Here is a 288358-nt window from a genome sequence, read left to right as displayed (position 1 = left end):
TGGGGTAAAACATGCTTTATCAGTCAAGAAAGCACCTAGATGAAAAAGCTAAGCGTAGCCAGCTGCAGCTCCAGCCACATATGCTGTCACGCTTGTCAAATATTCAGGAGCATGCACTCATTTGCTTGGTCACTGCACTAAGCAAAATAAAGGCCTCCAGTCATGTCACATGCTAACATCGAGGAGAACCAGAGACCACGGTTGTATTAATTGAAAAGTCATGTCCAGACTTCAGCCCTTGCTTCCAGAAAGTTCAGGGCAAAACTCATGAATTCCAGGAATGCACGGAAAAAGAACCAAAGAACAAAACTGGATTTCTACCTAAGTTTAGAAATCAAACGCTACTGATCTAATGCTTTAGCTGAAATCTTTTATTAGAAATGGCAATAAAACCCAACCAAACAACTAGAACACAGACCATGTTTTATTCCTTTACATAATCATTTCTTAACTTCATGTGGACAAGAATAAAGTGATCATGAGTTATATTATTTCCTGGCTTAGAGTAAAAATGCCTACCTTTTTTCAGCTGGGGAATGATTTGTAACCCTTCCTCTCCATACCACACTTCTTCTCTTCCACCGGAAACTCATTATCTGTTGGAGGGATTGAGGCAAAGGGCTGAATCATATATTTTCCTAGTGTCCTTTACTTGTTACATCTGTCTTGTTAAACACAGAATGGAAACTGATATGCTTTGGCTCTGGGTCCCCACCCAAATCTCATCTCGAATTGTAATCCCCATAATCCCCACATGTTGAGGGAGGGACCAGGTGAGAGATGATTTGATCATGGGCACGGTTTCCCCCATTTGTTCTTGTGATAGTGAGTGAATTCTCACAAGAGCTGATAGTTTTATAAGGCAGTTTTCCCTGCTCACTCTCTCTCACCTACCACCATGTAAAACGTGCCTCTTCCTCTTCTGCCATGATTGTAAGTTTCCTGAGGCCTCCCTAGCCATGTGGAACTGTGACTCAATTAAACTTCTTTTCTTTATGATTACCCAGTCTCAGGTATTTCTTTATAGCAGTGAGAAATCTGACTAATACAGAAACCTATGAGGCACTTGCTTCTGAGGGAACCCAAACGCAGGTTTCTATTTGAAGAATTTAAGACAAAATTGTTGCGGCAAGATTTTCAGAGGGGGTCAACTACATCTACCAACCTTATCACACACTTGCACCTCAAACTCTTAGTGTAGACCTGTGTAAAAATCATAGCCCCACAATCAAAGAAATTCAGACACTGACTGGATATTAGATGGTATTTTTAAAAATCATTGTTTTAATGTAGGTATAAAGTGATGTTTTCATTATACATTGAATAAATAGTTCTCTTTTGGAAATATTTACTGAAATATGCTATCTATAATATATTACAGAATCTGCTTCACAGTAAGCCATATGGGGAAGGGCTGGAGTAAGACTGGTAGAAATGAATAGAATTGTTTATGAGTTAATAATTTTTGAAACTCAGTGATGCGTTCAGGAAAGTTAATTGTGATGTGTGTTCAACTCTTCTATGCATATGAGATTTTCCATAGTGAAAACTGTAAAAAATATATTTTGATGTATTACATGTTACTGTGGTCCTGATGCTACCATTTCTCAGCTGTGGAATATTAGGCAAATAGCTCTCTGAGCCTGTTTCATCTGTGTACTTTTCATAGTCATAGCTACCTCTTGGAGTTATGAGAAATGAATGAGATAGTATACATAAAGTGACTAGCAAAGGATAGTTACTCAATGAAGGAAAAGGCATCTTCAGCATAGCCCAATTTCTTCTTCCACTCCAGGTCATCCTTCAAGTAAAGTCTGCTACTGGCCCTCAGCTGAGTGTATTCCTTTCTTTTGTCTCCTTGTCAGCCAGAGTCTAGACTGAGCTCCAACTTCTGCTTACTTTATGAAATCAGATAGGACTTCAAGAATTCAGCTTGCCGAGTGGAAAGATAGTGTCTTAATCTCCTGTGTAAGCTCCCTTCCAACTCTCACCCCTTCCAAATGAACACAAATATACATTTGGATTTTCCATAAACAACAGCACGTGCCAAGCAGGTTTGTGTAGACTGCAGAAAAATGTTCTTTTGATTCAGATCCTGAAAACACATCGCTGAATTACTGTACTAAGAGAGAGCATTCCCCAGTTCAAAGTTGCAGCTGCCTACAAAGAACTAATACAACAGATAAAGTTATAGAAGTAACTTGCGACTATTTTAATCATGCTGACCTTCTGAATATTTTAAAATTAATACACCTTTTTTATTTTGTATTTTACTTTTTATTTTATTTTATTTTATTTTTAACCAAACACAGCATTGAATCTCCCTGAATGTTAATGGTGTAAACCAAGCTCGTCCAAATCGTGGCCTGCGGGAAGCATGTGGCCCAAGACAGCTTTGAATGTGGCCTAACACAAATTTGTAAACTTTCTTAAAACATTATGAAGTTTTTGTTTGCAATTCCTTTTTAGTTCATCTGCTATTGTTAGTGTTAGTGCATTTTATATGTGGCCCAAGACAATTCCTCTTCCAATGTGGCCCAGGGAATTCAAAAGATTGGACACCCATGGCTATAAACAAAAGTGAACCGTGACCTAATGGTGTTTACATAGTGGACCTTCTACTATGCTGAATTTCCTTACGGGAGGTAAATCAGTGTGAACAAATACTGTTTTCTTCCAAGAGAGTTGGTAGAATTCTAAACAGAAGACTATCTCAGGTTAAGTTACACAGAAAAGGTATTTTTCCAGTGTTTTAACCTTAATTTCATCTTTGGAGGATCAGAGTATTATTTTCCCTCACACAGCATCTTCTTTCTGTATTCTAGCACTGTGCTGGGTATTAAAAGCAGAAAGACAAAGTCCTCACTTTAAAGAAAAACTACACAAACAACCAACATTGACTAAAGGTTTAATGTGTCCCAGGCATTGCAAGGAACACTACATTTATCCACTCCTTTAACAAATATCAAGCATCTTCTTTGTGTTAGGCACTGTTCTGGCACTGGGGATGCCGCAGTGAATGAAACACAAAATTGCTGCCCACGTGGTGCAAACAGTAAATGAAATAAAATGAAGTCACTTGTTAAAAAAATTCTATAAGATGGTGCTTTACAATTCCCATTTACAGATGAGAAAATTGAGGCACAGAAAGGGTGAGTCATTTCCTTAATATTCTAGCAAACAGTAAACCTGGATTTTGTATCTAGTCATTCTCTCTCCAGAGCCCAAACTCCTTATCATTCTATTGATGATTCCTCTGGTTCTGTTTTGCCACCCAAAAACTGACCCAATCAGACTGGACCCAATGGGGCGCTGCAGCTAGAAAACCATGCCAACCAGAGTCACACCTGGACAAACTGCTAGACTAATGAACTGGGGGAGAAATTTAGGAGGCATGGTCAGGTCTACTAAAATATACCCCCAGCCACTCTGCTCATCAACCCAGGCCAGCCTCACCAATTTGGCTTTCTGCATCTGGCCTTTTGCTTTTCGTCTCAGTCATTATTATCACATAATCTTAAACCCTTAAAGATGGGAGAAATTTGAGATCATTCTTAATCTGGTTTAAACTGAGAATGAGCCCGTGGTTGGCATCTCTCTTCCCAGACCTAAAATTAAATCTGCAAAGCCCCATATCAGATTTCTATTTCTTTTCTCCCTAACCTTTCTGTCACTTTAATCTCTTAACCCCAAATCACAATTGGTACAACCGCTTGGGGACAAGCCGTTTCAATCAAATTCCTACTGGCGATAGGCTTTGCAATATACCAAGACTGCAAGGGCAATTAACTTTGGCAAAATAAGGGTCACACCTAATTTCCTGAGAAACTCATAAATTTCATGTAATCCTGAGTAATTGGACATCTATCAAAGGGTTCATACAGTAATTCTCTTGAGAGATCATTATAATCTGCCAGTTTGATTAATTTCCCAGAAATATAAAGCTCAAGTTGATAAGCTTAGCCCTCACCCTGCTGCAGAGAGAAAAACTTGAGCCTTGGCAGCTTTCTAAGACACTGCTCAGGCCCTACTTGCCCGTGGGAGATTGTTTTCACACCTTTGTAATATTTTCCATTGACTCTATGCTCAAGGGAAGAATCTGAAGCTGTATATACACAGATTCACTACGTTTACTTCTCAGCTTCATGAGCTCTCCGACTTCACCTTTAAAGAACACCCATCTATTTGGTAACTCCAATATTATGAAAGAACTGGTGTTGGTATAAAATGTGAGTTTTCTTGTACATATTGTTAAAGTCAAAGAAAATCATCCATATTGTGATAAGAGAGAATATACACCAGTTGAGCTCTCTGCTGTCAGGAAGTGCAATAAAGACATGATATGTAACAGGAAAGATACCTAGAAGCCCGCCACTGCCTTGGCTTGATGCTTGGATGTTCTGGTGTTCACCTATTACTTGATTCCTCAAAGGTGCTCAGAAACTGATGCTTCTGTGTCACCGGGAGACAGCTTGAATATTTTGCTACTGTTCCTTATTCAGCTTTGACCTTCCTAGCAGATAAAGGACAAGAACATACCACATTTTAGATGTTCACCAAATAATCTCAACACAGGTTGTTTCCTCAAGCAGCTTAGAAACATCTCTGCTGTTTTCAATGTGTTTTTGTTTGGTGGATAGTTTTGCTGGTAGTGGAGGAGGCTGTTTTCTTTTTTAAATTTCTTTCAGCAATTATACTAACCTGGATACATTTCATCATCAAAGGATTGAATCAAGTATTAGGAAATTGCATGGAATATTTTGGGCATCAGCTCCTTCTACCAGGACTGATCCTTAAAATGAAAGACAAAAACTGCTCTACTCCCTTGTCATGTTTGTTTGCAGTCTGTTTGTCAAATTAGCTGTTTGTTTTTAGCAAAGGCTATTAAGAATTATTTTTAGTTTAAATACGCAGACCCTTCTCAAAATGTGGTGATGCTAATTTCCTGGATACTAGATACTAGATATGACATTTGCAAGTAGACTTTGGTTTTCCACACTATATTTTTTTAAAAATTATTATATCATTACCCATGATTTATTCCACTCCAAGGGGCCTCCCAGGCATTGTTAAGTGATGCTTGCCTGAGCCAACTTTTAAAAGTCATAACGCCCTTCTAGTATTTATTCAGGGACATTCCATCTATTCTTTCCCTGAAAAAAAGACCACATTGCTTTTCTTCTATGTTTAATAGCCCAACACAAATCACTAACCAGTGTTAAGGCTGACAAGCTCAGTGAGGGCCGTCCATTTAACAGCCAAGCTCAGCAAAGGTGCATCTTCCATGGCAAACAAAGGGCCCAGAATTGAAAACATCTGCTGGCTGCTCTGGTCCCAATCTGTTAATATTGTGAAATGAATGGTTAAAACCACTTCATTAACTGTAGGTACTAGAAATGCTGCATATGGGTGCGTTATCACTCAATGTGTGGTTTAATTTAATGTCTTGATTCCACTGGGAGAAAGCCTAATCCACAGGCTATCAGTGATTTATCACTATCCTCAGGTATCTACAGTATTGCTAACATTTTTTAAGTTAAAACATTCTTTGTCAATGATGTTTAAAAGGAAATGGTATGTAGCTGGTCAGTGGAGGAGAAAAAAGTGTAGGATAGAGGATTACTAGGTATTGATGGCTTGCTTACAAAAACCTAAAGGTATTTTTTTTTAAGTTTTACAATATACAGATCTGCTGCTTTGGACATCAATTACAATACTTTGCACAAGTTAGTCGCCTGCTTTTGCTGCTGACTTTGCTTTGATTCACCTCTCAGTTGACTCATTGATTTTTGGACTCTGGTGCAAGCAACAACAAACTGTAAAAATACCAAGGTTTGAGGCACTAGTTGAATTAGTCAATGATTCTCTATTGCTGTTACCGAGGCTGTGAGCAAAACACAAAGTATAGAAGACTAGATTCCCTAGTTCAGTTTGTGTATTTGACCAGTTTCTCAACAAAAGCACACTTAGCGTATGGGCATGACAATTATTTGTGTCATCTTACTGCAACAGTAGGATGTTTAGTATTCATGGCCCCAGAACCAGACAGTAGTATTCCCCTCCCAAATGCACACACACATAGAAACTCAGTCACACCCCTCATTTCCAAAATCCTAAATATCCCACTCTTTCTGCCATCTTGTAGCTGTCCAAAGTACACACCCAAACTACTTCATTCTCCCATGTTTTCCCTCCCTTTTCCATGCCCCTTCCCCACCCTCCCCCACCCCAAAAAAAATTGCCTAAGTCCTGGTAAAATGCCTCAGCCCAAATTGCTCACTATAATATTTGTTGATTTAAGCATCAATACGTGTTCAGCTCCTTGCCATTTGTAAAGATAAAAGCAATTTAATGATCCAATTAAAGTGACTCACAGTAAGGTCTCAATGACTAATAAATGTAATCTTTTTAGGGGTAATTACACATGAAGAAAGAATAGCCCCACCTTGAGCCTTCTCCCAGTGCCCATGATGCAAGACAAAAGTCATGAACTCAAGACTCCCTTTATGAAAGGTTGGTGACTCCTGGTACAGTGGAAAACTTAGGAAACCCTCTTTTTGACTACAAAAAGTTAACAACAAAGCAATTTCATCTCTCCAGCATCATCAAAAACATCATATCCAGGTTAGTGTCATTATTTTCCTATTCTCTAAGAGCAAAGCAAAGTTAAAACTAAGGGAGAAGAATAAGAGGTCTTGGGTTTTCTGGTTGTACATTGATTCTTAAGTCTTTCTGACTTGTCTTGTGACAAACTAACCAGAAACCCCAGACATGTCTTCTCAGAAAATCTCCTAAGTTTCTATTTTATTTGGCTGCAAAAAAAAAAGAAAAGGAAAAAGAAAAAAGGAGTTTTATTTAAGTTTTTAACTTTTACTAAATGCAATTCCTCTTCCCATAAAAATTACAGCAAATTCAAAGTCTAACAATACGGCAAATGATGTTGCCCTTGGGAGGTAGTACATAAATTTTGGGAGGGAAAAACAGGTTTGACTTTCATTTTATTAAAAATTCATAGTCAGGACTTTCTTCTTGTAGAATTGTATTGCTGTCTTCAGCATTACCTCATAAAAATACTCAGAGAAAACACCAGTGCTCTTAAAATGATTTGAGTATTTTTCTTTCTTGGTACGCCTTGGTACATCATTACGTTGAAGGATTTAGTTGCAAGTGAAGAAACCCAGTATGTTCTCGGAGTTATTTTCCACTTTTCCCTTAGCATGGGCATTTTGCTTTGACGTCACTAACAGTCAGTGAGAGCAGAGACAGGCAGTGGTTAAAAGAAACCACAACTAGCGGAAAATACACTGATACTGTTTCTTTCATCATTGTCATTCACTGGTGGTGTCATTCATCATGCACTGCTGTGTAAGTCGTCATTTTTCGCCCTACTGTGCAAGAACAGAGGCAGATTATGCTGCTATTCCTGGAAAACTGGTACAAGAAAGAAGGGTCACAGCTCCCCCTTGGAGCTGCTGATGATAAAAACCTGTTCACAATGTTTAGCTGCAGCTCTATGACTGGCTTGTTTGGGGAAAATGCATCTTAATAATGCTATTTTTGAAGACATTTTTGTAAAAATTACTTTATCATTTATTTCTCTAAATTCTGTGATTTTGCCTTCTATAATCCTCCATTGCAAATGGAAATTACAACTCATTAGTTAATTAAAATGTTATTTATTGGGGCTTCAGTATAGACAGCGAGAAAGCTGTAACACGTGAGAATTGTTTCCTTACAGTTGTCTTATGTCAATATATGTGTATATGTGTGTGTGAAAAAATAATTTTTAAAATCATATTGTAAAAATCCTAAGTTGAGTTTTTTTTTTAATCAACAGAGCATCATGTTGAATATAGCTGATAATTGAGTACTACGCATCTCAAGAGAGGAAATTTCTAGTGCTCTCATTACAAAGTAGGTGAAGCATTTGAGTTGATAAATATGTTAATTCACTTAATTTACTCATTCCACTTTGTATTCAAAAAATCGTAACACCAGTTTGTGTCCCATAAGTATATGCAACTATGATTTGTCAAATACAATTAAAAGTAAAAAAAAAAAAAATCCCTCTAAAAAAGAACCTGTGGAAACAACTTAGCTAGTTCTCATTCTTCTATTTATACCCTAAGTCATCAAGTTCCATGCTTTAACATGTTTTAAAATACATCTTGCATTCATTTAGAAATGCCAAAAAGTATAATTACAAAATAAGCAACAATGTACCCACCACCCAGCTTAAGAAATAAAGTGGGCAGGGTGCAGTGGCTCACGCCTGTAATCCCAACACTTTGGGAGGCTGAGGTGGGCAGATCACCTGAGATCAGGAGTTCAAGACCAGCCTGGCCAACGTGGTGAAACCCCATTTCTACTAAAAATACAAAAATTAGCCGGGTGTGGTGGCACGTACCTGTAATCCCAGCTACTTGAGAGGCTGAGGCAGGAGAATAGCTTGAACCCAGGAGGCAGAAGTTGCAGTGGGCCAAGATCATGCCACTGCACTCCAGCCTGGGTGACAGAGTGAGACTCTGAAAAAAAAAGAAGAAAGAGAAAGAAAGAAACAAAGAAAGAAAGAGAGAGAGAGAGAAGGAAAGAAAGAAGGAAAGAAAGAGAGAGAGAGAGAGAAAGAGAGAAAGAGAAAGAGAGAGAGAGAAAGACCAACATGGTTGAAGCCCCAAAGAACCACTTCCCAATTATATCTCATCTCTGTCCCTTAGAAGCTAACTATTGTCCTGAATTTGGAATTTATTATTCTAATAAGTTTCTTTATAGTTTTACTACCCACATCACACAGTGCGTGTCTCTAAACCATATATAAGTGGCATGCTTTTACCTTTATATGGCATTATACCATATATTTTCTCCTGCACCTTGTCCTTTTTGCTGCTCTATGCTGTATTTGTGAGATTCATCATAGTACAGTACATTCTTAGCATGGAATAGTATACAGTAGTGAAAGAAAAAGAAGTGTAAATGATGTTCTGCGTTTGTTCTTCCTCTGCATTGTAATCACCAGTACCTTATTGCAGCCTCTCTGGCCTTTACACTTGGACCATTATCACTGTCTCAAGTCTCTACCTACTCTAAAGTAATTTCCAGTATACTGCCAGGCATGTGCCTAGAAACACTACTTTCAAGATACTAAATTGTGCAAAAATATTTAGTGAATCTCTGCTCTTTACCACATCAGGACCAAGCTCCCATGCCTAACTTTTAAAACGTCAATGCCATGCTCACATCCTTCAGCCCACCCTGAAGATCACCTGCAGTATCGGGGGAAGTTCCCACATACATTAATGGTTTTCTGCCTCAACTGTCTGCTCCCCTTCCTGCCTGCGGCTCTGGCTACGGTTGTGAGCTCAGCCTGCAGGAGGAAAGGCAAGGTGAGTTATTGCCCCAGGCAATAAGGAAGCACAGAAGCTGGTAAATAAACACCCAGCTTTTTTGCCCACAGTGGAACACTCCTGAGATACGCTCTGTGTGGCCTTTTAGAAAGTCTCTAGGACGATGGAGCCCCAGTTGTCCATAGTGATAACGCATTCATTCACCTAAACTTTTTTGACTTTTTTCCTTTCCTGTCTCACCTCCCCACTGTCCATGTGTGCCTCATGAGTTCACCTCTCACAAAAACTACTTACACTTGAGTCCTTGCCTGAAGGTGTGCTTTTTAGACAATTGCTACCAAAATTGGCCCTAGATAGTTACCCTTAGGATAAGATTCTGGAATTGAATCACTTGCCAGTCAATGGCAAGGGGCATCCTCCTGCTGATGGTAAGTGGGGTCGTGATAAACCTGGTGGACTGCAGCCTCACACTTACTAAGATGCTCACCTGTGGTGGGTCAAGTACAGTTAGAGGGCTTTCTCTAGCACTGGAAAGATACAAGAGCAATGCAAATTGTAAAGATTCTAGAGTTAAATTTTGTTGTCAAACGTCCTAGACAGCTTAAAGAAAGAAAATTACAGTCTGGAATAGCTAGCCATCAACTCATGGCAAGCTGTAGGAGCCAGAAAGCCTACAGGCATCTGTAGAGTTGCCGAGAAACCTATGCATCCTGCAGCCAGCAGACAAACTATGCTGAAAGGCATGCCTAAGCTTTGATCTTAAAAGTGGTGGAGTTGCAAAGAGATTGAATTTGTAGCTTAAAATGTTCTCTAGATAAAAACCCAAAGTGCTAAAAAGGTAGCAGAGGGACCTATAAACTTAGGATGGAAATTTTGTGGGCTGATGACCTTAGGAATTTTGAACTTCCTCAATGCCCTTAGGAACTTTGAACTTTGGAGTCTGATGAACCCTCCACGGGTTGAGAAACAGCACCTTGCCTTTACTAGTAAAGAAGAGCATACCACGACCTGAACACTATTGCTTAAGAAAAATGCCATGCAAGATGGTATTTGACTGCTCAAAAATGACCCTTGGCTCCCCTCATTGTTTCTAGATCAAAAACTAGGGTCAATTCTCACTCAGTACAGCACAGGTGAGGAAGTGCATTGTTGCTGTGGGAGGAAATGAATTACCACCAGAATAGCTGAGGGATATGGCTTCTCTGTACTTGGGATAACCAAGAGAAAATGCCTGGAAATTGAAATGAGGACATGGGACTAAGGATGGTGAAGGGCACAAATAAGCTTGGATAGGAGATAATTTACTGGTAAAAGGGAACTTTTGTATGACTTAAAATTTAACCTCCTGGCAAAGAGTTCTGGAGCCTTTCCTAATACATTGCTGGAATAATAGCCCCTTGATGATTGGAGAGGATAAAGGCCCACAGCAAATTAGGTGGAGATGCCAGAACAGGCTGAGCAAAGTATTAAAGGGATCAGAAGGTCCAGTTTTAGCATCGGCTTGGGGTTGATATCCTGAATGTTGGGGTACTGTCCTTCAAAATGTGGTATATATGTTGATCAGATAGCCCATTATATGGTGCTACCTCCTCAGTAGCCAGAATATATAGTCTTGGAACCAAGGTTTTGTTTCACGTTTTTAGAAATCAAAACTGAGATATTTATAATAAATTTATTTCCTGATTTGTAGTAATATTAGCCTATTACGTGTTAATATAAATAGCATTTTATTATTGATAACTGTATTCACCTAAAAAATTTTAGTGAGAAGAGTGGATTGTTTTGTTTTATAAATCTGTCAGGTCTGGCTTGATTAAAGACATTTAGTCTTTAATTGTTAATAATGTAAGGACCTTCCATTCTGTCTTTCATTGCTCACGTAACGTAACTGTTGATAAAACTCATCATTGTAGAACCAACAACACATCCATGATGTTGCTCTCAAGAAATTCAGTCAGCTGAGAAATGCGTGGGAATTTGAGAAGTAAAACTTCAATAGAAGACTTTCAATTGACTTCCTTAGAACTCAACAACATGGACTCCATGATTGATCCATTTCTATTTTTGTTAAAGGACTCAATTATTAATTTAGAGATTATTCGTTTCTGTAGTCACTTGCTAAACAAGCTGTTACAATTATTCATTTACATATTTATTAATCATCATGACTTTATTTACACATCTGTCAAGCACATAATATATTCTGGATGTTCATTTTCAAAATGAATAGTACATCATTTCTACTTCTCAACAACGCCAAATCCAGACAAGGTAATAGACTGCAAAGACATCATTATAGTAAGTGGATATAGATTATACTAGCCATAGGAACAATGGAAGCCCATTTAACTCTACATTTAACATGTAAATGCTAAACATTTAACGCTACCTGGAGAGGTCAAAGAAGGTTTTGACAAGGAAGCAGACTTCAAGATGAAATCAGGAAGGAGTAGTAGATTATTTTTCAGGTTGATAAGATAAAGAAGATGGCAGAAGAGGTTTTATGAAGAGTTAACAGCAGGTACAAAATCATAGGGGCTTGAGGGACCACTGCATTTGCAGACAAACAAACAATTTTGTGGTTGGGATATAGGCAGAGAAAGGAGGGAGACAGGCAGTGAGAAGAGAAGACCATAAAGGCCTTACACAGCATAATGAGGAGTTCCTACTTTGTCCTGTAGAAGTGGGTTTTATGGCCAGGTATGATGGCCCATGCCACCTGCAATCCCAGCACTTTGGGAGGCCAAGATGGGAGGATCGCTAAAGCCCAGGAGGCGTAGATTGCAGTGAACTGAAATTGAGGGACTGCACTCCGGCTTGGGCAACAGAGCAATATCCTGTTTCAAAAAAAAAAACAACTTGATTTTGTAAGAAAGAAGTGAGTTTCACATCTGCCGACACACTAGCCTAACAACAGTGCATGCATTTGTGAAATTGCTAGGGTATGAGACATGCAGATATTCTTTCAGATATTCCTTCACTTCTTACACAGAATATAATGACTGTCAGTCAATAAATTTAAATCATTTAAAAAAATATGTGATGGGAGAGTGGTAGCAGCAGGAAAGAGAAGGTGGACATGGTGGCAAAAATATACCACATTACAGCCCCATCATAGCAGGTGAAAGAGATTTACAAGGTACCCCAGAATGTCAAAGGATGTCAAGATGCAAGATCGAGATTGCAAGAGCTCATGCCACTGCTGTTTCCTTCCATCTGGGGAGGGAAAATGATAGAAATTCTCACACAGGCCTACACTCAACAATTCTCAAAGGCCTATTAAGTCTGCCCCAAGTTAGCTATGACCACTAGAAGGGACAGGTCGGGAGTGGTACCATGGGAAAAGAAAAAAAAGCTGCTCAGTTTTTTTGGCCATGCTCCATAATCAATAACCACATCACCATGGTGTGCTGCTCTGTGCCCCATAACATGGTCCCTTATTTTAACTTTAATGTTCCTCAGACCCTTTCAATTTACCGATAATATCATTATAAGTTTCTAACAATTCAGTAAATGTTTCTATAGAGATCTTTGTAAAAATTTCTCCAATTTTTGAGGCCAAATAAAGAATATAGACATGCACTTTGGGAGGCTGAGGCGAGTGGATCACCTGAGGTCAGGAGTTCGAGACTAGCCTGGCCAAAACGGTGAAACCCCGCCTCTACTAAAATTACAAAAAATTAGCAGGTCCTGGTAGCACGTGCCTGTAGTCCCAGCTACTCGGGGGGCAGAGGCAGGAGAATCACTTGAACCCAGGAGGCGGAGGCTGCAGTGAGCTGAGATCACACATTGCACTCCAGCCTGGGCAACAAGAGCAAAACTTCTTTTCAAAAAAAAAAATACATGTATAGACATGATAACTTAAAAACATGTCATATGAAAATATTGAAAACAAAAAATTGACGATTATTCATATTCCTATCATTTTTAGTAAAATAATGTAAGAAGTAGAACTATCCTACATGTTCATACTATGATGGTGGTTAATTTTAAACCTCCAGTTGACTGGCCACAGGGTACCCAGATTCAATGTTATTTCTGGGTATGTCTGGGAGGGTGTGTTTCTAGATGAGATTAGCGTTTGAATCAGTGGACTCAGTAAAGTAGACTGCTCTGCCCAATGTGAGTGGGCATCATCCAATCCACCAAGGTTCTGAATAAAATAAAAAGTAGAGAAAGGAAGAAGTCATTATTTTTCTTTCCTGCCTCACTGTTTGAGCTTGAACACCCCATCTCATCTTCTCTGGCCCTTGGATTGGGATCTACGACATTGGCTCCCAGGCCTTTGGACTTGGCCTGAGTTATACAACTGTCTTTCTGGGATCCCCAACTTGGACAGCTGATTCTAAGTCTTCTCAGCCTCTTAATCTATGAGCCAATTTCTCATTATAAACACATACACACACACACACACACACACACACACACATAAACACACACATATCCTACTCGTTCTGCTTCTCTGTAGAATACTGACTAATACTAATCATTTAGGACAACCTCCTAATATTACTGTATTTGTAAAGATACATCTATCTAAGCTCACATGCATTTTTTAAAAGAAAGATCAACAACAAAAAGACTGTTTTATACCCACAGATGTGTCCCATCCTATATTTTTTCCACCTAACAATTTCATGTACATACTTCCAGGTCTCGGTATAGTAATCCCCCCTTATCTGCAGTTTGCAGTTTTTCTTTCTGTGTTTCCAGTTACCCACAGTCAAACAGGGTCCAAAAACATTAAGTGGAAAATTCAAAAACTAAACAATTGATAAAGTAACAAACTGCATGCCATTCTGAGTAGACTGATAAAATCTCAAGCTGTCCCTCTCTATTCCACCTGGAATGTGACTCATCCCTTTCTCCAGCATCTCCACACTGTAAACACTACCCACCTGTCAGTCACTTAGTAGCCACCTCAGTTATTAGGTCAACTGTCCAAGTATTGCAGGGCTTATATTCAAGTAATCCTTGTTTTACTTCATAATAGTTCCAAAGTGCAAGAGTCTTGTGCCTGATGTATAAATTCACTTTAACATAGGTGGTATGTACGCATAGGAAAAAACATAGCGCATAGAGGGTTTCATGTTATCTGAGGTTCCAGGCATCTACTGGGGGTCTTGGAATATACCCCCATGGATTAGTGGGGGACTACTGTACATAGGTCTACCTCTTCTGAAGATTCAACTGATTATAAAACACTGTCTTTGGGGCTTAAAAAATGGGGGAGAAGAAATGGAGGAAAGAGAGATTGATTGAAAACAACAATACTTACATGATATTTACCACATAACATATCTCACTTTGTTGCTATGTAAATATACATATTAATATCCCAGTTTTATCAATGAGGAAACTGAGGCACAAAGGAGCTAGACTGATATTAAATGATAAGGTTGGGTGGGATAAATCTTAGGCAGTGTGATGGTTAATACTGTCAATTTGATTAGATTGAAGGATGTGAAATATTGTTCCTGGGTGTGTCTGTGAGGGTATTGCCAATGGAGATTAACATTTGAGTCAGTGGACTGGGAGAGGCAGACCCGCCCTTAATATGGCTGGGAACCATCTAATCAGCTACCAGCACGGCTAGGATAAAAACAGGCAGAGAAACGTGGAAAGACTAGACTGGCTAAGTCTTCTGGCCTCCATCTTTCTCCCTTGCCGGATGCTTCCTGCCCTCGAACATTGGACTCTAAGTTCTTCAGCTTTTGGGCTCTTGGACCTATAGCAGTAGTTTGCCAGGGGCTCTCTGGCCTTCAGCCACAGACTGAAGGCTGCACTGTCAGCTTCCCTACTTTTGAGGTTTGGGGACTCAGACTGGCTTCCTTGCTCCTTAGCTTGCAGACGGCCTATTGTGGGACTTGACCTTGTGATTGTGTGAGTCAATACTCCTTAATAAATTCCCTTTCAAATATACATCTATTCTATTAGTCCTGTGCCTCTAGAGAATGCTGACTAATACAGGCAGTCTGTTTCTTGGATCTTAACAATCAATCTCTGTACTGTTCCACCTTTGAAAAAGAAAGTAATCAATGTATTTGATATTATGGCAAAGAAGAAGTCACATCACACTTGGCTCTAAAAAGAGAAAACACTTAAGATATATTTTGGCAAACACTTTCAGTACATACAGGTTTGTTGCTTGTTTTTAAGAACTATTACTAACAGCTTTCAAAGGAACACAGTCTTGTGAACACTATTCTGGAAAATCCATGTGTTATAACAGAATACTCACTGCCTGTTCAAGCTTCCACTTTTCACCTTTCCTTGAAGCTTCCTAGAATTTTATCACTTAGGGCTCTTGCTGTGGCCTTTGAACTAAGGCTGAAAGTTGGGAAATAAACAGGACATTTCAGGAAAACCTAGATACTGTGTTTCTCAGAATATTAGAACTGTCCAGAGGTAGACAGCGCTCTCACTGAGAGCCATCACCTACCCTGGAGTCCTAGGTCTCAATCCTAGACTTTACAAATTGAAAACAAAGAAACAGTTCCCTCTTCTCTCTAATCCTCAAAAGTTTGGCAACCGGAAAACCTCTGGGACTGAACAGAGAAGCTCGGTTGGATACAGGTGAATTCAGAACTTCTTAGGAACCAAGACTTCAGGTTGCACCAGTGCATTAGTGAGTTGATTCTCTGCTGGAATAAAGGTGAGTGTATTAGTCTATTTTCATGCTGCTGATAAAGACATACCCAAGACTGGGCAATTTATAAAGAAAAAGAGGTTTAATGAACTCAGTTCCACATGGCCTGGGAGGCCTCACAATCATGGTGGAAGGTGAAGGCACGTCTTACATGGTGGCAGACAAGAGAGAATGAGAACCAAGCAAAAGGGATTTCCCCTTTTTATAAAACCATCAGATTTCATGAGACTTATTCACTACCACAAGAACACTATGGGAGAAACCACCCCCATGATTCAACTATCTCCCCCTGGGTCCCTTTGTACAACACACAGGAATTATGGGAGCCACAATTAAAGATGAGATTCGGGTGGGGACACAGTCAAGCCATATCAATGTGAAACAAACATAAATTTGAAAAAGTTTTCCTCCATAAACCCTGACCAGAGTCTCTCTCTTCTGAATATCTCATATTTTGAGGGAAGCAAGGTACAAGTAATAGGATGACAAAAAGAGCAAAATAAAGAAGAAAGAGAAAATGACAGGGATAACTGATGGGTGGGTGGGAGAGAGATGGGAGTGCTCAGAGAGAAGACAAAGGCAAAGAAGAGGTGTAAGAAAAGTCAGAGAGGACAGAGATTGTAGTGAGTATTTGGGGTTGCTTATTGACTTTCGTTTCTCCCTTTTTCCTGGTTGGTAAAAGCCTCATTTTGTTTAGGTATCTAATTATCACTGCCTCCATCCCACCCCATATGTATGATTCAAAAGAGGGTAGGCTATTCCTGCTGAGAGGGAGCCCTGATTGACACAGGTCAGTCATGGTGATACTGTTTTCCTTGACAATTATGAAGTTCAGGGTGAAGTTCTACTAACTGAGGCTCCAACAGAAGTCTGCCATGTAGCATCTGCAAACTGTTTCTACTCTTAAGGAAACACAGAGTGAGACAGTCCCTGATATGGTTTGGCTGTGTCCCCACCAAAATCTCAACTTGAATTGTATCTCCCAGAATTCCCATGTGTTGTGGGAGGGGTCCAGGGAGAGGTAATTGAATCATGACAGCTGGTCTTTCCCATGTTTTTCTCGTGATAGTGAATTAGTCTCACCAGATCTGATGGTTTATCAGGGGTTCCCACTTTTGCTTCTTCTTCATTCTCTCTTGCTGCCACCAGGTAAAAAGCACTTTGTGCCTTCCGCCATGATTCTGAGGCCTCTCCAGCCATGTGAAACTGTAAATCCAATTAAACTTCTTTTTCATCCCAGTCCAGGGTATGTCTTTATCAGCAGCATGAAAACAGACTAATACAGTACACTGGTACCAGTAGAGTGGGGCCTTGCTGAAAAGATACCCAAAAATGTGGAAGCAACTTTGGAACTGGGTAACAGGCAGACGTTGGAACAGTTTGGAGGGCTCAGAAGAAGATAGGAAGATGTGGGAAAGTTTGGAACTTCCTAGGGACTTGTTGAGTGCCTTTGCCCAAAGTGCTAATAGCAATATGAACAATAAGGTTCAGGCTGAGGCGGTCTCAGATGGAGATCAGGAACTTGTTGGGAACTAGAGTAAAGGTGACTCTTATTATGTTTTAGCAAAGAGATTGGTGACATTTTGCCCCTGCCCCCGAGATTTGTGGGACTTTGAACTTGAGAAAGACGATTTAGGGTATCTGGTGGAAGAAGTTTCCGCTAAGCAGCAAAGCGCTCAAAATGTGACTTGGCATTCAAAGGCATTCAGTTTTATAAGGGAAGCAGAGCATAAAAGTGGAAAATGTGCAGCCTGACTATGTGATAGAAAAGAAAAACCCATGTTCTGGGGAGAAATTCAAGTCTGCTGCAGAAATTTACATAAGCAGCAAGGAGCCTAATGTTAATCCCCAAGACCATGGGGAAAATGTCTCCAGGCCATGTCAGAGACCTTCATGGCAGCCCCTCCCATCACAGGCCTGGAGGCCCAGGAGGACAAAACAGTTTTGTGGGCCAGGCCCAGGGTCCCTGAGCTGTGTGCAGCCTAAGGACTTGGTAACCTATGTCCCAGTTGTTCCAGTCATGGCTGAAAGGGGCCAACATACAGCTTGGGCTGTGGTTTCAGAGGGTGGAAGCCTCAAGCCTCATCAGCTTCCATGTGGTGTTGAGCCTGCAGGTGCACAGAAGTCAAGAACTGAGGTTTGGGAACCTCTGCCTAGATTTCAGAAGATGTATGGAAACACCTGGATGCCCAGGTAAAAGTCTGCTGCAGGGGCAATGCCCTCATGGAGAACCTCTGCTAGGGCAGTGTGGAAGGGAAATGTGGGGTTGGCCAGAGCATGGGGCAGTGCCTAGTGGAACTGTGAGAAGAGGGCCACTGTTCCCCAGACCCCAGAATTGTAGATATACCAACAGCTTGCACCACGCACCTGGAAAAGCCACAGACACTCAATGCCAGCCCATGAAAGCAGCTGGGAGTGGGGCTATATCTTGCAAAGCCACAGGGGTGGAGCTACCCAAGACCATGGGAAGCCACCTTTTGCATTAGTGTGACCTGGATGTGAGACCTGGAGTCAAAGCTTTAAAAATTGATTGTCCCACTGGATTTCAGACTTGCTTGGGTCCTGTGACCCCTTTGTTTTGGCCAATTTCTCCCATTTGGAATGGCTGTATTTACCCAATATCTGTACCCCCATTGTATCTAACTAAGTAACTAACTTGCTTTTGATTTTATAGGCTCATAGGCAGAAGGGACTTGCCTTATCTCAGATGAGACTTTGGGCTGTGGACTTTTGGGTTAATGCTGAAATGAATTAAGACTTTAGGGGACTGTTGAGAAGGCATGATTGGTTTTGAAATGTGAGGACATGAGATTTGGAAGAGCCAGGGCTGGAATGATATAGTTTGGCTGTGTCCCCACCAAAATCTCAACTTGAATTGTATCTCTCAGAATTCCCACATTTTATGGGAAGGATCCAGGGAGAGGTAATTGAATCATGGCAGCTGGTTTTTCCCATGCTATTCTCATAATAGTGAATTAGTCTCAAGAGATATGATGGGTTTATCAGGGGTTTCTGCTTTTGCTTCTTCCTCATTCTCCCTTGCTGCCACCATGTAAAAAGTGCCTTTCATCTTCTGCCATGATTCTGAGGTCTCCCCAGCAATGTGGAACTGTAAGTCCAACTCAGCCTCTTTATCTTCCCAGTCTAGGGTATGTCTTTACCAGCAGCATGGAAACAGACTAATGCAGCCCCTTTCTGCCTCTGGCTATTGTCACATCTGGAGGTGATGCTTGAATCTGCTCCTGCCCTTCTCCCGCTACAAGTAAAATGAGCTTTAGAAGGCAGGCTTTACTAGCAGTGACAGAGATGGAAGTATAGAAGAACATCGGATTCTAAAATTAGTCAGCTTTTCCTGCAACCATAAACAGCTCCAATGTGTTAGTGGCTTAAGGCAACACACTTTTCTTTCCTTTCGTCATGTGAGGGCTGTGAGACTTCTGGCGCCAATCAACCCCCAGTGTCTTCTCATTTTAGACCCAAGCCAAGCAGCAGCCACTACTGAGACCTGCTGCTCTCAATATCCAGAGGCAGAAAGGGGGTGTCTCATTCTGTGTTTCCTTAAGAGTAGAAACATCTGGCAGAAGTCAGAGGCAGCAGCTTGCAAAGGAAACTGGAGCCAACCTACTCCTGAAAACTTTCTACGTGGATGTGTCATGCTTGCTCTCTCCCTACTGTCCAGAGCATGTTATAGGCTAAGCCCAAAGTCAATAAGGTGAGGGGTAAGGGGACAGATGGGGGAGTAAGGAGAGTGGAGAATCCTCTTCCCACAGGGACAGGGCAAGTCATGTGACCATAGGCAGAAACATTTAATCCTCTTATGGAGAAGAAATGAAAATTTGGGGACAAAAATCCAATCAGCCAAGGTCCTTGGTGACATTATTGAGCCACTAGTAAAAGCACTCCCAGGACCCTATTTCTGGATCTCCACTTCTGTGAGATAAGATACTTCCTTATTGTTTAAGTCTGAGTCTTCTGTGATTAATGCTTTTTTAGAAAAGAGCACCTTAATTACGCAGAGAAAACACCAAATGATTTGCTCATATTCAGAAGTGGAGGAAGAAAACGGAAACTGTCAATGGACCAGGCAAAAGACAAAACCCTAAGCACTGATTCTCATTCCCAAACAGATCAACGCTTTTCTCTCCAACTGTGAAAAAGAAGACAAGGCTTCCTATAATGTTGGAATGGTTCTGAGGCTAGATAATGAAGAACAAATATAGCCAGGAGGTTCGGGCAGTATGATGGGTGTTCATGAGTTTTTATAGGTTTTGTTCCCATTCGGTTAAGTACATGTATATATGCGCCAATGAATCTGAGAAAGAAAGAAACTCAAATTGACATTATTTTTCCTTACCAGTTCAATCAGAAATATCTTACAAGAAGAAAAATAAAATGTATCTGTTTATATCTTCTGCAGAGTCCTAATTAGGGGAAAAAAAAAAAGGCAGGCTGGTGGGACTGAGGAAAAGCAAAAAGAGAAAGCAGACAGGCTAGGAGTCTGTCTTGCCTTTCTTCATGGTCCAGGACATGCTCTCCTGCACAAATAACTCACCATCTTCCGGCACCCAGCTATCACCAGACCCACAGTTGATAGAAAATTGAAAGTTAGCTCACTGCCATCTTGGTGTTATCAGTATTGCACAAAGCCCTCTTCAGGAAACAGCACCATCCTATAAAATCCTCACCAAGCCTTTGTCTCCTCGCAGTCAGTCCCTCTCTTACTTATCTGCCCATTGCACCCTTGCAACATATTTTCATACTTTAATAAATCTTTCTTTACCTACAGCTGTTTTGGTAAATTATTTTACCACGCACACCATTGGCCTCAGATAGTCATGAACCACCTGCAACATCTTCTACTTACTCATTCCTTCATTTCAATATGCTCCAATATGGTCTGTCTGCCAGGCCAAAAAGTGTATAAATATATACACATACATATCACTAAATATATAATTATAGTTATATATGGTATATGCATATATGTAGATGTATTGATTTTTATACATACATATTTTTAATATATATGCACAATTTACATGAGAGAGGTAGATTTTAGAGTCTATTTATCTGATAAAACACAATCTTATCATACAGAGTTTGGGAAGAGAGGTAGACCTAAAAGATCTGCTTAAGCTACTGCTACAAACTAAAATGACCTGGTAAGAACTTTTACTGAACTCACTGAAAGAAAAAAAAATTAATGAAAACATTCGAGCTGTACAAGAGGACAGAATCAAGGGAGTTACAACAATCATCTTTTGTTTCATTTTGCTTTATTATTTTTCTTTCTTTTTTAAGAACGTTGAAGCTGTGACCACAGAGGTGATTGGAGAATCACAGCCCTCCTGAAATGATATCCAAACAGAAAATTTTCCAATACATATCCTAAAATCACAGAGCATGTAATTCCACATCAGCTCCAGGAAAGCAGCATCTTTGCTTAGGATATGGAAATTTGGAAGCTCATTGCTATAATCTGTGGTTATGATTTCAAGCTCCCCCAGTGATGCCGGGAATCAAACCACAGACTCCTAGTGCTAGGAGCCTTTATTGTAATCCAATAAAACCTTAACAACTAGTCTTCATTTTTATGATAAATTAAGGGCCTCATTTGCTTTAAAGTAGTAAAGCAGTCCCTCTGCCCTGGAGTTTACCTCACTGTGGAAACAGTCCTAGAGAAACACTCAATTCAGAAGGGGTAAAGACGGTGGGGGAAAAGGAGCCCAGATTCCCCACCTTGGTTGGGTTCATGGGTTCAAAAACTTCAAAACAAGTGAAAAGCTCTCTTTCAAAAGAACTGATCTTTTAGTATGAGACTCTGCTTGGGATTTTTGACAATATCTTACGGACACTGACTTCTTAACCTGGTACTTCAGTCAGTCACAGAATGTCACCTTGAAATCATAAATGGGACATCTGGAACTGAGGCCATGTGTACTACTCACCCACTTTCAATTTAACTTTATTTTATTTTATGTTGGCTAATTTGAATTTTTATTCAGAAGCTCAAAATCTGCCCCAATTGCCAGTATTTGCTTTGCTGTTATGTCATCTTTGTGAACTAATTTGTTGCAGAATGACCTTTAAGTCCAAAACAAACTGAAAACAAGGATCATATTTACTTCACAACATGAATTCCTTTCTAAGATCCAAGGCACTGGGACATCAAGCTACCCTAACATCTACATGTGTTATTAAAGAATTCCAAAGGTAGGCTTAGAAGGGTCAAAAATGTTTAAACCCTAAACTAGAAAGACATTAAATTATGGCAAATTTGAAATGAAAACAGTTTTTCAAATTTAAGTTCAAGATCTCAATTAAACCTTCCCCAAATTAAGAACAAAGTATAGGCAGCCAAATTTTGCATCTCCCAATTATTCCATAACCAACACCTTAAAAAAATTTTAACATTGAAGTCTCTGCATTTATTCAATTACTAATTAAATGTATTCATTTCATGTATTCATTCATGAGTAACGCATGTGGTAGGAAATGAATACATTACTCCAAATTAGAAGTTTCAAGACCAATATTCTAGTTTTAGGCAGCCAATTCACCAGCTCTGTGTCCTCAGAAAATCAATCATTGTGAGAACTTAAAAATGAGGTAATTACTCTAGAGCTGATCTTTAGAAATAAGGTCTCTTTTTAAAATAATAATAGTCTATTATTGAACATTAAGATTACCAATTAATATCGAAATTTGAATTTGAATTCTATAAAACCATATTAAACAGAAACATGGAGAAAACTTTACTAAAGCATGCTCAGTTATCCATGAATAATCCAATTCACATTTAGATTATTCAGAGTCACTTGTAAATAGTTATAATAATGGCTAATAGTTAATGCTTACTCTGTGACAGGCACTGTTTTGTCCTAAATGCTAGATACACATACACTCATTAATTCTCACCCAAACTATATGAGTTGCATTCTATTAATATCTCTCATTTTACAGATGAGGATGCTGAGACAAAAAGAATTAAGTACCTGCTATATCATATTTCTAGAAAGTTAGCCAATATCTAAATTCAGAAAATTTAATTCCCAAATCTGTGGCATTTAAATAAATTATATTTAATATCTCCAATAAGTGAAAGGGAACCAGATTAAAGCAGTAAATATTGAATATAATTCAGCAACACAGTTTATTCTGAATACATACACTTAAATACCAATGTTTCTATACCATTCATATTTGGAAGAGATGCTTGTGTTTATTCAGAAAGTAGATAGTATAATGCATAGCTCTCCAAGGTTATCTCAGAAGCCTGTTGATCCCTAGTAAACATGTCTTTTCTTCTATGTTATTGACATATTTTTGGACAAAAGTATTCATAAGATAACTCATTTATAAAACACATACCACTTGTCAGGCAGTATGGATGCCAGTCAACAAACATGGTCGAAATAACTGGCGTCCCTGCATCAATGCTCTCGGTTAGTCATCTCTTACCCATACTCTAGGCTTGGTGATATGACTTACCATGGCCAATGAAATCATAGCAATAGCAAATGGGATACCAGCAGACTTGAAAGGTACTTACTCACTGGGTGCTGGCATATCCTACTGTTCTTAGAAACACTGCTGGTTGGTAAAAACTTAATGGTCAAGTCTTCCCTGTTACCCCAACTGAAAACCAACCAGCCACCAGATATGTGAGTGAGGCCATCCTACACCAAAATATTCCAACCAAAAGATCTACCCAAACAATCTAGAGATTCTCAAGAAATAATACATGTTTGTCATTTTAATCAACTAAGTTCTGGAGTGGTTTGTTATACAGAAAAGGCTAAATGACACATGCATTATGCCAAGTCTTTAACAAACATCATCTCATTTAATGCTCACAGTAATCAAGCAAGGTTAACATAATGTGATTATGTTGTTTTCAGAATAAATAAAGTGGTGTAAATGAGGTACTTTCAACATAGTTAAATTGCATGGGATCACAGAACTTCGTGTATCTCAAACTATAAGACACAAAGCATTTACTCATTTGTCACTTAAGAGCTACAGTGAGGTTGATACTATAAAGGAAGAATTCTATATAAGGGTATCCTGACCCATTTGCATGTTTCTTACCATGCTAAACTTTGCATAAAAATTATATTTTGAATAATTTCCAAAATTCATACTTTGGATAATTTCTCAGTGAGTAGTAAATTGGACACTATGATTACTAATTCTTTGGCAAATTAAAGATGCTAACTTTCTGCAAATGCTGATCTGTGGCTGATATTTTGACTCTGCTTATAGCAGCTTCAATACAGATAATTAGTTGCTCTATCACTCCTGTTATATTCTAATTTCTAAAATGTTCTTTGCCAAATACCAATTAATATTCTCTCTATAGCTATGATGTCTCAAAAAGTAAAAATAATAAAAATGTTTTTTGAAAAGATAAAATACTCCAATGAATAACTATAATAATAAATCTTACAGGGCCCAAAGCTTCATCATAGACATTTATTGCATTAGTTAAGATAAATTTAAAAGATGATCACTTATCCGACATTTTTCTAACATCCTTAAACCAAGCAGTAGCCCTAAAAATCAATATTGATTTCTAGGACATTCATTTTAATATTCCTAGTTATATTAAAATGAAAAGGAAATGGAAAATGAAAGCCTAAGAATATGGAAGAAGGGGTCAAAAGAGTTTGAGGGAGAGAAGGAAGACAAAAATGACCTCGTGGCTAGCGTGAAACTCAATGTTCAGCTCCATCTTCTATATCCAAATACCAGGAAAGGCCAGTGATAAATTCAGCCCCCGGGACTCAGCCCAGTTTCTACTGCACTTGTTAGTAGGTAGAAACTTGATATACACATTTAAAAACCTGGAAACTCTTTTATGCATGCACAGCTTTTCCATGTCCAGTTTATTCTCAATTTTATGACTTTCAATAAATGGGAGAAGAAAAAAGGAGAAAGAAACGAATTTATCCAAGCTGTGAAATTTTAGATATTAGAAAATGCTTCAAAATTAGTGGTTTGAATGAGGTTTATACTAGTTTATGCTTTTTTCCTTTCCACCATCTCCCCAACAAAAGAAAATCCCACATTACTGATTCCAAGGGGGTAATATTTATTTAAAGATAATTGACAGCTTCAGCCAATCATTTCCCTTCTCTTTCCAAAGGAAACAGTGGATTTTGTAATTCCAGATGCTTTCTTTACACACTGCAGCAGTCATATGATTTTTCAGTAGTAAATTGGACATTATTATTACTAATTCCTTGGCAAATTAAAGATGTTAATGTATTAAACTAGAGCACAATATTTTTACTTTACAATGTATTCACAATTAGCAGCTTTTCTTGCTCTCGTTATGATTCTAACTTAATTATCAGTTGACACATCAAGGCCATTTTATTTAAATAGAAATTCCATTTGAAAATAACATGTATTTTCTGAGTTTTATCATCCCATCAATATTCGCTCAACTGAGAAATCAAAACTTTCAGTTTAATTTAGTTGTATTTATAATCCTAACTATTCCACTCCAGACCCTCTTAAAAGAATAATTGTTAACGTTGTTGATATTAATAACAAATTATTGTGCTGACAATGGCTGTCTCATCATATTGGTCTCCCCACATTTGGTTCTTGTCCTGCTTTCTATTTTAGAAATGTAATTCATCGTCATATATTCATGTAGTGTAAAAAAGTAAATGGGTCTACAGAACTCATTTTGAAAATTAACAGTTCTCTTCCCCTTCCATGTATTGTATTCCTATTCCCCAGAAGCAACTACTTTACACTCTCTTAGATGTTTCTTTTGGTATTTGCTTTCCAATATCTGAGCAACAAATAATATTATTTCTTGATTTTCAGTTTTAGAGTACTGCCTATTGGCTTTTGCTGTAAGAGATATAAAATCTTTTAGCTATATTATATTTTGTATAATATGTTTTATTTTATATTTATATTATATTTTATATTATTTTATAACTATCACACTGAAATCTGAGGTTTTAACTCCTAAACTACCTCTACCCCCAACAACTACTCTCCATACACTCACCCTCCCTGCAGTCTCTCAACATTGCTATATCAAAATTTTTTAGATTAGTACTTAGTCATAATATTAATATTACTATGCAAATATTTTTCACCACTAAGCCATGCCATATAGGTCAAGCATATTCTCTTTCTCTCATATATATGATCATCATGGAGTTGATGTTTATTTTGTTTTGGTTTGTTTTGTTTATATTGTTGGTGCTTATTTTTCTACCAATCAATCACAATTTTATACCCAAATTCTCTGTCAGAAATAATTCTCTCCTCAATTACATTTCAGGTATTCTACCATTTTCAGCCACTTAAAGACGATCCCCTGGGATCCTTTGTTCTATAGTTGCAACTGAGACCAGTTGCGCTGTACATTCACTATTTTGCTCTCATCCTTGACCCTTCTTTCACCATCTTCCCAGAGATTCCTTTTACCGCCTTGTATTGCAAGCCCTGTGACCCCCTTTGTGTTTGTTTACTCCTTTTAACTGTGGGAGTACATTCTTTAGTAGCACCAATTAATAAAAACAAGGTAAATTTTTTGAGATTTGAATGTTTAACATTTTCACCTGATTCATGGATATAGAATTCTAGGTGGAAAATCATTTTCTCTCAAAAATGTAAAAACACCATGCCATAATTTTCTAGCTTCCAGTTTAGCTGTGGAGTCTCAAAGTCACTTCACCTTTTCCCAGGCAGTCAGCCACATAGTCTCATCACACATCAGGAGTGTCTCTTGAATTTGTTTTCTTCTCGTTATGCCGCTGTCACTGCTCCAACCAAGACATGTGCCATCTCTTCTCTATACTGCTATGATAATCCTCTCATGGATTTCCCTGCATCTAGATTTCCCTTCTCCAACAGTTTTCTATTTCCAAACACACGTCTGATCACGCTTCTCCCGAGCTTAGAACTGGAAGATGACTTTTTATTGCTTATTTTTTAGAATGGCAGCCAAGATCCTTCCCCTGGTCCCACTTTACGTTTATATCACCTCCCACTCCCAACCATCATTGTTCTCTTCCCTAACCACAGTGAAGAACATGATTTTCCACTTATCTACATCATACATGCTTTCATGCCTTGGAAGATCTTTGTGGAATGCCAAGCTGTCTGCCTTCTCTATCTGTTGAACTCCTACTTATTCCTAAAGACAACAATGTGGTGTAGAGAAAAAAGCACAGACTTTAGAACCCTAGCTTTAATACCAACTATATGCATGACCTTAGGCAAGTTAAATAATCTTTCTGAATATAATTCTTTATTTTTAAATTAGTAATAATATGCCTCCTTCACAGGACTGCTACAAGATTGAATGAAATGATGAATGTAAAGAAATTAGCATGGTGAGAGGCTTTTCATGAATAAATATTGGTTTTTATTTTCATTTATTCAATCTGACATCTTTTCTGTAGAAAACTGAATTCCCTCATTTTTATTCTCATTGCCAATTATCTTCACTCTCCTCTTACTCCCATTATTGTCCACTTCATAATAACATTTAAACTCTCTTATCTTAAAAAAAAAATTCAAGGTGCCAGCACTGTCACTGGTATGAATATGTGCACAGACACTGGTGGACACTCCCCTGCAGCACCTACACCCCCCTGCGGCACTGCCACTGCTGGAATGACTGCCCAGAGGCTGGAACCTTTGCACCTGCTGGCGTCCGACAGCAGCCAACTAGAATGCATCCCACCACACTGCTATCACTACTGGCACATGTGAATGAGCATGGATTCCACTGCCACTGCCTGAAGAAGAGCGTTGGCTGGCACCACCCATCAGAGTGTTGTGACCAGTGGTCTGTGAACACCTCAGACCCTGCAGTGCAGCAGGTTTCTAAACTCCAGGGGCTGGAGAACAAAGTCAGCGTCCAATAGCAGCCCTCCAGAGCTACAGCATGCAGCCCAGGAATCCTGAGCTGAACGCTGGTCCCTTAAAATCTTCCAGAAATAAAACCAGTTGACTGAAATCATCTTATACCATAATCAAACCCCAAAGGACATCAAAGAGGACAAAAGAAAAAAAGTCCAAAAAAACAGCAATTTCAAAGGTTAAAAGAACACCAGCCCACAAAGATGAGAAAGAACTAGGGCAAGAACTCTGGCAAGTTGAAAAGCCTGAGTGTCTTCTTACCTCCGAACAATTGCACTAGTTCCCCAGCAATGGTGATTTGCCAGGCCAAAAGGACTAAAATGACAGAAATAGAATTTGGAATATGGATAGAAAAGAATATCACTGACATTTAGGAGAAAGTCAAAATCCAATCCAAGGAATCTAAGAATTAAATAAAATGATACAGAAGCTTATAAATAAAATGGCCATCATAAGAAAGAGACAAACACATCTGATAGAGCTGGAAAACTTACTACAAGAATTTCATAATGTAATCACAACTATTGAGAGCAGAATCAACCAAGCTGAGAAAAGAGTATCAGAGCTCAAAGACTGGCTCCCCAAAATAACTCAGTCAGACAAAAATAAAGAAAAAACAATAAAGAAGAATGAATGATAAAATATGGGATGATGTAAATAAACCAAATCTATGACTTCTTGACATCCCCGAAAGAAAGGAAGAGAAACTGAGCAATTTGGAAAACATATTTCAGGGTATTAGCCATGAAAATTTCCCCAATCTTGCTAGAGAGGGCAACATTGAAATCAGGAAATGCAAAGAATCCTTGCAAAATGCTACACAAGAAGACCATCCCCAATATACATAGTCATCAGATTATCCAAGGTCAAAATGAAACAAAAAATGCTAAAGACAGCTAGAGAGAATGAGTAGGTTACCTACAGAGGGAAGCCCATCAGGCTAACAGCAAACCTGTCAGCAGAAACTCTAGGAGCCAGAAGAAATTGAGGGCTTATAATCAGCATTCTTAAAAAAATTTCCAGCCAGGAATTTCATGTTCAGCCAAACTAAGCTTCATAAGTGAAGGAAAAATAAGATCCCTTTTGGACAAGCAAATGATAAAGGAATTAATTACCACCAGACCTACCTTACAAGAGGCCCTGAAAGGGACTGCTAAACAGAAAGGAATGACTACTACCAGCCACTACAAAACACACATTTAAGAAACAGCTCAGTGATACTATAAAGCAACCACACAAACAAGTCTGTGTAATAACCAGATAACAACATGACGACAGGATCAAATCCACACATATCAATATTAACCTTTAATGTAAATGGACTAAATTCCCCCAATTAAAAGGCACAGAGTGTCAAGCTGGATAAAGAAGAAAAACCCAATGGCATGCTGTCTTTGAGAAACTCATCTCACATGCAATGACACCCATAAGCTCAAAGTAAAAGGATGAAGAAAAACCTATCAAGCAAATTGAAAACAGAAAAAATACAGGGTTGCCATTCTAATTTCCAACAAAACAGACTTTAAAACAACAAAGATCAAAAAAGACAAAGAAGGGCATTACATGATGGTAAAGGGCTCAATTCAACAAGAAGACCTAACTGTGCTAAATATATAGGCACAGAAGCACCCAGATTAATAAAGCAAGTTCTTACAGACCTATGAAAAGACTTAGATAACCACACAATAATAGTAGGAGACTTCAACACCTCACTGATAGTATTGGACAGATCATCAGGGCAGAAAAGTAACAAACATATCTGGGAGGGACCTGAACTCAACACTTGACCAAGTAGACTTAATAGACATCTACAGAACTCTCCACCCCAAAACAACAGAGTATACATTCTTCCCATCTGTATGTGGCACCTACTCTAAAAATCACCACACAATTGGGCAGGAAATTTTTCAAAAAACTGAAATCATACCAACCACACTCTCAAACTATAGTGCAATAAAAATAGAAATCAATGCTAAGAAAATCACTCAAAACCTTACAATTACATGGAAATTAAACAATCTGCTCCTGAATGACTTCTGGATAAATAATTAAATTAAGGCAGAAATCTAGAAATTATTTGATACTAATGAGAAAAAAGGTACAACATACCAGAATCGCTCAGACACAGCCAAAGCAGTATTAAGAGGGAAGCTTATAACACTAAATGTCCACATCAAAAGGTTAGAAAGATCCCAGATTAACAATCTAACATCACAACTAGAGGAATTTGGGCCAGGTGTGGTGGCTCACGCTTGTAATGGCTCACGCTGGTAATCCCAGCACTTTGGGAAGCTGAGGTGGGCAGACCACTTGAGGTCTGGAGTTCAAGACCAGCCTGGCCAACACAACAAAACCCCAGCTCTACTAAAAATACAAAAATTAGCTGGGTTTGGTGGCACATGCCCTAATCCCAGCTACTCAGGAGGCTGAGGCAGGATAATTGCTTGAACCTGGGAGGCAGAGGTTGCAGTAAACTGAGATCATGTCACTGCACTCCAGCCTAGGTGACAGAGATTCCATCTCAAAAAAAAAAAAAAAAAAAGACCAGAGTAATTAGAGAAAAAAGAGCAAACAAACCCTAAAGCTAGCAGAAGACAAGAAATAATCAAAATCAGGCCAGGAATGATGACTCATGCCTATAATCTCAGCACTTTGGGAGCCTGAAGCAGGAGGATTGCTTGAACCCAGAAGTTTGAAAACAGCCTGGGCAACATGATGAGACCCCATCTCTACCAAAAAAAAATTAAAAAACGAAAGAATCCAACTCAGAGCTGAACTGAAGGAAATTGAAATGCACAAAATTATGCAAAATATCAATGAATCCAAGAGCTTTTTCTTTGAAAGAATTAATAAGATAGACTCAAGCTAGACCAATAGAAAAAAAAAGAGACCAAAAAAAAAAAAATCCAAACAAACACAATCCAAAATGACAAGGGAGATGTTACCACTAACCCCACAAAATACAAAAACCTTCAGAGACTATTATGAGCATCTCTATGCATGTAAGCCAGAAAACCTAGAAGAAATGGATAAATACAGTCTCCCAAGATTGAACAAGGAAGAGAATAAATCTCAGAACAGATCAGTATGAGTTCTAAAATTGACTCAGGATTAAGTAAAAAGCCTACCAACCAGAAAAAGCTCAGGATCAGATGACACTTAGCCAAATTCTACCAGATGTATAAAGAAGATCTGGTACCATTCCTACTGAAACTATTCCAAAAAAATTGAGGAGGAGGGACTCCTCTTTGACTTCATAACCAAGTAGGCTTCATTCCTGGGAGACAAGGTTGGTTCAACATACACAAATCAATAAATGTGATTCACCAAATTAACAGAATTAAAAGCAAAACCCATATGTTCATCTCAATAGATGTAGAAAAAGCTTTCCATAAAATTCAACACCACTTCATGATAAAAACCCTCAAGAAACTAGACATCAAAGGAACATACCTCAAAATAATATGAGCCATCTATGACAAACCCGCAGTCAACATACTGAATGTGCAAAAGCTGGAAGTATGCCCCCTTGAAAACCAGAACAAGATAAGGATGCCCTGTCTCAACATTCCTATTCAACACAGTACTAGAAGTCCTAGCCAGAACAATCAGGCAAGAGAAAGAAACAAAAAGCATCCAAATAGAAAGAGAAGAAGTCAAACTATCCCTGTTTGCAGAGGATATGGTTCTCTTCCTAGAAAACCACACAGTCTCTGCCCAAAAGCTCCTTGATTTGATAAACAACTTCAGGCAAGTTTTGGGATATAAAATCCATGTACAAAAATCAGTAGCATTCCTGTATACCAACAACGTCCAAGCTCAGAGCCAAATCAAGAATGCAATTTTATTACAATAGCCACAAAAAGAATAAAATACCTAGGAATACAGATAACCAAGGAGGTAAAAGATCTCTACAATGAAAATTACAAAATACTGCTTGAAGAAATCAGAGATGACACAAACAAATGGAAAAATACACCATCCTCATGCATAGGAAGAATCTATATTGTTAAACTGGTCATAGTGCCTAAAACAATGTACAGATTCAATGCTATTCCTATCAAATTGCCAATATCATTCTTCACAGAATTAGAAAAAACTATTTTGAAATTCCAATGAAACCAAAAAATAGCACAAATAGCCAAGGTAATACTAAGCAGAAAGAACAAAGCTGGAGGCATGACATTTCCCAACTTCAAACTATACTACAAGGCAACAGTAACCAAAATACCATGGTACCGGTATAAAAGCAGACACATAAGCCAAGGAAACAGAATAGAAAGCCCAGAAATAATTTCACACACCTACAATCATCTGATTTTCAACAAAGCTGACAAAAGCAATCAATAGGGAAAAGACCCCTATTCAATAAATGGTGTTGGGATAACTGACTATCTATATGCAGAAGACTGAAACGGGACAACCCCTTCCTTACCCTACATACAAAAATCAACTCAAGATGTTTAGATTAAAACCTAAAACTATAAAAACTCTGGAAGATAACCTAGGAAATACCATTCTGGACATAGACTTGGCAAAGATTTCAAGATGAAGACACCAAAAGCAATTGCAGCAAAAACAAAACTCAACAAATTGGATCTAATTAAATTAAAGAACTTCTCCACAGCTATCAATACCGTAAACAGGCAACCTACAGAATGAGAGAAAGTATTTGCAATCTATGCATCCAACAAAGATCTAACATCCAGAAACCGTAAGAAACTTAAATAAATTTACAAACAAAAGCAAACAACCCCATTAAAAAGTGACAAAGGATATGAACAGACACTTTTCAAAAGAAGAAGCTGTGTATGGTGGCTCACACCCGTAATCCCAGCTCTTCAAGAGGCTGAGGCAGGTGGACCCCTTGAGACCAAGAGTTTGAGACCAGTCTGGACAACATGGTGAAACCCCATTGCTACAGAAAATACAAAATTAGCCAGGCATGGTGGTGTGCATCTGTAATCCCAACTACTATGGAGGCTGAGGTGGGAGGATTACCTGATCCTTGGAGGTCGAGGCTGCAGTGACACCTGATCATGCCACTGCACTCCAGCCTGGGTAACAGAATGAGACTGTGTCTCAAAAAAAAAAAAAAAAAACAAAAACAAAACAGACATATGCATGGCCAGAAAGCAATGCTCAACACCACTAATCATTAGAGAAATAAAAAACCACAATGAGATACCATCTCACACCAGTCAGAATGGCTACTATTAAAAAATCAAAAAATAATAGATACTGGCAAGGTTGTTGAGAAAATGGAACACTTATACACTGCTGGTGGTAATGTAAGTTGGTTCAGCCATTATGACCAGTTTGATGATTTCTCAAAGACCTTAAAACAGCATTACTATTCAATCTAGCAATCCCATTATTGGGTATATACCCAAAGGAATATCAATTGTTCTGCCATTAATACACATGCACGTGTATGTCCATGGCACCACTGTTCACAATCGTGAAGACATGGAATCAACATAAATGCCCATCAACAGTAGACTAGATAAAGAAATGTGGTACATATATACCATGAAATACTATGCAGCCATATAAAAGAATAAGATCTTTGCAGTACCATGGATAAAGCAGAAGGCCATCATCCTAAGCAAACTAACACAGGAAAAGAAAAACAAAAAAACAGGGAAGGTCTCAATAGGATGTCCTACTGTGACCTCCCTTTGTGGGATATCAATTTGGTGGATTCATGCTCCCAATAACACTGATACGAAATTGCCGTCTGGAGAGTTAGACTAAAAGAAATAATGCACATATTCATCTCTTTGACTCATTTTCCTTTGATTTTGTATATTAAGAGACTAGTTTGTTCTTGTTTCTGGTTTTGCTGTTTGTTCATTTGCCTGTTGGTTTGCTGTTTGTTCATTTGCCTTTGAACACAAAATTTGTTTCAAAAAATTCCAAGGCAATAGAATCAGCACCTTCTTACCATATCTTATCTGCCACTAACGATCTGTCTGGGCCAACTTGGATGCCTTGAACAAGCTCAATGGCTTACTCATCAGGAACACATTTTCCTGCTAGGATACTGATAAACCATCAGCAGTTCAATTGATCTTAACTTCCCCAGTCTAATTCCAAGGAAATTTACCCACATTGACTACTTGCAAAAGGCCATTTAACTACTCAAAGACAGTGAAATTGGTATAGAAACACTTTGCAGGAAATCAACGTAAACCTAAAAAACCATCCAGTCACAGTTAAAGACTTGGCTCTGTGTAATTCCAAACCTGAAGTTCCTATTTTCCAACCTCTTGGTTTTCTTTTCTGCTAAAGGATTAAGACGAATAAGTGATAGAATGAGAGACAGAGACAGGGAGACAGAGGTATTTTTTTAAATAATTTTCAAATAAAAATCATGAATAGAATTATGAAAATTGTATATTTACTAAAGAATTGCAATGTGACATCCCACTTCAGACTCCTGATCTTCAGTCCCTTTATTCCAAATATTCAAATTTCATTAGAAAATAACAATTCCAAAATCCAAAATTCTCCAATTAACATGTACTTAAAATTACTAGATAATACGAAATTTGAAGACAGATTTTGCCCCATTAAATGTTCTCAGCTTTTGTACTCTCTGTCATGGTGCATAATTTGAACTTTAAAATTTCTATGGAAAAGCTAATAATCTATTAAGATAAAAACTCACCTAAGTTTTGCAGCCAAGGACATTGAGGTATGCACATTCTATTCTGTAGAAGAGAAATAAAAGTTTTACAATATTCACTAGAAGGAACACAGTGAAAAACAAGCTGCACGAAACTAATCCCCCCAACCTACAAAGAAATACGGACAATTGAGGCTTAATAGTGGCAGTCATGAAGAAACAAGGTCATGTCAAATTTACAATGGTAACAATTTTTAAGGGAACTCTGAAAATTCATTGATTGTATTAGAAGAGTATTGTTTATGTGGTCCTCATTGTCCAGGGTGGAAATCAAAAGCTCAGTTTACTAGGGGTCTCCACATTGACACCACCCTCTCTTCTCTACCCATTCCCACCCCGTAACTATACACAAGCATTTCTAGGCTTCCAACATAGCCGGGTTTCATGGTGGGATGAAAGTATCATTCCAAACTCACAGTTATTCAGGAACAGTGAGAAGCCTCAAATCGCCAGTTTCTCATTGCCCTAGACCAAAGCCTTAGTTTCCTCCTCTGTCCCAGGAAACTATACTGCTTGGGCAACTTGAGGGTATAGATACACTGCATTTGGATCTCAACCATTGTGCTTGGTGGTTGCTCTCCCCATTCAGAGTTCCCAGGGCATTCAGTGGTGGCGTGTCCCAACATCACTTTCTCAAACCATCTGTAGAGGCAGCACCTGCTAATTCCCTGCTGAGATTTCTATTGGCAAGGCTTGCTCCAAGCACTTGTTCAAAGCTCTGGGAAATTGCATAATATTGAGTTAACTTTCTAACTGCACTTTCTGCTCCTGTCTGTGGTTCTTTAAGGTAAGGTACATTTTCATTCATCTTCTATTGAGTGAAATTCGTATAGAATTTGAGTTTCCTTAATGGCCCTCACAGACAGCAGCAACATAGAGCTTATCAGTCACCTCTGTTGGGATAGAATGCTGTATTATAGTCCCTTGCTGTTGGAAGGGTAGTCTGAGGACCAGTAGCATTGGTATCACCTGGGGGTTGAATAGAAGTGCAGAATCTCATCCCCCACCTCAGCCCCATTAAATCAGAATCTGTATATTATCAAGAACTCAATGTGATTCATATGCACATTAATGTTTAAGAAGCATGGCATGCTGGTGGGGCTATGGAGAAATAAGAACACTTTTACACTGTTGTTGGGAATGTAAATTAGTTCAACCATTGTGAAAGACAGTGTGGCGATTCCTGAAAGACCTAGAACCAGAAATACCATTTGACCCAACAATCCCATTATTAGGTATATACCCAAAGGAATGTAAATCATTCTATTATAAAGATACATGCACACATATGTTCATTGCAGCACTATTCACAATAGCAAAAACATGGAATCAATCCAAATGCCCATCAATGATAGACTGGATAAAGAAAACGTGGTACATATACACCATGAAATACTATGCAGTCATAAAAAGGAACGAGATCATGTCCTTTGCAGGAACATGGATGGAGCTGGAAGCCATTATCCTCAGCAAACCAACAGAAACAGAAAACCAAACACCACATGTTCTCATTTATGAGTGGGAGCTGAACAATGAGAACATGTGGATACAGGGAGGGGAACAACACACACTGGGGCCTGTTGTGGGGAGGTAGGAGGAGGGAGAGCATCAGGAAAAATAGCTAATGCATGTTGGGCTTAATACCTAGGTGATGGGTTGATAGGTACAACAAACCACCATGACACACGTTTACCTATATAACAAACCTGCACATCCTGCACATGTACCCCAGAAATTAAAATAAAATAAAATGAAGTGTGGCAAAAAAATGTTTATTCCTGTGCATTCCACTTACATATGAAACAAAGGAACATACATCCAAAACTCCTTTTGGAAATAGCCCTTGCTTCTATCTAGTAAATTTCCAAGGGAAATGCATAATAAAACATTCTAATATGTGTGGGATATACCTAAATGAGGAATCCCTTGAGGCTAATCAATGGTTTTCTGTGCAAAAAAGGAAATCAATGGCATTTGATATGAGCTGATTTAACTTGCAAATGATATGGCATATTTATGCAAATAATAGCAAGTAGGCACCTAGTCTTCTCTACCAAAACCCACACTTTATGTCACACCTGATTTTTGTTTCATACTCATGGAACTGTTTATGATGACACTTTCAGGAAACTGTTCCTAGTGAGAGGAAGAAAATCTGAAAATGATTTTTAATATTCTTTGTGAGTTACCTGTAATAGTTCTTCAATAAAAGCCAGAAATTTTGCAAATTTGCCTTTTACCTCGATATCCCTCACTGGTATTAACTATGATAAGAATAACCCAGCATATAAATCACCCAGTTTCATCTCTACTCAGCATCTTTAGTGAAAGGGCCTAAAAGGCTGAATGTTTAACAAGCACCAGCATGATTCTTAGCAACAAGGAATTTTGAAAAACTTGGCAAGTTGTTCCACACTTGAGAGGGTATCAGATTCACTAGTATTCACTCTGTTAAAAAGATCAGGTTTCTGGATCCCAGCCTGATTCAGTAGATTGATGGAGAAACACAGGATCAGCATTTTAAAAAAAAATAGCCCAGGTGATGCTCAGTGAAATATTCCAAGAACCACCCCTTGAAGGTCATTGCATAGGGGCATTACCCTACTGCAAATTTGTCCCCATCCTGTTCTCTGGGACGAAAGCCACTCTCAAGTCATAGTCTACTGGATCATATTTCCCATGGTTATGGTTCAGACCTTTACAGCCCAATTTAACACAAAATGTGTTCTTGCCTCAATGACGTTACTAACTAGTTCCCTGTAATTTTCCTATCAACAACTAAACTCCCTACCAGTCCGTTAGATCCTCAGTAGCTAAGGTTCCTGTCCTCAAAGCCCAAATTACCCTGATAAGGTCATGGAAAAATTCTTCCGGCTCTATCCAATGCCAGCTTCTTGAGCAGAACTGTGCTGTCTACCTGCTGCCTGCGACTGGGGATCCTTGTTCATTGTTGTGATCTTTTCTTTGTTTCATTGATCAGAGGTTTTCATATTTATTTTTAGCCATGAAACTTTTCCAAGAAAAATCTTACTTGGAACTCCAGTAGAATATCAACCAAGCAAAACTGCTCTGAGCTAGTGGAACAAAGGAAAGTAAAGGTAGAATCTAAGTAGGCATTCTTCCCCCTCCCCAATGCACACATGCCTGCACACAGTCACATCCCCATTCACCCATTTACACACACACAACTATTTGCTCACATTTATGCACAGCTGCATTTGCACACTCCTGTTCAATCACACTTACACATACACAATCACATGTATATCCCCATTTATACAAATACACTCACATGCACACACCTTATTTGCTCACATTTACATACACACACACACACACACACGACTCTGAGGCAGTTCTGCAGAACTTTGTGAATCTATGGAACACAGTCTGAAAATCTCTACTCTGAGTCATGGATTCAATTTTTTAGGCATTGTCTTATTGGACTGCCTTTCCAGGCTTGAATTCCTGACTTTAAATCTACCTTCAAAAGATAAAATGTCTCTTCTTGAAAAACAACTAATGAAATTAGCTCCCGTGTTTACACTTCCAGTTCCATCTTACTCTACAGATTGGGTAAAAGTTCCCGTCCAAACAATTCCTGTTCAGACCTACTCAACCATTTATCAAGTTTGGGCTGTTATATGCTCATAAATATTTTCTGGAAAAATAATTTAACAAATTAAAGTTAGAAATCATTATGTGCAACTGAAATACCTAGTATTTAATGCTTTGGTACTATTATAAATTATGCTTTTTTAAAATTTAAATTTATATTTTTTCCATGCTAATATATTGAAATACAATTGATTTTTGCACAATGACTTTGTATCCTGCAATCTTGCCAGGCTCATTATTACTTTTAGTACCCTTTTGAAGATTCTTTAGACTTCTCTGCACAGGCAATCATGTTGTCTGCAAATATAAACATGGTTAGTTCTTCCTTTCCAAGCTACATGCTTTTTATTTATTTTGCTTACATAATTGCACTGGCAAGGACCTCCAGTATGAGGTGGATTAGGAATGGTGAGAGCAGACATCCTTGTCTTGTTTTTAATATTAGAGGGAGAACATTCTATCATCAAGTATGATGTAAGCTCTAGGCCACCTTTTAGTGTATGCTCTTTATCTTATATAAGAAAGTTTCATCCTACCCCTGGTTTACCTAAAGAGTTTTTATCATGGGGCAGGGCGGGGTGGCTCACGCCTGTAATCCTATCACTTTGGGAGGCCAAGGTGGGCAGATTGCCTGAACTCAGGAGTTTGAGACCAGTCTGGGCAACATGATGAAACCCTGTCTCTATTAAAAATAGAAAAAATTAGCCCGGCATGGTGGTACATGCCTGTAATCCCAGCTACTCTGGAGGCAGAGGTTACAGTGAGCCGAGATCGTGCACTGCACTCCAGCCTGGACGACAGAGTGAGACTCTGGCTCAAAAAAAAAAAAAAAAAAAAAAGAGTTTGTATCATGAACAGGTGTTAAGTATTATCCAGAAGATCATATGGTTTTCCTGCTCCAAGCTGTTGATAAGATGAAATTCATTGATTGATTTTTGCATATTGAATCAGCTTATACATCTGGTATAAACCCAGGTAGGTCATGATATATTATCCTTTTCATACAGCATTGGATTCATTTTGCTAGCATTTTCTCGAGAAAATGTGTTTTACATCTATGTTTATGAGTGATAATTGGTCTATCGTGTTCATTTTTTGAAATGTCCGTGTCTGGTTTTGGTATCACAGTAATGTTGGCCTTATAAAATGAACTGAGAAGCATTCTTTTCTTTTTTGTCTTTTTTTCTTTTTATTTTCTTTTTTTTTTTTTTTAGTTTTTGGAGACTGAGTCTCACTCTGTCACCCAGGCTGGAGTGCAGTGGTGTGATCTCAGCTCACTGCAACCTCTGCCTCCCAGGTTCAAGCGATTCTCCTGCCTCAGCCTCCTGAGTACGTGGGACTACAGGTGCGTGCCACCATGCAGGCTAATTTTTTGTATTTTTAGTAGAGACGGGTTTCACCGTGTTAGCCAGGATAGTCTCTATCTCCTGACCTCGTGATCCGCCCGCCTCAGCCTCCCAAAGTGCTAGGATTACAGGCATGAGCCACCGCACCCGGCCGAGGAGTGTTCTTTCACCCTCTATTTTCTGAAAGACTTTGGGTATAATTCTTTTTTTTTTTTTCCCCTTAAATTTTTGGTGTAACTCACAAGCAAAGACATCTGAGCCAGGAGTTTCCTTCATAAGAAGATTTTTAATTACTAACTCAGTTGCTTTACTTACGGTAGGTACATTCGTATTTTCCTCTTTCTTCTTGAGTTGGTAACAATAATTTGTTTATCTTTCTGGTAATTTGCCCATTTTATTTAAATTGTCAAATTTTTAAATTTAGTGTGTTCTAAGCTGCTATTTAATTTATTTAAGGTCTTTTGTCTATAAAGGGTTACTCTATTATAATAATAATGCTCTTTCTCAATTTTTTAAGAAAAGATGTAGAGTACATATATTTCATCATTACATTTGAGTATCGACTAAATTCACAGAAACTACATTTTCTTCTTTAAAAATGTATTTATTAGAGAAGAAATATATGTCTATTATAGAAAACCTACAAAATGATACAATCAAAATCTTACTCATTGATAAATACAGCACATCCTTCAATGCATATTCTCCCGGTATTTTTTCCTGTGAAAAACAGTTTTCACCAAAACGAAATCATGTTGAACAAAAGGCATTATCGGATGGTGGATTAGTTTCCTATTGTTGCTATAACAAATTATCACAACCTTAGTGGCTTAAAACAAAGACAACTTTGTAATTTTACAGTTCAGGAAGCCAGAAGTCCCAACTAGTTTTCCCGGGACCAAATTAAATTGTCAGCAGGGCATGCTGGAGACTCCAGGAAAGAATGTTTCTTTGCTTTTTCCATCTTCCAGGGGCTGCCTGGTTTTCTTAGGTCATGGCCCCTTTATCTGCTAAATGAGTAGATTTCAGCTCTTGTCACAAAAGGAAAAACACCAAAGGTAACCATGTGAGATGATACATATGGTAATTAGCTTTTCTATAGTAACCATTTTACTATCCACATGTAACCAATAACATCATGTGATATGCAAAATAAATTTTATTTTAAAGGCCACGAAATATTGTCAAGTTTTTGGCACTGATTTTTTTATAGTATTTCTTGATAATCATTTTAGTTTCTGCAGAGTTCATAGTTATGTCTCCTTTTTCATCCCTGGTTTTGCTAATATGTGGCTTTGCTCTTTAATCAGTCATTTTAGCTAAGGGTTTATCAATTTGTTGATCTCTTCAAAGAATCAACCTTTGCTTTTATAGATTTTCTCCACTGTTTTTCACTGTTGTTTTATTGATTTTCAGTGTAATCATTATTGCCTTTCTTCTGCTTCTTTGGTTTTAATTTACTCTTGTAATTTCTTAGAGTAGAAGCTCAGGTTATTGATTACAAGTATTTCTTCTTTTCTAGTTTGGTATTTAGTATATAAATTTCCCCCTGGGCAATGCTGTAACTCAGTCCTCAAGTTTTGATATGTTGTATTTTCATTTCATCTCATTCCTAATATTTTCCAATTTTCTCCAAAAATTCCTCTTTGACCATGGTTTAAAAGTGTCGTTTTAAATTCCCAGATATTTAAAAATTTTCCGTGTACTTTTCTGTAATTCATTTCTAGTTTATTTCCATCAGAGAGCACAGTTTGATTAATTTCAATTATTTTAAATATGCCAAGACTTGTTTTATGGTCCATCTTGAACTATCTTGGTGACTGTTACCTATGTGCTTGGAAAAAACATGTTTTCTGCTGTTGTTGGGTGGAGTATTCAATAAACATTAGATAAGCTGATTGATAGTGTTGTTCTGGAATTCTATAGCCTTACTGGTTTTCTGTGTACTTATAGCAATTCCTGGGAAAAATTATTGTTTATGTTTTCTTCCTTCTGCTTCTAACCTATCTATGTCTTGATATTTAAAGTGTAGGCATCATATAGTTCAGAATTATCTCTTTTTTAATTCAATTAGACAATATGTTAATTAATTTGTTCAGGTCACTTACATTTAATGTATTTATTGATAGGGTTGAATTTAGGCGTACAATTTTATTATTTGTTTTCTCTCGTCTCTGACACTTTCCCCCTCAGTTTCTCTTTCCTGCCTTTTAAAAATTATTTGAGTATTTAAATATCCATTTAGTTTATCTACTAGCTTTTGTTTATACCTCTATATAAATTTGTATAGTGGTTGCTCTAAGTTTTACTACATACATCTAACTTTTCATGGTTAGAACTAGAGTTCATAATTTAATATTTCAAGTAAAACACAGAAGCCTTCCTAATATATAGATGCCTTTATCCTCCCACTTACATTTGTCAAATGTAGCCTATCTACATACACTGAAAAGCAAATCAGAAAATGTAAATTTTGTTTTCAAGAGTAATGCAGACCTTAAAGAACTCAAGAGGAGAAAAACTCATTTTAATATTGACCTAGATATTTGTCACTTTTACTGACTATTCCTTATTGTTTCTCTTCATTTTAAAGAACTTTATTTCGCACTCATTTTAGAGCAGGTTTCTTAGTGATGAATTTTCTTAGCTTCACTTCATCAAAGATGTCTTATTTTGCCTTCATTTTTAAAAGAAAGTTTCTCTGGGAATTCTGGATTAATAGGTTTGCGTTTTGTTTTCTGTCTTTTGTTACGTGTCACTGGCTTAATGATCTCAGAGATTTTTGTTCATTCAGATTGCATTTCCTCTTGCATGTAACATGTCATTTTTCACTAGTTTCTTTCAAGATATTTTTGTCTTTGTTTTTATTTTTGTCCTAACATTTTGACTATGATATGTCTGGGCACGGATTCCTTTGCATTCAATCATTTTGGGATTTGCTGAACTTCCTGAATCTGTAAATGTTTGTCTTCCTCCATATTTGGGGAGTTTTAAGCCATTATTACCTTAGACATATTCTCCCAATCAACCTTTTTCCTATCATTCTGAAACTCCAATGATACATTAGAATTTTTTATATTATTCTATAGGTGTGAGAAACTCTATTCATTAGTATCCTAATAAATTATTCTCCCTTTTCTTTGTATTGAATGATTTCTATTAATTTAGCTTCAAATTCACTGACTGTTTCTCATGCCCTTTCAGGAATTGGGTCTATCTCGTGCCTATTTTACTTTTCATATTGTCTTTCACAGTTACGGAATTTTTATTGGACAGGGGCTCTGTTGCCTGGGGTGGAGTTCAGTGCACAGTCTCAGCTCACTGAAATCTCTGCTTCCCAAGCTCGAGTGATCCTCCCACCTCAACCTCCTGAGTAGCTGGGACTACAGATGCATGCCACCATGCCTGGCTAATTTTCGTATTTTTTGTACAGATGAGGTTTCACCACGTTGCCCGGGCTGGTCTTGAACTCCCGGGCTCAAGCAATTCTCTCACCTCACCCTCCCAAAGTGCTGGCATTACACATTACACTCATAGGCTACTACTTTATTTGCCTTGTAATCATTTCTATTTCTCAGATTAGAATTTCTTTCTGTTCATTTCAAGTGTGTTTACCAATACTTTGTCTGATGCTTCCAACATTTATTTAAGCTAGAAATTTATTCAATGAATTGTCTTTTCTCTTGAGAATTAGTCACTTTTTCCTGCTTCTTTCTTTATGGACTAATTCTCAATTATATCCTGGACATTTTAAAAATTATGTTGCATAAGCTTTAGGTTTTGATAAAAATCGATTGGGTTATGTTCATCTGTAGTAGCCAGCAATAAATGCAGTTGCATTTATAATGCATGTTCCATCTCACTTTTTGTGTTCAGTGATCTTAAACTCAGTTCTGCTGTCAAAGGCTGTGCTGTGCTTCTTCGGGTCTGTCCCGTAGATGCACTACTCAGGGATTAGCCTGAAACTTGGGCAATCTTCATTCATTTCTCAAGGCCTTTGCTATGTTTGTTTGGGTCTAGCTCTCAAATGTGCTGCTCAGAGATAAGCCTTGGACCTTTGTGGGTCCAGACACAGAATTACGCATTGTATTCTTCAGCCATCTGCTCTCGGTGATGCCCCCACACCCCCATACACTCACAGACTGTTGGTTTTTTTATTTTTTTTTCTGTTTGCTCTGACTGAGAAGACAAGACTTCTCTCTGAGTTTTAGCTGTTTGCATTGACAATTTCATGCTTCTCTGTCACTGAGGCCTGCTGTCAAAGCCAAACAAGAGAAAAAAAAAGAAAGAAACACAACAGACATCTGCTCACATTATTCAGACTACAGGGACAGCTTTTTCTACTCCTTTAAGGTAAATAAATAAGGTTGCTCTTGGGAGTTTTCACCTCCAATTGTACCTCCATTGCATAGTTCAGGACTATAAGAGTGAAGAACAGGCCAGGCGCGGTGGCTCACACCTGTAATCCCAGCACTTTGGGAGGCCAAGGTGGGCAGATCACCTGAGGTCAGAAGTTTGAGACCAGCCTGACCAACATGGTGAAACCTCGTCTCTACTAAAAATACAAAAATTAGCCGGGCATGGTGGCAGGCACCTGTAATCCTAGCTCCTCGGAAGGCTGAGGCAGGAGAATCGCTTGAACCAGGGAGGTGGAGGTTGCAGTGAGCCGAGATTGTGCCATTGTACTCCAGCCTGGGGGACAACAGTGAGACTTTATCTCAAACAAACAAAAAAAAGGGAAGAACAACAGCAGCAAAAATACAGTCCCTTAAGGTTCACTTCTCCAGTGTTTTACTGTATTCCACAACGCTCTATTTTTCTTGACTGTTAAGTAACTTCAGATAGTTGATTTTTAGTTGTCATCAGTGGAGGAGACACGCTTGCATTATTTCACCTTGGACAACACCAGAAGCCAGAGGAATCTATAAATAAAACTTAATATACATGGCCCCACATGAAATACCAGGTTATCATAGGTCTTAATTAATCTAGTTCTAAAGTGTAATGACCCTGGATCACAACTTTATTGAAAACTTTTAACAGCCCGGTTATTAAATATAAGTTTCAGAGAACAATATAAGAACGTACTAGAAGATACTCCCCAAGATGATTTTGGTAATGCTCAAGCATCTTGAATCATTTTCCAAAGGTTTTAGGAAGAAAAAAAAAAAAACCTAAGACAGGCTGTGCCTTAATCCTCTCATACCTTAATTTCACAATTTGTGTGTATTTTGCAGGAAATCAAATCCATCCACATCTAATCCCTTAAACTTTCATCAACCAAACATTGCTTTTTAGAGCCATTTGATATTTTAGACCTTAGTAGAGGTTGTTTTTTTCTTCCTTATAAAAACAGGAAGTGGTCATCTGGCAAAAGTAAATTTACTTGAAAATTGTAAGTTGGTCATGCTGAGTTCACAACTTCAAATGCATGGTTCATGGGCACATTCTTGACTTGGCAACACTAACCTATTTGCTTCCTTCAGTCCTAAAAATCACCTAGTATTAGATGTATTTACAGAAATTAGAAATCATTAATCTTTTTTTTTTTTTTTTGGAGTCTCGCTTTGTCCCACAGGCTGGAGTACAATGGTGCAATCTCAGCACACTGCAACCTCCGCCACCCGGGTTCACGCTATTCTCCTGCCTCAGTCTCCCGAGTAGCTAGGATTACAGGCGCCTGCCACCATACCCAGCTAATTTTTGTATTTTTAGTAGAGACGAGGTTTCACCATGTTTGTCAGGCCGGTCGCAAACTCTTGACCTCAGGTGATCCACCTGCCTCAGCCTCCCAAAGTGCTGGGATTATAGGCGTGAGCCACCGCACCCAGCCCATTAGTCTTAAAGGTAGTCATAACTATCATTTTTTATAAAGGAAAGGGATTGGGTGGGCACTGAGGAAAAAGCATAGGAAATTTTCATTGAATATAAAAGCTGAAACAATCTGAGTAAAATAAATAACATAACACAGTTGACCTTTGAACAGCACAGGGATTAGGGATGCTGACCACCCATGCAGTTGGAAATCCAAGTGTAACATTTGACTCCCTAAAAACTTAACTACTAATTGCCTACTGTTGACTGGCTGGAAGCCTTAGCAATAACAAAGATAGTAGATTAACACATATTTTGTGTGTGTGTGTGTATATATATAATATACTGTATTCTTACAATGAAACAAGTTAGAGGAAAGAAAATGTTATTAAGAAAATCATAAGAAAGAGAAAATATATTTACTATTCATTAAGTGGAAGTGGCTCATTAAAAGTCTTCATGTTGAGTAGACTGAGGAAGAGGAGGAAGAGGAATAAGAGGAAGGGTTGGTTCTGCTGTCTCAGGGCAGAGGCAAGAGGAAATCTACATATAAGGGTCCATGCAGTTTAAACCTGTGTTGTTCAAGGTCTACCGTATTGAATGATTCCCCACCATATAAAATAAATACCTGTGAGTGCATACTGACATAAACGTCATTGAATGAATGGATAAACAAATAAACACATAAATATAAGGAAAAAACAAAATTGTTTCCTTTTCTACACTCACAACACTTCTAATATCAAACGTGTATGGGTTTTTTTCACCACAAGCAATTTTTCAGGTCTCTGTGGACCCAAAGTAGGTATCCTACAATTCGATTCAATTCTGACACTATTCACCTGCAGTTAGCTCAGACCCCACAGGTTAAAAGCTAAGACTGCCCCTCACTTCAGACACCAATCACAAGTGGTGAGTGCCCTGGTTACTCACTACTTCTATCTAATGGTAGCAGAGGCAGGTACCATGCTTGTACTGCCTGCAGAACTGTGAGCCAAATAAACCTCTTTTCTTTATAAATTACCCAGTCTCAGGTATTCTTTTATAGCAATGCAAAATAGACCAACACACTTTGCTGATTTGTAAATCGGAGGTACCCACAACCCCCTCCTTAGGTTGAAGCATTTGTTAGAATGGCTCACAGAACTCAGGAAGACAGTTTACTTGCTGGATTGCCAGTTTTCTCACAAGGGATACAACTCAGGAACAGCCAGATGGAAGAGATGCGTAAGACAGGGTATGGAGAAAGTGACATGAAGCTTCTGTGTCCTCTCCAGCCATCTCACCCTCCCAGCACTTTCAGCTATTTGAAACCGAGGGCTAACCTGATTAAGCCCGTCAAACTTAATCTGCCTTGCTTGCCTTTAATCACTTCTTAGTTATCCTTAAAACATATGTAGCTAAAAGTTACATAGCTAAGCAATCCACTAGCTTTCTTATAGATAACATCTCTAACATATACATCTCCATGGTAATGGCTGCTTAGAGTTGTTCTTCAGGAATTGGGGGTTGGGGGTAGGCTGGTTAAAGGTAGTTGAAACCACCAACTGTCTGACTGGGCCTGGTCAAATGCCCAAGAGGTGACTTTTTTTGACATCAGAGGGCCAAAACCTCCCCCCTTAGATCATGCTAATGCCACCGTTTTCTGAACACATGCTCTATTAAAAACCATGACGCTTGACTACACATGGCAGATCAACAATTACCTCGTGATATAGTTTGGATATTTTATGCCCTCCGAATCTCATGCTGAAATGTAATCCTCAAGGTTGGAGGTGGGCTTAGTGGGAGGTGTTTGGGTCATGAGGGTGGATTCCTCATGAATGGCTTAGTGCCATCCCCCTGGTGAAGAGTGAGTTCTCACTCCATTAGTTCAAGTAAGAGCTGGTTGCTTAAAGCCTTGTATCTCTCTCACTTCCTTTCTCACCATGAGACATGCCTACTCCCCCTTCAACTTCTACCATTACTGTAAATTCCTGAGGCTTCACCAGAAGTCAAGCAGATACAGGTACCATGCTTGTACTTCCTGCAGAACTGTGAGCCAAATAAACCTCTTTTCTTTATAAATTACACAGTCTCAGGTATTCTGTTATAGCAATGCAAAATAGACCAGCACACCTTGCTTTTCCTTGTCCCCAGTCACCTTCCCCTGTGTTTTGGACCACTTTGCACCTTTATCCCATAAATTTCTCTAAAACCCTATCTTTGGGGAGGTAGATTTGAGATTTCTTCTCCCATCTCCTCGCATGGCAGCCTTGTGCATAAAATCTTTTCTTTTTTCCAAAACCTGTCATCTCAATAATTGGCTTACTGCACACAGGCATAATAAACCTGGTCACTAACATACTCACCAATTTGGGAGCTCTCTGAAAATTGTCTTGTGGGATTCTATGGAGGCTTTATTATATAGTCATGATTGATTAAATCATTGGCCACTGGTAGTCAACTCAACCCTCAGCCTCTCACCCCTATCAGGAGGTCAGAATATAGGGTTGAAAATTTCAGTCCTCCTTGGCCGATTGTGGTAGCTCATGCCTATAATCCCAGCAATTTAGGAGGCCAAGGTGGGTGCATCACCTGAGGTCAGAAATTCAAGACCAGCCTGGCCAAGATGGCAAAACACCATCTCTCCTAAAAATATAGAAAATAGCTGGGTGTGGTGGTGCATTCCTGAATCCCAGCTACTCAGGAGGCTGAGGCAGGAGAATTGCTTAAACCCAGGAAGCGGAGGCTGCAGTGAGCCGAGATCATGCCACTGCACTCCAGCTTGGGCCACAGAGTGAGACTCTTGTCTAAAAGAGGAAGGGAAGGGAAGGGGAAGGGGAAGGGGAAGCGAAATCTCAGTCCTCTGATCACAGGCTTGGCTTCCCTGCAACTAGACCTCATCCTGAGGCTTCTCAGGAGCCACCAGTCATCAGCCATCTCATTAGTATGAAAAAAACACACATCATTTAGGAGATTTTAAGAGTTTTAGATGCTGTATGCCAGAAAATGGGGATGAAGAACAAATATGTATTTCTTATTATAAATCATAATATCACACTAAATAAGGAATAAGAGATAATTTTCCCCTCAAATAGATACACTATAACTCCCCACCCCATAAGTGTAAGCTACACATATTGACTTCTTTCCAAACAGTACAAAATGGAAAGCTGGCTGTGCTGGGCAGAGGAGGAGAGCATAACTTTATAGTGGAGAAACCTAATAAACTTCATCCCAGCCAAGTGATCAAGGTTAGCAACAACAGTGATGTCATGTTAATACCACATTCCTTTGATATGATTTTATAAGAATGGCCCTTTACCTCCGTATTCTTCCTCCTCAAACTCTGTAACCTCTGTATAACTGAAAAAATAAAAATCATAAACATTGCAATATGGAGGCACCCTACAAACTGACTACTCCTCCTTAAAACTGTTAAGGCTGGACGAATGCGATGGGTCACACCTGTGATCCCAGCACTTTGGGAGGCCGAGGCAAGTGGATCACTGGAGGCCAGGAGTTCGAGACCAGCCTGGCCAACATGGTGAAACTCTGTCTCTACTGAAAAATACAAAAATTAGCCGGGCATAGTGGCACACACCTGTAATTCCAGGTACTCAGGAGGCTGAGGCAGGAGAATTGCTTGAATCTGATAGGCAGAAGTTGCAGTGAGCCGAGATCGCACTGCTGCACTCCAGCCTGGGTGACAGAGCAAGAACAAGACTCTGACTCAAAAATAAATAAATAAATAAAAATAAAAATAAATAAATAAAACTGTTAAGGCTATTAAAAAAATAAGAAAAATCTGAGAAACTGTCACAACTATGAGAGGCACTAGGAGATATGACTAAGTATAATGTGGTATCCTAGATAGGATGCCAAAAAGATCACTAGGATAAAATGAGGGAAATCTGAATAACATATGGACTTTAGTTAATATATCAACATACTGGTTCATCAGTTATGACAAATGTCCCCTACTAAATGTATGATATTAATGATATTAATTATAGGGGAAACTGAGCACATGGTATATGGGAACCATCTGGACTACTTTCACAATTTTTCTGTAAATTTAAATCTATTCCAAAATTTAAAAGTGTACTTAAAAAATCCATCCTGAGTTATCTTCTCCAACTGCCCACTAACAATCTTAAGTAAAGAATGTCTCTACTTATTTTAAATTTGTAAAAAGTAAATTGAAACCATTTCCAAAATGCCCCTTTTGACCATGCTCAAAATTGGCATGTGGCAAATTTGTTGACAATGATAAAAAGCATGTGTTTTGTTTACTCTGTATTTCTACCTGCAACGAAATAGTCAAACTTTCATGCTCTCTTGTCTGACAGTGTTTCTGTTGCATGGCAGAAGTCTGAAGTTGTCTGAAGACGACTTCATTTTTTGGCTTGTGTCTTCAAAACCCTACAGTTTTTTAGTAGATCATAGTAAGTGTATTTCATATGGGGTGAAAGAAGTGAGAGAAGTATTGAAGAAAATGAAATATTAGGAAAAGAGAGAAAGCGGAAAAAGTATAGTTCCCCAAACTTAGATATGTTACAGAGATCCTTGAGTTCTATGACTAGTAGGGATCCCAAACCTGTTTCCTCTCAGCTTCCTAGAAAATGACTAGACCTCAGTAGACAGAATGGACCAACCTATGAAGGCTTCACCCAGAAAACTAGCAATCCTGATCTTGGCAAAGATGCCAATGCCCAGACAGAGAAGCAGCAGAGCCCCTCTACAAGGGCCCACACCAGGGTTAGCCCTTGAATGTTTTCTACACCGCCTAAGATGCCAGGAACTTTCTTTCAACTCCCTAGGAACCCCAGTTTTGATTGAGAGTCAATTCCCTGCTAAGTCAGCAAGTTAGAAACTGAGAGTCAAATGTAATTAAATTTTTGTAAAAATAATCTAATCTTTCCTCTGAATTTATACAGTAAGTTTCACACCTACTTCAGAAACAGAGCGTAGAGCTATCACTGAAAGAGCATCAAACACTGCACTTTGAGTTGAAGAATAAAATGCTGTGTACAAAGATCATACTAAATAGAAGGGAGACAAAGGACTCATGAAAGATGCTCTCAGCAAATATTTTATAATACATATAATATCATTTATAGAATTCCTAATTGGACACGTCTCTATATAAGTTAAAAATCATCTACCAAATAAAAGCCTACAGTGCACATCATTCTTAGTCATTAATGGATTATATGATAAAAAATATGATAGGACTTTGCATACATAATTGCAGTTATCCACACTTTATGGAGGGAAGCAGATAGAATTAGCCCACTTTGAGATGTGAGAAATGAGTCTCCATGCAGAAAAATAACTCACCTCAGATTGTGCGCCAATAACTGCCGTGGCTACAGAGAGAGAAGGTAACTCTAAACCTGTCCTCTCTTGAATTCTAAAGTTCACCTCCCTCTTTGGCCTCGGCTAGGTCTGCTATTTTTATCATGGTACTATTTTCATGCAAGATTTGCCAACCCGGGAAAGAGTAGCTTTGTTTTTATAGGCTGTGTCTTCTTTGGGTAAAGAAAGATTTGGGTCAAAAAAAGTTCCATTTCATTTTGTAATCAGAAACATTTCATGGAAAATTAAAATTGCTACACAAGCTGTACTGCACACACCATGAAGTGTTCACTCATAAGAGATCATTGAGGCATCCCAGGACACTTTGCCCATCTTCAGATCACACTCCTTTCCTTCGATGTAGAACATTGGTTTGGACTTCAGAACCCATGAAAACTGAGCTGACACTTCAAAAGTTGGATAGTTCGGGTCAGGCAAAATAGTGTGGAAACTTGTACATGCCAGAAGCACCTCATCTATCCAAGCCAGAGGAAGACAACCACTGAATGTCTGCATTCAGCTCTAAACCAGCTTCCCTAGGGCCCCCAAAAACACCAGCATGTCCCTCCATTGTAATGCAGACTCCACCAAATAAACAAGCACCCTATAGATTTAAAATTTTTTGAGATAATAGATCACATTTTAAATGATAACATCAATGAAGCTTCTTCAAGATTGAGACCTTACATAAGTGGCATTAGAGTGACTGCAGCTGTTCAGTGAAAGTGTCTCTTTCTACTTCTTCCTGCTGATTTTTTTTTCCTTCTCTGCCAAAGAAGCATTTACTACATATTTTTTCATTATTTTCTTCGTGTCAAGTGGAACTTTTTCTTCCAAGTTTCACTGCTCAGGTCCATATGTCTCCTTTTTCTTCTTTTTGTTTTTTTTTTTTAAGATACCACATAACAAAAATGTTTCTCTTATATTAATTTTGTTACTCAGGCAAAGTAAACCATCACTCCCTGGTATGTCACATAAAAGCCAGAAGAGTAGTGACTCACTCACGCAGAGATTTTATTTAAAACATTTGCTCTGTGGTCAGCATAGATTAAAGACAGATCAGGTTGCCCTCAGAGCAGTGCAGGGATAGTGAGAGTGAGAGATGTTGCCACTTGGTAGATAAACCACACACCATTCACATGACAGTCACTTTCCTTGGTCCCCTCCTTCAAGACTGGAACACCTGCATTCAGCAGACTTGGGCTGACTGGCCTTGTAACTCTGAAGGGTTCTTGGAAAGATGTGACATTTTAATTTTCTGATAAAAAATGAAACGGCTGCTGAAAGAAGATCTGAATGTCCCTTAGGGACTCCTGGTACATGAAGAAATGAAAAAGAGAAACTGGTGGGGAAGAAAAGGGAAAATAAAAAAGAAAAATGAGGGAAAGGAAATAAACCAACAAGAGAGCACTATGACAAGTTTCCATTGTTCTTTTTCTGTGCCAGAGAGAGTGGAATTTTAAATGATTGCAAATTGAGCGGCTCATGGGTAATCGATTTGGTCTCCACCAGTAGAGGTCAGAAACCCATGACATGTAAATAATATTTATACAGTTGAAACAAGGAACAGATGAAGTCCATGGAAAAGAATGAATCTCTGCTTTTTGATTTTTATAGAAAAGCACAAATTTCAACATCTGAGACCGACACAGTAAGAAAACTGCACATGGTAAAAGCTAAAGTGTGAATGAATATCCGTAACTGTCAGTATTTATTCAGCTATGTGCTATTTATCTCAGGTCTACCAACTAAAATTAGTTAATAGTCAACCAAATTCATTGGTCAATTCATAAAAATCAGCTGATTGACTGATTTTGTGTGTGTGTGATCACATCCATTTCCAAATATACTTGTCCTAGAGCAACTTTTCTTCTCCCCTTTCATTCTTCTTCCCTTTTTTCTTTTTTTTAAATATGTAAAAAAATCACTAATTCTTTCACACTTAAAATAGCCTGTGACCTGCTGAAGATGGAAACTGTCAAGAAGATCATAGGATCTGTGGGTTTGAAGAAATTCCAGTGGTCATCTAGCTGGACCTCTGATGAGGGCAGGAATCCTTTCTATAGCATCTGGTAGTACATGGTCACCAAAGAAAGTCTGCTCATATATTTTCATTGATAAGGGACCTGCTATTTTGAGGGGCATTTAGTTCCATTGTTTATGCATCTGTATGTTAAATCCATATTTTTAGGTGTGGGTAATAAATTAATAAACAACAAAATCATAAGATAGTGATAAGTATAATTCAAAGCCTTAAAACAGAATAATGTGAGAGTGAGTAGATAGCTACTAAAGACTGGGTGTTCGACAATGGTCTATTGCAGGATATGACATTGGGGCTCAGAAATAAGTGTTTTCCAAGCAGAAGGAATACGCAAGATGAAGAGTCTAAGGTGGGAATCAGTTTGGCATGGAAAAACAAATAAGCAGGCTGGAGACTGATGGGCTAGGTTCAGGACGCTGAAAGACAAGCCTGGAATGGGTGCAGAGATCATTCGATGTTGGGCTTTGTGGGCTGTGACGAGGATTGCGTGTTCTATTCTAAGCACAATCAGATCTATTAGGCAGTTTTAAACAACATATTTAAAAATATTGCTCATGTAGAGAGAATAAGATCCAAAGCAGCAGAAATAGAAGCAAGGAAACCAATTATAAGGCTATTATGATAGATCAGAGAAAAGATTTTGATAGTTTGGATTGTGGTGGTGATGCAAGAAATGGAGAGAAGTGAAAGAATTTGGATTATACTTTCAGGAAGTCAGATTGGCACAACTGGCTAGATTGACTTTGCAGCATGGGGTGGAGAAGAACAAAAAAGAATCATATGCACTGTCAAGATACCTGGCTTGAACACCTGAGCAGGTGATGGTACAAGTTACTGACATGTAGAAAACAAGGTGATCACTAGGTTTCCAGGCAATGAAAGTAACCCAAGAATTCTGCTTTAACCTCACTATGTTTGAGATGTCTGCCATGTAGGCAGTTGGCCAAACAATTCAGATGTTCTAGATAGAAGCCAGATATTTTCAGGCATCTGCATTTTGTAAGATAATTAAATTATTAGTAGGTTAGTCCTAACATTGAACTGAAATTTTCTCCTTGTCATTACTACCCACTAGTCCTAGTTTTATCTTCAGAGGACAGACCATTTCTCACATGATGATATGGTTTGGCTGTGCCCCCGGCCAAATCTCATCTTAAATTGTAGCTCCCATAATCCTCATGTGTCAGAGAGGAGGAACCCAGTGGGAGGTAACTGAATCATGGGAGCGGGTTTTTCCCATGCTGTTCTTATGATAGTGAGTAAGTCTCACAAGATCTAACGGCTGTATAAGGGGCAGTTCCCCTGCACATGCTGTCTTGCCTGCTGCCATGTAAGACATGCCTTTGCTCTTCCCTCACCTTCTGCCATGATTATGAGGCCTACCTAGCCAGGTGGAACTGTGAGTCCATTAAACCTCTTTTTCCTTAAAAATTACCCAGTCTTGGAAATTTCTTCATAGCAGTCTGAAAATGGACTAATACACATGACAGCTCTCCAAGTATTTGATAAAAATGAAGGTTAATATTTACTGTACACCTGGTATATGCCAATTATTTTGCTCATAGTCTCTTATTTGGACTTTCTAGGGTATATGAGGGCATGAATTATTTTCCCATATTAAAGAAAACGGAACTGAAGTACAGAGAGGGTATCTTGTCTAAGGTCACAAAGCTACAAAGTAGAGAAGCTGAAATTCAATGCAGATCAATCTGATTCCCAAGACGAATTAACACTAGTGCTCTCAGGTGTTTCTCAGATAGCAGGGCTTCCAGAATGTTTCACCATTCTCAAAGTCTTCTGCTAGCTTCCTACTTCAGCAACATCTCGCTTTAAATTTTGGTCCTTCCAGTGAACACATTTGATCTGACCAAGGAGGAATACACCCATCTTCTGGACAGATGCCTTCATAGAATGATGCTGGACATTGCATTAGAGTAACCACATCACACTGCTGGCTCATATAAAATTTGTGGTCAACTGCTGTCTAGCCAGGGCTCCCATATCCTATACTTGTGCTATAATTTTTTTTGCCTACATTAAAAATGTCAGGATATTTGAAACCTGAGTCTTTTAACTAGCAAATTAGTTGTTACCTCCACTTTTCTTCCAAGACAGTCTGATAAGTGGGCCTTTTGTCTTTGTCTCATTTGTTGATTAAAATGACATTTACATTATAGAATCAAAATTTTCAATATAATAAAAAATAAAGGTTAAGATTTATTGTGTGCCTACTGAGATTCCAATATTATTTTAAGTCTCAGTTTTCTCATCTTTAAGATGGAAATCGTAATAGTACCAAACAGCAAATGACAAATTGCCTGTGAAATTCCTAACTATAAGGTCATACTTATCTATCACTCAAAACTTTGGAAGACCATCTTATTTTAAGACAATGTCCAGCCTTTGATATTAAGCCACTCTCTGATGTAACTAAGGAATATTGTATTGGGAAAGTATACGGAAACTAAAAATTAGTCCGCCAAAAGCAGTTTGCAATGGAAAACAAGAGTAAATGATCTTACTATGTCACTGAGAGTTGCAACCACCGCTTAATTGCCCACCGATAGTCTGGTTAGTAAGGCATTGTTGATGTGTTTCCCATTCTACCCCAAAAAGGAAAAGGGCCTCCAGGAAGAAGATCCTAGGGAAGGACAGTAATGGAAGGAATGTACTGAAACTCCCTCCTCTGCCCAAATCCAATACAATTATTTATTTGTGCCCTGCGCATAATCTGTGCTTCCCTTAGTTCAGATTCTCAGAACTAGATCATGAGACAAGGGCTCAAGTGTAAGTTGTTTGTTTGGAGGAGATGCTAGGAAACACCAGAAAAATGGGAAAGTGAGCCAGGAAAGGAAAATAAATAAAAAGTCCATTATTAAGTTAGTTACTACTGAGAGTAAATGGTATGTAATCCTGCTGGGAATCTCTGGTAGCCGGGGTAGAATTTGTGTCTCAGTGTTATCCCATCCCAGTTAGTTAATTATACACTAATTCCCATCAGTCATTGATGGAGACTGTCAGGGTAGGGGGTTAATTCTCAAGCACTTCCAGAATGCCCTGTGCACCAGAGAAAGCTGTCAAAGAGTTGGAACCATGATCAGGCCTGAGGGAATGTAGACTGGGAATAACAGAATATGCTACAGCCAGTGAAGGTTTCTCAAGACCTCCAAGCTCTCCAATAAGCTAGATGATCAGATGTATATTTTTCTGGCAGGATGCGTGGCCAACGAGAGCAGTTAAAACAACAGAAGCGTGGCCAAGCACCATGGCTCAGGCCTGTAATCCCAGCACTTTGGGAGCCAAAAGCAGGCAGATCATGAGGTCAAGAGTTCGTGACCAGCCTGGCCAATGTGGTGAAACCCCGTCTCTACTAAAGATAGAAGAAAACTAGCTAGGCGTGGTGGCGTGCACATGTAATCCCAGCTACTCGGGAGACTGAGGCAGGAGAATCATTTGAACCTGGGAGCCGGAGGTTGCAGTGAGCCGAGATCAAGCCATTGCACTCCAGCCTGGGCGACAGGGTGAGACTCCATCTCAAAAAAATAAATAAATAAAAATAAAAAAATAATAGAAGAGTGTACTCTGGACAACTCAACAACAGCAACCACAAAAATTTGTAAATGGGCCAAAGGACTTAAATAGACATTTCTCCAAAGAAGATAAACAAATGATCATTCACTGGGCTCATTGCACATGAAAAGATGCTTAACATTATTAGGTAAATGCAAATCAAAACCACCGTGTAGTATCACTTCATGCTCATAAGGATGGCTCTTATGAAAAATCAAAGCAAAACAACAACAAAAACTAAAAATAACCAGTGTTTGTGAGGATGTGGGGAAATCAGAACCCTTGCAAACCGGTAATATAAATGTAAAAATGCAACCACTATGGTAAACAGGAAGTTCCTCAAAAAGTTAAACATAGAATTATTATACTATCCAGCAATTTCACTCCTAAGGATACAACCAAAAGAACTGAAATTGAGGACTCAGACATATACGTGTGCACTAACGTTCCTAGCAGCATTATTCACAATATTCACATTATTTACATTATTGTTCATATTTTCCCATCAAAAGGTGGAAACAACCCGACTGTCAATAGATTAATAGATAAACAAAATGTGGTATATACTTACAATGGAATATTATTCACCTACAAAAAGCAATAAAATTATGATATGTGTTACAACATGGATGACCCCTGAAAACATTACGGTAGATAAAATAAGCCAGAAAGACACCAAAGGACAACTATCGTATAATTGCATCTAAATAAAATACCTAGAATATGCAAACTTACAAAGACAAAAAGTAGATTAGAAGTTACCAGGGTTTGGAGAAGGGGCATTAATGTTTAATGGGTACAGAGTTTCTATTTGGGATGATGAAAAAGTCTTGGAAATAGATAGCAGTGATGATTACCCAATACTGAAACTGTACTTAATACCACTGAATTGTACACTTAAAAATGGTTAACATGGTACATTTTGTTACGTATATTTTATCACAATAAGAAAGGTCAAAAGAAGTTGATTTTCTTTTCAATTACAAGTTGAAGAATAATTTTCAAAGATGGGCACATAGTGTGATCCCATTTTTCAAAATGAAAATAAAAGGGGAACGTTGGAACCAATAAATGCAATGCATTACAACTGGGACCTATATCCCTCATTGTAGATCATGCTATCTGAGCGCCAGAAGCTTCAGTGAATAAAAACATGAGTTTGCAAAAGATAACATTTCAAATGTGTGAACACATACATTTTAAAAGACCTACAACTCTTATAACTATAACCAAATTTCTCTTTTTATTGCTATAAACTTGGTCATAATATTAATATTACCATTTTCTCCCAAAGTTCTATAACATCTACATTACCAGGTCTTTCTTGGTCAAAACCAGCATGTCATCAAGTTCAGAGTAATTCTGACCTTTATTTCTTGCTAAACTATTTTTGATATAAATCTATTTTCAAAAGTTGTATAAACCAATAATTTACTAAATGTTCAACTTTCTATTTTGCCTGCTCCCTCCCTCTTATTCCTTCATAAAATTCTCTTACCCTCTGCATAAAATGTATCTCTTTTTTTTTTTTTTTTGAGTTGAACACATTTTGCCATGAACATGAGGCTTCGTGCATGAAAGTTCGTCTCCCACTTCCTCTTCCCAGTGGCACAGTCTTTCAACTGCCAACTCCCCTGACTTGAACCTTGGTGCTCCCTACAGAGTGGCAGCATGACTCAGAAGAGAAAATACAACGGGTGGGTACAATCAGACCTGGGTTCAAATCCCAGTGCTACCATCTATCATATGATCTTGAGTAAGAAACATGGCCTTTCTGAGTTTCAATCATATCTTACATAAAATGAGTCTAATACTACCTCTCAAAGGGCTGATGTGCAACATATATTACACTAAAAAGCATTTGGGGCTAAATGCCATGGCTTACACCTATAATACCAACACTTTGGGAGGCCAAGGTAGTAGGATTCCTTAAGGTCAAGGAATCAAAGCAAGATGCCATCTCTACAAAAAAAATTAAAAATTAACCTGGCATGGTAGCACATGCCCGTAGTGCTAGCTACTCAGGAGGCTAAGGCAGTAGAATCACTGGAGCCCAGGAATTTGAGGCTGCAGTGAGCTGTGATTATGCCACTGAATTCCAGTCTGGGTGACAAAGCAAGACCTTATCTCAAACAGCAACAACAACAACAACAACAACAACAAAAACCTGGTTCATTACATGCCATACTTAGTGCTTAATAAATTATTTCCTTTTTTGCATGACTTCCTTCCCAGATCGTAATTGCATTCTATTATCCTATAGTGGACAATGATCTTGGACCCACAGTACTCATTTTCCTCTTCTTTAATTGTAATAGTACATTTATCTGGACTTGGGCCATTCATAATAGAGATTCCATGATCCTTGCAGCCAGTTATGGTCATGTCACTAAAAGGAAAAAGCAGAAGGCACTCTCTGATATGAACCAGTTTTGTTAGACGAGTAAGTTCTAGAGATCTGCTGTACAGCATAGTGTCCATAGTTAACTATATAATATTATGTTCTTCAAATTTGTTACGAGAGTAGATTTCATCTTAAGTGTCTTTACCACAAAAATGAGGGGGAATCACAAGGAAACTCTATTACCTTGTGTGTTAATCTGTTTTCACACCGCTATACAGAATACTTCCTGAGACTGGGTAATTGTAAAGCAAAGAGGTTTAATCAACAGTTCTGCAGGTTTAACAGAAGGCATGGCTAGGAGGCCTCAGGAAACTTGCAATCATGGCAGAAAGCGAAGGGGAAGCAAGTACATCTTACATGGCAGCAGGAGAGAGAGAGCATGTGTGAAGGAGAAACTGTTAAGCACTTACAAAACCATCAGATCTCGTGAGAACTCACTCACTATCATGAGAACAGCGTGGGGGAAACTGCCCCCAAGATCCAATCATCTCCCACCAGGTCCTTCCCTCAACATGTAGGGATTATGGGGATTACAATGAGATGAGATTTGGGTGGGGACACAGAGTCAGATTATGTCACTTTGATTGTGGTGATGCTATGTGGTCCAACTCAGTAAATTGTACACATTAAATATGTGAAGTTCTTTATTTATCAATTAAACTCAAACTCAATAAAGCTCAATAAGCATCTTAATAAAGCGGTTTGCTATTAAAAAAAAAAAAAAAAAAGTAGGACGCTGCCCTAACAATGGTTGATATGAATGAACCCCTTGCTGTCTTCTTTTCCAGTCTGCTGACTGGCACACAGACACTGATATTCTGGAACATGAAGACAAAGGCTTGGGACAAGGGAGGAGAGATCTGGAAGGAACCTACATCTGAATATTCCATGGAGCAAAGCAGCCATATCGTCCTAACCCACTCACCCCCAAGCATTATTTATATGGGAGAAATAAGCTCTTTTCTTCTTAAAGCCAAATTATCTTTCATTTATAGAAAAATTTTATACTAACTCACGTATCTTCCTAGGAATCCTACATTTTCTCTTTTGGGGTAATGGAAGAGTCCTCCTCAGAGTTCTTTCCTATTTCCCATGAGAGGAATCTTACAGGTGAGTCAACTGAGGCCAATCTAGCAGGCTGTGATGAACACTAAATGGTTGGGGACTTTTGCTCTGACATATGTCATCATCGAAGTGCATGAGTATTTTATAAGATGATCAATGCTAAATGGCGGAAATATTTTGCCACAGCATTAACTAGACTAAAACCATCTTTACAAGATAATTGAAAAGGATTACCTAAGAATCTGAAGGAAAGTTACTTTTATGATCATACTTGTTATGCTGTAGTAATGTAATATGCTGCTAAAATCCATTTCAAACTGTTATTTCTATGAGAATCTGTCACACTAATTCTCACTAGCTATACACAAAGACAGAATTGAGTACTATCGATGAAATGAAGTTCTGGGGTAAAAGGAGTCAGGCTCCAATCTGTGTTGTGCAATGCTGTAGCAGTGTACTTTGGGGGAGTTTTCTTTTTTGTGTCTCAAATTCTTCACCTATTTTATGGATTTACAATAATAATTAACAAGATTAATATGATTATTAAATGCAATAATAATGTATAGTATTTAACATAGTACCTATAGAAAGCACTAAATACATGTTAGTTGTCATGTTCTATATATTATATATATATAGTTTGTTTGTTTTGTTTTGTTTTTTTGAGACAGAGTCTCACTCTATTGCCAGGCTGGAGTGCAGTGGCGCAATCTCGGCTCACTGCAACCTCCAACTCCCCAGTTCGAGTGATTCTCCTGCCTCAACCTCCTGAGTAGCTGGGATTACAGGCATGCGCCACCATGCCCAGCTAATTTTTGTATTTTTAGTAAAGACTGGGTTTCACCTTGTTAGCCAGGATGGTCTCGATCTCCTGACCTCGTGATCTACCTGCCTTGGCCTCCTAAAGTTCTGGGATTACAGGCATGAGCCACCGCACCCAGCCTAATTTTTTTAATACTTGTTTCTGTAAAATTTCTCTGTTCAAAGAAAAAAAAAATCCATAAAACCTAGCATATTGTGGCACTAAAAACTGTAAAATAAAGTATATTAAATACAATCTAGCAAATGGGTTATTTGAATATATTTCACCTTGAAGGTGACTCCTGCTAAAAATGTGCCAAGACCAACGAATGCTAAATTTGGTGAGCAAAAATTTTAGGATAACAGGATTTACATAGTCTCATAGTGCCTCCTTCAAAGGTATTTATTAACACCAAAAAGGTGAGATGGTAACTTTACAACCGGTATACCCAGCAGATATTACCTTAACCAAGTGATCAAGGTCAACATCACCAGCAACGAGACAAGTCAACATCATGAACCTCTTATTAATTCATGCTTAGAACGCAGTATCATTTGCGTAATATTTTGCCAAAAGTGAATAACTTCAGTCCAAACAGGAGAAAACATCAGACAAACCCAAATTGAAAGAGACTACAAAATTTGTTCAAAATTGAAAGTCTTTAAAAATTTGGCAAGGAAACCTGGACGAGCAACAAATATAAGTAAACCTATATCTGATAGCCAGCCTATATTTGAAAAATGTCAGAGAATAGATACTCACTTTATCTAATGTTTTCACACCTTAAAAAAGAGAAATTTATTTTGGAAATGAAGTAGATCTATAAATGTTGATTTTAAAAGATTTTGAGTGGAAAAACACAAATTATTTTAATTTTATATAAGACTATGGGCTGGGCACAGCAGCTCACGCCTGTAATCCCAGCACTTTGGGAGGCCAAGGAGGGGAGGATCACAAGATCAAGAGATGGAGACCATCCTGGTCAACATGGTGAAACCCCATCTCTATTAAAAATACAAAAATTAGCTGGGTGTAGTGGCGCATGCCTGTAGTCCCAGCTACTCTGGAGGCAAGAGAATCACTTGAACCCAGGAGACGGAGGTTGCAGCGAGCCGAGATTGCCCCACTGCACTCCAGCCTGGCGACAGAGAGCGACTCCGTCTCAACCAAAAAAAAAAAAAAAAGAAAAGAAAAGAAAAGGAAAAGAAAAAGACTAGGCACACTATAATCTCATTTATGTAAAAAATGATTTACATCTGCCTGTGCATTTTTTACCTTTGTATATAAAATGTCTGAAAAGATAAAAAATACAATTTGTGATTAGTTCTTTGGGTAAAAATTGGAGGCTGAGAGATGAAGGGAGAAAGTTACTTTTCACCCTGCATTTCTATGTACTATTTCAATTTTTTAGCATAAAGATGTATTATCTTTGTAACAAAAATAATATATTTATTAAAAATGAATGTAAATCAAACCTGGATCCATTTCTCATTTTTGTCACATGTCTGCTAAGTCACTTAACGTTTTTGGACCTCATTTTTCTCTTCTGTAAAATGAAATTATTATTTTATATATTAGTGATTTAACTGGAAATCTCTGCAAGCTTGTCCAGCTTGCCTTATTTTGTTGTTATTGTTGTTGTCGTTGTTCTGTTTTGTTTTGTTTTAGGCTTTTAGCAGCCTGAAGCCATGGTTTTTAGTTCCTGTCTCTGGTGATAAGTGGAAAAGAGGGATGAGGAAGGGGCTTTACTGGCCCAATCAGAAACAGAAACTAAGAACCTATGACTGTATTCTTGCCTTTGAACAGCTCTGCTAGGGTGTTGTGCAAATACAGATTCCCGGGCCCCACCTCAAGTCCTATTAAATCAGACTCCTCGGGCATAAGGCCCAGAAGTGAAATCTGTAAAAGCTCCCCAGTTGATTTTGGTTCTCCCTTTCCGGACCTGGCCGAGCAGGAGGCGCCATCATGGGAGTTGCCATCCGCCACAACAAGGACCGAAAGGTTCGGCGCAAGGAGCCCAAGAGCCAGGATATCTACCTGAGGCTGTTGGTAAAGTTGTATAGGTTTCTGGCCAGAAGAACCAATTCCATATTCAACCAGGTTGTGCTGAAGAGGTTGTTTATGAGTCGCACCAACCGGCCGCCTCTGTTCCTTTCCCGGATGATCCGGAAGATGAAGCTTCCTGGCCGGGAAAACAAAACGGCCGTGGTTGTGGGGACCGTAACGGACGACGTGCGGATTCAGGAGGTGTCCAAACTGAAGGTATGTGCACTGCGCGTAACCAGCCGGGCCCGCAGCCGCATCTCAGAGCAGGGGGCAAGATCCTCACTTTCGACCAGCTGGCCCTGGACTCCCCCAAGGGCTGCGGCACTGTCCTGCTCTCCGGTCCTCACAAGGGCCGAGAGGTGTACCGGCATTTCGGCAAGGCCCCAGGAACCCGCACAGCCACACCAAACCCTACGTCCGCTCCAAGGGCCGGAAGTTCGAGCGTGCCAGAGGCCGACGGGCCAGCTGAGGCCCCAGGAACCCCGCACAGCCACACCAAACCCTACATCCGCTCCAAGGGCGGGAAGTTCGAGCGTGCCAGAGGCCGACGGGCCAGCCGAGGCCCCAGGAACCCCGCACAGCCACACCAAACCCTACATCCGCTCCAAGGGCGGGAAGTTCGAGCGTGCCAGAGGCCGACGGGCCAGCCGAGGCTACAAAAACTAACCTTGGATCCTACCCTCTTGTTAAAAAGATTTTGAATGCTGACCAAAAAAAAAAGTTTATATCCACATCACTTTCCACAAGAGTATCAGAGCCTCCCAGGAGAGAAGACAGCGTAATTATGCCTGCCATTTTTACTTCGGGAGTGGTCACGGGACTTGACCAGTGAAATGTTAACTCCATGAATACCAGCAGGGATGTTAATGTGAGTGCATGGATTGGTTTGTTTGCATGTCTTTACTTAGCCATGAGAAGAACATATACTAGGTAACAGCTGATCCCCAAATAAGGAACTACAGGGAGCAGACTTGAATTCAATAAGTATGTGAAGTCAAGCATAGGTAAGCAATCCTAGGTAAGCCATCCTAGGTAAGCCCTCCAAGACCGCTACTGACCCACAGACCTATGAGTGAGTAAGCATTGCTACAGCAGCAACTATCTAATAAGAGTGGAAAGTGGAATTTTGGAGAAGCCAGTCCACCCAGCAGATTAAATAAAGAGTTACCCTCTAGAGATGGTTTTGTTCCTCTGAAACAATGCTTCACACTGTTTAAGATGCAGTTTTTCTATCTACCTGGCCTCTAGAGTGAGGAAAAATGGAACAAATTCCCTATTCAGTCCACACTGTACATATAGTATATGCAAGAAATGAACATTGCTCTTATAAGTCACCATAGATACAGGGCTTAGCTCTTTGGCGTATCTCAGACAATCCTGACTAATACAGGAAGGAAGTTCCAAGATTAATTCATCAGTTCTTCAATGTCATGGAACATTAAGCTTTCCTTTTTTCCATTTTTCCTTGTTCTACGGACCACCGTGTCATCCCTTAAAGTTTCAAGGTGGTTGTAGCAGATCCAGGCCAGAATCAGGTAACAGGCCCACATCCTGACTGTAAGAGGAGAAGCTAGAAAAACAAGTGGTTTTGCCTTTTCGTTATATTTACTGGAAGACAAGCTTTGCCAGCCATGAAGAAAATAGGAGGAACAGGTGCTGCGTAGGCAGCCAACAGGTTCTTTGAATGTAGGATGGGATACTATCTACATTTGAGATTCTACTATTTAGTGAATGCTTTCTCTATGTCAGTTTATTTTCATAGCTCATAGACATTATTTCATCCCCCGCCACCCATTTTACTGATGAGAAACTGGAACACAGGGAAGCTAATTGGGAATCACAAAGACAAAGCAACATGTTTAAGATCACCCAGATTGTAGATGACAGAATAAAGGTTTGAACCCACGCCTGACTGTCTGTATTGAAGCCCTCTTATCCAAACACCCTTCATGTAAAGACTTCTGCTTCTCTCCATTGTTCAGTACTTCAAGACAGCTACTGATTCTGCTGCATGACTCTTCTGTACTACAAAAGAGGTGCAGGACAGACACAAAAACAAAGTCCCTCCCTGGGGCACTGAATTACCCACCCCCAAAGAAAAAGACAGATGGTGATCTTTTTTCTTTTTTTTCAGTGTCAAAGCCCATTCCAGTGAAACAAGCGCCTGCTGTCCCATGACTTATAACACCAAGTGATGTTCAGATTCTGTTGGGTTCCTGAGCAAGCATGCCAAGTCTGTTTGCAATTTCCGCAGCTCATAGCATGCTTGTCAGAGGCTTTCCATTCATTTTCACTAACGCTTCCCTGGCCTTTTGAAGGCTTTTCAGCTGAAAGCCAAGAGTCCAGGCCCCAGATTCTCAGAGGCTGGCAGCCCTCTTAAATGCATTGTTCATATCTCTGTCTCTCTCTCTCTCTCTTTCTCTCTCTGCTTTTTCCAAAGAAAGGACATCTTGGTACAACTCAAAAAGCTGCAAGCTGAAAACGCACTGAGAGTTTGAGCAGTAAGTCCCTGGTGTTGCTCATACCCAGAGCATTATTATCCCCTTAATCATCTCTCTCTCTCTGGACAGTGGTCTGTCTTGATCTTTCTGGGAGAGGCAACAAAGCAGCTGTGGTAGAATTTGATGCCATGTTGATGGCGTTGCACTGTTTCTTCAGATTCTCACATGGATGTGTGCCCTTGTGGGTGGCCTTCCATGCAGAACAGAGCAGTCCTTCTTCCCAGAAAGGCAGCGGAGCTTCCCAGCTGTGGTATCTTGGGGAAATGAAGCACATCCCCTCTGCTGTAGAATCATCTTAGCTTTTCCCACTTTGAAAGCTGGTTCCCAGAGAAACGATACTAGGCAATTTTTTTTTGTAGAGTACTGATTGTATTGCTGTCAAATCAATGGACTAATCACCTATACACATTCTTCTCTCTCAAACTATGAAATTTTTAAATGGGAAAACAGAGAGCTTGGGAAGAAGAAAGCAACAAGGGCTTTATGCCTCTGTGGTAGACAGAATTCTAAGATTGACCCTCAATGACCCTAACCCTTCTATAATCCAATACCCAGCCATTTGAATGTGGGTAGAACATGTGAATATGATGAGTGGTTACAAGGCAAGAGGGAGATTATGCAGTTGAGCCTGAATTAATCACACAAGCCCTTTAAAAGTAGAGAGATTTTGCTCGCTAATAGTAAAAGAGAAGTCAAAACGATTCTAAGTTTCAGGAGGATTCTATTTGAGAGATCCTGCTACCAGCCTTGAAAAGTTAAGCTTAACTGATGAGAGGGTCTGGGAGAAAGTCCATGGCAAAAAGCTTGCAAGGGGCCTCTAGGAGCTGAGACAAGCCCAAAGCTGAAAGCAAGTAAGGAAATGGGGTCCTCTGTCCTACAGCAGTGAGGGACTGAATTCTGCCAACACCCTTAATGGACCTGGAAATAGATTCTTCCCCAGGTCTCCAGGGAAGAGTCTAGGCCAGCCTTGAATTCAGTCTTGTGAAACTCTAAGCATAGAACCCAGTCAGGCCCTCTCATCCACCCTTTTCCTCTATATAACTGAGAGATGATAATTGGAAGTTGTTTCATGTGGTGAGTTTGCAGTAATTTGGTATGCAGCAATAGAAAACTCATACAGCCTCTTTCACCCATTCCCAGGAATCACAACATTCAATTGGCAACAAATTGCATTTAATGAGTACAGACTCTAAATCATATAGATCTTATTCATTACATTATCTTCCGGCTTCGTTATGCATAGTAAGTATGAAATCAATCTTTGATGAAATGAATGAGGCAATGCTTAAAAGCACAGGCTTTAAAGTCAGAGACACACGAATCCAAATCCCAGCCTCATTACCTAGTATCTCCATGATCTGGAGTGGGTCGTTTAAGGTCTCTGAGTCTCAACCGTTGTTTCATTTGCAAAAAGAGGGTGAGCATGACACCTGCCCATTTTACTGGTTCCACTACTAGGAGACACAGTTGACTACTAGCTTATTTTTCACCTTCTCCAGTGGATTTGACAAAATTAGACTCTACTAATTTCCCACCTACATATAAAACCATTTTTTTTTTCAGTCCCTTGTTGGAGATCTTTCTTTCCCATCTATTTCTTATATGTTAGAGTTCTTCAAGGTTTGGCTGTTTCCTTTCTTACGAATTATTGCATAAATTTCCGTGGCTTCAAATGCCATACACTTATCAATCTTTTTCAAGATTCTTTCTCTACACCAGCTCTTTCTTTGGGGCCCTGAACCCATATATCTAGCAACCTGATAACTCTATTTGTATCTTACTAGTTTCTGAAACTAAGAGAAGGCCTATATTGAATTCATGACTTTTTCCCCCCAAAATTACTCCTCCCCTAATGTTTTCAATCTCCATAATGTCTCTACCATTCACTCCTACCGGAAACCTGGGAGACATCTTTGAAAACCTCTTCCTCAGACATTCACATTCAACTCAACACAAAGACTTGTCAGTTGTACCTCTAAAGATATTCCTTATCTACCCTTTTCTCTCCATCTCCACAGCTATTCTTATACCCATCCAAGCCACCATGTTTTGCTTGGACCATGATAACATCATCTAAATGATATCCCACTTCACTCTCGTTTCTCTAAAATCCATTCTCCATTCTGTGCCCATGTGATCTTTATAAAAGGAGAATCTAAGTATATCATTGCTCACATTAATATTTTTAATCTTATATTGGCCTTAAGATAAATTATTAATTATAGATTAAAATTAAGTTATTAGTCAAATATTAGGTCAGTTCTTCTCTAATTTCAGCATAAAATTAAATACATGAGGTGTCTGCACAGCTCATGTGCTCTTATTTGGAAATGTTTTTGCCACTTTTGCTGAAGAAGTTGCCAGATTTTTCGACCTGGTTGTCCTGTAGTTCTGACCAGAACTGGCTAAATAGGAGAGGGAAGGAAAGAAAGACACAGAGACAGAGGCAGAGAAACGTCTGATATCTTTGTAGTTCCCATGACACCAGTAGTACTTCCCACAGTTGGGTTTCATGAAATTTACCTTACTTACTTGTAAATACATTTCCTTTTGGCCAACATGAGTTTGTTTTTCTTTCAACCAAATAACTCTTAAACAGAAATAAAATTAGCCTTTTGCCTTTCCTTCTCAACATAATCCCAAACTTGCTTCCAAATTTTAATTTGCAAAGTCATCATAATTTGAAAAGTACTGGTGGATTTCCCAAGTCCAGGGATTCATTTGCTCTGAGTTCTTCAGAAGCAACCAACTTTTGCCAATGGAAACACAAATGACCCAAATCAATGATATATTTTTAACTTTTTATTTGGAAATAACTTGAAATTTACAAATTGTGGAAATAAAAATAATATGAAAATCCCCACATAACAATTATTCAAATTCACCTATTTTTAACATTTTACCCCATTTGTTCTATCATTAAGACTATTTGTCAATGTATGTAGCTATCTAGCTACATCTAATTTCTTGTCTGAACCACTTGATGGTAAAGTAAATACATCATGGCCTTGGACCTATTAATGTATCAGTGTATATTTCTTAACAATAGGAATGTTCTATTATATAACCAAAGAAAAGTTGTCAACCTTGGTGAATTTAATATTGGCAAATGTTTTTCTGTACACTTTGTATTCCAATTTTCTCACTTGATCTAACAGGGTCATATAGCACATTGCCCCACCCACCACTCCAGTACAAAATTTAAGATCAAGTATTGTATTTACTTATCATGTCTCTTTGGCCTCTTTTATTTTAATTTTTTATTAACATCATTATGTTGTAAAATAGATCTCTTGAACTGATTTCTCCTAACTGAAATATTATATCCTTTTCCCCAATTCCATTCTCCCCCTGCCCCCAGTAATCAGATCCTACTCTCTGCTTTTATGAAGCTTACATTTCTACATTCCACAGATAAGTGAGATCCTATGATATCTGTCTTTCTGTGCCTGGTTTATTTTACTTAACACAACAACTTCCAGGTTCATCCATATTGTTGCAAATGACAGACTTTCCCTCTTTTTTAAAGCTGACTAGTAATCCATTGTGTATAGATGCCATATTTTCTTTATTTATCCATTGATGAACACAGGTTGATTCCATATCTTGGCTATTGTGAAGAGTGTTGCAATGAACATGGCAATGCAAACAGCTCTTCAACATACTGATTTCATTCCCTTTGTTTATATACCCAGAAGTAGGATTGCTGAATAATGTGGCATTTCTATTTTAATTTTTTGAGAAATCCCAAATTGTTTTCTATAATGGTTTTATTAATTTACATTTCCACTAACGGTATACCAGGGTTCCCTTTTCTTTATAACCTTATCAACACTTATCTTTTATTTTTGACCTCTTATAATCTGAAACATTTCCATAGTCTTTCATGATATTGATGCTCTGGAAAAATACATTCCTCTTTTTGTTTCATAGAATGTTTCTCCTTTGGATTTTATTGAAGTTATGTGTTCTCAGATGGAATACTGCATAGGTAATGTGGTGTCCTTCCAGGGGTGTGACACCTGGAGGGACACAAGGCCACCTGTCCTTCATGGGTGATGGTCACTAGGACGACTAGTCAAGGTGCAGTTAAGGTGTGATCTGATTCTCCACTGCATAATTATTGTATTTTTTTTTTTTGTCTTCCTGTATTAGGGTTCTCTAGAGGGACAGAACTAATAGGATATATACATACACATACACACACACACACACATATATATGTATCAACTCACATGATCACAAGGTCCCATAATAGGCCATCTGCAAGCTGGGGAGCAAGGAGAGCCAGTCTGAGTCCCAAAACTGAAGAACTTAGAGTCCAATGTTTGAGGGCAGAAAGGGTCCAGCATGGGAGAAAGATGTAGGCTGGGAAGCTAGGCCAGCCTAGTCTTCCCACATTTTTCTGCCTGCTTTATATTCTAGCTGCACTGGCAGCTGATTAGATGGTGCCCACCTAGATTAAGGGTGGATCTGCCTTTCCCAGCCAACTGACTCAAATGCTAATCTCCTTTGGAAACACCCTCACAGACACACCTGGGATCAATACTTTGCATCCTTCAATCCAATCAAATTGACACTCAGTATTAACCATCACACTTCCTTACAATAGATAAGCAGTCTGTAGAGAGACACTTTGAGACCATACAAATGTCCTGTTTCCCATCAAAATTTCTTCTAGGATTAAAAATCCATTGATTATTCTTATCAGATCCAATCCATACCACGATGGTTGGAAAATGATAATTTTTCAACTCCAGCGTTGCAAAAGCCCTCCTTCTCTCCCACTTATTTATCTATTTTTGGTGTAAATCCATGAGTTTCTTTTTTCCCAGTGATTTATTCCATTATTTGATGCTCAAATCAACCTAGATTTTCCCAGTGGTAGCCCCTTTGAGCTGAATTTTTTTCCTTGTGACAGGTCATGATAGGTAGATGGATGTAGTGCTTTTTATTTTATGGCATAACAATATATTTCAGGCTCATTTTGTGCCCATCCTGCCCCAGCTCTGAAATCAGCCATTTCAATTATATTTTTAAATTGATGTATTGTAATTGGGTTTTTATTAAAATGGGGCATATTTATATCTGTCTCATTCTTTGTTATCAGAAAATTTTAGCAATACATTAGAGCAAAACAAAGAAGTTTCAGTGGAAAATTCTTCTAGTGGCTTATTTCCCCTGAGTTTTTTGGATAGGAAGATAGGCTGTAATACGGGCTGAATTCTACTTATTGAAAATCAGTGTATTATTATCCTACTCTTCTGAGAGCCAATGCTTGGCAGGCATCCTCAAATTTTATTGTGAGTTACAATGCTGGTGATCAACCAATCCAATAAATTGCTCAGTTCTTCCAGTTCACTTAGACAAAATATGATTTTTCTTTAAAAATATGCAAACTTGTTGGAATTCATTTCTTCATCTACAAGTATAATGATTTTGACTAATTTTACACAAAAATATTGCCAAGTGTGGGCTTCATAAATCTGTCTCATTTTGTTACTTGCTACTCTCCCCAGCTGCTTTGAACTTAGCAGAAAACTGCCAAATTAAAAAAATAATAATAATAAGCTATCATGTGCTGTAATTTCCTCTTTGGGGGCATTTTTAATTTTGTCATTGTACATCTTATGCTTTAAAGTAGATTAAATACATCTGATCCGGTGCCCGAGAAACAATTATTTCCAGTGTTAAAAACAGAATTGAGAATTCAGGGGATGGGAAGTTAGAACTTGAACTCTGTCTTAGATTTTATGTGACATGTGTTAACATCTCATCTAATTACATTCATTACCTTATTCATCTTTAGAAACAAAATATTAATGAAAACTGAAAGGACTGAAATAACAAAAAATGGATTTTTTTCTGGCCTTATATTCATACTGAATGGAAGTGTACAATTCATTGAATGATACCCAGTTAGGTTGATGAGATGGGGCTTTGTGATGGAGTCAGATACATTCAACAGGATGTAATAAATAAGAAACACGTAATGAGTCTGGGCACGGTGGCTAATGCTTGTAACACTAGCATTCTGGGAGGCCGAGGTGAAAGGATTACTTTAGTTCAGGAGTTTGACACCAGCCTGGGCAACAGAGACCTCATCTCTACAAAAAGTTTAAAAATTAGCGAGGTATGGTGTCATATGCCTGTGGTCTCAGCTACCTGGGAGGCTAAGACAGGAGGATTGCTTCAGCCCAGGAGGTTGAGGCTGCTGTGAGCTGTGATTATGACACTGCACTCCAGCCTGAGTAACAGAGCAAGATCCTGTCTCAAGTAAAAACAAAAACAAAAATGAAAAACAAGAAACACGTAATGGAGTGTTAACGACTAAAAGGTTAAACTGGTTAGCATTGGCTCAGAGGCTCTAGCACCGTAATCCAGACTATCATTTGTCTTATTAGATTTTAAGACTCAGAAGAGCTGAGATGAAAGGAGGGTTATTTTTAAATAATACTTTTATGAAAATATAATTTACGTTCCGTAAAGCTTACCCTTTTAATGTGTACAATTCAGTGACTTTTTAGTATATTCACAAAGTTGTGCATAGATCACCACTAATTGTAGAATATTTTCATCACCCCAGAAAGAAACCCCATAGTCATTAATATTCATTCTCCTTTCCCCCTTCCCTTCAGCCCCAGCCACTGCCAACTTACTTTATATGTATGTTCTATTTATTTGTCTATTCTGAATATTTTACATAGATGCAGTTATGCCATGTGTGGTGTTTTACTTCTGGTTTCTCTCCCTTAGCATCATGTCTCTAAGGCCCATGCATGTTGGAGCATGTGTCAGTGCCTCATTCTTCATTATGGCCAAATAATATTCCAATGTTTATATGCATTATAAATATTTCATTTACCAGGCATGGTGGCTCACACTTGTAATCCCAGCACTTTGGGAGGCCGAGGCAGGCAGATCACGAGGTCAAGAAATTGAGACCATCCTGGCCAACATGGTGAAACCCCATCTCTACTAAAAATACAAAAATTAACTGGGTGTGGTGGTGTGTGCCTGTAGTCCTAGCTACACAGGAGGCTGAGGCAGGAGAATCGCTTGAACCTGGCGGGGCGGAGGTTTGCAGCGAGCCGAGATTGTGCCACTGCACTCCAGCCTGGCGAGAGAACAAGACCCCGTCTCAAAAAAAAAAAAAAAAAAAAAAAAGAACAAATCTTTTATTTATCCACTCATCAGTTGATAGATATTTGGATTGTTTTTACATTCATGATGCTGCTATGAATATTTCTGTACAATATTTTGTATGGACATATATTTTTAGTTCTCTTAGGTACATAGGAGTGGAACTACAGGATCATATAGCAAATCTGGGTTTAACTTTTTTTTTAATTTAATGTAATTTTTTTTTTTTTTTTTTTTTTGAGAGGGAGTCTTACTCCGTCACCCAGGCTGGAGCGCAGTGGCGTGATCACGGCTCACTTCAACCTCCGCCTCCTGGGTTCAAACAATTCTCATGTCTCAGCTTCCCGAGTAGCTGGGGTTACAGGCATGCACAACCATGCCCGGCTAATTTTTTGTATTTTTAGTAGAGATGGGGTTTTACCGTGTTGGTCAGGCTGCTGACCTCAAGTGATCTGCCTGCCTTGCCCTCCCAAAGTGCTGGGATCACAGGTGTGAGCCATGGCGCCCAGCCCATGTTTAACTTTTTGACAAACTCCCAAACTGTTTGTCAAAGCAGCTGTACCATTTTACATTCCCACCATCAAAGTCTGAGCATCCAATTTATCCATTAACTCACTGATGCTTCTTCTTATCTGTCACTTTTATTATTTCCATCCTAGCAAGTGTGAAGTGTTAACTCGTTGTGGTTCTCATTTTCCTTTCCCTGATGACTAATGATGTTGAGAATCCTTGTATGTGTGTATTGACCATTTGGATGTCATCTTTAGAGAAATGTCTGTTCTAATCCTTTGACTGATTTTAAATTGGGTTCTGTGCCTTTTCATTTTTATTTTTTTCCTGAGTTGTAAGAGTTCTTTATATGCTTTGGATACAAGTCCCTTATCATATACATGACTTGCAAAACTCTTCTCCCCATCTGTGGGGTTGTCTTTTTACTGATGGTATCCTTTGTAACACAGAAGTTTTAAATTTTGATGAAGTCAAATTTATCTATTCTTCCTTTTGTTGCTTTCGGTTATGTCTAGGAAACCACGGCCTAATCCACTGTCACAAAGATGTACTCTTCTGTTTTCTACTAAGAGTTGTATAGTTTTAGCTCTTACACTTAGATTTTATTCTATTTTTGGTTAATTTTTGCATAGGATATAAGATAGGGATCTAACTATATTCTTTTACATGTAGATAACACTTGTCCAACACTATTTATTTAAAAAAATATATATATATTCTTTTACCCTTGAGTTGTCTTAGTACCCTCATGAGGAGGAAGCTTTTTGGGTGAGTTTGTCTCCCACGAAAATGTAGAAGACCTTTGAAATTCCCTTAACATTCACAGTAACAAGTTTCTGGTTTCCCGAGGATTGAAGAAAAAGGTGTTCCTTCTCCCCAGCAATAGGCTAGCTGCTGGGTGTTGTGGCTCACATCTGTGATCCTAGTACTTTGGGAGTCTGAGGAGGAAGAACTGCTTGAAGCCAGGAGCTCAACACCAGCCTGGCCAACAAAGTGAGACCCCATCTCTAAAAAGAAATTTTAAAAAATTAGCCAGGCAGGGTGGTGCACCCTGTACTTCCAGCTTCTTGGGAGGCTGAGGTAAGAGGATTGCTTGACCCCAGGAGTTTGAGGCTACAGTGAGCTATGATTGCATCGCTGCACTCCAGACTGGGCAATAGAGTGAGATGCCATCTTGAAAACTAATTGATTTATTAATTCATTAAAATTTAAACAAAAATTCAAAAACCAACGTGATTGGATTCTTCTTTATTGAATACCTGCAACAGACTATCATTCCATCTAGGAACTTATCACAATCTCTGTTGTTCTTTGGCCACTTGAAAAAACTTGCCCTGCCACAGAACGTGTATTTCAAAGCTTAGCTGAGGCTCCAGAATCCCAAAAAATGCCTTTATTATTGAATCACTGGATAAGATTTGGAAAAAATGGTGCAGTCATTGACACACTATAAGATTGCAAATCTGCTATACGATCAAATGTTCAAATAAGGATGAGACACTGAAAGATTGGTGAGGCCATTCTGCCTTAACCAACACTTCAATTGAGAGAGGGTCAGGTAAGGTGGCAGGTAACTTCTTTCCAGAAAGTCCATTGAAGAAAGTGAATCATAAAGGTCAATCTGAGTCCAATAAATCATTCTACTTCCTTATAGATCCGAATGCCATGATTCGTAAGCAATTCTCCTTTTATCTCATGTTAAACTCTCTCTCAACAACTTCACCTCTAATTCTTTGTTGAGAAAGAGCAACTCGTTTCTGGTGAATCACTTTGGAGTAGACTACTTCTAAAATAGCCCCCAGTGATCCTTGCCTTCTGGTAGGTATGTCCTTGTGTAACCCCTCACCATGGGTGGCCTAGACCTAATGACTTGCTTCTAAATAACAAAAGTGATGGCCTATTACTTCTGAAAGTAGGTTATAAAAGGCTGTGACTTCTATCCTGCTGGCACTCTCTTGCTGTTTCTCACTTTCTCATTTTGATTAAGCCAGCTACTCTATTGTGAGCTGCCCTCTGGAGAGGCTAAGTACTAAGAAACTGTGGCTCTTAGTCCAACAGCCCAGCAGGAACTGAATTCTGCAAACAGCATTGTGAGTAAGCTTGAAAGTAGATCTTGCCCCAGTTACGCCTCAAGATGACCGCAGCCTTGGCTGATACCTTGATTGCAGCCTTGTGAGAATCCCTGGGCTGGAGGATCCAGTCAAGTCATTCCCAGACTCCTGATCTACACAAACTGTGTGAAAATACATATTCTTGTTGTCATCCACTAACTTTGGGGATGATTTATTATATAGCAGTAGATAACAATACATGATATTACTTGATCCACTGTTTTCTATTCTGTGCCCCAGTTCCTCAATAAACTGCAAGTGATGTCAAATAAACGCTTCCTAAATCCTGGGTTTTCAAATCCTTTCTTGAAACTCTATCTTTCCAACCTCTCATTGCTGTTCAATTACTGGACCATTCTAACCCTACTCGCTCCTATTCAGTCTCAATGAAAAGTCTCATTTTCACTGCATCATCTGGATGTTCATTGTCTCACCACCAAATTGCACCTTTCTTCTCACAAACGCCTTCAATTTCCTAGTGTTAACCAAAACCAGGTTTCTTCAAAACCATATCAAAGCCTTCTTCAATGGAGAAAATTCCTGCTGTCATCCCCTGCCCAACCCAGCATCCTGCTCTGTGTTTCTGCCATTTGCTAATCATGGGAAGTTGGGTTATTATTTAAGCCCTCAAAACCTCAATATCTTCATTTCTTAAATGGGGATAATATCTAACTCACTGAATTGCTCGAAAATTAGTAAAATGGTGTAGGCAAAAGTGCCTGACAGTGCTCATCCCTCAGCACATACCCGATTGATAATTGCTTTTTTTCTTTCCTGATATCAATTTCTCATTCATTTATTTAATAGTTTCTTATAGACTATATTATGGTCCCTTTTTTAAGGCAAGTCCTGGTGATACAGAGATGAAGATACTCACCATCTTGAAGATACTCATCGTCTGCCAGGGATACAGCATTTATCACACTTTTATTGAAGTTATTGGTTGGTCCATGATAGAGGCTCATATTCTGGGAAAACAAAAACAGGGTACTTATTATTATCCTGACAACTCTTTACTAATTCATGCCACTTACTTATATCTGCCTCTTTCTTTAATCTTCATTATAATCTACAGAATTCCACAACATTTTTCATCCCTCACTCTCCAACTTTTGGCTTGGAGTCTTTCTTTCCACTCTCCTCTGGTCATTACTCCCTAATACAATCAGCTACCATGTTAAATTATTTTAACATAATGGCTCTCACAATTCCCAAACAAATCCTATTATTAGATCCCAAAGATCTAATAATAATCCTACCTTTAGTATTGATTAATATGGCTATCCTCACTCTTCTCCCTTAGACTTCATCATCTTTATTCAAACGTACCTCTTCTTGCACTTGCTATGTCTTCTCTTAGAACATTGTTTCCTTCCCTATTGCTTGACTAATTCCTAAGCATTCTGTGCATCCTTGCCCGCCATCGTATGACCCCAGCTAATCACCTAATCAATCATTGTTTCCCTGCAGACACCTGATGCTTCAGGCCATTGTATCATTCATGGATCCCAGGCACAATGCTTATCATCCTCCTTCTAAAATTATGTTCAGTCATTTGCTCCATGAAGGATGCCTTCTCCCCTCAACCAATATTAATCCATCAGAATCTCAATCATCCTTCAAGGACCATTACAGACACAATGTTTTTCTTGTTTTAAATGCTTGTGCTCTTTCTTTTAACCCTAAGGATGTTTACAACACTTTTTTTTTTTTACAGCATTTAAACTACATTCTTGAGGCTAGTGTCGTAATTTTATAGTTACATGTTTATTGTCTAAAGTATATCTCCTAATGTTTGTTTGTTGTTGTTGTTGAGGCAGAGTCTCGTTCTATTGCCCAAACTGGAGTGCACTGACGCCATCTTGGCAAGGGCAACACCTCCCAGGCTCATGAGTTTCTCATGCCTCAGCCTCCTGAGTAGTTGGGATTACAGGCGCACACTAATGCACCCAACTAAATTTTGCATTTTTATTTATTAATAATTTTTCTTTTTTTGAGACAGAGTCTCGCTCTGTCGTCCAGGCTGGAGTGCAGTGGTGTGATCTCCACTCACTGTAAGCTCCGCCTCCCGGGTTCACGCCATTCTCCTGCCTCAGCCTCCCAAGTAGCTGGGGCTATAGGTGCCCACCACCACGCCTGGCTAATTTTTTGTATTTTTAGTAGAGACGGGGTTTTACCATGTTGGCCAGGCTGATCTCAAACTCCTGATCCCAAGTGATCCACCTGCCTCAGCTTCCCCAAGCGCTGGAATTACAGATGTAAGCCACTGCACCCGACTGAAAGTACATACCCTAATGTTTGAAAACCAAAATTATGTCTGTGGCAGCATGAGAATGTTCTTCACAGATCTTTCAAGATAGGAGGATAATAGAACAAGCTCTGGAATCCAGCATCAGGTTTGTGCCAAGGGTATACCTCCCACAGGCTGCTCCTGGCCAATGACTGAATGTATCAAGGGATACTCAGGCTAACCCATTCTTTGGACACAAAGGCTCTCCTCTGATGGCCAGCTTTGACTTAGGACTCCCCAGGAGCACTACTGAACTTCCCTCAGATGGAGGGCGATATCCATTTAGGGTCACACTTGCTTCTCACTGTGAAGGCTCTCCAAGTCTATCACAGCCCCCTCCCCATTTTCCTTCATATGGCATTTTCCCAGATGTTTCCAGCTGTTTCCCCACATGTTTAATCCAGTCTTGGCATCCACTTCCCAGAAGACCTGGAATAACAAAACTGGTGCCAGGAGTGATCCTCAGAAACAGGCAATGAGTTGAGGATAGAACTGGCTAACCTACCACCCAGCAGAGGAAGAAGACAGTATCCTAGTTGGAAGGAGGGGCATGGATAGTCACTGGCATGAGGTAACCCACCATTCCTCTAATAAGGACTAGCATTTCCCACTGCAGAAGCCCCTCTCCCACAAAACAACACATGCCAGTGGTAAATGAAATGATAGCCCCATGCCCCGCACCGCCCTTCCACACATACACGAAGATGTCAGGTCCTAATTTCTATAACCTTTGAATATGTTACATTACATGGAAGAAAGGACCTTGCACGTGTAATTAATTAGAATACTGAGGTATGAAGATTATCCTGGGTTATCTGGGTGGGCTCAAAGTGTTCTAAACAATGATGAAAAAACCAAAGATGACACAAACAAATGAAAAGACATTCCATGCTCATGGGTTGGAATAATTGATATTGTTAGGGTGACCATACTTTCTAAAACAATCTACACATTCAATGAAATTCCTCTCAAAATACTAGTGTTATTCTTAACAGAAACAGAAAGAAAATCCTAAAATTCATATGGAATCAAAAAAGAGCCAGAACAGCCAAAGCAATCCTGTGCAAAAAGAACAAAGCTGGAGGCCTTACACTGCCTGACTTCAAAATATATTACAAAACTGTAGTAACCAAAAAATCATGGTATTGTTATAAAAATAGATACTTGAACCAATGCAACAGAATCCGGAAATGAATCCATACATTTATAGTCATCTGATCTTTTGATAAAGCCATCAAGAACAGACACTGGAAAAGGACACCCTCTTCAATAGGAAAACTGGATAATCATATACAGAAGAATGAAACTGGACCCCTATCTCTCACCATATACAAAAGTCAACTCAAGATGGACTAAAGACTTAAACATAAGACTTGAAATTATAAAACTATTAAAAGGATATTGATCTAGGCAGAGAATTAATGGCTAAGACCACAAAAGCATAGGCGACGAAAACAAAAATAGGCAAATGGAACTACATTAAACTAAACAGCTTCTATACAGCAAAGAAAACAGTCAATAGAGTGAAGAGGCAACCTCTTGGATGGGAGAAAATATTTATAAACTACTCATTCAACAGGGAACTAATATCCACAGTATACAAGGAACTCAAACAACTCAGCAGTAGAAAGAAAGAAAGAAAAGAAAGAAAAAAGAAAGAAAGAAAGAAAGAAAGAAAGAAAGAAAGAAAGAAAGAATCCCATTTAAAAATGAGCAAAGGACATGAATAGACCCTTCTCAAAAGAAGACATACAAGTAGCCAACACATATATGAAAAAATGTTCAACATCATTAATTACCAGGGAAATGCAAATCAAAACCACAGTGAGATATCTTACCCAAGTTAGAATGGCTATTACCAAAAGACAAAACATAAAAGATACTGATATGATTACAGAGAAAAAGGAAAAGGGAGCTCTTATACACTGTTAGTGGAAATGTAAGTTAATACAGCCACTATGGAAAACAGTATGAAGATTCTTAAAAAAATTAAAATATAATTACCATATAAGCCAGAAGCTTCACTGTTAGGTATTTATCCAAAGGAAAAGAAATCAATATATCAAAGTGATTACAACACTGCCATATTTGTTACAGCACTATTCACAATAGCAAAGATATGGAATCAATGTAACCGTCCATCAATGGATGAATGGGTGAAAAAAAAAAAAAACTGTGGCATATATACACAACGAAATACAATAAAAAAGGATGAAATAATAATAATTTCATCGATAGCAATAAAAAATGATGAAATAATATAATTTTCAGCAAGATGGGTGGAACTTTAGGTTAATATGCTAAGTAAAATAAGCCAGGCACAGAAGACAAGTATTCCATATTCTAACTCCTATGTGAGAGCTAAAAAAAAAGAAAGTTGATCATATAGAGGTAGAGAATGGAATAATAACAGAGACTGGAAAAGGGTGTATGTGTAGAAGAGGGAATGAAGAGAGGTTGGTTAATGGGTACAAACACAGTTAGATAGAAGGAATACATTCCAATCTTTGCTAGAAAAGCAGGGTGGCTAGAATTAACAAAACTGTATTGTACTTTTCAAAATAGCCAGAAGAAGACTTAAAATGTACCCAACACATAAAAATGATAAACCCTTAGGTGATGAATACCCTAAATATCCTGAATTGATCATTACCCATTCTATGCATAGAACAAAATTTCACACGTACCCTCATAAATATGTACAAATATAATGCATCAAAAAGTATTTAAATATAAAAAAGGGTTCTTGTAAGAGGAAGGCAGTAGGGTCAGTGTCAGAGAGGAGGACACAACAATGAAAGCAGAAGTCAGAGAGAGAGAGAGAGAAAGAATGGAGATGTTACATTGCAGGACTTGAAGGTGGAGGAAGGAGCCATAAGTCAGAAAAGGCAAGTGGCTTCCAGGAGCTAGAAAATTCAAAGAAACAGCTTCTCTCTGGCTAGCATCTTGATTTAGAACTTCTAACTTTCAGAACTAGAAGATAATATTTGTATTATTGTATGTCATGAAGCCTGTGGTAATTTATTTATTTATTTATTTATTTTTGAGACAGAGTCGCGCTCTGTCTACAAGCTGGAGTGCAGTGACATGATCTTGGCCCACTGCAACCTCCACCTCCCAGGTTCAAGCGATTCTCCTGCCTCAGCCTCCTGTGTAGCCGGGACTAAAGGCATGCGCCACCACACCCAGCTAATTTTTGTATTTTTAGTAGAGACACGGTTTCATCATGTTGGCCAGGATGGTCTCAATCTCTTGACCTTGTGATCCACCTGCCTTGGCCTCCTAAAGTGGCCTGTGTTAATTTATTACAGCAGCCATGGGAAACTAACACAGTGCCCACTCAGGAGCTGCCACATCTTCTCTTCTGCCTTCCAGGCTGCTAAATAGGGAAAAATTTCATCATAACCAGGCTAGGGATATGCTGAGTCTGGTAGGAGCAGAAAGCAATTATATGCCTAAAAGACTACATCCTGAAGAACTGGCAGGAGTCAGGGAAGTTCTCCTGTAATTTGAATTTGAGGATGCTTGATCAAGGAGACAAAAAAGTAAAGCTGGATATGCAAGATTTCATTGAGTTAGAAGCACTTTATTTAACACAATTTAATGTTCTAGCAAGGTATGGAGAGAATGAGAAAAACTTGTTGCTACTGTGGCTCTTAGAAGCCTGGAGAAAAGCAATGGTCAGCTTTTGGCAATGTAGAAATGCCTGCATTTCCCTAGCAGGTGACAGAGGAAGAAATAAAGGGGCTGAGGGAATATACTTGCTAAAATGGATAAATGATGTGAGTCTAGAAGGTCCACCAGATGAGCATGTTCCATAGGAAGCCCAGAGAACACAGATAGCTTTCACCAAGGTCATCAGGAATGCACTGATGAGAGGGGACAGACCACCGTCACTAAGAAGTTCAGAGACAGTTTCTTTGCAGGCTAGGGTTAAGGGAGGTGAAGCAGTCACAGGTCTTAGCTTAGTAGCGTGCATGGGAATGATGGGACTGTGTAGAGGACTATGTTAGCACATTCCATAACAACACTGACAGTCTGATCTATAGTTTCAGGAGTGGGGCTTCAGAGAAAGTGAGTTCAATCTATTGATAGGAAACATAAGTTTTATTTTATTTTTTTTTTAAAAAAAGGTCTATATTTCATCCATCCTTTAGTAACTCACCACTGTGTTCACTTCAGTAAAGTTTTCATAGCACATCTAAAGCCTCTGTGAGGCTCAGAAATATTTGTGAAACAAAATTCTGGAACCGCAAATAAAATGTTAAATGGTCTCTTTAAATAGAAAATAACATATCTGGAAAATTTTCATGTAACTGTGTGCTTTAATCAGCCTTTCCTTTTCTAAGCATTATGTGTTTAAGTAATAGGCAATAGAAATATACTAGGCCGGGCTCAGTGGCTCACACCTGCAATCCCAGCACTTTGGGAGGCCAAGGCGGGCGGATCACCTGAGGTCAGGAGTTCAAGACCAGCCTGGCAAACATGGTTAAACCCCATCTCTACTAAAAATACCAAAAATTAGCCGGGCATAGTGGCAGGTGCCTGTAATCCCAGGTACTCAGGAGGCTGAGACAGGAGAATCCATTGAACCCAGGAAGCAGAGGTTGCAGTGAGCCCAGATGGCACCATTGCACTCCAGCCTAAGCAATGGGAGCAAAACTTCATCTCAAAAAAAAAAAGAAGAAGAAGAAATATACTTTAATCTTTGGCAGTCAAATATTATGTCCTGTAACCAGATCGTAATCAAATGTCTTGGAAGTTATATAGTGTATAATCATAATATGTTGGTTTGACATTTCATATCTCATCAAAGAGGATGCCTACCTGCAATGCTCTCTTCAGTTGCAGAAGCTGATAAGTCAGATACTTCATCTTGTCCAGAGGCTTCATGGTGTAATGAGGAAAAAAGGGGGGCAGGGTTTAGAGTCCTGACAAAAGAGATAGGAATGTCAGCTCTGCCACTTCCTAGTTTTCTCAACCTGGACATGTTTATTAACTTCTCTCACCTCGGTTTAATCATCTATAAACAGGAAACAGACACAGGCTTCTTGCAAACCATATATGAGATAATATCAACTGATACCTGGTCAACAAACGCTAATTCTGTTCCAAAATCCACCCTCTCTCCTTCAGTGTTCTTTCTTAACCATCTCCATGTCCCGTGGTATTTTAGCCTTACAATGACAGATTGTGAAGAAACGGACTAGCATAGACCAAAAGATACATAGCCCCATCTTTGAAAGCCACTTCCATTCACAATGGTCAGAAAATCTTGAATTAAAAACAAAAACAAAAACAAAAAAAAAACTGACCTCTTTTACCTGAAGGGTTTTTATTTTTCCTCACAAGGTCATACATACTGGTTTTTTCTTTTTTAAATTTTAATGTAGTAAGAAACATTTAACACTTACCACATCTACCCTCCTACCAGATTCTTAAGTGTTCAATATAGCAATTGTTGTGCACATACTCAATGTTGCACAGCAGATCTCTGGGGCTTGTGCATCTTGCATAACTGATTTTGTGCCCCTTGATTAGCAACTCCCCATTTTCCCCTCCCCTCAGCCCCTGGCAACCACGATTGTCTTCTTTGCTTCCATGACTTTGACTGGCAGAGACAAATTCTTAGTAATCACCTATAAAACAGCTAAATTTAGATTTCTGAAGGTTTTAAACTACTCAGAGGGCTGTTGGTAGGGCTTTATTCCTGATTCTTGACTGCACTTATATATCTCTAACTACTAGCACCTGCCTTGGCCTTCCTCCTTTCAATCTTGTATTAGTCTGTTCTCACGCTGCTATCAAGAAATACCCAGGCTGGGCACGGTGGCTCATGCCTGTAATCCCAGCAGTTTGGGAGGCCAAAGCAGGTAGATCGCCTTAGCTCAGGAGTTTGAGACCAGGGTTAAACCCTGTCTCTACAAAAAATACAGAAATTAGTCAGGCGTGGTGGTACACACCTGTGGTTCCAGCTACTCTAGAGGCTGAGGTAGGAGGTTGGCTTGAACCTGGGAGGTGAAGGATTGCAAAGAGCCAAGATCACACCACTGCACTCCAGCCTGGGTGACAGAGCCAGACTGTCTCAAAAACAAAAAGCAAAAAAAAGAGAGAGAGAGAGAGAGAAGGAAGGGAGACAGGGAGGGAGGGAGGGAAGGAGGAAGGGAGGAAGGGAGGAAGGGAGGAAGGAAGGAAGGAAGGAAGGAAGGAAGGAAGGAAGGAAGGAAGGAAGGAAGGAAGGAAGGAAGGAAGGAAGGAAGGAAGGGGAAAGAAAGAAAGGCTGAGACTGAGGAATTTATAAAGAAAAGAGGTTTCATTGGCTCACAATTCTTCAGGCTCTACAGGAAGAATGGCACCATCTGCTTGGTTTCTAGGGAGGACTCAGGCAACTTACAATCATGGTGAAAGGCAAAGGGGAAACCAGCACTTCACAGGGCCAGAGCAGAAGCAAGACAGAGAGGGTGTGGGGAGGTGCTGCATACTTTTAAACAACCAGATCTCGTGAGAACTTATGACACAGTACCAAGAGGGGATGATACTAAAGCATTCATGAGAATTCCACCCCCATGATCCAGTCACCTTCCACCCGGCCCCACTTCCAACACTGGGGATTACAATTCAACAGGAGATTTGGGCAGGGACACAGATCCAAACTATATCAAATCTGTGATGTTGCTTTCTTACCACCTATATCACTACCTACTCACAGCTATAAATAATAGAGAAAATAATGCATTTACAATAGCATATCTCATAGTTTCTATCTGCCTGCCAGTGTAATGACAAGCAACCTCAGCCGAAACCCAAAGATAGCAGAATGCAATTCTAATCAGAAAAAACGCCCCTAACAGTTCAGTGGCTCCCTCCAATCTGTAGCAAGCTCACTCACATAACACTCCACCCAGAGATCTCTGCAGCTGATATGGTTTGGCTCTGTGTCCCCACCCAAATCTCACTTTGAATTGTAACAATCCCCATGTGTCAAGGGTGGGACCAGGTGGAGGTAATCGGATCATGGGGGCAGTTTCTCTCATGCTATTCTCGTGGTAATGAGTGAGTCTCAAGACATCCGATGGTTTTATAAGCATCTGGCATTTCCCTGCTTGCATGCATTCTCTCCACTGCCACCCTGCGAAGAGGTGCCTTCCACCATGATTGTAAGTTTCCTGAGGCCTCTGCAGCCATGCAGAACTGAGTCGATTAAATCTCTTTTCTTTATAAATTACCCAGTCTTGGGTATTTCTTCACAGCAGTGTGAGAACAGACTAATACAGCAGCTGTTCTCCATCAGCAACATCAGCCTTACTTAGATGGTTAAAAATAAAATGTTACATTCGGGGTGGGGGCAGGGTGAATGGGGAAGGTAGTGGCTAACCCAAGGCATTAGGCATTTTCTTGCTCAAGGAATGATTTTTGAAGATTTACAATTGTTTCTGTTCCTCTCCACTGGTATTTTCACCAGACAGATTTTTTGCTAAATGCCGCAGAATCATTAGCCAACTTATGTCCCTTGAGTAATGGTATTTAATGATTTTTTGCAGAAAAGTTACATTAGTATAAATCAGTGGTCTTCAACAGGTGGCAATCCTTCCCTATCCCAACATTTAGCAACTTTTGGAGACATTTTAGGGGCAGGAAATTCTAGTAGCATCTAGTGGCAAGGGCCAGGGATGCTACTAAATATCCTACAATGCCCAAGATAATCCCCCGCAATGAGGAATAATCTGACCCAGAGGTAAATAGTGCCAAGGTAGAGAAACACCAATCGTTCCATAATTTAGCTATGAATGCATGTATGGCAAAAGGGGAAGGAGCTATAATGCAATATCAAAAAAAAAAATCACGTTATAGCAAAAAAAAGAAGCTAACATGATCTTTGTCATAGAAGAAAACTTGTGACATTTGGAATAGGGAGCAAAAAGTCTTTGAAACACAGGAAGGAAACTTGCATTTATAACAGGTCACTAAAATTAATTAAAAAGATAACAGTGCCCTGAGCTTGCCAAGTATGCCATCGTGACTGTAGCCTCATGGATTCGTAGGCACGCCTGTAGGAATACAGAAATAGGTTTATTTAAGCCTGACTTTCTTTTGAGCACTGGCAACAGATGAGTTCTCTGCGCCAAATCCTGCCCATAGAAAGCTAATGGGTGTTGCATGCAGTTATCCAAGAACACAAATTGGCTTTGTGGCTTCTTGTGGCATTTGGCTAGCTGAATCAGAGGAAACAACTAGAAGCTGAGGCAGATGGTTCACAGGCAATATGCTATAATGTCTTCTTACAAATATGTAGTTATGTATTAATAGGTAACCTCTTAGGAAACATGGACAAATATATCATTTTTTGCAATTCCCAGTTTCTAATACAGCTCTGTATGTTGCTGGTGCTCAATACCACTGGTTTCATATTTGTTAAATTATTTCATACTCTCTTCAAACTCATATCCTCATATCTTTGGAATGTGGAAGCAGACACAAACAAGAAGTTTAGCAAGGAGTACTTACTAAATACCAAGTACTTCATCAAGGGCCAGAAACCCAGTGATAAATAAGATGAGTATGTCTTCCACCATTTCTGAGCCTGTTTCTCCTCTGAGTTTATTGTGGCCCTTTCTATCTAAGTGAGGCTGAAGGCCATTCCTGTAACAGAAGTAAAAGTTGAAATTCTCAACTCCACGCTTCTTCCATGAAGTCCTCCATCAGGAACATGCTAACAGGTTGGAACAAGAGTTTACAAATATGTACGCTGGTCAGGTAGAAGAGGGGAAATGGTGAAAGAGGAGTAAAGGAGAATGGTGTGACTTCTCAGGTAAAGAAACTATCTTCAACAAGCTCCTCTGACAGTGGGGAAGATGGTGTATAACGTGGTATTGAGTGGAGGCAGAACTATTAACCTGGACCAGAGCTACTGGTGTTGAAACAACGATTCTAGCAATTCTGAGACCAATGGAAAAAAAAAATTTTATAACCCGTCTGCCAGCCTGTAAGCCTGTTTCCACTTCAGAATTAATTAGTATCAACATTTTACCAGCCAATATGTCTCAAAAAAAAAAAAAAAATCAACAGTGTGCTTTGCTTTTTTCTTGCACAATAAACCCCTAGGGATTACAGATACGTTTATACCACATCTTTCAGGACTGTTGGAAATATTAACCAAAAGTATGTGCCTAATGATTGTTTTCATTTTAATGCATTTGTATTATTTTCAATGAATGAAATTTATTAAATGACTATATAAATGTGATATAATATGTCTATAGGTAAAACAGTTTCCATAAGCCTACATAAAGCAGAAAATTTTGTCGGACTATTATATTCTGACTCATCTTCCACTTGTAAGATTAATATCTCCTATATGTAAGGTAAGTGGCTCTGTAAATTATCTGGTCAGAAGATGTGACTAGAAATTCATAAATGTTCTATTTCTATTAAACCTGTCTCATTGACACAGCCCACTTTTATTCTCTCCTATTCTGCAAGACTTCGAAGGCTGGTTTAACATTCCTGTGTTCTCAGCTATATAATTCTGGTCTTTCCACCAAAGCAGTTTTATTTCCTGACAGTCACTACAGCTTATGAAAGCCAGTGCTATTGGGAAAATATTCCAAATGCACAGGTTATGTGGTTGTGGAAAACAGACATTAATGGAAAAGGGACTGAAACCAAGTTCTCTTCCGATTGCTATTTTGGAACCTCTGGTTTTTCTGTGGAGCTCCAAGTCAGTGGTGATTGCAAAACCAAAAAGACCAAACAGAATATTCGAAAAGCAAATGACCAGGAGGAGTTTATTTAGAAAATAGATAAATACAAATTGTGCTTTATGGGTTTTCATGTTTATGTCAGAAGGAATGGGTAATGTTGGACGGTCTGAAAGTGATGCTGTGGAATTTCTGTATTTCTCTTACGTTTCAAATCATTCTCCCTGCATCTGATACTAAACTCTTCAGAAAGGTTTCACAGCTGTGTCCTTTGGGCACAGGGCATGTTCTGACATGCAGAGGATTGTCTTGCGCAGCCTGTGGCCGCCAGCGCCACCTAGCTTCTGTATACATTTCCTCAACTCAACAGTTTTCCAAATTGTTCAATTAAATGAGCCTGTCTTCCATGAGGGCTCAGAATCGGTCTCACAGATTTTGAATGATGAAATTCAGGACGGGAGTTGGAACAGCCACACTGCTCTGAATGGTTGTCAGGTAGAAAGACATGTTCTCTAAGTCTGTGGAACTTTAGGTAGGATTGACAACGTTTCTCAATGCATTCATCGCCTGCCTGTCTTTTATTTGACAAACCTTTGTGTGCCAAGCAGTTAGATAATGTGCACAGAGACCCAGCTTCTGAATTTTAACCACTATGTTTTAAATTAGTATTTCTAAGAAGAGAGTCTTTGCTAGGCTCACACTCAGGGACTGCTTCCCAATGAAGGAGATCAGAGTATGTCACCCCAAAATATGCCCCCATAAGAATTATTTTGAGCTAGGGGCAATTGAGAAAAAGCAGACACAGAAGAGCTCCGCCTACCACCTCTGCCTTAAAGCAGGGCATAAATTTCCCCTCGTGAAGGTGTTAAAAACTTCAGACGAATTAGATTTAACAATTTAATTAAGCTCATGAATCAGGCAGCTCCCAGAAACAAAACAGGTTTCCAGCGACTCTTGGGCTGCCACATGGTCAGGTAACATTAATAGGCAGGAAATGGAAAGTGAGGTTCAAAAAATAGAAGTGAGGTACAGAAACAGCTGGATTGGTTACAGCTCAGCATCTGCCTTGTTTAAACACAGTTTAGACAGTTGGCTGCCTGTGATTGGCTGGAACTCAGCTGCTATGATTGGCTGAAACTTGGCTACTTGTTAAAAGAATAGGTTACAGTCCATTTCAACAACCAGTTAGGCTACAGTTCAGTGTGTATGGAGAAACTGTAAGCTTTAGGCTACACAAAGGTGTCCCCCCACCCTCCCCTATTAGAAAGATGGGAACAACCCTTATCAGGAGATGGAGATAGCACACCAAGATGTGCTGTGTAAGCAAACTTTAGTAAATAACTCTTGTTTATTATTGCTTTTCCTCATAAATTTACTTTCCCACCATTCACCACCCCTAGAAGCCCAAATCCTCTTTCCTCTGTCATAGTCGCTTCTCCCCAGGTTATTGTCCTTTGCTAAAATGGTATAGACACCCTCCAGTTTACCTGCTTTTTGGGGGGTTTTCACTTCTTTTCTATGAAAACCCTGCACACATAAGAATATTAACATCACATACAATGTGTACAATTTTCTTCTATTCATCTGTCTTTGTCAGTTTAACTTGCAGGCCCAGCCTCAGAATATAAGAGAGTAAAGAAAAAGTTTTACCTTCATACATTTAGAGTCAGTGAACAATTGATTACTAAACATGAGAAAGTTAGAAAATCTAGGGAAAATGGCATGAGGTAATTTGCTCTGTCTCATCTTTCATCGTTCTGATGTCACCTTTGAATGGAGTTTATGATTCTTGTATCTTTAAAAGATAACAGCGATCTTATCCAAAGAATCATATGCTTCTATCTCTGGGCTAACCGATGACTATAATGAGAGAAACACAGGAGCACAGAATCATGGGTCAGGTTCATTCTTTGTAGATGAGACCAGTTGCTTGAGGGCATGATTCAGTATACTTTAGAGTCAGTGGGTGTTTGAAATATATAAATGAAATCGACACAGATAAATAGAGCAGTTGGACAAATAGCCTACTTGGATTGTCTGGAAGGCCTTTTCATTTTGTTTTATTTTGGAAGCCAGGACAATATGATTACCAACTATTAGTTGAATGACGAAATTTTCCAGATGGTGATGATGATTAGAATGATCAAGAAATTCAAAGCTGTTTCATCCTCATGGGAAGGCTTCAATGGAATAGACTCCCTGCTGCCTCCTGTAGACTTGGACTTATTTAGGGAAAACCCTACAATGACTACAGTTTCCAGTTGTAGCAACTGGAAGAAGAAAGAAATAGCACCTACAAGCCTGAAAGTTCTCTTCCTTTCAATGAAAAAGCAGCTTAAACCTGTCCAAAGTCATGTATGTTACCTCGCCAAGTAAAATTTTATCATTCTGTATGCTGAGTGAGGTTTCTTCCCCTCCCAAGAGGCTTTAACTATAGAAACTTTATGGTTTTTTTGTTTTTTTTTTTTTTTAAAGAAGGGGGTCTAGCAACAACCTCAGTCATTCTTTACTGACAAAGGAAGCAAAGATGAAAGTCCAATTAAAAGCCCATGAAATTTCCATCATGTTTCTTTGAATTGAGTTTGGAGTCTTTGGAATTCTCAAAATAATTCACATGAAGATCTCAGATGCCCATGTATTTTCTGACTCCCTTCAAGGTAGCCATATGAGGAATGGCAATGAGTTTTATACCAGCATTTGCTGACAGTAAAATATAATGAAAAACATTTATTTGTAATAATGTTGACCACATTCTAACTGCCATTTAATGTAACCACACTATATTTCATAAGGTTTCAATTTAGCATAGCTAATCACAGGGCCAGTTCTACTCTGATGTAGATCTTTTGCATTCTGCCTAAGAAAATGTACTGAAGTGCTGCTTCGGAGAGAAACCCAGCCAAAGTCACATTTGGAATTAAACACGTTAGAGTTTTAACGTGTGCAGGTTTGTTACATATGTATACATGTGCCATGTTGGTGTGCTGCACCCATTAACTCGTCATTTACATTAGGCATATCTCCTAATGCCATCTTTCCCCTCTCCCCCCACCCCACAACAGGCCCCAGTGTGTGATGTTCCCCACCCTGTGTCCTTTTAAGCCACCACATTTGTGGTCATTTGTTACAGTTGCCCTGGGAAACTAATACAGTACATTCAAATATCACAACAAAAAAAATCAACTAAGAGGAATGAATGTATAAAAACAAATCCTGGCTGGGCGCGGTGGTTCATGCCTGTAGTCCCAGCATTTTGGGAGGCCGAGGCGGGTGGATCATGAGGTCAAGAGTTCAAGACCAGCCTGGCCAACATGGTGAAACCCTGTCTCTACTAAAAATACAAAAATTAGCTGGGCATGGTGGCATGCACCTGTAGTCCCAGCTACTTGGGAGGCTGAGGCAGGAGAATTGCTTGAACCCGGGAGGCAGAGGTTGCAGTGAGCCAAGATCGCATCACTGCACTCCAGCCTGGGAGACAGAGTAAGACTCTGTCTCAAAAAAAAAAAAAATCTCCACTGATCAGTGGAGGAAGCCTTTCCTCACATCCACCCTCCACATCTATCAGCATGGGAAGCTGCAGTGAGAAAGTTTACATCTTTTAAAGCAGTTAAAATTTAGAAGTATAAGAATCAACAAAACTATAGAAAGTACTATTGACTCACCATTTCCTAAGCATGTCTTTTTTTGTTACACTTCCATAACTTTGCAAATAGTGTTCTCTTAGCCTGGGATGTCTTTTTCTACCTATGGAATCTCTACATACCCTTCAAGATGGGGGACAAGTGCTGTCACCACTTCCACGAAGCTACCTTCTACACACACACACACACACACACACACACACACACACACGAGGCTACCACTTTATTCTGGCTTCTACAACATTTTTTACTTACCTCTAGTACAACACACATTACAATGCTTTGTGGTTTTTGGTTTATGGAGCTGTCTCCCCCACTAGGCTGTGAGGTTTACACGTGCAATACTATGTCCTACTTATTCTCAACCCCTCTATATATGGTCTCCAATCATTCAGTAGTCTAGGCTGAATTTCCTTACCGCGTAGTGGCTAGGTTCCAAGGCCTAAGAAGCAGAAGCTGCCAGTTATCCTAAGGCCTAAATGCCAAAGTCCTGGAAAGTTGTTTCTATTTTATTTTATTGTGCAAAGCAAGTTATGAAGGTATTCTAGATTAAGGGGTGGGAAAATAATTTCCTCTTGTTAATCCAAGACACTGCAGGCATGTACAGAGATGGGAGGAATTGTTGATGGCCATATTTAGAGACTGACCTACCTCACCTGAATTCCAATCCCAGCTCTGTTCTTAATAATACTATGACCTTAGCCTCAGATACATAATCTCTATGCCTTTACATCCTCTCCTATAAAACTAGGATAACACTATCTATTTGAAAAGACTGTTAAAAAGACTAAAGGAGATATTATAATTTACTTAGTGTGGTTTTTTACACATAGTAACCTTCTAACAAATGATAACTATTTTTTCTCTTCTCATAAAGGAGGTGCGTTCGAAAACAGGAAGTTAGTAGACTGCTAAAAGGAAATGCTGAGAGAGACCTTCATGGGGAGAAGAAATGAAGGGCAGAAGGACAGTAAAGACAACCTTTATCAACTTCAATCAGTTGTGTCCAATTTTGTTGTTACTAGGCAACTGTAGAAGAAATACCCAAATCTGGCCGGGCGCTGTGGCTTACACCTGTAATCCCAGCACTTTGGGAGGCTGAGGCGGGTGGATCACAAGGTCAGGAGTTAGAGACCAGCCTAGCCAACATGGTGAAATCCCGTCTCTACTAAAATACAAAAAATTATCCAGGTTTGGTGGCATGCACCTGTAATCCCAGCTACTCAGGAGGCGGAGACAGAAGAATCGCTTGAACCCAGGAGGCAGAGGTTGCAGTGAGCTGAGATCATGCCATTGCAATCCAGCCTGGGCTACAGTGGGAGACTCCATCTCAAAAAAAAAAAAAAAGAAAGAAAAAAGAAAAAGAAAGAAAAGAAATACCCAAATCTGCAAAACAAAGTATTTTGGGTATTCACCAGCAAAGTATATGCATGTCTAGGAAATTTCACAGTTGAATTTCAGGGAATATATCACAGCTTTGCATGATTTTTTTAAACTGTACTTTCCTTTAGAAATAATTTTGTTTCTGTCTTTTTTTTTTTTTTTTTTTTGAGACAGTCTTACTTTGGAGTGCAGTGACATGATCTTGGCTCACTGCAGCCTTGACCTCCTAGGCTCAAGCAATCCTCCTGCCTCAGCCTCATGAGTAGCCAGGACTACAGGCCCATGCCACCACCCCCAGCTAATTTTTTGTATTTTTAGTATAGACAGGTTTTTACCATGTTGACCAGGCTGGTCTCGAACTCCTAACCTCAAGTGATCTACCTGCCTCGACCTCCCAAAGTGCTGGGATTACAGGGGTGAGCCACCATGCCTGGACTTGTTTCTGACTATTAAAGCAACCAATGGCCATTGAGAAAATTGTAGGTAATATCAAAAAGTAGTAGGAAGAAAATAATTAATATCCTTAATGCTATCACAAAGCTACAAGAAATATCTGAACCTATTTTTTTGCAGTAATTTTGTCATCAAAATATTCATCCATAGCTGATTTTATGAGTATACACTGTGCAGTCAGATCGGGCCACACACTCGGAAGAATCCCATTCTTGGTTTAATCCTCTCCTATCACCGCCTTGAAATTCTTAATAATTTTTGAAAAAGAGATTTCAAATTTTTATTTTGCAAAGAGCCTACAACTATGTAGTCAGTCCTGAATGCATGTGTGTATGTTTGCTGTATCTGTGTATGAAAACATGGAAGTAGCTACATATGTACACATGCATTAGTACCCCAAGCATATGTAGAATTATATACTTTATTTACATAGCTTTATGGTTACCTATATTTTATCTATGAGCATGTCATGTTTTAATTAACTATTCCATTCCTCTTACATTTTCAGGCTATTTACATTTCTACTTATGTGAATTTTTTCAGCACATATCTTTGTGCATATACAGTTTTTTATTTCATCTTTTATTTATTTCTGTCAGATGGAATTCCAGAAATGGAGTTACTGGATCAAAGAGTCTAAATATTTTTAGGTTTATATTTTCAAATTAATTTTTTAAGCAAAACTGTTGAGATTTATAGTCCAAAGAGCAGTCAACAAGGGTGCCTTAGGTATATTTTATAAAAGACCACTAACAAAGAATTCACTTTTAGAGGCAAGATGTCAATGGTTGAGAATAGAGATCGAATTCATACTTTATTTTTAATATTAGCCATACCATTTACTAGCTAGATAGTGATTTTGTACAATCTTTATTTGTATTTGTACTTTATGTGCCTCAGTCCCCTATATAAAAATATCCACTTAATTAGAGGTACTGTGAAGATAAATTTGAGCTTGTACCATTCAACAAGTTTGGACTGAATACTAAATCTGTTCTAGGCATCTGCCTGGCCCAGGAGATGCAGCAGTGATCAAGATTGATAAGTCCTTACCCTCTTGAAGGTGGGCAGGCAAGTTAACAGTTCGAGAAGACAAGTTGGGCAGAAAACATTTTTTTAAAGTATAATGCATATTATAAAAGAAGAAGAAATAAAGTGTTTAAGGGTAGGTAGTTGTGGCCAGAGAAGGCCTCTGAGGATTGGCATGGCTCTGAGACCTAAAAAATGTGGGTATAGGGGAGCTATCCAATGAAAGTTGAGTGAGCAGGAAGGAGCATTGAAGACAGAGAAAAACATGTGGGACATGGGCCCCCCAGTATGTGTCAAGTTCAGAAAAACCAAAAGTCACATATAGGTAGGGTGAACAGAAGTCCCAGATTATCCAGACAGTTCCTGTTTATACTAAGTATTGTGGCATAATAATTAATAGTGCACCTCTTTATCTCAAAAGCATCCTAGTTCAGAAGGTAAACGATGCAATCAAACTATAGCAAGAAAGCAAAGAACAGGAGGGAGAGTAGGAAGAGATGAGCTATGGGTACTCTTTGGAGGATTTAACATGTTAAGAAGTTTCATCTTTATCTTAAGAGTCATTTATGGATTTTCCACAGGGAATTTACATAATCTAATTTGCCTTTTTATAGACAGATGCAGCTACATCAGAATAAATGATTTTTGTTGAGTGAAGAATAGCATTTGCAAAGAGTTTAGAGAAGTTTACAATATCTAAAAATAGGAGGAATTACTATCTAGATTATTTTTAGAAATTCATAGAAATCAGCAGTAAAAAAAAATTTAAAAATCCAGTAGGCAAAAGGTTTGAACAGACACTTCCCACGATAGAAAATCCAAACAGGTAACATGTATATGGACAGATGCTTGCCCTCAAAAGTTATCATAAGATATACTGCAATTTTAAATACAGTGTCCAGAGAAGCTTTGCTAATGAGATGACACTTAACTAAAGGAGAAAACTCTCTAGGAATCTGAAGGTGGAATGTTCCAGGTAGAAAAAACAGCAACAAAAGGAATGGCCCTAATCTAATAGGTGGTTAGATATATTCAAGTCAAAATACAACTGTGGAAATCTGATTGAAGCAATATCCCCTATATATATCCCCTAATATAATCCACAGGTGTCATGCCAAGAAGAGTTAATGGATCAGGGATGGAGGAGGATGGGGAAAATAATTAAATAATAAAAATGTGATTAAAGGAAGAAGGAAACTTGCTTGGATTAACCATACGTATACTAACAACTCAGTCTTGTGGACATGAGGTCAAACAACAAAACAATGACAACCAGAGCGAAGTTATCTAGGATACTGGCAAAAGAGGTGAGTCAAGAAGTGAAATGTGTGAAGCTAAGCTAAGCAAGAAGAGAAGTAAAGACCAGAGGGAACTGATAGAAATGTTCAAAGGACCAGAGGTCGTGAGAGGACCAAAGAACCAGTATAATAGGAGCTCCTGTTAGGAGTTAACCAGAAGATAGGTGATCGGAGTTAGACAGAGGGAACTCTGGGTTTCTAAAGTGGAACAACTCCAATTGTCAACATGGCCCAAGGTACAGTCATTGAAAGCAGTATAGAGGAGGTCATTGTTGATAAAGAGGTTATCAAAATTAACAACCAGGGAAAGGAACTGAACAATTGGTAGATGTTATTTTTATTGCTATTATTATAACTCATCACAGCATTCTTAAAAACTACAAGAAATATATAAAACTTATATGTAGAACAGAATCAGAGTCTTAGGAAACAAATATTATCTTACAAAAGTAGTACCAACAGAGTTCTGTCTCCAAAGCTAGCTTATATTCAAATCTATGGTGTCTAAAAGAACAGAAGAGAAAACAGGATTTCAGACACAGCATGTATCAGACCATTTTCACACTGCTATCAAGAAATACCTGAGACTGGGTAATTTATAAAGGAAAGAGATTAACTCACAGATTCACACATCTGGGGAGGCCTCAGGAAACTTACTCATGGTGGAAGGGGAAGCAGGGACATATTACATGGCGGCAGGTAAGAGAGAGGAGTGTGTGTGAAGGAGGAACTGTCAAACACTTATAAAACCATCAGCTCTCATGAGAACTCACTCGCTATCACAAGACCAGCATGGAGGAACAGCCCCCCATGATCCAATCATCTCCCACCAGGTCCCTCCCTTGACACGTGGGGATTCTGGGGATTACAATTTGAGATGAGATTTGGGTAAGGACACAGAGCCAACCACATTATGTCACTAATTACGCTTTTTCATCTTTACTGATTTATATGGAAGGGGCTTCTCTGTCTTTATCTACTTGTTGCTAGTGTTTTTAATTAGGAAATTTCAGAACTGGTGGTGCAAGAAAAAAGAATAATTATGAGGTCATCCTGATTTGGAGGGTGGAGAGGAAGGAGAAAAGGAAGATTAAGAAGATCTTGGAAGGAAGATGGCTAAACAGCCCTCACACACTAGTAAATCTAGATGCACTAGTAAATCTCAATAGCTAACATAAAGAAAAAGGGACTAGCTTTCCATTCTTTCCCATTTAAACTATTTCTACTTTATTCCATTTGAAACAATCCAGTGAGATAAGTTTAAAACAACTGAGAATGTCTCTATTCATAGTCACTCCCTGTACAACATCGCACATAACACATACTCTAACATCTAACACAATATAACACCATTTGGGATGTGCTTGACTAAGTATCTAAAATTGTCATAATAAAGGAATTCAAAACTCCAATTTTTCTTTTTTTCTAATCATTTACATTTTCCAGCCCTCCCTACAAACTCCAATTTTCCTTCTTGAATTTCATCTTATTCTACCATTTGAAAGTGTTTCAGAATAGAAAGCATAAATAGCAGCTTCGTTTTATTTATACAAAAGTGTTTCTTGCTCTTTACTGAGCCACTGGTTCCCATAGCCTGATTTTGGAGGAGGCAGGATAGCTGAAGGCAGGTTATTTCCCATGCATTCTCTGAATCTGTCCCACAGGCTGTTTAACACAAGTTGAAGGAAGTACATTTCGGGAAGAAAGTTCAGCATAGGATGTGGTACAGGCCTGGGGATAGCCTACACAAATGACACAAGGTCTTAGTGTGGCCGTCAAAACAAGGAAGATGGGAGGCTGGGTGTGACTCAGTGACTAACTCTCCACCTTGGGAAACCAGGAGTTCTTGTGAGTAAGCCCTGCCCAAGATAATGAAAGTATAAAAATATATTTACACAATAGTCATTGAAGTTAAGTGTTTTTCATCTTGTTTTCTAGTCTCCTGGCTAAACAGGAAGTTTTTTGCAGGATGCTCCAATATCCTCTGTTCAGAGTAACAACTTTAGCACTTTGCTTTCCTTTTCTCCCACGATACACTTAATGTTTCCGCTCTAGGTCCTGGATTTAGTCACAGATTTCCTGTAGGAAGCTAAGGCCCTTTGGCTTTTTTGCAAGAATCAGGCATACTCCACATAAAAGAGTCACAAGGAACCTTTTGTAGATAGCTTCGTCTTATTGATGTGCCTTGGGGAAAGTCAGAATGGGTGAGTTAATGAAACTGCAAAATACAACCAGCACCTCTGTCAATCTCCATAACACTCACTGGAAGTCAGGTACTTAAAATAGTTCCTGATCTTAGGGGAAGGATAAGTGATTCACTGGGTTCACTGCAAAAGGAAACTCTTTCGCCAGAGCTTATCTTGGCACCTAAAAAACATTACAAGGGCTAAATGCTACTGGCATATAAAGATGATGATGAAAATAAAATTAAGCCAGTGGGAGCTGGCTATATTGTATTAACATCTAGAGTGATTACATTAACAGTTGCCAATTTTCCTTTAAACTAATATTCTATTCACCTGGACATATTTAATTATAAGTTCTACCCTTCTGATTCAGTAGAGCATGGTGACAGATCATGTGGACCTGGAGTCAGGGGCCCCTGGGTGTGTGACTCAGTTCCAACACATTTATCTACATGATATTTAAGAAATCTGTTCATTGACTTGGGATCGATTCCTCTTTTTCTTCATCTTTAAAATGGGAATAATAATTGCATTTGGTTGAATCAAAAACTTAGCCATTTTTGTAGATTAAAATCTACATAAATTTCTTGTAAAGATTAAGGATCTAATACATGTAAAGTGCCTGGCACACTGCTAATACCTGTTAAAATTTAACAAAGCAATTATATTTTTATTATTATCATGTTCCATCATTTGTTCTTCTGATCTCCAGTTATGGAGTAGAAATAAAATGTGGACCACTTAATAACACTCTGGAATATAAGATACTAGAGGACAGCAGTTTTTATATTGGTTCACTGCTACATTCAACCCTAGAAAAATGCCTGGTACACAGCACAGACTCAGTAAACATTTGCTACATGAATGGATAAATTAATAACATGAAGATGACTACAACAAGATAGAATTTACCACCTGTCTTAAAATCAAGAGCTATTTTACCCCATTTCTTTTTAGAAAAATGTGCTATTTGTTGAAATAGTAACTTTTCTAATTAGACCAGGTGGACGGGTACATTTTCAAGATGCTCAGGTACACCTAGTTCTGAAAGCCTTAATCTCCAGAGATTTCAGGTCATCCCAGAAATGTCAGTGGCAACCCAACTGAAGAAACAGCTGAAGTTATAGGAGGGGTCTGCTCTAAGTAACAGGAACCAGCTTGGATGTCCACCATTCTTAAAAACTCATGATAGTTATACCTGTTCAGAGGTAAGAATGACACATTTACTTTTGACATTTACCTTCTCAATTTGTCTTCTGTCTCAGTTTCTTTCCCTTGCAACAAACAAGGAAACTATAGAGAAGTTCTAAAGTAGCGATATTACTTTTCATTTTCTTTCTTTTTATTTTATTTCATTTTTGTTTTGTAGAGATAAGCTCAGGATGGTCTTAAACTCATGTACTCAAGCAATCTCTCCACCTTGGCTTCCAATGTGCTGGGATTACAGACATAAGCCATCACACCCAGCAGATTTTTCTTGGTAATTTATAGCAAAAGGTCTTGGGCCTGATCCTTAAAACCTATGTAGTGGCGTCGACTGAAGGCCATAAGAAATATTAAGGAAATGGCCTTTGGCATGAGATGTTATTGGTGTTTTGAGTCTACGACTGAAGAGACATTGATAATTTGAAGAAACAAAATTAGCATACTGATCATGACTTTTTATTTACCAGCCACAGGATCTTTTTAAAAAGAGTATGGACATAATACTGATGCAGGAGTTTTTCTCGACCCTTTCGTTGGAATTGCAACAGAGGTGCCCTGTTTATTTGGCCTGCTGCACTCAACCTTTTGCGGGAGGGAGCGTATGAGCGAGCAAGTGTTCCAGACAGCCGCTTTGGGTGCTGGCAGGAGCAGGCTCCAGGCAGGCCCCGTGGCAATGCCAGGGTGGGGGTGCCTGTGACCCCTGAAGCCCCAGAGGGCATGTTACAATGCTTTCTTAGCTCCGCCGTCCATGGATAGCAGTGTGTTATCAGCTCAGTAGATTCCTTGACTCATTGTGTGGAGCAGCTGCCCTCCACCAGTGAACACACAGGGCCAGTATGACAACCTTTTTTGGGTATCCACACTCGGTGGATCCCAAGCTCCTGTCTGGCATCCAAGAAGAATTAGGTTGCACGGACACTTGAAGGATGGTGGAGGTGGAGAATTTTATGTAGCGATGGAAGTGGCTCTCAGCAGAGAGGGATGCTGGAGAGGGGACAGGAAAGGAAGATAATCTTCCCTGAAGTCTCGTTGTCTCTGGCTGTCTCTTCTCCAAAGTCCAGCCATCCCCCTGAAGTCAAGTCAGCTCTCTCCAATCAAGCCGCTTCTCTCCTCTACTGACTGAGTCTGGGGTCTTTATAGGCACAAGATGGGGATCCTGCCAGGCCACAGGTAGTTTTGGAAAAGGCAACATTTTATGGTTAGAAAGACATTATTCAGAAAGAACCAATTGAGAGAGAGTGAGCGAACAGGGATAGAAATTCTCACTTCTGAGCCGCGGGTTTCGGGATTTTTGACCTGAAGGTGGGATTTTGCCAGGGGCCCACCCCTGTCTGTCTAGAATTTCTCTGCCTCATGCCTCTATCAATACAATTCTTATTAAAATGTATAAGTGGTACAGATAGGCAAAAGTGTAAAGGACAAGCAAGCCAGCCAGCTCTGAGCCACACTGCCTGGGTCTCAGTCCTGGGTCCATCACTTACTAGCTATGAGACACTAGGAGAGCTGCTTACCCTCTCTGTGCATAACTTTCCAGAGTATTAAATGAGATGGTACCCAGGAAGCACCTTGCACAATGCCTGGAATGGTGAACACTTAATAAATGTCATCTTTACTGATCCTATGATGTTTAATAAAGATAACATCTGCTTTGGAAGAGATGCTTTTAGAAAGACAGGATCATCAAAACGCTTTCTTCTTTTTGTTTTGTTCCCATTTACATCATTTCCCTTAAAATAGTGTCAGTTCTGAGGTATTTAAATTTTTATTCAGCTAAAAAAATAGTTCGACATTGCAGATATGGCATGGTTGGTCATACTCATTGTTTAAAAATAAAAGATCAACAACAACAGAAAAAACCTTTTTGATGATGTTCACTGGAAATCTTGACACTTCGATTCATCTTTTGACCATCTTCCTGTTTCAGTAAGATTCTCATGAGACTCTTGGAAGAATATAGTCGAACACACTCGAGAGTGAACTGTGCACCCACTTGTGTTGTAAGGATGTTGTTTATATTTTAGATCCTGTTTTCTTCCTGGATGAAGTGCCGCTGTTACCAGGTGCTTCTCCCACTGTTATCATCTCCTCCTCAGGACTCAGCCTGCTGGAGGCAGCTTCCTGCAGGCTCTTTGTGAAACTGGCCACTAAAGAATAGGAGAGAGCCTGTCAAAGGTTATCTCCCACCTGGGTTGCAGTTTCCATGAATATCAAGGTTCATCACAATCTGCTGCAGCAATTTATATGATGTGTCACAGGGCACATAGAAGAGACAGAGTTCTTGCTGAAGGAGAGCTCAGAAGGGGGAAGAAAGATAATGGGGGTGGGCAAATGAGATGCTCAAGGGAATTCCTTCAGTCAGATGCTGTAGACATCAGTTAAAATACAATGCCTAACCCTTCTGGAGAAAATAATGAATGCATGACACACTGTACAATGAATTCTAAATTGCTTTGCACATATCTGATGGTCATGTTGCTCCCAAGAACAACTTTCGTTCAACTATCCAAATAGAATGAACACCTACTTCCAAGAAAAAATGTTGTTACCTTCTTAGATAATTAACCTCCAAAATTGAGGCAAAATGGACCAATTTTACTCCAAGAATCAAGAGGCAATTCATGAGGTAATCAGAAAGCAAGGATGCTTAATTATGCATCTAAACCTCCTGATTCAGCTATGCCATGCCATAGAGCCAAAAGGAAGATTGATCTCTGCCCAAGTCTACTTCCCAGACTGGGAAGATTAGCAGGAGGGCAGAGGCTCACAGGGGTACAGAAACTGACAGTATGGAACCCCCACTGCAGCCCTGTTAGATATTTCAATATCTGCCAAGAAGTAAGCACCATGCCTGTAGAATCCACTTACTTAAGGAAATGAATTACTAGGGTTGCATCCTCTGAGTTAGCAGTTATTGACGGTAACAGCAAAGACTTGACTTAGGAATAGGGAAAATATCACTCGTTACACTTCCTCTGAGCCAATCTCAGCTATTTCCTCTTTAGTACTCATGGCTTCCTTCCAGGCACAGACAGCCTCAAGTAACATTCCTATAATTCCCAAACCAGCCCGTCCTACCCCAAACCAGTTCACTGATTTCAAGGACAAATCCTAAATGGTAATCATAACATCAAAACGCAAAGCATCATCAGGAATATTCCCCTTGTTGACAAATTAGAGGGAAAAATGGAGCTGAAGAGGGTGATGTTGAATAAGAGAACATCATTATCATTTCTTAGAAGGACTATTGTGATAAGTTTTCATAGATGTCAGAAAATAGAGATTTGGGAAATACATAGAACTGCTTTTATTCTGAATTAGTTGTTCTGGAGTCAGGTAAAAATCTTTCCTGAATCCCTAAGACAATCACTTTCCACCAATTGGATAATACTAAGAAGGTTTTAGACCACAAGGGAATTTGAAACACTTCCCACTAAGCTAGAACTAGAATATGTCTAGGGAAAGCCATGTTTCTGATAAAGAGATTTCAGTCTCAAAAGCAAGTGAGAAAACATTGATTTAATTTTTAAAAATCAAGTGAGCCTCACTACTCTGAAAATATTAATCAAAAAAGAAAAAAAAAGAATCATGGTTTCTGCTCACACTGGCTATAATACTGAAGCTATACTCCAACATATGCCTAATACATTGTCTAATCCGTGTTTAACATTCTGTATTTAGTGTTTTAGTCATTTGAGTTAGGACCTGCATTCAAAAAAATATTTATTGAATGCCTAACATTTCCATGCACTATGTTAGGCAACGGCTATGCAGAGATGTTTGAAACACAGCATTTGACCCCTAGTATTTCAAATTACTACCTAATGAATCATTGTTAAAAGTAAAAATTTTCCTAGAACATTTTGAGCATCAAAATAAACAATAGTTATAGATTATAGACCACAAAATAAAATTTTAAACCTATGAGATGAAAGAAAGAGAGAGAGAGAAAAAATTGAGGGAGGGAGGGAGGGAGGGAGGAAGGAAGGAAGGAAGGAAGGAAGGAAGGAAGGAAGGAAGGAAGGAAGGAAGGAGGAAGGAAGGAAATGGAGGAAAGATGTGAGGGAGGGAGAAAGAGAAGAAAGGAAAGAGGAAAGCAAGCAAGCAAGAAAGAGAGAAAGAGAAAAAAGGAAGGAAGAAAGGAAAGATGTGAGGGAGGAAGAGAAGAAAGGAAAGAAAGAAAGAAGAAAGCAAGAAAGCAAGCAAGAAAGAAAGAGAAACAAAGAAAAAGAAAGAAAAGAAAAGAAAGAAAAAGAAAGGAAGGAAAGAAGGAAATAAAAGAAAAAGAAGGGAGAGAGGAAGAACCTTGCTAAGACTAGATTTCAAACTAGTAAATATGGAAGAATAAAGGAATTTCACTATATTGGCCAGGCTGGTCTCCAACTCCTGTCCTCGTGATCCACCCACTCGACCTCCCAAAATGCTGGGATTACAGGCATGAGCCACCAAAGAGAATTTTAAAATTCCTTTATTCAGCAGGGCACAGTGGCTCACGCCTGTAATCCCAGCACTTTGGGAGGCCGAGGTGGGTGGATCACGAGGTCAGGAGTTCAAGACCAGCCTGGCCAATATAGTGAAACCCTGTCTCTACTAAAAATACAAAAAATTAGCCAGGCGTGGTAGCAGGTGCCTGTAATCCCAGCTACTGGGGAAGTTGAGGCAGGAGAATTGCTTGAACCCGGAAGGCAGAGGTTGCAGTGAGCCAAGATCGCACCACTGCACTCCAGCCTGGATGACAGAGCGAGACTTTGTCTCAAAAAAAGAAAAATCGCTTTGGGCCACCACCATAATAGTAATTGTTATAGAGATGAACTATTAGTGGATGCTAAAACTACAGGTGGAAGTTTGATTTAAAAAACAGATACTTACATAAACTCAAAGCATTTTCCCACAAGACACGTATTTAGTACAAAGGGAAAAAACAGTAATTTTACAGTGGAGAAACCCTATCATCTTAACCAAAGGGATAAAAATTACCACCAATAATGAGAAAAATAGACATCATGTGCCCCTCATTAGATTTCACTAAGAAAGACAAAACCTCACATCTGAATATTACCAAAAATGCATAATGTAAATCAAATCATGAGAAAAATTCAGACAAACCTAAACTGAAATGTGATCTACAAAATAAGTGTCCTGTATTTATCAAAAGTATCAAGATCATGAACAATAAAGAAACACGAAATAATTGTTTTACAATGAAAGAGAATAAAAAGACATAACAATTGAATATAATATGTGATCATGGACAGGATACCAAATGATAATTTTTTTTTTTTTTTGCAGTAAAAGACATTATGGACAAATGATAAAATTTGATAAGATCTGTCAACTAGATGAAGGCTCACAAGTGTTTTCTCTAGATCAGATGGTAAATGTTTTCAGAGACTGCAGGCCATGTAGTCTCTATCACAACTATTTAACAATACCATTGTAGGCAGAAAGCAGCCAAGGATGGTCCATAAACAAATGGGCATGGCTGTGTTCCAATAAAACTTTACTTACAAATATAAATGGGAAGCCACATTTACCAACTGCTGGACTAAATTAATACTAGATGAATATTAATTTCCTAATTTGCTTATTGTACTGCGGTTATGTGAAAGAACATTTATTTTTAGGAATCATGTACTGAAGCATTTCGGGATAAAAGACATCATATTTGCAACTTACTCCCAAAAATTTCAGAGAAAGAAAAAGAAGATAAATAATAAACAGGTAAATAAAATAAATAAAAGAAGACAAGAAATAAATAAATTTGAATATTCGGGGAACCTGGTGAAGGATATATGGAAACTCGTAGTACTATTTTTGCAAATTATCTTTAAGTCTGAGATAATTTCAAAAACAAAGAGCTAAAAGCAAAGCATGGTGGTACGTGACTCCTCTAGTCCCAGCTACTCAGGAGGCTGACGTGGGAGGAGCCTACGAGTTCAAGACCAGCCTGGGCAGCATAGGGAGACCCTATTTCTAAAAAACATATCAATTTAAAGTTGAGAAAATGAATTATGGGAGGAAGCCCAAGTGGAATAATGCCATGTAGATAGAGAAAATGACTTGAGAGGTAGGAGTGTAGGAGTGTAATGGAGAGTCAGCAGCAAGACATAAAAATTATAGTTGACAGAGATAATGGGGATAGAATTTCCTCTAGGGCTGCCTTTTAAAGACCAACTTAAATAAAACTGATTCCCATTTTCTTACAGGCCATAACTTTCAATGATGCCCAAAAGCACAGTTCACATAAATGTTCCTCCTACTATGCATTGTGTGCAAAATGCATAACTCTAAAGGGAAATTGCTTCTACATTTTCTCCTCCTCAACTCCCACATTGTTGGGGTTGTCTGGGCTTTCCAAATGCCACAGAAATATTTTGCAGAGCGCAAAGAGCTGCCAAACACTGCAACCAAAGTTTGTCCAGACATATGCATAAGTGACTGGGATGTGAATTATGAGATTATGGAAATAAAATCTTTACCTCTCAGACAGTTTCCAAGACAATGCCTTAGAACTGATATGGACAAGAGGCAGGAGGGTGGGGGTCCCGAGCAAAGGCCCTACCCTCAAGCCTAGATACCTGAGGCCCTAAATGGGAACAGGCATTCCAATTTTTGCACCCAAAAGTTGCCTTTTAGCCCGCCACACCCCCCTATCCTGTACCCATATAAACCACAAATCCCCAGCTCTAGGAGGAGAGAAGGAGACAAAGAGAAGAGAAGTAGAGACAGGGAGAAGAGAAGGAATGTTGGGAGGAGTTCGGCTGGGGACGGTTGGAGAATCAGCCACTGGACAGCCAACTCCAGGGAAAGACCATCTTCCCACTCCATCCCCTTCCCAGCTCCCCATCCACCCCCTAAGAATGACCTCCACCACTAAATAAAACCCCAGCATTCACCATCCTTCAAATCCGTCTGTGACCCAATTTTTCTGGGACACTGGACAACAGCTCAGAATACAGAAAGCTGTCACTCTGGCCCTCTGTCCTTGCAGAAAGGCAGAGGGTCCACTGAGCTGGTTAACACTTAAGCTTTACATAGACAACAAGGTTAAAAGAGCTCACTATAACACACACCCGCTTGAGCTTCTGCACCCATCTGTCTGCATGCTCCCCCTCCCATAAGGAGTTTGAGCAATGGCAGCTACCGAACAGAGGAGCCACATCCTTGTCGCATGTCCCACAAGGTGGGTCAGGGAACTCTCCCGTTTCAGAACTATGATAAAAATTTGGACAGTCATCCTGATATTATACAAATTTGAAAAATTAGCCTTTCCCCGGTAAGAGGGAACCCAAAATATGGGGAGCTCTATACCACAAAGGTTCAATTGTTGCTCATGCTAAGTCCAATGCAGACTTTTTTCCAGGAAAATTCTCTCCAGGACTTCTCCATCTTATGTTGCCACCATTTCCCCATCTCAGCTCCCAAGGCCTCTGCAGCACAGGAGGGGAGAACCCAAAAGTCATGGAGGGATTTTGGGGGCAGAAATGAAAGGGGCAGACATCACTTCTGCTCACAACCCATTTGCCAAAACAGGTCCACAGCTCGAACTTAATTGCAAGCAAGGCAGAGAAAGGAAGGCAAGGAAGCACTGATATTTTGTGAGCACTAAATATCTCTGCCACCAAATCTCTTCTGGTTTTTGTTTAGTAAAAACCCATAAACTTTTATCAAGATTGTCATTTAATAGAGAATGGAATTGGATACATACCAAGAGTCCCCCATACACATGTATTGTGTTTAATAGGACAGACTGACCTACATGTGACCAATAGGATCTGAAACTACTGTAACAATCCATCCTTTCCCCTACCCCCAACTTCAAGTCATGAAATAGAAACCAATTAAAAAGTATTTCCTTGGCATTTGGTCTCAAATGATCCTTAGCCACCGGACTAAGTTTAGGGCATTCAGGTCTCTATTCTAAACCTAAGGTAAACCCTATAAATGTCACAATGCATTTTGGCATTAAATCTCCAGCCTTTGAGAAGGTTCATGTGACATTTTCTTTGTGACAGAAATGATTGCAAGAGTTGATTTTGTTGGTTGGCTTTTTGTTTCAATTGCAACAGAGTCTGAAAAACTACCCGGCAACAAGTACACGGAATACCACTGTCCCCATAATAATACTGCAAGAGAAAAACATCTCAGGGAGAAAGAAGTTAGTACATTTCTGACATTCCAAGGTGTGAAAGGAAGCAATCTGACGTCTGAAAGCCGGAAAAAAAACAGTTCCTTGGCCCATGCTGTTCATACACCAAGGTCATCTAGAAAGTTATCAGAACTCAAAAATAAATAAAATTAAAAGTCTATTTTAAATGATCTCCTGTATCCAAAAGCTGCAAACAAGCACGTGAAGATTTCAATGTTTTATCTGTCTTGTTTGAAAGTCCTCATTAATACTGTATTATGCTGAGGGGTTATTGAACTCAGGTAAACACTAGAATTACAGAATGATTTCCCAACAAACACATTGCTCAGTATATATAATGAAGACTATAAGAGAAAAATCCTGGGGATGTTGTTAACTGAAAGGTGCAAAAATGAGGAAATGTCATTGCTCAAAAATAATTAGATTAACTGAAAAAACAACTCTTAATAGAACTAATATCATACTAAAGCAAAGGAAGTAAAGCAAGCTTTGTATTGAAAGTCAAATGGTCTCCTCTTATATATGTTCATTTCTAGGGGAAAGGGTGATTTTAAGCTGCCAAATCAGTATAAATACAAGTCCCACTTACGGCCTGGCGCAGTGACTCACTCCTGTAATCCCAGCACTTTGGGAGGCCAAGGCAGGCAAATCTCGAGGTGAGGAGTTCAAGACCAGCCTGGCCAACATGGTGAAACCCTGTCTATACTGAAAATACAAAAATTAGCCCAGTGTGATCGCACGTGCCTGTAATCCCAGCGACTCCGGAGGCTGAGGCATGAGAATTGCTTGAACCTGGGAGGCAGAGGTTGCAGTGAGCCGAGATTGCTCCACTGCACTCCAGCCTGGGCAACGAAGCAAAATTGTCTTGAAGAAAAAAAAAAGTCCCACTTACATTAAAATCTGAAGAGTCCCAGTGCAGGTACTCATGTGCCCACGTGCTCACGTGTGCACACACACACCCACACAAACTGTATATTAACTAGAATATATTTTTAATATATATTTAGTGTGGCAGATGGGAAAGATTGTTGTATGAAACAACCAAAGAGGAGAGATACCAGAAAAAAGTAGAAAAAAATTCAGAAACACTAATAGCATGAAATGATGGAGAGTGTCCTAGCATATCTTCTCTGTACCTTGTTTTTGTCATTTGTTATTTCTGTAATCTGAGAAAAATCATACTTTTTTTCTCCAGGCCCCTGGTTGATCTTCTGCAACATGGGAATGGTAGCATGGATTCTGGAGGATACATGGAAGGATGAAATAACAAAATGTGTGTATATGACTGGAGTTGACCAAGCACTTTCTCGCTTTTCTTCCCTCAAATATATCACTAATATGATTGTGACTCTGAAAAATGTCTAACCACTTGCATGTGTGTTAAACAATAGATTGAAACTGAGTAACAATTAAGTACTATACAAATAATCAAATGAAGAGTCATTGGCTGGCAGATATAAAGAAAGTGTAAGAAAAACAAGATGCTAGGAAGGTTGTATTGTGTTTAATAGGACAGACTGACCTACATGTGACCAATAGGATCTTAAACAACTGTAACAATCCATCCTTTCCCCTACCCCCAACTTCAAGTCATGAAATAGAAACCAGTTGAAAAGTATTTCCTTGGCATTTGGTCTTAAATGATCCTCAGAAAATCTACAAATGTGGACATCTATAGGCTCACGATTTTGAAAAGTTATTTGACTCAAAATTTTGGCTCTTGCTTTCCTCATATATAAAGTGATAGGTCAGGTGCGGTGGCTCACGCCTGTAATCCCAGCACTTTGGGAGGCCGAGGCGGGCGGATCACGAGGTCAGGAGTTTGAGACCAGCCTGGCCAACAGGGTGAAACCCCATCTCTACTAAAAATACAAAAATTAGCCGGGTTTGGCAGCAGGTGCCTGTAATCCCAGATACTCAGGAGGCTGAGGCAGGAGAATTGCTTGAACCCGGGAGGTGGAGGTTGCAGTGAGCCGAGATCGTGCCACTGCACTCCAGCCTGGGCGACAGAGCAAGACTCCATCTCAGAAAACAAAACAAAACAAAATAAAACAAAATAAAATAAGTGATAATGATTATTGTAAAAATAAGGCATTATAGAGAGCCCCTAGCACAGTGCCTAGCAGAAGAATTGCCCTTGACTTCATCCTTTCCCTCACTTCATACATTCAGTTCACGAGTAATTCCTGCAACCTGTAACTTCAACATGTACCACACCACCCATTTCTTCTCATCTTTACTCTTGTCACTTTAGTCTCTCCTCTTTTCAACTTATTATTCATGTAGCGTATTAGTCAGGATTCTCCAGAGAAACAGAGCAAACAGCATGTGTGTGAGAGAAAGATATTTATTCTGAGAAATTGGCTCATGTGATTGTGGAGGCTGGCAAGGTGAAAACCTGTAGGGTAAGGTAGCAACTTTGAGATCCAGGGAAGGCTGATGTTTCAGCTCAAGTCCAAAGAGTCTGCAGGAAGAATTTTTTCTTCCAGAGGAGACAACCAACCTTTGTTCTCCTCAGACTTTCAAGTGATTAGATGAGGCTCACCTGCATTTCCAAGAGTAATCTGCATTTCTCAAAGTGTTTTTTTTAAAGAATAACTTCTATTTTAGATTCAGGAGGTACATGAGCAGGTTTGTTACCTGGGTATACTGTGTGATGCTGAGATTTGAGATATGAATGATCTCATCACTCAGGTAGTGAGCACAGTAACCAACAGTTTTTCCACCCTTGCTCCTCTCCTTTCCTCTCCACTCTAGTAGTTTCCAGGGTCTATTGTTGCCATCTTTGTGTCCATGACTACCCAGTGTTTAGCTCTTTCTTACAAGTGAGAACATGCAGTGTTTGGTTTTCTGTTCCTGCATTAATTTACTTAGGATAACAGCCTCCAGCTCCATCCATGTTGCTGCAAAGAACATGATTTTGTTCTTTTCTACGGCTGCATAGTATTACATGATATATACCACATTTTTTATATCTACCACATTATCATTTTCCAGTCCACCACGGATGGGCACCTAGGTTGAGTCCATGCCTTTGCTATTGTGAATAGTGCTTTGATTAACATACCAGTGCATGTGTCTTTTTGGTAGAACAATGTATTTTCTTTTGGATATAGAGCCAGGAATGAGATGGCTGGGTCAAATGGTAATTCTGTTTTAAGCTCTTTGAGAAATTTTCAAACAGCTTTCCACAGTGGCTGAGCTCATTTACATTCCCACCAACAGTGTATAAGCATTCTCTCTTCTTCACAGCCTCAGCAGCATCTGTTGTTTTTTGGTGTTTTTAATAATAGCGATTCTGACTGGCGTGAGATGGCATTTCATTGTGGTTTTGATTTGCATTTTTCTAATGATTAGTGATGTTGAGCATTTTTTCATAGGTTTGTTAGCCACTTATATGTCTTCTTTGGAGAAGTGTCTGTCCATGTCCTCAAAGTGTATTGATTTACACAGAATCTCATCTAAAAAATATCTTCACAGCAACATCTAGACTAGTACTTGACTGAGCACCTGGCTACCACGGTGTAGCCAAGTTGACACATAAAATTAACCATCATACATACAACCACCAAACTCATTCTTTCCCCTGGGCCTTAGTAGCCGCTGTCCCCTCTGTTTGGAAAACTCTTCCTTACATGCTTCATCACTCTCACATCACTCAGATCCCAGCACAAATGTCACCTCTACAGAGAGACCTTCCCGCCTAACCTATGTATTGCATTTTTGCTGCCACCTTCCTCCCCACAACATGATCTCTTACATCTCCTAATTTTATTTTATTTATATATATGCTTATTACTACCTACAGTCATCTCATTTCCGCATTCTCTCATTTGTTATGTTTCTCCCATTGGCTACAGGATAATTAGCTCTGTGTGTGCAAGGATCTTATCTGCTTCCCATTCTATCTTCAGTATACAGAATCCTGTCTAATACATAGTAGGCATTCACTAAGTATTTGATGAATGAATCAATCAACCAATCAATCCTACGTACTAAAATACTCTTTGATTATTATTTTTATTAATAATTTATATAGTTTATTATTACTGTTATTATTATTTGTACTCTGGTCTTTAAAAATCATACCCATCACACCCGGTGTGGTGGCTCACACCTGTAATCCCAGCACTTTGGGAGGCCGAGGCGGGCGGATCACCTGAGGTCAGGAGTTCAAGACCAGCCTGGCCAACATGACGAAACCCCATCTCTACTAAAAATATAAAATTAGCCGGCGTGGTGGTGCATGCCTGTAATCCCAGCTGCTCGGGAGGCTGAGGCAAGAGAATCACTTGAACCCGGGAGGCGGAGGTTGCAGTGAGCCAAGATCAGGCCATTGCACTCCAGCCTGAGCAATAAGAGCGAAACTCCATCTCCAAAAAAAAAAAAAATCATACCCATCCCATATCTGGATTATCTTTAATGACAGATGCTGAATTTATCCTTAATCCCACTTATCTGATGATTTCAAATAAAGTTTGTAAAATTTAAATTTTATTATATGAGAAGCAGGAGATAGATTATTAAGAGAATTGAAACAAGAGTTATAAAGCTTAATATTTCATACATTAACTCGTCTGATTATGGATATAAAGAATAGAGCCCTAAAATAGACTGTGCCTACACACACAAAATGACTTTAAAATGATTCAATAATTCTGTATAATTCAGGCTGAAATAACCAAGATTTGAGATATTTGGGTGAGTAAAGTAACGGTGAGCTCCTATTTATTGGATTAGCTTGTTGGCTGGTTGTATTTCCTCCATTGCTTTGTACATGGAGACCTAACTGAGGAATGTTTCAAAATTTACACCTGGCAGAGAAAAGGAGCTTCCCTGAAAATTTACTTTCTTTGCAAAGAGATGAAAGTTATGACTTCATTATTTCTGGAGAGAATGAAAACATGTAGGTAGATGTTGGATGGTGAAACCAAGTAAACCTCTTACCGAGGCATCTTTTCATATTTCATTCTATCTATACAATATACAACTAAACTTTTTGACTTGCTGATGAATATGGTGGTTGTAGCAGAAACAGATCTTTTTTTAATGATTGAGCCTAGATTTTGTTAGCATAAAGGCATATGTAGAAGTAATAAAGTCCCAAGGAGGTCTCTTCCACAAGGAAGAAGCCCTTCTTTCCCAAGAATCTCCTGGATGCCTCAGCTTCATCTTTTCTCTCTGTTTAACCTGAGACCTTCACATGAACATCTACGTTCAATCTTTTTAGTTTTTCATCTTTGAGTTGCATTTTCCCATGAGTCAAATTATTCTTTCAAAAATGTATAACTTGATGAAAATACAGGAACAGAAATTACCTACTTTCTTTTTCCAAAAAAAAAACAAGATGCCAAAGCAGGAAAGAGATGGGCACTCCCTTGATACCCATAGGACATCCTGAGAACCACTTCCCTGTGGAGCATTTATTAGTATTAACTGAAAGCAAGACAGTAAAAGAGACCTTCTTTAGAAGAACTAAATCTGTATCCAGTTCATTTTGAAGATAAGAGGGAGAAAGGAAACTAACACCCTGCCCTTCCTTCGTGGCAAGTCTAGTCCTGAGCTCTGGACCTCTAAGCCCATTTGTCATTGAACAACATTGTGAAATAGGGATTATGATCCCGATTTACAGACCTGGGCAACTGATTTGACCTCTTTGAGTTTCAGCCAATGTGAGACAGAAAGGAGGATTAAGTTGGTCTGTCCAGCTCCAAAGCCTGCCTAGAAGCAAGCTTCATATCCAGTGACAGAAAAGGCCATCCAATGCAAAAAGCAGAAACCATAAAGGAAAAGATGAATAGGCCTAGCCACTTAAAAACAAAGGAAAAAATTGTATGGCAACAAAAAGACAAGTAACAAACTGGGAAGATATTTGCATATGTAAGAGAAAAATAATTAATACCCAATAGGAAAGTGATTCTTATAAATCAATTAGTAAAAGATAACCTCACAGGAAAAAACAATGGGAAAGGATTAAACAATTCATTAGAGACAGATGTTAAATAGCTCAGAAATATATACAAAGATATTCAAGTTACCCAATAACAAAGAGGACAGCCAAAGTAGCAAAGATTAAGAAGACAGGCCAACAAAACCCTCTGTTGGCAAGAGTTTGAGAAAATGGAAATTTACACACATCTCTGTAGAAACTGTAAATTGGTACTGTCTTCCTGGAGAAATGGGTGACTATAGTTGGTAATAATGTACTGTGTACTGGAAAAACTGCTAAGAATGTAGATGTTAAATGTTTTCACAACAAAAAAAATAAGTATATTGTGGTAATGGAGATGTTAACTAGCTTCATTTAACCACTTCACGACAGAGGCATATATCAAAACATCATGTCGCATACCATAAATACATATAATTTTCATTCATCACCTATAACTTAATTTTAAAAATTTAACTGTGTATGCCTTGAGTCAGTAATTACACATTTAGAATTTAATCTGAATGATAATGATAGAAAAGTTCACTCATAAATGTATGAGGAAAGTAGGGGCACTAATATTGATAATACCTCTCCAAAAATGCTTACCAATAGGCAACTGGTTGAATTATAATAGCCCAAAAATGAATTCCACTATTGAAAAAGATACTGCATGCTCATATATTTTTCTCTTTTATTTTTATATATTTCTATTTCATTTGAGATATATACATATATTCATTTCAGAAAAAACAAACTATAATTTTTGAGATCTGTAACATACCTAGCACTTTACAAAATTTGCAAAGCAATTTCTCATATTTTATTTCATAGTAAAAACTAAGTTTTCTGTCCAATGATGTTATAGTGTGATATGATTTCATGCTAAAAGCAATAATTTCTCGTTTTGCCTGTGAATTTCTTTTAATTATTTCAAATATTTAAAAGTAGGGAGGCTGCCCAGGTGTTTGGGTTCAGCAACCATGATCAAAAGGAGAGGGAAAATGTGGTTTTCTTTCATTGCATTTCCCTTGAGCATCTTCAAGACCCTTTGAAAGAACAGCTGCCTATCCCAGGCAACCTCTCTGCTTAGTCTACACGGAAGAGATGAAATTCACTCCTAAAGTGTGGGTGTTTTCAGGACCCAGTGAACTGGAACTTTCAGCATCTTCTGCAAGCCCTGTTGGGCCGGCCTTTCATGTGAGCAGGAAGGAAATGACTGACAACTTTCTCGTCTTTATGGAAGGCGGACTTTATTTCCAGCTCTCAGGTCAAAAGGCAGCGGAAAGAAAACAAAATCACTAAGAGATAAAGGCTAAAAATAACGTCCTGTGGGGTGAATCAACCCAGTTTGGGACCCTGAAGACAGCAACAAGGCAAGGATGTGCGTAGGGCTACATCTGCGTCATCCTTCACAGGTGGTCGTGACCAGAATCAAAATGCCTGGGCAAGAGAGGAAGAAGTTCTGCAAACAGGTGTGCTGGAGGGAAGGCGTGGGGATGGGAGAGGAAGAAGCCACTGAGTCGATCCTGGGCTTGAAGCCCACACACTTTCCCAACAGTTCACCTCCGGGAGAGCCCAAGGGCTGGACATGGGCTCGGAAGGAGCTAAAATTTGATTTGGGGTTTTGTGGTTTGGGTGATGCACTTTCAGTTTAAAATATAAATAGATGTGTTTGTGCAGTTGAGCTTTCCTTCTCTTTGCTTTTAATTGTCACTTTAGAAGAAATAAGTCTATGATTCACAGGCTAATGCCAAAAAAGAAAAAAAAAAGGAGTTCTCATTGGGTGATTTCCTAGTTTATAGGAAGCAATGGGGTAATGGGTTTAAAAGTCACCTGAAAGACATCCGCTATGGACTTTGATGATGAGTATAAGAATGATTCATTTCATTTATATAGCACTTTAATTGTGTTTTTAGTGACATTCTAATTTGGACATACAACTATCCTAGGAGACATAAGGTGATTATTATTCATCATATTTTACAAGTTAGAAAACAGAGGTCAGATAAGTTAAAGATTGCATGTTCCCTTATAGACTGAGCTATAATAAACACACACACACACCACACGCACGCATGCGCACACACACACACATACACACACACACACATACACACCAGGCAGAATCATTATTATTTCCCTAACTGTACCACTGGGCAAACCTCCAAGGGGAAAACTGGTATTAGATGCTGCTAAGGAGAATAGTGCAAAAAATAAATAAAAAATACTGAGTAGAAAAGTATGAGAAGGATTCTAGCCTACATGGATTTAAAAACAAACTAGATCCCAACGGGATTTGAGCAGTGCTACCTTACAAGGTCTTTCCAACTGGCTGCTAAATGCGTCCACCAGAATATGCCACTAGTCCTAGGCACCACATCTATATGCACTAAACAAGACTGATCATCTTTCTTTATCCTCCTCCTTCCTTCCATTTCTATGTTAATGATGTCACTGTCTTCCCAGGCTCCCAGACTCCAGTGAGTTTTCCAATGTATCCACCTTCCCTGCCTTCTACATTCAATCAGTCCTCTTGCTTCAACCACTGAAATGACTCTTATATGTTTTCTGTCTTATATCCTAATACAATCCAGGATTCCTCCCACCTAGACAAATGCAATAATTTATTCTCTCTTCTCACTGCCTCCACATCTAATACAGCAGCTCCAATTCATCTCATGATCTATTCCAGCCAATCTTTCCTTAAATGTGACCTGATTATAACACTGTGCTGCTCAACATCCTTCACTTGCCATAGAATAAAGTCTAAATTTGTTGGCCGTGACATTTGAGATCATTCATACAATGGTCTCCAAATGTACATTTACAAAGATCCCCAATTTAAACAACACTGTAAGACCGCTTTCCCCAAATACTTCCTCTTACCTCAATATCTACCTGCTCAAGATCACTTTACCCTAAATATGCCCTCTTACCTCAATATTTGCCTACTGAAATTCCTACATCTCCCTTCTTTGTCTCCAGAAATATTCACATCCTTCAAGGTCTAGTTCAGATGTCCTTTACTTGATGGAGCCCTTTCCAATTATCTGAGCCATTAGACACCCCATTCTTTCCTTCTGCTCCCACTAGACTTGGCATCTCCCTTGCACCATCTATCACATTTGGCCTCTTAATAAAATTGTTTTGTTTCCTAATACATTGCAACCTCTTTCAAGGTTTTTATAGAGATCATATTCTATACTTTACATCCTGGAAAGTGCTTGACATAACCCTTTGCCCATAGAAGATACTTAATATATATATATCAGTTGTAATAAATTAGAAGGACTAACCAAAGCTGGTAGCATAACTTCCAAGTTATTGAAGTATGCAGTAATAACACCAAGCTACTTGCAATTCCCCAGACACTTATAATGAAAGCAATAGCTACTGAACACTTACTATATGCTGAGGATATCCTACGCATCTTCTAGCCCATAGCAACCCTGTGAAATTTGTCATGTTCACATTTTACATATGAGAAAACAGAGGATTAATAACCCCTACAAAGGTACACAGATGGGAGACAAAGGACAGAGAATCAACGTTATCTAATTCCAGAATGTGCTCCTCACCACCATGCTATCGCCACAACTAAAGTAATGGATGTGTTTTCACAGGTATCCTGGACAGTTTCCCTAAAGAGGTAATACTTTTTCACCAAGGCATACACATCCTCTTGCCCAACCTACTCTGGAGAACAGCTGGATAAAGTCATGATGGGTATAAACCATGGCTGAACACCAAGCTGTGAGCTAAAAGAAAACAGAATCTAGAGCCCAAGAGTAGAAAAGGGGTCACCAAAGCAAGACCAAGACAGGAGCAGACCCAGTAGCTGATAGGAATTGAATCCAACAGACAGTGAAGCTGGAAACCTGACTTGGAACAGACAGGGGCAGGCATATGGACAAGTGCAAGGTCTGAAGAGGTCAGCAGTAGACAGGAACAAAACAAAAAGCTGACCTGCCAGGGGTCCAGAACACAGTCATGAAGAATGGGCAAGGAGTCAAATTCAAGCAACCCCAAGGCTACAGCTCCAGATGTGCTGATGTTTCTGGGAAGGCAGGACACAATCTCAAACATTATCTGACTTGGGACTTTTAGGTACAGTTAAATGGAAAGTCCTGCCCAGAGAAAAGAATGGTGTCTGGGGGGAAGGTAATTCAGAAACTTCCGATAATTTATTTTTATATCCCCAAAAGGCCATGGCACAATTGAAAGTGCACAGTAAACACTCCATAAACATTTGTCGATTACCTAATAGAGACGGAAGTTTGTTTATATGTTTTCCTCTTGTAAACACAAAGTAAATCATACCCAGTCAAGTGCCCCTTGCTTAAACTAGCACAACAAATCAAAAGTACCCTAACGAGGCCAATTCTTTTGTAGGGTGCAGAGTTGAGTCCTGCGGGAGAAGACTGCTCTATTCCCTAAGCCTGAGTAACTGGAAATGCCATACATCGCTGCCAGGGAATAAACAAAGATTCCCTGCCCACTTAAGAGCAGTACAAGCATTCTCCAAGATATTATGATTTCAAGCAGCATTTGGGAAGCTAGCTTGAGTCAAAACTAGACTCTTCCAGAAAGACCCATTCCATAACAACACTTCAAAAACTCATCTTTCCCAGATAAGAAAATTCACTATACATCATCATCAAATTTCCCAAAAAATCCAAGTTATCTCTGTTATAGAGGTCAAAATTCAAGGCCAATCATTCACCCCAAATAGAACTTTTTCAGATGTTTGAAATTCCCACATGAGTTAGACCAGACAAGATAAACTCTGCCCTTAGAGATTGCAGGAGGGGGGGTTTATCTTCAGCAATTTTCCCTTGTAATCTTTGCTCTCAGATATCCTGAACTGAACTCATTATTCTATTTCAAATAGTATCAGTAACCAAAGTCAACAGAGAAAAGATTATTTTTATTGTTTATGAAATACTTAATATTTATTGTATGATATTGAAGGCTTAAACAAAATATCCTTCTTCATGGGTTACTCTATAATAATAATACCACCTGTAATAGCTTCCATTCAGTCCTAAATAAATTCTCCCTTCCTGCTAAACAGGAATATAAAACATTAAAACCCATGAACAAAATTAACATTTTTAACTCGGTCATTTTAACTAGCCAGTTCTCTATTTATCATGGATGTTGTGACCTAATCATTATTTCCCCTAATAGGTTTTATTCCTTTAATGATTTTAATAGGCAAATCAGCCCCTTTTATGGGAGCTGGGATGATACACACATCCCATAACCAGTATCAGCCCTGTCTCAGTCACAAAACAAAAAGGCAACACAGTCATTTAAATCATAAATTAATACTCACACTTAGGCAAGGAAGAATATGTCCTAAGCTTTACCATAAGCTAATGGCCAAACTGTTAAGTCTACATAGATGTTTCTGTGAATCTACTGAAAAGTAATGAAAGTGTGAATATAGGAGAGGGTTCTCACTGAAGTCTAAAACATAGGTTAAAAATTATTTTTCCTTTACCCTTACAGAAAGGAGAGGAAAATCAGAAAATATTAACATAACCTAACTGTCCTATGGAATAAATGCAAGTGTCTCCTGATGGAAACATAGTTCCCTCAATACTGTAGTTAAGATGTTTTCCTCTAAGGTAGAAGCAACAACATGGGTCTTACACACTTACCCATCAAAGGCAGAGCCAAAAACTGTGTTCGACCATCCAAACTCTGCTGGCCAGCCAACCTCAGACGTTCGTGGAATATTACTTCTCCTTCACCTGACTGGGCAGAAAATAACTGACATTAAACACCTGGAACCCACAACATCATTCTTATCAGGCAGGCAGCATCAGAAAAATCTAACTATCTATTTACAGGAGAATGACCGCATATATAGAGTACATCCTACTATAAAATGCAACCTGCAGTTTAAAATTAAAAGTGGTTCTGAGTATACTTATACAGAAAGAGTTTCAAGAGATACTTGACATGTTACAAGCACGTTTATGTTTGGATGTGCAGTGGGATACCATTTACAGGAAGCCAAAATCACAAAAGAGCATAGCTCATCTAGAAGGATAAGCCAATCCAGCAAGAGAGTGCCAGGACTGAGGGTCGGCCATCAACAAGGGCTTTGGGTTTACTTGTATATTTTCACAATGAGAAGTACTGATGCATCTTTTATGTAAATGCCTTCTGCTCTTCTCCCCTTCCTCCAGCAAGGGCTTCTGGCCAGTCATGATCACCATGTTTAGTTGCAAGAAGGGTAGCCGCTCACGCAGTAAGCACCCATGATGGGCTACATGGCGTACTATGTAGGATATATCACCTGTGTCCATCTTCTTGGGAGATTTGTCCTAGCACTTAGCTCTGGCTTTTTGAAAGCTACTCTATTTTTCTTTTTCTTTTTTTTTTTTTTTTTTTTTTTTTTTTTGAGACGGAGTCTCACTCTGTCACACAGGTTGGAGTGCAGTGGTGTGATCTCGGCTCACTGCAAGTTCCACCTCCCGGGTTCACACCATTCTCCTGCCCCAACCTCTCGAGTAGCTGGGACTACAGGCACCTGCCACCACGCTGGGCTAATTATTATTATTATTATTATTTTTTTGTATTTTTAGTAGATACGGAGTTTCACCATGTTATCCAGGATGGTCTCGATTTCCTGACCTTGTGATCCACCTGCCTTGGCCTCCCAAAGTGCTGGGATTACAGGCAGGAGCCACACGCCCAGCCCTTGAAAGCTACTCTTAAATTTCTTATCGAAATGACTCAAAGTTTTATCTGTTTGACCCATTGCCTTTCAACTTCTTAGAGAACGCTCCATTTCAATCAAACAAGGTAGTTTGTTGCTCACAGTACTATTTTCCTGCTCAAAGACCTTCTGGGGCCCCTCTGCTCCCTGAAGCTTCCTCTGGTGGTCCTCTGAACCAGTATCTTTTTTCCTGAATTAATAAATCTTTCAGTAGGTTTCCAAAGCACTTTAGTGAGTACTGCAGCTCATAAACTAGGATTAAAAACAACAACAACAAAATCTATGCCTTTTTTATTTCCTCCAGTTTGCTAGGCTTCCCCACAGCAGAATGACAGCATCAATAATTTACAATGATTCTCCAAGTAAACTAATCATGCAAACCACACTAATAAAACATTGTAAGCCTAGAACTGTGCTAATGACAACACAGTGGTTACAAAATTAATGATCTCCCTGAACTCTTTATCCAAAAATATCCCACAGCACTTTACGGTTTTAAGATATCAAGAACCATTTTCCCTCTGCACAAGCAATTTGCTAGCTTCCCCCAGAAAGCACAAATGGCCAGGATAGGAAGTGTATGCTTAAAACTGGAAAATTACAAATATGTGAACCAGCTCTTGAAATTCCCCTTTGCACTGGATTAGAGCCAAGGTAACGAGTCTTACGCTTCCAGCCATGCATGAAAGATGTTTGGGGCTTTTTCTAATCCAAGAGCCAGAGCACTTTTTCATGTTGACTTCCAGGGGACAAGACACTAAGTGAAAGCATATCTTGCCACATGATTGACTTTTCTATTTTTTCTATTTATTTAAATGTGTCATCACAGCTAACCACATCTTTCATTTTATCCCATCCTATTAAGAAATAGGATAAGAGATTTGAGCCCATCATTGTTTTTTTTTTTTTTTTTTTTTTTAAGTAAGGATTTAAACGATAGATCTGAAACAGAAGGAATCATCAGAAGGCTTGAAATTGAGCAGTATTCAAACACGGGTAAAGAGCACGAAATACCACCAAATCTGACCACCCACCCTACATTCACTTATCAATATGAAAACACTTTGTCCACAGTAAAGGGCTTTGAAAATGTAAGATATTATTTTAAAGGCTATTATAAAATGTCCAACAAGGACTCTGAGCTAAGCATATCGTATAGCACTAAATATAGTGTTGGTAGGCGCTTGCGAGTTTTAAAAATCGTTACTCATTGTTATTAAGATGAATAATTAGTGTAGCAGCTGTTGGTGAGCCAAACACTCATCTTTGATACAGACTTACCAGGAAGAAATGCCCATTTTCTCAGCCTCTTACCTCTCCCTTCCCCTTGGACCCCAAAGCCACACAGGATGGGCAAAGTAGATCACGTGTTCGATGCATTGTGTATGTGCAAATCAGCATGTGTACACATCCCACTCTTCTTTGAGGAACTTGCACTAAGAGGATGGTAAAGGAAGGAGCAAAGCTGACTGTCCGAGCTGACTTCCAATCAGGATATCCCAGCTGGAAGCAAGCCAGCTTCCGCTCCTTTGAATAAAGCAAGAAAGACGTGACCTTTCTTATAAGTGAATGAACAATACCATCGGCATGACCCCTTTTATAGTGTGACTCTAAGTCATTTGGTAACAAGTGAACTCCTGGAAAAGACTGGTCCGGCAATAAAGTCTGAATATTCCAAAAGGCTGAATGAAACTGCCTAGTCATTCGTCTTTAAAAATCCACTTTTAAGTATTTCCTTTCACTTCAATGATTACCCTCAGGAGTAGTAAGAATCTAGGCATCTCATACACTGCTGACAAAAGAATATGGGGGTGAGGTCTCTTGGTGTCTTCACATTACTTAACAGCAAAAGCTTTCAGAATGTCCTTAACCTCTAACGTAGAAATCCTGCTTCTAGGAATTTATCCTAAGTAAACATTTGTAACGTCACAAACACTTGGCTACAAGAACAATTTTTATAAAGCAATTTATAAGAAAGAAAAATTGCAAGACATCTTACACACACAGTAGTCAGAGCCAGTTATATTCACTATAGTACACTCATATGATCACATATTCTGCAGTTATTAAAGAATGAGTATGCTTATTAAGAGTAATAAGAGCAAACATGTTTTCATTTTGGTAAATTTATGTTTGTATTGGTTGTGTGTAGGACAGACACACACACACACACACACACACACAGGGATACACACACACATGCACTTTGAGAGTCTAAACCCAAAAAATATAACCAGAGTTATTTCTGAATGCTAAGATTGTGTTTCATTGTTTTCTACTTGCTTATCTGCATTCTCCCAATGAATATCTATTTTAATCATAATTTTTTAAAGTTATGTTAAAAATCTGCAACCCAGAGGAGTACAAGATAGTTTTTGTTTTTGTTTAGTTTGGTTACTGTCACTGCTATTTTCTTTGCTTCTGGTTCTTATGTATGCTTTTTGTTTGTTCGTTGATTTAAAGGTAAGGTGATTAAGGTATGTTTAGCTCATGGACAAAAGAGAGTTCTCCCAGTAGATTTCTACATTATCCTGCTTTGTATGCCTTTCCCTGCTGACCTGATGAACACGTTCTCACCTGCACTGGGGAAGAAAAATAACTTCAGGATGGAGAGTCAAAATAACCCAGATGAGGTTTACGGCCTGGGCAAGGATGAAGGTTGTTGTGTGGACCCTTATGAGCACAACTGAAGTTCCGGACTGGTTGGCAGTTAGCACACACCCTCCAGTTTCCATAATTGCACTTCCTTAGGCCACCGGTGTGAGATCCTTTCTCTACCCCTCCTCCCATGGGGTCATGAAGTTAATCCTGTTAAAACACACACACGAGATTAAATCATCTTTTCATTTTTCAGACAAGCACATAACACCACCCTGACACTGAGCAGATCGCCTCCAGCTGCCTTCATAGGATGCTACTGGAGACCAATCTTTATAACCAGAAGAGGAGGAGGAGCTATTCTAACCTGTCGTTTTCTTCCTTTACATCACTTTTTCCTTTTAGGTCATATCCAAAAAAGGAAGGTAAATATATGTTTTAAATCATCTGCAGCAGTGTCTTAAATTATGTCATTTCTTAAAGAAGGAGGAGGAGGAAGAGGGAGTAGAGGAAGAAATAAGAAAGAAAACTGGAAAGAGAGGGAGGGAAGTGAGGGGAGGAGAGGGGAGGGAGGGGAAGGGAGGGGGAAAGAAGAAAGCGGAGGGGAGGAGAAGGAAGGGGAGGGGAAGGGAAGAAAGGGGAGGGGAGGGGAAGGGAAGAAAGAGGAGGGGAGGGGAAGGGAGGGGCAGAGAGGGGAGGAGAAGGGAGGAAAAGAACATTAGTGATTGTCTTTCTGGTTCCTTTTCTACTGAAGCTTCACCTATAACTTCTTTCTATGAGATCCACTACTAGGCAATTCTGAGAGCTCCAGGGAACAGCTGCAAGGACACATTTCTGGCTAAATAAATAAGGTTTTCTATCTTGATTTATTCATTCAGCAAGAACATGTCTCCATGTCAAAAGCTGACTTAAGAATCTTGTAAAAATTCAGCAAGTATATCGTTGCATTTTTTTTTTTAATTAAAAGGATTGTGTGACAAGGGAAGCAGTGTTCTACAGTTTATCAAGAATGAGTAGAGGAATCACTATACGAAGTATAATTTATCCCTTTTTCCATATCTGACTATTCTATGTACTTTTTTTTTTTTTTTAAAGAGGGAGTCTTGCTCTGCCACCAGGCTGGAGTGCAGTGGCGTGATCTCGGCTCACTGCAACCTCCGACTCCCAGGTTCAAGCGATTCTCCTGCCTCAGCCTCCTAAGTAGCTGGGATTACAGGCATGCGCCACCACACCTGGCTAATTTTTGTATTTTTAGTAGAGACGGGGTTTCACCATGTTGGCCAGGATGGTCTCAATCTCCTGACCTCGTGATCCACCCGCCTCGGCTTCCCAAAGTGCTGGGATTATAGGCGTTGAGCTACCGCGTCGGCCTTTCTATGTCCTTATTTTATAGAATTCCTTCCCATCTGCTTAAATAATCATAAGTGATGAGAAATCTACCAAGCATAATATGACCTTTCATTTGCAAGTGTGTACCGCCCAAAGAAATATCATGGTGCCTTCTTCAGAGTACACAGAGAGTACTCTTCAGATTGTAGGTCTGGCTCAAGAAGAAACTAAAGAATGGAGAGCTGTTCCTAGGCAAGTTGGAGGCTTCTAACCCCCACCCACTCACCCCCACATCTTACCCAACATTCTGACACGGTCACCCAGACCCCTTGCTCTGCAGTGAGACAAATTCACAGGAAGTCAGTATATTCCTCAAGGCCTATGCGCAATAAGAACAAACAGAGTCCACTTAGAATCCTCCCCAAACCACAGCAATTTAATATCAAGGGCACCAAAGAGAAAAACAAGACAATTCCCATTTAGGACATAAATGAATACTACTGTTAAATATGATTTTTAAAGTCAACAGACAATTAGGAAGGTATTTTAAGAACATTCGCCATTTAGATCTAACCTTTTGAAATTGGTGTCACGGTGGCCAAGTGCCATGGGGCACTCAGCAGCAGACTATTTACCAAGAGGGATCTTGCTCAGACTTCATTTTACTTTGTGATGCTCACTGTATTACAGGAGTAAGTGAGGATCTGAGGACAGCTTTTATTCATCTGGAGGGACCCAAGAGTTTCTGTAAAATAATGTGGGAAAATCAATAGGTACTAAAGGAGTATCTCGTATCATTTCCATATTAATGTCAGTTGAAATAAGGAATAAGCATGTATATAGCTCAGCAGGCTTTTTCTTGGTAATTCCGCGCTGGTGATCTCTCTTACGGGCGTAGCTACTGCTCTACAATAACAAAGAATTGGTGGATAATTCAGCTGTTTTACCCAGAGAGGGTGTGTTTTGTTTTGTTTGTATGTTTGTATTTTTAATTTTAAAAAGTGCGTTCACAGCCAGGTGCAGTGGTTCACACCTGTAATCCCAGCACTTTGGGAGGCCGAGGTGGGCGGATCACCTGAGGTCGGGAGTTCAAGACCAGCCTGGCCAACATGGTGAAATCCCGACTCTACTAAAAATATAAAAATGAGCTGGGTGTGGTGGTACAAGCCTGTAACGTCAGCTACTTGGGAGGCTGAGGCATAAGGATCGCTTGAATCTGGGAAGTAGAGGTTGCAGTGAGCCGAGATCGTGCCACTGCACTCCAGCCTGGGTGACAGAGTGAGAGTCTGTCTCAGAAATAATAATAAAATAATTAAAAGTTTATTCAATGTAGTTTCTGAGTGCACATGGTGAGGACATGTTCTGTAAGCCTATTAACTAAGAGTGCCTTCTCCAATTAAAAATGCAAAGGGGATCTTTCCATTTCCATGTTAAGAGAGAGCAAATAGAGCAAAAATTCTATGCACTCAACTGATTGTTTCTTCAAGACTTAAAAACCTCAGAAACAGGCCGGGCGCGGTGGCCCAAGCCTTTAATCCCAGCACTTTGGGAGGCCGAGACGGGCGGATCACGAGGTCAGGAGACCGAGACCATCCTGGCTAACACAGTGAAACCCCGTCTCTACTAAAAAATACAAAAACTAGCCGGGCGAGGTGGCGGGCGCCCGTAGTCCCAGCTACTTGGGAGGCTGAGGCAGGAGAATGGCGTGAACCTGGGAGGCGGAGCTTGCAGTGAGCTGAGATCCGGCCACTGCACTCAGCCTGCACTCGGCAGAGCGAGACTCCGTCTCAAAAAAAAAAAAAAAAAAAACCTCAGAAACATATTCTGATTCCAGACATCCATATAGCTCTTCACCATAGATGAGTCAACTCATTTCAACAATCACTTGCCCCCTTACACAAGGATGACACTCGATGACGTAGGAGATACACAAATAAGTGTGCTCATGAGTTTAAAGTACGTTGCCTTAGAGAGATTTTTCCAGCTGAGGCTGGTTTGGGTTTGAGACATGGGGGTAATACTTGCTTCCTCCATGATTACTAGAAATTCTCTCTTCTCCTCCATCTCCATACCCTGGTCTGATTAGTGCATGATAAGACGCATGTGATCCTGCCTCGTGCTGGCCTAGTGGAACTTCTAAGTCATTTCCAAGATCTATTAGGTGACTTCGGGTGACTTTAGGAGTTACCAGAAAGAGGGGGAAAAAATGATGGTAGTCTACCTACATAGGTATGGCTGAAAGTACCTGAGCTGGGAGTCAGAAAAATGATAGGTTCAAATCCTAGCTTTTTCGTTTTATTTATATTAGGCAATCGGTCTTTTTGAACCTCAACTTCTCACCTATAAAAATGGAGGGAAGTAAAACTGGTCTCTCACACTGGTTGTAAGAATTAAATGAAATTACATATAATCATTTAGTTACCAAGAAACAATACTAATACCACATGCCACTCATCTATGATAGTAATTTTATAACTGTTAATTCAATTATCATCAAATGTCAGCCACTGAGCTGGCATATATTACTTTACTTAATCTTTAAAGCAACCTATAGAATTAGCCTCATCTTACAAGTGAAGAAACTAAGATATCTAAAGGCGAAGAAATCTGCCCAAGCTTGTACAGTTTCACACCAAGAAAGTCTGACAATAAAATCCAGGTTTGACCAGTAATCTAGACTCATCCCTGCGGAACAGTGCCTGATCATTGCCAAGCGATTCGTAAGTATTTACTGCTTCTGCAAGAGAGTCTGTTCCCTATTTTTAAAAGTTAAATCTAATTGATATTTTACCTATTGTTATTTGCCCCTGGAATAAAGAGAAATCATTATAGGAGAAGGAGGAAGAGGAATTTACAATTTGCTCCACTGGGAAATATCATGAGCGACTGCCAGGTTTTCGCCCTCCCTGGGTGCACATCACAGCAGCCCTTCATAATATTTAGAAAGGGGCTAGGCACATGGCTCATGCCTGTAATCCCAGCATTTTGGGAGGCCCAGGCGGGTGGATCACCTGAAGTCAGGAGTTCGAGAGCAAACTGACCAACAGGGTAAAACCCCCACGATTCTATTAAAAATACAAAAATTAGCCTGGCGTGGTGGCGGGCGCCTGTAACCCCAACTACTCCAGAGGCTGAGGCAGGAGAAGCGCTTGAACCGGGGAGGCGGAGCTTGCAGTGAGCTGAGATCGCGCCACTGCACTCCAGCCTGGGTGACTGAGCGAGACTCCGTCAAAAAAAAAAAATACTTTGCAAGTTGGTGTCTCATATATTATTCGGTTATCTTAGGAAGTATAGTGTCCCCCCTGCTAGACTCACTGTAGTTGTACTAGAAATGCCAGTGTTCGAAGACGGCTCAAACTGCCAGGTACTTGAATTCGTTCTTTCGTTTGCCTTCTTCATAAGACACGGCGGAATGTTCCTGCGTCAGTGGGTTCAGGAAATCCTGTGTGTTTTGCTGCCCCCTTGTGGCTAGTTTAAAAGTCTCTCAAGTGATTTATAACCTGGATTAAAATTTTCCAATTCAAACTCCTCACGGCAGAGGGTTAAGTATGCATTCTTGGTATCATTGCCTTTGATGTAAAACATGCATATACACTAGCACACTGAATTTTAATTTATCTCTGAATGATAGAGTGATGGCTAAATTCTCAACTGCACTTGAAAGAGATCTTTTAATTCAAACTTCCACAATGTAGGATATTTCTTTTCTCCAAAGTTTAATATTGGAGCTTGATCATTCACCATATTACCAACATAAAATTGACCCCTATACACAAAGGAACAAGAGGAAGATTGTAAACTCACCATTATGTTACCTGCTTCCTAGAAAGATGTTAAGCAATTTTGATATTTTAAATTGAGAGAGAAGAGAGAACACCACACAAGAGAGAAGACACAAATCATTTTAAGAGTTTTTTCATCAATGCTGTGGAGATGCCAGAGATCGCAGCCACAGCTGAGAAGCGGATCAAGAAAAGAAAACAATAGAAACAAAACTGATCAAAATATGCCTAAATTTCTAAGAGAAATATTTATCGGATAGTTTAAAATCAAGTTAGTTAATTTAAACATTTATCGACCTCTTCTCTCCAGCTTTTCTGCACTCATTCATATTCACACGATTCCTGCAGAGGAGCCTTAACATCTAAGGGTTATTTCCGAGAAATATGAAACAGATGAAAAACTAATATTTTAAGAAACTACAATTATATTCTGTGAAACAATAATCAAACATTTGAAAAGAACTTTTTGCTGCTCCATTTTTTGTCAAAATTTACTCTCCTCCACTCCCACTTATATTAAGTTAGTAAACTCTAAGTTTTGAGATAAATTGCCTTTGGATTAGCAAAAATGTTATAAAGTATAATTATTAAGGTGTTATATATTATTATATACTTCATATATAACATATATGAGGTATTATATATGAAGTCTATATAATACCTCATATGTATATTATATAATATAATATATATCTTATATAGTATATATCATATATAATATAAACTTCCACAGTGTAGAGTATTTTCTCCAAAGTTTAATATTATCAATATTACTATATTATATATTGTTATATATTATATATAGTAGTTCACATATAATACATTATATTATATATGAAGTATATATTAATATATATCAATATATATTTATGTCAATATTATATATAATATATTATATGTGAAGCATATAAATAATATATAATATAATATGTAATATAGTTATACATTATGTATATAACTATTCTATTAAATAATATAAGTATATGTTAATATATTATAATATTATTAAATAACAATATGATTATGATTATTAAATAGTATGTAAATTATATATTATAATATAGTATCACATAATATAAATTATTATATGATATATAAGCTATATGTGAAGTATATTATATATACCAAGTATAATATACCTATATATTATATGTTAATTTATTAAGGTATAATTGTAAAACATTTAAGGAATGTAAGGTATATTTAATATATAGTCAATGCATACAGAGACCTTGTTTTACTTTGTGGAAAAGTTGACGTGGATGTTTGGGTGTTAATAGGTTACTATCATTTAGTTATCTGGTCTGGATAGAAGATGGGGCACATTACTATAATTTATAAATACTAGGGTACCCTTTATGAAAATTGCATATCTTTTGATAGGAGTAGAGCAATAGATTTTATCCTTTAATTGTATTGGTTGCAAACTTTCACTGCTATGGATCCTCTTGGGAAAACGTGCATACAATCATAAACACACAATTTTGCATTTAATTTTATGAGGCTTACAGCTCCTTAGAAGCCATCCGTGGGTCCTAGGCACCCACAGCCACCTTGATCTGAATGCTATCCAGAGCTGTCCATTCAGCACCAGTGAGGCCGCTTGCACTGAGGGAAAGAGCACAGGTCCACCAGGCTGAGGAAACAAGTAAATTTCAGTTCCTATTATGTGGTGATGGGGATGTACAAAGCTGAGCATGTAAAGAGTCATTCTTTGGATGCCATATTCAAATTTCGCTCAAGATTTTTTGATGTCAAAACAGTCTTATTTCCCTAGTCACAGGTCCATGAAAATACTGTCTATAGATTTTATTATACAGATATTATTACTGTCAACACTAATAGTACATCAACATAAATGTGTCATTTAAAGAATGCACTACACCCTCAGTAAATTATTAAAATCAGGATATTTTACCAAAGGTAATTTTACAATTTGAAAGACATACAGTTTTCTGATTAAAAAAAAAGATGGTTATTCCATTTCCTATGAGCTTGATAATTACTAGCCTCAAAAGACATAATTCCTTTAGGGGTGAAAAGGAGAAATTTGCTGCATTCGCTGAATTATTGGCAAAGATTAGAATTATCATCTACCTGATACGAAGCAGATCATGACCATGGAAATACAACGGGAATAACTGAAGCACAGCTTTTGTGCTGCTCATGTTCACAGATGAGACACTTGCTTCTAAACCTTCTAGAAGCCATAGTATAAAATATGATTTCTGCTTTGGGATTTTTGCTAACTGATGGAGGGTAATACAGCACTCCACTGGGTTCAATTCTATAAGGAAAATGAAAATCCATGTTACAGGCCCATGTGTATTATACATCTTAAAATATTTCCATCTGCTTCTGAAGTTTCCATAAGAGAATGCCCAAAAGTCTTTTACAGATTAACAAGAAAGTACATGTAGAATTCCAATGGAGGTTTGTCCCACCTCCCGCTGCCTGCCACCTCACACACACCTAGTAAATGTTTGGTATAATTTAGCTCTGAATGAGTTCTCTATTCACATGCAAAAAGTATTACCTTTACATTTTCCATAACTTACTCTGACCACAAAACATTCATTCACTAACGCCAGACTATCCAGAACCCAGACGCTGTTTTCCCGTCTTCGTCAGGACAGAATTGCATATTGGAAGGCTGAGCCCCATCCCCCACGAATCCCTTCCCAGGTCTTCCAATCTGATGTTAGAAAAATGTTGCCGTCTCATGAATCACTGTAACTGTTTAAAGGAGTTAAACCTAACTGGGTATTTTTTCAGTCCAGAGGCATGATTGCATTTCCAAATAATGGTGGAATTCGTCTTTGACTATGGCTCTTAGAGAATGAATTCCTTTCTTTTGCTCCGTTGAATTGAGGCATAAAAGTAGCTCACATGCTCTATAGCTACTGCTTTCAACAAGTGAACCCGATTTTTTTCATTCTACCTGAATGGCAAGGACAGAGCTGCCCACAACAAGCCCCAAGTTTCAAAGGGAAAAGACATCATGCCAGGTGACAGCCCTCACCTTTCACACTTCTTAAGGAAGTCCCAAAAGGGAGGAACACATGGCCAGAGATCTTTTCCCCAATCCTCTTGTCCTATAGTTTGCATGTGGGCAACGCGGGATCACCCATTCCCTCCAGCTGGGAAATGAATTTGTTGTCACTGCTACAAGCTCAAATGTATAGGTTCTGGCTCCTAGCCCCTCAATCCCCTACCTTTTCTTAGTTGGCTCCACCAGTCGCTTTCACCTTAGATCTCAGTCTCAGCCTGCCAGTTGTGGCTGTGACTGGCCCCTCTCCACCCCTACATGCTGGGGAGTTGGCTTACAGCCCTGCTGTCAGACCTGGTGGCTCTGCTGTCTTGACTGCCAGGTTGCTGGGTTGCCTCTGTCTGGCCCGATGTCCCATGATCTCCTCCACTGCAATTTTAAAAAATAATTTCAACTTTCATTTTAGAGTCAGGTGATGCATGTACAAGTTTGTTACGTGGGTACGCTCCTTCACTGCCATTTTTATGTGAGATCAAGTATAGAGGGAAAAGTTCAGGTCTCCTACTTACTCTTCTTCTCTGTCTCTCTTAGGTTGGTTTGCTGGTCTAAGTTTCTATTTGCACACCCTCGTCTCAGCCCAGATCAAAATCCAAGTCTCTATTCTGCCTGACCCTACTCTAACAAAACAAGACATCACCCTAAAGCCTGCCCAATTGCTGAAGTCCTGGTGATCTGCCCCAATGCCCACTGGAATGTCACCTGCCCATCCAACTGTGTCTCCTAATTCCACCCTTTGCAGCGCCTCTGCAGTTGAACTGGCTAAGCCGGTCCTGACCCCTTGCAGGATTTAGTCCTCAATAATTTGCTCTGGGGTTTGATCCTCAAGGATTGGCTGTGCCTTTCTGGATCGCCCAGAGTACCAAAGTCCCAGCTTATCCATGCCCCCACATTGGCCCGTATAAAACATTGCTTTCCCCTGCAAAACGGAAAGCCCAAAAACTTAGTCTCAGGGTCAAGAAAGTGAGAAAACCTTGTCTTTGTTTTAATGCAAGTCCAAAAGAGACAAGATAGAGAGATTAGTCCCTTCTGTCTGGCTCATCTGTTGACTAGCTGGGTAAATTTGGTCGAGTTATTGAACCTCTGGGTCTCCTTTTCTCCAGTTGTAAAAAGTGTCAGTAACGGTTCTCCTCTTGTTGACAATTTTGTAAGGACTAAATGAAACAGTGCTCAGTCGTTAATGTTATTGTTGTTTCCGATGTTTTCTTTTACAGTGAAATGTTATACTTTCTTTTATTTTTATTTTTGAGACAGAGTCTTGCTCTGCCACCCAGGCTGGAGTGCAGTGGCACCATCTCAGCTCACTGCAGGCTCTGCCTCCAGATGCAAGCGATTCTCCTGCCTCAGCCTCCTGAGTAGCTGGGATTACAGGTATCTGCCACTACACTTGGCTACTTTTTGTATTTTTATTAGAGATGGAATTTTGCCATGTTGGTCAGGCTGGTCTCAAACTCCTGACCTCAGGTGATCCGCCCACCTCAGCCTCCCAAAGTGCTGGGATTACAGGCATGCGCCACTGCACCCAGCCAAAATGTTATATTTTCTTGACATTTTTAATATATTGAAATTATAAAACTGCCATATATTAAAAACTTTTTACAGATTTTGTTGCTCCACATGTTGCAACACATGCAGAAATGTGCGTAACTGAAATGCACACACAAGGGAATGGTGTTCCATGGTTCTATGATAACTAAGATCATCACATGCAAAGTGAGGTTTGCCTGCCTATGACAGGCACAGCGCCAGATTCTTTACTTCTTTTTACAATTTCCGCTCCCCTCTCTTCCATACAGTTCTTAATGTTTTCTCCTATTTTAGGTTGAAAACTGAAGCTTAGAATGTTTAAGAAATTTAACCTCGACCCCAAAAGCTAGTAGGCAGTAGAGCACAGATTCGAACCCAAGTATGGGTGGCACCAAACATGATACACTTTCTACTGACATACGCTTTGTGCTTTCTCTGAGAATAAAGTAGTGTATTAGTCCATTTTCATGCTGCTGATAAAGACATACCTGAGACCAAGTAATTTGTAAAGAAAAAGAGGTTTAATGGACTCACAGTTCCATGTGACTGGAGAGGCCTCACAGTCATGGTGGAAGGCAAAAGGCACATCTTACATGGTGGCAGGCAAGAGAAAATGAGAGCCAAGTGAAAGGGGAAACCCTTTGTAAAACCATCAGATCTTATGAGACTTATTCACCATCATGAGAACAATATGGGGGAAACTGCCCCTGTCATTCAATTACCTCCCACCAGGTCCCTCCTACAACAGGTGGGAATACGAGAGCTGCAATTCAAGATGAGATTTGAGTGGGGAAACAGCCAAACCATATCAGCAGACTAACAAAGTATATATGGCTTTTAAGTCTCAAATCCACATGAAATCCTTTCTCAAGTATTTGATAAATTGGAAAAACAACAGTTTATTTAAAAATATTTGAGGTCGGGCATGGTGGCTCACACCTGTAATCCCAGCACTTTGGGAGGCCGAGGCTGATGGATCACTTGAGGACAGGAGTTTGAGACCAACCTGGCTAACATGGCAAAAACCCACCTCTACTGAAAATACAAAAAATTAGCCAGCCGTGGTGGTGCGCACCTGTAGTCCCAGCTACTCAAGAGGCTGAGGCAGGAGAATTGCTTGACCCTGGGAGGTGGAGGTTGCAGTGAGCTGAGATTGCACCACTGCACTCCAACCTGGGTAACAAAGCAAGAATCTGTCTCAAAAAAAAAAAAAAAGAAAGAAAAGAAAAAGAAATTATTTGTATGCATTCAGTATTTAAAGCATAGCCCAGCAATCTATAGTGTTTTAGCATCAGTGGCCTAATCTCTGTAAATAAAAAAAATTTAAAAAAGCAAATATTGAGTCTGCCTCTTTTTTCTAATGTATTATATCTCAGTCTTAATGAATACCCTGAAAATGTTTTTCAATATACATTGCATTTGGTATTTCAAAAGCAGTTGTCACTGTTTTAATCTCATAATACAGGATTTACAATAGGAAAAACAAATTAGCCCTATCACTTACATGAGAGGGTGAACAAAGTTTTTAGTGTAATATACAAACTGAAAAATATGAACATTTGTTCAAAACATTGAGATTTGGCTCAAGTGTAAGCTCCGACAACTTGTTCAGCCAACAAAAGCCAAGTATTATTGGGCTTGAGGGTCTAAAATACCTTCATACTTAAAATTGCTGGGTTATCCTTCCTTTACATACATATTTGTTTAATCACATTTGTTGAAAAAGGGTTTTGATTAGAGGATATTAAGAAAAATGAGTGACAATGATGTGGCAGACACTAAGTGCCTACACTTACAGATGATATTTTATTTAATTCTCATAAGAATTCTCAAGTAGTTCTTATGATTTTCTCCATTTTAAGGAGGAATAAATTGGGGGCACAGAGAGCTTAAGACATGTGTCCAAGATTTTAAACACCATACCTGGCTGTAGCTCTAGACTGGAGCACTCTTCCTTTTTTCTTTTTTTTTATTTTTAGACAGGGTCTTACTCTGTCTCCTGACTGGAGCCCCCTCCCTCCCTCCCTCCCTCCCTCCCTCCCTCCCTCCCTCCCTCCCTCCCTCCCTCCCTCCCTCCCTCCCTTCCTTCCTTCCTTCCTTCCTTCCTTCCTTCCTTCCTTCCTTCCTTCCTTCCTTCCTTCCTTCCTTCCTTCCTTCCTTCCTTCTTTCCTTCTTTAGACAGGGTCTTACTCTTTCTCCTGTCCAGGCTGGAGTGCAGTGGCATGATCACTGCTCACTGCAGCCTTGACCTGCCTGGCCTCAAGCAATCCTCCCACCTCAGCCTCCCCCAGCAGCTGTGACTACAGGCACGTGACACCATGCCTGGTTAATTTTTTTGTATTTTCTTTTAGAGACAGGGTTTTGCCATGTTCACCAGGCTGGTCTCGAACTTCTAAGCTCAAGAGATCCTCCCACCTCAGCTTCCCAAATTGCTGGGATTACAAGGGTGAGCCACCGTGCCTGGCCCTTCCTTGTTTCAGTATCAACAGGAGCTCCATCTCTTGTTCAGTGAGTTTTCAACCAGTGTCATTGTTTTGAAATTATTATTCACCCATTTTATTAGCATTATCAAGTCATATTTCAACTCATATTATGCAAAAGTATGTCATGAATCATAGATATTTTTGCACACAAATACAACTTTCAGAGAAACTAAATTAAAGCTCACTGGCTCCTTTGTTTTTAGATACATGAAGAGAATTCATGTTCTTTGTTATTGGCAAACAGAGTTGCCACTTGCCCTAGGCTTGTGGCTGGAAACAGAGCTAATCTATCCTCTTTATCAGCTATGGTTTAGGGAATTGGAGGCTCTCACAAACAGATACTTATGTTTATCTCTAGCAATGACTCATTTGATTCCAGTGAAGGAGTCCCAAAAGCCAATAGGCTCAAGAAAAGGATGACCCATCCGAAGATCACTATCTGTCTAGCAAGACTAATTTAGCCACTTTATGGTGGAAGTTGTGAATTGTCCAGAAGTTTTCTAAAGCACACGATGTCACTGGCTTGACTTTTCTGGCTGCCAAATTGCAAGAGCCAAGAGAGATGGCATGCTCCCGATAAACAGTTCTACAGCTGTTGAAAGGTCAAGTGGTTTAGCAAGTTCTTGTCTAAGAACAACTCTTCGCCTTCCAGTCTGCAGGGTCATTCTGGATCATAGGAAAATGCTCTGAGCTGAGCTGATTACTCTTGGGCAAATAGCGTTATGTTCCAAGTCTGCCTCTTGTCTCTGCTTGGAGGACAGAGAGCCAGCACTTGCCAAGGAAGTTTTTGACCAGACTGTCAGTGCAAGGAACTCCAAGGACCCAAGGTGGGGCACATTAAGTCTCAGACAATACCAGAAAGTTCCCGAATTTGGAGAGAGCAAAAGCAGCATTCTTTTAGATCATCGCTAAGCTTTGAAGTCACTATCTCCTAGACTTCCTTTGCTATGAAGCCTACACAATGTTTTGCATCCCTAAACCAGTATTACACTTGGAATCTATAAAATAATTTTATCTACAACTGATATAAATGTGTGCAAGGATAAGGGTCACTTTTTCCCCTTCCCATTACTTCTTTTCAATAATCCTACAATTGAAAAAAAAAAAGAAAAAAGAGGCCGGGTGCAGTGGCTCACACCTGGTAATCCCATCACTTTGGAAGGCCAAGGTGGGTGGATCACCTGAGGTCAGGAGTTCGAGACCAGACTGGCCAACGTGGTGAAACCCCATCTCTACTAAAAATACAAAAATTAGCCAGGCATGGTGGCATACACTTGTGGTCCCAGCTACTCAGGAGGCTAAGGCATGAGAATCACTTAAACCCAGAAAGCAGAGGCTGCAGTGGGCGGAGACTGTGCCACTGCACTCCAGCTTGGGTGACAGAGTGAGACTCCATCTCAACAAAAAAAATTATATAACATATAATATATTTTATAATATATAATATATAATATGTATTATATATTTTATATTATATATTATATATTATATATTTTATTATATACTTATTATATATTTTGTTATATATAATATATTATATAATATATATTATATATTTTATTATACATATTATATATGTATTATATATTTTATTATATATTATATTATTTTATTATATATAATATATTATATAATATGTATTATATTTTATTATATATTATATATTTTATATTGTGTATTTATAAAATATATATTATATTTTATATTGTGTATTTATAAAGTATATATTATATTTTATACAATATATTTTTTATTTCAACATTTTTGGGGTACAGATGGGTTTTGGTTACATCGATAAGTTATTTAGTGGTGATTTCTGGGATTTTGATGCACCTGTCACCCAAGTAGTGTACACTGTACCCAAGATGTAGTCTTTTATGCCTCATTCCCCTCCCACTCTTCCCCTCCAAGTCCCCAAAGTCCATTTATATCGTTATTATGCCTTTGCATTCTCATTGCTTAGCTCCCACTTCTAAGTGAGAACATACAATATTTGGTTTTCTATTCCTGCGTTAATTCACTTGGAATAATGGCCTCCAGCTCCATCCAAGTTGTTGCAGAAGACATTGTTTTGTGGAGTAATATATTTTTAAGTGCATAAACAATTAACTTGGCCGGGCGCAGCGGCACACACCTGTAATCCTAGCATTTTGGGAGGCGGAGGCAGGTGGATCACCTGAGATCAGGGGTTCGAGAACAGCCTGGGCAACATGGTAAAATCCTGTCTCTACTAAAAATACCAAAATTAGCTGGATGTGGTGGCACATGTCTGTAATCCCTGCTACTTGGGAGGGGGAGGCAGGAGGATCACTTGAACCTGGGAGGCGGAGGTTGCAGTGAGCTGAGATCATGTCACTGCACTCCAGGCTGGGCAACAGAGCAAGATTCCATAAAAAAAAAAAAAATTAACTCAGAATCGTAGATAATGTTTATTTCCCTGTATGTATTCTCTAAGTTTTCTCAGAATGTATTACCTAAAAAAATACAAAACAAAGCTATTTCCATTTGGAGGAAAAACACCTACTCAGCAAGTATTTATGAATCATGACCATCTGGGGTGGTGGGGAAGTATAGATAGGAGATTTGGGAGTCATTTGTGTCAATGTTTAATTCTCTTCTGTGTCATTTTAATTCCAACTATGGCTTAAGTCTTTCAGGCAGAGATGGCTAATTTACTCTCTGTAGAATAACATTATTTTGATCAAAGTGCTTTCCTTGACAAAACTGTAGATAACAAATACATGGAAACTAATTTTAATATTAATTTTAATACTGTTTTTCCACTTTCATCATTGATTTCAATACATCATTTCCACTGCCTCTTGGCCACCAATTTTGGAAAGAAGGAATAAGATCCAATTTTAAAGTTTACTGGTATATTCTAACTGTATTAGACTAACCAAGCATGGTAATTAGTTTTCAGACATTCTCACCATGAAATATAACCTCCAAGTATTCACAGTGGAAATTACACTGTGTGGTTAACTTGCAGCTTCTGTGTGGGCCTTCTGTATCACTAAAACTGGGGAACTCCAACTTCCATGAAAGAATTCTAACTACTCTGATATATCCAGGCTATGAGGAGCCCAATCTAGCCACATAGAGAGGCCACATGAAGCAAGAGATGCTCCACTGGCCCCTAGATATTCCAGCCACCCTAGTCCAGACACCAGACATGTGATGGAAGAAGCCCTCCAAGACTCTCAACCCAGCCACCATCTGACAACACATGCATGAGAAACACCAAACAAAACCGCTCAGCTGAGCCCAGTCAACCCTCAAGATTGTCAGTAATAAATTGTTGTTTTAAGCTACTAAATTTTTGGGTTTGCTGTGTTTAAGTACATAACCAAAACATCAAGAAACAACCCCAAAATGCTTTTGTCATTAACCCAATTGCCTTTCTCCATTTTCTACTTTAATTCAGTTTCCTACAAAATCTTGAGTAAACAGGGAATCATTCTGATGGGGCAAATTAGTATCAGTAAACATGAGGAGGGGAAAACATGGAATTATCCAAATCAAAAGAAAAATACTTTAAAATCTAATTATATAAAAATCAGGAATGGCTGTGGAGAAGTGGATGAAATAACCTTCACATGTGATGTCTGAGAATCTTGTTTGTTCATGCCCTCCCTCTCCACATACCTGCACCCTTATAGGAACTTAGAATTTGTAATGTCAAGGAAGGCCTGTCACTTAAGAAAGATGAAGGATTATGGCAGTCTTGATACAGTTCAGGGGAGAAGGACTCCAAAGTCAGCATAATAGAGTCCATCGTCCCTGGGAAGTCATTTGAGTAACGTACACAGAAGTAGAGTGAGCCCTCTCCTTTGGATTCTAACTCTTGAAATGATTCAAATCTGACGTGAAACACCAAGGGCTTTTTAAAAAGTCTGCTTCTAATTCAGCAGCGTCAATCTGTTTAAGTAAGAAGCAACCTAGAATTCCATTACTGGGTATACAACCAAAGGAATATAAATCATTCTTTTACAAAAATATATGCACGCATACATTCACTGCAGCACTATTCACTATAGCAATGACATGGAATCAACCCAAATGCCCATCAATGATAGAATGGATAAAGAAAATGTGGCACATACACACTATGAAATACCATGCCGCCATAACAAGGAATGAAATCATGTCCTTTGCAGGGACATGGATGGAGCTGGAAGTCATTATCCTCAGCAAACTAACACAGGAACAGAAAATCAAACACCGCATGTTCTCACTTATAAGTGAGAGCTGAACAATAAGAACACAAGGACACAGGGAGGGGAACAACACACACTAAGTTGGGGGGTGGGGTGGGGGGAGGAAGAACATTAGGAAAAATAGCTAATGTATGCTGGGCTTAATATCTAGGTGGGAGGTTGATAGGTGCAGCAAATCACCATGGCACACAGTTTCCCTTTGTAACAAACCTGCACACCCTTCACGTGTACCCTGGAACTTAAAATAAAAATAAAATTAAAAGTTTGAGAAAAAAAAAAAGAAGCAAGCTAGAGATAAATGTGTGCTTCTTGGTATAACGGTGATCCACTCAAATACGAACACTCAGGTCTAGCAACTTTTCTCTAAACTGGATTAACATGGATACAGGTGAAATGGATCTAGTCCCTCCATTTATAGGCGAAATCAGAAAACTGTGCAGACTCAACCATATTTACTTGTACTAAGATTTTCTTTCCCAGAACATCTGGATCATCACACTGACTGATCATGTAAAGCAAATTTCCTAATATTACACCTATAGGACCAGGAAAAACTTGAATGACTAGTTGACCTCATAGTTCAGTGTCAGCAACACATGGAAGCCAAAAAACAGTTGGTCTTAATCTTTTCATTGGATCCATCTGGACTCATCCTTACCAAAACCTATCTGATTTTAATACTAAAATCTTGGCCTTCACTTCCAATCTAGGCTGCCTACAATATTGAGTCTGAGGGTGGGCACGGTGGCTCACGCCTGTAATCTCAGCACTTTGGGAGGCCAAGGTGGGCGGATCACGAGGTCAGGAGTTCGAGACCATCCTGGCCAACATAGTGAAACCCCATCTCTACTAAAAATACAAAAATCAGCCAGGCGTGGTGGCAGGCGCCTGTAATCCCAACTACTCAAGAGGCTGAGGCAGGAGAATTGCTTGAACCCAGGAGGCGGAGGTTGCAGTGAGCCAAGATCGCGCCATTGCACTCCAGCTCTGAGCGGTAGAGCAAGACTGTGTCTCGGGGAAGAAAAAATATAGATATATATTGAGTCTGAAGTAGACTAGAGATGAAATTCTTTTCTTTTCCTTTTTTTGTTTTTTTTTGTGTTTTTGTTTTCGTTTTTGTTTTTTTGGAGAGAGGGTCTCACTCTGTCATCCAGGCTGGAGTTCAGTGGCATGATCTCTGCTCACTGCAACCTCCACCTCTCAGGTTCAAGCAATTCTTGTGCCTCAGCCTCTCAAGTAGCTGGGATTACAGGTGCATACCACCACACTCAGATAATTTTTTTGTATTTTTAGTGGAGATGGGGTTTCACCATGTGGCCCAGGCTGGTCTCAAACTCCTGAGCTCAGGCAATCTGCCTGCCTCAGCCTCTCAAAGTGCTAGGACTACAGGCATGAGCCACTGCGCCTGGCCTTGAAATGATTTTCTAATGAGTCTTCAGGACCGCTGATATAGTTTGGCTGTGTCCCCACCCAAATTATTTTAGCTCTCATAATTCCCACGTGTTGTGGGAGGGACCCAGTGGGAGATAATTGAATCATGAGGGCAGTTTCCCTCATACTGTTCTCACAATAGTGAATAAGTCTCAAGAGATTTGAGGGTCTTATAAGGGGTTACCTTTTAGCTTGGCTCTCTCTCTCCTCTTGTCTACCACCATGTTGAGACATGCCTTTCATCTTACACTGTGATTGTGAAGCCTCCCCAGCCATGTGGAACTGTGAGTACATTAAACCACTTTCTTTTGTAAATTGCTCAGTCTCAGGTATGTTTTTATCAGCAGCATGAAAACAGACTAATATAACTGCAATACTGTTGTGTTCTTAGGTTTTGTTCTAGTCTGTTTTGGAAGTGTGGTGGTAGAAATAGGAGAAGCATAGAGAAAGAATAACAAGACTATATAGACCAGGAAAGCTTTTACCAGGAGAGCCTTTTATACCATGTTCCTGGAACACAGGGTTTCCAACAGCTCAATTAATGTACAGACTCACTACGCTTTTTAAAATGTCTTTTATTGGTTGTACATTTTCTTATGAGATCAACACACCATTTCTTTCAAGAACACTTTGCTCCTGAATACTTAATGTTGCTTGGCCCAGCTATGAAAGTCATAGTAAGCACTTTGACGGAAAAAGGTGGTTGGGTGTTTTTTTGCCATTATCACTGTCTTCTCTATCGTTAAACTGTTGTTTGAGTCAGTGTGTAGATTGACACAACATTGAACAAAACACACACGGTGTGAAGTTTTACACGCATATACACACATCTGGAGACCAGTTACAGTGTCTGCAGCTTGTTCCTTTCTCCTCAGCAGTATGAAACTGAAGAATATCCTGAGATAGGAAGTCGATGTGAAAGTTCCTCATTAAAAGAGGAGGTCAAGCTTGATTTAATCTCCCAATTTCATTTTCTTTTTGAGGTGGTCAGAGGGGACCCAGAACGGTAGCCAGATGAACCGGGGAACAACCATGTGGTTTAACATCTGAGCCATTTCCTTGGTCAAAAACACAGATTCACAGAAATATTTCGTGATACATCAGAAACCTACTTTAAAAATATGATCTTGGATTAGAAAGGAGGGAAATGAAAAGGTTGTTTTTCACTAGATGTGATGGGAAATTTCACCACAGAATGACCCACATACTTGTAAGGCAAAATTACCCTCACCTTTGGCAACTACTATAATTCTTTGTCTATTGACTGATAGAAGTCAATCATCCAGGCTTGTCCCCCATCAATGGTGTTTGCATGAAAAGATGAGTGTCTCAAGAATAGGGACCCAGGACAGGTGGCTTCTCCAAATGTTAAAAACAAACATAATTTCTTTAAAGCTATATTATCCCTCAATTCAGTATATTTCTGGGAACACTATTAAAACTTAACCTACATTAACACCAATGCTTATATCTACTGCAAGTCCTGCATATTGGCTATTTCCTTGGCTTTAGGATTTTGAGATAACATCATTAATAATGATAAACAATAGTTCAAATGAAAAAAAAATGCACACAACCTGGGTAACAGGAAAGCCAGCCTAAAATGAAAATGTTTGGAGCCACCAAAGCCAACAGGCAAAGAAAACAAAGGCATGCTGTCCCACAAAACAGGTATTTTAAATACAATCCTGAGGCCTTATTGAAGTGATCACTTGATGCTCATATATTTCCATATAGAAAAACACAAAATTTGATATACACCCCCAACTCCTTCTTTCCTTCTTCAGCTCACAAGCAAAGAGTTCCCAAAGGCCAGAATTTAACTTTAATATTCACCTCAAGAGCATGGAAACACTCCACCCACATGCTTTAGAGGTCTTTCCTTTATAAACTTCTAATGAGTTTCGTGCTCTACAGTTCAGCCTGCCTCATTCACAAAGAGACAATGCGGCAATCCATAAAGAAGAGATGATTCCACCCAGAAAAAGCTGCACCTGGCAGGAAAGATGGGGGCCTCAATGAGGGAATCCACTGAATAGCATTCATTCTTTTATTTCAAACTCCCCAGAGACGCTACTTTGAAGTGTTGGAGATGGGTTTTGAAAGACAGGGGTGCATAGGACCTCTCCAATCTCCTTTCAGAATATTTCAGGTATCAACAAGAGGTAGCAAGCTCCTAACTAGCTTATGGAACTACCTCATTCTAGCATCAGGGCATTTTCCACTTGCCCAAAGGCTCTCTTTACAATAGACAATGGTTTGAAAATAACTTTAGGGTGCAACATAGGCAAACAATCAATCATATATACAAATAACATGTGTCTATCTCAAAATTTACAGAAGGTAAGAAAACGTGTTGTTGTGTTTTCTTACAAAGACCATATTAATAAATGGAAGCAGCATTTTCAGCTACGAAACTGAAGCACAAAGAAAGCTGAAGAAATCCACCTCTTTTATTAAAATTCTTGTAAAGTTCAATTCCATAAAGAAATTCTAGTGTCTCCTCAAGATTTTCACAAAATATATAGAAAACTGTTCATGTATTTAAATAATTTGAAACTACATTCCTAACACCTCTTTCAGTTTTAAATGACTTAATTTGATGACTCAGTGTCATAGGAAATATGTCCTAGTTGTGTAATTACTCACACACACAAAATACTTTTCCTCTAAAAATACCTATTATTCTATTAAAACATCATTTCAGTTCATATAGAAAATCACTCCACTCAGAAAATAAATTTGAGACTAAAGAATCAATCAAACACAGAGGTAATACAGGAGATAAACAGAATTTTCTTAATCAAAACTCCTCAAGTGGCTTTTATGCAGAGATTGGCCAAGAACACTACAAACTGCTGCCCAATGTAAATTTTTGGCACATATAGTGTTCTGAAACAGTTGCTATGAAACCCCAGCTGTTAAATTTGCTCTAGTGGCAAACATAACACTGTCAGAATTCACCAGACTCTTTATGTGTGTGTCCAAGGCACCTGATATGACTCAGTTGGTGGTGAAGCATTCCCTTGTGTGCAGTTCATGACAGATACACCACCATAGCTTCCAGCTTCTAAAAGCTGTACCAGGTTTCCATTACCCTTCTCCACCTATAACACCTTTGTAAAATGCAGCAAGGGGTAGCTCTGTTAGCTTGAGTCTCAGACCATACCCTGTCTGTGTCAACACTGTCCAAAGGATTTGCTTTTTTTCTGATAGGTCAATGAACAAAAATGGTAACTCCTGCCTCTGCAAACCTAGAAATGTAAAAATTCCACTGCATATGAAGAGCCCAGTCACTCCACTCCTTGTCACTGAGATGGTGAACAAAGATCAGGTCATTCTCAACCACTTTAGGAAAATACCCCATGTAAGGATCTATAACGCATGGCTGTCACACATCAATTCCTTGCACTTTTCTTTCAAAATGATTTATGCTCAATTAAAATTAAATGACCCTGTCTTCTTGCCACCTATCTCCCTATCTCTGTGAGCATACTCAATACAGTAAAAGCCAGGGACTCACAGCCATGGTTGGCTATAACATTTCCCATATTTGAGACTGTTTAAAGTTCTAAAGTGGTCATTTAATCCAACGTTCCCAAGTGTTTAATGGCCACAGAGACTTCCAGTTAAAAGGAACAATACTAGAAGCCAGATATTCTGACTGGAGGTTGACAGAGGTTCAGATAGGCAGAGTTCACCTTCATCACACGCTCTTTCCCTTCTGTTCACAACAAGAGACCCTCAGAGGCACCAGTGAATATGGTCTGAAAACCACAGCTGTACCTCACTCTTATCTCCCCAAGTATTGGACATACAACAGGACAAACAACTTGAGATCAGAAAAATAAAATAAAACAACTACTTCTTCCCTATAATGCATGGCTTCTGAAACTTCAAACTGGCTTTCAGTATTATATTTTAAAATGATAAAATCTAGTTCATCTGGTGAAGACTTGTAGTGTATTTCTAAGAACATTCACAGTTCTCTGCATTATGGGAAAGAAGTCTGCTCATCAGGTAACCTTCTCTAACATCCACCTTTCTTAAAAATGTCTGCCCTCTGGAACCAAAGGTTAAGGAGCTCAGGTTTTGGTATTTGTGCTTCTTTACCCAGAGGAGGCTGATGGATGAGGTGTATATTCTAAAAATGCTTGAGGCATACTGTTCCTTCTTCTCAACCATATTTCCCGTTAATCATTTACTTTTGTTCAGCCATCTGTCTGAAATGGTAGCTCCTTCAAATCAATAACACTAGGGATACAAAAGAAAATGTTCTGATATCCAAATTAACGCCACTCTCTGAATCTTCTTATAGCTTAGTATTTTTAAGGAAAAAATAACAATAAAGGGTTGACTTTTTTATGGGTTTTCCCATAGGAAATCATCTCTATAATACAGTAACACTGCAAATAAATTAAAGGATATACTTGTCTGCCAGCTTTCTTTTTAATCAGCTTGCTCCTTCAAGGGGTTCCTAATTTAGCACCACCCTTTGCATTTATCTCTTCTTCCAGCCCCCAAACATAACTTCACATCACTGTTCAGTCTTATATTCCAAAGTCCAGCAACAATCCCCTAAGACAGTGGTTTGACTTACTTTGTTGAAATATCTTGCAGACTCCAGTACAAATATTGGTAGTGACCAAATGATGCAAATGACTCATTTCTGACCACAGTAGAATATTACTTAGCGAAATCGGATACCCAACCTTGCTGCTTGTCTTTTAAAGGAAGTTCTTATTATAAGGTCGCATGTTTTGAATGAGGGTTTCGCTTAAACTTTTCTGAGATAGCCCTTAACTTTTTAAGAACTGGAAACAATAGAGTTCATTTAGGCAGACTGATACAAAATTGTTGACTTTGATTTTTGATATATAAAAATGGCCAGATCAGTTCCTTACCACAAAAACATTAAGTCAGTCCAGGTCATCTGTGACCGGCAGAGAAATAACAAGCAAACTGCAGCAAAGGAAAACAGAGACTTTTGAAGGCCTGGTCTAAGCTACAAACTCCAGAGATTACTTAGAAAGTTCTGTTTCCCACATTAAGACACAAGGAAGTGCTTAAACTTGCCAATACTCTCCCTGAATTCAGCCTCCAGGTCTTAAACATTAGCCTCCTTTCTTAAGAAAGACCCTGAATCTCAGAAATGCAAAAGTATAAACTGGACAAAGCTACGGTGCACATCAAGATGAACTGCCCACAAAAAAATTCTATTCATACTGACAACATCTAAGAAAGAAATACAAGTCTTCCAAAATTTAACTGTAAACTCCCAAAAATAAAGGGCTCAATTTCCGAGTTGAAATGATAATACAAGTGATGTCAAGATACTGAAAGTCCCAAGGAATTAGGCTGAATATTTTTAAGTTCTATTAATATGTGTTTGTGTTACAAGACAATACTGATTTCTCACCAACAAAAATTCCCTACTACAGAGTTTTTTACTTTATGTTTCTGCTTAGGCTAGTGCCTTTATCACCTCTATAAGGAAAGAGGCTTTCAGAGGAATTTTGCTTGAAAAAGAAATTTGGATCAGAAACTGAAAAGATTACCTTCAACTAACGTCTTGATTTCAAACTACTTCATCAGAAAAATCTGTAATAGCACAATGATATTTGCATAGCTGTAAACAATGACTTTCTAAACCTCAGAAAAATAACACATCTTCTGTGTAGTCACCAGGAACAGGTAGCGAGTGATGTATTTGGTGGCAATGTGCTTCCCCTGGAAGGATAATTTCTTTTGAAGGCTCTGGAATTCAGGTTTTATTTCCCTAGGTGAAGAGAAAACATTCTTTTAGGTAAACTGCCAGATCAAATACTTCAATATGCCCTCTTAAGGAGTTTCCAATTATCATTCTAAGCATAAGGTATGTCTCCCTAATGGTGCAGCAGGAAAAAGAATGTTTCTGAATAATAAAGAGACTATAGCTTTAACCAAGATGTGTGCTATTGTTCTGGAAGAAAAAAAATGAGAAAGCTTCAGTCACTGGCAGACTGTCATTTTTATAGCATTCTGTATGGCAAAGAGAGTGCAAGTCTTAACAGAAGGTGAAGCAAATTACATAGCTGTTCTGGTTCTATAGGGAAGACAGGACTTCCACTAGAGGGTACAAGGCCCAGAAATTCAACTAGGGCCAGCAACCCAAGAAAATCACATCAGAAAGGAGGCATTTTCCATAGGCTCCTTAAAATTGAAATTTACCAATGATTAAAAAAAGAGAAGTACTCGTCTCACTTTTGTGGGACAGCACAAAAGGGGTAGGCCTGAGTCTTCTGTCGCAGTGAGAACAGGGAGCTTTAAGAACACCTGAGAACAAATTTTGTAATTTCAAACTACCCTTTCCTACTTCCTTAAAATGTGAACAAATAATTGAGGTGGATGAGTTGGAAAAGGTTAAGAACTCCATCTGTCTTCTTCTACATTTGAGGTAAGTCTGATCTCCCAAATTCCCTAATCTCAGTACAGTTCAGGGAATAGAGAAATTGACTAGTGTCTGGGTTCGTGATTCTCCTTGTGTATAAACCACACTACAGAAAGAAACAAAGAAAATGCAAATAACCTAAGCCAAAGATACAGTTAACAACTAAGAGAAGTGTGACATTTATTTCCAAATTGAAGTAAATTATGTTGGTGACTGCATAGAAATGGAAAAAGTAAGTACTCAGTTTGATCTGAAGAAAATTGTTCTATCAGCTTCCAGAACAATTCATACTTACCTGAGAAAATTAACAAGCAACTTTCATGGAACTGAACAGTCTTCATCCTTTCTGAAACCAGTTTCCTATGTCCATTTTCCTAATCTGCCTCAATAGCAGCTGAGCTCAATAGTCACTAAAATGGAAGAGCTCTACACATCTAGTTAATCAATTAGAGTTTTATATTTAATGCTCTAAAACTGGTGTTGGCAAACCAGGGCCTGTGGGCCAAATTTGGCCCATTGCTTTGTTTGTAAATAAAGTTTTATTGGAACACAGCCACCAGGCTCATTCATTTGTGTATTGTTTATAGATGCTTTCACGATACAACAGCAGAGTTGAGTGACAGAGATGGTATAAAACACAAAGCCAAAAATATTTACTATCTGGTCCTTTACAGAAAAAATTTGCCAACCCTGGTCTAGGATGTCACAGTCAATATTCTACAGAACAGAGCTACTGATCCTGTGGGCTATACAAACTGCAGCCTCCTCCCAACAACAACAAAAAAAAGTTTGCAAAATTATGTTTCATATACAATGTAAATTTTCCTAGGGAAAAGGTCCTAGCTTTCAATAGATTCCCAAAAGAATCCATAGTACCCAAATTAAAGCCAAAAAAAACCACAAAAACCAAAAAACCCCCAAGAAGCATCTTTAGTTGTCAGCACATTTAACGGTGCTAGAGCCACTCAAACACAAAAGGAACACAGACCTCCTAGAATAAAATAGCTTTCTTTCCATTCTATTGGGTCTGGTAGCTCCTTCTTCCTAGATTTTACTCTGGCATTTTTCCATCTGACTATGCAAACTTTCAGAGGCCTAACTGAAAACTGCACCTTCTATTTGCAAAATTAAAATTTAAAAAAAAGTCCTATGAAGTTGACATTTATTCGAATACCTTTTCACTTGCTAATTCATTAAAAGCAGAAGATCCTTTGAGCCAAGAAATCCCTCTTCAAGTCATAGATGTTAAGAAGGCAAAATCCCAGCACAATAGACATTTAATTCATTTTACTAGATCTGACTACCAGCTCCAATAAATTTTATAAACATACAAATCTTACCTTCGAGGTCAGAGGGAGTAACATAGCCAAAACAGCATTTGGGTAGGAAATTAGGAACTAGGTATCCATTGTCCTTTCAGGCCAAAGAAAAAGGTGTTTTGTTAGACACTTTTAAGAGAAACAGAATTGTTTCTCTGAGCATAACTAATAAAGCCCCTTGATCAACAAAGACATTTTAGTGATAAACTATGAAATATTAACCCCTCTCTGCCTCCTTTGAGATTATAATTCCCAAGACACTAAATCAATTCAATGGGAGAAATCAGGAACCCTGTCCATCTTAGCACCAGCCTCCTCCGATGCTGGGGCTTGTGAGTATTGCATTTTTCTAGACTAAGACACTATGGCATTGCAGGACTGGTGAACAGCAAAGAATAGGGTTGCAATTAAAAAATGAATCAGCCTGGCCGGGCGCGGTGGCTCAAGCCTGTAATCTCAGCACTTTGGGAGGCCGAGACGGGCGGATCACGAGGTCAGGAGATCGAGACCATCCTGGCTAACACGTAGAAACCCCGTCTCTACTAAAAAATACAAAAAACTAGCCGGGCGAGGTGGTGGACGCCGTAGTCCCAGCTACTCGGGAGGCTGAGGCGGGAGAATGGCGTAAACCCGGGAGGCGGAGCTTGCAGTGAACTGAGATGCGGCCACTGCACTCCAGCCTGGGCAACACAGCGAGACTCCGTCTCAAAAAAAAAAAAAAAAATCAATTAGCCAATGGCAAGCAATAACAATACTAATAATAACAAAACAAAGAGTGAAATAATGTGGAGAATTGAATGGCCAAGAATTCCATTTTGAGGGTCACCAACAGCAGACAGTGCAAACATTGGCATAACAGATATCTGTGGTCCCCAAATTATGTACTGAGATATCCCAAGGCACCACAGCACGCTCACAGGCTTAGCAAGATATTGTAAGTTTTTGTTTTTTTTTTTTTTTTGAGATGAAGTTTCGCTCTTGTTGCCTAGGCTGGAGTGCAATGGCGCATTACCGGCTCCCTGCAACCTCTGCCTCCTGGGTTCAAGCAATTCTCCTGCCTCAGGCTCCTGAGTAGCTGGGATTACAGGCATGTGCCACCACGCCCGGCTAATTTTGCATTTTCAATAGAGATGGGGTTTCATCATGTTGGTCAGGCTGGTCTCAAATTCCTGACCTCAGGTGATCCACCCACCTCAGCCTCCCAAAGTGGTGGGATTACAGGCGTGAGCCACCGTGCTCAGCCAGTGTTAGAAATTTTTAAGGGAAACGTAGTGTCATATGCAGGACACTGTGCAAACTGCTATTATTAAGCTGTTGGGACCTAATTACTTAAAACACTGAACTATTAAGTATACATTTTGGCCTGGGGCACCATGAAAAAAATTACTAAGACAACTGAACACAGAAAGTTTAGGAATCTCTGGCACATACAATTTTTTGTTAGGCTTGAAGGATATACAAGAACTGTAAAATGTAAACAATTTCAAGCCATGCCCATACATACTCGTTTCCATTTCAGATGGCTTAAATGTGATAGAAGCTGCTTATTAAACCCATTTTTTTTCTGATTAAATCAGTGTGACCAAACACAGTCTTTAGGAAGAAAGAGATTATTCCCCGTCATCAGGGCCTTCAATCATAGAAAATAGGTGACTTTCACATGCAAAATCGGTGACTACCTGATATTTTATCAACAAACTTATACCTTTATGGGGGTTCTATCTCCTTCAAAGTAGTCACTTCGGGAGATTACACTTATTCTGGGGGAAGAATGACTCTACTTAAAAATAATCATGCCCTTTGGGCAGGGGTGGTGGGGGCGGGGTGTGGAAATCTTCATTTGAAATTATCTTCAGAGCCCATGACATGGTGTTTTACAAAGATTCAGTGATGCTAAAACTCCAGCTCTGAGGGACGATTTAACTTCTAGAAATTGTCAAATACAGCTTTGTGCTAAATCTGATCAACAAGGCAGGTAAATCAGAGGGAAACACCTGGTAAGGATTTTTGTAAAAAGCAAAACAAACAACAACAACAAAAGTAATAATTCTCCAATGATGACACACATCTCAGGGGAGGGAACAGATTCTAAAGCCTTTTCTGAAAGAGAAATGGTAAAAATAATTTAATAGCATTATTTATATAAATACGGAGTCTCTCAAGGTGGCTACTCTGGTGGGCAATATTCATTGATACATACAAACATAGGGTAATTGTCTTAAAAGTTATGCAGATTACTTTTTGGGGCACACCTCTTAAACTAATAATATCACAAGAGAAATGACTATTTTAATAAACATTTTCAAAAATTATAACATGGACAATTATATGAAACAAAATCAAATACATTTGGGGAAATAAGTAGGATCTCTTTTGTAGAGCTATACTGATTTTGTAATACATTGAGAGGTGTAGACAGGGCTGATATTCAGATGGTCTATGCTGGTGAGGCATTAACTATTTTGACAGTCATCCGTGGATACAGATGTCTTTATATATAAATCTATATGTACAGAATACTCCCAATTTATATATAGTTTAGGTATCTTGACTTTTTCAAAAGCTAGTTGATTGAAACTTACAACACAGTTTTCCAAACACAAAACCATGCTCTAAAATTTAGTCTCGTGAGGCTATCAAGTCATTCTTTTGACTTTAGCGCATAAGATATTTAATAACAGTGCAAAATACTGCTTCTCTGGGGAAAAGGTGTTCTAAATTTCCTATCAGTATCCCAAGAACATGCCTTCCCTCATAGTTACAAAGAGATTTCCACTGATGAGGACAGGGAAAGAAATAGGACCTGTTCTTGTTACTCTCTGCATGTTACTCACTGCAAATGTTCAAAAGAAAGTAAATTTAAGTCAGTTCTCTTTAGAAGGTACTAGGTCAGTGTTCTGAACCCTGCTTCACATGAAGGTGTGTAAAAAAACAAAACAAAACAAAAAACAAAAAAACACCAATTCCTAGGCCCCACCAGTTAAATCCAAATCTCTGGTGGCTGGAACATTGGCAGCGACAGTGTTCACAGCTCCCAGATGGTTCCAATGTGCACCAGGGTTGAGAACCATAGACTAACTTGTTCTCTACCCTACTATTAATATGATTCTTTTTGCAAGTTTGGCCTAGGTTCACAGATGGGAGAGGCATACATATGAGAAGTTACACATTTTGTTTAGAATGTCTCAAAGTGGAAAAACAGGTAAGAGTAATTGGACCTGGACCAGAGAGACAATTTGCTTTACATCATTCACCAAAAGCTAAAATGGAGTAACCGGATTTTTTTTTTTTCCTATTGCTTCCTGTTTTCATAGATGAGTGAATAAAATAAGGAACACAATTGCAATTTTTCTCTTGGTCTCAAAGAGAAGAACTTCCAGATTTAGGAAGATAGATGGGAAAGTGAATGGCCATCATCACTAGGGTGATACTCCTTTCCTGGCTAGAATAAAATGAGGACAGAGGTAGCTTCAGAGCAGAGGAAGCTCATGTTTAATCAAACAGATATATCTTGGAACTGAATATGAAGAAGTGTTCGGAAGTGTCACACTCATTCTGGGCAGGAGCAACTCTTCCTTGTCAAGAACAAAGAGGAAAAAATGCAAACAGAGAAAAATATATGATTGCACTTCAAAATCTAAAAGGGGAAGGAAGAGAGGATTCAGGGAAGCAATCCTCTCCATATTGAACTTGAGGCCAAGAAAGAAAAAGTATGGTTTTCTTTTTTCTTTTTAAAATAAAAATCTTCTGTCCTTCCTTGTCCAAAAACAATGGTTCCTGGTTATTCATCATAGGTCTATATTTTCCCTGTCAATTACTTCACTCCTTGATCATCAAGAAACCTAGAGCTACAAATCAGAGAACCTGTGGGTATATTTAGCCACGAGAAAGAAATTCTGTTGCTTAGTCAACCTGCTAGGAGCTCCTGATGAAGCTCATCTCCTACAGAGGAGTCAGCTATTGCACGCTGCTAAAGAAAAATGTGGCCTCAACTCAACTTGTGGTTGTCTGGTAGTCCATGCCTAGCAATTAATTCAACCTTTCCCATTATTTCCTCATCTTATCAAATAATTACTCACCACCTTTAATTTTCTCCTATTCTAGCCCTTCTATGAATAGTAAGGCTGCTTCACTGAACAAGAAAACAAACAAAGCCAAAGAGTGCATTAACTACAAAGGCAATCCTTAGAACTTACACATGGCAGGAGAGACAAACGCAGAAGAAGGCACCATTTTTTTTCTGTAGTTTAACACATCTCCCCCTCAAAACTGACAAATGTCCTCCTTACCAAACAGAGATGCTCATGGAAACCATTTGGCAGGACTTGCGAATTGCCAAATATACAGAGAAACACACACACAGGTAGATGAATAGGTAGGTGGATATAAAATCATATTATGAATCACTTTCCACTAATACTATACCACAAGTGTCAGGAGAACCAAATGTTTTACTCTTTGAGCTGTGATATGAGTGATTTTTACGTTTTCCAAAGTTGGGGAAAAGAGTAATGACCAGAGCATCTCGCCACTTCCCCTAAAAGATGTGGTGATCACCCAGGATTGGGCAGATGTTTGCAAAAATGGCAGCAGTCACAACAGCTGGAACAGACATGTCACAAGAAGAGCTCCTTTTTGATATTTTTATAATATTCTCAAAGATGCATATTAAATAATTTCTTCTGGATCACAGACACAATTGAACTTAAAAAATAAAAGCCCTATAAATATTGCCAACCCAACCTTGTCTTTTTTTTTTTTTTTTGAATCTCCCTTCTTGTATAAAATGGAATCTTTTCAAGCAAGCACTTAAACATAAATATTAAAATAATAAATGGGACGAACTACAAATCTACTTATAATTTCATCACTACTGTAGCACCTTTTTGTCAGGGCTAATGCATTCATTTTGTAAAGAAAAAGAGAAATCTGAGAAGCTTGAGGACTCATATGACACATCATTAAATATTTAATCACCTTTTTAAGTCCTAAGCCTTTATCATAATTCATCCATCTAGACAGTTCATTCTATACTATAGATCCCAAGGCCCCCTCAAGAGGGGGAATAAAAAGAAAATTGGGAGAGAAAACCCTCTCAGAGGAAGGGTTCAATTATCTCAAAGATGACTCTCTATTGACGCTGTAGTGAACTTGCTTCACCCCAAAACCCACCAATCCACAGTAGGGTCAACCGATTAAGTCCATTGCTTTTTAATCTCCAAGAATCAGTTTTACAAAAGATGCCACATCTGTTCCTTTGGATTCATGTAGGGTGAAAAATGGATGTTGCTGGAAAAGAAAAAGAAAAAACATGGCATTAATATTTCTCACTGACAAACAATATATGAGATTAGCAAATGAATAGATCCGCTTGGTACAGGGATTAAGTAACCCTATTTGAGTTAGGCTGGGCTCTTCCTACCCTTTCCAAAATCAAGCACACACCTAGTGATGCAAACGTTTTAAAGGTATCTCTTAGTTGTCACTCTTTCCATCCTGATATCTCTAGGTTTCCACTATATTCTTTAAACTAAAAAAAAAAAAAAGTAATTATGCTATGTAAGTTTCATCTACGGCAACATACAAAGATTGACCAAAAAACAACCCAAACTCTGATTTACAAATAGCCCTGGGCCCCACAAGGTCATTTTAGGCTAATATAGTAGTAAGATAATAAGACAATTCATAGGTGTATGCACTTTTTTTTTTTTTTCTTAGATGAGGTCTCTCTGTGTTGCCCAGGCTGGAGTGCAGTGGTGCAATCTTGGCTCACTGCAAACTCCATCTCCCAGGTTCAAGTGATTCTCCTGCCTCAGCCTCCCGAGTAGCTGGGACCACAGGTGCTTGCCACCATGCCCGGCTAATTTTTTGTACTTTTAGTAGAGACAGGGTTTCACTGTGTTAGCCAGGATGGTCTTGATCTCCTGATCTTGTGATCTACCTGCCTCGGCCTCCCAAAGTGCTGGGATCACAGGCATGTGCCACTATGCCGGGCCAGGTGTATGCACTTTTATTTCTCAGGAGAAAGATGAATGAATGAGAAGTCAATTTTGTTGAACAGTAAATGTGCAAGGAAGGTAGCCCTTGCCTTTGACATTGGAGAATTGGTTTAGACTGAAACAGTTAAAGCCATTTGCCAAGCCACGAGTTACACTTATGTCTCTCCTGATGAAGAATTGATCCATCTGAAAAATAACGTAGACTGCCAAACTCTAGTTATATGCAGAGAAAATTGAACTCGGAGATTAAGGATTGAAAAGGGAAAAGAAGAGTCTCTATCCACACAGCTCAGATCAAGTAAATTATAAAACCATAACAAGTCTTGTGCTTTGCTAAGGGAACAGGCATGGTGTGTGATTCAAGAGGTCATGCATTTCAAAACAATTCTGAACAGGAAGCCATTTTCTCTGCCCTAGAACAACTCTCCCCAAATTGCTCAATTTTGTTACAATAAGTGGCCGGCTCTCACAGCGGAACCGCCACCTCTACTTAGAAAGATATATCAGGTCATGAGCCACAGTTCTTACAGTGGAAACAGAACCAACCAAACCCAGTGGAAATAGAATCAACCAAACCTAACCAAAAAGGATAATTCCTACAGGTAGAACTTAGTCCCACGTGTCTCACCTCCCATGCTCACTTCCTTGATTGCCTGGTAGTACTATTTTCAATGACCAGTTGAGTAGCTAAATGTAAGCATTTTTACATCCAGACGCATAAGTGACTCAGTTTCCCCTGACTTTAGGGAGTTTAGTTTCCAACCTTTATGTTGCCCAGCTGTAGGTTTTCTAATTATATTTGTTTTAAACCTGACAGCGGAGGGTTGGATGAGTCAGCTCTGTGGAAAACTGAGTTCGCACCCATGGAAATTCTAGGAAACAAAGCAAATGGGAAAGGAACGAAGAAATTAAAACCCCAAAGAAGATAGCTGGTCACGATTAAGTATCATGACTCAGAAAATGGAAAAGAGATTTTCTCCCTTTGCCCATCTGAGGACACAGGTTGGGTGCTGGCTCGGATCCTTACACTCATGAAATCAACTGAAGCTCTGGATGTCAGGTCCTTCCTCCCGAGCTCCCTCAAAAACTAAATAGCAGCCATACTTCTGATTTGTAACCATATACACAGCACACTTACTAAGGGCTCTACCATCATACTTATTAGCTTTCCCACATCCTCTGGACATTTGGAAATCTTTTAACGTCCTTAAAAGTTTTTTACTATCAAAACAGGACAGGCCAAACCTCAGATTATCTTTGTGACTGCTTCCAACACCTGCCAGCCCCACCTTGCCTTTTGTTCTGCTAGTGGCTATTAGCTCAGTGGATGAAGCCTGAGTCTGCAAATGAATTAAATAACCTGACTTGAAGTCTTTAATTTAAAAAAAAGAAAATCCCTAGGCATCTTTCCATTTATTCCCAGGCTGAGAAAATGCTATGAGAGCCAGAAGGCCAGGGGGAGGGGAAAACGGGTAGGGATGTCAAATGGAAAGTGTGACTTGCCTTCTTGTGTGGGTTTTGAGGCTGCAAAAGGTTAAGAGGGAACCCAGTCCCTTCTATAAACAATGAATTAAGATTAGCAAGGGCAGCAACCAGGAAATGGGCAAATGAGGGAGCATGAATAATACTCAGACTATAGTCCCAGGCTGGATTTCCCAAAAGAGGAGTCAGGGAGACAAGAAGGGAGGACTTTACACCATTTAGGCTCACTGATGTGCCTGAAGAAAACATGGAGATCCATGAACATACTGTGAGGAATAGACAGACAAGCTACAGTCACCAGCAGGTCTCCTTGTCCCATGCACAGCACCTCATCCCTTAAGACTATGGTTTTGAATGGGTTCAGGCATTTTTGTTTAAGATACAATTCAATCTAGAACTTCCTAAGATAATTGGAGAACATAATTATTTCACTGGGCAATCACTTGAATGAACTGGTTTATCATTTCTCATGATTATCATCTAGGACAGGGATCAGCTACCTGTGACCCAGAGGCCAAATTTAGCCCACTTCCTGTTTTTTAAATAAAGTTTTATTGGAACACAGCCACACACACCCCATTTTTTTTTTTTTTTTTAACACATTGGATATGGCTGCTTCCACATTGCAACACTGAATTCAGCCATTGTAAACAGCAACTGTACGGCCTACGAAGACTAAAATACTTACTATTTAGTCCTTTACAGAAAAAGTTGGCTGCTACCTACTTTAGAAGAATAAATTCTACTGAGTCATACTCCCCAGTGACATTTGAGAAAACAAGCACATGAGATGATCTTAAAGAATACACACCCTTCAATCCATGTTAGCGAGAGAAACATTTGGGATTTCTATAAGAGGAACATGTCTAGGTTAAGGCCTTAATTAAAATGTCCTTCACCTGGAAAAAGGATTATTTTTTTCCTTCATACTTCCTCACCAACTCCTAAAATCTAAACAATTGCCTCTCAGCAAGTGTTTTCTCAATGCTAAAGTCAGGGAGTTTGGACTCAGATTTTCCATTTGAAAACCTCAATTCCACAGGAAAGCAGGGAATAGTTATAGCCGTAAAAGGCAAGTCCATTTCCAGAACCACAAAGACGAATGCTGTGAGAAGAAAATGGGAACCGACATGATTTTATAACATTAATATATATGTAGGCCATAAAATATCACAGGATTAGAACATATTGCAAATGTAGAATTCGACTTCAGCTGCCCATGTATATTAATCATTCTTTTTCTCAAGCATGTTTCAGTGAAATTTCTGATCAGAAACCACTTGGAAGAAGAAAAAAAAAAGTTCTGTATTTTAAATAGCCAGAAACATATAGAAAATGTTCTTCTTATCTGAAATTAGTTACAAAACATGGTGACTTTAGAATAGGAATACAGGTGCACACTTGTAGTCCCAGCTACTTGCGGGGGCGCAGGCAGGAGGATCGTTTGAGCCCAGGAATTCGAGACCAGCCTGGGCAACATAATGAGACTCCATCTCTAAAAAATAAAAAATAAAATATAAACAAATAAATAAAATAGGATTACAGGCTCCACAGTATCCTACAAGAAAAACTTTATATCTACTGTATTTTATGTGAAATTAATTCAAAAATGCCCTAGCAGGTGCATAAGCATATGTAAAAAGAGTAGACAGAACTGAAAAAGCCTTTGACTGGCTATTAAAAAATAATCAGGAAGAAAATATTCAACTTAAACATGTAGCATGCTAGGATTTTCTCAAACATTACTCATATTTCCTTCTTTAACTGTGAGTTTTAGTTGAATAAAACTGGTCGAGTGCTGAGTACCTTTTAACGGACCCAGGGGAGACCCAAGGAGATGGCCTCGTCTCCAGTTCATCCAGTTGCAAAACAGTTCAATCTTCAATCAAAGCTTAGGCAACAGAATTGAAAACCTATGTGACTGGCTGTAGCTGTCATGCATCTTCCTGATCAGCTTTCTATAATTCTTCCTGACTCGGCATTTCCAAGCTGTGCTTCCTCATATCTAAGCCACCTCACCACAGCATTTGACATTAGGAATCCGTGCTTCTAAGACTGAGTTGGTCTTGAAGACAGCGGGGCTTGTGGCTGGGATAGCAGAGGAGGAAGCATTTAATGCCTGATGAATTCCAGTAAGAAACACTGATGTGTTCCAGTCGGCAAGGGTGTCAGTGTATTATTGCTTTTGAAATTGTGCATGAACGTGACTCTTCTTTCCCCCACTAAAATGAAAACCTTGATAATTGAAACAAATCTAGGAAAGAGTTAACACAGATTAGCAAATAGTCTGAATTTTATATATTTCTCCCCCCTTAAAAAATGTGTTTCTCCTTCATTCAACATACACTTAGATAAAGTAAAGCATTGCCAAGTTTAGGTCCTTGCCATTTGTATTTAGCTTAGAATCATTAGTAATTAGCTTAGAATTGTAGTTACCGAGTTTTTTTTGTTTGTTTGTTTTTCTTTGAGACAAGGTCTCACTCTATCACCCAGGCTGGAATTCAGTGGCACAAATACGGCTCACTGCTGCCTTAACTTCCCGGGCTCAAGTGATCCTGCCACCTCGGCCTCCTGAGTAGCTGGGGCTACAGGCAAATGCCACCATGCCTGGCTAATTTTTTGTACTTTTTTTTGAGTTGGGGTTTCGTCATGTTGCCCAGGTTGGTCTCCAACTCCTGGGCTCAAGCAATCTGCCCATCTCGGCCTCCCAGAGTGCTGGGATTACTGGCATGAGCAGCTACCGTGCCCTGCCTATAGTTACAACAATTTAAGAGAAGTTATTTTAATACAACAATGTTAAGATCTTACTTTCACTCTTGCTTTTTATAGATACAGCAAGTGATAAACTGTGAATGCTGAGGGAGTACAATTCAAGCTAATAATGCTTCGTCTTACTTTTTTCCACCAAAGTGAAAACAAAAAGCAAACATTTTTTTTTTCCTCCCTAGCTACCACCAAAAAGTTGTTCATCTAATTTAGGCCAGATATTTTATCAAAAATTGATCAGTCAAATAGCATTTAAGTTTTTCTCATTATTGAAATCTCTTAAATCATACTTTCCTTCATTTTATCTTAGTAATATGTGGCTTCTCATATCTTTTAAATTCAAAAATATAAATCGTATACACATAATTTGCTCTGTATCACAACAGGTTTATCAGCCTGGAAAAAAGTTGCTAAGAATAGTGACAGGTTCCAACCTATGTTTAAGAAGGATGTAGAATGAACTCTTTAACTCTCTTACCTGGAGTTCAATTCCTGTCACTGATGTCTCAATGAACCAACTCTTCCAACATGGTGATGTGATGATAATTTAGGTCTTAGTGACTTTGCCTTTTATAGCTATTAGTATACTCATGTTTACATTTCCAACAATACTCACCATTAGCTCTGGGTATGTAGGCCGTTCTTTGGAATTCTTCTTTAAGCTTAAAGAAAAAAAAATAATCATTAAAATCTAGAAGCCATATGTATTTTCATTAGACAAGGATTTCAGAACCTGTAGAACACTAAACATAATTAGCTTTAAAAGTGTATTGAAAACACAGCCTCCTATCTTGACTTTCCTCTTCTGTAACGCTTATGTATTATGTTTTAAATCATCCTGGTTGTACCTTAATGGGAAAAACAGTTGTGTGTGTTTGTGTGTGTGTGTGTGTGTGTGTGCACTTTCCTTCTGATACTTTACCAATGACATACAGACTAATTTTTCTGATCTAAAGCCATTATATTTCAAAAATATCTACTTTCCTCAATGCAGCTTTTAATGCCGTTTCCACAGACAAAGAAATTGGCAGGTGTTTCTTACATCACCATTTGTTATCTCTTCACTGTCAGGTACCTGGTTCTTTTTGCTTCTGTTTCCCATGAATATATAATTTGCTTTTATATAGTCCTAACCAAACCTGCCTGAGATAGAAGCAATAAACCCCTAATATTTATTTTCTTTTCCTTGAGACAGGTGCTGGCTCTGTTGCCCAGGCTGGAGTGCAGGAGCATACAATCTTGGCTCACTGCAGCCTCCACCTCCCTAGGCTCAGGTGATCTTCCTGCCTCAGCCACCTGAGTAGCTGGGATTACAGGCATGTGCCACCATGCCTGGCTAATTTTTTGTATTTTTTGTAGAGGCAGGGTTTCACCATGTTGCCCAGGCTGGTCTTGAACTCTTAGGCTCAAGTGATCCACGTGCCTCAGCCTTCCAAAGTGCTGGGATTACAGGTGTGAGCCACTGTGCCCAGCCCCCCATAACATTTCTAAGGTAATACTACTTGTTTATGACAAAGGTAATAAGACCTGTTTACGACAGCCGATAAAAGAGAAAGCACACTCAGTGACAGCAATTATTCTTTTAGAAATACTTTCCGGTCATGTGTTATTGTCAGGTGACTTCTGGTTATTCTGCTCTCTGTTGACACATACGTTTAATAACATTTGATACCGGAGGCAATAAGTGCTGTTACTTATTATTTAACGGTAATAAAACTGTAAGATGAAGAGACCAACCCATCACCCCATCCTCAGCCCATCCCTATCCTTTATCCAACTCTGGCCTTCAAATGAAAAAAAAAGAAAAAAGAAAGGAAAGAAAAAAAAAAAGAAACAGTTTACTTGGAGGTGGAATCCCAGGTTACAGAATGGAGAAAAAGATGATTTTGAAAACTATGATTTGCAAGGCAACCTACAGACTCCTGTGCCCAGTGGGCCACAAAATCATCCATGAATGAAAAGGGGCTTTGCCTGGCATTGGAATGGAAAGGAATTTTGCCTGGAGTTGGAGGAATCAAAATGTAACTGATTCTTAGGTTGCTGGGATTTGAGCTAATGGATCGTTTTGAGCAAATGAGATCTAGTATGTGTGGCATGAGCTCTGCCTCACCCTCTGAAGCTAAGCATGACGGGGTAAGGTACAGAACCATGAAACAACGAAGTAGTTCAGGCACTTCGAGAAACTGTGGTTTAAAACGAAATAAAATTAAAAAAAAAAAAAAGAGAGAGAGAGAGAAAGTTTTTGAACCAAAACAACTTAAAATCAGCCTACCAGTTTATTCCAGGCAATGCTGTGGGTGGAAGCCAGGGAACCTGAGACAGGGTACAGGTAGATGTGAGGACAGAAGTTTCAACCTGGAACTGAGGGCAGACCTAGGACCTAGTGACCTCACTGACCAGACAACCTATGAGAGAACGTTTCATCTCAACTGAGGATAAAAATAAGAGCGCATTAGAAAGAGGAATTAACAGCTGGCAAAGTCCGATTGATATGGGAATGTGTGCTGAGTGAAATGAATGAGTCCGTGTAACTCCCACTGATGGTTTTGTAGGTACCTAGATGCTGAGGGTCTACGTGGGTGGGTCTCAGCTGGAGGTCATTTTGCTCCCCAGGGGATATATGGAAACTGTCAGGAGCCATTTTTGGTTGTTACACCTGGTGGCAGGGTGTTACTGGCATCTAAGAGGTAGAGGCTGGGGATGTTGCTAAACATCCCACAATGCACTGGGCAATCCACCACAACAAAGAACAATCTAGCCCAAAATGTCAATAGTGCAGAGAGAAAGAAACGCTGTGCTATGTGTAACAGGTGGTCCCTCCTTGTTGCTGCTTCCTCTCCCCTTCACTTAAAAGGAACATCTCCAGCTGGTTCGTCTGTCTTTAAGCACATTCTCATCACGACCGTCTCCTGCCCTCAGCCCCAGGAAGCCAAAGTGTTTCTTTCTAAGTTCAAGAGCTAGTTTACCTAGAAAGAAACACAGAAGAAGCAGTGTGATCCCAGGAGTATTGCTGACTTGCACACAGACCCTAGTAAAAATAACAAACAGGCTAGAAGCCCTGAATTTCCCACTATTGTTCAAAGCAAATCAAAAACCAGAAATTCTTCTCTATCGTTGGAACAATGTAACACACTAAGTAAATAACAAAAAGCACAAGCACAACATTAAATCCACAGTCAATATTCAAATGGTTGATTCTGGTGTCTCTATTTAGAACTTAAACTCTGCATTGCATCTGGAACATTCTCATTGAGGACCCAGGCCCACTCCGTTACTAGCTTTCATCAGCCAACAACAATGTCAGGAAGAAAAGCTTGTTTCTCAAATGTAAAAATGTGCCGATTTTTTACTTTATATTTAGCAGAAGAGATAAAAGGACTTTAGCAGACTTTATATTTAGCAGAAGAGATAAAATGGATCATTTTGAGCAAATGAGACCTAGTACGTGTGGCGTGAGCTCTGCCTCACCCTCTGAAGCTAAGCATGACAGGGGTAAGGTATAGAACCTTACCAACAGATAGATGAGTTTAAATATCTCCATTTTTAAAAATACTGTATTTTTTAAATGCTGTATTTTTTAAAATATTGTATTTTTTTACATGCTGTATTTTTAAAAATACAGTATTTTTAAAAATTATTTTATTTTTAAAAATACTGATTTTGAATCAGGATATCTTTTCACTTCTGGAACAGCTTATAAAAATTTCTCGGCCAGGTGCGGTGGCTCACGCCTGTAATCCCAACACTTCGGGAGGGCGAGGCAGGTGGATCACTTGAGCTCACTTGAGGTCAGGAGTTCAAGACCAGCCTGGCCAACATGGTGAAACCCCGACTCTACTAAAAATACAAAAATTAGCTGAGCATGGTGGCAGGTGACTATAATCCCAGTTACTAAGGAAGCTGAGGCACAAGAATCACTTGAACCCAAGAGGCAGAGGTTGCAGTGAGCTGAGATTGTGCCACTGCACTCCAACCTGGGCAACAGGGTGATATTCTGTATCAAAAAAGAAAAAAAAAAGATTTCCAGTTTTGTTAACTCTGTATAAAGAAAATATGGGAAAGTACCCTAGTTGATCCATCATAAAGTGTTAAGGATTCCTGAAACCTCCAAGACTACTGGCCAATAGGCTATTCCTGGACTCCTGGCCCCTGATTACAAAGTTTACAATCTGCCCCAAACACTACCGCAGAATATGAATGGAAAATACTTACACAGCAAAGCAAGGCTGTTTATTAAATTAATGTAACTGATATAACCCATTCTTTCCATCTTTTACATCAAGAACACTTCAAAACATGGGCTAAGAATAGCAAAATACTCAGGATAAGGTTGGGGGGAAAGTAGATTTTCCATGTTTAGTAGGAAGTACTTGAAATTCAGTACACAATAACAACTTTGGAGTTCAAAGCAATACCAATTTCTTTTTGAACTGGAATCAGACTTCTGAATTTTCAAGGGGCTTGTCATTTTCAAGCGTGCAATTAGCTAACTGCCCTAATTCTTTTTCCAAATGCCACAACACACGCTTCTGACCATAGCTGACACTAAAAAACAGCTCATGCTGTCTTGAGAATTGCTAGCTTGAAGTTTGTGCTGACCAGAGGATTTCTGCCTATTTGAATTCTCCCGATCATTTCCAAGAAGGGCTATTTGGTGCATCCACAGAATAAAAACACATTGCGCCTTTCAAGGCGTACACTTGTCAAAAGCTAAATAAACATCTAGTGCCTCTTTTTACTGTCCTTCCTGCACAAATAGGAGACTGAATTTGACTGTGTTTCATACTAGCTTCTCTGAGTCAGACAATATCGATGCTTGACTGGGCCTCCACTACCCTTCGATATGCCATCAGACTGATCAGTTGGGCCCACAGCTTCCTAAATAGGCCTGGAGAGAAAGCCAAAGGGAAGTCCAGCTGTTTTGGCACTCGGCAGTTGATTTCCAGTGACTTCCTTCTGTGAACCGATAGGAAGAGTTTATGATGAAACCGGCTAAGATTCCAATCTTTTGCGAACTCGTTTGTTAACCCCTCTGCAGGACTAGAAAGCAAGACTTCTCTATTAGACTTCTCTATGATGAATCCCAAAACAAGGGTGACATGGTCAACAAAACTCTGCCCAAGAACTCCTTAAAATCCCTATGATAAGAAAGAGATACATAGGAAAAAGAGGAAGAAAATCTCATTCCGTAGTCCTATCTCAAAATAAATACAGAAAAGAAGGGTTTGCAAGAAACCACTGTGGGTTTGCTTTTTTCCTTTGCGTTCATATGGTTAACTCTTCTTTCTCCTTCAGGAAACATTTGTCAGACGTTACTGCAAAAGAAATGCAAAAACTGGAATTCTGGACTCTAGGTCTAACTTTGGGTGTGGCGATGATTGCCTGTAAGAGCTTTTCTACTTCACTCCACAAACTATGTGATTTCCTGTCAACTAACAAGCAGTGATCAGTACTAATGCGCCAGACAAGAGTGGCTGCCAAGTCAATTCCCTGGATACAGAATTACGGTACCTAGCAACATGGAGATGGCATCGTGCCAGGTTGATTCCTTGGGTGCAGGTGTATGATAGCATTGTGACATCAAATGCTTAGAGGTAGCATATACAAGTTCACAAACAAATACTCTGATGGTTACCTAGGCTGTGGGTAATGTGTTCTTTTTCTACATACCAAAGACAGATGTAGGAGATAAAAACATAGATGTATCTATCTTGAAATTTGAGATTAAATATTTCACTTTCCAAATCCGTAGCCTCCCTTCCCCACTCAGCACATAGAGTTGAGACTTTCTGAGAAGTCAGGGAGGGCCATAGCGTATGTAATAAAAATATAAAAAACATGGAGATCACAAGGAAAAAAAGGTTCTTTAATGAAGATATGTCTCAATAATACAGCTTTATTCATGAGAAAAATAATAGCTGATAAAGGGGAGTTATGCGCTCAGGGAATAGCCCTCTGTTCAACAAGAGGTAGAAGAGGTACTCCTCTGTTAACAATCACTTTTCTTCGGGAGGCTGAGGCAGGAGAATGGCGTGAACCTAGGAGGCGGTGCTTGCAGTGAGTCAAGATCGCGCAACCACACTCCAGCCTGGGCGACTGAGCAAGACTCCGTCTCAAAAAAAAAAAAAAAAAATCACTTTTCCATTCTTTCCACCAAGCTCCAGATCAAACCTCAAGCTTTCAGTAATCAAACAAGTAAAATCACTAGATTGCTAATGGATGGAGGTATGTACCCATATGTTAATATACGTATGAAAAATCAAACTGCTTCCATAAATTTCTAGGACAGTCATAAACTCTAAAAGAAAATCAGTGCTACTTTTTGAGTGTAAGATGACTTTTTCAACCCAGTTGAAAAATAATGTTCATCCTTAAGGGATATCAAAGAAAATATATTGGTGGTTTGTGGCAGGCAAAAAAATCATTGACCTGGAAGAGGAGAGCTTACATGTTGAAAAAGTCAAATTGAGGTTAAGTAAGAATGCTCATAAAATTCAGAATTAACAATTCCCTTCTATTTCTTAATTCCCATACCAACAAAATGACTATTTTAGACAATTGATATTCTTAAGTATAGCATTCTACCAGAACTACAATACTGAAACTTTGACGAAGGATAATTTATCTTTTAATGACTTTCAGGGTAAAGTGATTTGGGTTTTGTTTCTAGATATTTTCATATTTTATTTTACTTTATATTATATTTTATTTATTTAATTTTAATTTTATCTTATTTTAGCAGGGTCTTGCTCTGTCACCCAAGCTGGAGTGCAGTGGCACAATTATGGCTCACGGCAGCCTCAGCCTTCCATGCTCAAGCGATCCTCCCACCTCAGCCTCCCAAGTAGCTGGGACCCCACGTGTACACCACTACACCCAGCTAACTTGTGTATTTTTTGTAGAGACAGGCTATTATTTTTAATAAACCCAGATATAAGACAAACTGACTTACTTGAGTAGAAATGAAATGACACTGAGCAAACAGTATTAATAGAATTGACAGTTTCAGGAAAGCTGGGACATGTCTATGGCTCAAAATTTTTTAAATAATGAACTGTGGTAGCTGGGCTAAAATAAAAGAAAACGAGAGAGAAGGGAATATCTTAGTAGGCGGCCATGAAAACACTAAGGGTGTTATAAGGAGAGAGTAGGCACAGGCAGTCATTATATGAAGAGCAATGATGCGTATCTAGAACTTCCACATACGTGTGCACACATTGCAATTAGAAAACATTTATTTCTCAAGGTGTTCATTTTTCAAACATCTGTAAAAAGTTTCAGTGTTCTGATTCTTTGGAGAAAATTCTAAGTAAGAGAAAAAATACACTGGTGAAAGAAAAATCAAGCAATTGGATGATTTTTTAAAATAAATTGAAGAAAATAAGCCTTCTAAACAGAAAGTAGTTGACGGCAGGTCCATAGATCATATGTCGAAACCCAGGGTTATCACCACAGCTGTACATAAAAATGACTTGAGAACATTTAAAAAAAATTAGTATATTGGCCCCTCCCCAGACCAATTAAATCAGCGTCTATGAGGATGAGTCCTAGAGGACAGTGATATTGAAAGCTCACTAGAGTTTTACAAATGAGCAGCCACAGTTGAGAATCATTGGATTAAACTGGTGATTCACAATGGTAGACTCGGCTTTCTCAAACTTTTCACACCAGCCTCGTTCTTACCAAAATTTCCTAAAGTACCTAGAATCTTGGGAAAAGGGGACAGGCGGGAGAAAGGTAATAGGGAGAACAATTTGAAGAGACTTAGCTAGATAAGGTCATTCCCCATTACCAACCCTCTTGAGAACTACTGTTCTGTAGTATTACCCAAGATGCCTCATCCCTTTTTTTTTTTTTTTTTTTTTTTTTGAGATGGCGTCTCTCTCTTATCACCCAGGCTGGAGTGCAGTGGCACAATCTCAGCTCACTGCAACCTCCGCCTCCTGCGTTCAAGCAATTCTCCTGCATCAACCTCCTGAGTAGCTGGGACTGCAGGCATGTGCCACCACACTTGGCTAATTTTTGTATTTTTAGCAGAGATGGTTTTTCACCATGTTGGTCAGGCTGGTCTCGAACTCCTGACCTCAAGTGATCCGCCACCTTGGCCTCCCAAAGTGCTGGAATTACAGCCATGAGTCACCACGCCCAGCCCCTCACCCCTTTCTTTGATGTGACCTTAAACATTTGAGAATAAGGTAATAAATAAATAAATATCCAACCAACCAACCAACCACAAAAAACAAGTTTTTGAATCCAGAAGGCAAAATCATGAACTCATCCTGGCAGAGGTACTACCACATCTAGCACACTCCCTCAAGGAAAACAGACAGGAAGTAGCTAGAAGATATATATTTTAAGAGGCATCCAACAACTATTGTACTAGCACTCGAGGCTCCAGCCCCTCTCTAGTCATCCAGTCAAAAACGAAAACAAACAACTGCAGACCAGCCTCATACATCATCAGGGAAAAGTACCAGGGATGAGAAGGGGCCTTGGGCTAACAAAGAGTCCAAGAGCTCTTAGGTCACAAGCAACAGACAGTTGCTTTGTTTTATGTTTCTTCCACATTTCCTGATCAATGCTGTATTCACAGCTTTATGTTTTTATTTCTTATTTATTTGTTTTAAGATGAAGTTTTGTTCTTGTCGCCCAGGCTGGAGTGCAATGGTGTGATCTCGGCTCACTACAACCTCCACCTCCTGGGTTCAAGCGATTCTCCTGCCTCAGCCTCCCAAGATTACAGCTGTCCACCACACGCCCAGTTAATTTTTTGTATTTTTAGTAGAGTCGAGTTTTCACCATGTTGGCCAGGCTGGTCTTGAACTCCTGACCTCAGGTGATCCACTCACCTCGGCCTCCCAAAGTACTGGGATTACAGGCATGGGTGCTCCACCTCACAGCACTTCTAAAAAGCATGGAGGCCGAGGAATTAAGCCATGAGGAAGATGTTCCTTCAGCTTCCTCAGTACCTCAAACAGCCTTCAGAGCTCCAGACCCTTCCCCAGCAGTGAGTACTCAGAACGGCTCCCCTCCGAAGATCACAGCTGGGCCTGCCACCATCTCCCAGTCCCCTTCCTCCTAATTCTCATCTACTTCTGTGGGATGGCCAAATACACTAACCTGGCTCAGGGATGTGCTTCATTTCTGGCATCCCGCTTCCAGCATCACTTGCCATGATCATTACTATCAAGTCATGCCAGGCATCATGACCTCTACGCACACAGAAATGACTTGATTGTCTAGAGAATACTTTCCCTCTGTTGCTTTTCTTGACTGCCCTGGCAGTTTTCATGAAAATATAGTTTACCACATGAGTATGGCTCCCTCCCTCTTTCCACCCCAACTTTCTTTGGATTCCCTTCCCAGAACTTCAGCATTGTCTCTTATGGTGGGCAAGTTTCTCCACAGTTAGCAAGTATTCAGTAGCAACCAAGGTTCTACAAGACTTCTGAGGACCTAAGAAACACTCTTAAACTACCCACTATCTTCTCACCCAAAGTAATTCTTTGCCTCTACTCCCTATCCCCAGGCCTCTAATGGGTCCCATCAGCTTTCTCTTTATGCTTTAATCTACATCAAATTGCTTAAAGCTCACATAAAGGAGTTTCTTGCTTTTGTGACATTGTGAATGATATTCCTTCTGTTTGGAATACGTTTCCTTTCCTATTTCCCTTCTGCTTGGAAAACACCTCTCACGATCTCAGCTCCGGATTTATCTCCTCCAGAAAAGCCTATCCTGAGATCTTCCCTCCGAGTTTCTTAAATCACCCATGCCCCTATCTCTATCACTGCAGTTGCCACTTTATACTATAATTATTCATTTATGAGACTTCTCTACTTGACTTTGGGCTCAGCGAGGGCAGGGAGTGTGATACGGTCATCTTTGCTTCTCCAGCAGAGGGCGCACTCCACAAATGCTTTCGGAATGAATGTATGCATGATGGAGACAAACCCGATGGAAGAAACTCCTGAGAACACATCTTCTTCTTTCACATTGACACTTGGGAGGTGAGGCTTTCTTACCACTGTGAGGTAAAGTCAACGAACTCTGCAGAGAACTTGTCTGCTGGGAGTTGTGGAGATGGCTCCTCTACCACCTGTTTGAGCTGCTGAAATGGAGTTCCCCAGGAATCATAGGGAAATCGAAGGATGGCCAACTCAATCTGGAGAAGAGAGGAAACAGCAGACAACAGTTTCAACAGGGCTGCGTTAGGGGATCACCCATGTTTCATTCGTGGAGAGCCAGAGGGAAACACAAGGCAAAGTTCAAGTATAAGGGGTGGGGGGAAATAAACTAATAATTTGTTCTCTAGCAATTTTCCCCAAATCCCTAGTGCTAGGGATTTTTAAATATTACTTACTAGCCACAGCCACTTAAGCCTATCTAAAACCAGGCCCCTCACTAAAACTCACTGTGGCACTTCATAAAAATTGTAAGCCAACAGTATTAAACTTCAGGATGTAAAGCTAAGAGGATTTCAAATGTTTGGTCTGAAAAGTAATTCCCAGCCTGAGACCTTTCCAGAGCTGAGCATCTACTGCCACCTGCAGGTCGCTTGGTGAAATGACAGGGGGAGAAAGCAACCTAGAACCAAATGACTCATCTTTTTTTGGACTTGAGAAAAGGCCACTTTGCATTACAGGATCACGTGTTTTCTGGGCAGGCAGGAGAAATAACTCATGGGATTTATTCAGCTGCTGTGCCTGGGGAGGAGCCAGGACCACAGTGGATAATTCCAGACCTCGGTGATCCACTGAAAATGTATGACCACCAAAGTGATGAAATTTACAATCACCAAAGCCATGAATAAGTTAGGAATAAATCATGTAACTTTAGGGCTTGTGTCTAAGGAAATCATCCTACTGGTTATCCTGTATTGAGGATATACCTGATTGATATGGTGTGGCTGCATCCCCACCCAAATCTCATCTTGAATTGTAGCGCCCATAATTCCTACATGTTGTGGGACAGACCCAGTGGGAGATAATTGAATCATGGGGTGGTTCCCCCATACTGTTCTACGGTTCTCACGGTAGCAAAAAAGTCTCATGAGATCCGATGGTTTTATGAAGCATCTCTCTTTTCGCTTGGCCCTCTCATTCTCTCTTGTCTGCCACCATGTAAGATGTGCCTTTCACCTTCCACCATGATCATGAGGCCTCCCCAGCCACATGGAACTGTAAGTCCATTCAACCTCTTTTTCTCTTAAATTACTCAGTCTTGGGGATGCTTTTATCAGCAGTGTGAAAACGAACTAATACACTGACCTCATCAGTCTTTAACTTCTACTTCTCCAACAAAAATATCCTGGGAAGCATAGCCTATGTCCTGGAAAACACGGCCCTATCAGGGTTCACGCACATTAGCATTCTTTGCACAGCTTAAGTTTCTTGCCTTGGCTTGAATAATTGAATTTTAAACTATAAGGAATATGGTCAGATCCTCTTATTTTACAGATGAGGATAGGAAGATAGTCTGTGTGACTGTAACAATTACTCAAAAAGGCATACAGCTCGTCAGAGGTGGAATCAAGAGAAAAATTGGTTTCCCCAATCCCGTGTCAGTGTTTTTACTCTACCACACTACAAACAATTATTACTCAAAATCTCCTACCACCTCAGCAGGAGAGGGCGCCCCAAACCAGCATTTAGGGCATTTGTTTCTTGGACCCAAAGTCCACCTCATTCAAGTTTCATGCCCACAACCTCATAGTTCATGACAATTGGCATACACTACCATCGTGATGCCCAGACTCCAAATGTCAGACTTCACACTGTATCCCTTCTGGTTGAGCTCTGGGTTTATTCTTTCAGGCTGGAAAGGAGACAGACAACTGAGAAACTGGGAAGACAGTTGAGATAACATTCTTAGTTCAACAGTCTCTGGGGATGGGGGTAGCATCAGCTGCCAAGTGAGTTGTTATAAGCTGTTAACATGCCTCTGAGGCCAAGGAGACCTGGTTAACTACAATAAATATCCATGTCTCCACAGGGTTTCCCTTCTTCTGTGTTTGTCTTTTCTTGGACACAGTAATGGATCAAGTTCCTTTCATAACAAATTTAAAATCTGCCTTAAGAAGAAACAGGGTATACGTTGTAAAGCTACTTTGCCCATCTAGAATTATCCTTGTTTAAAACATGAACAGTCCAGAACTCAATAAAACAAGAGTCACTGGGCTACTGTCCCATGCTAATAGACCTGAGCAATTTTTAACTAAACACAGACAGGAAGCTTTTCGATTCAAAGCACAAGTCCATTTCCACATAGAATCTAGCGTCTGTTCCTTCAGTTAAAGGGGATTGCAAGGTCTCTGCTAAAGGCAGTGAATCTTCACAGCTGTGAGGTCTTCTCATGACTAATCTAACTGTCTTGTTTGGGTAATTTAAGCTCTATTTACTATTTTGTCCTCAACAAACAATGCAATACTCCCCTGCGATACAGTGTGGAAAACTGTGCAGGCTATATGTATTGTATATATGATTTTTCAAATAACATATTTCTTTCACTTGATTTTTTTAAAGTAATACATATATAACTATGGTCTGAACGTTTGTTCCCCACCAAAATCCACGGGTTAAAATCTAATCGCACATGTGATGGTATCAGAAGGCAGGGCCTTCATGAGTCATGAAGGTGGAACACTAATGAATAGGACTGGGGTCCTTATAAAAGAAGCCCTAGAGAGATCCCTCGCCCCTTTCACTGTGGGAAGACTAAGCAGGAAGGAGATATGGATGATCCTGAGAAACGTGAGCCCTCATCAGACACCAAATCTTCTGGTGCCTTCATCTTGGATTTCCTAGCCTCCAAAAACTGTGAGAAATAAATTTCTGTTGTTTATAGGCTGCCTGGCTTATGTTATTTTGCCATAGCAGCCTGAACAAACTAAGACAATATACGAAGCAAGTGAGTAAAGATTTCAGACATGACATTTTGAAGAAAAACTAAGAGGCAGACTACTTTTGGAGTCTTAGGTACATTTCCATTTTCCCTCTGTGGCCATCCATTGCTTGTTTCCCAGCATGATTTGTCAGCAGTGACATTACCAGATGCCACGCTAGCTAATGTACTTACGGCCATGTATGGTTTGCAACCCGCATCAATTGTTTTAGCAACAGAGTCCACCAAGTAGCCACTGATTCCAAAATCGCACATCTTCACTTGACCGAGAGCATTAATGAGTACATTAGAAGGCTTGACGTCTGAAAGCAAAAGCAACCAGGATCCCATCATTCCAGTCTGCTTTCAAGGTTCATTTCTCTACCACCAGAGGGCCTAAAATCTCCATTTGTCCATCTTCCTTTCCCCAAGTTGCCCAACACAGAAGTAACTGCCATCCCTGACCCATAGGTATAAACTGCTTATTGCTTTCAACTTGATTTTCTATTTCATGTTTTGTTCATGCCTCGTAGAACTGTGAATTTCTCAATACAAAAAACTGCATTCTCCACTGATTTTATGATCTACATTACCCTCATATTTGCAGTAAGAGCCTAAAAAATTATTACTGAATCAAATGCCCGATTCAAAATGATCTAATGATATTTAATGTAGGAGTAATAAAACAAAGAACAAAAAGGCAGACCGTGACACAATGATATACCAAACAGGACCAAACCAACCTTTGTTTCTGTTTGGTTTGGTTTTTTCTTCAAGATAAGGTTTTACTGTCACTCAACTGGTATGCAGTGGTGTGATCATAGGTCACTGCAGCCTCAAACTCCTGGGCTCAAATCACCCTCCTGCCTCAGTCTCCTAGTAGCTAGGACTACAGGTGTGCACCACCATGCCCGGCTTTTTATTTTTTTATTTTATTTTATTTTTTTTGATAGACAGGATGTCTCTTGACCAGGCTGGTCTCAAACTCCTAGCCTCAAGCAATCCTCCCACCCCACCTCCCAAAGGGTTGTGATTACAGATGTGAGCCACCAAGCCCGGCCCAAAGCAACAAATTTTGATTGAAACTTCTGCAAGTGATGTGTCAGAGGTCACATAGTGTAAAGGATCATGAACCCAGGTATTCCAGACCACAGGGCAGGTACTGAAGAAGCAGTATTACAGTCCAGATTTTAAATTAATCCTTTTGACTAGAAAGATTTAACTCACCCACCCATATGCCCAAAAAATGGAACTACAATTATCTCTGGATAATAAAATTTGAAATTACAGTTAATTTTTTCCCTTTGTGATACTTTTCACAATGCCCATAAAATTGGAAGATAAAGATTACTACAAAAGCTTTAAAAATTATCCTTTATAATTTTCCCTTTAAGCTGAAAGACATACAAATTTCATTTTATTATTTTTATACCTTACATATATTCTCTAATATGAATTACATATTTCATAATGGTGAAATAACCCTTAATGTTAATTTCAAACTTGTGAATAATCTACAGTCCTTTTCCTATCTGTATTCCTTACTATTTTCTTCTCCTCATCTTCCTTCATCCTATTTTTCCAATTTTTAATAATAACAACTAACAATAATAGGCACACTGTGGAAGGCATTTTACATTATTTCCAGGCTCAGAGAGTTCAAGAATTATCCAAACCACAAGGCCCTCTTACATACCAGTACATTCCATTATTTTTCCCAAAGACATGGTTGAGGGTATCTCTTCCCCGAAGTTTCCCTAACGACAATCACTAAGTGATAGCACTTACTTATTTCACATTATCTAAATTACTTCTATATTTGGTACTTGCTTTTTTTAATTTTTTATTTATTTATTTATTTTTTTGAGATGGAGTCTCACTGTGTCGCCCAGGCTGGAGTGCAGTAGTAAGATCTTGGCTCACTGCAACCTCTTCCTCCCAGGTTCAAGTGATTCTCATGCCTCAGCCTCCCAAGTAGCTGGGATTACAGACACCCACCACCACACCCAACTAATTTTTGTATTTTCAGTAGAGACAGCGTTTTGTCATGTTGGCCAGGCTGGTCTCAAACTCTTGACCTCAGGTGATCCGCCTGCCTCGGCCTCCCAAAGTGCTGGGATTACAGGCATGAGCCACGGCACCCAGCTTGGTACTTTCATATTTCTAAGGGTTTTTTTTTTTTGTTTCTTTTTGTTGTTGTTGTTTTGTTTTTTTGTATATTTATCTTACTTCCCTATAAGAATCCTGATGCATAATTTAATAAGAGTATACTTTCTTCTCATATACCTCTCAGGGCATCTATTACATTTTAAAAGTGATTTTAAAAGATGAATAAATGGATGAATGGGTGGAGAGAAGATGAATGAATTAATGGATGGATGGATGAATGCATGGTTGAAGACATAACAGGCCAATAAGAAGGAAGAAAAGGAAGGAGGAAGAGATAAATCATTTTATCCTGCCTCTTGTTGTCTGAAAGGGCTCTGCTTTATACCAGTTTTTCACACTTTCATGTGCACAAGAATCACCTGGAAATCTTGTTAAAATGCAAATTCCAATTCATTTGATATTGAGACCCATGATTCGTTTACAACAAGCTCTCATGTGATGGCCAATACAGGATCGATTTTTATCATATTCTCTAAAATTCTCAATGATGTAATCCCACAGCTCTGCTGGCTAACAAGTGTTTATATTCAATTTGGATGTAAGATAAAGATCATGTCTTCTTATGTCCTCAGCCACGATAAGGAATACTACTTATATGGTTTGCTATCCAATCTCAAAAGAAAGCCCCTTAGTTCTCTTGCCTGAGTCAATTCTACTTCCATTCATGGGGGGTTGGGGGTAGGGAGGGTCTCCAGGTGAAGGAAATTAACTTTATCAAAGGAACAGCCAAGGCAGCTCATGGCTGCTTACCTCTGTGAATGACAGACAGCTTACTGTGTAAATGTTCTAATGCTTTTACAATCTGCAAGAGAAACACAAAGATAGATTTATTTATCATATCGCTGGAAAGAAATTGAATATTAAGTATATCAAGGTTTATTATGCTTGGCTTTAGATTACCAGTGAGATATTTTCTCAAATAGTGGTGGTCCTATCTAGGAAAATACATAGGAAGTTACGCAAATTGGACTCCATCCACCAGAGAGGACTGTATCTTATATCAGAAAGGATGTCTCCCTCATCTATCTTGTTCATTTGCCCTCATTCTTTTTCTCTCCACCCTCCTGAACCTGAATAGCCATGAAGGTAGAAGACCTTCTTTCTATTTATTTTCCTTCTGCTTCATTCTATGCCTACTAGTCTTAAGAGAACATTTTAAACATCCATAAATGAAAATCAAAATAAACTAATGTCAGAATATAGACACCAGGAATGTGGTCATAGCTGATGAATGCAGCACTTAGAGTCATTTAACCTAGAGTCTGCCAAACCAAAGCAGGGCTAGAATCTTCTATATAGTGCTCAGAAAGGAAAGCATGTATTTATCCATCCACCAATAAATGTCAACAGACATGTACGAATAGTAGCTCTGGCCCAGGTAGTATTTCTTCATATTGAGATACAAAGACACATAGGGACTTTATTTCTCACATTATCCTTGCAGTAGGGATCAAAATGTACTCACAGAAACTGCTATTTTCCCTAAGATGTCCTCTGGAATTGTCTGGCCTTTATCAATAACTTGTTTGTAGAATTTATCTAGTGATGTGTCCATGAGCTCCATGCAGATCCACACATCACCCTGGAGACCAATTGGTTCAGGAATTGTTTAAAACGATGAAAAAGGGAGAAAGAAAAATTAAAAAAAACAGTAAATACCTGTCCTGAAGAATTAACTATTTCTTTCTTGAATTTTGAGGGGAAATATATTGCTTTCTGTCAAGATCATAAAGGAATTCACAAATAAGCAAGGTTATCTCCAAAGAGCAAACCAGTAGGTAGCTGAGCAGAACCTGCATGTGATCTCCTACCCCTTAATGAAAAATGGAATCTAATTACTAACAGACATAAGCAATAAAACCCCAGAAATCCAGGCCTTTACTGATACCACTGTCTAGGAGTTAGGTCTAGATGCCTACTCCCTGTCGGATCTCTCACACTAAACAACAGCAATAGTCAGTCAAAAAGCTGGTTTTAATGAGGTGAAGCCTCATAATTCATATCATGGTGAAGTGAAAAACAGAGGTAGAGAAAAGAGATCAAAGTAAGTCTACATGGTACACAAGTAGGCTAGATGAAGTTCCTAAAGCAGTCCAAAGACCAGAATATTTCCAATTATAAGAGATCTATGCAAATCAGTCTATAGGCGATATAGAAAGTTCTGCCAAGATAAACAAAACAAAAAAAGAAAGGAGAAGAGAATCTCTGCATCTGAAAAAGGCTAACCACATTTGAAAATACCATAATTTCAATCCAACCTTGCCCCAGGGCATGTCATCATTGCACACACGTAAACCCCCCTATACAAGATGTGTCAAAGAAGAAAGAGCTCCATGATTGTGATGGCATTTACGTGATCAAAGAAACTTCTTTTTACGTTATTGTTCTCCCTGGACTTTGAATTGAAGGGTCACCTACCTCCCGAAACAGTGCGCCATAAAAGGTGACGGTGAATGGACAGTCCACCGTCCTCATGGAAATATCCAAATCCATCAGTAGCCTTTTCTGTTCCTGGCTATTTACTGTGGCTCGAATCCGCTGAATGCAAATGCATGGAAAATTTATGGTTACTACTCTGAGGATGAGGCAGGCAGGGACCTGAAGGAGTCCCATCATGAAAATAGTACAGTTCATAACACAACTTCTAGCAACAACATTGTGAATATCCACCCTAAGTGATTAGCTATCTGTAACACATGAAAATAAGGAAGGCTGTTACTCATTTGATTTCCTGAACAGTCTTGGTAAGAAACAAATTGATAGTATGTTTTGGAGAGTGACAAAATATTTTGGAATGTATTTCCAAGTTACAAAAACAATCTGGTTTACTGTATTATGTCTGTTCAGTGCAAAGAGGACACAATATTAAGGACTTTGCTGCTTATCTGAGGTCCCAAGAAAATAAAAAGCCAAAAGCGCTTCTTTGGGAACAGGTAAGAGTATTTGGAGGGAAAAGTAACTGTAAGAGAATTGGTACAGCTATAGGAAACGGAAGGAATTAGAGAGAAATAGAGAAACCGTTCATTCTTTATCCCAGTGCTTCTGTGGCAAGAAAAATCTGTCACACTAGCAAATGTAGCCTTACAGAAACATGATTATGTCATTAAATGATAGGAGAGATACAATATCACTAGGCCTTCACGCTTTTTGCCTACTTAGCAAGTCAGCAGAAGAACAGACTGAAAAATCTACAAGATAAAAGTATTCCCATTCTTCAAAAGCAAAGGGATCCAAGTCCCTTTGATTATTCCTAACGATGGCCCAAATCTATTAACTCAACTAGAGATGTTAATTCTTTGTGATCCTCCCAGCATCTACTCAATAATATGAAATGATTTTAAATTTCCTTTCATAGCTCAAAAACTACGTAGATTGACCCTAGATATATTTTACCCTCCTTTTTCCACAAATGGAGACAATTTTCTCTCCCAATTCTGGTTTCTTGATTTTCAGGGGCAACTCTTTAAAAGCAACAAAATATAGAATAAAAGAGATTTATGAGTCATAACAGCCAAATGCAATACGTAAACTTTCGTTGGGATGCTGATTTGAAAATCCAAAAGGACAAAACAAACACACACACTTTGAGATGATCAAGGAAATTTTTACTTGGACTGTGGATTAGATGAAGGAATTATTATTATCATTATTATTATTATTATTTGAGATGGAGTCTCGCTCTGTCATCCAGGCTGGAGTGCAGTGGCATGATCTTGGCTCACCACAACCTCCACCTCCCGGGTTCAAGTGATTCTCCTGCCTGAGCCTCCCAAGTAGCTGGGACTGCAGACACGTGCCACCATGCCCGGCTAATTTTTTGTATTTTTAGTAGATATGGGGTTTCACTATGTTGGCCAGGTTGGTCTCGAACTCCTGACCTCGTAATCCACCTGCTTTGGCCTCCCAAAGTGCTGGGATTACAGGCATGAGCCACCATGCCTGGCCCATTAATTATTTTTAAGTGTGATGATGACATGGTAGTTTTGTAAAAATTTAAAATTGTGAAAGAATGGATGGAGGGTGAGTTAAGAGTTAAAAAACAAAACAAAACAAAAAAAAACCAACAAATAAAAAGTAGATACAACTCACACCAAGGAAGCCTTTTCCAAAATACCTTTTGAGGAAAATATTCTTCCCTCCAAATAATCTTTTATGCTTTACCCTACGGAAGATGGTTTTGCTTCTATTAAAAGGGCTGGTTGACAATTGAGATGGACAAATGTATACACAGCAGATAGAAAACATTTGGGAGAATGTCAACTCTACCTTCACTGCCATGATCTGCCCGCTGGGCACGTGCCGCATCTTCTCCACCACCCCGTACGCACCTCGTCCCAGTTCCATTATAGGCTCTAGGTCATCTGCCTTCACCTCAAAGTTCTGCAAGAGAGAAAAGGAATAATGCAATGGGAAAGAGAAAAATAAACAGAACAGAGAGCACCTTATCTTCTATCTCGTTTCTCTCAATATTCTGAGGATTATTTCTGGGCCAGAAGATTTTCTAGCATGTCAAAGCAGCCTCTGAAAGCAAGAAGCTACAAGAAGGGCCAAGAGATGTCTAGGAGCTCCCACGGGGGTAGCCCACCTGCTTGTCCCAGGCAACACAGAAACACAACTTGGATTCAGCTTGCTTATGTCTCAGTTGAAGCTATTTCACTGCAGTTCTTTAGCCATGACCCTTCATTGTGTCTGTAACCCACTATTGACTGATGGCAACTAGATTATGTCTGAGCTTTGAGAAACACCGTCCCAAGAGAACCATCTACTCTCTTCAAATGCCTTCCATCAAAACCACAGTAGCCTGATTTCAATTCAACATTTTTTCAAAATAGCAAAAACTTTGCATACCACTTCCCTTTAAATGCAAATGTTTTTTGACTCATCCCCTGACAGCATGCTAGGGGAAACAAAGCATACATATAAAATGGCCAACGTATTAGCTGGCAGACGTGATTTTTTCTTACCTGATTTCCAATAGAAATGCAAGCCTTGGAGTCTAAATCTCGAGGTGGTCTAAGAAAGATAAGGGGGAAAAGAATAAACATAAGCTAATGAGTCAATTATATCCTTCCCAAATCACACGCCACTGGGGGTATTTTTCCTTAAAAAGAAAGTGGAAGTTCATGAGTAAACTGAAGCAGCATATGAGTGTGAATAAGAGGAGATTTGAAATAAATTACATTTGGGTTTAAATTACTTAATCTCTTTGGGGCTCCATTTCTTCTTTCACAGGGGGATATTAATATGCCTACATTGTGAAGCAGGAGTGAGTATTAAATGAGATAATACAACTAAAATGCTTAGCAGAATGTTTGGCATACAATAAATATCTAATTCATATGTGTGATTATATAGATCAGGGTGCCTAACTCCCAAGCCACAGACTAATACCAGTCAGCAGGAGATGAGTGGTGGGTGAAGGAGAGAAGCTTCACTTGTACTTGCAGTCACTCCCCATCGCTCACATTACCACCTGAGCTCTGCCTCCTGTCAGATCAGCGGTGGCATTAGATTCTCATAGGAGCACAAACCCTACTGTGAACTGTGTATATGAGGGATATAGGTTGCGTACTCCTTATGAAAATCTAATGCCTGATGATCTGTCACTGTCTCCCATCACCCCCAGATGGCACCATATAGTTGCAGGATAACAAGCTCAAGACCCTCATTGATTCTACATTATGGTGAGTTGTATAATTATTTCATGATGTATTACAATGTAATAATAATAGAAATAAAGTACACAATAAATGTAATGTGCTTGAATCATCCCGAAACCATCCCCCCACCCAGTTCATGGAAAAACCGTCTTTCAAAAAACCAGTCCCTGGTGCCAAAAAGGTTAGGGACTGCTGATACAGGTCATTGTGCTAGAGTAGTAAGTCTCAAGCTTTATCTTTCATCCAAGAGCACCAATACATATAATTATTTCACCACATGTCTCACAATTGTTTTAAGAAACAAATAGCAATGGCATATATTCTGTTAACTCACAAAATTCATAGAACATAAGAATTTCAAATCTAGTCCCTTCTTTCATAAACGGACAGAAGGTCCAGAGAGGAAAAGTGACTCCCCCCAGCCCACAGCTGCCCCAGGTCTCCTGATTTCCAGTTCTGCAACCTCTCTACTCTACCAGGCTGTCTCATCAAGCCCAGCAATATTTCTTCCATGCATAGCATTATACAATTCTGGGGTTTTCTTAGGAGCCAGAGGTTTGCTGATTTTGTTTCTATAGTCACTTCCTGAGTATTTATTTCTACTACTTCAATGATCTCTCAGGTGGTATCAATCTACTTAAGAGACAAATGTTTGGCTCTGGCTGTGCACACAACTAGAAGCTGAGAAAGGCACTTTCCTGAAAGAAATGTACCAACAGTAGTACGATAAACATAGCAAATGCTGGCCAGGTGCAGTGGCCCACGTCTGTAATCCCAGCACTTTGGGAGGCTGAGGTGGGCGGATCACCTGAGGTCAGGAGTTCGAGACCAGCCTGGCCAACACGGTGAAACCCCGTCTCTAGGAAAAACACAAAAATTAGCTGGGCATTGTGGCACACGTCTGTAATCCCAGATACTCGGCAGGCTGAGGCAGGAGAATCGCTTGAACCCAGGAGGCGGAGGTTGCAGTGAGCCAAGATTGTGCCATTACACTCCAGCCTGGGTGATAGAGTGAGACTCTATATATATAAAACATACCAAATGCCAAAGAACACATTGTTAATGTGATCAAACAAAAAGAGCAACTAGAGGCTAAAGACGAAAGAATCCTGGTGCTGCCAGAAAAGAGGGAAAGAGGGTGAGCAGGCAGGTAAAGACTCATGTCTCTCTGGAAGCACATTCCATGCCAGAAGAAGGCAAAGGAAAACGGAAAGAGAGAGGAAAAGGGAAAGATGAAAGGCAGAGAGAAAAGAAACCTTTGCCAATGAGGACTTTTTCCAGCTCTCAGGTATGATCCTAACCCTTTTGCTGAAATTAAATACATAAATAAAATTAAAAAGTAGGGATATGGGCTGGGCGTGGTGACTCACACCTGTAATCCCAGCACTTTGGGAGGCCGAGGCAGGTGGATCACCTGAGGTCAGGAGTTCGAAACCAGCCTGGCCAACGTGGTGAAACCCCGTCTCTACTAAAAATACAAAAATTAGCCGGGCATGCTGGCGGGTGCCTGTAATCCCAGCTACTCAGGAGGCTGAGGCAGGAGAATCGCTTGAACCCTGGAGGCAGAGGTTGAAGTTGAAGTGAGCCAAGATCGTGCCACTGCTGTCCAGCCTGGGCGACAAGAGCGAGACTCGGTCTCAAAAAACAAAACAAAACAACAACAAAAAAGAGGAAAATGGCAAGCCTTCTCTCACCTCAAAATTCTTTTGGAATACATAGAATACTTAAAGTTTTTTATACTAACTTAAAACTGGGGACTGAGAGAGAGAGAGCAGAAAAAAACAACACAAAACAAAATACACACACACACCCCCCAACAAACAGCAGTGATGTGTTTCTATATCTTGTGTTTCTGAGCAGGGAATTTTTCTTCATAAAAGGTTTCTGGAAGAATCAAATTTCTAAAACGCTACTTCCTCTTTCTCAAGATTTCCAAAGCTGTTTTTCCTTAGTTGTCACAATTTGCTTGTACTAATTTGTAATGGCACTTTGAAATAAAGGCAAATATGACTTTAAACATGTGACTAATATAAACAACAAAAATCCTTTGCAATTATTCAACACGCTGATTTTTTTTTTTTTTTTTTTTTTTTTTGAGACAGAATCTCACCCTGTCACCCAGGCTGGAGTGCAGTGGCGCGATCTTGGCTCACTGCAACCTCCGCCTACTGGGTCCAAGCAATTCTCCTGCCTCAGCCTCCCAAGCAGCTGGGATTACAGGCACCCACCACCACACCCAGCTAATCGTTGTACTTGGAGTAGAAACAGGGTTTCGCCACGTTGGCCAGGCTGGTCTCAAACTCCTGACCTCAAGTGATCCTCCCACCTCAGCCTCCGAAAGTGCTGGAATTACAGGCATCAGCCACCACACCCAGCCATCACCTTGACTTTTTAAAAGTATGAAGCAACAGAAAGGTCACTAATTATTTGGGGCTGCGACTGTTTTTGCCATCCAATGAGGTTATCGAAAACGAGTTCTTCCAAGTCTAATATTCTTATATTTTATATATATAGCAGGGCTCAGCAAATTACAGTCTGTGGTCCAGCTAAGAATGACTTTTCCAAATTTAAATGCTTGTAAAAAAACAAAAAATAAACAACAGCATCCTCTGTGGCCCACGTAATATTTACTATCTGGCCTTTTACAAACAAAACAAAACAAAACAAACAAACAAAAAATGTTTGCTGAGTTTGGCTCTATACTAACTTTGCATTACCCCGGGACCTAATAGAAGGGTCTGGTGCCATTTTCCAGATTAAGAAAAATGAAACCCAGAAAAGCTGGGTGATTTTCTGAAGCCATACGGTCATCCGCAGAGCTGAAAATAAAACTCAAGTCACCTGAATCTCAGCCTTGACTTAAGGAGGAGAAAAAGGAAGAAGAGACGGAAATATAAAAAACTGGGCTAAGAGCTTTTTTACCTGCTCTCATGATTCCCATCGAGGCAGATTGAATACAAGGAACTTGCTCCCAATGCCCAGGCCTCCTCTAATGAAAATAATCAATTCGCCTGTGCCGCAGGCCCTTGGGCTCATCGAGTGGGCCAAAAATATCAAATGATGGGGCCAAGACTGACAAATCAGATTGGATTAGTTGACATTGTGCTCTGTCCAGGGCTGGGCATATTAGTTTGCCAGGGGCATTGCGATTCTGCAGGAAGTTTATACTGTGGGTGGATGTTCTCTGTCACTTATTCAATATTTTAGTCCTCTGGGGAAAAAACCAAGCTTATTACAAAAATTCTTCCCCTGGAAGACCAAAGGTCTTCCAAAGGTCACCTAGTATTCATTTTTTATATGAACAACCAGCTTCGGTTTAGTACGATAGTTATTCATCTATAATTTTACGTGAGGAATCAGTTCACTGGTTATTATCACAATTATTATTCATTTATTCAGAAATATTTATTGAGCACCTATTTGGGCAAGAGACTGTGTGAGCCATTTACATAAAATAGCTTCCTTAATTTTTACAACTCTCAGTGGTAGTATTAATAGTGGTGTTATTACCTCTAGTGAAATAGAATAGGGTATGAATTGAAATCGAGGTATTAATACCTCTTTCAGCAATTAATATTGAAAGTGACTAAATAATTTAAGAACACTCAGGCTGGGAGCAGTGGCTCACACCTGTAATCCCAGCACTTTGGGAGGCTGAGGCGGGTGGATCATGAGGTCAGGAGTTCGAGACCAGCCTGGCTAACATAGTGAAACCCCGTCTCTACTAAAAATACAAACTTAGCTGGGCATGGTGGCAGGTGCCTGTAGTCCAAGCTACTTGGGAGGCTGAGGCAGGAGAATTGCTTGAACCCGAGAGGCGGAGGTTGTGGTGAGCCACGATCACACCACTGCACTCCAGCCTGGGCAACAGAGCGAGACTCTGTCTCAAAAGAAAAAAGAACTCTTAGAGAGACAATGAGATTAGAACCCAGAGCTGCACCATAATGGCTTCTGATGCACAGTGTGCTGTAAAGGATACTACCTCTCATTTCACTAGCCATAAACTGTTTGCTCACAACCTCTGCCAGTCTGCTGTGTGGCTAAGAGCACATCACTGAAAGTCAGAGATTCCTGAGCTTATATGCCAGTTCTTCCACTGAGAAGCTGTGCGATAATGCTCGCTTGGAGCTACCTTTCATCGAGCAGTTGCAATGCACCAGGCACTACACGAGACACTCATATGGATTATGACATCTAATCCTCAAGACAGCAACATCACTGTTATTCCCGGGTTTTGTTTGTCTGTTTTTTGAGATGGAATCTCACTCTGTCATCTAGGCTGGAGTGCAATGGCATAATCTCGGCTCACTGCAACCTCCACCTCCTGGGTTCAAGTGATTCTCCTGCCTCAGTCTCCCAAGAAACTGGGACTACAGGCGCCCGCCGCCACGCCCGGCTAATGTTTTGGTATTTTTAGAAGGGGAAACTAAGGCTTAGCGCAGTTAGGTATTTTGCCTAAGGTATTCAACTAGTGAAGTTTAGATCCCAAATTTAAACCTAAGTGTTCTGGCTCCAGACCCTGAACTCTTACCCATGAAGCTATGCTCAACAGTTTGGAGCAATGCACCTGACCGTTGCACTGTTCTGTTTGTTCACATGTCAAATGAGAGTAACAAACACTGCCTCTGAGTTTCTTGTGGTGGTTAAATGAAACAATATGAACTAGCAGCAAACTGATTTAGAATTGGTCACTATCAATTAAGGGAAGGGACAGCCCACACTGGCATCAGTAGCTCAGAGAAAGAGCTCAAACAGAGGGGCCACACACGTGGAACTCGGGAGAATGGAGCTTTGTCAAGGCCTATTTATTTTTGTGAAGCGCAGCAGAAGGAGGCAGGGTATGAATGGGAAGAAATCACCAAGCCAGCCTTCAAAAATTGCCAAGAAAAACACAAAATGTGGGAGCTACTTCTTTAGGAGTACAAATTTAAGCCTCGGCATTAAAGTCATAACAAGGAGACTCTTTGAGCTACGGTGGTATACTCTACAATAATGAAGTGATACTTTTTGCTTCACAAAGTGAAACAGATAAGTATATTCACAGCATATCCTATTAATACCATACGAGGGAAAAACAAAATATAAACTGCTTTTATCCTTGTTTATACCAAGAAAGCGTTTATGGTAGCCTTCCAAAATTCATAAAATTTATAAAATTAACATATACTTTATGCTATAATGTAAACTAATATAAAAGGTAAAGAATAAAAATTGTAAGGGGAAGGGATATAAGACTGCTGGCAGGTTGATATACGAATAAATCCCAAAGGAGATAGTAAAAATAAAAGCAGAAAGCAATAAAACTGAAAATAGGAAAATAAAACAAAGCCAGTTCTTCAAAAGAAAAAAAAAAAATCAGTAAAGTGGATAAACCTCAAGCAAAACTGACAAATTTAACAAGAGAAGACACAAATTATCAGTATCAGGGAAGAAAAACAAAAAAAAAGGTGTCACAACAGATTGTACATCCATTTAAAGGATAGGCAGAGAACACTGTGAACAGTTTTACTCTCATAAATGTGACAACTTCGAAGAAATAGACCAACTCCTCAAAACCACATACTACCAAAACTCAGCCATAATGAAACAGATAATCTGAATAGTCCTGTAACTATTGAAGAAATTGGGATTGTGATTAAAAAGTCCCAGAAAAAAAAAAAATCCAGGCTCATTTTCTTTCATTGGAGAATTTTAACAAACATTCAAAGAAGAATTAGCACCAATTTTATACAATGTCTACCAAAAAATAGAAGCAACACTTACCAATTCATTTTTATTAGTATTACCTTAATACTAAAACTAGAAAATAATAGCACAAGAGAAATAATAAATAAACCATCACAGACCAACATCTCCCAAAAGCCTAGAAACAAAAATCCTCAACAAAATTTTAGCAAATCGAATCCAACAATGCACAAAAATATATACACCATAACTAACTGGGATTAATTTGGGGTATGCAAGGCTAGCTCAGTACATAAAAATGAATCAACATAATCTACATATCAACAGATCAAAGAAGAAAAATCTTATGATCATATCAATTGGTGCAGAGAAAGCATTCAACAAAATTCAATACCCATTCATAATAAAAAGTTCTCAGGCAGGGCATGTTGGCTCGTGCCTGTAATCCTGGCACTTTGGGAGGGCCAAGGCAGGCAAATTGCTTACCCACGAGTTCGGACTAGCCTAGACAACACAGTGAAACCCCATCTCTACAAAATACAAAAATAAATTAGCCCAGTGTGGTGGCATGTACCTGTAGTTCCAGCTACTTCGGAGGCTGACATGGGAGGATCACTTGAGCCAGGGGAGGCTGAGACTGCAGTGAGCCATGAGCACACCACTGCACTCCAGCCTGGGTGACAGAGTGAGACCCTGTCTCAAAAACAAAAACAAACAATCAAAAAAAACCTCTCAGTATACTGAGAGATTTTATATAGCTGGGAACCTTTTCAACCTCATAAGTAACATCTACAAAAAATCTACAGTTAGCTTCATACTTACTAGTGAAAGACTAAATGCTTTCCCTCTAAGATGAGGAACAAACCAGTTTGCCTGCTCTCATCAACCTTACTAACATAGGACTGGACATTCTTGTCACTTCAATAAGGCAACAAAATGCAAGTAAAAATCAAAGTAAAGATTGGAAAAGAAGTAATAAAACTGTCTCCGTTTACAGATGCCATGACTGTCTACATAGAAAACTCTAAGGATTCGATGAAAAGCTTCTAGAACTAATGAGTGATTTTAGTAAAGTCACAGAATAGATCAGTTGCAGAATCCACAGAATACAAAATCAATACAGAAAAGATCTATTGCATTTCTATACACTGACAATGAACAAGTAAAAACCTAGCTCACAAATCAAATTCCGATTAAAATTTGCTCCAAAAAAACACTTAGGTATAAATTTCAACAAAATCTAATATAGAGGAATTGTATTATAAAAATACTGATGGAATAAAATTTTTTTTTTTTTTTTTTTTTTTTTTTTTGAGACGGAGTCTCGCTGTGTCTCCCAGGCTGGAGTGCAGTGGCGTGATCTCAGCTCACTGCAAGCTCCGCCTCCCGGGTTCACGCCATTCTCCGGCCTCAGCCTCCCAAGTAGCTGAGACTACAGGCGCCCGCCACCACGCCCGGCTAGTTTTTTGTATTTTTAGTAGAGACGGGGTTTCACCATGTTAGCCAGGATAGTCTCGATCTCCTGACCTCGTGATCCACCTGCCTCGGCCTCCCAAAGTGCTGGGATTACAGGCTTGAGCCACCGCGCCCGGCCGGAATAAAATTTTTAAAGTTGAAGAAATAGACCATGTTTGCAGATTAGAACCAAGGTAGTAAAAATGTCAATTCGCCCTAAATTGATCTATAGGTTAAACACAATTCCTACTGAAATCTCAGTAAGTTTCTCTGTGGACATAGACAAGCTTATTCTAAAACTCATATGAAAAGAGAAAGACCTTAGAATAGTCAACATAATTCTGAAAGGAAACAGAGTGAGAGGAATCATGTTTCCCTGTTATGACTTACTATGCAGCTGTGGTAATCAAGACAGTGTGATACTGGCAAAGGGACAGACACATAAATCAGTGGAACAGAATAGAGAACACAGAAATAACTTCAAACAAATATGCCCAATTGACATTTGGCAAAGGAGCAGAAGCAATTCAATGGAGGAGGGATAGCCTTTTCAACAAATGGTTCTAGAATAATTGGTAACCCACTGGCCAAAAAAATAAAGCTCAACCTAAACTCATACCTTGAACAAAAATTAACTCAAAATGGACCATGGGCTTAAATGCAAAATGCAACACTACAAAACTTCTAGACAGATCTAGGACTACGCAAAATGTTCGTAGACTTATTATCAAAAGCATGATCTGTAAAAGTAATAATTGATAAGTTGAGCTTCATCAAAATTAAAAACTTTTGCTCTGTGAAAGACCCTTCTAAAATCATAAAAAGACAAATTACAAACTGTGAAAAATATTTTCCTATCATGTATCGGACAAAGTCCTTGTGTCCAGAATATACAAATAACTCTCAAAAGTAAACAATAAAAAGAATCTAATTAGACAATGGGCAAAAGATATGCACAGACATTTCACCAAAAATATGTAGATGGAAAATAAACACGTAAAAACATATTCTACATTATTAGCCACTAGAGAAATTGCAAATTAAAACTACATATAGGCTAGGCACAGTGGCTCACGCCTGTAATCCCAGCACTCTGGGAGGCTGAGGCCAGTGGATCATCTAAGGTCAGGAGTTCGAGACCAGCAGACCAGCCTGGCCAATATGGTGAAACCCTGTCTCTACTAAAAAAAAAAAAAAAAAAAATTAGCTGGGCATGGTGGCAGGGGCCTGTAATCCCAGCTGCTGGGGAGGCTGAGGCAGGAGAATCACCTGAACCTAGGGGCAGAGGTTGCAGTGAGCCGAGATCACGCCACTGCACTCCAGCCTGGGCAACAAGAGAGAAACTCCATTTCAACAACAACAACAAAAACTACATACATATCACTACACATCAGAATGGCTAAACTGCAAAATACTGACAGTACCAATTGCTGGCAGAGATCCAGAAAAACTGGATTATTCAGACATTATTGGTGAGAACATAAAATGGTACATTTACTCTGGCCAACAGTTCAGCAGTTCTTTCAAAACTAAAGATGGGCTTACCATGTAACCCAGCAATTACACTATTGGGCTTATACCCCAGAGAAATGAAGACTTATTCTCATGCAGGAACTTATGCATAAATGCTCATAACAGCTTTATTCCTAATAGCCCAAAATGGAAAACTTCCCATATCTCCTTCAAAGGCTAAGGTGTTGAACAAACTATGGTATGACCATACCATAGATGGGTACTTAGCAATAAAATGGAACAAACTGTCAATACATGCAATTACTTAAATGAACCTCAATAAAATTATGTTGAACAAAAAAGTCTCAAAAAGAGATGCATTATTTCATTTACATAACAATCATGAAATAACAAAATGGCAAAGGAGAACAGATTAGTGGTTGCCAGGGATTAAGGACAGAGATGGGGGGAAGAGGTGGGTGTGACTATAAGAGGGTAACATAGTCTTGTAATGTTGCTGTAGTGAAGTATCTTGATTATAATAGTATTTATGCAAGACTTATACATGTGATAAACTTTATAGAGCTACACATGCACACATACACACACAAATGAATACTCGCATAGCTGGCAAAATTAAGTTCTATGATTTGCACTACTGCCACTTTCTTGATCTTGATAATGTACTATGGTTGTGCAAGATGTTAACGTGAGATGGGGGGAGTCTGGCATGGCTTGGGGAAAGGGATATATGGGACTTCCCTGTACATTTCTTTGCAACCTCCTTTTAATCTACAATTACTTCAAAATAAAAAGTTTTAAAAGTATATCCCATAAATTCCTATACAGGTAGTAAAAGTAGGCCACATATTTGACTCTAAGCTCTTGAGAAATCAATCAGAGAGGAAACAATAGTAATTACACAGTTCACAGGTCTACCAAAAAAAAAAATTGCTCAGAGAGACCAAAATAAAGAAAAAAAAAGAGGAAAAAAATATTGATAGTAAGTATGAGAAGATGGATCTTCCTCCTGCAGATTCCAATGAAAGGAACATTCTATCTTGAGTTTAGACCCTTGAGCTACAGTCCAGAACCCTGAAGAGTAGCCGTCAACTCTACTTTGTCCTTAAAAATTCTCCAGTGGAAAGTTTCTGTATACTGCTTCATGCAATGCAAGGACCAATGGCTTTAACAAAGTCTTAACAGCAGACAGGATCCCATTTCAAAGCACATTCCAACACTAGGGGGTGCACTTCCTGATAGTAGATCACAGCTAACATCAAAACGTATTACAAAGGGAGGCACTTTTGTAGACATGAGCAAAAGCCTTACCAACTCACTTTTCCATTAGGATGCCCTCTCTTTGCCCTTGCCCTGTCTCTCTAACACCTCTATTGTGATTCGTTTCCTTGGAGTTTCGATTCCTCTCATGCAGATGCCTTGGTAGGGAAGTACCTTTCCCACCACCAGATTAAAAAAAAAACAAGAAGGAGGTTCACAGAGAGGATGTCATTTACACGATGTCCTTCACTAGGACTTGAGCTGACTTAGGGATTTAGGCCAAAACCTCAGCTAATAAAAAAGTGTTCCTTTACCTCATTCTTCCTTCTGTTTATACAGGACAGAATTTAAGTGTCAGGATGTGGGTCCTCACCAAATACCATCTTTCCATCTCAACCCAAGTTTTATAGTAGTGGCTTTCACGGGGATTTTCCTGTTTGCTCCAATCTACAGGGAAAAGGCAAGGAAGTCCACATCCAGGGGCCTTTCTGGCCTTACATAGAGCCTCATCTGCCAAATATATGTGACATTCCATTCTTACTCAACCAATAACTTAAGACATTGAGTTCAAAACACTTAAGACACTGAGTTCAATATAACTGACTGATAAGATATGATTATTTCAGGTCTCAGAACAGTGAGCAAATGGCTTCCCCCCTTAAAGGGCTCTTCTAAAGTCAAGGCATTGCTCACCAGTCCAAAAATAAACCCCCAGGAGAAACCTGAAAGTACAAGGATTTGGATTCAGATGATGATCTCGCCAACTTACGTGGAACTGGTCTGAGGTTGCTCAAATGCTTCTTTTGGAATTTTAAGGCCAGGGTTTCGCTTCTTGCCTATGGGGAAAGATGTAAGGAAAACGTTAAGGATTAAATCATAGCAAGATAGCAGAGAAAGAGACTGCAGCAAAGGAAAGAGCTGACCTGCACATGCAGCTCTCACGTCTCCATTCAAAGCACCACTTCCTGCCCAGGAAGTTTGTGAGTGTTGAGAACCCAAGCACCAGGTAGAACAGAGCTTCCCAAATACAGACCGTGGTCATGAATGAGGTTTTTTCATCAGTCCAGGGGGCAAACATCAGGATGAGAATGCCAACTCTCTTTTCCTAGGAAGATCTGCCCTTTCTGCCCACTGAGTGTGTCATTGCAACTTCTTTTTTTTTTTTTTTTTTTTTTTAAGACAGAGTCTCACTCTGTCACCAGGCTGGAGTGCAGTGGCATGATCTCCACTCACTGCAACTTCTGCCTCCTGGACTCAAGCGATTCTCCTGCCTCAGTCTCCTGACGAGCTGGGATTACAGGCATGCACCACCATGCCTGGCTAATTTTTGTATTTTTAGTAGAGACAGGGGTTTCTCCATGTTGGCCAGGCTGGTCTCAAACTCCTGACCTCAGGTGATCCACTGACCTTGGCCTCCCAAAGTGCTGGGATTACAGGCATGTACCACCATGCCCAGCCTATGAGCCACCATGCCTGGCCTTGCTTTTTTTTTTTTTTCTTTTACACTATAATGGTGATGACAGACACTTGGTTATAGCTTTTTTTTTCTTTTTAGTGTTAGTAAAGGGCAGTCACCCTTATCTCAGTATCCCCCTATTTTCTAAATCGATCTGTTAACAACTACAAGAGTTAGCAATGGAAGTAGAATAAAAAATGCTTTTCCACTGTTCTGCCCTCCCCACCCTTTCCCAACCACCTGCTGTAATTTGAAAAACTTAAGAGAGGGATAGAGTAATACTTATTTACATTTGCCCTGTTCCGTAAAGGATTAAGATAACAGATGAGCTTATGCAAGGAGCTTATAACTTCTTCTTGGGCCAGATGGAAAGGTAGCTTGATGTCGATCATACCTGGGCTGAAATTACAAGAGAATTTGGCTCGAATACTTCTGTTGATGAGTGAAAACGAACAGACTGAGAAATACCAGCTCAGGAAGCAGATCAGAGCAAACAAGGGCCTGGGGTTTTCCCCATCCATGGAGATCCTGTGTCTCCCAGGGGAAACCAAGGGAGCACTGGATAGAATGGCTGGAAAGAATGCTACCTCCTGGCCGGGCGCGGTGGCTCACGCCTGTAATCCCAGTATTTTGGGAGGCCAAGGCGGGCGGATCACGAGGTCAGAAGATCGAGACCATCCTGGCTAATATGGTGAAACCCCTTCTCTACTAAAAATACAATAAATTAGCCAGGCATGGTGGTGGGCGCCTGTAGACCCAGCTACTCGGGAGGCTGAGGCAGGAGAATGGCGTGAACCCAGGAGGCGGAGCTTGCATGCAGTGAGCCAAGATCGCACCACTGCACTCCAGCCTAGGTGACAGAGCAAGACTCCATCTCAAAAAACAAAGAATGCTACCTCCTTTCCCACCTCTTCTCTACATTGCAGATGAGCACTCAGAGATAACACAAACCCTGGATACGGCCCTGGATAGATCCTGAAGCTGCAAAGAAACTTAAGAAATCAATTAAAATAACCTCCTTGCAGAAAAATGACATCCAAAGACTTCAGTGACTTGCTCCACATCACAGAGGTCAGCAATGACCCAGTCAGATCAGAATCCAGGTCTCCTGACACCCAGGTGGGAGTTCTTTCTACTATCCTGCAATAGAAGACGTTTAGAGATGACTGGAGAGGGGGCGAGTGAGAGGAACACGGGATTTTGAGTTTTAAAATATCCAGCTGACATCTGCTTCTTCCATGCACCACACAACTTCTAGAATCACTTTTCATCTGACTCTGTTTTTTCAATTGTAAAATGAGGAAGTAACATCAGTACTCACCTCACTTGACTGATATGAGAATCAAAGCAGATAACATATATGAAAAAATATTAAGATACCGTAAGTAGCTCTTAATTAGACTCATTTAGGGAAACAATTAGTACTGTCTCCTCTTTTTAAAAGTTATTTAAAAAATTCATGAAGAGAATTGGCTACATGATCATAGCCCACTACAATGTATAACGAAATTTTTTCTTTCTATTCCTTCAGAATCCAAAATCAGATCAATTCTGCCAAGTTGTATAAAGCCAGGAAAAAATATGCTTCGCAGTAATCAGCCTAGAGAAAGCCTTTTAGGAACACTTTCAGGCTTTCTCAATTCTCTCCTCATTTGGGTTTACCTATGTATTTTACACGGTTCAAAACTCACCATTCACTTTCCTGCTCTTGGAACTCAAACAGCTGTTAAGGATGTTACCAAATTGTCAGTTATTGACATCACATAGAGCTTTCCTAGGTACCAGGAACTATGCTAAGTGCTGGACCCAGTTATGAGAATCCAAATAGATAGATGGCCTAATTCCAACAATTGCCATCCATATGCCTCAGCCAAACAGACAGGAAATGTTATTTTCAAAGAGACTCTTCAGTGGGGAATGAATGACGGGTTCAACTTGTTTAGATAACTATACAGATAACTACATACAAATTCCAGTACAGGCGACAGATAATTCAGGTAATCCCAAGAGGCAACCCTACAGCCCTCTCAAAGAAAACAAACACTAAAGTAACACATAATTTGCCTATGAAAACTGGTCTCCAGTTGTCATTTAAGCAAACCAAAAGCAGAAGTTACTCTTAAATTCCTACATCTTCCTCTTATTTCTAACTCAGTTCTTATAAGATAGATGTAAAGAGAAATAGCTATTTATTGAGAAAACCCCTTTGGAAAACCTTAATATAGCAATTAATTAGTAGTAATTCTTAACAGCAATTAACTATTAAACCATAACTTAAATCACCAAAACATCTATACAAAGAAACAATAAAAAAGAGAGAACGTTTTTGGCACAGAGAGACCAAAGGAATAAAAGACCAAAATTATAATAAAGTCTTCCAAGAGGGAGGAGAAGGCCTTTGATTCTCTCCCCAGATCACTTTTACACCCAGCTATTCCCCCAACCCCCCACATCAACATCATTCTTACCCTGAATTTACTGCCTCCTAGTTGAAATTGCCAGCCTCCTGTCTCCAGACTCTAAACCCTTGACTATATATAAGTTGAACATCTGCATATCTTAAACCTAATATTTCCAAGTATATCAGCTCCTCAGAACAACGAGAAAAAATAGATCCAGGAGACACAAAACCTAGTTGAATTACAGTGTTAGAAAATACTCTGCCTTCACGTTAAACAGTACATCAAATAAAATACAAATCACAAGCACACACAGCAACATTCTGCAATTCACTTACTTGCCCATCTCTGACAGAGCAGCACAATAAGAGACCGGCAGAGGCGACTCTGGTGAGGTTTTCGAGGCTGCAGGGAAGGCCAGCAGAGGCAAACCTAACAGAAGTCATTCTTCACTTAGCTCCAAAGACCACACTTCAGCAAGGAGAAACAGAACCGAACAGACTCCGCCCCCTCCTCAAGTTCGGATTGCAGCAAACCTCTGCAAGTTCATTGTTCCCAGGAAATTGCAGCTTCAGGAAGGGAGAAGGGAAGTGGGTCTATGTGGACACCCAGGCGTGACATTAATCATTAACCAGACTTGGAGGAATACATCTATAAATCTGGACAGTACCATGTTCTGCAGCTTTTCTATAAATGCCTCTTTCATTTCTTAAAAGAAAAAAAAACAATATGTGGTCAGTTTCCAGCTGTGTTTACTTCACAGCAATCTGTTCCCCCAGGAAGGCAGCCAACACCTGACGCTAACATTGAACACTGTTAAAAAAAAAAAAAAAAAAAAAAAAAGGGAGGGAGCACCATGAATAATAAAGCTAAGTGGCCAACTATGTTCAACAGTCTTTGCCTTTGATATTCTAAAGCAAAGTAGAAAAGATGTCAGAAAAAAAAAGGCTTTCTATGATGTCACATGCTAGCAACACGCCTTCTCAGAAAGAGAGAATTCTATAGATTTCTGCAGATCGCAACAAGCCTCGACTGCTTATTGGCACAGTCTGCAAAGGGTAAGCCTCGTCGGACTGATTGGGCATATGCAGCACTATATTGCATCAGACCCTGTTACACCCATGCCTGTGTTCTCTGAAAATAGCGTAGTCCCACCACACACATATATTTGCAAAATTCATCTTAAACCAAAGCAAAGCTGGGTCATTATAATCCCGGCCTGGAGCAAAATGGCACTGGAAAAAAAAAAATTTAAAAAGCCTTGCCAATAGCTAGAAAATATTTACCAGGCCACAGAAATGTTCGCTAGCTTTGACTGCACCGAAAATGATGGGGTACACGAGAGGTCTTGCACACACTCTGAGAGGGTAAGCACAAAGCACTCCTCTGATGTTCCTCATTACATAAAACAGAAGATTGTGTTCCACTGCCAACCCAAACAGCATGAGAAGCCCACGCGGTCAACAGAAGGTGGCATCGTGAAGATACGCTGATGCCTAAATATTTGTTAGCTTGGCCGAGGGTTGGGGGGCATGATTGTGAGAGTTTATGATTATTGACACAGCTTCACAAAAGGATGGCAGTGTTTCCAGTGCCAAATTTATTTTAAAAATCTGTTTCCCAATATGAATGGGATTTCCAGCCAAGTAACTGGCAATCTAGAGGCCTTGGCTGCCCTCTCCTTACTACTTGCATCGAGGCTGACGTTCCAAGGGTAGTTGGCAATAAAATCAGCAGTGAAGTATCATTCAGTGTTATTAAATTGCAATCATCATATGCAAAGCAACGAACGAAGCAGGGCGGGGGAAGAGGCGTGCAGGAAGAAAGCTGGCTTTGCAACAGCAATGTAAAAGGGAACAGAGACCCTGCCATGCTCCAATCCTCCAAAACCACTGGTTCTTATATACCACTGAGATTCCAACCACTCAAGCAAATCTCTCTGGAATTACATAAAGTTTAGAGAAGAAAAGCTGAAAAGCTTTTTTTTTTTTTTTGAGATGGAATCTTGCTCTGTCACCCAGCCTGGAGTGTAGTGGCACAATGTCAGCTCACTGCAACCTCTGCCTCCCGGGTTCATGTGATTCTCCTGCCTCAGCCTCCTGAGTAGCTGGGATTACAGGCACCCGCCACCACGCCTGACTAATTTTTGTATTTTTAGTAGAGATGGGGTTTCACCATGTTGGTCAGGCTGGTCTTGAACTCCTGACCTCATGATCCACCTGCCTCGGCCTCCCAAAGTGCTGGGATTATAGGCGTGAGTCACCATGCCCGGCCTTTTTTTTTTTTTTTTTTTTTTTGAGACAGAGGCTCACTTTGTCACCCAGGCTGGAGTGCAGTGGCGCTATCTAGGCTCACTGAAACCTCCACCTTACAGGTTCAAACAATTCTCATGCCCCTCAGCCTCCCGAGTAGCTGTGACTGGGAATACAGGCATGCACCACCCCACCCACCTAATTTTTGTATTTTTAGTCGAGATGGGGTTTCGCCATGTTGACCAGGCTAATCTCAAATTTCTGACCTCAGGTTATCTGCCCGCCTTGGCCTCCCAAAGTGCTGTTGCTGGGATTACAGGTATGAGCCACTGTGCCTGGCTGAACAGCTCATTTAAAAACCTGCAGTCAGTTTGATTTCAGAGTCAGAATGAATCTCCTAAGACCTTACCTTTGGTCATACTGTTCCTTTTACCTGGAGGGCTCTAAGCTCTCTTGCAGACAAGAACTCAACCTTCCAAATTCAAAAGCTCCCTCATAGAAGCTTCCCAGAGCTTCCTGAACACAACCTAAGGATTACTATCCACACATTCCTGCTTTCATATTCCGGCACCTTACGCTGGGCCTGCAACACAGTATAAGCTCAAAGCAGCTGCCCTGAAACTTTGATATTTTAGCTGAAAAATGTCCACTCTCTCTAAAATAGATCTCCAGGACCATCTTCCACTCATTTCCCGCATACCTTTTCTCACAATCTAGAATTATTTTATTTTTGTATTTATTTACTTTTGCATTTATTTATTCCTTGTTTACCTATCTTTCCCCACTAGAATATAAGTTCCATGATGGCAAACGATTTTGCCCAGTACCGGCACATCGTAAATATTTGTTGACTGAATATTTGTTATTCTTTTCTCAACTGTTTTGAACATTTGTACAGAGCTCTTCAAAAAACACACAAAATGCACAACCAAGAATGGAATGGAAATTGCACAAACCTCTGCATCAGTAAGAATCATTTCAGATCCCAGCTGTCCCACTTAGTGATGTAACGTTGAGAAGGTTTCTTATCTTAAACTAAGTTTCTACACCTGCAAACTGGAGATGATGTAAAGTCTCCCCAGGTCATTAAGAGACTCAGTTGACACGGTGTGTGTGAAGAAGCCTAGCAGGGTCGGGCCTAATATAGGTGTTCAATAAATACTTTCTTTTCTCCCTTCCATATTTATATTTATGCTTATATTTTTAAAATATGAGCTAAGCAGAATGTTCTCTGGATGGCATCTTATTTCTTCAAATTCTGTGCTCCATTCTCCCTCTTTTGCGTTATTTATGCGAGAATTACATTTTTCAAACATCTCATCAATCTTGAATCAACCTCTCTTTGTGCCCACTGACTATGGGAACTTCTCCAGGTCTATAGAGTCAGGATTTCTGGGACGGAGTGTAGTGAGTGCTTATACTTTCAGGTTGCCTCAGTATCCATTTTTAAACCTAAGTTAAACTATCTCACATCAGAAGCAGGGCTCAGTCACTGTCGACACGGTTTCTAGTACCACACTCTGCCGGAGTGGCTCCAAACCAGTGGCCAGAGATGAAACTTACAGACATCTCTCCTGCCTAGCAGGCTGGCCTCCCTACTCTCCTGCCATTTCCTTTAAACAGACCATGCAGACATTTGCCCACAAACATAAGGTTACCACCTCTCAGTCACACCGTGACCTCCTAGAACTAGTGCCTGCTTGCTTTAAACCCAGCAATTAAAGCTCCCCGCAGGAGACTGGATAACGCCCTGTACCCAATAAAGACATTGGCTCACTGGTCCCTTCTCTCTCTCTGTGTGCGTGTGTGTGTGTGTTTGTGTGTGTGTGGCTTCCAGGGGAGTGTGTGTGTGTGGCTTCCAGGAGTGTGTGTGTTTGTGTGTGTGTGTGTGTGGCTTCCAGGTGTGTGTGTGTGTATGTGTGTGTGTGTGGCTTCCACTGGGTGCCATACAGAGTGTCTCAGTGCTAAAAACTCTTAAAATCTATACACAACTATATCATAGTTGTGTCACTGAAACCACACTTCCAATCCTATCCTTACGGGTGAAACTGCCCCCAAAAGGACTCTTGCAGGTGGGTCCCCTGCTAATGCCCTTTTGTCCAGGTCTCTCAGCTACTGGGCAGAGTAGTTACCGGCTAAGTTGATAGAGTGAGGCTTCAGGATCCATGTATTTTTTTAAGTTTCACAAGTGTCTGAGAAATCAGCCACAGTTAAGCAGCCCTTGTCTACGATGTGTCTATGTAAAGTTGTTTTTTGTTTGTTTGTTTGACTTGCTTTACCATTTCTCACTTTATGATGCCAATGTCACTTTCCTCCCAGGCTCCTGCCACTTCCCCCACAGCCCACCTGTTTTCCCCAGTCAACTTCGACACTCAGCTCAAGCATGTTTTTCTCCAGGAAGCCTTCTGTGAAAGTCCCCAATACAATAAATACCTTTCCTCTGTGTTGCCACAGTACCCTGAACCTTCCTATACTGATTAAGTGAGCCCATCTGTTCATCCATGTCTTCCACTAAAAACGCAAGCCCTTCGAAGTCAGGGTCCACGTCTTCCTACCTAGGTACAGAGTTTAAGCACTAGACCCAAAAATAAGAGGTAGAGATCACAGCAATCTGGCTCACAAGTAAGCTGCTTGAATTTTGCAGAGGCAAAATCTATAGGCTCTGGTCACTTACTGCATAACAGGAACAAAGGAACAGAAGCTAAGTAGTAGTTAAGAGTAATAGTAATAGTAATAGTAATAGAAGTATTGCTGCTAGTAGTAGTGGTGGTAGTAAAAATGATGCTCGTCATCTGGCTTTTCCACCCTCATATGAAGTTAAGTAAAAGAGGAGAGTCAGGTCAGTGGGGGTGGCCAATCGGGAAAGGGCAGATCATGAGTTCCATTTCAGATGTATTTATAAGATGCTGGAGGGACGCATGGCAGAATTCAAGCAGGTAAATGGAGCTTAAGAGAAGGACAGGAGGAAATATGTAGATCTGGGAATAACAAACAAAGAAGCAGAAAGTTGCCTGAGACACACGGAAACAAGAAGAAGGAAAGAAGGTGGCCGGGTGCGGTGGCTCACGCCTATCCTATAATTCCAGCACTTTGGGAGGCCAAGGTGGGCAGATAACTTCAGATTAGGAGTTCGAGACCAGCCAGGCCAACATGGTGAAACCCCATCTCTACTAAAAGTACAAAAAATTAGCCAGGCGTGGGGCGCACGCCTGTAATCCCAGCTACTCTGGAGGCTGAGCCAGGAGAATCACTGGAACCCAGGAGGCAGAGGTTACAGTGAGCCGAGACCATGCCACTGCACTCCAGTCTGGGAGACAGAGTGAGACTCCCTCTCAAAAAAAAAAAAAAAGAAGGGAAGGCAGCCAGCCAAACTAAGAACATTTTGAAGAATTGGTGAAGGACACAAAGAATTACACTCCTGTCAAAGGAGAATGAGCCAGGCTGTCCACCCGCTAATTGGGAAATTCTCTTCCCATTTGAAGAGAATAAAAGTGCTCAAATGGGTTTTCTTAGAGCTTCATGTGATTAAAGCTTAAAAAACAAACAAACAAAAAAAAAAACTAGTGGACCTTTTATGTCACGTTAACAATTTGGTATTGACTAATATATTACTAAAAGAACCTAAAAGCAAATCACAGCCAATGCCCTGAGTTATGTTCTAGGCCCAGGGAGAAGGCAGGAGGCAGGAGGCAGGCAGCGGGGAACCCCTACTGTCTGTGTTCATCTCCTTCTGCATTTATGGGCGGCTTCACTCATGAGCATCGATCGAAAGGAAATGTAGTCCTACGGGGGGTTAAAAACATCATTTTAAAATAACAATGTGGCAATGGGTTGCAAAGAAATTTAGTGGCGTGCTCCAGCTTTTCAAAATACACACTGGGTTTGGTTAGGTTTTAAAAAATAAGTATTTATTTTTTTAGAGATAATACCAAAATGTTTATGAGTGAAATGATATTCTAGAATTTGCTTCAAAAAAAAGGCAGGGTGCGTGATGGAGATACAGATAAAATAAGATTGGCTATGAGTTGGTCACTGTCAAAACTGAGTGCTAGATACCTGGCAGTATTACAGTCTACTTTTGAATATGATTGAAATTTATCAAAATAACCAGGCGCAGTAGCTCGAGCTTATAATTCCAGTACTTTGGGAGGCTGAGGAGAGTGGATCACCTGAGGTCAGGAGTTTGAGACCAGCCTGCCCAACATGGTGAAACCCCGTCTCTACTAAAAATACAAAAATTAGCTGGGCGTGTTGGTGGGCGCCTGTAGTCCCAGCCACTTGGGAGGCTGAGGCAGGAGAATCGCTTGAACCTGGGAGGCGGAGGCAGTGAGCCGAGATCTCCACACTGCACTCCAGCTTGGACGACAAGAGCGAAACCCCATCTCAAAAAAAAAGAAAAAAAAAGAAATTTACCAATATATGAAGATGTTCTTAAATAGTAACAGAATCACAGAAAATTCTGTTTTAATAGTTAAGAGTGGCACAGTGAATAAGAGGGGTGAATTGTGTGTGTGTGTGTGTGTGTGTGTGTGTGTGTGTGTGTAAGTAATGGATTCTTTTTTTCCTTTGGTCCAATATCACAATTTTGGGGTTTTGTTTTGTTTTGTTTTTTGGTTTTTGGTTTTTTGTCTAGACAGAGTTTCACTCTTATTATCCAGGCTGGAGTGCAATGGCGTGATCTTGGCTCACTGCAACCTCCACCTCCCAGGTTCAAGCGATTCTCCTGTCTCAGCCTCCCGAGTAGCTGGGATTACAGACGTGCGCCACCATGCCTGGCTGATTTTGTATTTTTAGTAGAAACAGGGTTTCACCATGTTGTCCAGGCTGGTCTCGAACTCCTGACCTCAGGTGATCCACCTTCCTCAGCCTCCCAAAGTGCTGGGATTACAGGCGTGAGCCACTGCGCCCGGCCCACAATTTTAATAGCACTCTGATCATCTCCCTTTTAACCAAAGGAAACTCCAAGGTAGTAACTTTAATTCAACCAGCTGCTTGAAGACTAAGGGGTAATAAAAAAAAACGAAGGAAAGTTCTTCATTTGCAATCCCCCCAACTAGAATGCTATCAGTACAGGGTCTATTCTGCCTCTCACCCAGCTCCATCTGATTTCTTTGGAGCCGCATTCTATCCCCATGCCACTGGCCCTTGTTGGAGCGCACCTTAGTACACCTTACAAAGAGGCCTCTGGAATGCATGTCCCTGAGGATGTTTTGCATTATCTTACGTAATGTTCTCCTATAAAGACTCAGGGGGAAAAAAAAATGTGTATCAGTAACAGAAAGAATTGGCTTCTGCATAATTGATCAATTCCTGCCTAGAGCAAATGAGAATGATGTTTTCTTCCTTGGGTTAATGGTTAAAAAGCTTACAGCTAAACTAGGAATTATATTCATATTCATTTCTGAGTCACTGTGTTTTTACTTCGTTTCTGTCTTACCTCTTCTTTTAATAACATTTTATTATAGGACATTTTAAATGCAGGCATACACTGCGTCATGATGTTTAGGTCAACTATCACCTGGTGACATGGTAGCCGTCATAATGTCATAGCGCAATTCATCACACACGTTTGTAGTGCTAGTGGTGTAAACAAATCCATTGCACTACCAGTTATATAAAAGTACAGCACACATAATGATGTAGAGTACATAATATTTGATAATGATAATGACTATGTTACCGATTTATATATTTACTATATTATACTTTTTACTGTTATTTTAGAGTGTACTCTTTCTACTTTTTTTTTTTTAAGTTAACTGTAAAACAGCCTCAGGCAGTGTCTTCAGCAGGTATTCCAGGAGAAGGCACCGTTACCATAGGAGATGACAGTTCCAGGCATGTTATTATCCCTGAAGACCTGGGACAGAATGTGGAGGTGGAAGACAGTGATATTGAGGATTCTGACCCTGTGTAGGCCAAGGCTGATAGCTGTATTTGTGTCTCGGTTTTTCAAAAAGTTTAAAAGTAAAAATTAAAATAATTTTAATCTAGAAAAAGCTTAGAGAATAACGACATAAAAAAAGAAAATATTTTTGCACAGCTATACGTTTGTGTTTTAAGCTAAGTGTTATTTATTACAAAAGAGCCAGAAGTTTTTTAAAAAAAATTACAAAGTTTAGAAAGTTAAAAAGTTACAATAAGCTAAGGTTCATTTATTGTTGAAGAAAGAAAAATATATGTATAAACTCAGTGTAGCCTAAGCTTACAGTGTTCATAATGTCTACAGTCCATAGTGTGAGGCCTTCACATTCACTCACCACTCCTTCACTGACTCACCCAGAGCAACCTCCAGTCCTGGAAGCTTCATTCACGGTAAGTGCCCTACACAGGTGAACCATTTTTTATATTTTATACCATGTTTCACTATACCCATTCTATGTTGACATACACAAATATTGGCCATTTTGTTACAAGAGCCTACAGTTTTCAACAGTCACACGCTGTCCCGGTTTGTATCCTGGGAGCAATAGGCCATATCATATAGCCCAGGTGTGTAGCAGGCTATGCCATTGAGGTTTATGGAAGTTCATTCGATGATATTCACACAATGACAAAATCACCTAATAATGTTTCTCAGAACTTATCCCCATCATTAAGCAACAAATCACTGCATATGAGAAAATAAACAAAAGAGTTATAATCAACCCCTATATATCCATTTCCCCAACGTCAACAATATTGATTCATGGACATTTTGTTTAGTCTGTATCCCACCCTCTTTCCCAGACATCAAATTATTTCATCCATATGTTCTACCAAATATCCCTAAAAGAAACTGACTATTGAAAAAACAGTAACTGTAATAGCATTATCGCACTTCAACAATTTCTTAATATCTGCTCCGTGTTCAAAATTCTAATTGTCTCACAAAAATCTCAAATACTTTAAATTACTGTATGTTTGAATCAAGAGCAAAATTAGGGCCATGTCTCATAAGCAGTTAAGTTTCTTAGTTTCCTTTTAATCAAGGGGCTCTCCCTTCCATTTTGTTTTTTCTTTTCTATTTTTTTTTTTTAAAGACAGAGTCTCACTTTGTCATCCAGCCTGGAGTGCAGTGGCACGACCTTGGCTCACAGCAACTTCTGCCTCCTGGGTACAAGTGATTTTTGTGCCTCAGCCTCCCGAGTAGCTGAGATTACACCATGCCCAGCTACTTTTTGTATTTTTAGTAGAGACGAGGTTTTACCATGTTGGCCAGGCTGGTCTCAAACTCTCGGCCTCAGGTGATCTGCCCGCCTTGGCCTCCCAACGTGCTGGGATTACAGGTGTGAGCCACTGCACCCGACCTCCCTCCATTTCTTTTTGCCTCTCCCTTTCCTCTCCTCCTGCAACTTCATGCAATTATTTTGTTGAAGAAATGCAGGCCATGTGTCCTATAGTTTTTTTCCACTGGATTCTGCTGCTCTTATCCCTTATTATTGACTCACACACCCCTCTGTTTGTTAGAAATTGATCAGATTCAACTTGATCAGATTCTTTGGCAAGACTACTTTGCAGGTGGCCTCACTTACTTTTAATTTACGCTAGATTGCTTAATTTTATGCAACCTAGCAAGCTAACTTAAACTCTTAATGAAAAAAGGAAAAATGAATAAATATAAATGAATAATCCCTCAGCAACACTTGGTAATTAACATTTTCATCTCTATCAATTTGATAGGCACGAGGGTACAAGGGATGCCTCATTGTTTTGAATCACATTTTTAAAATATTTAATGAAGATGAGTATATATACAATATATTATATATTATATATTAATATATCATATATTATATATTATATATATTTTATATATTATATATTTCATATATCATATATTATATAGTATATATTATATCATATATTATATAATATATATTTTATATATTATAAAATATATTATATATAATATATATTTTTTATATTATATATAATATATTTTATATATTATATATTAAATATATATATTTTTTTTCTTGAGACGGAGTCTCACTGTCATCCCGGCTGGACTGCAATGGCACAATCTCAGCTCATTGCAACCTCTGCCTCCTGGGTTCAAGAAATTCTCCTTCTTCAGCCTCCTGAGTAGCTGGGACTACAGATGTACACCGCCATACCCGGCTTATTTTTGTATTTTTTAGTAGAGATGGAGTTTCTCCATGTTGGCCAGGCTGCTCCCAAACTCCTGACCTCAGGTGATCCGCCCGCCTCGGCCTCCCAAAGTGCTGGGATTGCAGGCGTGAGGCACTGCGCCCAGCTGCAGCTCAGTATTTTTTAGATATCCACTGGCACCTGTATTCATTTTTCTGTGAACTCCCTGTTCAAGTCATCTGCTCATTTTTATAATAGGTTATTATTGTTGTTGTTTTCTTTGTAAAAGAAGGCATTGCCCCTTTTGTAGTTAGTGTTGCAACACACACACACACACACACACAAACACATATGCTGTTTTTTTTTCCTTTTTGGTTATATAAAATTTTAAATTTTTACATTCTTTTGTGTTCTCTGCATTTTCGTAAGGTAAAAACATTCTCTCTGCTTCCCCAATGGCTACACATTTCTTCCAATATCAGCTATTAATCTACTTATTTCCAAACGAATTGTGTACAACTTTTTAATATTTAAACCTCTTATATAGTTCTTTTGTATAAGTTCATTGGCTGACGTGTCCAAAATATATGTGAAATACTCATGTGGACATCTTCATTTGATCCTTACTTTAAGAGAACTCTTGCTCGCTTTTCACAATTTAAAAAAAAATTATGCTGGCTTTGGATTCAGTTGAACAGATCAACTGAATGATTTTTCTCATGTTGAGGAGGTATATCACTATTTACATTTTACTGAGTGGGGTAGGCTGAGGATGGTTCCCAATGCCCATAACCTAATCCATGCAACCTATGAATGTTATCATGATTTTTTTTTTTTTTTTGCAGATGTGATTAAATTAAGGATTTTGAAATGAGAAGATTATCCTAAATTATCCAGGTGATTCTTAAATGCAATCAGAAGTGTCCTTACACAGAGGGGCAGAGGGAGAGTAGACACAGGCAGAGAGGAGGAGGAGAGGCAAAGCCTGAGTCAGAGACTTCGGTGATGCAGCTGCAATCTAAGGAATGCCAAAGGCCAGCAGCCACCACAGGCATGGATTCTCTCCCAGAGCCTCTGGAGGGAGCCTGACATGCCAACACCTTCACTGTAGACTTCTGGCCTCCAGATGTCAGAGAAAAAATGTCTGGTGTTTTAATAGGACAGAATACAGAGCCCAGAAAAAAGGCTGCACACCTACAACTACCGACCTTCCACAAAGCGGACAAAAACAAACACTGGGGAAAGGACCCCCTATCCAATCAAAGGTGCTGGAATAACTAGCTAGCTATATGCAGAAGGTTGAAACTGGATCCCTTCCTTATACTATACACAAAAACCAACTCCAGAGGGATTAAAGATTTAAATGTAAAACCCAAAACTATAAAAACCCTGGAAGACAACCTAGGCAATTCCATTCAGCCATAGGAATGGGCAAAGATTTCATAATGAAGATGCCAAAAGCAACTGCAATAAAAGCAAAAATCGACAAACGGGATCTAATTAAACTAAAGAGCATCTGCACAGCTATAGAAATTATGAATAAACAGACAACCTACAGAATGGGAAAAAAATTTTGCAAACTATGCATCTGACAGAGGTCTCATATCCAGCATCTATAAGGAACTAAACACATTTACACGAAAAAAGCAAACAGCCCCATTAAAAAGTAAGCAAAGGACACAAACAGACACTTTTCAAAAGAAGATATACAGTGGCCAACAAGCCTGTGAAAAAAAGCTCATCACTGATCATTAGAGAATGCAAATCAAAACCACAGTGAAATAACATCTCAGACCAGTCCAAAAGGCTATTATTCAAAAATGAATAATAATAATAATAACAACAGATGCCAGCGAGGTTGCAGAGAAAAAGGAACACTTACACATTGTTGGTGGGAGTGTAAATTAGTTCAACCATTGTGGAAAGCAGTGTGGCAATTCCTCAAAGAGCTGAAAACAGAACTACCATTTGACCCAGCAATGGCATTACTGGGTCTATATCCAGAGGAATAGAAATCATTCTACCATAAAGACACACACATGTATATGTTCATTGCAGCACTGTTCACAGTAGCAGAGACATGGAATCAATACAAATGCCCGTCAATGATAGACTGGATAAGAAAACGTGGGCCGGGCACGGTGGCTCACACCTGTAATCCCAGCACTTTGGGAAGCTGAGGCGGGCAGAATAGTTGAGGTCAGGAGTTCGAGACCAACCAGGGCAATATGGTGAAACCCCGTCTCTACTAAAAATACAAAAATTAGCCAGGCGTCGTTGCAGTGAGCCGAGATCGTGCCATTGCACTCCAGCCTGGGCGATAGAGTGAGACTCCCTCAAAAAAAGAGAGAGAGAGAGAGAGAGAGAGGAAGGAAGGAATAAAGGAAAGGAAAGAAAGGAAAGGAAAGGAAAGAAAAGAAAAGAGGGCGGGAGGGAGGGAAGGAAGGAAGGAAGGAAGGAAGGAAGGAAGGAAGGAAGGAAGGAAGGAAGGAAGGAAGGAAGGAAGGAAGGAAAAAAGACAATGTGGTACATATACACCATGAAATGCTATGTAGTCATAAAAAAGAACGAGATCACATCCTTTGCAGGAATATGGGTGGAGCTGGAGGATATTATCTTTAGCAAACTAATACAGGAAGAGAAAACCAGATATCTTATGTTCTCACTTATATAAATGAGAACTAAATGATGAGAACACACGGACGGACATACAGAGGGAACAACACACACTGGGGCCTATCAGAGGGTGGAAGAGTGGGGAGAGAGAAGATCAGGAAAAATAACTAATGGCACTAGGCTTAATACTTGGGTAATGAAATAATCTGTACAACAAACCCCCATGACACAAGTCTACCTATATAACAAACCTACACGTGTACCCCTGAACTTAAAACTTTAAAAAAAAAAAAAAAATCATTCGGGTGTTTTAAACCACCAAGTTTGTGGTAATTTGTTATAGCAGCTACAGAAAATTATTAAATCATATGCTGTTATCAGAAATGGACAATGAATTTTGTGAAATTTTCTTTCAACATTTATTGAAATAACGCAGCATCCTTCCTGCTACACCCACACTGCCACACTCTCTAACAAATGTATTTCTTACTTTTCCCGTGCTCTTCCTTTCCCTATCCCACTTTCACTCTCTTGCCTTCTTAACTCCTGTAGCATTTGGCCTTCAGAAGCATCTTGTGATCCTGCATTGCCAGTGGCGACAGAAACAAAGAACTGGCTAATCCCTGGACTCAAGAAACATCTACAGAGTCTCCATGTGATAATATAAGAAGGCAAAACAACCAAAGTTGAGAAATTAACTGCAAACTAGAAGGAATGGATGTTAGCAGACGAGTCCCTCCTGCTCTTCAGTGGAGCAAGGAAGGAGGAGATGCTGACCCCCTTCCAGGTCTTTCCAACTCAATGCCATCTTGGAGGAAAAAGCATAAGGAAGAAATGAAGCCCTTTCCCCAGGCCTGAAATTCCTCGTGAATTCTGAAACTCTTCATGTTCCCTGCCAACAAGAAACAAGAGGGTAAAGAAACCACGGCCAAAATAACAGAAAATATACGGCAAGACTCTTTACCCTGTAACTCAAACCCTGCAACCTGGAAAACCTCAGTTTAATCCTTTGCCCCATGGCTGTTTCTGCAATATCTAGTTACCTTTCTTTTCAGAGAAGCTGGACGTTTGTGAGAGTCATGTTTTGCAAACCATAGCCTAGCAAAAGAACACAGTGGCCTTTGCCTTTTGTTCAGCTACATACTTTCCTGGCTTAGTGCATTTCCCACTGGTGACACTTCTGGCTAGGGGTTTGTGATGCCCAATTAAAAAGCAAAGACAAAGAAATTGCTTCAAGAATATAATAAAATTTGAATCTGAGATTTTCTAAAAAGAGAACGCTAATCTACAAAAGCAAACAACTTATTTTCAAAGTACTGTTAGTTTGGTTCATGCAAGTGTACTCATTTCAATACTAACTAGTTCAGATCCTCATGTAACCCTTAAAGTGGAAATTCCACAGTCCTATAGAAAGATTTAAACTCTGAGTTTTTACTCGTGAATAGATAATCATTACTGTAATTAACAAATATTGCTTCGGGCAATGCCATAACTCAGGGTGTCAAAAGAAGTGGAGTTCTCTAGTCGTAGGTGGTAAGTCTGGAAATTGTTCCAGGCAGACACCTTGAAATATCTAAATCAGTTAATTGCAAAGACTGAGCACAAGAAAAAGTATATAAATTCTCTATTGTACCAGAACAATGTTCCACCTATATGATCACAGAAATAGGGGTGAAAGGTATTACAGTAAATATGTTCCATGTAGTCTCATATACACTGTAACCTATGCAATGTTCCCAAACTTATTTTATTGATTGATTGATTGATTTTTATTATTACTATTTTTTGAGACAGAGTTTCACTCTTGTTGCCCCGGCTGGAGTGCAATGGCGCGATCTCAGCTCACTACAACCTCCACCTCCCAGGTTCAAGTGATTCTCCTGCCTCAGCCTCCCGAGTAGCTGGGATTACAGGCCTGCACCACCATGCCTGGCTAATTTTGTATTTTTACCAGAGACGGGGTTTCACCATGTTGGTCAGGCTGGTCTCGAACTCCTGACCTCAGGTGATCCACCCACCTGGGCCTCCCAAAGTGTGGGGATTATAGGCGTGAGCCACCGCACTCAGCCTTATTTGATTTCTATTAACTGCAGTTTTTATTTTAGATTCACGAGGTACATGTGCAGGTTTGTTATTTGGTTATATTTTATGATGCTGAGGTTTGCACTGATCTCATCAGTCAGGTAGTGAATACAGTATCCAACAGTCAGTTATTCAACTCTTTCTCCCCTCCCTCCTTCCCCCTTCTACTAGTCTCCAGGGCCTCTTGTTGCCATCTTTATGTCCGCGAGTACCCAAGTGGACGTAAGTGTTTAGCTCCCACTTTTAAGTGAGAGCATGCGGTACTTACTTTTCTGTTCCTGCACTGATTTGCTTGCATCTGTATTCCTGCAAAGGATATGATTTTGTTCTTTTTTATGGCTGAATAGGATTTCATGGTGTATATGTACCACACTTTCTTTATCCAGTCTATTACTATGGGCATTTAGGTTGATTCCATGTCTTTACTACTGTGAACAGTGCTGCAATGAACATATATGGGCATGTGTCTTTTTGGTAGAACAATTTCTTTCTTTTGGATATATACCCAAAAATGGGATTGCTAGTTCAAATGGTAGCTCTGTTTTAAGTTCTTGGGGACATTCTCAAACTGCTTTCCAGAGTGGCTGAACTAATTTACGTTCCCACTAATAATGTATAAGCATTCTTCTTCTCTACCAGCATCTCGTTTTTTGAATTTTTAATAATAACCATTCTGACTGGTATAAGATGGTATCTCACTGTGGTGTTGATTTACACTTCTCTGAGGATTACTGATGTTGAGCATTTTTTTGTCTGTCTTCTTTTGAGAAGTGTCTGTTCATGTCTTTTGCCCACTTTTTAATGAGGTTATTTGTTTTTTGCTTGTTGAATTAAGTTTCTTACAAATTTTAGATATTAAACCTTTGTTGGATACATTGTTTGAGAATATTTTCTCCCATTCTGTAGATTGTCTGTTTACTCTATTGTTAGTTTCTTTTGCTATACAGAAGCTCTTTATTTTAATTCCCAAACTGATTTTAATGGCTAATCAAAAATACGAGGAGATAATTTATAATATTTTTTGGATACAGTAATTTCATAAGATTTTCTTTAAGTTGCAGGTTTTTATTGGATTGATTTTAAGTAAATATTATTGGTGGAAATTCTCACAAGTCTTTACTATGGGGAAGCAGAATTAAAGACTGAAGGAAGTACCCACTCATATCTATATAAAGTCAGATGATTTTAAAGTCTCTAACAAAGTTATATGTAGTAAATTGGAAAACAACACAACAAGACCCCGTGAAAAAGAGGCCTAGTGGGAAAGGACCAAACCCCTCATTAGCAGTGAAAACTTGGGATGTTATTAATCTAAGCCTCACCCTTAAAATGGGAAACCCAATATCTACCTTGGTGGCATTAAAGGAGCAAATCAATATATGCTGTGATGCTCAATAAGTATGTCTGGGATAAATGAATGCTGTCAGTTACCAGTCAGGTACACTGTTGTTTCCGGCAGGTACCTTCTTATTAACAAGTGGCTGCTCATGAGAATAATAATAGCACCTAGAATTTATTGCGTATGTGTTACATGCAAGGCACAGTTCTCAGCATTTCACACGAATTGCTTAATTTAATGATCACTACAGTTGCCTGGGGTATTACTTCCTCTGTTTCAAGGAACTTGTCCACATACACAGAACTTGTATAGTCATCAGCAGTCAACTTTCCCATATAATTGTATTTAGTCCTTCAACTGAAATTACTCTTTGTCACAAGTCTGTTTCCACTAGCTCGTGTAAGGATTATTGCTGAACTATGTCAGGGCTATATATAAATTCTGGTATCCAAAGGAAAAAGTCCAGGATTAAATCCACTGTACAGACTTTCTACTCACATATCCAGGCTCTTCTGGATCACACAGGCAGGTTATAAAACTGTTTACCAGACACTGTTTTGCCACAACCCAGGTCTATCAAGGGAGATCTAGACTCCATCAAAAAACTAAATTGCCACGACCTTTGCCCAGGATATTTTCACCTTCCTGGACTTTGGTTCCCCTGATGCTAAAATGGAAAACATTTGGGCAATCGACTAGCTAATTTTCTCACTAAATGGTGCTCTGGTGTTAGAGAAGGGTACCACACCAGCTTTACAGATAAGGTCACCAAGTTTTGTATTCTTCAATAGCTCTGTGGTGTGTTTACAGACGAATGCCCCTTCCATAAGCGGGGGGGGGGGGGGGTTTGGATGACATTGAAAAGCCTATTCCCTACTTGACATAAATTACTTTAGCAGAAGGGTAAGGCTGAAGTGACTATTTGAAAAGTTGTGTCTGTGATCCTTATTTGCAGATGCTGAGCGAGATCAGTGCTGTTTGTATTGTGCGTGGCAATGTCCCTTCTCAATATCAAAGAAAAGGGCTCTTAGCCCCTTAATGGATTTCCTGCTCGCCTTATCCTGATCAATTCTCAACCTGATGCTTCTCACTTCCTAGTAGAACACTCATCAGTCTCAGACTAGACTAAACACTCAAGATCACTGAGACTGAAATCTGGCTTCATGCCAGAAACCTTAACATTCAAAATGAAATTAACACACTTAACCAAATATATCTTGATGACTCTCTCAGGGCATTTTCTGTACAGGGAGAACTTCCATCTCTTAATCTCAAGAACCGTGCTTTCTCCCCCAAGAAACTGGCCCATTCTCCAATGTCTGAAAAATAAACAAAATGGGACACCAAATAACACTCTCACTGCATCCAGCCCTGTAGCCACAATATGAGTCTAATTACAGTTTTTGGGCTTCTAGTACCACAACTTGGAAAAACAATTTAGAAAATGCCTTCTCCTCCTTGCGGCCACCCCACTTCTCCTTCACATGCAGGACGCTTCCAAGTATGATATGTTCTAGACTTAATTTTAGCACAAGGCTCTTTGCTTTGTAACTCTGGTCTCTTCATTCAAAGTTTACATAAATGGAAGTAGGAAAATACACAGACTTTTCAAAAAAAAGTTGACTGTGAGAAAATAAAAAGATTGTAGTCTATTGAGAAAGACATAAAAATCTAAAGAAAGTTTTGATGCTTGGGACTTTTTGTACATTTGTTACTACTTTCTAAAAAAATGATGGGAAATTTGAGCAACCGTCAAGCCAAGAAAAAAAGCCCCTGGGGGAAAGGGTCAAAAGAGGCCAGAGAGGTGCACAGAAATGGTGAAGCTGTTTCGCAAGGGACAACGTGGGATCAAGAACACAGGAGACAGGTAGCCTCAGAGACAGGAGTGAAGGATGTCTCTCTTTAAGACAAGAAGAAAAAGGGGCAAAACGGGGTTACAGAGAAAAATCCAGTGTGAAGGGAAGCTGAGAGAAGCACTCAGTATAGATGTATAACAGGGTGTTCTGCCAAGATTTCCCATGGGGTCCTATGCAACACGAAGCCAAGAAACATTAGAAACAGCCACAATAGGTCAGCAAAGGAGTTCCTGCCATTTCAAATGAAATTTTACCCAGTACTCTAACAGTGTATAAGCTTCTGAGGAAGTAGTCAATGTTCCATAGAGACAAGAGAAAATTCAAACAGGCAAACAACTCTGTAAGGTTGGATTGCAGGCGTGATCTAAAACTTCCTTCTTTATTCTAAAGGCCTCCTCCATCCCAAAGTTGCTCATCCTAAAACCTGAAAAAAAAAAAATGACTCAGAAGTGGTTCCCAGCTCAAGAACTACCCACAAGTCTCAATGGACACATGTGAGTATGACATGTGAGTATGGGATACTTTTCTAGAAAAGTTACTTGACTCTTCTAGAAATTTTAGAATGTTTGCTTCTGAAGAGCTTGAATTATTAATTTCAGAGTTGGTCCATGATATTACCTTTGCACTCTGACTCTTATTAAAATAGCTTTATTCACCTATTCACCTATTTAACATCTATTTCACCTATTTAAATTGCACAAGTCATGGTTTTTAGAATATTCAGAGTTATGCAACCATCATCACAATCAATTTTAGAACATTTTTATCACCCACATAAAAAACACCATACCCATTATCAGTCACTCTCTCTTTTCCTTCAACACTACCCCTCCCTCTAGCCCCTGGCAGCTACTAGCCTACTTTCTGTCTCTGCAGATTTACCTATTCTAGATATTTCATATAATGAAATTATACAATATGTGCACTTTTGTGACTGGCTCCTTTCACTTTGCAAAATATTTTCAAAGTTCATCTGTGTTGTAGCTTGTATCAGTAATTCTTCCTTCCTATTGCTGAAAATATTCCATTGTATAGAATACCTGTGCCACCTTTTATTTATTCATTTCATCAGTTGATGGGCAGATATGTATTGCTTCCACTTTTTGGCTATTATAAATAATGCTGCAAAGTACATTCATGTACAAGTTTTTGAGTGACCATATGTTTTTAATTCTCTTGGGTATATATCTAGGAGTGAAATTGCTGAGTCCAACAGTAACGCTATATTTAACCTTTCCTGAACCTGCCAACCTGTTTCTCAAAGCAGCTACACCATGTTACAATCCCATCAGCAATGTAAAGAGTTCTAATCTCTTCACATCCTCACCTACACTGGTTATTTTCTGTTTTTGTTACAATAGCCATCCTAGATGTGAAGTAGATCTCACTGGGGTTTTGATTTGCATTTCTCTGATAATCATTGATGTCGAACATCATTTCATGTATTTACTGGCCATTTATAGATCCTCTTTGGCAAAATGTCTGTTCAAATCCTTCACTCATTTTTTTTGCTTATCTTTTTATTATTAAATGACAGGTTCTTTACATGGTCTACATACAGGTCCTTTATCAGATACATAATTTATAAATATTTTCTCCCATTTTGTCAGTCGTCTTTTCACTTTCTTGATTGTGTCTTTGCCATGGAAAAGTTTTTAATTTTGATGAAATCTAACTTATCTATCTTTTCATAGGTGCTTATGGTTTTGCTATTATAGCTGAGAAACCATTGACTAATCCAAGGTTATGACAATTTACACCTATGTTTTCTTCTAAGAGTGTTACATGTTTAGCTCTTATATTTAAGTACTTAGTTCATTGTGTAGTAGTTTTTGTATATGGTGTGAGGTAAGGGTCAAAATTCATTCTTTTACATATGTATATCCAGCAGTCCACACAACATTTGTTGAAAAGACTACTCCTTCTCCCCTGAATTGTCTTGGCACTCTTGTCAAAAATCAACTGATTGTAAATGCAAGGATTTATTTATGGACTCTCGATGTTATTCCATTGATCTATGTCTATCCTTAATCCAGCATCACACTATCTTGATTAGTGTAGCTTTGCAAAAGTTTTGAAATCAGGAAGTGTGATTCCTCCAAGTTCATTCTTTTTCAAGGTTGTTTTGGCTATTCTGAGGCCTTTAAATTACCTTATGAATTTTAGGATTAGCCTATCAATTTCTGCAAAGAAGTCAGCTGAAATGCTCATGAGAATTGCATTTAATCTTTAGATCAATTTGGAAACTACTGCCATCTTAACAATATTAAGTCTTTTGACTCAAGAACATGGTATTCCTTTTGCATTTATTTAGATCTTCTTTAATAAGCTTTCAACAGTGTAGCTTTCAGAAGATAAGATTTGCATTTCTTTTGTTAAATTTTTTCCAAGGTATTTTATTCTTCTTGAGGCTATTATAAAGGAAATTGTCTTACCACATTTTATTTACAAATTGATCACAGCTAGTGTGTAAAAATACAATTGATTTTTGTATGCTAATCTTGTGTCCTGCACCCTTGCTGAACTTGCTTGTAAATTCTAATAGTTTTCTTAGTGGGTTCCTTAGAATTCTATATATAAGATTGTGTTATCTACAAACAGAGATCATCTTATTTCTTCTTTTCCAGTGTGGATCCTTTTGATTTCATTTTCTTGTCTAGCAGTACAATGTTTAATACAGATGGCAAGAAAAGACATCCTTATGTTGTTCCTGATCTATGGGGGATGTCCTCTGATTTTTGCTTTGACTCCTGCCAAGCCCTCATGAAGACAGTCATCACTAGATTAATAAATTAGGGCCTGGTCTAATATAGGAATTTCTCCTCATCATTAAAAGTTCCATAAGATGATAGTGAAAATATAAATTGGTAAAGCCCTTTGAAGGAAAGCTTGGCAAAATCTGTCTTATGAATGCATAGTCCTTTTGTCCCAGCAATTCTACCACTAGGAATATATGCTAAAGATATAACATCTCCCACTCATGCAAAATGATGTATGTACAAGTTTTTAAAACACAGCACTGTCTGTAATAACAACTGTCTAACAACGGGAAATGGCTAAATGAGGAACAGGGCATTCACACAATGAAATGCTATGGAGCTGAAAAAAGAATGTGGAAGTTTTTTTTTGTATTGACGTGAAACGATCTCCAAAATACATTAAGTGAAATAAGATGCAGAAGACTGCAAATTACCATTTGTATGAGAAAATGGCAAAAAATACACAAATGGAGTTGCTTATACATGCATAAAATATCTTTGGAAGACTATATTAGAAACTGATAATATCAGTTGCTTATGGGGAAGGCACCCTGTTGCTGGAGGATAAACGTTAAGAGAAAGACATTCTACTGTAAACCTTTATAAACTTTTGCAATTTTGAACCAAGTGAATATAGTACCTATTCAGAAAACTCAGTTAAAAAAAAAAAAGTAATAAATCACATACCATAAAAGCCAGAAAATAGTTAATAGCAAGTAACTGAACAGTCTATGAAAGACTGAAAAGAAATGGTGCATGATGGTTTCAACAGTCCTGACATTGCCAAAATCTAGGTTCTTTTTCTGAATCTGATGCTAACTAGAAACTTGAAGACATAAGTTGCCTAACTTTTGTGGACTCAATTTCTTTGTCTAAAAATCCAGGGATCAGAATAGTTAACTTTACAGTGCATACAGCTAATTTAAGTCAACTTTTTCTGGAGTCAACCCAACACTATAACTTTTACAGGCATTTACATCTCACAGCCACCCTATAAAAATGAACTATGTCCTTTAAAAAAATTAAAAATAGGATTACCATATAATCTAGCAACTCCACTTCTAGGGATATATCCAAAAGAATCGAAAGCGGGGTATTATGGGCCAAATTGTATTTCCACAAAATTTATGAAATCTTAACTCCCAGTATCTCAGAACATCATTTTATTTGGAAATACATTTTTAAAGAGGTAGCTAAGTTAAAATATGGTATTTAGGATGAGTCCTCATCTAATATGAATGGTGTCCTTATATGAAGAGGAAATTTGGACATGCACACACACACACACACACACACATACACACGAAAGATCACGTGAAGATATAGAGAGGAACAGGCATTTATAAGCCAAGGGGAGAGGCTTCAGAAGAAATTAATTCTAATAACACCTTGATCTCAGATGCCTAGCCTGCAGAATTATGAGAGAATAAATTTCTGTTATTTAAGTCACTCAGTCTGGGGACTCTGTTATAACAGCCCTAACAAACTAACACAAGGGTCTCAAGGAGATATTTGTACACACATGTTCATAAGAGTATTATTCACAATTGCCAAAAGGTGGAAGCAACTCAAGTGTCCATTGACAGATAAATAGATACACAAAATATGGTATATACAGATGATATAGAGATGATGGAAGATTATTCAGCCTTAAAAAGAAAGGGAATTCTGACACATGCTACAACGTGGATGAACCTTGGAGACATTATGCTAAGTAAAATAAGCCAGTCACAAAAAGACAAATACTGTATGATTCCACTTAAACAAGGTACCTGGAGTAGTCAAATTCATACAGACAGTAAGTAAAATGATGGCTGCCAGGGGCTGGAGGAGGGGGAAAAAATTGGGGAGTTACTGTTTAACGAGTGTGGATTTTCAGTTTTATAAAATGAAAAGAGTTCTGGAGACAGACACATACCAGCGTGGATGTACTTAATGCCACTGAATTATACTATAATGATTAAAATGATAATTCTATGTTGTCGTATTTTACCACAATTTAAACATCTTTCAAAAGGAAAAAAATGAACTATTATTCTCCCATTTTACAGGTTCTAAAACTAAGGTTTAGATGCTAACCTTTAGACTCAAGTTCTAACAGTCAGTATTCCCATCCAGGTTGGAATTCAAAACCAAGTTAGAAGTACTGCTTTTCCAGCCTGCCATTAAATTTTTCCATTTTAAATAAATTTTTTAAAACACTATTTTTTATTCTTTTTTTTTTTCTATTACCTCCAAATTCAGGTTGTTTTCAGACGATTTTGCTTCCCCAGCAAGCATTCTGTTTGTTTAGCTACCCTGGAGGTGTACACTTTCTTCGGAAGGTTACTTGAGTCATTCCCCTGCTTCCCAATCTCTGTATTCCTGATGGCACTATAGCCTCTTGTTTCAGGATTCAAAAAGAGGAAGAATGACATGGACTTTTTCCAAAATACCCAGTGGCTCTAATGACAGATGCCAAGACAGCTTCCTCCTTGTATGCCAAAGGCTACATTCTCTGCAGTTATACACATTACTACTTCTCCCCAATTGTCTCAATTTCCAAATGCTGTTGGACCAGAAGCTTTGCTCTCTGAAAAGCTGAAACTAGTCCCCGGGGTAAGACTATGTGGAGAGTCCTGTTCCCCGTGCTTGCCAAGTGGCAAACAGGTTAGGGCTGGTGAGAAGAACGGAATGTCCTGTGAAAAAAAGGAGGGACGTAGAGGTAGCCACCAGCAATAAGGGTTGCTGCCATGGTGTTTCATGTGCTGGGGAACGAAAGTGAAAGAACATGAAGGAGCTCAGGGTACCGACACAAAATTCTAGGAAATGATGCTAAGTTCTTTAGAATGATCGGCTCTCCAATATAAGCCCCTGAATTGCTGGAAGATTTTAAAAAATACTTTTTGCTTAAATTTTATGAACAAATAAAAAAATTCAACCTGGGAATATCAGATTAATTCTCCAAATCCCTTATACTGGGAAAAGCCAAGAGCTAAGTAACTCTGCAGCCAGAGTTGGGAGGCCAAACCAGGTGGATCACTTGAGGTCAGGAGTTCGAGACCAGCCCGGCCAACATGATGGAATCCCATCTCTACTAAAAATACAAAAATTAGCCAGGCTTGGGGCATGACTGTAATCCCAGCTATTCGGGAGGCTGAGGCAGGAGAATCGCTTGGGGGCAGGAGAATCACTTGAACCCAGGAGAGGTTGCAGTGAGCTGAGATCGCACCACTGCATTCCAGCCTGGGCAACAGAGCGAGACTCCATCTCAAAAAAAAAAAAAAAAAAAAAAAAAAAAAGAACAAAAGGAAAAGTACATTTCCTGGGCTCAGCTCCCCAAATATTCTCACAGTAAAGCAAAAGCACAGACATAAGCCTCCAAGTCATTGCTCAGATTCTGTCGGGCTACTGAAATTTTGTTGCATTTAATACAGATTGCGTCTACTTTATCTGAAATGCTTTTTCAGAAGTGTTTTGAATTTTTTTTTTGATTTTGGAATATTTGTACATGTATAATGAGATATTTTGGGGATGAAACCCAAGTCTAAACATAAAGTTTATTTATGTTTCACAGATACCCTCTCACACATAGCTTGAAGGTAATTATATACAATATCTTAAATAATTCTGCACATGAAGCAAACGTTGTGTTAAGTACCCGAGTGTGGCATTTTTCACTTGTGGCATCATGCTGATGCTCAAAAAGTTTCACATTTTGGAACTTTTCAGATTAAGGATGCTTGACCTGTACGGCTTGGAATAAGTAGGCCATGAACTAGGGCTAATAATTTTTTTTCTAAAATAAATAGCTACAGCTCTTGCAGTCATCTCTTTCATCGCAGAATGCATCCTGTTCTAGATATTCTGGCAGAAGCTGTGATCACTGGTCACACCACACTTCCTTCTGAGTGTTTACACAACCACATTATTTTTCAGTGAATTGAATACTGTATAAGCACAGGCTGAAACACAGCCACATCAGACCTAGAAAGAAAAATGGAGACACACACATTTGATATGCATCTAAGCTCAAAACCCATCCAACGTCTTCAACCTCAGAACCTAAGAGAAGTTCGCCCCTGTGCTAGCTCATGGCTGACTCTGGCATAAGGCAGGCAAATGTCTTACCCAAGGAGCCGCATAAGCTAACAGTGCCACCAAGAAGAGAACTGGAAGAGATAAATACACAGCACTTTCATTCATTCATCCTCTCCTCAAATATTTACTCAATACTTACTATACGTTAGTTAGCACTGAGCACCATACACTATGCTTTGAAAGTAAAATATGAGGCCAGGCGCTGTGGCTTATCCCTGTAATCCCTGCACTTTGGGAGGCTGAGGTGAGTAGACCACCTGAGGTCAGGAGTTCGAGACCAACCTGGCCAACATGATGAAGCACCATCTCTACTAAAAATACAAAAAATTAGGCGGGCATGGTGGCATGCACCTGTAATCCCAGCTACTCAGGAGGCTGAGCCAGGAGAATCACTTGAACCTGGGAGGCAGAGGTTGCAACGAGCTGAGATTGAGCCACTGCACTCCAGCCTGGGCAACAAGAGTGAAACTCTGTCTCAAAAAATGAAAGAAAGTAAAACATGAATGAGAGCTAGCCCCCTACTCCTGCCCAGCCCCATTTTCCCATGTGTCTCTTCTGGAATGATTAAATTACATAGTGACATCCCCAGAGGCTACAAGAGGAACACACACGCAATGGTAACTTCCTGCGTGGCCTGAATGAGCTGCAGGAACGGGGAAAATAGAAAGCAAACCGGCCTCTTTGGTTGAATTTTCAGTCTTTGGAGAAGTGTGTCTATACCTCCTTCCAGGCTGCCTACCAAGCATAATTCAAACTATTCAAACTGGCGTTCAAGCACCTGCCTCAGCTGTGCTGTCTTCTGTGTCCACTCCTAATAACTAACTACAAGGCACTCAGATGGAAGTCCCGCTGTCTCCCGGAACACACCCCACCTTGGTATGGACTCTACTTTGACCATACTAATTTGCCACCTTTAACACCTTTACCTATGTCCCTGCAACACACACACCACCCTCTGTTTAAGAAGGGCTCTTTTTCCTGCATTTTTGTCCAATGTCCTCTTCCTGTGAACCCGTCCCTCATCTCCTATCTCCTTCCCTTCCCTTCCACCTACGAGACTAGAAAGCTATCTGTGCATCTGCTGCTTTGCATAGTCATACCAGGCCCAAAGCAGGAACTTAACAGATGTCACATCAGCTAACTCTCCCAGTTGCATAATGAGTTGATATCCTCATTGTGCAGATGAGAAACTGAACTTTAGAATAGTGAGGTAAATAAACCAAAGTATTACAACTAGATAAGAGTGGAGCCAGGTGTGGCTTGTTCAAAGCCTGCATTTTCCTCATTAGACCCTTTGGAGTGTAGTGTGTGCATGGGACACAATTTATGTAACACTCCTAATTTATCTCCTCTCACCTCCCACTTCAGTCCCCGATGTGGCTTTCCAATCCAGCAGAGGTTCCAACCAACTTCCAAACAGGTGCAACTTGATAGCACCTCATCTTTGGTTGTACCAGATGCCTTCTATCTCTGGACTCCTGCCCTCAGACTTCTCCGACACCTGAAGGAAGCTTCTGGGACAGCTGACATGCACAACCTGGGAGCTAAAACATGTGGGACCAGCTATGACCAATGAACAATGATGGACAGGAGACGATAACCCCACTAGTTCCCTACTCAACAGTGCTGACATAAATTTCATGAGTCTCCTAGAAGATCTGATGGGATTGAATATCAGTTGTCCCTAACATGACCGCTATACTGGCTTTCCTTCCTTCCTTCCCTATTTCATCCCCTCTCGTCTCTCCTACTCCTTGGGATCACATTGACAAATAAGTCTCTTGCAGGCAATTCTCTATTTCAAGCTCTGTATTCAGTTAGCAGATGGCAGAAGTGTGGTCCAAAGCAGGAGAGGACTCAGCAGCAGCAGGCTGTGGTACAATCTGCCCTGTCACTCAAGCCAGGTGAATGAGCAGATCCAGTGGTGGCTGGTTGAATGCATGACTCCCCTGTGGATGTCATCTTCTTCTTCTTCTCAGACACCCAGTGCTAGCCCAATGGCCCCATGGATGAGATGGCTCAGGTGGCAGGATAAAGGCTGTATGTGGGCTCGGCATTACGGGCTTTCTCTTAGCAATGGCCTAGCTATTGCCACTGCTGAATGGTCCAGCCAATCAATAGCAGTGGGAGATGCCAATCTCTATAGCACCGTCACGGATATCAGCCAGGCCCTTGGGGAAAGGCTGATCACAACAGACCACTTCCCCCCACAAGAAGGAGAGCGGAGATAGAAATTCATGCTTATATGAATTGACATGTACTCCAGTTTTGGGTTTGCTTTGTCTGCCTTTAGGGCCTCTGTAAATGCCACTATTTGAGACCATAAGAATGCTCCTAATCTACCCACGTAGTATCCCACAGAACATTGCTTCAGACCCAGGGATTGATATACGTCAAAGGAGGTGCAGCGATGAGTGTATGAGTAGGGACTCCATTCGTTTTCTCATATACCTCCTCATTCACAGCATCCAGCTTAACTGAAGACTGGACTGGCCTGTTAAAGGCTTAGGTAGGAGACTAGCCTGGGAAATGCAACCTGCGATTCCAGTATTACCTTGATTAAAGCCCCAGCCCTGGAATTTCTGCAAGGAAGCTTGTTTTTTTGTTTTTGTTTTCAAGGGGTTTTTTTTTTTTTTTTTTTTTTTTTTGAGACGGAGTCTCGCGCTGTGTCACCCAGGCTGGAGTGCAGTGGCGCGATCTCGGCTCACTGCAAGCTCTGCCTCCCAGGTTCACGCCATTCTCCTGCCTCAGCCTCCCAGTAGCTGGGACTACAGGCGCCCGCCACCACGCCCGGCTAGTTTTTTGTATTTTTAGTGGAGACGGGGTTTCACCATGTTAGCCAGGATGGTCTTGATCTCCTGACCTCGTGATCCACCCGCCTCGGCCTCCCAAAGTGCTGGGATTACAGGCTTGAGCCACCGCGCCCGGCCTCAAGGGGTTTTTTAGTGAAGAATGGTGTCAAAATCTGGGTACCAGGTGTTCTCCTTGTTACTGGGATATCATTTCTTCTTGGTCCTTTTAACAGTCAGAGCTAGGAAACATATAACTGTATGTATACACACACATATATATATATATATGTCTTCACACATAGTTACAAATATACATACACATACATCTGCACATAAACACACATATATGCATTCACTTGCGTATTTTAGAAATCATGAATTCAATTCACACCAATATGCCAATTCCAATGCATTCCATAGGGCTCTTTCTGCCTTTTCTCATTTGCTCAACCTTATTATACACCTAAAAAGGGTTTCAAGATCGCTTCATCCATACTACTGCATGGTTCTCATTTTAAGAGTGATGAAGGCCGGGCGCAGTGGCTCACACCTGTAATCCCAGCACTTTGGGAGGCCGAGGCGGGTGGATCACGAGGTCAGGAGATCAAGACCATCCTGGCTAATGCAGTGAAACCCCGTCTCTACTAAAAATACAAAAAAATTAGCCGGGTGTGGTGGTGGGAGCCTGTAGTCCCAGCTACTCGGGAGGCTGAGGCAGGAGAATGGCATGAACCCAGGAGGCGGAGGTTGCAGTGAGCCAAGATCGTGCCACTGCACTCCAGCCTGGGTGACAGAGCAAGACTCCACCTCAATAAAAAAAAAAAAAAAAGAGTGATGAAACTTTGTCCCAAAGCTACCCAGTAGGATTATACTCCTCTTATTTGTGAGAAATGTATCACATACCCATGACTGAACCAGTCTCTAGCAAAGGAGACAGGGGATCATCATGACTGGTTTAGACCAATCATTTTCCCCCATCCCCTCCACCCCTGGGACCAGCGGCCAGGGCCCCCTCTCAAACACACCATCTCATGGAGGAGGGTGAGCTACCTAGAAAGAATAAGCTTTCTCATAGGAAGAAGGAATGCAGGCTACAGAGCAGGGATATGGGAAAGAAGACCAACTATCTCCTATATTAACCTACAATCCAGAGTGGAATAGGCAACCTAAAACTTCTGAAATTATATATAAAATGTTCTTTGTGTGTACACACGTGAGAGGAGAAAATCCTCAGTCATCATTTTCTCAGAGGGCTCAGTGATCCAAGAAAAGTTTAGAACCATTTTCATTTTAAACAAACACAGATTTCAATCTTAAATTGAACAAGAACAGGAGGTTTCCAGGAACTTAAACCCTAATTCAGAAAATACAAGTGTTTTCTCTATCTCATTTATTACACTCTGCTTCAAGGGCAGGAATCAGAAGACTGCACAGCCTTTGTCAAAATACAAATGTTTGTCTCAATTTGAGTCCTCTTTGAGCTTGTTCCTAGAGCCTGACTTTTCAGGCTTCTAAGGCAATTAAGGGGCACTAAAGCCTCAGCGAATCAGACATGCTGCCTTTTAAATTCTCGTTCTTCTAAAGAAAAAAGGGGATGGAGCAGGAGTCCCTGAAGGAATAAAGGAAACAGAAGTGCGAACTGCCATAAAGAAGAAGTGAATCCACGGCTTAGGAGCTAAAGAGCAAATATCAAGGCAGCTTGTCAGTTTCAACGTGCTCTTGGGATTTTATCCCATTGGCCCCAAATGCAGCATTCAGGGGCCTAGATGTATTACCACCATCTGGAACAGCTGTGGTCATAGAGAGAGATCAACTTGTCCAGAGCTTTAATCCTCTAAGGCTTCTTCAACAGTTCTGTTTAATCTATCTGAAAAGGCTTAGTACAAAGGCATCTTCTGCAGTCATTGCGCAGGGTAAGAAGGAGAGAGGGAGCATTAAAAGGCATGTGCCTTTGGGTGTGGCTCTTACATTTTTGCCAGGCAGACAACTGCTGTTCAGGCAGAGATGAACGCATGGAATCTAGAAGATTTTACTCAGCCACCTCAGTCAAAAAGTGGCCCTATAAAACAATCATCCAAATGAAAGACTTTCGAGAGTAAAACAGGATACTATTAATGATTAAACCAAGACAAAAGCCATGAAGCAGGGCAGTCCCACCAACCTATGACATCCTAATCCATCAGTACTTGATAATACTCCTCTGCTCTGGTCTCTGTCATTCACTCAGCACTTTGTATATGCCCAACATTGTGTTAGTCTCATAGAGACTATGCAAAATTAATTAAAATAAAATAGCATACCATAAATACCATAACACACCAAAACATGTCGTCTTTGCCCATACGGAGCCGGCTCTTCACACTAACATTACTCTGGTTGCCTTGAGCAATAGCCATTTGGCTAGCCTTAAAATTAACTGATGTTTACTCCGAGCTAAGGCATTAGGAGCATTTATTTGCATGCTTTGGTTTTTAAATCTTTGATTCAGAATACGTCCAAGTGACTCATTAGTCTATTTTGGTCTTGGGCATCAAGCTGCATTCAGAAAGTCTGGCTTACGATCACACGCACCAGGGTAGAAGGAGGTTCTCCTAAGAAACCACTGGAACATCTGCCAGAGGTAATGAAACCAAACAGATCTGATCAATAACACCTTGAAAATAGATATATTGAACTCTGAACATATTTTTACATTTCAAGTCAACTCCAAAGCCTCTCCTGGATCAATAATCATTGATGTACATTAACTGCCATTCTCTAGTCCTCTTAGCTAAAAAACATTTCAAACCTAAGACTTCCAATTTCTTGCTCTCTTCAACACTGGACAGGGACAAAAGTAATTTTACCATTGATGCTTAAATAAAAATTTACTTTTAAAAATAAATACCATAGATTTCTTGAGTTCAAAAAGAAAATATTTATTATAAAATTTAGAAAATAAAGAAAGGTATAAGGAAGAAAGTTGAAATTACCCAAATTCCGCTACCCAGGCAAAACCGCTGTTAGTATTTTGGTGTATTACTTGACAGCCATTTTTGTACATAAACCTATAACTACATATGCTTACACAGCTATAGAATTTTCTCATAAAATTAAGACCATACTGTGTATATAATTTTTAATACCACTTTTATCCCTCGGCATTTTGTTGTGAACATTTTCTGCAGAAATTAATCCCATTTTTGTAAACTTTTTTCAGTTGCAAATTATTCCACTCAAAATACAGTTAGGTACTCATTTAACACTTTCAACAGTTTCTTGAAAACTGTGACTTTAAGCAAAACAACTTATAATGAAACCAGTTTTACCACAGGCTAATTAACATAAACAAGAATAAGTTTCTTACGGCATACTTCCGATCACAAAAAATAACCAAATTTCTAAATAAAGACCAAGACGCATCTAATATTAAACACTGAAATGAAAGTGGGCTATGCATACATTTAAGAAAGATGAATAGGCCAGGCGCATTTTGGCTCACACTTGTAATCCCAGCACTTTGGGAGGCCGAGGTGTGTGGATCACTTGAGCCCAGGAGTTCGAGACCAGCCTGGAAAACATGGTGAAACCCCATCTCTACTGAAAATACAAAAAATACATAAATTAGATGGGCATGGTGGCGCATGCCTGTGGTCCCAGCTACTTAGAAGACTGAGGCGGGAGGATTGCTTGAGCCCAGGTAGTAGAGGCTGCAGTGAGCCAAGCCCATACCACTGCACCCCAGACCGAGCAATAGAGTGAGACTCCATTTCAAAAAAAAAAAGAATAAAACAAGTAAGATAATGATGTTGCCAATTACTCCAGTTCAGGGTGGCCAGATCTTATCCCACTAGCTCAAAGTACTGAGCTGGGACCCAACCTGGACAGGATGCCATCCCGTCTCAGGGTGCACCCACCCACACCCACACTCACTCAGATGGGGACAATGCAGACACGCCCACTAATCCACATGCACATCTTTGAGATGTAAGAGGAAACCTGGGTACCCAGAGAAAACCCTTGGAGACATGGGCAGAATGTGCAAACTCCACACAGACAGCAGCCCTGGTTGGGAACTGATTTTGTTTTCTCATCCACACTATAATAAAACAATGTTGAACGAGATGACATTATTCAAGGACCTACTGGACTACAAATCTTGCTTGCAACGATGCATATTTATTTGTAATTTGTTATTGTTAATGTTAAACTTTTTTTTTTAGATTCGGGCGTACATGTGTGGCCTTGTAACAGGGAGTATGTTGTTTAATGCTGAGATTTGGGCTTCTACTGAACTCATCAAGTAACCAAATGCAGAGCTAGCATGCATTTGTAGCATGTGTGAATATGTTTGGCTCTTTAAAAACACCAAGTTGAAGAACGATAAGTCACTCAGCTTTACAGGACTTGAAATCAACATGCTCAGAATAACCCAAGGCCTCTGAAATGGACTACTTTCTCTAAAGGCCAATCAGAGAACAGGAGGACATCCCTGGGGGGAAGATGTGCTAGATACTGCAGCTTCTAGAAACAGATAGTAATTTTTAAATCATACGAAATCATGTATCTAAACATTTTAATACTTTCTAAGGCTTTATATTTTGTGCCAAGTAATGACAATACAAGGAGGGCTAAACCATAATCTTTTCTCTCAAGGACTTTACAGCCTACAGAATAATACAGATTTAAAGTTGACACTTTGTTGTGTTTTTTTAACATATGAATTGTTTATTTATGGAATTTTTTATTTGCTATTTTGGGTTTTTTTGTTTGTTTGTTTTCCTTTATGTTATTGAATTCTATTATTTTAGATTCAAGGGTACACATGCTGGTTTGTTACAGAGGTATATTGTATAATGATGAGGTTTGGGCTTCTAGTGTACCCATCACCCAAACAGTGAACATTGTGCCCAGTAGGTAATATTTTTAATCCTTACCCACTTTCCACCCTCCCCTTTTCTGGAGTCCCCAGTGTCTATTATTTTCATCTTTATTGCATTTGTATGCACTGTTTAGCTCCAGCACATAAGTGAGAACATGCAGTATTTTGTTTCTGTCCCTGAGTTACTTCACTTAGGATAATGGCCTCCAACTCCATCCATGTTGCTGCAAAAAGCATAATTCCATTCTTCTCTATGGCTGTATAGTATTCCGTGGCACATATATACCACATTTTCTTTATCCAGTCAACCACTGACGGACGCTTAGGCTGATTTCATGAGTTTGTAAAGCTGACACTTTGAATGCTTGAGCCCACTGAAAGCTGGTGGTTGAGAGTGAGCAAAATGAAATTATACCAGGTCACCGAAGAGTATAACAACAGTTCTTTTCCACTTAATACATTTCATTTTTTTCCTATCCTATTTTGATAGTTTGAGATATATGCTCAATCAATTAATTTACCTGCAATGAAGTTATTATATTGAAAAACATACACTGAGCTCTTCCTATGTGCAAGCACTGCCCTAGGGGCTATGAATTTCATAATGAAAGCACCATGGCCTCTGCCCCTACAAACAGCCAGGGTGACAAACAGCCAGGGTGACAAACAGCCAGGGTGACAACCAGCCAGGGTGAGGGTGTGTTTCAAGGCTGGTTCCTGGAAAAGGAGTGTGCACTGGGAGGTGGGGATGGGAGATGGTAAAAGGGAAAGTGAGAAGAGGCAAGGCGTTCTGGTAAAGGCCATAAGCAAACACACCATCAAAAGCAAAGAGGTGTGGTGTGTCCAGAGGGCTAGGCAGAATGCGTGAGGAGGTAGTGTCAAGTTCTAGGCAGACAGCACCTGGAAACAAAAACAGAGGTAAGCAGGTAGTGCCCTTAAGGAGTTTGAAGCAAGGTTGGTATGGTCACAGTTCTGTTAGATGATACCCTGCTTCACACTTCATTGACAAAAGCCATGAGATGTCACCTCACTTATCTCCTATCACAATGTCACAAAGCATCCAAATCCTCCATGTTCCCTTCTATACACAAGGGGGCACGTACCTCCCATCATAGGCCATGCTCTCTGCTGGCTCTGGATTCATCCACTCTTGTCCTAGGAAAGATTCTAGTGCTTCCTTGCAGGGTTTCCTCCCTTCCCTGACGGATGAAGCATCTATCCTCCCTGGATGAAGGATTCCAGGGCCTCATCCTTGTGATGCTCCGAGTATCATCATCATGCTACTTTTGCCTGGTTTATTCTTATCAGTAAACATCGTTTGTATTTGCCTTAAAAATGCTTCATTTCATTCCACTCTTTTTGCCACAGGGTCTCACTCTGTCATCCAGGCTGGAGTGTAATGGCATGATCTGGCTCACTGCAAACTCTACCTCCTGGGCTTAAGGGATCCCCCAACCTTAGCCTCCTGAGTAGCTAGGGCTACAGGCACACACCACCACGCCCAGCTAACTTTTTGGATGTTTTTGTAGAGATGGGGTTTCGCCATGTTGCCCAGGTTGGTCTTGAACTCCTGGACTCAAATGATCCACCCGCCTCGCCATTCCAAAGTGCTGGGATTATAGGCATGAGCCACCATGCCAGGCCCATTGTTTCTACTTTCTAACTTCCCCTTCCATTATTCCACCAACCATGATATGGCTCTCCTTCGTCATCATATGTCCAAAAAAGCTCTTGTCAAGGTCATCAACCACCCCTATAGATACTTTTCTCTTTATTTACTGATTTATTTTTTTTTAGATGGAGTCTCGCTCTGTTGCCCCCAGGCTGGGGTGCAGTGGGGCGGTCTCGGCTCACTGTAACCTCCACATCCCGGCTTCAAGCAATTCTCCTGCCTCAGCCTCCTGAGTAGCTGGGATTACAGGTGCCTACCACCATGCCTGGCTAATTTTTTGTATTTTTCATAGAAATGGGGTCACCATGTTGGCCAGGCTGGTCTCAAACTCCTGACCTCGTGATCCACCTGCCTCGTGATCCGCCCACCCCAAGATCCACCCACCTCAGCCTCCCAAAGCACTGGGACTACAGGTGTGTGCCGCCGCGCCTGGTCCCCTATAGATACTTTTCTCATTTGACTCTACCTTTATGGTAGGCAGAATAATATCTACTCTCAAAGCTGTCCATGCCCTACTTCCCAGACTCTGTGAATATGTTACCTTCCATGACAAAACTAACTTTGCAGATGTGATTAAAGTTAATGATTGATCGGGATTACTTGGATATTTTGAGCGGGCTCAAAATAGTCCTTAAAAGTGGAAGAGGAAGGTAGAGGGGTTGGTTAGAGAGATGCAACGTGAGAAGAACGTGACCGGCCTTGCAGGCTTTTAAGATGAAGAAAGGGGACAGAAGTCAAGGAATGCATGTGGCCTCCAGAACCTAACAACCGTCCTCAACTGACAGCCAGCAAGAAAACAGAGATCTCATTTCCACAATTACAAGAAAACGGGGTCTATTCTCCCCTAGAAAATAGGTCCTGCCCTCTCTACTGCAGACCACAAGGGCCTCTGTAACATGATTCTTGCCCATTTCTCTGATCCCATCTCCTATGACGTCTTCAACTGCTCTGGGCGTTGTTAATCACTCTCTTCCAGTGTTCAGTTCTTTGAAACCAATAAGCTCTTACACATCTCAGAGCCTTTGCACAAATGGTTCATTCTGTCTAGATGACTTGTCCAACCCGACTTTTGTTGTTGTTGTTGTTGTTGTTGTGTTTTGTTTTGTTTTAGGCTTTTTGTGGCCTGAAATCATGGTTTTTAGTTTCTGTCTCTAGTGATAAGCAAAAAAGAGGGATGATGAAGAGGCTTTACTGGCCCAACCAGAAACAGAAACTAAGAACCCATAACTGTATTCTCTCCCTCGGACACCCCTGGCTCCCTTCATTCCTCTTCTAGTTTCTTCGCACCTTTTCGAACTCAGCTTCAATGTCATTATCAAGGAGAGCCCTTGTTCATCAACCCTATGCAAAGTATACCTTCGCTTTCATCCTCCACCTCAAATCCTTTTTTGTTTCCTTTGCAACAGTTTATAAACACATTAGTTATGTTTGCGTACACGGCTTTATTGGCCTTCAGTACTAGAAACTAAGTTTTGCGAGAGCAGAAACAGTGATTCGTTGGCTGTGTTTTCCCAGCCCTGAAAAGAGTAATTGGCTCATAAATGGTTGTTGAATTACTTCCTTAGTCATTCTGGTAGCAGATGGAGAGTGGGTCAAATAGAGGATGAGACTGGAGTCAGGAAACTCATTGAGAGATTACAGCAGAGGCTCAAATGAGGGATGAGAAGGGCCTGGATTGGATTAGTGATGGCAGAGATGGGGAGAAGGAACACTGAATTACACTGAAGGTCCTTCTAGGGAAATAGCAAGTAACAACTGAGAACACTATCACAGGAGAAGCAATCTAGGAATGCGGGAAGGGATGCACTTGGCATGAAACAGGGTAAGATTCAGGCACCATCCAAGTAAAGAAATCCAAGGCCAGTTGCGATGGCTCATGCCTGTAATTCCAGCACTTTGGGAGGCCAAGGCGGGTGGATCGCTTGAGGTCAAGAGTTCAAGACTAGCCTGGCCAACTTGGTGAAACCTCGTTTCTACCAAAAATACAAAAATTAGCTGGGCGTGGTGGCACACGCCTGTAATCCCAGCTACTTGGGAGACTGAGGCACGAGAATTGCTTGAACCTGAGAGAAGGAGGTTGTTGCAGTCAGCTGAAATCACATGCCACTGCACTCCAGCCTGGTGACAGAGCGAGACTCTAACAACAAAAAAAAACCATGAAACTAAGAAAAGAAATCCAGCAAACAATTGCTTACTCAAGTCTTAAGCTTCAAGGAAAAGACTGAATAAAAATTGAGATTTGGGAGTTACTGTTATACATAGATATGTACACATTAACATTTTTATAGTATGGTAGTTCTAGGATGTTCTCAGTTGTCTCACCAAGAAGTCTAAAAGCATTACTTAACACTCAACCTAGCAACAGTGAAAATGGAAAAAGACTCAGTCCAGAGCCATCCTCTAGAAGAGCCAATCAATACACAATGAAAGGAAACTCACCACAATGGCATTTCACAGCTCCATACAATCCATTCTCCTCCTACTTTCCCCCTCCTGATTATCTCAAGCCTTCCTTGCTACAGATGGCCCACTTCCTAACAAACATCAGCCGATGAGCACCACATGGCTGTGCTCCCTGCAGAGCAGACCAGTCAGATATCATTAAGTATTAGGTAAAACATCATCCCAGGGGTTCTCCCTGCCAAGTATCAAAACACAAATTCTAACATGTTCTAGTCTCTTTTATACCTATTCATATATGGTAACTCAGTTAATTCCATACTATTTGCCGTATAGACAGACCCCTTTATTACTGCCTAGGATGCAGGTATGAAGAAATAATTGGTGGAACAAAACTCAGCTTCAAGTAAAGCATTAACCGGAAGGATAGAATGGGGGCCAGTGAGATTACCAGTTCATGAGTCATTACTGATTCTTATTGTAATCCATGTAAATATTAAGATGTACTTTTCTGCTTTGTTAGTATTATCTTTGCAACAGATTTCATGGTAGAACCACCATAATAAACAGATGGTACATCAAAAATTCACTCATTAATCTGATTGTTTAACTCTGCATATATTTTCTCAGATACACAATATTTCAATAGGGAGCCTCCTACATCAGCCCAACAAAAGCCTATTTAACTGACAACATAAGTGAATCCTAGATCTTTGAACCTGGAACAGGCCTTAAGTGAGTAGAAGTCATTTTATGAGGAAAGATGAGGACAGATGAGGAAACCGAGGCTGCTCCAAGTCACACAATTAGTCCTGTGAATAATGCTTTCAACCCATCCACCCAGTATAACCTGTTCCTGTAAGAAAATGCCATGGGATTTCCCGGCATTCACAGGGATTGCTAAGCGCATCCGATTTCCACCTTTGCTTTGGGAGGCAAGGTCTTGCCTGGTTTCAAACCACTGGAGGGGATGCAGTGCCGATGGCTTGAGAAACAAATTCCACAAAGGAATTGGCCAAGGAATAGAGCTTAGGGATGACAAAGAGGGTCTACACACTTTCTGGGAAAACGGAGATCATAGTAAAAGTAGCAATACAGAACACCCTCTTGCATTTTTGACTACTTTAATTTTCCATATGCTTTCCCATAGAGGAAGAGAAGATAAAGGACAAGCTACTAGAGGAAGGGGGTGGAAAGAGGAGGTCTATATATTTCTTTTTTTCTTTCTTTCTTTTTTTTTTTTTTTTTTTGAGATGGAGTCTCACTCTTGTCACCCAGGCTGGAGTAGTGGCTTGCTCTTGGCTCACTGCAACCTCCGCCTCCTGGTTCAAGCTATTCTCCTGCCTGAGCCTCCCGAGTAGCTGGAACTACAGGTGTGTGCCACCATGCTTGGGTAATTTTTGCTTTTCTCTTTTTTTTAGTAGAGATGGGGTATCACCATGTTGGCTAGGCTGGTCTCGAACTACTGGCCTCAGGTGATCCACCAACCTTCACCTCCCAAAGTGCTGGGATTACAGGCATGAGCCACCATGCCCAGCTGGAGGTCTATATATTTCTAAGAAGTGGAGGAAAAGGCTCAGAAGAATTAGAGGCACTAAAAAGCATCACCAGGGCTAGGTGCAGTGGCTCATGCCTATAATCGCAGCTCTTTGGGAGGCCAAGGCGGGCGGATCACCTGAGGTCAGTAGTTTGAGACCAGCCTGGCCAACATAGTGAGACCCCATCTCTACTAAATACAAAACATTAGCTGGGCGTGGTGGTGCATGCCTGTAATCCCAGCTACTTGGGAGGCGGGGGCAGGAGAATCTCTTGAACTCCGGAGGCAGGGATTGCAGTGAGCCGAGACTGCACCATTGTATTCCAGCCTGGACAACAAGAGCAAAACTTCATTTCAAAAAAAAAAAAGAAACAAAGAAACAAAATATCACCAGGAAGGGCAAATTCCTCCTGTGCATCCCCTATCTTGTTACCTCTACCATTAACAAAATCAGCAATGAGGATGTATCAGGAGGTGGCCTTTTGTCTTTCAGCCTGCTGCCAAGTGTACAGTAGGTCACTTCACAAACGTTTGCTGATTGAATACACATACCCTGGGAATCTTAAAGCAAAAGGAAGAAATGTTTACCTTTGCTGAAGTTATAAAACTTAGGTTGCTTTTGATCCAAAATGCAAGAAGACAGGAAAAATTTAAATAAGGGAAATGAGGGCAGGTCGTAACTTACAGATTTATAGAGAATAGTAATATCATTTTATTAAAGACTTTGTGTTCCAGGCAGTCATTTCAGTTAGCCCAACTAGGGTATTAACAAGGACAGGATGAATCTGGAATTCTTGCCTGGATATGGTCCAATCTCGTATGTATAGATAGCAACTCAAATGAGTCCAGGTGGCTCTGACCATTAAAATAGCTACCATTCATTCATTCAACAAATATTATCAAGGAGCTATTATGCATCAGGCTCTGTGGGGATCTGTAAAAATAAATAAAATATTTATTCTCTTAAATAAACACACAATCTGGCCGGGCGCAGTGGCTCACGCCTGTAATCCCAACACTTTGGGAGGCTAAGGCGGAGGGATCACAAGGTCAGCAGTTCCAGACCAGTCTGACCAACATGGTGGAACCCCGTCTGTACTAAAAATACAAAAATTAGCCAGGTGTGGTGGCACACGCCTGTAATCCCAGCTACTCAGGAGGCTGAAGCAGGAGAACTGCTTGAACCCAGGAGGTAGAGGCTGCAGTGAGCCGAGATCGTACCACTGCACTCCAGCCCAGGCAACAGAGTGAGACTCTGTCTCAGATAAATAAATAAATACACAATCTAGCAAAGATAAAAAGACATCTTACAAAAATAAGCAGTGAGGGCTCACGCCTGTAATCCCAGCACTTTGGGGGACCAAGATGGGCAGATCACTTGAGGTCAGGAGTTTGAGACCAGCTTGGGCAACATAGTGAAACCCCATCTCTACTAAAAATACAAAAATTAGCTAGGTGTGGTGGTGCACGCCTGTAGTCCCAGCTGCTCAAGAGGCCGAGGCAGGAGAATCACGTGAACCTGGGAGGTGGTGGTTGCAGTGAGCCGAAATTGTACCACTGCACTCCAGCCTGGACAATAGAGCCAGACTCTTTCTCGAAAATAAAAAATAAAAAATAAAAATAAGTAGTGAGTGTTTATAAGGGGAAAGCACTATACTAAACGTGCAATAACTCATTTAATCTTCATGAAAATTATGTAATCAACTATTACTGTCTCCATTTGACAGGCAAGGAACCTAAGACCCAGACACTGTAATCCCAGCTACTCAGGAGGCTGAGGCAGGAGAATCGCTTGAACCCAGGAAGCAGAGTCTACAGTGAGCCGAGATCACACCACTGCACTCCAGCCTGAGCAACACAGTGAGATTCCATCTCAAAAAAATAAGTAAATAAATTAAAAAATAAAACAAAATAACAACTTATACAATATTTTAAATATTTATCTATCAGTCAATAAACTGCTTTTGTTATATTGGTGAGCCTATGCAATGTATAGCTGAACTGCAATGGCAAAATCTCGGCTCACTGCAACTTCCGCCTCCCAGGTTCAAGCTATTCTCCTGTCTCAGCCCCCAGAGTAGCTGGGATTACAGGCACATGCAACCATGCCTGGCTAAATTTTGTATTTTTAGTAGAGATGGGGTTTCATCATGTTGGTCAGGCTGATCTTGAACTCCTCACCTCAGGTGATCCACCCACCTCGGCCTCCCAAATTGCTGGTTATATTTTATTTTCAAAAGAAAATTCTTTCTAAGTAGATTCACTAATATACATATATGTATATTAGAGTGTGTGTATATATATATATGTATACACACAGACACACACATACACATATGTACCTGAAAGCAAAATGTAAAAAAATGCTTCATATTGATTATCTGAACATTATAAAATAACAAAAGCTGTATCATTTTTTCTTGGCACACGTTCACACACTTCAAATCAGTTTCTTAGCCATAAGCCTCTAACACTGTGTTTCATGGAGGCACCCCAATGGCTGGTGCACCCACAAGTCAGCAGGGGCAGCAACGTCAAATACATCTCTCATTACCACCTAAGACATGAAAGAGTCAGCCAATCCTGACCATATGGATTTATCAGCCAGCAAGCACCTGCGTGCTGTCCATGAAAGGCAAACAGAAAAAAGACAAGACATTGCTGGTCCTCTTTTAGATGGGGTTTCACAGTGTTAGCCAGAATGGTCTCCATCTCCTGACCTCGTGATCCACCTGCCTCGGCCTCCCAAAGTGCTGGGATTATAGGGGTGAGCCACCACGCCCAGCCAAAAACATGACTTCTTAAAGGCAAATATGGAGAAAAGGGCATTCTAAGGGCAAGGGGAAGGAAAGCAGCAATAACAAGAGCATGAAGGTGGAAAATCCAAGAGCCTCGCAGAACGTCTAGCTGAAGGCCAGAGTGTGAAAAAAGGAGAACAGTGCAGGACAGGCCCAGAAATGAGGCTGAGACTTAATCGTGCAGGGTCACGTATGCAGGGCAAAAATCTCCATGGCCTGTACACATATTGAAGAAGAAACTGTAGTTCTGAGTGGTTGAGAAGTTGACCCAAGGCCATCAAACTCAAATGGGGTGGAAATGGGACTTGAACCTGGAGCGCCTTAGATGACTGGTCTGGAATTCACCTGAAGAAACCACCTTTGTCGCGGCTCTAGAGGAAAACATAGATGGCTCAATGCAGATCTAGTGGCGTTCAGTAGCACACTGTGTTCTCTTGTCGTTTTATGGAGGGACCGCATGTGCTGGAACCCACAGAGACCAGCCAAGCATCTCTTTACTCTCGGAAGAATGTATGTGCCACACCGATCAGCTGACCAGAGTCCATCCCCTGGATAGAGGAGGTGCTAACCTGTCCTCTGCTAACTGAGGTAGAGGTTCTCGTGTCCTCTGTGGCCAGTGTTGTGCCCTGCTATATTTAAACCCCATCTGTGAAGGATTCTGCAATGTGCCCAGGGCTATGAGATGAAGCAGGGGGGCCGAGAAGGAAAATGCAGCATACTTTTGTATGCCACCATCCCGAATGTCTGTAATTCGTCCCAAGTGCAAACTAAAAACCTCACTAATTTCACCTTCCTTTCCAAACTGCCTCCTTGCGAATTTCTACACATAAATTCTGACTAAACCTGACATCGTGTTTTCTGCAAAAGAAAGCAATCTGACTGCCAACCACGGAGGGCAAGTTATGAAGAGTGGCACACAGCTGCAGCTTTTTCTTTCTTTTTTATTTGGTAATGTGTGATTGACGATTAAAATGGAATCTTGCTGGCCTGAACTCCTTCCTGACTACTATTAAGCTGGTGAAGTTGGCAACAGTTTCTCTCCCCTCCACTATCGGAGTTCGACTTGGGACGAGGATGCAAAGGGCCTCAGATGACCTCCGTGAGCAAGGGGTGTCTGCGGGATGTTAAATCGCAGCTCTCTGGGGGGCCTTGGAGATATCCCCAGAAAGAGTGGAGCCCCACAGCTTTCTCAGCAGCCTGCTTTATCAAATGAGCTTTCCCCAGAACAAAAACGACCCTGTCAGGCACCATAAACCGTCAGGAAAACATGCTCCTAAACAAAGCTAGGCTATTCAGTGGTCCTAGAGCTGTCTATTCCACCCCTCGGGTTCACCAACCCAACAACTCCCACAGAGTTGGCTGCAGAAATTGGAAGAAATAAATCTCTGCTGAAGGAGAAAAGGATGAAGACAGGGCCAGTCACTGCCCTCATTCTTTCCATTGCATCGGGACCACGTGTTGCTGGCTGTGCTCACAGGGCAGGTGAGTGGTTTAGAAACCATGTCACATACAGAGCAGGGAGGACACCCAGGAGTACATAAACCAGGGAGGAATAGATTAACGAAAATCATGAGAGTTTTCCTTCAATCATTTCAAGAGCTATCATGTCGAAAGGGGAGTCGATTTGCTGTGAGTTACTCCAGAAGGCAAAGGAATAGGGGAATACCACTCACGTCTTTTACTATATGCTTTTTAGAGTAGAAAAAGGACTTTCTTGTTAGTCAGAAAGGGGTAGTGTTTTGAATCTGTTTCACATTCTACTTCCCTAAGGAGCTCTTCCTTCACTCCTCCTGATCAAAGGTTGATTCTGTCTTCAGCCTATTCTTTCCCTGTGCAGCTCACCCATGGCAACCTATTCTCCAGGTTTCTACCACTCTACGTCACTTCTTAGTACTGCACCCAGACCAGGTATGGTGGCTCAGGCCTGTAATCCCAGCACCTTGGGAGGTCAAGGCGGGTGGATCGCTTGAGCCCAGGAATTCAAGACCAGCCTGAGTAACATGGGGACACCCTGTCTCTACAAAAACACAAAAATTAACCAAGGGTGGGGACACACCCCTGTAGTTTCAGCTACTTGGGAGGCTGAGATGGGAGGATCGCTTGAGCCCAAGAGGTCAAGGCTGCAGTGAGCCATGATCATGCCGCTGCACTCCAGGGCGACACAGTGGGACACTGTTCCAACAGAAACAAAAAAATACTGTGCCCTGGTCTAACAAGTCTTAGCTAGACTTTTGCACTGGTTTTCTTACTGATCTCCCATTTTTGAGGACTGCATTTCTCCTATCCACTGTCCTCTATCACAGACACATGTTCATGCTGCTTCCCACATTAAAATCCCAACACGTGTTCCTCCTTGCTTGGCCCAGCCTCGTCTCTCAATACTCCTTCAACTGCACCAGCTAATCTCACGCCTCCGGGTCTTGCTCATGTATCTGCAGTGCCTTAACTACCTCTGTCTTCCTAATGGTGCAAACTTTTTTTTTTTTTTTTTTTTTTTTTGAGACGGAGTCTTGCTCTGTCGCCCAGGCTGGAGTGCAGTGGCGCGATCTCAGCTCACTGCAAGCTCTGCCTCCCGGGTTCATGCCATTCTCCTGCCTCAGCCTCCCCAATAGCTGGGACTACAGGCGCCCGCCACCACGCCCGGCTAATTTTTTGTATTTTTAGTAGAGACAGGGTTTCACCGTGTTTGCCAGGATGGTCTCAATCTCCTGGGTGATCCGCCCGTCTCGGCCTCCCAAAGTGCTGGGATTACAGGCGTGAGCCACCGCCCCCGGCCTGGTGCAAACTTTCGACATTCACCTCAAGCACCTGTCCTTCTGATATGAGTTTCCACCCATTCTCCATGTACCCCACCTTCAGGACACCCTCCCCTCACCACTGGACCCTGACTTTCCCGGTATGTTTAGCAATCTGTTATGTTTATTTGATGACAGGACCGCCCCATGCTAAGCTGGAAGCATCTCAAAGGCAAGGGGCCACTTTTGTTTCATTGCTCTATCCCAGAACCTAATGTGCTGTCTGGGATGTGCCTGCTGAATATGTAAAAAGAAGGAAAGGAGGAAACAAAAGATGAAGGGAGGAAACGAGGGAAGCAGGGTAAAAGGAAAGAAGAAAGTGAGGGAGGGATGGAGGGAAGGCGGAAGGCAGGGAGAAGGAAAAGAAGGAAGGAAGAAAAAGAGGAAGGTGGGGAGGAAGGAGGGTAAAAGGGAAGAAGAAAGGGAGGGAGAAAGGGAAGGCAGAAGGCAAGATGAAAGAAAGAGAGGAAGGAAGAAAAAGAGGAAGGGAGGGAAGGAAGCAGGGAGGAAGGAAAGAAAATATTTTTTTTAGGAAAGACACCTTGCAATCTGTGTATTTCTTTTTTTCCTTTTTTTTTTTTTTTTTTTTTTTTGAGACGGAGTCTTGCTGTTGCCGGGGCTGGAGTGCAGTGGTGCAATCTCCGTAACCTCCACATTTCGGGTTCAAGCGATTCTCCTGCCTCAACCTCCCGAGTAGCTGAGACTATAGGCACGTGCCACCACATCTGGCTAATTTTCGTATTTTTAGTAGAGACAGGGTTTTACCATGTTGGCCAGGCTGGTCTTGAACTCCTGACCTCAGGTGATCCACCCACCTCGACCTCCCAAAGTTCTGGGATTACAGGCGTGATCCCAGTGTATGTATTTCTTATTCTATTTCCTTTTAATCTAAGTTCTTCTCTTTTCCTTGAATTATAAAGATTTATTTCACATATTCTCAAAGGGAAGATAACGACTGACTTAGGTACTCTGAATATGGGTGCATTCCAGAAAACAAGGGGAAACTCTAGTTAGAATCAACTACATAACATTAACCATCACAAGAAAAGTACAGGCAATTATTTGCCTGAAGGAATTCAGTAATCAAAGGAATTAGAAATTAAAATAACTAGCTTAATGGTTGAAAAAAAATCACAGTAAACCTGAATTTGTAAAACACGTTTTTAAGTATAAAAACTTTCAGTGACCAACTACTTTCCTACCCTGCGGACTGGCAAGTTAAGACACAGTAAGATCCAATTTCTCTCTGGCTTAGAGGTTGCTATTCATGTTCAACTTTGCACACCAGCAAAGGAGGTTAGAACCAAATACAAATTTTTTTTATAAGGTTGCCAACCTCTAAGAGGTTTACTTTAATGTACTCCAAAAGGTCAGTGAATTTGAAAATAAGGAAGTCCCTGGTGACTTCTGAGAGAAGAGTTTTGGTGGAGAAGTGGGAAGAGAAGCCAGACTACAACAGAGAACGGGGACAGGGGCAACACACCATGAACTTGACAGGAAAGTAACACCTGCAAAGAAATAGGACAATTGCTAGAAAAGGCCACAGATGCTAACAAAAACTTCTTCTTTTCTTTCCTGAAACTTGGAGACACTGCACAAGGTAAGAGTATTTCAATAATGGGAATGAAAGCCAGGTGGAAATCCAGGGACAGCAGGAGAACGACAGTGCTATTAACAGCAACAGGGAAACTGGAAAGGTGGATGGGTATAGACCACAAGAGACTTAACACTAATTTTGAAGGTGAGCATCTTCAGTCCACGGTTTTGAGGAAAATCAGAGACAACTAAACAGTTAAAATTTGCCCTGGAATGTGGTCCTTATACTTCAGGGTGATAAGAATCTCCTGAGGTATTTGTTTAAAATACAGTGGCCCTCCCCACTGGGATTCTGATTCAGCAGAATCCCAGGCAGACAGCAGGTCCTGCGAATGTGCATTTTAAGAAAGAAGGAGCAGCAGGGTGCAGTGGCTCACATCTGCAATCCCAGCACTTTGGGAGGCCGAGGCAGGCAGATCACTTGAGGACAGGAGTTTGAGACCAGCCTGGCCAAGATGGTGAAACCCCATCTCTACTAAAAATACAAAAATTAGCTGGGCGTGGTGGTGGGCACCTGTAATCCCAGCTACTTGGGAGGCTCAGGCACGAGAATCACTGGAACCCAGAAGGCAGAGGTTGCAGTGAGCCGAGATGGCACCAATGCACTCCAGTCTGGGTGACAGAGTAAGACTCTGACTCCAAGAAAAAAATGAAAGAAAGAAGGAGGGACAGAAGGAAGGAAGGAAGAGAGGCAGTTGCAATTTTGTTAGGACTCCCTGAATTCTAGGGTATTCTGTTATAGGTAGTAATGGGCCATAATTTGAGACCAGCCTAAAGCAGTGCTTCCCAAACTTTAATGTGCACATGAATCTTCTGCAGACATTACTAGAAAATACATCCTGATGCAGCAGCTCTGAGATGGGATTAGAGATCCTGCTTTTTTTTTTTTTTTTTCTTGAGACAGGGTCTTGCTCTGTTACTCAGGCTGGAGTAGTGTGATCATAGCTCACCATAGCCTCTATCTTCTGGGCTCAAGCAATCCTCCGGCCTCAGCCTCCTCAATAGCTGAGCCTATAGGCATGGGCCATCATGCCCAGCTAATTTTTGTTTGTTTGTTTGTTTTTAGCTCAAGTGGTCCTCCTCCCTCGGCCTCCCAGAGAGCTGGGAGTACAGGTGTGAGCCACCACACCCAGCTGAAATCCTGCATTTCTAACAAGTTCCCTGATGCTGCCAGGCTGATGGTCTGTAAGTCCAGGGACCATACTTGGAGTAGCAAGCCCCCAGGGAAGGACAGACTTTAATAAGAAGAGGATCCCCTACGAAAATTCCAACTTGAGCTCCTTTGTTCATTCAGACACTGAAGATTTGGCCAAATACTGAAGATTTCCAGGTAAAAACCACTCAACCTAGGGGATAAACATGTCCACAGGCATCAGATAAGACAGGGAAAATCGTGTAATGGTGCTGGCAGTGGGAGTCCTTCCTCAAATGCTTCCCATGAATGCACAAAGGTAATTAGAAGGACTAGCAGGGGTCCATGCCTTGATCTGGTAAATCCTAAGCTGCATCCTTCAACAGAAGAAGCCACCGTTGTAGAGAGATGCTGAGGTCTCTCTGCGGTAGAAACTCTTGCTGAGGAAGTCTCACAGAGAAGACATTTGATTTAGGTCAGAAAGGATGGTTCCACAAGGAAAAGGAGATGTTCTAGAAGGGAACAGCATATGCAAAAACATGGATTGTGAGAGGATTCCATATGAGTGGCCGTGAAGCAGTTGAGTAGGTAGAGCGTCCAAGCTAAGAAGCTGGCATTTATCAGTCAAATGGAAGTGTCCAAAGGAAGCAGCAGGGACAACTTTAAAGCAGAAGAGTGGGGACAGATGTGTTGTAGGAAGATACTCAGCAGCAGTGCAGGGGAGGGATTTGTAGAGTGATGAAAAATGTCTCTATCTAAGGGCAGGTGGGGTAAGAATACTCATGAAATGGTCAGTACCCACAAGAAAGCAATGAACTAGAATGAAGGAGGAAGGCTAGATGGGGAGACATATCTGGGTAGAAATAACAGGGTTTAGGGGTAACAGACCAGTGGGGAAAAATCACTTAGAGCAGACATCACCCAAGATGCCTAGATCCCACTGAGAAAACAATTGGCCCAGTCAAGCAAATCTCTGTTTGCAACAACACCTTACCCTCCAATGACCATCCACCTTATGAACATCACAGTTGGGTAGCTCTGAGTAGACCAAACTCTAATGAGTTTCAATATCTGATAATGACAATGGAGAAGTTTAATCCAAGCTAATCTCTAGAATCAATGATTTCCTGAAGTTCTGAAGACATAAAATTGCCTTACTTTGAAATAAGACTCAACACAAACCCCAGGCCATCCCTAACCAGGTTTCTTCTCTGTAATGGAACAGAAGACACATCTCAAGACACAGGTATTATTTTCCGCCAAAGAGGCCCAAAGCATAGGCACTCACCCCTCCAGTCACAGCCAGGTTCCTAGAAGGTCCACTAAATAGGATGATCAACTCCACCTAGTTTGCTCTAGATGTTTCTGGGTTTAAAACTGAAAGTCCAGGCCGGGCGCAGTGGCCCACACCTGTAATCCCAGCACTTTGGGAGGCCAATGAGGGTGGATTTACTGAGCTCAAGAGTTCGAGACCAGTCTGGCCAACATGGTGAAAACACGTCTCTATTAAAAATACAAAAATTAGCCAGGCGTCTAGGCATGCGCCTGTAATCCCAGCTACTCGGGAGGCTGAGGCAGGAGAATCACTTGAACCCGGGAGGCGGAGGTTGCAGTGAGCTGAGATCGCGCCACTGCACTCCAGCCTGGGCAACAAGAGCAAAACTCCATCTCAAAACAAACAAACAAACAAACAAACAAACAAACTGAAAATCCAGGAACCCACTCAGTCCCAAGCACATCTGTAGGGTTGTTATGCTATAACTAAACAAATCGCTTTTTAGAATTTAAGTTCCAAAAAATGATTTCTGCATTTTTTACAGGATTTAGGGGGAAAAAAAGAACAAACAAGAATATGCCGAGACCACATGTGGCCCACAACACCTCAAATACTCACCATCTCATCCTTTGTAGAAAAGGTTTGCTAACCTCTAGTTTATACCAACCATAATGCCCCCCTTTGACAGGACAGGTTTGAGAATGAAAAAGTGACATAGCTTCGGGCTCCAGGTTTGAAACCTAAGAGAAAGTCGGCTGGGAGCTTCTGAAAAGATTGTCCTTCCTGATTAAAAATAATGAGACCCAGGGGAGAAATACCATCCTCTTTTCCTGCCTTTTGATGTTGTCATATTACATCATGATATTTAGAGCTACAGTAGCCCTCCTGTGACCAGAAAGAAAAAGTCAGGTAATCAGGAATTGTAGGGATACCATCCCTCACCAGGGCATGGCTAAACTACTGAATTAACCAGCCCTGGAACAGTATAAACCCAGTTATCTTCACAAAGGGTATAATAAATCCCTATTGTTGCCACCACATTTGTTGGGTATTTGTTTACATGCAGTGGACAGAATCCTAATCTCTTTCCATTATCCCTCACTAAATGAAGCAACTCTCGTATCTCCAGCATAACGGAGCTTGAGAAGTTGTAATAGGCATTAAAAATAGTTTGCTCCTAGCTGGAAAATTCTTCAGAACACTGTACCTTTACCTCCCCTCCACCAAAAAACCATAATAATAATAATAATAATAATAATAATAATAATAATAATGACTCTCTAACTCTTGCTTAGGAAAGAAAGCACTAAGTCTTTGAAGTTTAGCCTGTTAAATGCTTGAGTAATTCAGTGTCATAAGATCAGACCTTCTATTTGTAAAATGAAAAGAACAATGTTTGTAAGCAAAATGCCATAAGATCCTTTTAAAATCTTCCTACTTGCAAAATATTATTATACCCATATCTACATCTTCAAATGAATTTCCACATATTTTTATCTAGCAGTTCTTGAATTTACCTTTTGAATTGTCCTATGTTGCTTTAATAACAAAAATTACATTTAGCTTAGTCAAATAGGTTATCTCTAAGAAATACCATCAATTAGGCCGGTCATAGTGGCCCACACCTGTAATCCCAGCAGTTTGGGAGGCAGAGGCAGGTGGATCACAAGGTCAAGAGTTCAAGACCAGCCTGGCCAACATAGTGAAACCCCGTCTCTACTTAAAAAAATAAAAATAAAATACAAAAATTAGCCAGGTATGGTGGCGCACGCCTGTAGTCCCAGCTACTCAGGAGGCTGAGGCAGGAGAATCACTTGAACCCGGGAGGTGGAGGTTGCAGTAAGCCCAGATCGTACCACTGCACTCCAGCCTGGGCAACAGAGCAAGACTCGGTCTCAAAAAAAGAAAGAAAGAAATATCATCAATTATGTATGCACCCATGATGATGTTAGAAGGCTATGCCCTCTGGACACAGTGAGAACACCTGCCCTGATCATTATCTCTGGTAAGACTGGCTTCTAGGAGGAATGGCTTAATCACTGGAACCCGGAAGCTTTCACAAAGCTCAAAGGCTGTCACCACACTCACTGATGGAAGAAGCGCTTCTGGCTAGAAATATAGACATCAGTCGAATCCCAATAGCTTCCTGATATTTCTTTTATTGCTCCTACCAAACCACAACAAAGAGTTTTTGACTGTGTCACTAGGAAGTACGTTTTTCTGAAAGTAGCCTTGAAAATCTGAAAACTCCTATGTTTGTGGCTATAACTGGAGGGCCATAAGTGGTTACCTACACAGGTCAATTTCCTTCTTTATTCCAGCAGCTAAAGCAAATGTTCAGGCCTCTTCTTTCTTCTTTAAATCCAAGGAAGTGATTCTCAGCCTTGGCTGCACACTAAAATCTCCCGGGAAGCTTTAAAATATAATGATGCCTGGGCTATCCCTGGAGTTCTGATTAATTGTACCAAACTCAGCCTGGGCACTGAGACGTCTAAAAGTTTCCCAGGTGATTCTAATTTACACCCAAGGTCAGTGGTAAGTAGAAGAAAATGTAACTAAGAACTACACCCAAGAGAAAAACTGCTAAATTGCATTTACAAAAGGCTGAAAGAGAGGACTAGAAAAGGTTTCTCCTACTATTCAAGACTTCCAAAAAAGAACAGAAAAGTAATTATCAATCAAAAAGCAATTCACATATATATGCATACATATGCATTCTAAATTACTTAAAAGGAGAGAGGTGACCAGGAGAAAGAAGCCAAAATAAAGGAAAGAAAATGAATGTGTCTGACCCCCTTAATCATCAATCTTACAGTTGAATCTACATCTCCATGTACAGTGCAGCAAAGTCATTTTTTTCAAGTACACCTAACAGCAAGCTACCGCCCAAGGGCCAAATCTGGCCCACCACCTCTTTTGGTAAATAAAGTTTTATTGGAATACAGCACTAGGATTCATTTGCCTGTCATCTTCCTGCCCTCACAGCAGTAGAGTTACCACAGAGACTATATGGCCTGCAAATTTTTAAATATTTACTGTGTGGCCTTTCACAGAAAAAGTTTTCAGACCACTGCTCTAGTTCTATCATGTACTTTGTCATACCAGGAATTAATGCATCTCCCTTTTATTCTCCTCCCACTAGTGCCTATCCCAGAAATCTGCACCCCTGTTCCTGCCAAACTCCTGCTCTGCATCATGAGGTAATTCCCAGCAAAAGGCAAAGTGTCTCCATGAGTCACTTCGTCCCAACGCTTAATTGGTGTTGGCTTCTTGGCTATGACAGGGACATCGCAGAGCACCTGGTTGAGGCTGTCACTCTACGCAATAACCAGCTTTCGGCCAAATGAAAGACAGCACCAAAGTCATCATCAACTGACTATAATTGGATATGCCAATGTTAAGACGCAAACAAAGACATTTTATATTATGCTTTGGTACGACCTAAATTCTTACCACCCTAATCAACTTCTGTTTTTGCCTAATTAAATTGAATTGTCATCATCTGCTTTACTACTTTGCTAAAACCTAAACAATCCATTTTAAAATTATCCCTGTAGTTCTACTATTTCTTTGCAAAATTTTTACTACAGTAGCAAAAAGCAGAGGCTATTGAAAGAGCCGCTCATCTGTCTTATTATTTGCTTGCTTTCACCTACATCTATCTCTGCGTTTTTAAATAGAAATGAAACTCCACTTTAATCTTCTGGAAGGAAGACAGTAGGAAAGACATATGAATCTACTGCTATCTAGATTTCTTGAAATTTTCCTATGAGGCAGGTAGGGCTTTAAAAACAATGTGATATGCATTTGCTTACAAAATGAAAGCTCTTCTCTTCTCTATCCATCTGTAAATTATTATATTCCCTTTAGCTATCTGGTAATGAATTGTGGATTCAATACTCAGACATCCAAGGCAGGAACAGAGAAGGTAGGCATCTTAAAGACTTCCTTTCCCTTACTCCTAATATTATTAGGGCAGAATGTGTCAAATTCAGTACTACTGACATTTTGGGCTCGCCCATTCTTATTGTGGGGACGGTCCTGTCCAGTTTAAAATACTCAGCAGCATCCCCGGCCTGTACCTACTAGATGCCAGTAACTCTTCCCCCTACCCCAGTTATGAAAACCTAAACTGCTTCTAGTTGTTATAAATGTACCCTAGGGGCAACCTCCCACCCTCAGTTGAGAAGCACTGCATTAGGGGAACTTGTCCATAGACTCTACCTACACCCTTGTTGCCGCATTCCTACTGCCTCCATCCCCACCGCTGCTGCTTCAGCTCAGGCCTTCATCATCTTCAACATGGACTATTACAATACACTCCCAACCGCCTCCTTGCCACCCACCTCCAGGGATCTCATACATTCTCCAAACTGCCAGCAGCGTGCAGTGGACACTGGAGTGCACCACCAGAATCACCTTCAGCCTGAGGCACTCTCTTCTCTAGTTGCTGAGTCTTCTCCAGGAACTGCCCTCGGGGAAAGAGAACCACTTCACTATGGTTATGTGCCCCTCTGCAGGGGCAGCCTGTATCCAGTCATGCTCAGCACAAGGGTATAAAGGCCTGACCTCCCTGCCTTTCTGGGTAGAGCCATTCTACCTCCGAAGCTTCCCCGTGGGACCAGGGGAATCTGTTACAGCTGGTTCCTCATTCGACTCCTCCTCGTGCCCAAACCTGCTTTGTTAGCGTCCCCTCAAATGCTGGTCCCAAGAACAGTCCCCAGTAAACTTCCTGCATGCAAATCTCCCTCTTGGGCCTCTTTCCTGAAGGGCAAGACCAAAAACACAGAGCTGTCTTTCTAGATTACAAACCTGCCCAGGTTTCTTCCCTGCCAACGTTTCCACATTCACTTCTCATCGCCTGCACTGAAGAGTCCTATCATAACTTCTGGAGTCGCATAGAAGGGGTCACCATCAGTGATCTGCTGCTAAAGCAGCTCTTTGGTTTGTGGGATGGGGAGAGAAGGCCCTAATATGTAGCATTTGCTGATTTCCATGGTGCAAATATTTCCACCACTGTTGATCTCCAGTTACCACCGGCTTGCAACCGGCTTGCAAAATGACTGGCTATTTAATAACCAGCTTCCATAAGCCAGACAAGCCAGCCTGAGCACACCACTGATAGCCCCTGACCATTCGCTATTGTTAACTCTAATTGTTTGCCTTCGCTTCAGCCATGACAAATTCTTGCAGATCTCAGACCTCCAGGATGCGCTGAGGTTCTGTGCCCTTATTCACGCTGTTTTCTCTGTCTAGAATATGTTTCCTTTCCCTGTCTGACTCATGCAAACCTACTCAATGCTCTGGATTCAGCTCACATAAAATCTCTTCCATAAACATTTTCAGGATTCACCTCTACCCATCCCATTTCATTCAAAGGTGAAACAGAACCCTCTGTTTTGTGTGTCTGCATGTGTCATCAATACTTTCTACCATAGTGCTCTTCTTAGATTTTATTACATATTTCTGTTTGCAAAACTCTACTGTCTAAACTGTAACTACTCGGAGGGCAGGATCTTATTTCTATTTTTAGTAACAGGCAAAAAGTATACTCATGAGATGTGTTTGATGAATAAACTAAAAAAAAAAAGAAAAGAAAAGAAAACTGGCCCCACTTCCTAGCTCAACTTTATCATGAAGTACAAGTCTGAAAAATGTCTCAAGGAAAAGACATTCTGCTGCCCCAAATGTGAATCATAAGTTTGACCTCCCACCTCCTACTTCCAGAATGTTTCAGAGAGGCAAACCATGGGTGAAGGCTGGGACAGGGCATATGACCTCTAAGGCTTCATCCCAAAACCAAGAGTCTCTGCATCAAACTAAAAAGCACTTGTGGAAACAGGAGCCATTTTTGCTGGTCCAGGGGGAGGGTGCAAGTGCACCATCTGGTTAGCTCCTGGCCAGGCAACTTGAAGAGCAACCTTTTCGGATGCTACTGCCTCAGACTCAGAGTCAAGTACTTTACTGTGATTCATTTTTAAGTCAAACTACATGCACTCACGCAGTGCCTACTGCTTGTAAAATGCTGTATCTTTAAGAATAGAAAGACCAGGTGTGGTGGCTCAGGCCTGCAATCCCAGCACTTTGGCAGGCTGAGGCAGGTGGATCACCTGAGGTCAGGAGTTCGAGACCAGCCTGGCCAACATGGTGAAACACTGTCTCTACTACAATTATTTAAAAAAAAAAAAAAAATTAGCCAGGTGTGGTAGTGCACACCTGTAGTCCCAGCTACTTGGAAAGCTGACACAGGAGAATCACTCGAACCTGGGAGGTGGAGGTTGCAGTGAGCCAAGATTGTGCCACTGCACTCCAGCCTGGGTGACAGAGTGAGACTCCATCTCTAAATAAATAAATACATACATACATAAAGATAGAAATGACAACTAAGACCTCAGAGGACTCTGAGGCATAATAATCGTCCTTGCTTTTAACTCAACTATACCTCCCCATCCAAAAAAACTTCTGCAAAACAAAGAAAAATAACAGTAAACTCCTCCACAGCACCCGCTTGCTGTATACCACTTCTTTTTTAAAGCCTCTACATATATTAACTATCTATGTATAGTTTATGTACTATATATTATATGTAACATTTATATGACATATATTACATAACATATAATACTTGTATTAACTCTATGCCCTGGATACCAGTATCATCCCCATTTTACAGATTAAAAAACAGAGATGTTAAGTAATTTGCCTAAGACTACACAGCTAGTAAGTGGAAGAGCAGGGATTTGAACCCAGGTAGCCTGGCTCCAAAATCCATGCCCTTCCTAAATGCTAAAAGAAAGAGAAAAACAGGCTTCTTTACAACTTTTCACCACTGTCATCAAAAGATAGGCAGTATCCCTTTCAAAGACCATAATCCGGGAGTGCCGGCCTTTGCCCTTAACCTTGGCACACCACACATGGCTGATCACCTGCAACAGCTACACCCAGCCAGCCCTACACCTACTAACACCTCCGTTGTCAAGGAAGTCTTTATTTCTAACAACTTCAGCGTGTGGAAATGCCATGAATCCCAAGGACAGAAGAAAAGAGAGGCGAAAAAGGAAAGGCAACTCCACCTCCAGCAACGTAAGACAAATCCTCTGAGCAATGCTGCAAAGCGCCAGGATGAGTTAAAGCAGCAGGAGGACATCCGGCCCTGCAAACAATCAGTTCACTGACCGGGGAGAAGGAGCCTTCCCATTACCTGGGGATGGCTAAAAGAGTGAGCCACAGGGGGTCAAGAGTGGAGATGTGGCTGAGAAAAAAAGCAGAAAGAAAATACAATGGAGAATGAAAAGAGCCTTGGCCAGAGTCGGCTGCAACTGGGAGTGAGGCCAGGGCAGTGATGGGCAGACTCGGCAGCAAGCAGCAAGACAGCAATGGGGGAACCACAGACCTCCAGCCTCGGACTGGGAACAGAAAGGTCTGCACCTTAGCAACCTTTAATGAGCTCTCCATGCACTGCAGACCAGCAAAATGATTGTGTTTCCTAAATAAAAAGTTAGACTACATTTACGTGACAAGAAAAAAAAGACAGTGATTTTTTAGAAAGAGTCCAGTGAAAAACAGAGTCAAATTAGGCCTCTGCACTCAGAAAGCTAAACTTGAATTTGAAAAAAAAAAAAAAACCATATTACAATATTTCCCTACAGGGCTAGATAATTGAGCCATTGCTAGTGGGGTAAGGAATCCTGGGGATATAAATTTGAAACAACAAGACAAATTAGGGAAACGCTGTAACAATATTTAGGTGAGTTTGTCAGGGTTTATTAACAGAAGAAGCATTTAAAGATGCGTCCCCGTTTCAGTCCCAGGCTAACGGGCTTACGTCCCTTCATCTCTACCCCAAGAGTGGCTCAGTCCTCTTTCTGCTGTGTTCCAGATGCAGCCTCTCAATTTCAGGTTGAAACAGCCCTGTTTGCCAACTGACCTCAACAGTCTGGCAGTTCTGCACTCGCCTGTACTCAGCCCAGTCTCTCCTTTAGCAAGTCTCCCTAGCACGGGCTCCCCGCTAGGAATAAGCGTCCCTCAGCTCCTGCTCACTCCTAGTACACCTTCATTAACTGTCTCTTCCCTGGTCCACTAATGCTTACCCTTCTGAATACCCCAATAGCCCAAACTAAGCCATTGCTCTATTTCTTTCTTTCTTCATCTCCTTCCTCCTCCAGTGCCTTTTACTCAACTGCCTTCCATGCAATCATCAAATTCCAATTCCTAGCCGGGCACGGTGGCTCACGCCTGTAATCCCAGCACTCTGGGAGGCCAAGATGGGCAGATCACTTGAGGTCAGGAGTTCAAGGCCAGCCTGGTCAACATGGTGAAATCCTGTCTCTGCTAAAAACACAAAAATTAGCGAGGCATGGTGGCAGGTGCCTGTAATTCCAGCTACTCGGGAGGCTGAGGCTGAAGAATCACTTGAACCTGGGAGACAGAGGTTGCAGTAAACTGAGATCATGCCACTGCACTCCAATCTGGGCGACAGAGCAAGACTGCATCTCAAAAATATAAAAATGAAATAAAAAAATCCAATTCCTAAAACCTACTTCTACAAGAAACTATTTCGTATGTAAGAAACAAAGGTTAGGCCAGGCGCGGTGGCTCACGCCTGTAATCCCAACACTTTGGGAGGCCGAGGCGGGTGGACCACCTGAGGTCAGAGTTCAAAACCAGCCTGGCCAACACAGTGAAACCCTGTCTCTACTAAAAATACAAAAAAAATTAGCCAGGCATGGCGGCACATGCCTGTAATCCCAGCTACTAGGGAGGCTGAGGCAGGAGAATTGCTTGAACCTGGGAGGTGGAAGTTGCAGTGAGCTGAGATCATGCCACTGTACTCCAGCCTGGGCAACAAGAGTGAAACTCTGTCTCAAGAAAAAAAAAAGAAAAGAAAAGAAAAAAAAAAAAAGAAACAAAGGTTATAATAAAATACAAAGTTATATAAATCACCCACAACATTAAACCTGTTACAAATATCCAATGGATGACCACTTCAAATAATTGCATAATTCAATACCTTTAAAGAAAAAAAAAAAAAAAAAAAAAAAACTTATTCTTAAGTCCAGCAATTGTGTTTTCAAGTACCCATTCTGCAATAAGCTCAAAGCACAACAATTGTAAAAGGGTGGAGGAGGCGTTCATGCATGTACTTTGGTGTCTGTGGGGGGTACTCAAATGATACCCAAAAGGCAGGGTAAGCAGAAGCAATGGGACTGAGTGGCTCTCGAGTGCCCCTGATCGAAGTTGGCATCCCAACTCAGCAATTAACTACTTCTGTGACTTCAGAGAAAATTACTCAACCTCCCTGATCTTTGGTTTCCTCACCTCTGAAAGAAAGAAACAACACATACCTAATAGGTTAGTAGTGAAGGAGCAATGAACTGATACACACGAGAGCTCTGGAATCCAGTAAATATCTATCAACGTTGGTGGGGAAACTGAGGTACAGAAAATGACTTAGCTCAGCCAGTCCTCCTACTTCTGATTTAGCCTGAGTAACATGATTCTTAATCCAGCAATTCAATCTCCTAACATTTAGTATAGCTTAGGCTTTCTGTGTGTCACTCAAAAAACTTGTTGACTAATGTAAATCCAGCCTGTATCCTTGTATTGTGTTTCCTTTCCCTAGCAGAATGCTAGAGTTCTGTTGCTTAATGGAAAATCGTCCATTATTGGCTTGATTCTTGATATTGTTAGGCCAAATGATAGATCTACTCTCCCCCATCCCGGTATCCATTAATCACCAGAAGAGACTACAGTAATAAAAGTAAATATAACGCTAAGGTAGCAGCTGGTAAAACAACATGTTGCATACCCAAAATACCTTTATTGCAGGGTGAAAAATAAGCACTTCTTCTTTTGCTTAAAGCCCTTAACTCCTTAGGTGTATATGTACCCAATTGATTTCTTATGTAGTGTTCAATAGATATCTTAATAAATTGAAGTAAATTTGAACTAAACCTAAGATTGATACATTTGAAACTGAAGCTGATAGTATAAGTATTTCAAAATAAGAAAAAGAGACCTGCACAAGCTTTACTTTTTCTTTCTTTTTTATTTTTATTTTTTATTATACTTTAAGTTCTAGGGTACATGTGCACAACGTGCAGGTTTGTTACATATGTATACATGTGCCATGTTGCTGTGCTGCACCCATCAACTCGTTAACACCCATCAACTTGTCATTTACATCAGGTATAACTCCCAATGCCACACCTCCCCACTCCCCCCAAGCTTTACTTTTTCAAGCCAGATTAGAGAAATGCACCCTATCTCTCATCTAAATAACTATTAATGAGAAATAAAGTTAGTGTGTATGTCCCGTCAACCCAATTATTACACATAAATCAGGAGCTCTTTTAGTATTTTTAATGACGCAGGCTTTAGGAACAATTCATTTGTACCCAAAGAGAATTCTCATAGGGAAATACTCATGGTTCAGTCAGAAGAATATTAAAAAAAAAAAAAAAAAAAATGGAGAGATTGTGTCCTAGCCTTGGATTCACCACCTGGTAGTCGTGTAACCCCAAAACAAGTTACTTCCTTTAAATATGCAGTTTTCCCATCTACAAAACAACAACAAAAAATATGTATTCTTCTTCGTTAAGTTTTTAATATGAACCAAACAACATTTATCCATGATTTGACCTTTGATTTCTGAAAATTGTTCACAAATCAAGGCAGTGCTGTCCACATTTACAATTTCACTTTTGTTAAATGAACCAGAATTAGCTTACTGACAGACAGACTTAGCTAAGGCTGAGCCAGCCCTTTTGCTTTTGAGGTCAGGAAGTAATCTAAGACCCAAGAGTTTTCTCTCCACTGCTTAACTTCCCTGAGTCAAGTTTCCTTCCTCTACCTCGGAGTTGGTAAAATTTCTTTCTGATGAAAATGTACTTTGGGGCTGGTGTGGTGGCTCATGCCTGTAATCTCAGCACTTTGGGAGGCCGAGGTGGGCAGATCACCTGAGGTCAGGAGTTTGAGACCAGCCTGGTCATCATGGTGAAACCCCATCTCTACTGAAAATACAAAAATTAGTCGGGCATGGTGGTGCACACTTGTAATCCCAGCTACTTGGGAGGTTGAGGCAAGAGAATCACTTGAACCCAGGTGGCGGAGGTGGCAGTGAGCCAAAATCGTGCCACTGCACTCCAGCCTGGGTGACAAGAGTGAGTCTCTGTCTCAAAAAATAAAAATAAAAGAAAATGTGCTTTGGATTTCCCATAAGTCTCCAGGGAATGAAAGTTAGTGGCATGTGCAATAGCCAACTTGGTGAGTTCAGTGGATGTTTGTCATTCATTTGCCATCTTCATTCCCTTCTTTGTTTGATGACTCTTCCACCTCTTGAGGCAGAGTCTGTCATCCCTTATAGAAGCTAAAAGTACTGGATACTCATCTCCCAGCATTCACTGCAGCTAAAGTGTGGGCCCTAGGCAACCACTGCAACCTCAGAATCAGTCCCCAGTGATGCAGATATGGAGGGGCTGCAAAGGATCCATTTCAGGACTTGACAATGATAGCAGCAGCTCCACCCAGTTGGGGAGGCTTCATTGTCAGCAGTTTTGTTGAACTGGTAGTAGCTGTAGTATATTGCACCAGACCCCTTCCTTCGATATGTTTCGGGGCTTCACTCCAGCTATGTTGCCTCTGATTCTAGTTCTCTGGCCCTGTGAAGTGAGCTACCCCAAATTCTTTTGATGGATTCTTTTTCTTGCCAAAATCAGCAAGAATCCATTTCTTTTAACAAAAAACTCAATGACCCAGAAATCATCCTCAAGGCCAAGAAATCAACCAGGACCAGCAGAGTACCCCGCTGTATCCTAAAACCCCCAAGTGAGGTGCCACTAAACCTCCTGACTCCATTCACCCTTTCTATTCACAATATATATCACACAGTGAACCACAAGGATGAAAGGGGGAAATCCCAAAAGTAACCAAATTGTAGTGCAATGGTACAGAAAGACAAACCTAGGGGATTAGATCATCTAAAATATTTTAGGAGCAACCCTACTCAGACCTTTTATATGGAAGCAGAATGGGATGTTAGAAGAAGAGCATGGAATTTTTAGTAAAATAATCTTTAAAAATCTAGTCTTGGTCATTCCCTTCATCACCTCTCGTCCTTCAGTATCCTAAGGACAATACACCCAGACACATCCCAGTTGTAGCAACAAACTGATATCCCACACAGGACATGTTTATGCCTCCTTTGCTTTTCCTAGGCTCATCGCTGTGACTAAAATGCATTCCTTTTTCTGGAGAACTCTTATCCTTCAAAATACAGTTAAAACAGGCCTTCCTTTGTGAATCTTTTGTAATTCCACCTTCCCCCGCTACCAACTTATCACTACTTTCTCTGTGTTGTCGGAATCTCCACTGTGGCCACTGTGCTTTCCTCAGTTTTGAGAGTGTCAGTCAACCCCTTTACCCTAAACCCCAGCGATGAGCTCCTAAGACAAGTGAAAGTCTTGCCAGGGCAAGGATTAGGGTAAGACAAGTGCAGCACCTAGGGCACAGATTTTATGCACGTACATAAAACTGGTCCTTACCCATCTTTCTTTCTTCAGTAACTACCTCAGAGAACTACCATAGAATAAGCGCTCAGATTTTTATCAACTGAATGGTCAATAATACAACAAAGTGTATAGGATTCAGAGAATAGTTTACATGACATAGAGAGGGCAGGGTCTAACACTACCACAAACAGGCTGGATCACCTTCCTGAAGCTTGTAACCTGGCCAAATGGGAAGAACCACACAGCCTCCATGGCGCCTTACACTGCCATTGTCTATGGCTTGGTTACTCCAAGTTCAAAGGAAGTTCACAGAGGAAGAGATCAGGACAGGAGGGAACAGCCACAGAAGACTCCAGCACTTGTGCTGAGGCCTGACAAATGCATGGATGGGATTTGAAGGGGAAGGAGGGGGAACAGTCATTCTAAGAATAAACATAAGGTATGAGAGAGGTACAATAAATTCAAGGTAAATAAAGATAAGAGGTTGACTACAGGAAAGAATGCATGTTAGGGTGTGACAAATAAGCTGAATATAAACTGGATGCTCTGGGTGGGAAGAGACAATAAAACACCTTGGAAAATGAAGCAGGAAAATTTTGGGGTTTGGGACTGAGCAATAGGATGAAAAATACTGGTTTGTATTAATAGAAGACCAAGAGCTATAATTATTGACTCTCTATTAGATGCCAGATATGTTTAGGTATTACACATAAATAATCTTATTTCATCCTTGAATCAAACCTATGCAGTTGCTATCATCATCATGCCCACACTACAGATGGGGAAACTGAGATTACTGAAGTTAAGTCAAGTATTCAAGGTTGCACAGCTTACAATTGGCAGAACCAGATTTAACTTGTGCTTTTTGCCCTAAATACACACCTTAGGTAATGCATGTTGAAAGACAAAGGGACAAAGGGAACTAGATTTGTCTTTCTGTACCACTGAACTGCAATTTGGTTACTTTTGGGATTTCCACCTTCCATCCCTGTGGTTCATTGTGTGATATATATTGTGAATGAAAAGAAAGAAACCAGATGTTTTAATGTCCACAGGCTTATGAAAATAATGTTCTTATGGACAGAGTTTGGGAAATTGAGAAGGAAACAAAATTGGGATGAAGAAAGCAAAACAACTGAATTTTCTGTTATAGTTATCAAGTATGAAGTGGTGGCAGATGAAGTCAGAAGTGTCTTTCAAGAAGGGAGACCATCAAGATTAAGGATCCAAGGAGAGGCAAGATCTAGGGACCAAGATCTGGAAGTTGCCATGATAAGAGGTAAAACCCAGAGGTCCAGAAACAGTGAAGTGCTCTTGGAGGAACAGTATACCTCAAGAGAAAAGCCATTCTGGGAAGGGTCCACATTTGGGAGGTAGAAGATGAAGAAGGAGCCAAGAGGTAACAGAAGGAATAATCAAACTAACAGGAAAGTAAAAATAGCACTGTGTTGATAAAAAAGGTAACTAAATGGATTTTCAATAGGTACAGATAGCACAAATCGAAGAAAATGTCCAGAAGAAATTTACTTCCTCCCCCCACAGGGGGAGCGTCAAATAAGACCTAGTTAAAAAACAAGACCTCTACCACCGTTCAGTGGTAGCAAAACCACCCTCTCTACAGCGTCAGTGGAGGTCAGGTGGGGAGTAGTAACCAAGTGTCTTTTTCCCTCCCAGCCAGGGAACTGTCAGTGGAGGCCTAGGGGAAGGCTGAAGCACGTCCACCTATCAGTAATAGGGAGCCCCTTCTCTCCAGGTGGCAACAGAGGCCCCATGGAGAATCTAAATGTCTGCATCCACCTGGCAGTAAGGAGGCAGCATTCCCTTTCACCCACCAGGGTAGTGTCAGAGGAGATCTTCTAAATCATAAGGTTTAGGTAAGAATCATAAGAATTAAGTAAGAATCAGATATCACAAAATGTCCAGATTTCAATCAAAAGTCACTTGTCATACCAAGAAATAAGAACATCTCCAACTGAATAAGAAAAACGATCAACATTGAAATGACACAGAAGTGAGAATTACCTGACAAGAATTTTAAGGCAGCCATCACAAAAATCCTTCAACAAGCATTTGAATATGCCTGAAACAAATGACAAGAGGACATCTCAGCAAAGAAATTGCATATATAAAGAAGAACCAAATGGAAAATTTAGAACTAGAAAAATGCAACAACCAAACTTTAAAAACTCAATGGATAGTTTCAAGAGCAGAATGGAAGATACAAAGCAGAGAATCAATAAACTTGAAGACAGATCAAGAGAAATTACTCAGTTTGAAAAATAGAGAGAAAATAGACCTGAAAAAAGAAAGAAAAAAAGAAAAACACATCTTCAGGGACATAAGAAGCTGTAACAATAGATATAACATTCTGTGTCACTGAAATCTCAAAAGAAGAAGAGAAAGAATTTGAGGCTGAAAAATATTCAAAGAAATACAATCTTCATTGGTTAATTGAGGGACTAAACAATTTTTTAAAAAAATACAGTCACATCCCACATCATGACATTTCAGTTAATGACAGACTACATATACAATGGTGGCCCCGTAAGAGTAAATGCCATATTTTTACTATACCTATAGTCACATAACACATGAATGTAATGGCTGACATTTGAGAAAGGAATATATTACATGCACACACACACACATATATACACACTCACACATGTGCCCCTATGGATTCATGCTATGCAAACTCCAAATAGGATAAATTCAAAGAAATTTAACGAAAACATATCATAGTAACCAGAAAACTAAAGAAAAGAATCTTGAAAGTATCCAGAAAGAAACAGTGCATTATGTATCAGAGAAAAAAGTAGAGTAACAATAGATTTCTAATCAGAAGCAATGGAGGCTAGAAGGATTCAGCACATTTTTCATATGGAAAAAAAAAAAACAAAACCTGTCAACTCAGAATTCTATATCCAGAGAAAATATCCTTCAGAAATGAAGGAAAAATCAAGAAATTTTCAGATAAAGAACAACTCTGAGAATTTTTCACCAGCAGATCTACTCTTTAAAAAAAAATGGCTAAAAGAAGTTCTCTAAAGTGAAAAGAAATGATAAAAGAAGTCACAGGTGAGCTGTGAAAGCAATGTCAGTAGTACAGGGAAAGTAGATATCAGACTGTGAGATGTAGAACAGAATGGGTGGTATTGAAAAGGAAGAAGCCAGAGGAGACCACTGCAAGTCACAAGAGATGAGTTATAAGGGGTGAGGCTGGGGTAGGGATAGGGAAGCATGGCATACTCATTAGAAAGTACAGAGGGTTCAAGTCTAGGCCAGGCGTGGTGGCTCACGCTTGTAATCCCAGGACTTTGTGAGGCCAAGGCAGGCAGATCACCTAAGGTCAGGAGTTTGAGACCAGCCTGGCCAACACGGTGAAACCCTGTCTCTACTTAAAATACAAAAATTAGCCAGGTGTGGTGGTAGGTGCCTGTAATCCCAGCTACTCCAGAGGCTGAGGCAGTAGAATCACTTGAACCAAGGAGGTGGAAGTTTCAGTGAGCCGAGATTATGCCACTGCACTCCAGCCTGGGTGACAGAGCAAGACTCCATCTCAAAAAAAAAGGAAAAGAAAAAGAAAGAAAGAAAGAAAAAGAAAGAAAGAAAGAAAAAGAAAGAAAGAGAAAGAAAGGAAGGAAGGAAGGAAGGAAGGAAGGAAGGAAGGAAGGAAGGAAGGAAGGACGGACGGACACAGGGTTCAAGTCTCTATTCAGCCTCTTTCCAACTGTATGCCCTTATATAATTTCTTACCCTTTCCAAGCCTTGGTTTCCCCCCTTTTTAATGGTAATAATAGTAGCAACCTCGTAAAGCTATTATAAAATTTAAATGAGACAACGCTTATACAGTATTTAGCACAGTGTCTGGTGTGTGAACGTAATGGCTCAAGAAATGCTATTCCTATTCTTAGTAGCTAAAGTAGCTATTTTAGCTAGAAGAGGAGCTGGCCTAAGGGAATGTTGTTCTCAGGAGGCAAACTTAATACCAAAAGAAAAGATGATTAGAAAAAGAAGGGAAGAAATCAAGAGGGCATACACAGAAGAACAGGGTGGAGTGTGGTGTGGAGGAGATGGCTTTAGGTGCACAGAGCGCAAAGATCTCATCAGACAAGAGAAGTAAAGTCCCTGTGATCAGAAAGATGTGTTCAAACTCTGGCACCACAACTTACTGACACATCCTAGAAAAGCAATTTGACCTCCCCAACCTTCAACTCTCTCATTCCAGAAATGGAAATAATAAGCCTGACCTTACATTTATCATCTCTGAACCTTCTTCACAACTCCATAGAATGCTGGAAATCTCAGGCATCTAATAAATGATAATATTGTTATTTCTCAGAATAGAGGAAATCGAGAATTGATGAAAGGACACATACAGAGAGAGAGATGGGAAGTCAGGGTATAGATGTATGGCTGGAGAGAAGGCATCTATTTTAGACAGACTCAACCTTTTTAAGAAAAGAGGCAAACTCAACTGTTGAGAATGAGAGAGGGCAGGGAGAGATGGAGACCTCATAGGAAAACAGAAGATGGAAGCAATTTTCTCTGCAATTCTCAGAACATTTAAGTTGAAAGGGACCTGAGGAATGACTTAATTCTTTCTCTGCCTTCATTTTATGAATGATAACAGGCAAATTTGTTCTTTAAAGGGCCAGACAGTAAATATTCAGAGCTTTTGAACCAAAGACTTTCTGTGCCAATAACTCAACCCCATCATTGCAGTACAAACCCAGAGCTATGCAAGTAGCGCTGTGTTCCAATAAAACTTTATTTATAGACACTGAAACTTAAACTCCATGTAATTTTCAGGTTCATAAAATATTCTTTTGACTTTTGTAAAGCATTTTAAAATGTATCAGCTGGGTGTGGTGGCTCATGCCTGCAATCCCAATACTTTGGGAGGCTAAGGTGGGACGATCTCTTGAGCCCAGGAGTTCAAGATCAGCCTGGGCAACACAGTAAGTCCCCATTTCTACAAAAATAAAATAAATTAAAAATTAGCCCAGTGTGGTGGCGCACCTGTAGTACCAGCTACTTGGGAGGCTGAGGTGGTAGGATCACTTGAGCCTGGGAGGCCAAGTAAGCCAAGATGGTGCCACTTCATTACAGCCTGGGTGACGGAGCAAAACCACATCTCAAAAAGAAAAAAAAGAAAAGTATCAACAATTTCAGCTCAGAGGATGTAAAACAAAATGCAGAGATTCATAGTTTGCCAACTCCTACCATATAGTGATTACGAGCTCAGGCTAAAGAGTCAGACACGAGTTTGAATCTCTCCCTCACAATTCACTAAAATTTCAGCTAATGTATTTAGTCTTCTATGCCTTCCATATAATTTTTGTGAAGATTAAATGAGATAATGCATGTAAATGAGCTTAGCAGAAGGCCTGATAGAAAGCCAAACCCAAGGTAACCGAAACAACAACATTGGGCCCAGGGAAATGCAGGCAACCCAACCAGTTAACATCTAAACCAGAATCAAAACCTGTGTGTCCATCTACTCAATGCAATGCTTTTTCCAGTCCCATAGCTATTGGTAGACTTAGCTTTACCACAAGTCAGCCATTCATGTGGCACCAGAGAGTCTCCTGTCCCCCTCGGAAAAGTTTCCTCATCCCTGAGATTTCACTACATGAGCTACATGAGCAATGCACATTTCCCTGGATGAGTTCTCAATTCACTTTCTATTAGCTACACTTCTGTGTAATTTATTGGCTACTTTTTCAGTGCCTCTCTAGATACTAGGTTTTCATAGGAAATACAAGGAGAAAAATGTGGTAAAGCAATGCAACAGAGTTATTATTCAGCTATAAAAGGAATGAACCACCGATACATGCCGCAACATGGATGAACCTTGAAGACTTTTTGCCAAGTGGTAGAAGTCACACACAAAAGGCCATACATTGTATAATTCCATTTATGGGAATATCTAGAATAGGTGAATCCAAAGAGTCAGAAAGCAGATTAGTGGTTTCCAGGGACTACAGGAAGAAGGGCTGAGGAGCGACAGCTTAATAAGTACAGGGCTTCCTTCTGTGATGATGATAGTGGTTTGGAATTAGATAGTGGTGATGATCGCACAACCTTGTGAATAAACAAAAGGCCACTGAATTGTACACTCTAAAATAATTAAAATGGTGAATTCTGCGTGATCTGTTTAACCACAATAAAAATATATACATATACAGTTGGCCCTTGAACAACAAGGGTTTGAACCGCACGAGTCCACTTATACGTGGAATTTTTTTCAATAAAGGTTTCACCAAGTGTGTCTGCCTCTCCTACCTTCCTCTCCACCCCTGCCACCCCAAGACAGCAAAACCAACCCCTCCTGTTCCTCCTCCTCCTTAGCCTACTCAGTGTGAAGACAATGAGGATGAAAACCTGTATGATGATCCATTTCCACTTAGTAAATATATTTTCTCTTCCTGATGATTTTCTTAATATCATTTTCTTTTCTCTAGCTTAGGTTATTGTAATAACATAGCATACAATACATATAAGATACAAAATATATGTTAATCAATTGTGTATGTTATTGGTAAGGCTTCTGGCCAACAGTAGGCTATTGATACTTAAGTTTTAGGGGGGCCAAAAGTTATATACAGGCAGGTGCGGTGGCTCACACCTGTAATCCCAGCACTTTGGAATGCCAAGGCGGGAGGATCACCTGAGGTCAGGAGTTTGAGACCAGCCTGGCCGACATGGTGAAACCTCGTCTCTACTAAAAATAGAAATAAATTAGCCAGGCCCTGTGGCAAGAGCCTGTAGTCCCAGCTACTTGGGAGGCTGAGGCAGGAGAATCACTTGAACCCAGGAGATGGAGGCTGCAGTGAGCCGAGATCATACCACTGTACTCCAGCAACCTGGGTGACAGAGTGAGACAGTGTCAAAAAAAAAAAAAAAAGAGAGAGAGAAAGAGAGAGAAAATTACATGCAAAGTTTCAGCGGCATGGGGGGCTCTGTGTCCATAATCCTCACGTTTTTCAGGGTCAACTATATTAAGAGGACGCATGAGGATTCTGCAGGTGTGACAAGATCTTCTCCTACGAGAAGAAGGGAGAGGAAATACTAGAAAAGGGAGGATGAATTTAGTAAAAACCAACTTAGTCCACTTCACAGATTTGCATAAGGCTTGCCCTGGATACTGATAAAAATAATTTCTTTATTCTAAAGGTACTTGTTGACCACCTACTATGTGTCAGGCACCGAGCCTGAATCTGAGGATAAAACATTGTAAACAAGATAGAAAATTCTTAAAATTCTTTCCAAGGTGTAAATAACCAAAGCAAAAACTCCCATAAGGTATTTTTGTAAAACTATATAAAAAATATTTACTGTAAAATCACTATTATAAAACAAAAATAATTATAGTATTTCTTCATCAATCTTCATTTAACCCTGCCTATTAGCACATCCAACAGTGAGCGAAAGGAAGTAAAAGTTCTTTGGATCAAGTAAATCAATGGGCTGTGTTCTTGGAGGGGGAGGGATTAGGATGGCAGAAGCTCCAGGAAAAGGATGGAATTTAGATGAGATCTGTTAATTTACAAACTTGTTATCTTTCCAAAGTTAAATCTCTACAGAGGACAGAGAAGTGTGACAGCTGTTCACTTCTTTTAAAGTGTTGTTTGTAGTCTAACAATCTAATGCTGGCAGCACATTTTTTTTTATTTTAAATCAATTCCAAATGATTGGAATATATTTGAAATTATTGGTTTTTTGTCTGGGCACAGTGGCTCTTGCCTGTAATCCCAGCACTTTGGGAGGCCATGGAGGGCAGATCACCTGAAGTTAAAAGTTCAAAACCAGCCTGGCCAACATGGCAAAACCCTATCTCTACTAAAAATATAAAAATTAGCCGGGCGTGGTGGTGGGTGCCTGTAATTCCAGCTACTCAGGAGGCTGAGGCGGGAGAATCACTTGAACCCGGTGGAGATTGCAGTGAGCTGAGCTCGCGCCACTGCACTTCAGCCTGGGCGACAGAGCGAGACTCTGTCTCAAAAAAAAAAAAAAAAAAAAAGAAAAGAAAAAATTCTTTTCTTTTTTTTTTTTTTTTTTTTTTTACAAACATCAGATCTAAACCAACTCACAAAGCCAATGCTGTTCTTTCCTTGAAAACTTCACAACCTTTCTTAATCTTACATTCTACTATTTACAAGTCTTTCTTTTCTTCTTCTTTTTTTTTTTTTTTGAGACAGAGTCTCACTCTATCACCCAGGCTGGAGTGCAATGGCATCATCTCGGCTCACTGCCACCTCCACCTCCCGGGTTCAAGCAATTCTCCCGCCTCAGCCTCCTGAGTAGCTGGGACTACAGGCATGTGCCACCACACCCAGCTAATTTTTGTATTTTTAGTAGAGATGGGGTTTCACCATATTGGCCAGGCTGGTCTCGAACTCCTGACCTCATGATCCACCTGCCTCAGACTCCCAAAGTGCTGGGATTACAGGCTAAGCCACCGCGCCTGGACGCATTTACAATTCTTATTCAAAGGTCATTCTTCCTCTATCTCCATTGTTTATCTTTTATTCCTAGCAGAGTGAAAATGGAAAAATGCATTTTGGAAAACAAACATGGGTCGGTTTTATATATAAATTCAGATTACTATTAGAATATGGTTTAAGTAATTCATTTTTTCAAGCTTCTACCAAAAACAAAAGCATGGATGATTTCCTTGAGCCCAACTGGAGTGCAGGAAATGTTTGAGATATTTCATCCGCTAGCATTCACCCGTCTTAATTTTACACTTTTGCTTTTGTACCATATCTCTGTATTCACATTTCTCAGCCTTAATGCATTTTCCTAATCAAATTAGATAATTCTTTAAAATAATAGTATGTAGTGACCATCCAGTTACAAATGAAAAAACTGAGGCCCAAGGCAGTTAGAGGATGTGGATGAGATCACAGATCTTGTTAAAAATATAGATAACTAATTTTTTTCTCTGATTTGTTGCTAAGTTTGTTGCTAAGAACTATGCAAGGCTGTGGATACAGACTTTGGAAATTTCGAGATAAAAAAAAGCAAGTGGAAAACTAAAAAATAATGTGAACTGCTTATGAAATGTGGAAGAGCCCATGTTAGGTGTGGCTTTGCATTTTATCATAGGCTCGGTGCATTTTCCTGCACTTCTGTAAGACTCTGGAACCCTGGAGCACTCTCCTGTTTCAGAGATTAAGACTGACTTCCAAAGGCCCAGAAACTCCAGCTCTAGAACACAGAGGCCGAGTTTTCTGTTCTGTAAAACCTCCAGAGTGGCAGGCACTCAAATGTGAGTGAGTAGCACTCGCATGACCTCATGGAAGAGGCCAGTGGGGAGGGCCAGCAAGCTCCCTGGTTCTTGGCAGGCAGGAATATGAAGTTACTTAGCTAAAAAACAAAAAGCAAAGGGGAGACATGCTGTATGAATGAAAACCGTATAATCAGACCTCAAGGCATGCCCTGTTGAACAGAGGCAAGTGCAAGTTGGAGAAATGCCAACAAAATGTCATTATGAGTTGAGTCATCAAATGGTAGTTAAAGAAAACTACATTCGGTACTAATCAACCCGGGCAAACTCTCTTCTCTGTAAAGGTTGGTATCTTTTAGCGGTAGATTTGCCAAAGGAAAGCTCTTCAAAGCCAATTTGGCTGTCCATTCCATTCTGAGCTCAGAATATTAACAAAAACCTGTTGCTAAGGGACATAGATGTATAGTTGAGTCTAAAATACAAAATGATGCTAATCTAGCTGCTGGAAGAAACCCTCTCTCAGCAGCACTTCATAGTATATCGAAGTCAAGCAATGAATGCCTCCTCAACTGCAAGGCCTTCTGTACCCTGGCTCCTGTCTATTTCTCCTATCTCATCTCTCACGGGTCTGCTAGGTGATCCCTACATCCCAACCATGCAGAACTTTAGAATTTTCTGGAAACTCGTGTCATTTCACCCTGCCCCATAGACCAAAGCTGTGTCTGCTTTGACAGTCCACTCCCAAACCTTGATACTCCTATTCACCTTTCAAGATCCAAGCGGTAAATAATCACTTTCCCTTTGAGCTATCATTACATCACAAATACTGACAGCGACATCTGTCCCCCATTAGAATATGAGTTTTTAGAAGGTAGGAATCATCTCTCTGTACACTCTCCATGTCTAGCAGTGAACCACACAGGGAAGCAGCTAATACATGTCCAAGGAATTAATAAATGGAGGAATGGCTACATGCACGATTGAACAGACCCACTCAATCAGCAGATGACCGACTGAATAAACAGAGGTCCCGATTTCCACCATGCCTGGGGTTCTTGTTTGTTTTCTATCTTTAAGCCTCAGGAGTTAGCTTCTGTCTTTATAGGAAGACCATAAGGGCTCCCCAGAGAGTCCAAGTATGACTTAGCTTCAAGATGCACTGAGATCCTAACAACAGTACAGGCATGAGTTTTACAAGATCTGTGTTCCATACTTGGCTCACCACTACCTTGGCCTTTCCAGTTACTTAATCTCTCTTGGTCGTAATTGCTGCATCTATAAAATGAGGTGGTTGGCCTAGCTGATTTCCAAAGTCCCTGCTACGTGTAATATTCCATGATTCGGAAGTCTTGTCTTTAGATTGTACCTGATATCTCTTGCCCTGACTCTTTGTACCACATATAATTGGGCAACTGTCACATCATTGGACAATTAAGCTTGTACTTGTCACTTAACCATTAGAGAGCATCAGCGTGCCTTTTCCGGTTCTCTTGGTTCAAGGGCATTGCCTCAGTTTGTTCACCAGAGGGTATTGTAGCCCTTTTTACTGCTCCAGTGGTCTCTTCATAAAGGTAATCAGCAACAGAACAAATCATAGTGTATGTGGTCTGAGTCTCTTCCCCTCACCAAGAATATAAGCAAATCCAAGGAGATGCATCTGTAATAATCAAGATCTTTTTTATATTTTTTTTTTAAATTTTAGGTTCCAAGATACATGTGCAGAACGTGCAGGTTTGTTACATAGGTAAATGTGTCCGATGGTGGTTTGCTGCACCCATCAACCCATCACCAAGGTATTAAGCCCCACATGCATTAGCTATTTGTCCTGATGCTCTCCCTCCTCCACCCCTTCTGACAGGCCCCAATGTGTGTTTTACCTCTCCCTGTGTCCATGCGTTCTCATTGTTCAACTCCCACTTATAAGTGAGAACATGTGGTATTTGGTTTTCTGTTCCTGTGTTAGTTTGCTGAGGATGATGGTTTCCAGCTTCATTCATGTCCCTGCAAAGGACATGATCTCATTCCTTTTTCTGGCTGCATAGTTATTCCATGGTGTATATGTGCCACATTTTCTTTATCCAGTCTATCATTGATGGGCATTTGGGTTGGTTCCAAGTCTTTGTTATTGTGAATAGTGCTGCAATAAACTTATGTGTGTATGTATCTTCATATTAGAGTGATTTATATTCCTTTGGGTATATACCCAGTAATAGGATTGCTGGGTTAAATGGTATTTCTGGAGTAAAAACCAAGCTCTTAATGATTGATAGTATATAACCTTATACAGAGTTTGTATTAAAAGAATGTTGTAAAAAACCACAGGTCACAATACTACAAAGTTTCATTTAAATATCAGTCTAACCAGCCATATCCGTTCCTTTCATTTGCTTAATGCATTTCCTTTCAGTCTGTGTATGATATCAGCCATTTGACTGTTCCTTCTGTGACCCCTACCCAGATAACCTGGATCTACAGCACCTCCAAGTGGGTAGTGAGCCATGGGGTAACACCTCACATGCACAGGGGTGAACACCTGACTCAGATCCAGCCAATCCGGCAGTCACTCCTCATCACATTAGCCCATTTTTCTCTTTTTTAATGAAAGATAGAGAATGTAATCTCAGACCAGAAAGTGTAAGCAGCCAAAATATGGTGGGTACTGAAACAACTACACATCATACAGATGCAAGAAACAACTGAAACAACTACGCATCATACAGATGCAAGAAACAACTGAAACAACTACGCATCATACAGATGCAAGAAACAACTGAAACAACTACGCATCATATAGATGCAAGAAACAACTGAAAAAACTACGCATCATATAGATGCAAGAAACAACTGAAACAACTACGCATCATACAGATGCAAGAAACAACTGAAACAACTACGCATCATACAGATGCAAGAAACAACTGAAACAACTACGCATCATACAGATGCAAGAAACAACTGAAACAACTACGCATCATACAGATGCAAGAAACAACTGAAACAACTACGCATCATACAGATGCAAGAAACAACTGAAACAACTACGCATCATACAGATGCAAGAAACAACTGAAACAACTACGCATCATACAGATGCAAGAAACAACTGAAACAACTACGCATCATACAGATGCAAGAAACAACTGAAACAACTACGCATCATACAGATGCAAGAAACAACTGAAACAACTACGCATCATATAGATGCAAGAAAGTCACAGGAAGGTGACTCTTTTAAACTACGTGCATGTTGATTGATGAGTGAGCAAAAAGCCTGGTCCACAAGCAAGGCAGAAAGCAGGTAAGACCCTCAGAGAAAAGCTGAATGAGGGGCCCTGCAAAAGGAGGGGATAGACTGGATAAAGAAAGAGGGAGGGAGTCAGAGAATGCATTACTTAGCTCCTACCAGGCCCAGCTGTACCTCCTGCAACTGGATTCCATGAAATTCTCCTTAACGCAGACTCTTACTTAAGGTAAAACAAAACACACATAAATACACAAACACATGCACTTATTTGTGATCACACTCCAGATACATTTATATCCATCCTTCCTGGGTCACAGGCATCTTTCCATTAATGGTACTGTCCTCTCCTCACAACCTATTACATCAAGTGAGTATTTGATAACTTAAGCTATCCCCTTACTATTATAATTGTTATATATAAGATATAATTATATGTATAATATACAATATAGTATAATTGTATACTATATTGTATATAATATAATTGTATATAATATAATTGTATATTATACAATAAGGGTGTTTCTGTTTTTCACTGTTTGGACACAGCAGTGGTATAGAAAGAAGCATGAACTTTAGTATTTAAATAAAATAGATTCAAATCCCAGCTCTGCACCCATTAACCATATAATCTGAGACAAGTTATTCACCAAAGTTGCAACTTCCTCCTTTGTAAAAAGGAGATAAATATTGCCTACTGCCCAGGTTTTGAGAAGGATTAGACCTAATTAGTAAAGTGCTTATCACAAAGCCTTGCACACAGTTGGCACTCAATAATCACTTTTATAGACTAGATTCTCATAAATAAAAATGCTGGATCAAAGGGTATGAAAATTGTCCAGGTTCTTGATACGGGCCAAATGCTTTCCCAAAGACTGAGTGAGTGGCTCTACATCGCCCTGATACATTTTTAGAACACAATAGCAGAATAACCCTTCCTCAAGCACTCACATCTCTTCTATCCAGCTTTGCCGTGAATGGAGAAGTCTAGAGCTCAGGGTTCCTTGCTCACGTTAGACTGCGTGCTCCCTCTAACCTGAGAGAGAAACCAGTAGCTGCTTTCTGTCTTACACAAAGTGGCTTGACAGTCCGGCTGATTCACGGCTTCCTGTTTTCCTCTGACTCCATTGGTCCCACTTAGAGAGCTGTGTACAGGTACTCAGCATGGAAGATAAGTCTGGGCTTGTTTGAAACAAGCCCCAAACTAGTTTCTGTTGCTCTTTTTCTGTGTGTCCTTCTACACCCTATTCAGGCTTCTTATGAGTGCATCTTCACATAACAGCCGGATGAACAAAAATTGCTGCTGAAGCTGAAACAGAGGCGTATACTCATTTCTTACAGCAGAACTAATATGGAATAAAAACTTACATGACTGTCTGGATTCTGCAGCTTAGTTTCTTGAATCTTTTCACTCTCTGATTCGTGGTTTCCAATTGGCTTCTCTATTTTATTCTTCCTTTCTTTTTTCTTCCTTTCTTTCTTTCTTTTTTTTTTTTTTTTTTTGACAGAGTTTCACTCTATCGCCCAGGCTGGAGTAGTGAAGTGGCACGATCTTGGCTCACTGCAACCTCCACGTCCCAGGTTCAAGCAATTCTCATGCCTCAGCCTCCTGAGTAGCTGAGATTACAGGCATGTACCACCATGCCTGGCTAATTTTCTTTTTTAATATATTTTTAGTAGAGATGGGGTTTCACCATGGTGGCCAGGCTGGTCTCGAACTCCTGACCTCAAGTGATCCACCCACCTCAGCCTCCCAAAGTGCTGGGATTACAGGCATGAGCCACTGTGCCCAGCCTATTTTACTATGTCTTTCTTCCCCTTCCACGTTGACTCATCTAATTCTTGACTTTCTGCTGAGGCTCTGCTGCTCACCTGTTCTTTTGTTATTTGGATCACCCGTCCCATGACTATCCCTCCACCCAGCTCCAAGGGATGCCCAGGCCCCAGCCTCACCTTCCTGTGACTTTCTCTGGGTTGCCCACCTGGCTCCCACACTTGAAGCCTGCTGCCATCGACACCCCAGCAGGATAATCGGATGGATGATGGACATCAGTTCTCAGCTGGAAAAGTTCCTTTCCACTGACCTGACCCCCAACCACCTCACACAACACGCCTAACAATTTCTTTCCTTAGTGTCCTTTCTTACTGAAACAGCTCCTGATATTTTACTCACAATTTTATACTAAAGGTATCCAGATCACATAAAGAAAATAAAGCTGCATATTAGCTCTAGGAAATATACACATAGTTGAAAAGACCTTGGTTAATAATCAATATTGCAAGAGCTTTGTAACACATGAATACTTTTTTTTTTAAGACTTACAGGCCGTATCTAAAAATAAGCTTTGCCATGACTTGGTTCTTACTCTCTCTCCCTCTATCTAGCTCTCTCTCTCTCTCTCTCTCTCTCTCTCTCTCTCTCTCTCTCCTTTTAGAGGCAAGGTCTTACCCTGTTGCCCAGGCTGGAGTACAGTGGAATGATCACTACAAACTTGAACTCTTGGGCTCAAGTGATCCTCCCACCTTAGCCTCCCAAGCATCTAGGACCACAGGCAAGCACCACCATGCCAGCTAATGTTTCTTTTTTTTTTTTTTTCCACTTTTTGTAGAGATAAAGTCTCACTATGTTGCCCAGGCTGGTCTCAAAACTCCTAGCTTCAAGTGATCCTTCTGTCTCAGCCTCCAGCCTGACTGGGGTTTACAGGCATGAGCCACCAGCCCAGCCCACTCTCTCCCTCTGAAGCTTTGTCCCAATAGGACTAGGACCATTTGTTACAATGGGAAGGACGACCCTTTCTCCCAGCCACCAAGTCCGGTCCCTGTAGCTATACATCAAAGCTGCCTGTGATAACCAGAGAGTGTTGTGTAGGTCTCATTACCACTGAACACAAATTCAGTTTTGGAAATCAATACAACAACATGTGGGGTGTGTGTGTGTGTGTGTGTGTGTGTGTGTGTGTGTTCTCTGATTTAACACACCCCAGTTTAGAACCATCCAGTCTGTCATCAACAATTAAAAAAAAAAACAGAAGAAAGGGCAGGTAGTCTGTCCGTTCAAGGACCAGATGGGAAGTCTCTTGTTTTACTTCCTTATTCTCCTGAGAACCACACTGCAAGTTCTGCTATATCAACTTAAGGTCCTTCCTCTACCAACAGACTCCTGATCTTTCCAGGCTGAGTTATGCACCCGCCTTCTTTGGTATCCTACCCGTATCTTATACCAGAGAACTTACATGCATTTCACACAGAGTATCATTAGTTTACTGACCATGTTTGCCTGCCATGTTACAGGTTGAACCATGTCCTCCTAATATTAATATACTGAAGTCCTAACCCTCAGCATCTCTGAATGGGACCTTACTTGATGACAGATGATGTCATACTGGAGTAGGGTGGGCCCTGACTTTAATATGACCGGCTTCCTTATAAAAAGGGGAAATTTGGATACAGACACAGACAGGCAGAATGCCATGTGAGCATGAAGGCAAAGTCTGGGCTATGAGTATACAAGGGAAGAAATGCAGAGATTGCCAGCAAACACCAGAAGCCAGGGAAGAAGCACAAAACATTTTTCCTCATGGCCTTCAGAAGGAACCAACCCTGCTGCCATCTTGATCTTGGACCTCTGGCCTCCAGAACTGCAAGACAATTAATTTCCATGGTTTAAGCCACCCAATTGGTGGTACTTTGTTACAGTAACTCTAGCAAACATATACATCCCACTAGAATATGAGCTTCTTGAGGGTAGTTAGAGGATTCTATTCATTTTTGTATCAATCTAGCACAGAGTGGGGTACAGATAATTTATTTGGTTGTTCCATTATGCTTGTTAAATGCAACCAAGAAAACAGCTAGTCCTCCATGTCCCATGTCTTGCTCAACGCTGACTAGCTATCCTGTCCTTAGATAGGGTTACATCGAAAAGAAAGAATGAAACTCGGGATGGAAAACAATTATTCTAGACTGAACATATCAAAATTTCTCAATCCCATTCTTAAACCAATTTCAGAATTAAATCTGCATTTTTTCCCTCTACTTTCCGTACAAAAATAGCGGCTCATTCAGGAACAAAGTCCCTAGCAAGAAGACTTTGCAGGCCACTTGAATGAGATGATATGGCTGGCAGGTCTTCTACCTGGCTGGGTCATATGTTGTCTTTAACCGCACACCAAAGTGAGGCCAAAACTGCCCTGTGGCTTGCATGAATCTGACTAGGGGTGACTCAGTTCACCTCCTTCACACTGTACTGACTCTGTTTGAATGGAGTTATTGAGGCCAGGCGTGGTGGCTCAAGCCTGTAATCCCAGCACTTTGGGAGGCCGAGACGGGCGGATCACAAGGTCAGGAGATCGAGACCATCCTGGCTAACCTGGTGAAACCCCGTCTCTACTAAAAGATACAAAAAACTAGCCAGGCGAGGTGACGGGCGCCTGTAGTCCCAGCTACTCGGGAGGCTGAGGCAGGAGAATGGCGTAAACCTGGGAGGCGGAGCTTGCAGTGAGCTGAGATCCGGCCACTGCACTCCAGCCTGGGCAACAGAGCGAGACTCCGTCTCAAAAAAAAAAAAAAAAAAAAGAATGGAGTTATTGAGGGAAAGAAGGTGATTAAGTGCTAGGTTCACAGAGAAACAGCCCGCTGTGAGCCCCAGAGCTATATGTCACTCTGTTTTTGAAACCAAAATAAAAGAAAAAATTTACTTAATCTATTAATTGTATTAAATATATTTACCTTTTATCCTATATTTTTATCTTTCTTTTTATTTTTATATGTTTATCTTTTTATCTCTTGGAACTGTATTTTTCTGAAATTAAAAATAGAAAATAAATTATGAACTCTCTTGCTAATATCCAATATCATGCTTGACAAAGTCAATTTGGTAATACAAAGAACTTTCCAGAACACTATTTTATTTGAGGCAAATAGAATGAGAATTCAAAAGTACACTGTACAGGTTTCCTTCTCTTACACTGATTTCAGATGATTCGAAAAAAGCAAAAAGAAATGGAAAAGGCAGGTTGGCAAGTTAGCAGGTTATAAAAAATGAAAATTACAGCTGCGGCCAAGCTCTGGAAAATATTCCCTGACCCAGCTAGACGTTGATTATTGAACCAACAGCTTGCTTATATAATTACAGTGTGTCTATAAACCTGGTTGATATGATATACTTGTTTAACTATTAACCTCTAGATTTCCTGGAGTTTCCACAATCCAAAAAACACCTAAAAGTATGAGATACGATATATTCCATTTATTCACCTATTGCAATCACAAGCAATAGCTACAGTATTAATCTTGGTAAGAAAAAGGAAGTTCTTAGAAAACACAAGTAAGGTCTCTTGAGCTTCAGATATTTTGCTGGGGCATTTTCTTTCTTTCTTTCTTTCTTTCTTTCTTTCTTTTAAATCCTTCTAAAGAATTGCTCTATTTTATTGTTCTATTGCGCCACTGGATACTAGAAGTCAAGAGTCCTTCCTGTACCTATGTTGGATCTAATTTCCTCACTGATTCTAAAAATCACATTGATACTTCCACACCTGTCAACATTTTCCTGATCTCTCTCTTATTCACAGGACTTTCCAACTCAATAGTACCTCTTTTAAGCTAATCTAGGATTCTAGTTTAGATTCTACACATTTTTGTGCTTTTCTTACCTCCTCCTAGACAATAAGCTCTTTAAGGGCTGGAAGGAAAGGAAGAGTGAAGCAAATGTATGTTTATAGAGAGAGTACTATAGCAAAGTACCTCAAACATAAAGTGTACTCAATAAATATTTGTTGAATAAATGAATGCCAAGCACTGGCCAAAGCATATTGCATATATGACCTTGCTTAATCTTCATAAAGACCTCGTGAATGAGTGTCAGTCTTTTTATTTAGAAGGTGAGGAAACTGAAGCTAGAGGTTAAGTAGATTTTCCAAGGCTACATGGCTAATCAGTGGAAGAGTAAAGTCAAATGTATTTCTATTTCCACCCAGCATGATATCTTAAACATAACAATAGACCAAAAAAATGTATTGGTTGAGCCAGGAACAGTGGCACTGCCTGTAATCCCAGCTACACAAGAGGATGTTTGAGCTCAAGAGTTGAGGCCAGACTCGGCCACATAGAAGACCCTAAATGAAAAAAATCAAAACAAACAAACAAAAAAACTTTGTTGAATTGATCTAAACAAACTCCTCATCCAAGTTCTCTTTGTAGGTATGTCCAGAGTTTTTGGTATTTTTTTTTAAATGGCAAAGGTGTTTAGGGTACAGGAAGAGGTAAATAAACTGTGAAGACTGCCTCACAAGGTTTACAAATATTACAAAAAGGTTATCTCTGCATTTACGTCAAAATAATTTCCATACTCTTAACTATTCTGTTCCCACTGATTCTTCAGATTCTAGCCCTACACTTACGGCTAACTCCTCTCATCCCATTTGAAATTAGAGGAGGGAGAATAAAGGAAGGGAACAAATAACTTGTCACTCAACAACCAGACCATCTATTTCCACAGCTTCAGCATGGGATCTTGAAAAACAACTGAGGCATAGGTATAGCTGTTCTGCTTTGGCTAGAGAAAGCTGAGAAAGAATTCATTGGTTTAGGCCGGGTGCGGCGGCTCATGCTTGTAATCCCAGCACTTTGGGAGGCTGAGGCAGGCGAATCATGAGGTCAGGAGTTCGAGATGACCCTAGCTAACACAGTGAAGCCCCGTCTCTACTAAAAATACAAAAAGTAGCTGGGCGTGGTTGTGGGCACCTGTAATCCCAGCTACTTGGGAGGCTGAGGCAGGAAAATCTCTTGAACCCAGAAAGCAGAGGTTGCAGTGAGCTGAGATCACACCACTGTACTCCAGCCTGGGTGACGGAGCAAGACATCATCTCAAAAAAAAAAAAAAAAAAAGAATTCATGGGTTTAAAAGGAAATTCATTTCCATCCCCATCTACCTCCTCTGCCACAAAAACAGGCAATTCCAGTTTCCTCCACTCTGTCCAGGACAAGAGGAAAACACTGGAGATGTGGGTTCATTCATCATTTCAAGGAAATTGCACTTGTTACATTTACACAGAAACAACCAGGAAGAAAAGAAGTCACTAAGCCAAAAAGGGGCTGCAGAATCCCCACACTTAGGATTGCTGCCACATTGACCACGTTCTAGTTACTATTTTAATATTGATTTAACTTAGATGTGTAAGGAAACACACAAGGTTTGAGTCGGCTTAGTTTCTGTGTGATACAACCTATAGAACAGCAAATGGAAGCAATATTTGTTACCTACATTTTAACATAACATTCCTGTATATCCAGACCAGTAACTATCAGTGGGCCAATTGTAATCAGCCTCCTTCAACCAATGGGCAGTTTCTACTTGGAACTCAACCATAAGAGTCAAAATGAGTCAGACTCTGTACTCTGTGATCAAAAGACATATAAAGGGACATGTCAAAAAGAACCTATAAATAGCTAGACACAGGTCAGCCCTTCTTAATTACCATACTTGGCCCTGGTATGCCCAAATCTATCCAAATTCCTACAGAATACATTCGTTTTTCTTTCTCCAACCATGTCTTTTGTGTAATGGGTTTCATACCTTCATTTTGGAGTGACATCTCAAGCGGGGTAGCCAGGAGCTCAGGTGCTGAGGTCAGACAGACCTTGACTAAAGCTTCTGCTCTGCCACTCTCCGTTTGGTAACTGAGGCAAGTTCTTAACCTCTCTGACCTCAGTTTGCTGGTCTACAAAATGGGATATCACCTCACTGATCCATAGTGAGAGTAAATGATATAATTCACATTCATCACTAAGCACAGTATCTGGAGCACAGAAAGAATCACAGCAGTGATACCATCTGGGATGGTAGAAATTAGCACTTTTTTGTACGTGACTTAAATTTACATCATTCTGGATGTGGTGAACAAATCCGGGCTCATTCTACCAAAGCTCTCCTCTGTCTACATGTAGCTTTCACCTCCCTTCATTTTCAGACCCTCTATCATCCACGATTTAAGTGACTCTGAGCACAAAGAATATTCATCTTCAAAAGAGAATTGCCCACCCAGGGCTAGGGGGTTAATGTAAGAAAACAGCTCTAAACTTTGCAGGAGACGATAACTGGAAATCTCTCTAGTACCATGTAGGGAGGCTTTCACATTTACACAAAAGAAATGATGGAACCTCTGAGCTGGGTCCTGACGATAACCAACAAGCCAGGCAATGGTAGTAGCAGGAGCGTTATTTTTGGTCTCTTAGGTCAGTGCAAAAGTAATTGTGGTTTTTGCCATGAAAAGTGATGGCAAAAAAACAATATTACTTTTGCACCAACCTAATACTTTCTAAAGAAATGTGGGATCAATAGGGAGAGAATGAAGAGTCTGAGGGAAGAATGAATAAACAGCATCTCATCGAAGGGAAGAAAAAAAGAAAAGAAATATAAAGCAAACAGGAAGAACACAACTAAGGGCAAAAGACCCCAGGACGGGCAAAAGGAGACGGGTAACTTAGTTCAGAGGAAATGAGCAATGACCTACAATTCTTATAACTAGGAGAGACACCACTCAGACATTTCCTGTGGGCTGGGCCCAGGAGGTCTCTGGCTGAGCAGCAGACCAGTAGTTATCCAGGTTAACAACTTCCAATTAAAGTCAGAGAGGAATGTTTTCTGGGAGCTCTGTCATGAAGAGACCCCAGCATTGATTGAATGAAGTCATAAAGGGCAGGGTCAACAAACATTTTCTGCAAGGGACCAGATAGTAAACATTTTTGGCTTTGTGGGACATAGGGGCTCTGGTGCAACTACTCAACAACAGCTGTAGAGCAAAGAGCAGCCATGGAAAACATACAAATGAATGACCATGGCTGTGTTCCAATATAACTTTGTTTGTGGATGCTGAATTTGAATTTTGTATCATTTTCATGTGCCATGAAACATCGATTTTGATTTTTTTTTCAATCATTTAAAAATGGGAAAACCATCTTCACTCACGGGCTGTACTTAAAAACAGCTGAGGCTTGGCTGGGCGCGGTGGCTCACGCCTGTAACCCCAGCACTTTGGGAGGCTGAGGCGGGTGGATCACGAGGTCAAGAGATCGAGATCATCCTGCCCAACATGGTGAAATCCCGTCTCTACTAAAAATACAAAACATTAGCTAGGCGTGGTGGTGCACACCTGTAATCTCAGCTACTTGGGAGGCTGAGGCAGGAGGATCACTTGAACCCGGGAGGTGGCGATTGCAGTGAGCCAGGATCACGCCATTGCACTCCCAGTTGGGCAACAAAAGTGAAACTCCATCTCAAAAAGAAAAAAAAAAAAAAAAACAGCTGAAGCTAGATTTGGCCCAGGAGCTGCAGTTTGCTGCAGGGGCCCTCCAGTCAGACATCCATCCTGCCTCTGCCACTGACTGGCTATCCAGCCACAGGCAAATAGGTTTCTTCACTCGTAAATTAAGGATAATAACATCACCTTTCTCCGTAGTGTTTATGGGACATCCTAAATCATACTACCTGAAAAGTAACTGGCTTAGGGTAAGTGATGATGACAACAGCCTTGGGAGTGGTACAGGGAGGGGTCGTGATCAGCAGCTCCATCCGGGGCTAATGGTCTGTCTGAAGAAGACTGATCTCAAGGATCTGACTTAAGGAGGGACGTACAGACCAGAAACTAAAACAGATGACAGGGATGCTGCAAATGCTTATTTAATGCTTCAACTCAGAGTCGAGTTGACTAAATGACGATGATTTGGCCGGGCGTGGTGGCTCATGCCTGTAATCCCAGCACTTCGGGAGGCCGAGGCAGGTGGATCACCTGAAGTCAGGAGTTCGGGACCAGCCTGGCCAACATGATGAATCTCTATCTCTACTAAAAATACAAAAATTAGCCAGGTGTAGTGCGGGCGCCTGTAATCCCAGCTACTCTGGAGGCTGAGGCAGGAGAATTGCTTAAAACTGGGAGTCAGAAGTTGCAGTGAGCTGAGGTTGCACCACTGCACTCCAATCTGGGCAACAGAGTGAGACTCCATCTCAAAAACAAAAACAAAAAATTACGATGATTTCTGATAGACTTCATTGTATAACCTGAATATCCTCCTCAACTCAGAAAGGAGATTAGGGACTACACACTGAACCGCGTGGGCCAACTCAGGACGACCATCAGAGGAGACAGAGTGGGGAACAAGCCAGGGAGGAAGGGGCTGGGCAGAGGCAGTGGAGGTGGTCAAGGAGGAAGTGAAGAATCATTTCACTTGGAGGTGATCCTCGCGGAGTTCCCTGTTTTGTTACGGGGCAGCCAGCTGTTAAAAACACTGTCTCTGGGCCAGGCACCGTGGCTCACGCCTGTAATCCCAGCACTTTGGGAGGCCGAGGTGGGCGGATCACGAGGTCAGGAGATCGAGACCATCCTGGTTAACACAGTGGAACCCCGTCTCTAGCAAAAATACAAAAAAAATTAGCCGGGCGTGGTGGGGGGCGCCTGCAGGCCCAGCTACTCGGGAGGCTGAGGCAGGAGAATGGCGTGAACCTGGGAGGCAGAGTTTGCAGTGAGCCGAGATCGCACCACTGCACTCCAGCCTGGGCAACAGAGTGAGACTCTGTCTCAAAAAACAAACAAACAAACAAACAAAAAAAAAAAACCATTGTCTCTGACAATCCTTCGGAGGCCTCATAGACTTAAAAATCAGCTCCTAAAACCAGCACAGGATGGAGAAATTCACTTCAATTCTATTGGATGGGATTCTTTGGACAATTCATCTTAGTTCCTCATATTTTTTAAAAAGAAAGTTAGCAGAGAATCGTGCAACTTTTAAATCTGTTCAGAAGGCTTAGGTAGGAGAAATGACACTTCACCAGCCATTATAAGTTGCTTTTCATGCTGTTCTTGCAACTTCCAAATAATTAAGCAAATACATAATGGGAATATCAGTGTGAACAAAGAAGAAGCACAAGAAGAAAATTGCATTATAATTTAATTACCCAAATATTTCATAAAACTTAGGAGCAAATGAGAGCTTATCCTTACTGATGAAAAATACTTTCATTGTCAGACATTTTTTGAGCACCTATTATTGATAAGCACAATGCTATAAGAGTCAGAGATATAAAGATATATAAGAAGAGGTTTAGTTACCCAGCAAGAGCTTTCAGACAAGACAGTCCATAAAAGGCAAACAACCATTACAGTGGTTAAAACTTGCAGCTGTACAATGTAGGCACTGGGAATCAAAATGAGAGCATTTGCAAAATATCCTTTGGCAGAGAACTGGTAAGAAACCCCACCATCATGATTCACATGTCACCATTTCTTGGACACAGAAAAATAACCCCTGCTGAGTATACAATCGGCTACCCCTTGCCAGCCTGCTCCCCACAAAAACAAGCAAAGCTAAAAATGCGAAATATACTAAAGATTCTGAAGAAAAAAAAATATTTTATAAATGTGGATTACTAGTGTCCGTGTGTGGTTTAGTGAAAAGAACTTACGGACAGAGAATCTGTAGATCTGACTTTTACCTGTGACTCTACCTCTACTGTCTTCAGGAAAGTCACTCACTTCCAAGGCCTCAGTTAGCTTATTTGTAAAATGAGGTGATTGGACTATAAAACGTTCATGGCTCTAAATTCTATCACTTAATATCAGGATGCATAAATAGGCACATTAACGAAGGCTATGTTAAGGATATGTTAAGTCTGATTGACTTATATTACTTGTGAGGTCATTAAAATTGATTCTTAACAAGAATCTTAAAAGATTCTGGACTGAATTCTTTTAACAAATCTAAGAAATTTAAGTCAACCACCTTTTGTGATCAGGCATTGCACACGAAGCTAAAAGAAAAATCAGATTGAATTTCTCTGCAACAACGCGTATAACACAACCAGGTGCTATGTAAGAATTATTTATAAAACTAAAGAAAAACTAATTTTGCCTGAAAAGAGAACTGAAAATGCAGGAATGCCCAAAAGTAAGCTATTTCTCAGACTGGAATTTAATCAGATCACTACATTTTTCTTATTATTTTCATATAGGTCTGGATAGCTACAGACTACATAAACAAAATGAGTTTATAAACTATGTGATAGTCGCTTAAGACATTAGGTTAAAATTAAAATTAGAGCTCATCAAGGAATTAAATTGTTCAGATACACAGAATCCAACTTTCAATCCATGATTACCTAACCTCTATAATATTGCTATTTTCTGGCTAACTTTGAAAATAATTTGATCCCCAAATTAATTATTATTATTATTATTTTTTCTTGAGATGAAGTCTGGCTCCATTGCCCAGGCTGGAGTGCAGTGGCACGATCTCTGCTCACTGCAACCTCTGCCTCCCAGGCTCAAGTGATTCTCCTGCCTCAGCCTCCCAAGAAGCTGGGATTATAGGCATGCACCACCACGCCTGGCTAATTTTTGTATTTTTAGTGGAGACAGGGTTTCACCATGTTGGCCAGGCTGGTCTCGAACTCCTGACCTCAGGTGATCCACTTGCCTGGGCCTTCCAAAGTGGGGTTACAGGCGTAAGCCACCGTGCCTGGCCACCCAAATTAAAATTTTAAGGATATATTTCATGAGAGAAAAAGAAATTTGGGCACACGAAACATAAATGTCAAAAAAAAGTGAGAAATGCAACTGCCTTATCACTAATGACATTAGAGTAGAATATTAATAGCTTTCATCAAACTGCCAAAGACTTTTTTAAATTGTTATAACCAGGATGAAGAAAGGTACCATCTTCCTGAAAAGCAATTTATTTGGCAATATTTACCATAATGCTTGAAAGGAGAGAATGGGCACATCTAAATATTATTGGTAGAGGGCCGGGCGCGGTGGCTCAAGCCTGTAATCCCAGCACTTTGGGAGGCCGAGACGGGCGGATCACGAGGTCAGGAGATCAAGACCATCCTGGCTAACACGGTGAAACCCCGTCTCTACTAAAAGATACAAAAATATAGCCGGGCGAGGTGGTGGGCGCCTGTCGTCCCAGCTACTCGGGAGGCTGAGGCAGGAGAATGGCGTGAACCCGGAGGCGGAGCTTGCAGTGAGCTGAGATCCAGCCACTGCACTCCAGCCCGGGTGACAGAGCGAGATTCCGTCTCAAAAAAAAAAGAAAAAAATATATATATATTATTGGTAGAAATGAGATTTAGTGCTACCTCTATGGAGGGCAATTTAGCAATATATCTATACATGCCCTTTGACCCAGGACTTCCACTTCTAGGAATCATCCTAAAGAAATAATTGGACAAATGTATAAAGATGTATGTTCCAGGTATTCTTTACAGTACTGTGTATAGTGGTGCAAAAAAATGGAAACTATTTGAAAACTCAATGTGACATTAAGTAAACGGCTACATTCCTACAAATTAAAATATGCAGTCATTAAAAAGTAGGTAACCTTATGTGTACTACTACAGAAGGATATCCAAGATATATGGTAGAGTATAAAAAAGCAAGTTACAAAATACAATATATAGTGTGTAAAATAACATGTGCATACAAATGTGGAGATAGTACCCAAAAAACTAACAGTAATTAGCTCTGGGTGGTATGACTTTGAGTGAGTTTTATATTCTTATTGTGAATTTATCTTTGGTTTGAATTTTTTGATTGGCATATGTCTTCTTTTTTTTTTTGCAATAATAAAAAGCTATTTTCAGAAGGAAGAAAAGAGAATGGAGAGCGAAGAAGAACTGGACATTCATAGCCTGTGGTTTTGCTCCCTGGAATTTAATCTAAGGGCATAGTATGCATGATAATGTATGAACTGGTATGACCATCACGGAAATATTCATAATAGTGAAAGTTAATAAACATTGTGATTCTATTTAAATAAATACAATGGAAGAGGATACTATGAATGTAGAAATATATAAACTTGGGAATATTTTGCCATATATTGGTAAGTGAAACAAGAGGTAACAAAATAGACTTAGTTTTACACATATTTTGGATGCCTCATACACATAGATAGAAAAAAAAAGTCCAAAAGAATAAATGCCAAATGTAGGGATGCAGTAACTAGTCATTCTTATGTTTCCTTTTCTATGAAATGCTTCTATAATGAACAAGGGTTATTTATGAAATTTCTTTTAAGTTTTAAAAATATTCCTTGTAGATCTTTCAGATTTTAAAATACTGGAGAGTCATTAAAGTAACACTAATCCGTGAAAAACAAAGACAAGAGAATCTCAACTCTTTTCTCCAACATTAAATTTACCACCCAGAGACCCCTGAAGCCCCCTACAGTTAACATGCCACATGCTCTAAAAAACTGAACGCAATACTAATACAAAGCAAGCTCAGGAAACCCAAGGTACCTATTCTGATTTTGTGTCCTGAGATGTACGGGGTTATAAAACATACTGGCTCAGATTACAGGCTAAGCATGACAAGTCCGTCTGGTACAACCTAACAAAGGAATTTATAGAGAACAAGAAATTTACACATTCCATTTCCCAGGGTGGAATGAATTACAGACGCAAAGAACCGCAGTAGAGTTCAGACCTTTCCTACCACTCTGCTATATGCTTCTGAATTGTGCCTCATAGGCATTTCTTACATGATTTACTTATTGCTCTCTACAACAAAAATCAACTAGTATTTTTTAAAGGTGAATAGGAGGAGAAGTGAGAAAAGTGTATTTTAACTGGGTCAAACTTTTTGTATATTTTCAGGTGAACTGGGGGATGCCAGATCTCCCTAACTCCCTCTTTCTCTCCCTCCCTCCGAAGATCATTATGGCTGATAACAATAGTTTTTCTCTCCCGGGTAGTGTAGATGACACATTTTTCCTGTAGCTTGTCTTCCTGTAGTGTGCAGGAATTCCTGCACTTTCTGGGTGCCCTTCCTGTTAACTTACATTTCAGATTTCCTCAAAAGGCATTCTACTGCTTTAATATTTGAAAAATGTCAACTCAACCCCAGACAGCTAATATAAACAAGCTGAAAAGCATACCACCTAAAGTTACAACTGTGGAAAACAAAATTTCTTTTTCAGAAATTCTTTCTCGGAATCTCACTGTTGGTAAGGCTGTAGAGCAGTAACCCAGTCCTTCCAGCTTCCAGGGAGTCTGTAATTCCTTTGCCTCTGCTGTGCCTTAAATTAGAGGTCTGTTAAACCGAATTATAGTCATCTAGAAAGTTCGTAAAGGTCCTTGAATTGAACATGTTGTTAAATTCTTCAACACTATGAGATTGTATCCACCTTTCACTTTTCCTCCCATTTCTTTGGTTAGAATATTAAAAAGAAGTTTGGTACTGCAGAAAGTATTTTGGCCATTTGAGAATAGTGTAGCTGAATAAGGCCAATTTCACATTTAAAGTCCAGGCCAAGGCGGCTGGCTCATTTGCCATTTCTAAAATGATCACCCACTTCTTTCTACCAATAATTTTCCTTTTGGACAAGAACCCCATGTTCATTCCAGATGTACTTTCCAAGCAGAATCCAATTAAGAAAACTCATCTGGGTAAATGGGAATTGATTTGAAGGACCACCAGTACCTGATCCATTGGAAACACATCCACAGGGAAGAGTGCAGTGCTAATACCTCCTTTGGCTTCTCAACTCAAAAACGGGCTCTACTAAGAGGGAGCTATGTTCATAGTGAGTCCAAAAATATGCAAAAAGGAGCCTGATTTAGTTTAGATCCTAAAGTCCAAAGATAAGATCACAGTAAACACCACCTTCTTCATAAACCTTCCTGACTCTCCCCCAAATAGATAAATCACTTCCATTTTTAAACTCCAATAGCACCATTTCTCTTCAATACCTGTCCTGTTATCTTGTATTATAATGATTTCCTTACATTTTTGTTTTCACCAACCTGAAGGAGAAACTTCATTTTAAATATTTTTGTGTGTCCCCAAATCATGTGCACACATACACACACAATACATGCATACACATGCATATATATACACACATACGTATGTATATACATGCATATTGCAATATGTTACACATATATTAAACTGAATTGAATGAATGAGCGAATGTTTACCAAATACAAAGTAACTAAATGCCATCTCTTTAACACAGCAAAGCATGGACTGCCTCTTCTGAACTATGATTTCTCTACTCCATAAAGAGATTTTAGGTTTTCCCTATTTAAGGAACATCTCCACCTGATATGTCAATTCCTAGGTTCTTCAGCACTCTTAACTTTTCAGATTTCCATTCTCCCCTAATACTCAAAGAAAAGTAGAGCGCTACTTGGAATGCTTAACATTATTACTTCCTTCTTGGGCTGCTGAGATATAGGACTCTCATCAGGTAGAATTAAAAAGCGGTGCAACAACTCCCTACATACCCTCCCAAAAAAGTGGCAAAAAGCTTATTAGACCCTTTAATTTCACCATGTCTTACTCAAATAGTGTCCTGGGTAGCCTAATTCAATAGTATCTAACACCTCTCTTCATCATTCCATACTTTCTCATATGGCATATGCTTTCTCTATGGTAAAGAAACAATTGTTCTGAAACAAGTGACTTGGGGTCCCAGGGGTACCTGACAGCACCCAGTCTGCTCCTTGATGTCATATCAGGAATTTTTTTAAATCCCCTTCCCAGGGTGACATTAAGCCTGCAAAATACAACTGTGTTTAAAAACAAAAATTAAGAAAATAAAATAAAAGAACATAAAGAAAACAACCATAACGTGAACTTCTGACCTATTATAGCCGACTAAACACACGAAGTTACACACTTAAAATATTTCATTATGGTTGTCAATGAAACAGTGCAGTCCCTTCACACTGCTGTCATGCTTAAAAGTACAGTTTTACCTCCAATATTTTTCCCCAAGATGCAAAGCATCTCCCAAATGGGCAGACATAAAACATTTAGGTCTTCACTGCTGCTTCTAAATTTTGCGAGCCAATAAGCAATTGGTGTAAAGTGCAAAATCTCAGAAGAGCAAGACTTGTCTGCTTTTTCGTGATATGCTGTTATTCACCCTTCACCTTTACTTCCTTTAAAAATCAAAAGTTCTCTAATGTTCAAGGCGATATCAATGGGAAATTTAGCTAAATACTGGCACCGCAATGGTCTATTCCCCAAAGAATATAAGATTACATTAATTTCCTAGTAGTTTAACTCAAGTTTTACCTTTCATCTTCACCTATAGAGTTTTTAAAAGTTTCTATTCCTGTTGCATACAAAATTACTTATAATATGTGTGCATAGTAAAGAATTTTACAATTATATAAAGCCTTGCACATTTAGACGCTACCAACCTGCTCTGTCTCTCCTGACTGTGCAAAAGGCAAAAAGAGCTCAGTAATCCTAGCAGAAGAATGCAAATAACGTCAATGCACAGCTGAACTGCAAGCCCTGCCTTACAGGAACTCTCTGTGTCTGCAAAAAAAGACACATACTAAACAGGAAATGCAACTGAGCTGTGGAAAACCTCAAACTTAAAAATGCAATCGCCAGGCGAAAATTGCATCCATGCATTCATAAATGCATGCACAACCCTTTGCATTTTTGCAACTAATGCAAATAGCCTCTTACCTTTCGACTGAGACATTTTCCCCTTTCCTTTGATGGGGGAGGGGAGCACAAAAGACTTTGCCTTGCTTCTCTTCTGTAGCTAGTTTTGCAACAAAGATGCAAGCTGCAGGCGTGCAATCTTCATGCAAGTGGAGTTTCTCTTGACCGATGCAGCAGATGGACTTTCAGGGAATCAAGATGGAAATGCACACCTTGCAAAACAGACTGGAAAGTGATTTTTCCCCCAGTTGCAACGTTAGGGAAGGCTGTGCTGCAGCTACATGATGGGCCAGGGCTGGCAGCTAAAAGCTCCAAACTTGGAACTGAGTATCTTAGTGCGCAGACGTCCTTCCTGCGAAGGGCGCGAAGGCCGCTGGGTAATGTAGTTCCCAGCGGAGTCCACGGGGCTCTGATTTAAGGAAACGTGGTCGCCTCGGTCGCTGAGCGAGATAACTGGGTGCGACAAAGATTGCGTCCAGATAAACAAGTCAGACACACTCAGTACAGTGATGGGTGAAAACCGGCAAGGCCAAGAAGGAGCGGCAGTTTTATTCTCGAAAGCCTCTGAAACAACAGCTAAAGAATATTAGGTTAGCTAAAGAGCTTTTGGCTTGTCTAGAAGGTCTGTTTGGGAGTTTTGTGTGTTGATTTTGCAGCTCAGCACCTGTTGTGCTGTTCTTGCCTGTAGACGTTTTACACTCACACCTCCATTTTTTGTTTGTTTGTTTAGGTGTTTTTTTTTTTTTTGTTTTGTTTTTTTTTCTTTTTGAGACGGAGTCTAGCTCTATCGCCCAGGCTGGAGTGCAGTGGCGCGATCTCTGCTCACTGCAACCTCCGCCTCCCGGGTTCAAGCAATTCTCCTGCCTTAGCCTCCCGAGTAGCTGGGATTACAGGCATGCGCCACCACGCCCGGCTAATGTTTTTGTATTTTTAGTAGAGACGGGGTGTCAACATTTGGCCAGGTTGGTCTCGAACTCCTGTCCTTGTGATCCGCCCGCCTCGGCTTCCCAAAGTGCTGGGATTACAGGCGTGAGCCACTGGGCCTGGCCACACCTCCATTTTTAAAAACATTTTTTCTAGTCTGAAAATGTATGGATGATTTGGCTGGCTGGAGATAAGGTTACCTTTCCTCTGTAGAGAAGATGCCAAATTTTGTTTTGTGAGAAACGATCCAGGTCAGTTATTTCCAAGGAACCCGAAACTCAGTAGGGGGTGGGGGTGGGGAAGAAGATTGGAGGCTTCTCATTTCTCACAGGGTTACAGAGAAGTTCTGCTTTTTATACGTCAAAGCTAACTTTATCAAAATTAAGGTATCTAGATGATTTTATCTCACCTGGGAGGAGAGTCCCTGGCCTAGGGGGAAAGTGGGTGGAAAGTGAATAAAGTCGAATGTCTTGAATTTATTCACTAAAATTAACAGATATTTGTTGCGTGTCCGACATGTGCCAGGCACCTTTCTAGGGTCCTGGGGTGTTCATTCATTATGTACCGCTCACACATAGTAGGTAGACAGCACCCTGATGGAGAACAGCATCACCTCTTTCTCAAGGAAGCCAGAGATGCTTAGAACAATTCACTGCAAGGAATGGAGAGGAGCGAGCAGGGCATGGGCAAAAATGAGCTCAGACTTCTACTTCATGGAGCAGACAGACTCAGAAATGTTCTTTTAAGACAGAGAGGGAGGAATTGAGGAATTCAAGGAGGTGTGGACAAAGCACCGTGGCAGAAATAAGGACAGCCTCACTCAGAGGATGCCAAGGAGACCTCAATGCCTTGTGTGCAGGAGTGGTGAGGGTGGGGGGATTTTACAGGTGAGGACTCCCCAGGGCCTTAAAAGGTGGGCTAGAGGTTTAGACTTTATTCTGCAGGTACTTGCGGGGAGTTGAAAGGGTCTTGCAAAGGGGTGTAACTTAATCCAAGCATTGTTTTAAGAAAGTAAATTTGCCCTCAGCCATCAAGGTGGGTTGGAACTGGGAGAGGCTAGAGATAGGTCAGGTCAGTAGTGAAAGGCAAAAAGAGGCACTTTGAAAGAAGATGCAGCTAGATTTGATGACTGCTAATGAAAACTATTGGAATTGTATTTAGAATGCTGGAAGCCAGGACCATCTGCATAAGGGATGCATTAGAGGGAAGGAAGCAGTCTTATTTCAGCTGCAAACCAGCAAATCAACTCTTAAATATGCAACAGGTTGTGAGACTAACATTAATTTACTTAAGTTGGTCCCCTTTATTGACATTCTTGAGAATTAGTCAAGGCAATCTAATCTCCGTATTAGCTTCTGCCCCTAAGAGGAAGGCATTTCTGATCCATGAACACCGGTGCAAGGACTTTGTAACTCTTTTACTGTCCTTCTAGGCTAACTCATGTTGTCCCTTCCCTCCTGTCTTATATACATATGAGGTCAGCACCCCCTCAAACCAGCATGGTTTCCTAAGTCTCATTTAACCAGTAGACATAATGTGTGAAAATCTAGTTCACTTTCCCAAACACTGATGGAGCCAGGCCCTGGGATAGCTACTGGAGCTTTCTGTAAACTGGTTTAGTCCAGGCAGGGCCTGAATAGTCACCTAGAGCTTGCTTCAATTTGCATTTTATGTGGTCAGCTGCATTGCTCTTAAATAGCCCTGGACTCCCTTCTTTATGGAAGAGTTCTAATCACAACTTGCCTGGTGCATTTTGCCACTGTCATTACTGCTCTTACTTTCTCTGCATAGGCGTGCAGAGTCCACAGCTGACAAATGGATTGTATCTTGAAAGTCAGTCTGCAATTCATTTTCCCATAGCACCAAACAATATGTTCAACAGCTTATATACACACACAAGCACACATGCATACACAAAACACCTCTCATCCATAAATTGGCTGAATCATCTATTTAAAGATAGCCAAATTTTATATCATATTTCTTTCTGGGAAAAATATATCCTGAATTTCAAGTGGGAAATTGGGATGACGGGGAACTCAACCTCTCTGTGAAGTCTTAGTTCCCAGAAGAAAAAGTTCTTCTTCCTGCCTTGGTGTTCAGAGGTTTCCTCTCCCATATACCTGGGTGGTGGAAGAGGAGGTACCTGTGCTCCTCTTCTTGCCAATCTTCATGGTATCACTGGTACCAGGAGGAGAATCCCCCCCATTGTGGCGTAAGAAGGCAAGAGCGAATTCCCTTCAGGACTCTTCTTTTATGTGCACATCAAGTATTTATCTTCAGGTGGTCCATGCTTCTGTTTTAAATCCCCCATCTTTTTTTTTTTTTTTTTTTTTGAGACAGAGTCCTCGCTCTGTCACCCAGGCTGGAGTGCAGTGGCGCGATCTCGGCTCCCTACAACCTCCACCTCCCAGATTCAAGCGGTTCTCCTGCCTTAGCCTCCCGAATAGCTGAGATTACAGGCGCCCGCCACCACACCCAGCTAATTTTTGCATTTTTAATAGAGATAGGGTTTCACCGTGTTGGTCAGGCTGGTCTCAAACTCCTGACCTCAAGTGATCCATCCACCTTGGCTTCCCAAAATGCTGGGATTACAGGCGTGAACCACCGTGCCTGGCCTCCCCCATCTTTTTAATTGTTTGTTTGTTTGTTTGTTTGTTTTTAATTTTTTGAGACAGAGTCTCACTCTGTTGCCCAGCCTGGAGTGCAGTGGTGTGATCTCAGCTCACTGCAGCTTCTGCCTCCCAGATTCTCCCACCTCAGCCTCCAGAGTAGCTGGGGTTACAGGTGCATGCCACCAAGCCTGACTATGTTTGTTTGTTTTTAGGGACAAGGGTCTTGCTTTGTCTTCCAAGCTGGACTGCAGTGGCCTGATCATAGATCACTGCAGCCTCAAACTCCTGGGCTCAAGAGATTCTCCCACTTCAGCCTCCCAAGTAGCTGGGACTGCAAGCGTGAGCTACCATGCCCAGCTAATTTTTGTTATTTTTTATTGTAGAAACAGAGTTGCTGCATTGCCCAGACTGGTCTCAAAGTCCTGGCTTCAAGCGATCCTTCTGCCTCAGCCTTCAAAAGTGCTGGGATTACAGGCACCAATCTTTGTAATTTTCTGCACTTCAGATCTTTCTAAAATACAAGTCAGATGCACTCTCAGCTTGTAAATATCCTCAGGATCTGTTCCAGACTCCATGGCATGGTATAGTTGGTTCCTCAAGACCTGGGCTCTGCTTTCTCTCCAGCTTCATTTCTCATCGTATGTTGACATTAGAGTCAGGAGAAGGCAGGTTTTCTCCCTCCTTGCTGTTAGGTACATGCTCTCTCCTTTTTTTTTTTGGAGACAGAATCTCACTCTGTCGCAGTAGCACGATCTTTGCTGACTACAACCTCCACCTCCCAGATTCAAGCAACTCTCCTACCTCAACCTCCCGAGTAGCTGGGATTACAGGTGTGCACCACCACATCCAGCTAATTTTTGTATTTTTAGTAGAGAAAGGGTTTCACCAGTTGGCCAGGCTGGTCGTGAACTCCTGACCTCAAGAGATCCACCCACCTTGGCCTCCCAAACTGCTGGGATTGCAGGCATGAGCCACCACACTCAGCCTGGTACATTCTCTCTGTCTAGCAAGTCTTTTCCATTTTCTACCTAGTTCCTTCTGACTTGTCCTTGAAGACTCAACAGGCACGTCCTTTGGGCTGTCTTCTCAGCCACCCTCTGTAACACATCACCCTGAATTCCAACAAGGGAGTTATCACTAGCAGGGAAACTTGAGCACCTCACCTGGAAAGAGCCTTGTGCTGTCAGGTTCGAGGTATGAGATCCTTGGAAGGAGGCCCTTAGGTTAGGTCAGACTGGCATCTGAAGGAATTATTCTAGAGGCATATGCAGGGAGGAGGAGGTCAAGGAGGTGTCACGTATATTCCACAGGCCAGGAACAGTACCTGCGACTTAATATCTGACTATCAGTGTTTCTAAACTGGGGGTAATCTTGCCTCCCAAGCGATGTTTGGTAAGTCTGGAAATCTTGTGGGTTATCGCAATAGGGGGAGAGAGTATGATACTGGGATCTAATGGGTATACTGGTATACAGGGATACTGGTAATCACACTGTAGCGTACAGAAAGCCCCCACAACAAAGAATTATCTGGTCCAGATGTCAATAGTGCTGAGTTTGAGAAACTCTGCTGCATATCATGAGAAGTTACTAGACGCTCTACTTTTTTTTTTTTTTTTTTTTTTTGAGATGGAGTTTCACTCTTTTTGCCCAGGTTGGAGTGCAGTGGTGCGATCTCAGCTCACTGCAACCTCCGCCTCCCAAGTTCAAGTAATTCTCCTGCCTCAGCCTCCTGAGTAGCTGGGACTACAGGTGTGCACCACCACGCCCAGTTTATTTTGTATTTTTAGTAGAGACGGGGTTTTACCATGTTGGCCAGGGCTAGTCTTGAGCTCCTGACCCCAGGTGATCCACCTGCCTCGGCCTCTCAAAGGGCTGGGATTACAGGCATGAACCACCTTGCCCGGCCTAAACGCTATACTTTTAAGTTAATTTAAAGCTAATGAGATTTAGTGATGGGATATTTTAACATGGGAGAAACACTAGAATCTAAGAGATTTGGATTCTAATTCTGGCTGTAGAAAAAGTTAGCTGTGTCTCCTAAGGCACATCATTTTACCTTTCTGGGCCTCTTTTAGTTCCACTATAAAATAAGGAGACTCAGACTAAGGCCTCTTCCAGTTCTAGCATTCCATGTCTCTAAACCCAACTCACCTGTTTGATTGAAACCACTAATGATTTAAAGAGAGAAGAGAATTGTGATCACACATTCTATTTTGTACACTGGCTAAACATCTTTCTGATCCCTTGTTTTGGCAAGCCACTGATGACTCTCATAATAACGTCTCTTAAGAGATGAGACAGGCCGGGCGCGGTGGCTCAAGCCTGTAATCCCAGCACTTTGGGAGGCTGAGGCAGGTGGATCACCTGAGGTCAGGAGTTCGAGACTAGCCCTGGTCAACATAGTGAAACGCCGTCTCTACTAAAAATACAAAATGAGCTGGGTGTGGTGGTGCACACCTATAATCCCAGCTACTCGGGAGGCTGAGGCAGGAGAATTACTTGAACTTGGGAGGCGGAGTTTGCAGTGAGCCAAGATCGTGCCACTGCACTCCAGTCTGGGCAACAGAGCGAGACTCCGTCTCAAAAAAAAAAAAAAAAGAGATGAGACAAGAAATACTCATACTACCATTTGAAATACTGCCTTCTAGGTAGTAATACAAATCTGCCCATGACGTTTATGAATGTTTTCCAACAGTGTCTACTAGAT

General features: G+C 40.1%; 1 protein-coding gene, 1 long non-coding RNA gene and 1 pseudogene across 13 annotated transcripts; 1 reads left to right on the top strand and 2 right to left on the bottom strand.

Moving 5' to 3' along the window:
* The first annotated feature begins 62526 nt into the window (after positions 1–62526).
* Positions 62527–63346, top strand: LOC694122 (large ribosomal subunit protein eL18-like; annotated as a pseudogene).
* A 12421-nt stretch (positions 63347–75767) lies between these two features.
* LOC114673181 (uncharacterized) lies at positions 75768–120421 on the bottom strand. Its single transcript, XR_013407116.1, has 4 exons — positions 120209–120421; positions 117828–117924; positions 82017–82120; positions 75768–75867 (listed from the first exon to the last, which is right to left on the bottom strand). It is a non-coding gene; the product is annotated as an uncharacterized LOC114673181 (long non-coding RNA).
* Positions 120422–139868: 19447 nt separating this feature from the next.
* Positions 139869–282437, bottom strand: MAP2K6 (mitogen-activated protein kinase kinase 6). 12 transcript variants are annotated; one of them, XM_077968526.1, is made up of 14 exons: positions 282134–282437; positions 254191–254248; positions 188658–188724; positions 177320–177368; positions 176622–176735; positions 174774–174893; positions 173821–173937; positions 173106–173157; positions 170382–170509; positions 169044–169121; positions 167330–167469; positions 157923–157968; positions 155942–156035; positions 139869–152348 (listed from the first exon to the last, which is right to left on the bottom strand). In XM_077968526.1, the coding sequence occupies exons 2-14, from the start codon at positions 254213–254215 to the stop codon at positions 152323–152325; spliced, it is 1056 nt and encodes a 351-aa protein (XP_077824652.1). In that variant the 5' UTR covers positions 254216–254248; positions 282134–282437; the 3' UTR covers positions 139869–152322.
* Positions 282438–288358: the final 5921 nt, after the last annotated feature.

Source organism: Macaca mulatta, chromosome 16, assembly GCF_049350105.2.
Source record: "Macaca mulatta isolate MMU2019108-1 chromosome 16, T2T-MMU8v2.0, whole genome shotgun sequence".
In the NCBI taxonomy this organism is placed as follows: Eukaryota; Metazoa; Chordata; class Mammalia; order Primates; family Cercopithecidae; genus Macaca; species Macaca mulatta.
This window is presented reverse-complemented; position numbering and strand designations above follow the sequence as displayed.

Coding starts and splice junctions, on each gene's coding strand:
- MAP2K6 (XM_077968523.1), bottom strand. Junction 174,894..176,621: donor GGCAGATCATGGCAGTGAAG/GTAGAGTTGACA, acceptor ATTTGCATTCAG/CGGATTCGAGCCACAGTAAA. Junction 157,969..167,329: donor GTTGACTTTACCTCACAGTG/GTAAGAAAGCCT, acceptor TTTTTCTTTAAG/CTTAAAGAAGAATTCCAAAG.